General features: G+C 33.8%; 4 protein-coding genes and 1 long non-coding RNA gene across 7 annotated transcripts in view; 3 read left to right on the top strand and 2 right to left on the bottom strand.

The window, feature by feature from the left end:
- Window positions 1–103,946, top strand: part of Vps8 (vacuolar protein sorting 8) — a 104,280-nt gene extending 334 nt beyond the window's left edge. The window contains exons 2-42 of one of the 3 annotated variants that reach the window (XM_067289279.1): window positions 393–461; window positions 620–729; window positions 4,134–4,257; window positions 5,210–5,264; window positions 8,814–8,938; window positions 13,261–13,347; window positions 26,958–27,025; window positions 27,316–27,366; window positions 30,817–30,919; window positions 35,461–35,517; window positions 37,398–37,520; window positions 41,917–41,997; window positions 42,073–42,156; window positions 49,213–49,299; window positions 51,591–51,701; window positions 54,281–54,371; window positions 59,277–59,463; window positions 66,583–66,805; window positions 66,878–66,967; window positions 71,955–72,049; window positions 76,654–76,766; window positions 81,044–81,117; window positions 81,372–81,406; window positions 81,911–81,977; window positions 82,101–82,193; window positions 84,375–84,514; window positions 85,683–85,767; window positions 87,166–87,264; window positions 88,379–88,468; window positions 90,414–90,463; window positions 92,485–92,650; window positions 95,186–95,275; window positions 95,808–95,963; window positions 96,032–96,110; window positions 97,783–97,865; window positions 97,939–98,019; window positions 98,087–98,253; window positions 98,315–98,528; window positions 98,589–98,654; window positions 101,204–101,323; window positions 103,781–103,946. In XM_067289279.1, the coding sequence (XP_067145380.1) occupies window positions 393–461; window positions 620–729; window positions 4,134–4,257; window positions 5,210–5,264; window positions 8,814–8,938; window positions 13,261–13,347; window positions 26,958–27,025; window positions 27,316–27,366; window positions 30,817–30,919; window positions 35,461–35,517; window positions 37,398–37,520; window positions 41,917–41,997; window positions 42,073–42,156; window positions 49,213–49,299; window positions 51,591–51,701; window positions 54,281–54,371; window positions 59,277–59,463; window positions 66,583–66,805; window positions 66,878–66,967; window positions 71,955–72,049; window positions 76,654–76,766; window positions 81,044–81,117; window positions 81,372–81,406; window positions 81,911–81,977; window positions 82,101–82,193; window positions 84,375–84,514; window positions 85,683–85,767; window positions 87,166–87,264; window positions 88,379–88,468; window positions 90,414–90,463; window positions 92,485–92,650; window positions 95,186–95,275; window positions 95,808–95,963; window positions 96,032–96,110; window positions 97,783–97,865; window positions 97,939–98,019; window positions 98,087–98,253; window positions 98,315–98,528; window positions 98,589–98,654; window positions 101,204–101,320 (4,086 nt within the window). In that variant the 3' untranslated portion in view covers window positions 101,321–101,323; window positions 103,781–103,946. Of the gene's footprint in view, window positions 1–392; window positions 462–619; window positions 730–4,133; window positions 4,258–5,209; window positions 5,265–8,813; window positions 8,939–13,260; window positions 13,348–26,957; window positions 27,026–27,315; window positions 27,367–30,816; window positions 30,920–35,460; window positions 35,518–37,397; window positions 37,521–41,916; window positions 41,998–42,072; window positions 42,157–49,212; window positions 49,300–51,590; window positions 51,702–54,280; window positions 54,372–59,276; window positions 59,464–66,582; window positions 66,806–66,877; window positions 66,968–71,954; window positions 72,050–76,653; window positions 76,767–81,043; window positions 81,118–81,371; window positions 81,407–81,910; window positions 81,978–82,100; window positions 82,194–84,374; window positions 84,515–85,682; window positions 85,768–87,165; window positions 87,265–88,378; window positions 88,469–90,413; window positions 90,464–92,484; window positions 92,651–95,185; window positions 95,276–95,807; window positions 95,964–96,031; window positions 96,111–97,782; window positions 97,866–97,938; window positions 98,020–98,086; window positions 98,254–98,314; window positions 98,529–98,588; window positions 98,655–101,203; window positions 101,324–103,780 lie in introns of those variants that run through there. The other 2 variants (XM_067289278.1, XM_067289280.1) reach the window with 2 other exon arrangements.
- A 29,252-nt stretch (window positions 103,947–133,198) lies between these two features.
- On the top strand, window positions 133,199–287,599 carry sl (small wing phospholipase C gamma 1). Its single transcript, XM_067289281.1, has 33 exons — window positions 133,199–133,423; window positions 145,367–145,516; window positions 149,634–149,772; window positions 158,364–158,445; window positions 161,841–161,921; window positions 164,139–164,225; window positions 171,409–171,510; window positions 180,529–180,644; window positions 208,176–208,261; window positions 218,365–218,485; window positions 221,834–221,919; window positions 232,052–232,134; window positions 238,896–238,953; window positions 240,368–240,438; window positions 240,676–240,792; window positions 241,731–241,900; window positions 251,149–251,349; window positions 251,650–251,772; window positions 252,272–252,449; window positions 252,797–252,865; window positions 260,869–261,063; window positions 264,693–264,759; window positions 267,286–267,443; window positions 273,246–273,342; window positions 275,160–275,247; window positions 280,148–280,272; window positions 283,345–283,390; window positions 283,552–283,654; window positions 283,733–283,847; window positions 286,262–286,423; window positions 286,624–286,712; window positions 286,774–286,943; window positions 287,010–287,599. The coding sequence occupies exons 1-33, from the start codon at window positions 133,204–133,206 to the stop codon at window positions 287,041–287,043; spliced, it is 3,789 nt and encodes a 1,262-aa protein (XP_067145382.1). The 5' UTR covers window positions 133,199–133,203; the 3' UTR covers window positions 287,044–287,599.
- On the bottom strand, window positions 231,144–231,671 carry LOC136990856 (uncharacterized). Its single transcript, XM_067289310.1, has one exon. It carries the CDS (start codon window positions 231,669–231,671, stop codon window positions 231,144–231,146), a length of 528 nt encoding a protein of 175 aa, XP_067145411.1.
- Window positions 234,853–235,157, top strand: LOC136990863 (uncharacterized). The gene is made up of 2 exons (XR_010883122.1): window positions 234,853–234,941; window positions 235,040–235,157. It is a non-coding gene; the product is annotated as an uncharacterized lncRNA (long non-coding RNA).
- On the bottom strand, window positions 235,242–237,063 carry LOC136990855 (putative nuclease HARBI1). The gene is made up of 5 exons (XM_067289309.1): window positions 236,428–237,063; window positions 236,155–236,261; window positions 235,845–235,983; window positions 235,562–235,700; window positions 235,242–235,476 (listed from the first exon to the last, which is right to left on the bottom strand). The coding sequence occupies exons 1-5, from the start codon at window positions 236,552–236,554 to the stop codon at window positions 235,242–235,244; spliced, it is 747 nt and encodes a 248-aa protein (XP_067145410.1). The 5' UTR covers window positions 236,555–237,063.
- Window positions 287,600–288,358: the final 759 nt, after the last annotated feature.

The raw sequence follows: 288,358 nt of genomic DNA, 5'->3' as shown, positions 1-288,358 counted from the left end.
GAAGTTTGACAATGGCCTTTGGAAAGTCGAGCACGATTCCACCGACTTTTCAAACACCATTGTCAAACTTCTAGGCTTACGGGAAAGCGGCGCCCAACGCCGACGTACACGTTTTCGCGTTTAAAACTTCGGCCTCGACCTCGTTATTAAATGATTAAGATATGTTTTGGATGGAGCTGTGGCGATTAAATTGTCTTCCCTCTTATTCGATAATAAGAGTAGACTACCGTCCTGTTAAAAAGTAGTAGTAAAACTCTACGGGCCGGGAGAATTGTCGAGGTCGATAGACTGTCTCTCCCTTTCTTAAATCTTAGCTTTTAAGTTTTATTTGCATTGTGTATAAAAATGCCCCGTCCGAATCTTGCCTTTGTGACGTTTCCTTTCCTTTTCAGTTGGACGACAAAGAATATAACATTCCCCCGGTGGAGATGCCTCCCTCGTTGGAGAGTATTTTGAACGAGGTGAGTGTCGGACGTCGGTCCCCGAGAAACCGTCGCTTTTTTGAGTTTTCTGGTTTTGTGTGCAAATGTCGGTTATTATATTTAGCGATTCTGTCGTTAACTTCCTGCCTTACTTATAGTTTTTTACGGTACTAATAAAAATAATTATCGTGTTCCAGCCGGACGTCGATTCGCTCGGCGACGACGAATTTCCTTCCAAAGAAGATTACTTCGGAGACGAAGACACGATATCCGTGAGTTCGGAATCCAGGCAGAGGAGACCGGAGAGGTAGACGGCCCGTTCGTACTCGTTTGAAAATTAATGTTAAAAATACGTAATTTAACGTAGTTTGTCGGGATTCCGCTCGGCCGGATTTCCGGCATCTGCCGTCGATTTCCGACGTCCGGACGTCTGCGGTAATCGTCGGAACGTTGCCGTTTAAAAGACTTTGGTGGAAAATTAGTTTCCGGACGTCGTGCCGGGGCGTATTTTTGTTGCCGCGTCCTACCGAATTTTCCGGATCGTCGTTTGGCGTCGTACGTCTGGCGGGGACGGGGAACGCCGCGTCGACTTGGCCCCGTCCCGACGGCTTTAAAATTAAAATAGACGGACGGCGACGAATCCCCGTTTGTTTCTCCCGTCCGGCCGCAGTCGAGGTGGCCGGGGAGTCTGCTCGGCCCGTCTCGCCGGGGGAACCGGGATCAAATTCTCGCGGTTGAAAATCTCTGGAAATTTTTGGTCTGTCCAAATCTGCAAGGAGTGTTGTTAAAAAGTCTCTCTTGAGGCTTGCGAAATGAAGAAATCAAAACTGAAAAAAAATCCAATATCTTAGAGTGAGATTTTTGATATTTGATTTGATTAGATTTGGAAGGTACAAAAATAAAAAATGATTAGCAATTGACAGAAATTACAGAAAGTTTGTCGAATTTTCTAGTTTGTCTTTCGCTTAATGGCGATTTAATATAAACGTATATGCTACGTATTGAAGAGATTATATACCGTATTTACTTGCATATAAGACGAGGTTTTTATTCGACACGCAAAAACCTTTATAATACGGCTTTTAATTCAAATTATCAAATATTTTTGGCCGTTTAAAATAAGAATCGTTCGATTATTATATTCCCGATAAAGGCCTTTCAAAACGACCGAAAACATTTGATAATTTGAATTAAAAGCTGTATTATAAAGGTTTTTGTGTGTCGGTTAATTAAGTGCAGTTGAACGAAGAAGGTTTTTATTCATTTTTCACTGCTTCAAAAACCTAGGTCGTCCTATATGTGCAAGTGGAGGACTTTTTGCATTTTGCAATAATTTTTGTGAACCATGCATTTGCATTTTTTGCCAGATGCTTACTCTCTGGTGTTTAAAAAAAGTATTTTATATAATCATTCTTGTGTATTGTCGGGGGTAAAGATGAATAGCAATAGGAAAAGCAAAGCTTTTGAATTGAATTCCAATTTGAAATTTTAAAATTACACGGGAGCTCGATATAAGTTTTAATCCATTCCCGAGCAAAAACGGACGATTATTCGGAAATCGGGTATCCAGAGAAACTCGTAAGTGTAATCGACGGCGAGTGGATTTGACTGTTAAGAATTGGCAAAAAAGGTTCCTCGTTGTCCAGCTTTAAGTGAACAAATTGTCGATTTTACAAGATTTTTCTTAAAGTTTAAAATGTCAGTAATTTTTGCAGGACAATGAGTGCATTTAAGTGCATTTGATATTTTATTTGTGATTAAACAAAATAAAATTAGAATTGTATTAATAATTCTAATTTTTTTATTTTGATCTTTAAAGTCTCACCTCGTCCTATACGCGAGATCGTCTTATACGTGAGTAAATATGGCATTTTTAAAAAATAAGTGAAGTAAACCTAGAATTTATTCAGAACGTCGATATGAAAACTGCCGAGCTGAGCTCAAACTATGAGTGTTGTGTTGTGCTCATTTTTTTTTCTGATGGAATATATTTTGTTCGTTCTTGATTTATCTTAAGATTCATTTTGATGATAGCATTCTCAAGGGTGAGAAAGGTTTTCTTAATGATATGGTTATTTATGCTATGCTATCAGTGTAAGCAAATAATTTTACAGGATCTGGAAAGCAAGTTTTAGTACCCCTTTTTCTAAGATATTGAATAGGATGCACGATACCTCGTTACCCTGTTGTACTCCATTTTTTATGTCTAGGTTATTTGGTGGTTTTCTGGAATTTGAATTTTAAAAGTTGCATTATCCGAAGTAACTATGCAAGTCTAACGAGTTTATTATGAATTTTGAGATAAAATAAACACACTGGCCTTAAATTGGCTTTGCAAATAAACTAGCTTTTCGTTATATTCTTTTGAAAGTCGAAGGGATATACCCAAAGGAGGTCTTAGAAGTAAATTGGAAATGTTTGTAACAGAAAGCTAGTTTATATGCGAGGTCAATTTAACGTCGATGCATTTATTTTCACTTTCTGCCTTAATTTTGAGCTAGTGCATTGCTTTATAGAGATTATTTCTGTTGGTGATGATGTATGCTGTCCCAAAATTAATAAGTAGATGTGTGTTGGTTGAGAATTCAATATTTTTCTCAAGTATATTGTGTACTAAATATTTGATTTATTGTTGATTTTTCTTTCCAAAAATAATATTGTTATATCCAATGAGCCGGTTGATCTAGTATGAGTTTCTTCTTTTTTACAAATCGAATGTGTATTCCAGTCTATACGTATCTGTGTGGAGTTTCGGATATTGGCAATAATCGACTATTCTACTCTGACTTTTTAATACGAAACGAACAGACTGCTTTATTCGGAGAATTCTAAACGTACAAATTGGTCGGAACCGAGCACTTGGTTCTGGTCGGTTTGTACGTGTAAAGTTCTCTAAATAAAACAGTCTGTTGTTTTGTATTGGCAATAATCTTATTAATAGTACTAATAGCTATTGTCCAGCATTTTCTTGAGCAGTGCTGCTTGTATAAGATCTGGATTTTGGGCTTTTTGTTTAAGTTTTTTTTAAAGTCATTTTCACTTTTAGTAGAGTGGCCCCAAGTTCTATTGGCCCCTCGTGATCTACGGTAAGGGTACTTACTTGGCTGGGGTCTGTGCATATGCATTCGGCAGCTTGTCGGTGTTCTATCCCATTTATCGAGAATGGTCTGTTTTTCACCCAAGAGAGTACCGTTTTTTACGCTTGCAGAGTTAACTATTAAATATAAAATGTATTAATTATTTTCAATAAATAATAATGTTTTGTAAAATTACCTAAACTTTTTGGACACTGTTTTGATTTTTTTTTTTAATACTTTTTGAAGCAAATTGTTTAAAGTTCTTCTAAAGACACCTTGTATAACTACAAGTAAAATTTAATAAACCCAAAATAATTTTTGATCCAGTTTAACAGATCTTCCTCTGTCGTCGAACACAAAAATGAAACAAAATTGGATGTTAACATTAAAACAAAAAATTTTTGTGTTTAAGAACTGAAGATTCATTAATTGGAATTGAAAAACGTTTGTGGGTTTGTTAAAGTTAACTTGTTGGAGTTTCTTGGTTTTGTTTAATTTTATAGTTAATACGTGGTTGTTTTTGTTTCCTTAAAGCAAATTTATTTTTTAACATTATTTACTTTATTATTAATATTCTAGAATTATTTTAGAAATACCATTTTTAATAATGCATACATTTGTTGTTTTTATGCAGAAGTGCAAAGATGTTCTTGCACGGAGAGCACGGTTGTATTTTGAGACACGTCATTCTTCGTGGAATTTCGTCGCAGCTGCAGTCGGCCGAAAAACGTGTCAATGCCGGAAAACCCACGGCGATGGTAATTAAATTTTATGCAAAACATTATATAAATTTTATCATATTATTAGACTTTATTTTTCAAACCATTTTTAATATATTGATACTCTATGAATAGTCCAGGTGTTTTTATTTTGAATTGCATTGTTTAAATAGTAATTCAGATATATGTTTTTGATTGAAATGTTCTTTTACTTTATATATTGATAATTTTTTTTAAGTGTTTAGCTGTTTGTCATTGAATATTGTGAAATATCCATAATTCTGTTTTATTAAAACTACATTTTCATCTAGTTTCAGAGTATGTTGACTCAGGAAACATTAAGAAAAATAAACACTAAACTGATTAAAGGAGTCAAAGTTTTTATTGATTAAATGTTTTATGGGAGTCTTCGGTCTCGTCGTCGGACTCGAATGTTCGAATCTACGGATTAGAATAAACTCGTCTGTAAATTTTCGGTCGAGCATTTAGGGGGAAATTTGGACGCGCAAGCAATTTTAAGAACACGACCCCAAAAGTTTTGTTTTCATTTAAAGACATTAAATGTAAAGGGCAACATATTTATAAAATTAACTAAACATCAACCCTTTTTTCAGACTTTGTTGGGTCTAAAAATTGTTAAGGATACTTTGTTTCTACTTATATTTATATTTTTATGTTGTTACTCATATTTTATTTTATCATTATTTTTTATTGTTACTATTGTTATATTTTATTACTTTTATAATTATTGTATTAGTATTTAGTCAGTCAAATCATGTCAGAAATCTTTTTTAATTAATAAAAGATTGCTTCCCAAAATTAAACAATAATTATTTATTTACAAAAAGGTACCAAGTTTCATAAACTTTTACAGTATTTAGCTTACAAATATCCTTTTGCTAAAATATTTTGAGATTTTAAATAGATTTATATAATTTGAAATTTAAATTATATATGTAAATTTATAAAATACATAAAATAAATATTCCAGGCTGTATCTTCTGTCATTGCCATTGGAACATTCCATGGATTAGTATTAGTGTTTGGTGAGTATAAATTGTGTAATTAAAATTATCAATCATCTTTGTTAAAGTGCCAAATTAATTATTGTCAATCATTATTGATGTGTGTAACTGCATCTTATGCAATCAAATTACATTAAAATAAATTTTACACTTTTTTATAAAGTACAGAAATACAATTTTATGATAAATTCTTACTTATATTTAAAAATACTAAACTTATTACAAAATTTAAATACAGTAGAGTCGTTTATCCGAAACGTCGGTTATCTGAACACTTTCCGGTCAGACTGTGTCGTGCCGAATCAAACTTTTTTGATACTAGATTTACTTCTAAAGTATAATTTTTATGTTTTTATATTTTTCAATATATTTATTTTGTTTGTACAAAATAAAGAAATAATTTTTAACGATACGATAGCCTCGATTATTATTATAAAAATTTTCATTAGGCTTAAAATCGACGAAAATTCAACACAAAGTGACACACAACAGAGAAAAATTTCAACATCGGATAGGTTAATATATTTTTTCGTACATGATCGGTTATCCGAACAACCCCGGTCCCCGATTGATTCGGATAAATGACTCTCTACTGTACTTATAAATTTAATATTTTGTTTTATATGGCAATTATACTTGTAATTTTTTAACTTATTTCAATAATAAAGAAAATATTCATGTAATCGTACAATTTTTCAAAAATAAATGCATAATAGAATCAATATTCTTTTACAACTAAATATACAAAATAATTAATGGCCGGTCGTACAATAATGGCCATAAAAATAAAACTGCCGCTCGATAAATATCTACCTAATTACGAATTTCCAAAACAAAATTTATAATTATAAGAAAGTGTGCAGATTTCATTTTGGCACATTATGAGCTCTCAAATGATCTAGACTTTAGCAACCGGATACAATTTCCAATGTTTTTGAGAACTTTATTTGTACTACTATGCTCCACAAAGACGACAATTAAAGTTAGTGTACAAAATAGTGCTAAAATGGCTATTTAAAAACTTGCATGGAAATGACCATTTAAAAAATATTATCTAATTTGTATATAAACTTGGAATTATTTGTACTAATATAAACATGTTATTAATATGATTATACTTGTTTATATTAGAAGAAAGAATTTTAACAAATATTTTAAGATTATTGTTGCAGTAAGTTTTAAAATTACATTTAGGAATTATAAATAAGAATTTGACTTTGTTTACTTAAACATGTAAAGAATGGCAGAAAAGTAATACATTCAACAAAATAATTACTTTAATAAAATTTTAATACATTTTCAAATGATTGAAAATTTTTATCTGCTAGAGTCAAGTATTATTAGAATTGATTTATCAAAAGTGTTGGCTGTTAAATGGCTTGGACTTGATGTATGCAAGTAGTAGTGTAAAACTCCTTTTTAATTATCTAGAAATAAGCTCAAACCTTTTTGATTGTTTAACACATTCGCAGCCAGTTGATTCAATTCAGCATTGTGTGACCGTCACTCGATGCAGAACTGCTTCGACTGCCAGCAAATGTTTTAAGACTTTCTTTGAATTTGTCGAATTTGTATATTTTGTAAATTTATTGGATATCTGTGTCGTCATATCTATCTCCAGTAGAGATTGTGTTTGAATCTTACCTTGACATTGCACAATATCCAATTTCTAATTTTTATATTTTTAAAAAGTGGATATAACAATTAGTTTTCTCTCTCCCATTTTATCTGAAAATCATAAACTTTATCTCCGTTCCTTTAATTAAAACATTTCAAAGTTATGTGCCATCAATTACAATTATTCTAGAATGACCTTAGACTTTTACAAAATTCTTGGAAAACTACAAAAATGTTGTTCAGAAAAAATTATTGAATTATCTAGATAGAAGTTTGTATTCTAACTAACTTGTAAGCTAAATTGTGATGTCTTTCTTTTTTGTTGTTAAGCTCCTTAAGTGTTTTAAATTCACAATGTGATGGTAGTCTTAAGTAAATAGAATACAAATAGACAAAGCTCTTAGAAAATAATAGTGAAGTTTGTATATATGATTCAATGAATTTGTTTACTTTATTATTAGGGAATGCTTAGTATTATTATTATTATAAATATATTAATTGCATCTTTGTTACAATGCTTAACTTTCAAATAAGAGTGAACTTTAATTTAAATTTTTAAAAAATGCTAATTGATTATCTTTTGTTTTTCATTTTTATAGTGTTCCTTTAATCCCTCAAAGGACACTATAGACTCTGGGGTATCTGCTGGGGTTAGGAGGGTCCTTCCCATTACATAAGATGTTAAAAATAGTAGGGCACTTACTGAAGGCAATTCGTACCTGGCATTTCCTGGCAACCTTGGCGTATACAGATCTTAGGTATGGGTTAAAGGTGAGCGGGATGTGTTTTGTGTCTTCCGGTTGGTTATCGATCGTCCAGTCTACCTCCTGTGCGTTTTCTGAATGTATACATTGATAACGTTGTATCGGCTTATGTATACCTTTGTGGTAACCGTGTTCTGCAGCTATGCATTCTGTAGATGCTAGTTCGGTATCGTGAGCCTGGGTGATAGAAGAATGTGTAAAGGCTCTTCTGATTAAGGTTTTAAACGCTGCAGTCTTGTATGAAACCGGATCACGGGACCCTACCAGAATGTGTGACGAAATAGATCCCGGCTTATGATACACCAAAGTGTGGATGCCCAAGCTTTTCGCTCTAATATTTATATCTAGGAAGTGGACTTTGGATTGTCCTATTTCCAGTGTCAACCCATAGGGATTATTGTTAAAAGAAATTGACCAATGCTGTTACATCTGGTATGGTTTTCCAAAAAATAATGATCTTAGATTGGTTTTCATTCGTGAAGCCACATTAGAGGTACGGATCTCTGATAAACATGGTGCACCACCGTGTGGGCGATTATACAAACTTCCCATTTCTTTGAAACGTCATACTAGGGAAACCAATCCAGCAGGAGCGATTGGACCCGAACCTTTCTTTATTTTCTTCTGTGTCCTAAACTTTTATAAAGTTTCAGCCAGCAGTTCATGGCTGAGAGAAAACGACTTCACCAATAATGCTTTATTCGCCAATGTCAACATCATAATGAAAACCATATGTCAGCATCAGTAACAGGAAAATTCAGAAATGAGCCATTAATCATAACCCTGCATTTTATAAGACTCAGATTTTCACAATTCCAGTGATTTTTCCCCTCGCGTTCAGCACCCTCTATCGACAAAAATTTGAACTATTTTCTTTTTCTCTACCCAAAATATCCCCCTTTACGAGAATAACTTTTATGCAAACTGCATTCAAATATACCAATTCTTTCAACTTTTATGAATTTTTAAACTACAAATTTATGGGACACCCTGTATTTTATTTTGATGTGATTTTTATGATGACATTTGTCAAAATAATATAATGATTATTATTTACCAAGATTTATCATAGATTAAATGTTATCTGTAATACATCTTAGAACTCAAGAAAAACTGTGATTTTGAACAAAGATTCTATTAATTTATTTCACTTCTATATCAAATTAAAAATATGTAATTTGTTTTGTAGATTCCCAACAAGTTTTAAAATGGTGCTTAGGAAATACGAATTACGGAGAAGAATTTGGCTCTGTTTCTGCTCTCGGTTTTAACAGCAATTGCACTCGCTTACTTTGTGGATACAGTGAAGGACAGGTAAATTATATATTTAATAAAATGATTATTGTTAATGACGAGTAAAAGAAATGTAGCTGTGGATATTTTGTTTTTAATATAATATCCAGTATGTTTATATGAATAACTAAATTGATTATAATAAATGGATTTAAGGAATACATATAGAGTACAGTTTCTTAATGAATATCAACATTGATCTAACGAGGATTATCGCTATTGACAAGGGCATCCGGTCGTTTGTAATTGCCAATTTTAATGAAATTTTGTGGCTCCTTTGGCTTTGGTGGAGTATAAGTGCAAGTAAATACAGTAAAATTTTATTGAAATTGGTGATTACAAACTGCCGGTTGTTCTTTGTGAGAGAAGCATTATTTTAGTAGTGACAAAATATTTATAAAGGTGAAATCAGTTTCCAAAGTTATGATTTTATCCTTGCTCGCTCATTACTGATTCTACAGTTTTAAAAAGAAACACTTATCCAATTTGTATGAAATAAACATGAAGCACTTTTTTCAGGAAGTATTTACTGTATAGATGTTGTAACAAATACACAAGTTTAAATATTGATATAAAATGAAAGTAAAACTAATTGATAATGATAAACAAAAAATGGCAATTATTGATAAATGCGAACATTTTCATCTAATTTATGAACATTCAAACAACCCAGCAATATGGAAACTTTAATTGGATAAAACTTTGTTTGCAATCAACAGGAATACATTTAAAATATATTAATCTCAGATGTAAGGTTTACAATTTTCTTAAAATATTAATTAAGAGAAAAAAAATTACGACTTTCACAAATTATCTAGTAAACAGATAATTCGCTAATAAATCGCTTCTTTCAAAAAATTGGAGATACACAGAGAATAATGTAATGTATATGAATGCATGTTGGCTGGGCTTTCTTTGAAAATGGGTAATGTTTCCAATAGATACTGGATGGACATCCTACCTCATCTTCTCACTAAGTTCATATCTTTCCAGTTTGCTATGTAGTTTTGATACAGCACAGGCTATAATAGTTTGAGTTTGATCATTTTTCTCAATATTTATATAAAGTTTTCATTTCTGGTCTTGTTTAGTCAAGGCTAAAATTGACTTGTACCTTAAAAGCAAAATAAATCGTTATAAAACAAAACTCGGCTAAAATTCCATAATGATATAGTTAAATTCTATGATACATACATCATTTACAGAAAAAGTTAAAAAAAACAGGGCATAAAAAAAACATATCATATCATAAATGTATGTAATAGCTTGATATAAAAAGATCTATGCACAACATTTAACTGATGATTAGATAAGTATAAACAAGAATCATAGCATGTAGTTCTCATAGGTACATGTAAATTAAATTAATATTAATTAAAGGGTGGATAAAGCCATTAAAACTTTTATGAAAAAAGAATTATATGAGAACATGTATATTTTTATACAGGGTAGGATAGAAAGTCACTTAACACCTGTGCTGCAGAATATAGAATGTACTCAATGTTAATTTGCTCGTGTCGGGAACACATTAGATCGGGGGGAAACAGATTTGTGTGTGTTATATGCACGGTCGCCATCTTCAATGCAACTCCAAAACTGTAAATGGGAAGGGGATCAAGTGACATGTCATTTAGGGTCATAATTTCACGAGGAATTGATTGCCGAAAGATTTTAAATTACCTCAAATGGTTAGAGTTATGTATGTTACACGATGTGCTCAATGTATATTCTTGGGGTACATTCTATATTCTTTAGCTGGGGTGTTAAATGACTTTTCCACTCTGTATTGTATTTACATGCTTAAAGGTTGCATGCCCACATCACTTTTTTGACTCACATGAACTTGCTTGGCCACTGTGTCCATTGACAAACAAATGCATGCATCTAACCAACTTAGTACTCAGTTTTTCTTAAAGGGACACATTAATATTCTCCATTTGTCAGTTTTAGTCTAGCAGTAAAAAAAATGTTGGAATTTCTTATACAACAGTACAAATCATATGATTACATCATCATCAAAATTGATGTTATTTCATTGTATCTATTATGGACCAATTGATTAATATGGACATTATAAATATGTATACAACAAAATTCAGCAACTGTAATAAATTTATTCTTTATCATAATTTATCACATTGATGGCTTAATATGACTACTGCTATCATTTTGTGGGAAAAATAGTAATAATGATATATTGAGGAGTGATCATGCAACAAAGTAGTTACGTTTCTGTATATTATATATACAAAAATGACATTCTAGAAGCTTTCTTTAAGTTGATTTTTATGGTTGAATAATATAATTTGTTAATGTTCTTTCTTAACAGTTTAACCTATCTCATGTTGAAATTTTTTTCTGTTGCTTCGTGTTGAATTTTCATCGATGTTAAGCCTAATGAGATTTTTTTTAAGTAATAATTATGGCTACTGTATCGTTAAAAATTATTTTTTTATTTTGCACAAAATAAATATATTGAAAAATATAAAAACAAAAAAAAAATTGTTTTGAAAGTTCATTTTAATATAAAAATTATGACGCATAGTGACATCTAGTATCAAAAACATTCTGATGCAGAAAAGAGTATATTCGGGGTCAATGCTTTAGGTCAAATGAAGTCGACACGAGAATGCTTGGGAACAACGCGGGGTCGGGTTAATTAATACAGTTAATAATAATTTTAAAAACATTCCAGTTTGTAAATGAAATTTTCACAAATGACTTTGTTGAAAGCTATAAGCAAAGTGATTGCCAAAATAATTTAATTTTAATAATGATTCTAATTGGGCTGCAATTTGAAAAAATTGTACACCTATAAATTCTCACTCTCGTCTGTTTGCCCGTTTGTCCTTCCTTGATCTTGCGAACGGAGTTAGATAGACGAAAGTTGGGACCAGAGAGGAAACTTAAGGGGAAGAAGACCCCAATCGACTATGTACAAACTTCTGGTTTGTAGCAGAAATTGTTATTTCAATTCAAAAATCTTTTCCTGAAAGGAGTTAGATAGATGACTGGCACTACTCTAATGTAACAGGAAAAGTATGATGTACAGGGGCAAGACACTACTAGTTTGAGGTAGAGAGTATATATTTTAAATTAAATAAATTAAAAATATGATTACAAATTGCAGGCCAGCATTGTGATGATGTCACAATAAATAATTGCTCATTACTAATGAGCAGACACTATATAATAAAGAATTTTATGTAATTAATTTACTTACATTAATATTACTTATATAAATGTGGTGGTGTTAAAATACTTTGAAGTAATTCATAAAAATAAATGGAATTTTATTCTTTGAAATCAAATTACGCAGAGAGAATATAGCTTTGTGCATAATGGCTAGTCAATTTAATAAATTAATCTGTATTTATCAGGTTGTGTGGCTGTTTTAGTCATTATTCGTAATGACCTACTAATCACTTGGCCTATAACATATCCATCAATTTCTCCCGTCGAAATTGTAATGTTGGCAAAAATGTCGAATCCGGCATTCGGTAGTAACATTTTTGTTGATGCAATTATTGTCAACAACATGCTTTTGATTGTTGAGCTGTTTAAAACAGATCTGATCAAAATTCTGACACAAACAAAATGTTGAAACAGTTAAAAGCATTGATGTCATTTTTTTTACATATTTTGACCCAGTGAAAATTTCCAAAGGAAATTTTTATGAATAAATTTCTGCAGATCTCAAGAGAATCTCTCTTGTCAGATAGGTAATGTTTTATAAACCGGTTTTTGATAGTCTACTAAAACATTCATTAATCTTTACTGTCAAAATTAGTTAATTATCAAATATTTTTGGCCATCCAATCAGCAACTTTGGGATACAACCAAATGGAATAGAATACAAAATTTAAATTAACTTAAATAATTTTGCTGGTAAAGGTTTCAGAATATTTCAGTGGAATTTCTATTGACAGTTTTGTATAGTTTAAACAAAAAAGAGAATAAAAGAAATTTAATAGATGTTTAATGGTTGGTTGAATAGTCTGTTCTTTATATCAAATAAACAAACTAATACCTTACAAGCTTTCCTTTGTAAATAATACCTGCTATTATTTTTCCTTTATTCTAATTATCAAATACTGTTTTGGTATGATACCTGTTAATACATAAACAAAAAATGTGTTGAGAAACAAATTCTTTTGGTGTTTATTTGATCAAATACATTTCGTAATTTGTTCAGATAAGTAGAATAAAATAATTTTATATAAATAACAATTTTTTTGATTATTTTTTGAAATGTAATATAATAGATTAAATAATAATCAATTTTTATAAAGATGTCCAAGATGTCTCAATGCAATTATGTAATTACATTTTTTTCCCCCTAGATTACGATGTGGGATTTAACTAATGGAAAGTTACTTCGAACGATTTTGGATGCTCATCCCCCTCAAACTGCTGTACTACATATTAAGGTAAGTTTAAATAAATAATTAACATTCAGAAATAAAGTATATAATTCAAGTAGAATTGCTATGTGATACAAGTTTAAATAGTTAGGCAAATGAAAACTGACACAATTAGAATTTAAATTCAAATATTATTATTATAAAGTTTATACACTTTACACTAGCGGTTCTCAAAGTATGTGCCATGGCTTCCTCACGGGCACCACAAAATAATAATATAAAATTTTCATAATTTCACTTTCAATTCAATGTGACAAGATGTGGGTTGCAGCTGGATGAGGACACAGATAATATTAATAATAATAAGAATAATAATAATAATAATGCTCACTTAATTTGCTATGTACAGTTTATAGTTTATAGTTTACAGTTTATAATTTGCTATGTACAGTTTATAAAAACCTAGAAATTTCTGAATTTTTTCACTCCAGTTATAAACGACTTAATCAACAACATTCCATACCTGGGAAATTGTTGACCCTCGACGGGCAACGATCGCCCCCTAACTATCAACAAGCCGTTATTCCTTCGGATGCAGGTAGATCATCTTGCACGATAGTTTACAGTTAGCATCCGAGCTAGTCGTTTATTTAGATCCCGGGAACACCTATGGCCCAAATTGCGATCCGTTGGCGATCACGTGACAGGTTTTCCCATCAAAAACTTATAAAAGACGCTTCCTTCCCCCCTAGAGGGCTCTCCGTTCGTCTCTCCAGTACGAATCGCTCTCCCGTACGAACCCGGAGTTTCTACGTTTCTAAGTGCCACTGACCTGCCTCGAGTTTTCTAGGGTTCTACGTGCCACCGGCCAAGGAATTGACTCACCGTCATCTCGAAGATTTCTATCACTTCGAAGTGAATATTTACCTAAGGGACCTTTGTTGGACTCCATCTATTAAGCAATTTATAGAGGCATGAACAAATATTTGTAAACTCTCTCTCTCCGGACCCCCTTTTGTATATAAGGTTAGAAGTGTAGTTTTGTTCGTTTTGCTTTTAATAAAATCTTGTTTTTATTAAAAGCTTCGTCTTGCTCTTTAATATAATCTTTTAAATCTTGTTTTGTTATAAAATGGTGTCATTCTTGACTGTCGGCTTCGCCTTATCGTCGACCCCATTCTTCCTCCTCACCCGCTCGCGTAACGCGCCGTCAACGTAACAGCCATCCTTGACAAGTGAGTCGCCGGAAAAAGAGGTACGACTCTCTCTTACCTCCCGGGGATCTCACAATAGTAATAACATTGTAGAAGACTTTCTCTTTTGTAAAAGTGTCACTGCTGGTGCTCGGGCTCACGACTTGTTTGAGATCCTTGATAATATTTTTATATCCGAAAATAATTTGGAGTGGACCAACTGCATTGGTTTCTGTACTGATGGTGCTCATTCTATGTCTGGGTGTTATAGAGGATTCAAGCACTTTTTCGAAGCAAAGACCCTGATGCAATTGTGTTATTTACAGAGAAGCACTTGCATCAAATTATCTCAGTCCTATATTGATCCAGGCTTTAGAATGTGTAGTCAATGTAGTAAACTTTATAAAAATGCTGCCATTAAAGGCAAGATTTTCAAAAAACTGAGGATATGGGATTTGAGCACGTCTTTGTTTTACTACAGCATTTCAAGAAAGTACTCGAGAGCAATCGCTCTCTTGTGGTAATGTTTTGTCTCATATGTTTGAACTGTGATAGGAAATTTATATTCTTCTTAAAGAGGTAGATCACAAGTATCCTGAAAATTTTGTGAATGAAAATTTTTTGGGAAAACTGTCATACTTATGTGATATTTTTGAAAAGCTGAATGCTCTGAATCTCTCCCTGCAGAGAAGCAACATTCATCTTTTAAAGTAAATTGAGAAAATTTCAGCTTTTATAAAAAAAAAAATTAAAACTATGGAAAAGAAAAATAAATGAAGACAAGAAAAGAATGTTTCCCCTTGTGGCAACAGTTTTTGGCCTCCAGTGGAGTTGATTTCTCTCGAGGGATGAAATCTATTTTTGAAAAACATTTATCACAGCCTATCATCTGGTTTGAGAAATATTTTCAAAATGATAATGTCGATAAATTTGCATGTATTTAAGATCCACTTAATGCCAGTGCTCCATCTGCATTTACTGCTGCTTAAGGAGAGTATCTTATTGAGTTGTCTTGTGACAATACATTGAAAACAAAACTTAGCAGCATGGAATTAACTGAATTTTTGATGTCAGTAAAATATAAATATCCCTTCTGAGTGGTAAAGCTCAGATAATCTTAATTCCATTTGCAACTTCTTATTTGTGTGAAGCTGAGTTTGTTGCTGTGATAAAAACAAAGTTTTGCATGAAAATCAATGTGGAAAAGGAAATGGAATCAAACTGGACACAGCCACCTTCAAGATTTGAAAAAATGCAGTAATCAACGGACTTGCTTATGTTATCTTAAGATAACAAAAAATGTAATTGAACAAATTCAATTAATTATAATCAGTGGGATAAATAACAGTGAGTGATCGGTTAACGAACATAATCCATCCAAGACTTTGTTCACTATCCAAATTGTTCGTTAACTGATTATCGATTTACCATAGGTTTTTATGGGAATTTGATTAATTTGTTCTGGAGACCCCCAAAAATAAAAAATATATACTTTCTTACTACGTTTATTTATACGTAATAATAAAAATACATATATACATAGTCTTGCATTTTTATTAGTCATGTTTTTTCCATTTGTGCTGTCCAGTGCCGATTGCTTTTCTCTCTTCTTTAGGATTTTTCAGAAGTAATTAATAGCATTGTAATTGTAGAGATCACCAAGCCTATTAACCTCAACCTAGTTTGGATGCCATTCTAAGACCATTGTTCTGACATCCTCCCACTTCAAAAAAATGTTTAATAGTAGATATCGACATTAATTCTCTTTTTCAGAAAAAAACATATCTCGCCAAGTTTCTTGATAAACTTCATTCAAGAGTTCTTGGCGTTCTTCTGTTGTCAGATCAGTTTCAGGTTCTATTACAGGGGTGGCCAGACTCTTTAGAACTTGAGCCATATATTGAAAACAGAATTCGTTGAAGAGCCGCATATACATATATACATATTTTTCCACAGCAATTCATTTAAATATTTATAAAAAAAAACAACACTAGCTATTATTTCATTTTATATTATGTTTTATAATACAATATAATTTTTTTAATAATAAATAAATTATAATTGCCATATTAAGTAGCATAATCTAAATTTAAAAACCAAAAAATGCTAAAACGTTTCCTAGTTTCAATTGTCAATAAGGAAATATAAGTTTCAAAACTATTAACGTTATAGAAACTGTTATTCATTATATATTCATTTTTAATGTTGATTTGGATAAATAAGCATTATAATTATTTTTTTCTATTAATGTTTTTACATATTATGATATTTAATAAATATTACATTTATTTTTCAATAAATAATGTATAACGTTGCCATATTTTGACTTTTTTATTTCAAACAATATATTATTTATTTTATATTATCCAGGAATCATACATAAAAAATAATAAAAGCAAAATTAAAATAAAAACAAATTTGGTATAAATTTAAGTAAACAATACCTCACACAAAAAACCAAGAACAGTGCATTATCACATATAATTACGATTTTCACAAACGTTTTCGAACAAAAGTTCTTCATCAGGTGACAAAACGGACAATTTATAAAAAACGTTCGATGGAACAGATTTTCGAAAGAGCCGTGCGCAAGATTCGAAATGTTACTCGTGCGGATGTCGTCACCGCTGCGCATGGGTGGAAGTGGAAACTTTCCTGTAATGTCATCCGTCATATGTGAGCATTTGCCATGCGACGGATAACGATAACTCCTCTTTGCTGTTAGTACATTTTTTATCCCGGGCGGTTTTGTGTATGTGTACTGCCTCCATCCATCTCAAATGGTGTATAAGGGGTGTGGTGTGGATGATCCTGGCCTCGTCAAACCTTGGCTGAATATCCGGTTCCGTGGCGTAACGTGCCAAAGCGGTTGTACATCTTTGGTGACGGATGTCTGCTTTATGCTCTTTAATTCTCGCTATCAGCGATCTTTTAGTGGAGCCGATGTACCATAGTCTTCGTCACACCTGTGGTCTTTCAGCAGGATGGCATACACTCCAGGTAGCTTGTCTTGGTTGGGGGGATCTTTGGCATTCCGTAGCAGCTGATATATATTCGGGCATCTTTTATAGGTGATGCTGACTTGTTTCTTACCCAGTGTGAAAAGGTAGATACTAACACAGTAGAAAAGCTCCATGCAAGGCTGAAGAGGTTCTCCAACACTAAATTGGCTAAGAGGTCGGCAATAAGGAACATTGTAATGGACTCGCCTGACACACCCAGGCTATTCAGTTTCGCCAAAACGCATAAACAAGACCAGCAGATTCGCCCGGTAGTTGATAAAGTAAGAGCACCAACACATAAATTAGAGGAATTCACGCACCGTCTGATCGCTCCACACTTAGAAGACTACCAGTTCACCGTAACCAATAGTCAATGCCTCATAGAGCTCCTCAAGCAGATTGACACCCCCCCGCAATTTATTACGGTGCTCGACTTTAAGTCATTATATCCGTCGATCCTTCTACCACCAGCATTTTGTGCCATCCGAGATCTACTATTTAAAATAGTCGCTGATGCTAATCTCCACCAGCAAATATCAGAGATGGCCCACTTGCTATGCTACAACTCATTGTTTCAATTTAGAGGTACGGTCTACAAACAAGGAAGGGGTGTACCAATGGGGAGCCCGGTAGCAGGAGATTTGTGCGAGCTGGTAATACGGCAACTCAAAGAGAAAATCCTTCCTAACCACCTCCACAACATACAGCTCTATAATAGATACGTGGATGACATACTCATCTTGTGGAAGAGCAAGCCAGACATAGCGGCATTCGTCGACTCATTTAATAACAACAGCTACGGCGTAACTTTGGGCCTGGAACAGGTGAATGACACGCATGTTCATTTTCTTGATGTTAGTATCATGGTTAAAGGAACCTCCATCCTCACAGAAGTGTACAGGAAACCGCTTGCAGACCAATTGTACATCCCCATAGGCTCTTGTGACCCCATACCGTACAAACTAGCAGCATTCAACACCTTAGTCAAACGGGCGTACACCCATTCCGCAACAAGACACGCTCTGCAACAAGAGATTAACACGTTACGCAGTATTGCTCAAAACCATGGGTACTACAACCTTATAAGTAAATTAACCAAAAAATGGAGGAATTACCAACTGTCAACGCAAACCAACCAGCATGAGCAAGTAACAACAGAGCATAAAGACAACATTCCGCTCACCTACAATCCGTATTTAAGGAAGCTATATTTGGAGGTTGCCAAGAAGAAACAAGTCAGCATCACCTATAAAAGATGCCCGAATATATATCAGCTGCTACGGAATGCCAAAGATCCCCCCAACCAAGACAAGCTACCTGGAGTGTATTTATTTATTTATGAAAAGTGGGGGAACTCCTGGTATCACTCATAGGTACGACCAGGAGGGGAAAAGAAATGAAGGAAGAAGGAGAAATGCGAAGGATAGGGGATGAAAGTGGGGGCAGGAAGAGGGAGGAAGAGGTGGGATCCCACAGCGCACGCATCAGGACAACTGCCTGACAAGCGGTGGGGTGAACAAGCAAAGCAGTAAAACAGATAAGACAGTAGCATGTAGCGTAGCGAATAGTAGCATAACACTAGGATACAGAAAGTCACAATGGAAGTGAGAATCACAAGGAAACAGTTCCTGGGTACATGAAGAAACACTGTAGAAGAGAAGTCCACTCAATCAGGATATACACTGTTGTTTGCGGTGTGTAGACTGCTCGCTGGATTCAGTGCTGCCGTCGCTGAGAGAAAGTCTGCTAGCTTATAATAAATGTCCTTGTTTTCAAGGAAGACGTTAAAAGGACAGGGCCAGTTGAAGCCAGCATAGAGTACACTGCCTATAAGAGTGTCACGGTTCTGGTTGAACAGCGTACAGTCAAAGAGGAAGTGACTGCTGTCCTGGATGGAAGTGCCATCACACTGACAGATGTTGTCTTCTAGTATATGAAATCTTTTTAAGTATGCCTTGAAGTTGCCGTGACCAGTTAGCAACTGGGTCATAGCGAAAGAAGGAGAGAAGTGTCTCCACTGAAGGCGCTGGGTGATGTTAGGGATGAAGTTGTAAGTCGTCCTGCCGGTGATGCTGCTATCCCATTCCTGTTGCCATTGGTGGATTGCAAGCTGGAAGTTCCAGTACTTAATTTTAGAAGGTGGGATCTTGTCGTAGCTAGACGGGAGGGAGGAGGCTGCGGCGGATTTAGCGAGGCTGTCGGCGGCTTCGTTGCCTGCTACACCCGAGTGGCCACGTACCCATTTAAAATGTAACATTGTGGTTGTGCGTATTAGAGGCAAGATGACGGTGGATTCGAGGAACGTTATCGCCTCTGCGCCGGAGGCCAGTAATGTAGTGGATGGCAGTGATGCTATCGGTATAGACGATGATGGTTTTGTTACGGGGGAACCAATCAGTGAAAACGTAGTCAATTGCCTTAGTAATAGCAAGTATTTCCGCTTGGGGGACGGAACAATGAGGACCTAATTTGAAGGCAGACTTATGAGTGTCGCCGTTTTGATGGTTAATAAGAACAAACGCTGCCCCCACATTCTCGTTGTTCTTGGACCCATCGGTGTAGATGGAGATGTCACAGGTATCATCATGAGGAAGGGTGTAACTACTGATGGTAGAGTAGCCTACCGTCATATTAGAGTTAGCATCCTTCACCTCAATACCGTAAGATTTGATATCTTCCTTTACTTGCTCAGGGAGATCAGAAAGCATAGTATTAATCTTATTGGTGTTGCAGAGGTAGTTGCTGGTGCCTAATTTGTTAATGTTCCAGATCCTGGCTGCCATTTTGGCTTTAATGTGGACAGGAAGCAGACCAGCAATGACCAGAAGGGCAGAGGTCGGGGCCGTCCGGTAAGCCCTGCAGATCCTAAGAGCTGCAATGCGCTGGGCCTTAGAAAGCTTCCTTTGAATGTGAACCTTCTGTGCAGCCTCCGCCCAGATCGGAGCCGCATAGAGCAAAATAGGTTCAATTGCTCCTAGATAAATGTATTTGGCTGCTTTGTATCCAATGCCCCAGGTATTCTTAGTACCTGGAGTGTATGCCATCCCGCTGAAAGACCACAGGTGTGACGAAGACTATGGTACATCGGCTCCACTAAAAGATCGCTGATAGCGAGAATTAAAGAGCATAAAGCAGACATCCGTCACCAAAGATGTACAACCGCTTTGGCACGTTACGCCACGGAACCGGATATTCAGCCAAGGTTTGACGAGGCCAGGATCATCCACACCACACCCCTTATACACCATTTGAGATGGATGGAGGCAGTACACATACACAAAACCGCCCGGGATAAAAAATGTATTAACAGCAAAGAGGAGTTATCGTTATCCGTCGCATGGCAAATGCTCACATATGACGGATGACATTACAGGAAAATTTCCACTTCCGCCCATGCGCAGCGGTGACGACATCCGCACGAGTAACATTTCGAATCTTGCGCACGGCTCTTTCGAAAATCTGTTCCATCGAACGTTTTTTATAAATTGTCCGTTTTGTCACCTGATGAAGAACTTTTATGTTTGAAAACGTTTGTGAAAATTGTAATTATATGTGATAACACACTGTTCTTGGTTTTTTGTGTGAGGTATTGTTTATTCAGCGCGGTGTGCGATTGATGAGTAAATTTAAGTATCTTGCAGTGAGCCACAAGTTATACTAGAAAAAAGGCCGCATGTGGCTCAAGAGCCACAGTTTTGGCCACCGTGGTTCTATTATGTGCTCTTCAATGTTCTTTTGTTCTCAGATGTGATTTTTGTTACTCCTTAAGCTGCTTGAGTCTTCTTGATTATACAGTATCTTTAGTAGATTGAACTGTGACCTACTGTAGACCTGTATAAGCCATACTGCCCAGCAACATCAGATGTCTTCTGTGCACTCTCTCCTTTTGCTATTATACTCTCGCCTTTCAAAAAAAAAAAAAAAGGTGCAAAACATAATGAGTATTCACTCGACAGTCTTGCGAATACTATAAAAGAATTGTTTCTGTCAGAAAAATAAAAGGCTGGAATTACAAGGAAGAGTTTCAAAGTTTGCAGGAGTACTATCCGATCAGTACATACCGGGTTGAGTGTTGGTGTTGACGTTTCCCATGCTCCGAAAAGTTTGAGATTGTTGCCCGAAGACAAGGGAAGACCAATTGGTATTCATTATTTTACGTCATTTCTTCTTGTGTTTGTTTTTACTTTGTCTGAACATAACAAACACTTTTGCGAAAGATTTTTATCTGATTTGTTCATTAACCAATCATCCACTGTATGTGTTTTATTTATTTTTTTCTTTCTGTCCTAACTCTTTAAAAACGTATTGGCTATTTCGCTATTTCGCAAGTTGTACTTGTTAGAAAAAGATAAAGGTAAACTCAAGCTAAAGTTGTAATATACTTCTGATAAACAGCACTCGAGTTCAGCGTTAAAGTAAATTTTCTTTATATTGCAAGTATTTTCGACGAAGTTATGTTCGTTGTCCTTAGGCAAAAAGGAAAGAACAAATTTGAAAATTTGCTCTTTCCTTTTTGCTCTACCTTCGGAAGCGTCCCTCGGATGCACTCCGGAAACTTTTTGCGCTTAAGTTGTATGCATTTGGGAACTACTCTTTTAGCTCTGCACATTAATAGAAATTGTAGTTGGGTGTAGAGAGAGGGGTAATTGCCCCTCTCTCTGCAGTCTTGGCCTAGCTCGTTATGAGAGACAAGGAGCAAAAAAGTTTTCAACGCCCCGCTCACTATTTGCTACCCTCAGTTATACCTACGCTATGTAGACGACATCCTACTAGCATGGGAAAATTCGGAGGAAGAATTCATCTGGTTTATGCAGCAACTATCAAGCGTCTATTCCACCATCAAATTCACTTGGGAAAAGGAGCGGGATCAAACTATAACGTTTCTGGATATGCGGACACAGAAATCACTGGAAGGACCACAGTTTGCGGTATACCACAAGTCCAACATGATACCCGCACATCATACCAGCTGATGCCTTCCAACCATTGCGGTATATCAATGCCGCCATAGCAGCTCTCATCAGAAGGGCGATACTACTTCTTTCATCGCAAGACCTAATAAATGCTGAATTGGAGATCGTACGTAATGGCAGTACATCACGCTGGGTTCACAGGCACCAAATTTACGCATGTACTGCATAGAGTGAATGATTCCATCTACCCGTTCACTACGCTACACAACAAAAAAGAAATGTCAATAGTACAGTCAGCATTGCTGTATCTAGGAGCACGATCCATACTCATTAGCCATATATTCCGGCGGTACGGCTTTGTGCTTCCCTTAACCCCTCTATGCAGCTTACGCAGGAGCATATGTAACAACCAAGATAAAATCAGCGCATTAGAAAAGTCGGGGGTTTACGCAGTGCCACTAGAGAGGTACATAGGGGCAACAACAAGAATGCTCGCTTGCCGTATTGCGGAACACCAGGATGATATAAATAAAGGAAGACAAACAACAGAGTTGGCCAGAAAAGTTCTGCAGCAAGGTTACGTTCCGCTATGGTCAGAAACAGCGCTGCTCAAGAGCTGCAACAATAGAAAGATTACATTCATCTGGGAAGCGATCCTCACAATGACATCAGATGCATGCAACGTCCCCACCCTGGACTTGCCCGAAATATGGGTTACTCTGTACCAGTGCCTAAGCACCCAAACGTGCCGGCAGCCGCACACTTAGCACGTTTGCTCTTCAACGCATGCGCCGTCAGTCACGTCGATTTAAATCTCTTCCGAACTGGCGAAGTTACCGAATGCTAAAATTTATTTTTAAAAATTTGCCAATGAAATTCTTTTGTTTCTGCTTGGAACGCTCGGCACGTGCCACTTTTCAAATTTGTTCTTTCCTTTTTGCCTGAGGACGACGAACATAACTTCGTTGAAAGTACTTGCAGTATAAAGAAAATTTACTTTAACACTGAACTCAGTGCTGTTTATCAGAAGTATGTACTTGTTAGAATTTGACTTAGGGCTCCTTGGAAAAATCTGGATTTAGCAAGGGCACCAAGAATCAAAAAAGTTTGGGAACCACTGCTTCACAGCATATTAGATTTATAATAGTAATATAAGCTTTATAAGATCAGATAAGTAATACCAGTGCTCAATTCTTAGATATTGACATTTGTTTAACTAGGGCCGCATTGAAACTGGTGTCTATTACAAACACGGCTATTTATCATTATTTATTCCTGCAAACTTGGTTGACCTATTTCATGTAAGGTGGCTGCTTCCATGCTGTGACAAGATGCACCTTTACACATCAAACAAATTGTGAAGACCTAATACATAATTTAGCCCATGCCTACTCCAACTAACCCCTCTTATGCAACAACTCCAACAACCAAGGAGTTTCCAACAGATGTCAAACATGCAACCCTAATTCCAGATGCACAATGATAGAGTATGACCAGTATTTACATACCATATACAAAGAAATTGCTGACAATATGGATATCAATATGGATATCAATTTGGCATACAAGAGAGTTCCCACGGTGTATAAGTTACCGCAACAGAAAAGACAAGACCGATAAACGTAGGACCCCAGAGGCGTACAGTGTTCCTGTGAAGGATAAAAGATTCCAAAGATATATAGTATACATTGGGTCCACTAAGTGCTCTATACACAAAAAGTTGCAGGAACATTGTTACGACATTTCAATACAAGGCATACCACTGCCCTGTCCATTTATGCCACTGAAACAGATGTGCAAGTTGATCTACATAATGCCACCATTACTTAAGCAATCATTTCAAACCGATCCCATCAGGGGCGTAGAAGTCTTGGAAATATACAAGGCCAACCTGACTGGCAATTGTATTAACTTTAAAGATGGAAAAAGCATTTCATTTTCATGGCAATGCTTTTATGAAAAACCAGGAATTGCCGACATACAAAATAATAATAATTATTAATTTAATACGCTTTAGTTGTCGTGCATGCATTTTTCTGTCCGAGGACCCAACTTGAATCTATATATATTCATCCATCTTATATGTACAAATATTTTGTAGATACAATTAAAATATGTATTATTTTTTGCTTATTGAATAAAATTTAATATGATGAAATTATTTAATGTTAACAATATATTACCAAAATATTTTAAAAATTGCTAATATATTAGAATAAACATATATATATATAAAATATTTCAGAATATTTAATAAATGAAGATCTTATCTTTGAAACTTCTTGCATCTTTATTCTTCTTCTTTAATGCTGCCGAATGGCATTTACGACTTCATATTGATATATTCATATCTGTCTTGCACTGTGTGTAGAATTTGTTCTGTTGTCATGTGAAGTCAGGTGTTGATGTCTAGCCAGGCCATTTTCGGTCTGCCTAGACGTTTCTTGCCTTCAATCCTGCCCTCCAGGATGAGTGGCAGTAGATGGTATTTTTGGTGGTTCCTAGTGATGTGGTGTAGGTATTTGCATTTCCTGCTGATGATGGTTCTGATCAAGTCCCGGTCCGTGTGCAGCATCTTTATTAATTTCTAAAAATTTCAATTTTTTATAATGATCAATTTATTTGAAACCAAGCTTGAATTATATTGGTAATTAAACAATAAACTGTCAGAATTGAAGTTGGCTAATTAATTAAGATATTACATAATTTCACAATTTAGACCAAAGATTGGCAGTTATGCTGCCATTTTATATTAAATTTAATAATTAAAAATTTAATTAGACTATTATGGAAGAAATCATTGATTTGAAACGGGACTCAAACTGTTAGTTAATCTGGCTCCATCACTTTATTATTTGTCGTCTTTAATAGACTAATACAATTTACACTAATGTTAAAGTTTTATTCAGATATAAACATCTAATAATCTAATTTTTAGTTCAGCAACAAATGATTATTGGATTATGTCTGGCTGTAATAATGTTAATAATTACTAAGTAATTCGGGCTAGAGGTAGGCGTTAAGCATTATCTCTTGACGAATTTAATACACTAATACCTCAGTTTTTGTTGACTTCAGTTATTGTCAGTTTCGATTTTCGTCGATTTTTTTTTTCCATGAAAAATTTCTCTGTTTTCATTGGTTGCCTTGGATTTTGTCAGTGTGTACGTGTGACATCACTGCTAATTTTGCGAAACCATGCATTTTTTTGCTCAGTGTAGCATTCTTTCCCCTTGTGTGAGTATTACCCCCATCTAGCCAAACAATGGGCGTATTCAAAATCTCAACAAGCATACGGCACCTCTGTTCAAAATCTCAGATGACTTCTGGTTGCTGCCAGCATGCTTCCAGCAAACTGCAAGTCTTTTTCTGTGCTCAATATGCCAGCAAACAAGATGGCAGCCACCATGAGGCTTGTAAGAGCCTTATTTTGTGTTGACAATATTTGTTAATGAATAAACCTTGAATAAATTAATATTTGGTTAGTACGTTAATAGAATATTTTAATATACTAGTATATTTATGTAAGACATCACATAGTTTTTTTAGTTGTTAAAGTGTAATATTAAGATTGATTTAATAATTTAAAACTCCTGTGGAAATTTAAAAAATCTTTATTCCTATTTCTCTTTTTGAAATATTCATTTTTCATCAAGCTATTGTCATTATATAAGTTCAAAAATAAATTTAACATAATGTGGAAGTCTACTTCATTCACCATTTTTATTGTTTTTCCTTTCCGAAATTCTCGGCAGTCGGCGTTTGTGTTCTGTAGAAAATGCTAGCAGTCGTGTCACTTCCGGCAGCATCTCACTGGATTGATGCCGAGATTTTGAATACACCCAATTCTATTGCTTTCCTTTCCTTATAGCTCCATCATGTGAAATGCCATGTTAAATATTCATTTATTCTTTACATTAATCTTTTATATTCATTTTATATTAATTTCTTATGGTTTTTAGTATTAAACTATATTCTCTATAAAATGTGTATTTTGTAGTGTCTAGAACAAATTAATTGGATTTACATTGATTCATATGGAAATAATTGCCTCGTTTTTTGTCAGTTTCGGATTTCGCTAATTGTTTCGGACAGATTATCGACGAAAACCGAGGTACACTGTAATTTAATTTAGAAGTTTCTGGAAGAAAAGAATCAGTCTGAAGCTGGACTTGAATGTCTTGCTGCCATGTGGACATGTTGCCAGTTACATGGTACATTTTAAAATGAAGTTATTACAAGAACTTTTGCAACAAAAAAAAATCAATATGTTACAATATTTTAATAAAATAAGCACTATAAAAAGAAGCCTAGTTTTATTGTGTATCCTTGCAAAAAAATGACCAAATTTCCATTGTCAATAAGTGTCTAATTTTATATATAAATTCAAACAAAAAATATAAATTTAAATTAGATAGTTTTTGTGCTGGTTATATACTTGATTTTATTATAGTCATATGTACTGTACAAGGAATATTGTTGTAGATAGTTAATTTAATATTTGAATATTATATTATATTTAACATTAAAAGCTATTTTTATTTATATTTCATTTATTTTAATCCAAGTTTACGGACGACCCGACCTTGGCTTTATGTAGCGACAGCGGTGGTTCGGTTTTCGAATTGAATTTCAAGTAAGAACGGTTTTATTTAATTTACATAATAAAATATTGGAAATAGATAAATCAATAAATGAAAGGTTTTATGATTGAATATTATTTGCAGTTTTCTAATTAGAGCTTTTTTATAATGAAATAAATAAATTAAGAAGTTAGTCAAACATTAATTTATCTTGATGCAAATATGAATTCATTAATTATCATAGAGCAGTTTTTATAATTTTAATATGCAAAATAATAATTCTATGCATTATTCATGTAGTAACTGTACTTTATATATATTAATATTTATCTAATGTTTTAAGGAGAGTAATGGGAGCAAGAACTTGTGATCCAAAATGCATCTTCTCTGGAAGGTAATTATTTTAATTATGAATAAAATGTAATGTGTGTATAAAATGAAGATGAAATTCATTTATTTCCAAACAATTATTTTTATTTTAAATTTTCAGTACAAACAAATAAAAAAAAATATTGTGTTTGTGGAAAGTGTCCTACATAACACACACTGGTTTGTAATGTTATGCCAGACCAAAGTTGTGGCATAACTACATTATGTGCTATTTGTGTATTTATCTGTCTTTCTGTATATTTCCTGACTGTGATGTGTGTTTAGTATAGCAGCCTTCTGTAGTGTGATGTATGTGCTGTTATGAAGCTCTAATGTTTCTAGACTTTTGAGTAATATATGTGGTATGACACCTGTGCAAGAAAGGGCCATTGGTTCAATAAGCACCTCATCCATTCTCCATGAAGCTTTATTTTGTGGCTCTGTGCATTTACTAATTTTTTTAATGTGTGTATGTTGTATGTTTGGTACAGCTGTGTCTGTGAGGTATATTATTTTGTTTTGTACGACAACGAATGTGATGTCTGGCTATTGTGTTAGATTTTGTCTGTGGTTATGGCATCTTATTAGTATATTTTGTGCATTTTTTCTATGACTTCCTGAAATGTATATTTATAGTATGGTTCCTAGGTGTGTAGTAGTTTGTGCACAAGCTTTTGATGTATCATATCTGCTATTTTATGTTGATGTAAGTAGTCTGTTTTTGTTAAAAGCTTTTAATTCCATGCTGTATAGTCTTGTGCATCATGGGACATTCCTACAAGTGTTGTCTTTTAAAATCACTTTCTGTAGTTTTTTGTATCTGACCTGGTATTTCTTGTATGACAATCACAAACTTGTCTGTCTCTCCAAAGAGGCACCCGTGAGTTGGCTGGAATTTTGATGCAATTCTGACTGATCTTTAGGGTTTCTACCAAGGAGTTACTTCCAAGTGCAAGATTAGCAAATGGTGTCTGTACATTTTGTGTATTGTGTTAGATTTACATCAGTGATTGCATAGGTTTAATGCTATATTGCTTTTGACTGCAAAAGTTACAACTTTTTGTAATTGTAATATTTCTTATTTGCTGTAGGAAAACTCTTGCAGTGTCTATATTTCTTTGTAGTGAAGGTTTACTATATTTGTGAAGCCTCATCCACATCTCTATGAGGAATGGTCAGCCTTTCTGTAGATAATTTAGAGTGGCATTTCTTATGTTTTGTTAACATTGTGTTTTTCTTTGAGTTCTCTAATTTTGTGTTTCCAATGTATAACTTCAAATGAATACATCAATACTGGGATGATGTGTGTTGTTTGTTTTAAATGTGTGTTTGCATTCAGCTTTTTTGTTAGTATTGATTGTTATTATTAAGTTTATTGTTTTGTTTTTAAGTATTTAAGTATTTAAGTTTATTTTGTTATATTGTCAAGTTAGAAATCAATTTGCTGATTAAATAATTTATTTTTAAAAGTGTTAAATAGTCTAATGTGAAAATAATTAAAAGCTTTGAGATACAAAAAATATTATATACTTATAAACAATAAATGTATGTGTATGCATTTACAACAAATGCTAAAAGGCAGGTTCAATAGAAAACCAGAAAAATTTCACTAAAATTCAGGAAGATGAGAGATGATATAATTTTGACATCGAGTGAGAGGTAACAATAATCATGACTGGCAACACTGTTGACACACGATAACATAAGACAATGGACTAAGAAAATGGTGGCAGAAGTGCACAAAGGAAGAGCAGCGCAGTCTAGTCCAATTTTTGACAAGTTTTACCCAGATGTACGAGTTGAGGTTAGGTTAAAAAACTTAGTTCTACGGAAGATTCTCCAGAGCATTCACTGTGGTCCCAGTAGTGAATAATCTTCCACAAAACTGTGACTGTTTTTTGAATCTAAACTCTACTCATACATCTGGGTGTGATTTATGTTGTTGTACAGTACTGTACAGTAATACCCCGAGTTACGTAACACGTGACTTACGTAAATTCGTAGTTACATAAAATGTAAATCTCAAAAACTGGAAAGAAATCTGAGTAGAGTAACATGTAATTATACAAAGAATTATTCTTTTCACACATTCATTCATTCTCTCTCTCTCTCTCTCTCTCTCTTTCCCTTTTGCACTGTACTGATGTATTACTGTATTGCTCTGCTAATCCTTTACTTTTGATCTAATTGTAAGCATGTATGCAAGTGTGCTAGGCACTCTTCCTCGTAAACAATTCTTTTATACAAAAAAATAATAAATAATATATGTACAGTACACATGTAATAATAAATACAGTATTGAGTTATTAATTACATAGTTACACTTAAGTAATTTACAAATTCGAGTTACGTGAAGGTCTCCGGTCCACATTACTTATGTAACTCGGTACCTGCATTGTGCCAATGATTCTAAATGCTTTTTTATCTTTGTTTGTCAAAAATTGGACCAAACTTCACTTCTCTTTCTTCATACATTCCTAGGAGGTGGTGCCATTTTCTTGGTCTGTTGTCTTATGTTCTCATGCATCAACAGTGTTGCCAGTCACAATTATTGTTAACTCTGGCTTGGAAGTTGTGCCTGTCATAATTACAATGGTTTTCTATTCTACATTACTGCACTGTTTATTTATTAAACTGCTTCTATTAAACAGAATGTTATATAAAATTGAAACTTTACTACAAAAATGACTACATCTCACATAATTTTACAAGTTAACAGAATTTTATATACTAACAACAGTTTGTGAACTTGCAAAAAACTTGTGTGTCGGTGACACATTAAGTTTTTTGCAAGTTCATGAGGAGGAGTTGTTAGTCGATTTTTAACAATTTCTTCCCAAAATTTCTCTTCAACAGCTTTAGGGTGTTCTGCACGTCTTATATTTAGGAGCATCTTCCCCATACATAATACAAGTATTTTTTACTGTTTGTATAGTGTTATATCTTTTATGAAACTTAAAAAGCATATGTAATATGCCCGATAATCCTTTCATTCACAGACGTTTTGATTTCTTTTTACGCAAACAAAATGCAAGGTAAAGTTTTAAAATAAGCTTCTAAACTAAGATTATAATTTCACATTAGCAGTAATATGTCAAATTTCACAACTATCGTAATTAAACTATATATTTATATTGGAAATTGCCCTCGGAACGAAAATAGTAAATTCATCAATACCTTATTTGCCGAGAAAAATATATCTATGTAAAATAAAGACACCCATTAAAGCCATGTTAATTAAAACTTCTTTCACACACATAATGGGATCATTGCAATTCGTCAAATCCTACATTAAGCAAGGAATACTTGTATTTCATTTGAATGTAAACTGGAAATGATTGAATTTTTTAGATTGAGAATTAAAGGGACTTTTTTGTAAATTCTATTTAGTTTAAATTAACTAATACATTTGGTATAAAATTTTATAATAATTATTTGATGTAATCATCGTGTAATTGTCGTCTGTTGTTATTAGTCGAGGCGAAGTTTGTGCATTCGAGCCCCTGAGACTGAGTCCGGAGTTTCGAAATCATCCTAGTCAAGAAGTCTGTCTCGTTGCTTTGGGAACAGTCACCAAGGTAAAAATGCGATAAATTTTTAAAAAATTCGATAAAATTGTAAGCAATAAATAAAAAGACACCTTGTGAATCCAGAAAATGTTTAATACTTTAAAAAACATTTCTGACCCAGAATTAATGAGTCTTCCTCAGTTAGAAAAAAGAAATTAACAGAATTGAACACACAAACATTCAAGAATAAATAGTATATATATATAAATTTAAATACAAACTGTAACCAATTAGAAAATAACATATATAATAACAAAAAGAATGCAAAAAATAAAGTAAAAATAATTAAATACAATATGATAAATAAATTAAGTAAATGTAAGTGAGAATCAATATTTGGGTGGTCGACAGTGTCGGCATCCCCATAATTCGTGCAGTGCCATCTACTGTAGACTGTAAATTTCTAAAGCCTGTAAGTATTTGAGGGTAAAATGGTTTCTGGATGATCTAATGAGTTTGACTTTCTCCCATGTAACTTGTACCTGCTGTATGTTCACGTAAGATGCCAAGAAGATATTGCCCAAATCTTTGTTGGCTGTATATCGACGTTCTTTAATTCTGTGCTTGTGGTGACGCACAGAATTAAAGAATCCCTACGTAGAGAAGCTTTTTGTCAAACCACTGGTCTTTGAGTGGGGTGGTATAAACTCCTGACATGCTGGAACAGAAGCCCTTGGTTTTGTCATTATGGAGAAAGCTAAAAAATGGTGTATTGTGTTCATAGACTAATTTTATTTTACTAATGGTGTGATTACCTTACTCACCATATTGTATTTTATTTTATTGTTTTTACTCTATTTTACTTTTTGCATTCTTTTTGTTGTAATTATATATGTTAATTTTTTATTGGTTACAGTTTGTATTTAAATTTATATACTGTATTTACTCACATATAAGACAAGGTTTTTATTCATTTATCACAGTTTCAAATTCTTAGATAGTGCGAGTGAAAGATTCAAATTCCTATATGTATGAGTGAAAGATTCTTTGCATTTTTGCAAATAATTTTTGTGAACCGTGTATTTGCATTTCTACCAGGATGCTTACCCTGTTGTATTTAAAAATATAAGTATTTTATCTGGGTCATTTGAATTGTTCTTGTGTATTGTCAAGAGTAAAGATGAATAGCAAAGGAAAAGCAAGGCTTTTGAATTGAATTCCAGATTGAAATTCCAAAATCACACGGGTGCCCGATATAAGTTTTAATCCATTCTCACACAAAAACAGATGATTATTCAGAAATCAGAATTTGGAGAAACTCATAAGTTTAATCGACAGAGAGTAGATTTGACTGTTAAAACTTGGCAAAAAAAGGTTCCCCATTGTCCAGCTTTATATGAACAAATTATGTTGTCGATTTTACGAGATTTTTCCTTAAAGTTTAAAATGCCAGTAATTTTTGTGGGACAAAGTGTGCATTTATGTTTATTTCATATTTTACTTGTGATTAAACGAAATAAAATTAGAATTGTATTAATAAATCTAATTTTCTTTATTTTGATCTTTAAAGTTACATCTCATCCTGTATGCGAGATCGTCTTATACGCGAGTAAATACGGTATATATTATTTATTCTTGAATGTTTGTGTGTTCTATTCTGTTAATTTCTTTTTTCTAACTGAGGAAGACTCATTAATTCTGGGTCAGAAATGATTTTTAAAGTATTAAACACTTTCTGGATTCACAAGGTTTCTATTTATTCATATTTATAAGATAAACAATAGATTATATTAAAATTAATTCTTTTTAAACGAAATCCTTAAAATTCATGAAATCCATCACTAACTTGGTATCGTCGGGACCCGTAGGGTTCCAGATGAATGAATTTTCCAAATCACGCAGTAGTTAGGTTAGAACACACTTAACCCATCTCATCCTACCTCTAAAATATCCTACAAATTAGTACAAGTTGGTTAATAAAGATAAAAGAAACATTAAATGAAAATTCTTGTCAAATTATTGTACATTTTGTTGTTATTCTACAAGTACTATTGTATATTGCACGTAATATGATAATATCTTACAAAAAAAGGTAATTATTGTACAGTACATCTGGCAATGTCAAGCATTGCCAAATGGTAGTGGCAGGTTCGTGTGGCAGCCCGAGAAATTTAAAATACACTAATTGAAATTAGTGACGGTCAACCCATATTAATAAATATTGAATGAAAAATTACCGATACACGTAACGAGGTAATAAAAATATGGAACAGTTTTACGTAAGTTTTAAAATTTTAATGCAGATTTGTAAATTTAATGTATATCCAACAGTGCTTTATTTTTTGCTTAATAATCTTATTTTTCTTTATTATTATCATCATTATTATTATTGATGATTTGAAATTCAGTAAATTGAAACTATTTACCATTTATCAGTTTCTTGTGATTGATTTTTTCTTAAATATAAAAAAATTAAATATAAATTAAAAAGTATTCATTTGTACACAGCTTTTTAGGATCTTTAAAAGAAATGATTATCAAGTTATTTTAATCCTCTGGTTTTATCTTTGGCTATCTCGGGAAATAACACTTCAATATTCAGTTTCAAGAGATTAAAAATTCTACATTTCATTTTGCCAAAAGTTATATCAAGGTTTCTCTGTTGAACTAGAAATGGAATTTTGACTCTAGTTTGAGATCCCAGAGATAAGTCCCTGACAGACAGAAGTATTGGAATGATTATAAGAAGTTTGTATTAAAGCAGTTTGCAACATATTGTTTTCTAAAATTTTTCAAATCAAGGCTATGTTGTTTCTCATGCTGTTTCTGTTTTGTTTGAAAAAGAAGTTTTTATCAATAAATGAACTGTAATAATCGGTCGATCGGTTAACTATTGATTAGCAGTGGAATGACGATAAAATTTCTAACGATTTCGATTACCGAAAACTGCTAGATTCTTTAGATTCTCGATACCGATTCGGATCGATTATCCCGTCGAGACTATCGATCGGTTATAGCGGTTGTACGGTTTTGAAAAAATATTGTTTACAATTTCGTTGTATATTGTATTTTACACAGTTAGCATATTTACCATTAAAAGAGAGATGTCTTTGTGTTCCTATCTAAGAAAAATATTTATATACAAATTATATTTTAGTCATAGATATAATATTTATAATTCTGTACTTGTTCATTATCATTTACCTTTTTTAGTTTGTTGGACTACAAATTGAAAAAATTGTAGACCTATAAATTCCCACCGGCTTCCTTAATCTCGAACGAAGTTAGACAAACGAAAATCGAGACCGGATACGGAAAGCTTAGTGGAAAGAAGCCCCGATTAACTATGTATGAACTTCCAGTTTGCTTCACAAGCCATATTATTTCGATTTAAAAATTTTTCTTTGAAAGGAGTTAGATAGATGACCGGCACAACTCTATTGTTAAAGTAAAAGTATGATGTATGGAGGCAAGATACTACTCATTTGAGGTGGAAAACATATATTTTAAATTAAATTAATAAAAAATATGGATTAAAAATTGCAACCCAGCATTGTGACAATGTCACAATAAATAATTGCTTGTTAATTAAATCTTTTTCACTTACATTGTGTTAAATGTATTAAAATTTGAAGGAATTTTAATGAATATTTAATTGAGGCATCTCTCAAAAAATCTATCAGTTGCAATCTGTCATTTTGCCAGTCAACAATTGAAAAGAAAGAAGAAAATTTTGGTTGCTTTATTTTAGAAATCGGAGAAAAATTTTGAAAAATGCTGTTACGTTCTTTATTTTCTCTGACTTTCATATATTACAAAATGTGTTACATTATGTGATTTTGTGTGTACTGACACTATTGAATGAATTACAGCTTATCCTGTTTTAATCATGCTATATAACTACTTCCTAACATTATAATATGGTTTGATTAATTATTAAATACATAGAGTAAAAGTCTGAAAATTCAGACTAGAAATGAGGAAAATGTGAAAATTGGGATTTTTTTTTACAATGATAAAATTTTGTGAATTTTATAGTGGTGGTATTTTGTTTATTTGGAATATTGATGCATTGATTAAATTCTTTAATCAATAATTTTGCAGTAAAAGAGGTACTGTAATAGTTGAAAATGCTTATTAAGATTACTGTAAGGTTTTTAAAACCTTAAAGTATTTTAAACATCAGAGTATTTTTTAAAACCTTACAGCATTAATGATCGACAACATATAAACACTCATCATATTTTGTACATAAATTTTCATCTAACAGAGCATTGTTTCTTGTATTCTTGCATTGTCTTACTTTTGAAAAATGATGTTACCTTGCAAACATATTGCTGATTTGACCCACTTTCTGATGTACTCTCTCTTGAAAACAAGAGACAACAACTGGAATAGTTCTCTGATCATCCCAATTGTAGAAGTTCAGATATTCAGACTTTTACTTCAGTGGACATTTATTTGGTATAAATTTTTGTTTTATTTGTTTTAGTTTTACAGAAAAATATTTTTTTGAATTGCGTATTATCTGTTTGTTTAAATTTATATTCAGTTTATTTATTATTGTTATTCTTGTTAAGATTGAAAACTAAATAATGATGTACTTTCAGTTAATTGTCGTAACTGTTCGACCCAGTCTTCAAGTTTGGTTTACCCATCCACTAAGAGTAAGTATTTTTATTAAAGAACATTAAATATAATCTTATATTATTATTTTATTAATGTGCTAAATATCAATAATAATTTACTTATTTAAGATATATAAAACTTCGAATATTTCTATATAAAAAATACAGCTTTGTTTGAAAAATAATTTTGAAAGATTCCTCTGTTAATGAAAAGTAATGAAGAGTAAAACATAAACCCTTTTAATAATAAAATGTATATGATTGTTAATAAAAAAAATAGTTATATAACTATTGTTGCTTTGTCTATGCAAGCTGCCTGCCAAATAATGTAGAAAGAGACAGGATTCTCTGGTAATGTTTTCATCTGTCTCTGGATGGTGGACAAGAATACTGTTGCAACTGTTTATGCTTGTCCTGTGAACAGATGTTCATTTCTTCCAATGGTCTTTCTGAGGCAGCCAAGCTTGCCTTATAACCTCAAACACCTACTTTTTCCATCACTTCTCAACTTCAGGACAGAATGCTTAGATGTTGGACAGTATGATTAGATGTGTCTTTTCTGAAACTTTGTCAATTGTGTGTAACAGGAAGGAAAGTTCCTATTACACACAATTGATCATTGAGCACAATTATTTTCGTTTTAATTGGAAAATTTATTTACAGAAACAGGGCGACCCCATGGGTTCCCCTTTATCTGCAGTTCTAGTAGAGCCGATTATGAGAGAAATCGAGCACAGAACATTCGATTTTCTGCTTGCCATCCATTACCCGCTGCTGTACTTGTGTTACATTGATGATATCCTCATAGCATGGGAGGACACAGATGAGATGTTTATCTTCAAGTGCTCGAACAGATCTACAACTCGTTACTGGCTCAAACAACACCGTTCAAATACTGTAGCTACCGGAAACTCTTCTTTATATGGGAATCTCTCCTCACAACAACCATGGAACCATGCAACACTCCCAAGCTTGACCTACCCAACATATGGATTGCCCAATATAAATGGTTAAATAATGACTTACATCTATTGTCACACCGTTAACATGGATCTGTATCCACGCGTGCACCGCACGACATCGTAACGTCGAGATTAGTCAAAGTTTATAACAACCTCATAATGGTTTTTAATTCAAAATTTTTAATTTTAAATAATGTGTATTCCACTCACATTAGAACATATGTATTCAAATTTTAAATTTTGTTCGTCTGACGACAACGAACATAAGTTTGTTGAAAGTGCTAGCAATATAAAAAACTATTAACATTATACTCAGTAAGTTTTCCTTCCTTTGATTTAATATTTGGCACAAGGATCAAGTTGTATTGAATTTAGTTCAAAATTTGTCTTAAATATACAAAATATTATAAATTTAAACACAATTTTTTAACTGAGAAATATTTAAATAAAGAAAGTGTTAAAACATGATTAATCTCTAAATTATTTAACTTAATGTGTATAGATTTTATATGTACTAATTTACTTAGTGGTAATTCTGAATGTGAGCTAAGAAAAATATTAAAAACATTTGGATACGTATCCAAATGTTTTTAATATTTGTTTTATTTAATATTATTTGGATATATGTTTTTAATATTAATCTTAAGTTAAATTTCTTAAAAATTGTCAAAATATTTCATAGATAAATCTTTTTATTATTTTATAATTCCTATTGTTTTCTAGTTTCGAAATTGGATAACAACTATGAAATTGTATAATTAAATTCATTTAAATAGAACATTATGTATGACTAAAATATAATTTAAAATTTTAAATTAAATAATGAAAGTATAGTAAATTTAACACTCATATAAGCTGTAAATAAAAATAAAGGTAATTTGTTTATAAAGTAATTGACTTTTTGTATTATTAATATTAATTCAATTAAAAATGGGAATTATTTTTTTTATTACTCAGGCAAATCCCGACACTCTACCAATAATATCGTGGCAGTTTGTGGTCGTTCAGATTTGGCCGGCAACTCGTATATTCGATCCGGTTCTGGCATTTGGACGTCAAAATAACATATATTTTTATCAGGTAAAATTAAAAATTGGGTTGTAGGTTAGATACGGTTCTAAAGAAAGAATTGATATTTTAGTAGAAAAATTAAAACAAAATATTAATGTGATGAAGAAATATAAATTTAAGTACAGTAAGACCCTGCTTAACGCTGCCTTGCTTAACACCGATTCGATATAATGCAGTCTGCTCGAAGCCTAAAAAAAAAAGCTCAAAATTTACGCCGATTTAAATTATCGCGGCATTTCGTTGATTTGTATATGATATGATTATTTACAAACACGAACCAATCAGAAAAAGGTAGCGAAAAGGTGTACTCTCTTTAAATCTATGTTTGTTTGGTGCAATTTTGGAAAAAATATATCATGGATGCCATAGGCAATATTGGCTTTACTTGGCAAGAATTAACTGATAAATGCACGAATGAAATATGGAAGAAGTTATGGCCGAAGGTATCCGAGAATTCTCGACGAGAAGAACCTATTGCTGTATTGTTAGGTTGACCAAACTCGACCTAATCGATACAGCAGGACGAGGAGGATATCGAGGAGAAACTGCAGGTTTCTGATCGGAGCCTCACCAACGACGACCTTCAAGAACTGGCAGAACAAGGAATTCACGTAGAACTGGAAAATAGAGATTCCGAAAATGAAGAACTCGCTACAGATTTCCTTAGTAAAAGTTTGGTAATGATAACCGAAATCATTGATCAAATTGTAGCAAATGATCCAGATTTTAAAAGGAGTGCAAAAGCAAAATGAGGCCTTTTGGATGCAATCTTCTGCTACTGACATGTGCTTAAGGAAGGAAAAAAGCAACAAATGAAACTTCACTACTTTATTGCAAAAAAACAAAATTTCAGAAAAGTCAGAACTTTCATCACAAAAAATGAACTTTACATTTCTATGTGCATATGTTTGTTATTTAGCATATATTATTGTGGTGTCTATAGATGGCTGGGCTGGGCGTTAAGAAGCGTATGCAGAACACAGTTTAAGAAAGAATACGAAGATCTTCTTATGACATATAATGACACACATTTTAATACTGTTTCGCCATTTTGTTTAGCGCTTTGCCGTCTAGGAATGCATCCCCCGCATTAAGCGGGGTCTTACTGTATTATAAAATTAATGTTTTGTTACATTTAGCTTTTAGACATTCATACAAACATTGATAGTTTTCAATGCTTGTATGAAAGGAAATTATTATAACTTGTAAATTGTTTATAAAACTGAAAATGCTTTTGTTTAGACTTTACCGTTATTAGTTGTGGAAAATTATTGGCTTTATCTCGAATCTAATAGCTCAAAAACAAATTTTTTTTTTTTTTTTCAAGCAGCTGAAAATAAAGTTAGATGCATTAACCTATCGGATTGTCAAGGTTTTCTCTGTTGTGTGTGATGCCATGTTGAATTTTCATCGATGTTAAGCTTAGCGAAAATTACACTTTTTTTGAAAAGAATAATTGTGGTTATTGTATTGTCCAAAATTATTTTTTTATTTTGCACAAAACAAAATAGATATATTAATAAATGTGATAACCAAAAAAATTATATTTTGAAAGTTAGTTTTAATATACAAATTATAAGAACTAGTGACAGACATCTCGTTTCAAAAACGTTTCGATGCTGAAACGAGATAGCTCGGGTCGACCGGTCGAGGTCAGAGGTCAGAGGTCGTGATCTCGAGATGTTGGGATGACATAGGACAGATTAAATATTTTTGATAAAGAAACTAAATCTTACGTGAAAAATTTGTTTAGAATAAAATAATTCTTAAGGATTGGTATTATCACTGAAATAAAAATAAGAATGGTGGTTGCTTCTTATTGTACTGATTTTTGACTAGTTTACAAGCGATAATGCTGTGACTAAAGCAATTAGACCACAATAGTGGAAATTCTAGTTTTATCGAACCAGATAACTTAAAACCATTTTAAAACAACGAAAAATGTTAGAAAATAAATTTAATAATTTAAAATTTTATTAATTATAATAATAATTACTTGAGTGGTTCGTATGACTAGTGTTGCCACCTTTACAAAATCGATGACTCGGACAGCCGGTTGGGTTTGTTTGAACAGAAGTTCCTGACACATGTACAATGTCATTTTACAATGTGAAGAATATCGTGCATGCTGGTTCTAAATCAGTTACGGTTAGGGACTAGGGACTTGCGTAGGAGTAACGTACAAGCAAAAAAAAAAAGGTCAAGAGGTAGGTTGCGCGTCATGCGTCAGCATAAACAAAGTAACATGGCGGAATGGCAGATGAGTTTCAGTGAGTGTGAGGTCTTTCATTGTTCAAATGGTGTAAATTTATAACAATATTTGCAAGAACTTTGTTTCATTGTAATTTCGCAATTTCTACGAAATTCCCAGACAAAATTAATAGTTCACCCGGACAACGAGTCGATTCCCGGACCGTCCGGGTGAAAACCGGACGGGTGGTAACACTACGTACAACGTTATTTGTCGGTTATTTTATTGGCAATATTTTATTAATAAAATGTTCTTGTTTGTAATGGTTTTGAAATTTAATATGTCTGTACTGTACATTATGACAAATACTCAGTTTGTCCTAATTTCTGACCATTAGTGTTAAAGGATTTTCAGTTGCTAACGGGATATACAGGGAGTAGATTTGTAGATGGTTATCAAAGTTGGAGATAAGAGCATGTGAAAGGGAAGTCGATTTTCCCTTCTAACACAAAAGTGACAGCTTTGTCTTCGTTTTTTGTAAACAACTCGAAAAACTAAATATACTTCCCACGCTAATTAACTAATAAAATACGAATTCTCACACTTGCATCTAAGCATTTATTGGAGAATATAGACAATCTTTGTGTTGATATTCTTCAATTTAATTAGATGATTTTCCAGATCCTTCCTGAATAAAAATTCAATATATTTCTGTGATACCATCATAGCAGATACTGAAATTTCCTTGTCAATTGCTAACCAATTTTTAAACTTGTTTTGACACAAGTTAAAAATTAAAGTTAAAAAAGTTATTCAGGAGTCTTATTCATGTTTCATACACACATTTTGGATTAAAATAAAAAGTTTGTATTATTATCCAGTTTATATCTCTGGGAACTGTTGATTCTGGTGATATTAGATAGCTGATGAAAATATCTGCAATTACAATGAGCAGCACCTACTGTATATGTTTTATATATGAGCATTTTTATCATTTACAAGTTTAGTTGGATAAAAATTACACATAATACAAATAATTTATAATTTGTTAACTTATCTAAATTAATAATTATAATAATTTAATAATTTATTATAATTATTATTTTAGATAAGAGATGGGTACCTAACATCTACCTCTAAAACCAAATTACTTAATTTCTAATTATTAATAATAATATAATAGTAGCCCAGTTTAATTACAGTGATTGTTTGGTTTAGTATCAATGCATTGGAATGTTTATTATATTTATTATATTAATTTGTTATATTGTACTAACTTTGGCTTTTATGTAATACTTTAACTCCCTTGTAACAAACTAAGGTTCATATAATAAAAAATTGAATTGAATTGAAAATGGGCAGGATGTGCTTACTAACCTGTTTTGATGCACTTGCCACCTCACCATCGATACTACGATTATGCAGGTCCGACGAAACCGTCGAAACCGTCCGGGTTTGTCGTGAACGATTCTGTCGATCTTCGCCTTTGTGCACCTTTAAAGTCCGAAAGATACCGCGTGCCTCGGCATAAGTTGTTAAAGGACTCGTCGGTTCGAAAAGGAAAAATTATTGGCAATCTGGTCGTCAAATCAGATTGTCGGTAATTTCTCCATTTCACAAACAAGACCTTTTCACTGCTTACTGATGGCTTTAAATCTTGTCTATGCTTTCACTGCTGCTTTCATATTCTATATCCTTCAGGATTATCAAAATGGTAGCATGAACTGGTTTCAAGTTGTGTGTTATTGCTTTATTTTTGTTGCCAGTTCTGTAGCCATTTATGATTCATACTTCATCTTCATCTCGACCAACAATCTTCCTTCAATTCTTGGTACTTCCTGCAAAGTCGTGCTTTTCCTTTTTGTCGACATCTTGTTCTATAGGGGTGCACAATAAAGTACAAATTTATAAATGAAATATGTAGTCTTGAAGATAGCAAATACTTTATGTAGTGAATTCTGACCAACTACAGAAATGAGACTAAGGGGACTCACTATGCTGTATAGCTGGTCAAAATTGAAGAGGTTGTTAAACAGGTAGGCCATAAGTGAGGAATGCCTATATCATTCCTTCTTGAATATATGAAAATACATATATATTTAGTTTTGTACTTAATTTTTTACAATAGTTTTTACTATAATTGATGTATTTATAATATAATTTAATGGCAATAAGAAAATTTATTTAAAAAATTTAATAATTTCTCCCTAACAGGTTCATTTTGTGTCTGCCGAAAAGATTAATTTTATTCCTCTGCAACAGATTGAATTAAATTACACGATACAAAATTTTACCGTAAGTAAATTACAAATTGGTAGGAAATAAGATATCCAAAATTAAACGTACAACTCGTAAGATCTTTTAATTTAGTGGCTTAATTCGAGGACGCTCGTAACTATGGATACTTTAGAGCATCTGCACGTAATTGACGTTCGCTCTACGGAAGAGTTAGAGGTAAAACATTTTTCATTCTTAACTATCTTAAATAAAACAATAATTCATTTGTTACTAAAAGTTCTTTGTACATATGAAATTTATTTTATTATTGCTTAATTTTTTATAGATTATTATTTCAAAAATACAAAGTAATTGAGATATTCTAATATTTGTAGAGTAGTCTTTTATAATTTATAATTCAGAATCACTCAGAAATTCACATATTTTTTAAATTTGTTTAATTAGAAAATAATTAAAGCAGTTATTTTATTACAAAAATTAAACAAATTTTAATTTTTAAAAATTTTCAAGGAAAATTTTAATGTCACTAAAGTCAAAAATATTAATATTTTATTTTCAGTCATTTTTGATGTGGCTAAATTTGTTCGTACAGGGTGTCCATAAATTATTCACTGGATTAAGAAATTTGAAAAAAATCCCGAAAAGATATCAAAAAGCTTAATTAATATGCCTTTGTGTCCTTAACTTAATTTAAACTTATCTGTAAGACCTAATTGCTGCATCCATAAATCCAGTATAATAAGTCCTGTTAATTGATAAAGTACTAGTAGACAAGATAAATTTAAATATCAAAAAGCTGTTTGTTATATTTTATTCTGTAACTCAAATATTTTTTTAGTATAAAATGCTTCTTGTTTAGATAACTATGTTCAATTTTCAATTGGCTATTAATATGCTTTAAACTTACCTTGAAGTCATTTCTTGTCGTTTGATAACTGTTTTATCATTTCGATTCTATTAAGTCCAATATGCATTTTGGATGTATACATATGGTCGAGTTTGCATAAGTTGACCCCGAGGGGAAGTGGAAACGTGTCGAGTTATCCGACGTGACGACTAAACCGAAGTTGGAAAAAAACCACAAAACTACAATTAATAAAATACAGTAGTGCATTATACAGTAGTATAGGCTTACAATACATTGTGTCCTCCATTTACAATTACTGTGTAGATGAAAAACTGAAAAATTCATTTAGTGTTGTTTGTTTTGAGCACTTAACTGTCTCCACTTTGTTTTTCAACCATCACGAACGCCTTTAAAACGTCATCTTCGCAATTGTCAATTGTTGGCAAGTAATGTCTAAGGATTCTTAATGCCTCTGGCGTGCAAAATTCGATTCTGGTGTGATGATGTAGATTGTATATTTTTTTGTTTATCTGTTATTATTTCATACATAAAAATACATAAAATGTTAAGACATTTTTATTAATATGTATATATGTATATATCATTATATTATTAAATTTATTAATTATGTATTAATAAATAAATCGAGTCCCCTCCTGAAAAAAAAATGAGTTCACACTGTACGTGCGGAGTGAATTCTTTTTTCGAGAGGGGTGACGACTTATCGGAGTGTGGGACGGCAAAAGTATGTCGACTTATCCGGCGGTGACGAGTTAGACGGTGTCGAGTAAACCGGAGTTTTTTAACATTAATGCTTATGTAAGTTGGCCGGGACCACAGAAAAGTGACTACTTAACCGATGGTGTCGAGTTATCCGGGTATCGACTTATGCGGACTCGACTGTATTAACTAAATATTATATAATATTGTACCCGACTGAAGAGGAATGAATGTGTATGTCCGAAATGCATATTGGAGTCAATAAAATTGAAATGATAAAACAGTTACCTTAAAGTCATTTGTGATCTTTATGATAAGTTTGGTTTTGAGGCATATTAATTAATTAATAGCCAATTTTATCAAACATTTTTTGTTTTTGCAAATGGTTTACAACGTGACAATTGTTTCTTACACTTCCATGTAGCACTGTTAGTTGCTTGGATAACATCCATTTTATACTCAATTTCCCTCCGTATGTTTATAAGCACTTGTGGGGTCACAGTAGCAATTTCTTGGATAATCTGATCTTACAACTCCATCAAGTTGTTTACTTTGTGTGTACACTCTGTTCTTTAGATAACTGCAGAAAAAAATCCAGAGGCTTGATATTGGGAGAGTGTGGTCCCTATTTTCTTTATAGTATTTCCAATTCCTTTATCTATCCATCCACATCAAACCTTGCTTTTGTTCTCTGTGAGATTTTCTTCTTTGGAATATTCGACATTCAGCCAAGCACCATCATAACATTCTAGAACTTGATGATCTCTTATGCCATACTTCCTTTTTTGCTTTTGAGAGCATGACTTTTCTACAAATCTACCTATTTGCAGCTGCCTCTCGGTCACCCGTCGTGAGCTAGTCATTTGGCAGATCTCCATCCTTCTCGCCTTCGACCGCCATGTTGTCCTCTATGCTATGTCAACAGCATTGATTGTATGGCAACAAAAATCCTGTATTCTAAAGTTCTTGCATTAAATCAACACCAACCCCTATGGCCCCTCTCCATCTGCCTAGAATAAGACAGCGATCAAGAAGTACAGTGGTACCTCGGTATATGTCTGCTTTAGAATACGTCTAATTCGGAATACGTCCTGTTTGGATGAAAAATTTTGCTTGGTATACGACTTACTTCAATTATATGCACCATCTATGAACAAGTAGCACTATCGGTGTACTAAACCAGACTAGACGTTTGCAGTGCCACGGTCTAACTTTGTTAAATTTCTTTTGATTTTAATTTGTAAGTAAAACTTTATTATTTTTATTAATCATGAATTGCAAAAAAGGCAAATGAAAAGCAACAGAAAACTAAAAAAAATGACTAGAATCACAACGGAACTGAAAAAAGAGATTGTTGAGAAATATGAAGGTGGCATGCATGTTCGAGATTTAACTGTTGCATACCGTATTCCGAGAATGACGATATTGACAATCGTGAAAAATAAAGACATTATTAAACCTGCTAATGTTGCGAAAGGGGTTAAATCAATTTCTAAACAGAGATCGGAGACATTAGATCGTGTTGAGAAATTGCTTTTGCTTTCGATAACTGAAAAACAGTGTGCTGGCGACAGCGTATCAGAAGCAATTATTTGCGATTATTACTGTAATAACTTAAAAAATCTATAATAAAATTTATTCTTTTATTAATGTGCTCAAACAGTGTTTCAATTATTTTACAACCCCATTAATATACCATATCAAGAAAAGATTATTTTTACATTACTTCTTACGGGAAAGGTTGGTTTGGTATATGTCCTATTCGTTATAAGTCCAAACATCGGGAACGGATTAAGATCGTATACCGAGGTTCCACTGTATCACTTCGTGGACCTTTCCTTATCCAATGGACACATTGCAACTGAAGTATATACGAAACCTACACACTACCCGGTCTTCATCCTTGCCCCTTCCCACAATTCTTTTATCTTCAAGATGGCTGGCTTCGGTGCCTAGTTTGTCGAACCTTCATCCATTCATCTGACATGCAGAACAAGGTTAACGAGCTCCAAACTATCGCTTTCTACACAAATCTGTGACTACTGTTCACATACTATCAAAGGCCTAATACATTACTTTTCCTTTGCTATTTCCGTCACGCTGACCCTTTGCACTTAGGACACCATATATAAGAAGTCACATATGACAGAAGACTAGCCACCCTGTAAAGAGAAATTTCCAGGAACAATAACTTTTGTTTAGCTTTTTGGAGAAGTCTCTCAGTTTTCGTCATCTTCCACATCACCAAAGACAAGCCAAACATGTACTGGTACCTCCAACTAGGCATATATACTATCTCATTTACAGAACACGTGACCAACCACCCCTTGGGATACTTAGGTGCTACAATGTGTCCTTTAAACACCTGCTTCAAAGATCATAGGAATTCCATCTTGAAAGGGTTGACCAACACCGCTCTTGCCACCTATAGCCATTAACTTTCATGATGTGATTTCTTCCCCACCATATTGAAGACATTCTATGAACTGTAAACTTTGTCTTCTCGTTCTCTCTCTGTTTCTTACATTACTTTCCCTCTTAACACATGCATGGCAATCCCCCATTGTTTTAACAGCTGTGGGATCATTTAGCCTGACAATGTCTGTTTAACACTAGCAAAAACGTTAGCTCTGTTATTTTGTATGCTGAATTTTGGTTTCGGAGGCTGTTGTTAAAAGGTATGTATTAGTAAAAGAAATACATTTATTTTCAACACTAAAAATGACAATAAACTTTTTTAAATAAACTAGTTTTGTCAATATTGACTACAGTGTCATCTATCAATATTTATTACAACCTGTAACTTTTAGGCCCAATCTCAGTTTTTATTTTACCATTACTCTGTGATGAGACCAAAACTTGATTCTGATTGCCTAATTTGTTACTTAGTGTCAATCAATGAATTTCTCGACAGACCTAGCAACAGAAAGAAGAGTAAACGTGAACGTACGACTGTTGGTGGGTGTAAGAGTTCTATTTTCAAAACCTGGGAAAGTCGATTACCACGATACTGGCTGCCAGTACCGTCACCATTAATTTTAAGCCCCATTGGTCAAAGTTGGTCAGCCTTAAGAATGCTAAATGGGCACCCTTGTGACTTGGATGCAAAATTGAAAGAAACCTCACGGTACCAGAGAATGGCTAGATGCAAATTATCCACAGACCGATCTGGGAAAACTTTTGCCATACCAATGATTTTTATATAAAATGCCAAATTCTAAACAAGCTGATTGATTGCATTTTAATTGAATAAAATTTAATTGAATTTTGATGGATTCTGCTAGTTTTTAAATAAACTAATACTTCACAAAAATATTTAACATGTTTACTAAAATGTCTATTTAGAATATTATCGTGGATTATTAGCTTATTTAAGCATTCATGTAATTATATGAATGTTGATAATAGATCAATGAATTTGCTTACTTTTTAAAATTTATGTCAAGTTTTTTAGTTTGTAGAAACTATTACAAACATTTTGAAATGTTATTAAGAAATCTTAAATATGTAGTAGTATTATACTCCAATGACCACCACCTTATAAGTTGCTGAGAGAATTTTAATTAAGAAAACTAACGTTTTCGATCTATTCCATAGATCATCTTCAGGTTCGAACTGACGAACAAAAATAATTCCAAAGAATGGAACATAAAATATTTAAATTCAAAAAACCGTGAACGGAGCAACTAATTAAAATTAGAATTAAAGCGCAAAAAATACATAAATATAAACTAACAAACATAAAACAATACCAAGGTTATTAGTACACGCTAACATCATTTAACAGATAATAAAATATTAAAGTCCTCCAAATATGAAACACATCGCAAGTCATGAGCCATTTGTAAGTCTCTTAGTAGCAAACTTCCAAGCTGACGGTAATCCCTCGGCGTCCCTGGAGTTAATGCATCTGTTGTCGAGTCTATTCTTATATATTTCAATTTTTTCCGCCATCTTTGCTAAAGTTGGAGAATATATTTGCTTGACGATTTCCGCTTCTTCCCATCCAACGACGGATCCTTCGGCCTGGGCCATCTGGGCCAGAACAGTTGCGTTAGAACTTTTCCTTACATCATATTTATGCTCATTAATTCTTACGCCTAGGTTTCTCGTTGTAACCCCTATATACTCCTGTTTTAGACCTAATTGCTGGTTTTCATAAGGGATCCTATAGACCCCAGCTTTATCTTCTTTCTTAATCTCCTCTTTATCAGTTCTCAGAATTTTGTAGAGATTTGGGGCTCGTTTTAAGATCAATGTTGATTTTTTAAAGTCGGCTATCTCCTTCATAATGCCCCGTACATTTTTGTTGAATGTAAACTTAGTATATCCACTAGGCCTTTGTTTAGAGGTTCTCGCGTCGTTCTTTTCAAACTTCCTCACGATACCATCAATTACATTTCTTCTGTAGCCCAAGTTCTCAGCAATTCGCATGATCCTGTCAATTTCATAACCCTGTCCATAACGTTATCGCAATAAGTAAAAGCCCTCCTGACTAAGGTACGAAAGGCTGCCAATTTGTAACGAAATGGATCATTGGACTGTGGCGGGATGTAGAGTGGGCTATGCGTCGGTTTAGTATACACTTTAGTGGATAGATGCCCTCTCTTAAAAGTGATATTGATGTCCAAGAAGTGTATCTCTACTGAACTTTTTTGCTCCAGTTTCAGACGTAGGCCGTCTTCGTTATCGTTAATTCTTTCTATAAAGGTACTGATTCCTCGATTACTTCTCCATATTATAAGGATATCGTCAACATATCTCTTGTAGTAAACTATATTGTTCCTGAAGCTGTGTAGAACTTTTTCTTCAGTTTTCTTAACCACTAATTCGCATAGAAGCTCCGACATAGGGCTTCCCATAGGAACTCCCCTCTTCTGTTTGTAAGTATGGCCTTCGAAGCCAAAGAAAGATTCACAGCATACCAGGTTAGCCATCTCCAAAACATCGTCCCTGTGGTGTAACAACTCTGGGTTTACTTTAAATAAGGATTCCATTAGCGCTTCCAAACAGGACTCAATTTTCACAGATGGGTACATACTCTCGTAATCTAATATAGTACCCACTTCCTCATCCATCAGAGTTATGTCTTGCAGCTCTTTAACTACTACCGTAGGATCCTTTGCAACCAATATACTGTCTTCCAGTAGGGAGGAAAGATAACCGTGCAACTTTTTTTCTAAGAAAAAAGTAGGGGCTTTAAATTTTTCTACAATTGGCCTTATTCTCTTGCCTTCCTTATGCGTTTTAGCAAACGCAAATAGCCTTGGGACCCCAGGTCTAGGGTTACGGCACTTCTTGATAAACGGTAAAATCGTCGAGATCTTACTTCCTTCGAGTTTCTTGAGCCTCCTATCTATATTCTCAACTACTTTATCGTTGGTCCTAACACACTCTGTCTCTTCGAGGTACTCTTCCAATGCTTTATTATAAGTCTGCCTTTTCATGATAACTATTTGTTTACAACTAATAGTTGCTCCGTTGACGGTTTTTTGAATTTAAATATTTTATGTTCCATTCTTTGGAATTATTTTTGTTTGTCAGTTCGAACCTGAAGATGATCTATGGAATAGATCGAAAACGTTAGTTTTCTTAATTAAAATTCTCTCAGCAACTTATAAGGTGGTGGTTATTGGAGTATATATATTTTTGCCGAGTACGTTTATGTTCAGTAGTAGTATTAATAAAATTGTTATTTTTGTTAGGTGACCGATTTAGCTGAAGTGCAACTCGTTTACGGAAGTAGCCACTATAAAGGTTTATTTACCGGAGGAAATGTCAGCAAAGCAATGGTAAATAATTTAATTAAATGATTAGTAGAATCTCTAACATTTACTAGAATTTAATACAAGAGACCAAATGTTTTATTCAAAACTTTTCTCAAAATGAAAAGTTTGTAGTTTTTTGCATTATGTGAATATGATTATTTTTAATAAAAAAAATTGCTGTTAATTTTTTGTTTAGAGTGTTGAAAAAACAAATATTTAAAGGCTCTATGAATTATAATTTAAATTAAGAACACAAACTACAACAAGTATTTGCTTCGTCAACAAAATAACGTTTTCTTTGTTCCGGCTACTTTTAGTCGATTTATCTTCGGTAACATTCTCGGCATAAAGTGTAAATTATTTTTGTTAATTAATAACAAATACAATAGATATTTTTGAGAATCTTGATGGCTCTGCTTTAGGTTCAGGTTTATTATAGAAGACATTTGTGATGGCTCTGAAACAAGGTGGTCAAGCTGCTCAAAAACATTTGTCATATTTGTTATTGATTTTTCTGGGATAAAAAAGTTTATTATTCGATTTGTATGGAAAATCCTACCAAAATTATTAACAAAGATTTTTAAAATGTCTGGATCACAATTGGGCTAATTATGTAATTTAATAATAAATTTTGACTGAGTATGCGCACAATCCAGGATTTCTCCTCTCCTTGTCACTCGTTATGTGAAACATTGCTCGTTAAGTGAGTCGATTTTTTACGATCTGTTTTGCTCGTTATACAAAATACTCGTTATGTGAGGTGCTCGTTAAGCAAGGTTCCAGTGTATATTTTTTGTTCAAAGTCAAAGCTTTGCAAAAGCTTATTTTATGCTTTGAGTACATTTTCACTAAGCACACCATTTAAACTTTTGAAGTATTGTTTGGATTCTGAAGCAAATTTCTGTTAATATGTGGTATTACTGTGTGTGTAATACATTCATCCCTCATACAACATGGTTTTGCTCTAACACTGTTTTGGAAATCCTTCATACAAACTTTCACAATTTTTAAGTGTAAATTTTGTTGTTCAATATATTTTTGTATTCAAGTGAGAATGTACAGTACTGTACATTATCTCACATTTGCCCACAGATTTTAGAACATTGAAATTTTCAAATTATTTTGTGCTTATCAGGTTTACTTTAATGAAAATTGATAGTGGTTTTTTTCCTTCCTTGTCCTCAACTGGATGTTGTTATTACTTTCAGACGTTAACCCTTAAGACTGTTGCTGTGTTTTCTTTTTATAGATCAATCTTTGTATTTAGTAAAGTTTATTTAAGCATTTTTAGGTAAATGCTGTTAAATTTTTTTTTTAACTGTAGGTAAGCAATCATTTGTAAAGTGACAAACAGATTATGGCGGTATCTCGGTACTCAAACAATTCGATATTCGAACGCAAGTTCTGGGAAAAAGTAGTTTAGTACTTGACCGAACAAACATGACTCGCTAGAACAAATTTCTGATTAATAGCATATTTTTATTTCGTCGTCCATAAAAATTTTTTGTGATAAAAATAAAAAATGTGAAAACATTTTCGATGCTTCCGATCGAGATTGACAAAAAAGCCGAGACGACAATGATACTTTGTAAAAAGAAAATGCTCCGGTTTAACTAAAATGAATATTAACACGTAATAAATTGCTTATAATTGTGATTGTTAGTTAATTTTTGATTGGAAATAAGTTATCAATTGCTTTAATAAATATAATTCTCTTAGTGACAGAAAAGAATAGTATACTTTTGCTAACTTCTAGAACGTAACCCTATGCTTTGCATTAGTTCTTTGTTTTGTATTGCACGGATTCGCATAACATGGCACTTTTTCGGAACATAACTACTGTGTTATATGAGGGATACCTGTACACACACACAAAGATATTTATAACTGATCAATTCTTGATTAGTTTGATTTTTTTTTATTAAATTAGGCTATATTATGTCTACAATTACAGGCCTTTTCTTCCAGAACTATCTAAATTAAATACTAAATACTAATTTCTTTATAATTATTAAATTTATCACAAGATGGTGACTTAATTACCTATCTCTATGAAAATTGTTTAACATTTAACTATTAAATGTAGCTATAATATACTCTGATACAATTAGGCAGATTTTTTGATATTACTTTTTTATTTTGATGGAAAAGTAATTGTGACAAATACAAGGTAAGTATTTTATATACTGTATATATATAGAGTAGATATTTTTCATTATAAAAGATCTTGCATGTGTGTTAACAGAATTTTGATACATATTAAGAAAAGTAATTAATTAATACATAAATAATTTTTTTTCTTTTCCTTAATGTAGACTGTAGCCGGTGAAAGGGCTTGTTATCATTCGTTAGCTGCCTTTGGTTCTCAAATATTATTATTAGGATTGAAATCTGTTCATGTTTTGACATTGAGGACATGGAATGAGGTATTTGGTTGTTTTTTTGTAGAAAATATTATGAAGTAAATTAAAACAAGAAATCTAAATAAATCTTACAAAGTAATTAAAACTTCACATTATTAGACTTTCTAAAAAAAAAAAATATCCATTCATTAACACTAGTCTGTCTATGGAAAGAATCAGCTTGGGTATTAACCAATGAGTATCAGCCATTGATTGCTTATTTGTAGCAAGTTTTTTTCTCATTTGTTATATATCTTACTGTCATTATAAACAGTATTATGGAAGCTTTGTTTTGGTATTGGAAAATGAAGTTTGCTACCAAGCCAGGCCCAAGAGGCATAATGATTTATAATGTGCAGCAATATTTTGCTAAAGAGAGAGAACTGCCTGTATCGGGTAATGCAGTGAATGGCCACAGCTACCAACGTCGGTTGTTTAATCTTAATTGCTATTCTTAAAGAAGCAAAGTCTTTTTGTATACAGTCAAACCTTGGGTTTCAAACTTAATTCATTCTTAAAAGTTGTTTTCAAACTGAAACAAATTTTCCCATAAGAATTGGATTAATCCATTTCTAGCCTCTAAAACAAAACCTTTTTTTTTACATTTTTAGCTTTATTTAATGCATAAAAATGCCTATAAGGGCAGTCCTAATCCTTCCAAGACAATGCAACTAATTTGAAAGTCTTGATTGGAAAATGCAGATGATTGATAATTCTTCATGCTGGAAATAAAAATGGTTTTATTCCCAAAACTCGGTTGTTTTCATTTCCAAAGACAGTGACCCAGATTACCACAGAAAAAGATGTGAATATTTATTTGAAATTGTTTAAGAATCACGTTATTCCCAACATTCCAGAAAAATTGTGGACAATGTTCCATATTATAGTTGTCAATTGGAGGTCTTTCCAGTTGACGACTGTGACGTGGGTCATTGCATGTTTTTCATTATTGTTGAACGACTCCATCCAGCAGTAGTCAAAAGCGAGAAATGATAGATTGATTAATTTGATATAGAATTTTATTACCTGATCAAATTAGTCAGTTTATCATTGTGATTACTACATTGCCAAGCAGATCTTCTGAATGTGAAGATGAAGATTCCATTTCATTGTCAGATTGATATCATAAAAAGTAAAAGGTTCTTTTCAGGATGAAAAAATACTGGTAAAGAGCAGCAAAGTCAAACTTAATCTAAACTTACAATAAAACAATAATTTTATATTGTTATTTAAATAAATATGGAACATATAATAGTTGATATGTGCATGATTCTTTATAGTTAATGCAGGCTATAAAAAATAAACATAGTTAATAGAAAAAAATCATTCAGCCATTTAGTGAGAGAAAATAAAATAAAATTTCATATATTGATTGACAAGCAAAGTGCTAACATCATCGGGAAATGTGCTGATTGGTTTAATTGAAGCAACGTTACTCTTAAGTCAACTCTTTCCATAAACAGTTTAGTAATTTTGAATTTTACAATGCATTTTCAAGGATAAAGATTTTCAAACTTACAAATATAAACTACAAAATTTAAAAATCTTATCATTCTCAAAAATTCATTAACCAAGTTTTAAATTTTTATTTAAATATTCTCTCCTATTTACTTAGATTGCCATAATATATTTTGTTGTTAATCTTACTATCCAGATCTTAGTGTTAAAGAACATAAAAACAATGTAAAAAGAAGATTAGAAACTACAGCATTAGAAAATATCCTTAGAGAGAAATTGAAATGAAATGGGAATGAGCTCAATTAGAAGAGTTGAATGCCAAACAACTTTGGATATACCATATGATATCACTCTCAACACATTTCATGTTCTTGCTGACATTCAGCTCCTCTAATATTTGAGTTCCTTTACCAGATTATTTCAGTTCTTGTGTGTAGTTAACACTCCTAACACTGTAATTTCTGATTGTCTTTTCACAGTTCTTTTATGGTCTTTAATTCTGCTGCCTAATGTTCTCATAATTCTTTTCTATATATAATAATCCTTTTGTCATTCTTCTTTTAACAAGCAGATATTAGGTATACTACTGTCATTTTCTACGCTTCTCGTTTAACATCCTTGAATTGATGGTAGAAAAAAATCCATTGGATTTCTTTGGAGACTATCTTACTCTTTTACAAAAACTTAAGTATATTGATGAAATTAAATTTTTATCACCCATATTTTTACTGTAAATCATATTTACATACCTTTGTAAGGTGTATAAAAATGGTTTCTAATTAGAAACAAAAGATAATTGGATCTTTTGGGACAAGTGCATCAATAATCATTCTCTATAGTGATATTGTTTCAGAATTTGTTGATGCTATATTTTTGACAGGGAAAAAATAGATTTATTTGGCTTTATCCTTGTACACCCTCTCACACCTGCAACACACATGCTCACACATACATTTTCATATTATATATATAACAGCTTTAGTTGGTATCAATTTTAACATATATTTAATCATTTTCCTTGTTTAAAGTTTTATGTCATTATAATTGGCATCATTATTTAAGCTTTGAGAAATAAAAATGTAATTCTTAAGAAAATACTTGGTAAATAATTTTAAAATTATTAATTTTTTTTCCCTCAAATCTAGAGAATTGATGTTTTGCTGAAGCAAAAACTCTACTCGGAAGCTTTGGCACTGGCTTTATCTTTTTATGAGGAGAGAGCAAAAGCAGTGGCAGGTATTAAATTGTTAATCAAACTTAAAATATTAAAATAGATGTTAAATTATGAGAGTTACTTTAAATTAGATATTTACTGTTTTAACTAAGATGATGACTCTAAATATTTTGAATGCCATCTTGAGTATATATTCCAAAATTTTATTTGGAAATTAAATGTGATTATAGATATATCACTGAATTTCTGGCATTCTTTGTTCCAAAACGTTGGCAGATTAATAATTTAGCCAGACCAACTGTCGTCAAATCTATATATATATATATATATATAAAATTGAGATGGATTAATAATAATAATAAGTGCAGAGCCCAAATGGTTAGGAGTTGAAAGTTGAAATTTGGTACACAGTTAGGGCACATCACAAGAATGTACACTAAGAAGGGATTTTTTGAAATTTCCCTCCCGTGCGGGAGAGGGAGAAGATTAAGGATTATGCTGAGGAACTCGGCTTCTACTGTACTATTTTAGATGCGGTTTTTTGGATTTTTGACTGTGTCTTAGTAAGGTACACCATAAGAATGCACACTAAGAAGGGATTTTTGGAAATTTTTCCCACAGGGAGAAAGAAAGGGTTGAGGATTTCCCTGAAGAACTCAGTTTCTACTATACTCTTTTAGATGTGGTTAAATGTGGTGTTTTGCATTTTTGTGAGAAATCCAACAAATTTTTAGACCCATTTAAAAATAGTTTTATTAGCCTCGGAAGAGGGGGACCAGATTCTTGCACCGAATGAAAACGGGTAAGATTGGCTATATAACTATAAAGTTTTCTTATGTAAGAGTTTATCACACCAAATTACCAATCTAACACATTTTAAAAATTCTTTATTCCTCTGTTGTACACAATTTAAAAAATTTTTTAAAATGTGTTAGATTTGGCACTGTGTGATAAACTCTTACATAAGATAACCTTTGTAAATATAAATCAAATATTATAATATGATAGAAGGGTTAGAAGTACGAAATAATATAATAATCTTAATCTTTGCTGTTATTTTTTCCCGAGCAATGTCGGGCTCTTCTGCTAGTATAATAATAATTCATCAACACACCTCTAACCCAATAATCATAAACCTCCTGTGTGTCTAAAGTATACTGTGGACTACCAGAAACTCTTAAATACTAAATGTAAACTATATTTGACATTGCCACTGACACTCTCTTCTCTCTTATAAGACATAGCTAGGATTAAATTTAAGAAAAACAAATTAAGACTGTTACAATATTGCAGTATGTTACAATTTTTACTATAACTCAAACTTTTAAATGGACTTGTTGTGTTTTGCATTGAGCTTGGCTCTGAAGTTGGAAATTGATAGATTTTTAACCTGTCCGGTGTTATTCCTGACCTGCTGACCTTGACTAGTTGACCCGAGATATCTCGTTTTGGCATTGGAACGTTTTTGAAACTAGATGTCGCTAGTCATTATAATTTTTATATTAAAACTAACTTCCATAATATAATTTTTTTTTGTTTTTACATTTATTGATATATTTATTTTGTTTCTGCAAAATAAAAAAATAATCTCAGACGATACAATAGCCCCGATTACTTTTTCAAAAACGTGTAATTTTCATTAGGCTTAACATCGACAAAAATTCAATATGGCGCCACATATAACGGAGAAAAAGTTCGACGTCGGATAAATTAAACAACTCCACGGCCTTGGCATGTAGAAAACTGAGATTCTTGATGTAGTGTTATTGGGACTAACCACATCTTTTCGTATTGCATTTGCATTAGGATATTGGTCATACTAAAGGCAAGGATATAATGAAGATGGGGAAATGCAAGTTTAGGGAAGATTGACTAGTAAAGGACAACTATGGTTACGTTATATCTCTGTGGGAAAGTAAGAAGAATGATATATCTTCTGCAAACTATCTTTTTTCAAACCAAACTGGCACTTTACAGCTCCTCAGTAAAAGGGATAGTGCTACAAATGCTGAATTACTATGGTTTTTAAAAGCTGTACACGTAAACTATTCTGCAGCATTCTGGCAGAATATTGCTGAAATTTTTCACGTTTCCCATGTTTCCTATCAGGTGTTCTGGAAGGATCTTCTTTAATGCATGGCTCTGGTGGGCAAAATGTGAATAAGAAAATGCTGTGCAAAGTAAATGAAGATCTAAGACATCTTCATTTACTTTACAAATTACACAGCATTTTCTTATGATGAAAAGGACATAGATATTGGGATTTGCTGTTTGTAATGCATATTTGAAAGCATAATTGGAAGTTTGGGAGTGTTATCTGAAGTTATGCTTGTTCGTCGATATTTTGATGAATGGGCATCATTTGTTGTGCTGAATATGAAGAAGTGGAAACAAAAGTGGGAGTTGCTTTACAAAATTTTTAAAGCACACTTAACATGCAGGATAACATTTGAGACTGCTGCAACATGCCTAGTTGAACAATGGGATGCAGTGATATATTACTTTACCAAACATGTTCCTCAAAAACATTGTGGACTTATATCTAGCAACACATACATGATAATAACAAGATTTTTAAGGCAACCTTCTATGAAAGCTAAGGTTCGTTTATGCTTAAGCAGTGCTGAAATCTTTGTGAAGTTCACAGGTACTTAGAGTAATGAACCCATGATTCATGTCTTACAATTCAGAGTTAGTTACTCTCCTGAAAATGTTATCTGGTTGTAAATGTACTGTAGATGCTTGTAATTCTGTAGAAACTGGTGTTGTTGTTGAAGCAAACTTTTTCATTTCATTAAATATCCTTCCATTGAATGAAATTGTATGCAGTACAGAGCTGAGGAGTGAAATAGAAAAAATGAAAGAGAAATATGCAAAACATTTGTTTCTTCTTCTGCAGAAACATTGCAATGTGTGCTTGCATGGCACTATGTAGAACACTCCACTTTTATGCAAAGATCTACAGTATTTCACCTGTGAATCCTGACCAAAAATTGACACAAGTGAGTTGTAGAAACATTCTTGAAATTGCTAAACTTATGCCATTTCATGTTGCTGAGGACCAGCTTCTGGATGAGTGGAAACTTCAATATGAATGACTTGCCAGAAGACAAGAATTATTGTGTAGATCACTGCTAGAGATATTTCTTCAAATTGAAGTAAAGTACAGGTATTGCAAAATGTGAATTTATCACTAAGGTTGTTAGAGCCTCATTAAGTCTTTTCCAGGGCAATGCTGGTTTCAAGCAAGGGTTCTCAATGTCCAAGAGAGTGTTAACATAGGATGAAACATATGTGCAGAAAACATGTTGGATGCTATGACAATTGTTAAAGATGCCTTAAAGATTTATGATAACCAGCCATATAACATTCCCATTTCATGGAAACTCATTACAGTGGGAAACATTTACATTTACAAGAAGAAAAGAGAACTAAAATAGAGGAAATACAAAAGAAGATAGAAAAAGAATTAATGATGATGGAGGAACAACATAAGAAAATGATAGAACAAAAGACAAAAATTGATAATATGGAAGCCAGATTGAAGAAAAAGAAAAAATAACATGAAGCTGATAAGGAAACAGATCAGGCTGTACTATGGAAGAAACAGGTAAATTGCAGACAGCATTGCCTAAGGGAAATGCTCTGAAATAGTGTGTGGTCTGTGTGGCACATGTCATTAGAACAAGTAAAGCAGCTACATACAAGTGACACTGAAAAAAAGAAAAGCAATGGCTCTGGAAAAATCAGTCAATAAGAGAAAAGATGCAATGATGATAACATTTATTACTTTTATTGGTTTCTTAGAAAATAAGATGTGCTCACTGCATATGATTATCCTATGTATTGAATATTTCTTCCATGACATATCAAAATGAAAACAAAACACTGCATTTAAATGTAGATTATTGTTAATCCAAAGTTCTGTTCATCACAGTTATAAGAGACTATAGTTATTGTTATGTTAAAGATATCTTACTGCTGGGGCAGAAGAGAATAGGTGAGTAATTTTTCAAGTATTAATTACTATGCTGCTTCATATGTACTGTACATTCAAATGAAAATTGGTTTTGAGTATATACCCATTGTAAACGGGCATCTTGTTCATCAATTTTTACTATGTAATTACCTTTTTAAACCATTTTGAAACCACACGACGAGGCCGAGGACTGAAATTTCTAAAATAAAGTGTATTTTGTTTTTGTGTTTAATAAAGTTTTACTGATGCAAATGGTTATGAGATTCCAATTCCCTGCTTCCCATTTCTTTTTCTTGCTTTTCTCTCTTTTCCCTTCCCTTTTTTCTTACCCCCCTTTTCAGTTAATACATTTGAGTGGAACATGTCTATTCCCAAAACTCTTTTTCACAAGCACGAAAGAAGTCTTTTTTTCCCACGCCGATTGTGGGGTCAATCAGGTTTATAACGAGCTGCCAGATGGTGAGGGACAGACTGCCCACGAAAAGTGATGTCAAGGTGATTTGCAAAACATCTTGTCAAAGAAGAGACTGCTATAAAACACAAAATTTACTTTAAAAACACCTTTAAAGTTTAAAACAATAACACACATTTATAGAATGATTTGATTCTGTTACCTTTTACATTTAACTTCAATGCGAAACAAATCATTCACAATAAAATGTAACTACAATAATAATTGTTGTTCAATAAAAAGTTAAAAATATGTAATACAATAAATACAATAATACATATTCTTTTTCTTAAAACTATTTTATGTATTAGCTGTATAATAAATGATGTAAAAATTGCTAAAATTCACCCAAATTTATTATGGCATAAAAATAGTCTTAAAAGTGATACTATGTAAATTTTTTTTGCAATTTTTAATTCAAAATGGTCATGACCGTATGTTTTATTCAAGTTTTCAGTTATCTAAAACAGCTTCATTGCACATTAGCTTGAGGTTCTACCATAAATAAATGTAATTGTATTTATTCAAATTTTGCAGGACTCCTAGGTAAAAAGCATCAAAGGCAAGAACAAGTAGCAAATAAAATTCTAGAGGTTCTCGGCACGTATGCGGATCAAATTATGACCCAGTTATGTCCCGAACATGGAAAAATAGAACTGTTGATACAGCATTATCAGATGCACGTTCCCCTCTGCGTACAATATTGCATTGCTATAAATCAAAGGTAATACATTATACGTTATTTATGTATGTCAAATGTGACTGTGTTTCCTTACTTCATAATCAAATTTAAAATTCTTAATATGAGAAAGAAATTGAAAAATATAAAATCAATTTCAAATATAAATATTTTTAATTAGAAATTTATCTTCAAAAATTTAAATAAAATATAATAAACATAATTAAAAGGGTAATTTACTTTTGTGTGAATAGATATTGGGAAGCCTGTTCTATGAGCAGACAGTTCCACCAATGGACAATTTAAGTTTTGTGACGCGTACCTTGTCACGGTACTTTTCAAGTTTATGGCTAAATTTCTGTTGATTTTAGAACCATATACACTTTTCTAGCAAATGAGTTTAATCACTAAACAAACATAAAAAAATTTTTGGTTTATTTGGTTTATAAATCTGCCTCAGATTTGAAACTTTGAAATTCCAAATTGGAATGTTTCGGACATTCGACGATAAATACAAAAACATTACGTATATACAAAGAAAAACTTTGCTTCTGTTTCTTCTCTGTCATTTTAACACATCAGCGACAGCCACAAAATTTCACAAATTGTGAACTATCACTGATGTGTTAAAACGATAGAGAAGAAATGGAAGCAAAGTTTTTCTTTGTATATATATAAATACCATTGGCCATTATAATCCATATTAACAGAATATCATCAACCTGTTGTAGAAGATAATTTCTGGTAAGAAAGTCCTTAAAACTTCATTTTCTAGTTGTCTCATTACCAGTTTGCTTAAGTCTTCTGAAAAGGGCTACCCATGGGAACTCTCTATTTTGACATAAGTGTTGTTATATTTAAAACAAAGATATATAACATAATAAATGTTACATCTTTTTACTAGTTCTAACATCTGTTTGTGATGTATATATGGTGACTAGATATGTTTGGAAAGAAAAATACATATCATGCAAAAGTACAGCTGTAAATGAATCAATGATATTAGGAGGCAAAATCTGGCACTGTGATGTATTCATTATCTTTTAATGTAATAATTTCATTTAACCTGGCCACTAATTTCTGCAAATCTTGCATAGAGAATTTGTGTCTTTCGGGTGCTCTGCTAAAATTTTATGAGAATGCCAATAATAGATGACATCTAATGCTTCCCTCTAGTGACAAATTATTTAGAAATTAATTAAAAATAATCACAAAAAAGTAGACAAATGTAATCTGAAGTTGTTTGGCTTATTAAAAATCCTATGAATATGTTTTTCTAGTATAGTAGTGGGTGACTTGGCTTTACAGTAGACACCCGTATAACACGGGTTCGTATGATGTGGCGAAAAAATTGCGATCGTGTTCATATAACATGCTAAAGGAGACTCGTATAACACGGTAAGACATCGTCGCCGACTTGTGTCTTGACAGGATTGGTCGAATCTGGACCAATAGTGGACATTGCACAAACTGTCGAGTTTAAACGAGCAGCAGACCTACTAAAAAACATTTATTATTTAACGGTCGTAAAAATTATATTTATATTAATGATGTCTCCGAAGTTTAGCAAATTTTTCACAGAAAAATAACTTATCGGGAAACACGCCGATTGTTCGACGAGCCACTCCGCGACAAAAATAAGCTTAAGCAATAGTGTCGTCGAACGGTGCACACTCAGTAAGTAATCCCACAAATTTTTGTTTATAGCATAGTTTATATAGATTATTATACACGATTTGGAAATGTCGAGTCAAATTAGTCTAGAATCGGTTAATTTTATGGCAGAAAACCTTTCAAACAGCCGTAGCTCCTAAATTGCACACGTGCCGGGCCGTGATTGGCTCGTGTATTTAAGTGACTCGTACAATTCGGAATTCATATAACACAAAACGTATCTACCATATTATATTTGGGTCCACTGTATTCACAATGGGATGTAGTTGCATGCCTGGTTTACATGGTTTTGCAAATGCAAAGAGTGTTGGGGTGTCCAGAGATGTCATCGTAGCTAGGTTTAAGTGTAACAATTTAGCTAGTTTAACTCTTAAGCCCATTTGTTTCACCCAGAATGGCACTTGGAAAACCCCCAAGTAATTGATTTTTTTATATTAAATAATTAGGGGGCGTGTACTAGCCGCTGGAGGTACTGGTGAACTTTTAGTGAAGCTTGATAATTCTGTTTTGAGTGAATTGAAAACCCATAAGAAGCCGAAATATGACAATTTTAAAGAAGTGGTTATTTGTGAATAGACTTTCCTTGATTTTAATTGTGTGTTTATTAATAATTGCTGGGATTGAGTCCAATCCAGGCCCTTTCCCTCGATCTCCACAACAAATACGTCAAGAAGATATGCAAAGAAGGGGACGAGGCAGACCTTGCAAGAATAAGCTTAAAGAAAAAGAAAGGCAATTGAGCGATACAACTAGTGAAGATTATTATCAGTTAGAGGATGTTTTTAATAAAAATAGTCCTGGGACCTCGAGAGCTACGAAAATTTACGACTACTTCGAAACTTCAAGAGATTTAGGGCCACAAGTTCAGGAAGAGTCACAATTTACATTGAAAGCAATATACGAGCTAATTCAAGATAAGTTCTCTCTTCTTCATACGGAACTACAAGGAATTAGAGCAGAAGTCATTGCTTTGAAAGAAGAAAATAAATATTTGAATGGAGAATTGTCAAAATTATCCCAAAAAGTAGAAGAATTAGAGGAAATATCTAATAATAATTGCCAATTGAAAGGTATGTTAGAATTTGAAATAGACCAGCTAGCTAACGTGAGAAATAATAATAACATTATAGTTATAAACTTTCCGTTCAACTCGACCGATCATGTAAAAGAAATTAATCAGTTTATAAAAAAGGACTTGGGAATAATTAATAGTCACATAGAAGGAGTGGTTAGATTAACCAACAGTGAAATCAAACCCATAGTGAAAATATTATTGGGGTCCGTATATGATAGGAATCTGATTATTAAAGAATTCTGGAAAAAGAAAGGCGACTTCAATAATAAAGTGAAGGAAAAGATAATAGTTAGTTCGGATTTATGCACGAGATCCAGAATGAGAAGAAAAAAATTATTGGCAATAATTAAAGAAGAAAAACACAATGGGAATAGAATTATTATAAAAGATGATTATTATATTAAAGACAACATAAAATATACATATGATATTAATCTAGATAAAGTAGTCCAATTGAATGATTTTTCGAGAAGGAATTGATCGTCATCATAGTTCTGATTATGGCTAGATAGAAGAAATAATAGTTAGTTTGAATGTTTAAATGCTAAAACTATGGTAATAGAAAAATTGAAACAGATTTGGCCTACACTTATTCCTTATGATAATCATTATTAAAGTTTTTTCTAAGTTAGGGGATCGAAAAAATATCAACTATTCCACCGAAGTCATTATATCAAGTACATAATTGATATATTTCTCCTGAATTCTGCCTATCTTAAGATTGTTCTAATCTGTCAAAATCTTGTGTGGTATAATATAATTTCAGAACCTTATATAGCAACTGATATGTTTCAGAATTTTTTACCATTAAATTTCTCCACCTGGCTAAGATTTAATAATAAGAAGATAATTCAATAATAATAATTATTATCTTGCAGTTGGTGCTATTCTAGATGTAGGGGTTTTTATCCCCCAAAAATTATAAGTGTCGTTTTATAGCAAGGCACTAGTGTTACGAAATAGATATAACCTCCGTGCGACGAACAAGATCAGCAATGAAATACTAACTAAGCATTTTGTACGTGGAAAAAATTATAATTTGATGATAATTTGTATAATTTAAAAAAAAAAAAAATTTTTTTGTAGTTACGTAATGTGATATAATATATCAAATACATATGTTTGCAGTATTGCAAATATATATCAATGTTGAACAAATTAGATATTATTATAAGACGTCAATATTTTATAATTATTAAATAACAAAATCAACTATGTTGGTATCAACTGATTCTCCTCCTTGTAACAGGTATACCCTATTACAATAAACTTTACTTACTACTACTACTACATATTAAATAATTATTTCCACTGAAATGTGAATCTGACAGCCAAAAATATTGCCAGGAAATAATTCTTGCAAAATAAATACCCCCAAAAAGTGTTTTTACAGAAAAACTATATAAAAAAATTAAAAATAATTTAAAACAAATGCTTTTATTTGAAAAAAATAGCTGCACAGATTGTTATTCTTTCATTTAATAAGGTGTGAAATTTCACACATGCAGTCTACATTGTTTACAAACCGGTTGACCTTGAGAACAGCTGGTATCGGCTTTCCCGGGTCATTCTTGCACTCCTCGGGAATATTGGTTTAAAGTGGGAGGGGAACTAACTTATCGCATCTATTCAAATATAACACAAAATTTTTGATTTTTATGCTATTAAAATACGGAGACGAAAAAAAAATATGGGAAAAAATTTTACTGAATAAAAAACAAAAAAAACTTGCTGATGTCATAAAAAACATCCAATAGCATTTTAAAAAATTTTACTGAATTCAAATTGGTCAAATAGAAGTTTAGAATGATTTAATTAATTTGATTTAAAAAATCCCATAAAAAACAATAGTGCAATTAATTAGCTAATTAATAAATTGTCATAAAAAATTTTGAGCCAAAAATAATTCATGAAATTTGCATAGGTGATAGATAACTATATATATATATATATATATATATATATGCCGATCCATATATTTTTGGAAAAGTTATAAGTCGGGGCCTTTTTTTGAGATGCCCATAAAGTCCATTCCCGAGATATTTCGGGATACGGACTGCAAAGCCCGAGACATCTCGAATTATGTACAGAAGGGGTAAACCCCAAGACTATTTTGAAAGTGCTGTAAGTAGTCTTCGTCGATCAGTTTGCAATTCTTAGCTGTGACAGTTGTTGAACCGAGAAAGGTAAGAAGCTCTTTTTATTGGAATAAGGGCTCTGCTTTTGTCGGCTTTCACCGAGGTGATTTGGTTATCGTGGAGTCGTCATCTGCTGTCCTTTCTGTTGCAAAAAGTTTTATTTACCACGATGTCGAGACCACAAAACGTCATAGAATGTATAGAAAGATAAGCTCAAATATGGCCTCGTGTTTGCTCCAAGATCGCCTACTATACACCCGAACAAGATAATTCTGAACATTGAGAAATTATAAATTTATATAAACAACACCACACAGAATTTTTTAGATGGAAAACAATTTTCAACTTACGGAAAGAACGATTTACCGGGTATGTTGCTTATGCTTTAAGTGAAAAGTAGATATTATGTATTCAAAATTTTTATATGCTTCAGTTTTCTATAAAACCAGGCCAATATGTAAATAAAATAGAAATAAAAACACATTAACCTTGAGTTTCTCTCAGCAGATGAAAAACTTTAACACACATGTTTTTGGTCTACTTCTAAGACCTACCTCAAAATTTCTCATTTTATACAGGGTTCTTCAAACATTTCATTTTTGAATATCAGAGCATTTTAACTACCTGAAGCAGATCTTAGAAGTAGATCAAAAGTATTTGTGTTAAATATTTTGCATCTGCTGAGAGAAACTTATGGTTATAGAGGTTTTTTTGTCAAATGATTGTCATTTTGTAATCACTTAAATACAATGACGACTATTTTAGGCATTTTACAAAATATACGTGACATTCGAGTGTACTGTAGTTCGAAATCTTTGTCCGAAGATAGAATGCCACTATCCGGTCGAGTTTCACCCTGTCCAAGATATGATGATTTGTCATGTTTGAAAAGTTAAATACTTTTTAGGAAACCCACTTTTGATGATAAACAACCCAATTTTTGAAAGTAGTTTCAAAAATTGGGTTGTTTTCAAAAATTGGGCAATGAATAGTGTTGTGGTTATATATTCTGTAATTAAACTTGTTCTCTGTAGCTTCAATTTACTACAAATGATTTTAAACCAAAAAGTGTTTGGACGTGGAATGGTCCCCCAATATTCGATTTTTATTCAACATTTTATATTTATTTAACCAGTTTATGAATAATATCAAGTTATAAACTTTATTTTTGTGCGTAACCAATAATAATTTTTTCAAAATTTAATGTGAAAGGGTATGCATGTTTTTATACGTAAAGACAAAAAAATGCTTTACGATACTGGTTCCCAAACTTTTTTGGATTTGCGGCATACAATAATCGTGCAAAGGTTAAATCGCACTTTATTATTAAATATTATGGGCCCGGTTAGTGGGTCCGTTGCAGTCGATTTGACGACCGGTTTTTAATATTTAATTGTTTGTTGTTATTTTTGGTCCACGTGTTGTCGACCGGAATTACTTTCGGTCGAAGTCAAAGTATCAAAATTTTGTTTGTGCTAATACTAATGATGATCTGCTTTTTGTCATGCAAGCAGGGAATACTCTGTTTTCAGTATTTCAGCACGTTTTACTGTTAGATTCAAAATCTTGTCAATCGCCACAATATACCAAACAAAAGTACTAAGATACACACAAATTACCAAAAACCAGCATAATGCTCTCCACTGATTTGAAGATGACCATTCAAAATAGTGGAAAGACTTGTTTTTATGTTTAATTTCTTGTTCGTTGCCGGGTTTTTTCTGATTTGTGTCAAGATCTCTCTTATTTTCATAATTTTGTTTAATGCTTCAGTTAATGTTGAAATTGCAGTGAAAAATAATCATTTTCATGTTTAAAAATATGAAAATGTTAGTAACTGGAAATACGGAAATGTTACAGTGGTTCATTTGTCTGTAATAAAAATTTTAAGAAATTTCTTTTCAGATTAATTTTCTTTATTTGTAGTTTTGATTATTATATTCTAAAATATTCAATAGAACTTACTGATTTATATTATCTATACAAATAATGCATTGTAATGAATTATCATAAATACTTCTCAAATATGTCATATTTTGATAATAGTCTACTGCTGTTATTTTTACACTGTTAAACTTATTCTGTCTATATGTGTATCTTCTGTCGACGACTTGTTTTATTTATTATTATTTGCCATCGTAAGTGTTTAGTATTGTGATTTTTCAATGTGTTGTCTTTGTGAAAAATTTTCAATTGTTTTATAATTTGTTTCTTTGATTATTGTTTCAAATTAAATTCCATTAAATTAATGTGATATTAAAATTGTTATAATTTTAGAGAATTTCTCTTTGGGAAAATATTTGAAAGATTTAGCGTCGATCCTGCCTGTCGGGGTATTTTCTTAGAAAGTCTAGAATCGTACATTCTAGACGAAGTGATAACGTATCTTCCTCCGACCGTGGCGAAAGAATTCGTCGATCATTATTCCGACAAACAACAGTTTAATTCGTTGGAGGCCTGCCTCGTGCATCTCGATATACTCTCTTTCGACATTCACCAGGTAACTATATGGTATTTTACTTTTTAAAACTATATATTTTAAAAACAAAATGTTTTTTACTCAAATTAAAAGGTGATGAAGTTGTGCTGGGCGCACGGTTTGTACGACGGCATCCTTTACATATATAATAAAGGAATGGAAGATTATATCACGCCTTTAGAAGTAAGTAATAGTTATTTTAAAAAATTTGAAATTAATAAATTTGTATTGTTAATTAGGTACTCTACTTATATGCAGTTAAACATAACATTTAATGTAAATTTTGTTTTTGATTCATTATAATGACTCAAGCAGTAGAAACTATATTACGGTTTGTGATGATCAAAACTTATTTTTCAAAATTCTGAATGTTTACATAAACTGTTCCTCTGTAAAAATTTTTTTTATTTACCGTATTAGCCCGAATATAACGCGACTCCGAAATTTTCATAAAGATATTTAGAAAAAAAAATAATACTCATAAAAGAATTCAAAGAAAATAAAATTCAATCAGATACGCATTTATTTAGTAGCTAATAATACAGGTTACATTCATGTCAATAAAATTAAGTAATGTAAAACAAAATTAATATTACGTAAGTAACAACAAAAAACGGAAATGTTTATTCAGAATCTGAACTGTTTTCAGAATGAGAACTCGTTGATGTCACATCGGTATCATCAGTATTTTCATTCATGCTTTCAGTCTCCCACAAAATGTCATCTTCTGTCCCATTTAAATAATTGGAAATGCAGCATTTCTTGAAACCTTGAACTATCAATTCAGGTTCGACCTTCTGTCAGGCAGTCACAATCCATTCTCCTGAAAGAGAGACTGAGGGTTTTTTTATTTTTCCTGAAGGTGTCAATGGATGATTGCCCAATAATAGCCAATTGTTGTTGTATTTTCGAAAATTCTCTTTAAATGGTTTATTAACCACCACATCCAAGACTTGCAACTGAGAAGTCATACCATCCAGTATTATTACAAGATTGGAATTCAATGCCTCAATTTTTTCCTTAACACTTGTCATAAGGTGGCCTCGAAATGCATCGAGGACTAGCATGGAGCGGGAGTTTCTCGGAGAACCTGGCCGTTTCCCTCATATCACATTCAACCAGTCGAATACCAACTCCTCTGTCATCCAACCTTTTTCTTGGACCCGAAAAACAATTCCTGGACACGGCTTTTCTTTGGGCATTGTTTTACGTTTCAATATAACGTAAGGTCGAAGCTTTTGTCCGTCAGCAGTAACGGCAAGCATAACAGTAATTCTGGACTTTTCATAACCAGCTGACTTCAATAAGACTGTTTTTTCACCTTTCTTATTTACCGTAAGGTCGGAAGGCATGTCAAAATAGACTGGTGTTTGGTCTGCATTTCCCATATTTCCAAGACTGTAGTTGTGCTTTTTGCATAATGATATAACATGGCGCCAATAAGCCAACAATTTTTCATTAAAGTCGTCGGGAAGTTTTTGCGCGAGAGTTGTCTGCCGTCGTCGTGATAAACCGTTCCTTTTCGTCATTCTCCTACACCAACCCATACTTGCCTTAAAGTCCTTTCTCGGAATGTTTAAATTAGCAGCATCTTCTAATGCTTTAAATCTTATGACTTCACGGGATATTGGGCACCCTTCATTTTGCTTTTCTATTAAGAATTTTAACACTTGCTGCTCAACTTCATTAAACCTTCCTTTTTTAGGTACACTAAAAGATTTTCTCGAAGAATTTGCATTCTTATATTTCCTTAAACCTTTTCTCCATAGGCAGATGTTTACTTCTGGAACTCCGTATTTCCTCAAAGCTCTCAAGTTCTTCGTTCTTTCTGCCTTGTTTGCAACCGTAATTTTAAAATTCATATCGTAGGTTCTCCTGGTACCTTTATTTATTTGACTCTTTGATGAGCCTTTTTTCTCAACACTACCTTTATTACTCGCACTCATTTTTTATGGGCAATAAAGAAAAAAGTAAAGTAATTGTCGCTAGTCACTAGAGCAAAAAACAAATGAAACAAAACAGTTGCGTGAGACGTTAACGAGTGGAAACATAGCCTTACTATAGTAGCGCTACGCAAACAAAAGCGCAGGCCTACTAACTAGATCACATGGTTGTTTTGAAGTGGTCGGCCGAGCTAGGAATTGGTCGGACGTTCAGTCGCATTTCAACCTCTGTAGGAAAATGTCCTTGTTTATATTATATTCCATTACTTAAACCCCGAATTTAGCGTGAGTCGATTTTTTAACGAAAAATAAATAGTCAAAAAATATCGCGTCATATTCGGGCCAATACAGTAATTTAATATTTTTGGATTGATCTGTAGTTGATTTCATCCAAATGATTGAAGAAAGAATAAAGAAAATGCTTTTCCTTTGTTCAAATGAAATGAAACAAAATGAACTTTCAAATCAAACAGAATATATTTTAAAAAGTTGAAATTGTCTGAAATCATCTTGAATAAATAAATTTTGTCAGTGATATGTCAGTCAATAAATGAAACTAACCTTCAAAGATTAGTTTCATTTATTGAAATAATTAATTTTTATTCAAGTTTATATTTGTTTAGATCATTTGGAATGTATTTCTGAAGTTAGATGAGTAAACTTTTCAACTGTCATGTTAAAAAACACTTAACTAAAAACCAGGGCTGTGGAGTCATGTAAAAATCTACCGACTCCGACTAGAGGCGGACTTGTTAACAAAATAAGCCCAAGAATTCTGATGGCATCACGTGACCTCAGAATAAAAGCTTCAATAAATAGTGTTCTAATAAAGATAGAACGTAGAAACTTTTTCATTTCAAATGTATTCGATAATTTTTACTTTTCCAGCTGTTATATATAACAATACAAGTAAAGAATTAGGAGGCCGTACCTTGGGCTTAGCCTTTGAAGTGAAGGATTGTGAGGGTGGGGAGAGAGGAGAGAGGAAGGGGGAAGGTAGATAGGAAAGTGGGAAGTGAGTCACCCGAGCGGGCAACCAGGATCCGTTACCGGTTAACAGAAAAATTTACCTAAGCAGTGTGGGTCGCAATCCAGCCGAAAACAGATATTAGGTTGCTCATAGAATAGACAGTGGTTAGACACTGCAATGAAATGACAACAGTATGACAGACAGGCACTACTTGTGACAAAATAGGACATAAAGGCGTGGTGAAAACACAATGCCGTGCGGCAAAAACAGAACAAGTGCGACACACGACAAATTTTATTTTTCTCTACCACCGACTCTCAAGAGGGTGTGACGAGGGACTTCGGATATGATTTATGGGACTGAAGAAGTGGTACGAAGGAAAGTGGACGGATGCCTTCTGTATTAACTCGTTATTGTTGAAATATTATTAGAGACAAGAAAGACAGTCACACAAAATAATAAACACGAGATTTTTACATGACTCCACAGCCCTGGTTTTCAGTTATTTCATTTTGTTTATATGCCAGATTTTATTAATTTTTTTGTACAATAATTGTTATTTCTTTTATGAATATTGTCACATCTCTCATTTATAAATTTTTATTATTATATTCTAGGAATAAATAATTTGTGCTGAGTACACATAGTATGAACTAGGAATATAGTAAGACTAAGTTATTTCATGAGTACACTTAATATAAACCTTAAAGTATTAAGAATATTAGGAAAACCTTAAAATTCAGATTACTCATAAACTATCCTTGACAGAAAATCTACACACAGATTAGAAATTATTGCAATGAAAAAATTGCAATATGTGACATAATTTTTTTCTTCAGAAAAAATACTAAAAAATTTTTATAGATGAGTGTTATGTATTATAGTAAATAAATTTGAAATCCATAAACAATGATGAATTAGTATCGGATTGGTTAAAAAGTTTGTTTGGTTTTTAAATCGAAATAAGAGAGACATTTTTCATTTTCACCAGTTTACAATCTATTAGCCATTTTGTTCTACTACCTTTTGCTATTTTTATCAGGCAACTTCATAATTTCTTCGTTCAAAAACTTTTTAACTTTTTGAACAAAGAACTTTTAGGGTGCCTTTTATGGGCTTCCGGAAAATTGAAATTTTTCCATTAATTAAGAGACTTTTGCACAAAATAAATGAAAATTCAAAGGTGCGACATTTGACGAATATGGCGGACGAATCGGAACTTCCCGGCTAAGCCGTAACGGCTTTTGCTCGGTCGTCAAAGAAATGCACGGTCTTACGTCGTCCCAACGGAAGATCGTGCATTTTCTACAGACTAATTTGGAATGCATTTTGTCGAGTGCTGCTTTCGGTTATTGTAATCGGGGCATACTTGTTATAATTAATCATTTGGCTTTCCAGAAGAAATGCATAATAGAGGGCTTTCTACGATATACACATCATCACCTTTTTTGCACGAAGACTGGCCTTTAATATGGTTGTTAATGGTTTATTTTGCTTGCCCCCAATCTCTTCCGTTCCACATTATTGTAAAGTGGATGTCCAACAAATCTTGTTGCCCATCACAATTTGTTTTAAAAACGGAACATTTTTGTTGTGTTTAAGTAGAGAATTGCACGTGGAAGTAGTCAAGAAGGTTTATTCACTTACTTGGAAATTAAACATCAAAGTGATTGATATAACAAAGCTGGTGCAAACAATTTTCAGAGCTTGATTTGGATATTTTAAGTATGTTGGCTATATCCCGCATGGTATAACATTGATCACTCTGAATTACTGTCTCAATTTGATCTGTATCAACTTAGACCGGTCTACCTGAGCATGGAGCATTTTCTGTCAAGAAATCTCTGGCACAAAACTTTGCAAACCAGTTTTCACGTGTTTGATCGGTTACGGCACCTCGCACACTGCACAAATTGTGTTTTAGTTGCATATTTTCCTTTCTCGAAACAACAAAACATAATATGTCAAAAATGTTTTGTTTTCTTCCGTCTTGAATATTAAAATAGCTACACAGAAATTCACCAGCTTTGGTTAGGTTTTTTTTAACATGCATGCTGATGTGACAGGTGTCACAATACAGTCTAACAAAATTGTTTTGAATGAAGTTAAAGATAAGTAAGTGCTGCTTCAGCCATCTTACAGAAAAAACTGAAAAAAAATTTTAGCCAGTCCAATTTTTAAACTTTTCTTTCTTCTGTTTTCAAATCTAAAACACGAATTGGCTCGATATTAAACGTTAACATTTTTCAAAATACAGGATCTGCTCGGAATTCTTCGTCGGGCCGTATCCAGTGGAAAACAACTGACGGATGCGCAAATTATTCTCGGAAATAAACTTTTGGTCTACATTAGGTAAGTATCATTAAAATGACAATAAAAATAATTTGAAAATTACAAAAGAAACTCATTTGGCTAAGAAAAATAACTATTTTTTAAATGTAAACAATGATAAGGTATTTGTTGTTCTGGCACACATAATAACAACAACAATAATAATATTTTTATTTATATGTATTATATCATCATTTTTAAATTGTATGTGAATCTCTCTAAACCGAAGTTCATTAATGTTAAAGTATTTTTAAAAGATCCATAGATTTTTTAATGTTATTTTCGAATTAAATGATTTTTGGGATATTATCTCCCATCATCAGATTTCTCTGTTACACAGATTGGAACAAGAATTTCAGAACAGGTTTTGTGAATTGTTTAATTCTGGAATAAAAAAAAAAAAAAAGAAATAAGGGGACCGAAAACGTTCGTGATAATTTAAATTTTGCAAAGCTTCATAAGGTTAGTGAGATATATTTGTTAATGCTTTGTTTTTTAAAGATAAATTTAAAAAAAAAATCTGTTGGATTTCTTAAAATCTTGTATTAGCTTTAACGGACTTCAGTTTATAACACGTTCGATGGTTTATGACGTGTCAAATGACAGATTGAAAGAACACAAGCAGCACTTCTATGAGAAAATGTGCAGTCTCTGCAGATGGAATGCTATAAAATTAGTAATTGTAAAATTGATGAAAATAATGTAAAAGTATTATTTAAAGAAAAACATTTTTATCTAAGAAAATTTAAAGAACTTGTAGCAATATTTAATTATAAAAAGTTGATCAATTTAAATACCGATCTGGATGCCGACATTATTTGAAGTGATGTCGTAATCAACTATAAAAATTGTAATGTGAATGGAGTTGGACGATTTCGTGAAGTTAGATGAACTTGATGTATCAATACATACACAAAAATATAAATATGACTTTTTTTTACAAAGCTAAAATTTTGCTTCCGTCCTTTTTTTTGCCATTCACACCATCGGCAATCCGTAAAAAATTCACAAAGTTATGAGACATTCTTCTTTTTGAGGCTACTGCCTCTGCAAAAAATGTAAAATAATGTAGAGCATCCTCTGGTGTTCTTGCCACTGTTAATTATTACATTTAGGTAAAAAATAAATAGTAAAAGAACAGTCTCTGTAACTGTACGAATTTTTTATGGATTGCTGATGGGGTGAATGGCAAAAAAGGACGGAAGCAAGGTTTTACCTTTGTAAAAAAGTCGTATTTATATTTTTGTGTATTTATTAAATGTAAATAGCGCTGGCCATGTTCTTTTACTATTTATTTTTTACCTTGATGTATGAAGTTGCTTAAATTTTGTAAATTTGGCCTTTGTAAAATGTGTAAGTTTGTAGTTTTTTAACTTTTATAGTTGTAAAAATTTTATTTATAAAAATAAATATTTCAGTTTCTTTAACTTAGCTGCTTAGCTTTAACTTTTTTAACTTAGCTATTTATGTAGTTTTTAATTCTCTGTAATCTTAGAACTAATCAAATATCAAACTCAGCTTTATTTAAAAACACTTAATAAAACATTTAACACCTTCTATCACCGAGAATACTTTATTTAATTAAACACAAACGTTTGCGGCCTAACGGAATAGGCCGTCCTCGGGCGAACTGGCATTCGAACGTATTTCAAACTGTAATAAATGGAACGTTCCATCATTATATATTCAAATTTAAAACGAAAAAATAGATAAATTAACAAATAAATAACAAAATAAAATATACTAAAATACACAGAAGCCACAACAATATAAATAATAAAATAAATAAAATAAATACATGAAAGGCATCACAATATAAGGGCAGATACAGACTAAGAATTTTTATATTTTGATTTTTCTTTTATGTAGAATTTCCATGCAGAAGCTAATCCATCTGCATCCCTTGCATTAATACAACCATCTCTTAATTTACTTTTATAGATTTCAATGGCGGCACAGGCCAGGAACTATAGAGAGTATAGAAAATTGGCATTGAAGATAGTAATGGCAAATAGTAAACTAGAATTTCTTAAGCAATGTCTGCTTAACAAAGTCTATCCGACGTCCGTTTATAGAATCAGTATTCCAAAGGAATGTGCTTCATTAAAAGAAAAAATTAGAAAAGATTGTCTACGTAAGTCCATCAGAATTACAAAAAATAAAAAGTATGGAATGTTACAAGATCTCATTACATTAGAAAATGAAATATACATAAACGACCCAAGTAGTCTTAAAGAAATTAATGCAAAAGTGGTCAAACTGACAAACAGAGTATATGGAGGTTTAAAGAAAAGATATATCAGAAGAATGGCATGGATCTTGACTAAACAAGCACCAAAAGAAAAGAACATAAACCCATCACCTTTTGTTTTATGGGACCGAGTCGACATCCCAACTAAAATTAAGGAAATTCTCCAAAAAGGTCCTAACTTTGTTCCAGAAGATGAAAACATATGGCAAACTTCAATGGCAGAACTGGTGAGAGGAACCTCAGAATTCAATGAGTTAGAAAGGGATTGTTTTTCAGATGGAAGACTGTTCTTAAAGATCACACCCACAGAACAAAAAATATTGAAATGAAACAGCTGAAACGCACAAAACAGTGGTTGAACAACAATGAGTTGGTCCTAATACAAGTTGACAAAAAGTAGGCATTTAGTTATCATGGAAAGAAAAAACTAACAAATCCTTAGAAGGATACATTAGAAGAACAGAATGTGAGCAGGTCAATGAAAAAATTGTTACAAATGTAGACAGAAGAGTAAAAAAACTCGAAAGAGCTCCATTAAGCTCCATATTAACTTTCCTTAAACGATCTCATAACCCGAAGCCAGCAATGCCAAGATTATTTGCATTTGCAAAAATACATAAGGAAGGCAGAGATCAGACCTGTGGGGGAGAAATGCAGCGGACCCACATACATTCTGGAAAAACAATTACATAGATTCATTTCGGATGAATTAGGCAGCAATGTTCTCGTTGCACAAAACCCGACGAACGTAGTAAGAGAATTACAGGAATTAAGTTTACTTGATGAAGAAGTTGGGTCAGTTATGGATTTTGGAAACCTAAATCCATCCATAAAAATAGAATCCTGTTATGAAGCTTTAATGGAATTTATGATCCACATAAAACTGGAAGTTGGTACATTGGCAAATGATTTGATGGAATTAGCCAAATTGGTATGCTACAAGTCCTTCAGTTTCGATAAACAAGCATACAGACAAAAGAAAGGCATACCTACGGTAAGCCCGACGTCAGGATTGTTATGTGACCTGGTTCTATGCAACTTGGAGAAACACATTATTAATGGATTCAGAAAGGATATTGTATTTTACAAAAGATATGGGGACGACGTGTGCATTATTTAGAAAAATGGCAAGAGAATACACAAGTTCGTACAAGCAAACAACAACAACAACAATGATGGATTCAAACTTAAACTAGAGCAAAAAAGTCACAAATGAATACATTTTCTGGATATAGACATACAATTGAAAGGAGATTGTATAACAATGGGTATTTGCATAAAACCAGCACGCAGTCCTCTTTACACTCCAGCTAACTCGAAGAACCCATACGGATACACAAACTGTCAGCTTTTCGTGCACTCGTTAGAAAAACATTCATATTGCTCTAATGTACTAGACGGGATGAAGGAGATTAATAGAATCAAAGAAATAGCTTCAAACTTGGGATATAAAAAAGTACAATAGAAGGGCTAATTAAAAGATACGAAGGAGGCAAAAGGTTAAGAACCCAAATAAATCAGTTGAAAATTGCCAAGTTCACTTATAATAAAAACATCAAGGACATCACGAAGCAAGTATTGGACAAAAAACACTCCAAAATAGTTTACAAAAGAGCTAATTTGTATAGTATTCTCAGAAATGACAAAGACATGCTTAAGAAAGAAGAAAAAGCGGGCTTATATAGAATTCCATTTGAAAATCAACAATTAGGAATTACAAAGGACTATATTGGAGTCACAAGTAGAAATTTAGCTATTAGACTTAATAAACACAAATATGACATTAATAAAGGACACTGCAACACAGTTTTGTCAAGTATGGCACAAGCGGAGGACTCTGTAGTTAAGCAACTATCCTCAAGACCATGCGGTCTCCATCATTAGCTTTGCAAGAAAAACAGATTGAAATCTATAAAAGTAAATTAAGAGATGGTTGTATTAATGCAAGGGATGCAGATGGATTAGCTTCTGCATGGAAATTCTACATAAAAGAAAAATCAAAATATAAAAATTCTTAGTCTGTATCTGCCCTTATATTGTGATGCCTTTCATGTATTTATTTTATTTATTTTATTATTTATATTGTTGTGGCTTCTGTGTATTTTAGTATATTTTATTTTGTTATTTATTTGTTAATTTATCTATTTTTTCGTTTTAAATTTGAATATATAATGATGGAACGTTCCATTTATTACAGTTTGAAATACGTTCGAATGCCAGTTCGCCCGAGGACGGCCTATTCCGTTAGGCCGCAAACGTTTGTGTTTAATTAAATAAAGTATTCTCGGTGATAGAAGGTGTTAAACGTTTTATTAAGTGTTTTTAGAACTAATCTTTGAGTCCGTGTTTAAAGTACGGCTTTATCTTCTAATAGTTGCTGTTTGGCGGGAAGATCTTATCCCAAGGGCGACATTCCGCAAGAGAAAGCCAAATCCGTGAAAACCAAAGTCTTCGAGTGCGTCGTCTCTCTACACAGTAACAAACACGGTACGTTCGTCTGTATTTTTGAAAATTAATTACGGAAAGTGAAGAAGAAAACGAACAAATTTGAATTAGGATGTTGTACGTGGGGTGTTTACATTGTTGCTTTTGTTCTCTAAATGCAAAATCAAATCTTTCACAGACTGGAGGAAAGCAATACTATTACATTATTTTTATGTATCTTAATCAATAATTGGCAATGTTGTTGTTATTTGATGACTAATCAATGCATTGCAACATGCACAGATTATCAGTAGATTATCAAATTACGAAAGGAGTAAGAGTAACATCATCCATAGTGTATAATTATTGTAACAATCAAATGCGTCGCAACAACAGTTTACAATACAATCATAGTATATTCATCCATCAAATTGTCATTGTTGAAAAATAGCACGTATTGTTGCTTGCAATTAAACATACAATCTTAAGAAACAATGAAAATCATAAGAATAATTTTTATATCAAAACTTGATATGTTTGTTGAAGGATTGTGAAACTAACCTTTAATGTCTGTTACATATTTTTCAAATGACTTTTTCAGGTAGAAGGAAGGAACATAAGAAGGAACTATCAAATTCTAGAATGTCAGTTGTGGATTCATAAATTTGAATCCACAACATAAATTTGAATCATTTGAATTTACAAACATACTTTCTATTTGAGTATATTTAAAAAACTAGCATTCCAAATTTAAGCTAATTAAGTTAGCCGCAAATAAACAACTAACCCGTTAAACATAAAGTAAGACACCGACCAATGCCGAATTTAATAATTAGAATTTTAATTAAATAATTTAAATAAATTTAGGCCTAACCGGAAGAAAAGAATCGGCCTTACTCTAGTATCAAATTATCTTAAAATTATTCATATTGCCATAGCCGTTTTCTAGCCCGATAATTTAGCATCGGTGGGTGTCTTAGCTGCAAATATTTGGCGATTTGAAAAATACACGCTTATTAAAGGTTTAGTTTTATACATTTATTTCATCTAGTTATTGCTGATATTTGTTCAAACCCTGTTTGGTCACTTCGTTATAACAAAAAGTTAGACTCTGGTTTTGTTACTTTTATCATTTTTTAAAATGTCCTTAAAGAAACCGAGATTTGAAAATGGTCTACAGTTAAATCTGTTATCAGTCTTGTAACAAAACATACGCCAATCGAAGAGTACATTGAGAGAATCGTTGTTTAAGTGTGTATTTTCATATTTATACATTTGGTTTCTATAGTGAAATAAAGTTTTTAATTTTATAGTACAGTAATACCCCGCTTAACTCTGCCTTAATTAATGCCGATTCAATATAATGCGGTCTGCTCGAAGCCTAAAAAAAGCACCGATTCAAATTATTGTGGCATTTCGTCGTTTGGTATATAATACGATTATTCCCGAACACGAACCAGTCGGCAAAAGGTGGCAATTCGTCGTAGCGTTGCGCTTTTCTTAAATCTATGTATGTTTGGTGCAGTTTTGGAAAAAATATAACATCGTGGATGCCATAGGCAATATTGACTTCGCTTGGCAAGAATTAACTTATAAATGCGTGAACGAAGTGTAGAAGTTACGGCCGAAGATATCCAAGAATTCTCGACGAGAAAGGGCCTATCGTCGAACAAATTGTCAACCTAATCGATACGACGGGTCTAGGAGACGTAGACGAGCGCGATATTGAGGAGTTATCGTATGTTTCCGGCGAGAGCCTTACCGACGACAACCTTCGAGAACCGGCAGTACGAGGAATTCGTGTAGAACTGGAAAATAGTGATTCGGAAAACGAAGAACCCAAAAAATTTGTCTACGGATTTCTTTAGTAAAAATTTGGTAACGATAACCGAAATCGTCGATCAAATTGTAGCGAACGATCCCGATTTCGAAAGGAGTGCAAAAGCGAGACGAGGCGTTTTGGACGCGATCTCCCGCTACCGACATTTACTTAACGAAAGAAAAAGAAAGCGACAAATGACACTAGAAGACTTCTTGGCAAAAAAAATCAAGACTTTCGGAAGAGCCGGGACCTTTGTCACAAAAAACGAACTCTACATTTCTGCGTGCATATGTTTGTGTTATTTAACATATACTATTATGCAAATTAATATAAAAATAACTTAAAGTAAAATCTGTTTGTTTTTGATCGCGCGTTCCCCCTTCCCCGTTTACTCCGCGTTAAAACGACCCGGTTTAATGCCGTTTCGTTTAGCACTCCGTCGTCTAGGAACGTATCCCCGGCGTTAAGCAGGGTCTTACCGTATATAAAAAGAAATTTTTCGTAACTATAATCAAACGATATAAATAACATTAACCTCTTTCCGTATACTGCGGATTGGGTGCGCATTGCGTTTGTCGTGGGTTCGTCGAAATGTATACATATCGTTACATTTAATACAGTTGTGCTAAAAATCATTTTTTAACTAAAATAATTATCTAATCTATAATTTATTCTACATATACGTTAATCTTCGTTCAATTACGATCGTTCCTTATAGTATAACGAATTGTTTCGTTCTTGCCGCAATTAGCAATTTGTACGAAGTACCGGTCTCGATGCATTTTTGATTATTTCGCCGTTCCGTTATTACTCAAAAGTTAACGTAAAGTTTAATTTATATTTGTTTCGCTATTTATATCTCGATTGATAATTTGGCAAGGATCCGAGGAAACGAAGAGGAATGCTTCGTCGGATAACGATACAAAATGCGGGAAATTTAAATCGCTTCGGACAAAGATAAAAATTTATTTTTTGTGGGACGAGAGAGTTTTTTGTTAACGTGCCAGAAAAGCCGATAGCGTCGTTCTTTTATAAATAAATATTTGCCGAAAATTAATTTTCCGTAACATATAAAATCGAAATGTTATAGCAACTCCGTATATATTTTGATAATACTTCATCATTTTTTGGCAACCGAAGAAATTCTCACAAATAAATAACATCGATTCGCGAAGTTTCCCGAAGAAGTTAACGATGGGTTAATTTATATCGATACTTATACGCAGTTTACGAGTTTATCGAAACTACCCGACGAACGTCGTTTAAATTATACGCATCGACGATATCGAACAACGAATCTTACGACTTTAGCATTAGAATAAATTTAAGATATTTTACCAAAATTGAAACATTGGACATTAACTCTATTTCGGATATATTCAAAAATTAAATATCGAACAAAACCATTCGCGATTAAAATATGACGAAAATTTAATGTTTCGAAACTCGGGAATAATTAAATAATTAGAATTTTATTATATTTTAATACAGAAAAATTTACAGAAACAAAACTTATTTTTCGCGTAATTTCAGATTTCGGATAGGTATAATGTCGGTGTATTACGAGAATTCCGAATTTTTTTACATTTAATTTAAGTGGATCGAATCGTCGATACTTCGCCGCACAATTTGTAGCGAATAGTTGATTTTTATAATACAGAAGTAATAAGAATAATAAAGTTTACTTAAAATTGAAGAATTTTTCGATAGAATCGATCGAACCAATCGTAGAAATGGATAAATAAAAACTCGCGCCGAAATTGTATAGCCTCTCGCTAATTAGCGCCGAGTTTAGCGTTAACGCAATTTTTCTTATCTCGCGAGTACTTTCGACGATTATAAGATCGTCGAAAGTACTCGCGAGATGAGAAAAATTGTGTTTCTCCCGTTAGGTACACTAAATACTTAGCTCGGATGTCGCGTCGACAGTTGTATTAAAATGACGAAGTTACGGATAAGAAGGCATTAAAGATTAAACTAAATACTTTATTTTCGCCGGCGCTTTTGACGTTATTTATATACGTCGTCCTCGGGCGGTCGAACGAACGAAGAAATTCGAACAAAATATTTAAAATACAAAAAACTTAGCGACGTTAGCCGTTACGGAACGTAAGCTTTTTAAGAACGCGTATAAATTTTAAAGCGAACATTTTTTGTAAGCGCGTGAAACTGACGCGCGCGTGCCTTAATATACGACGGGTAAAAACCAATCGGAAGCGCTTGCGGAAATAAAGTATTCGGTTTAATCTTCGACGCCTTCTCGTCTATAGTTTCGTAATTTTAAAAATTGTGTTAACGCCGAACTCGGCGCTAATTATCCAGAGGTCGAATCGATCGTTTTATACGGGTCGGGACGCCTTAAATATATTTGTAATTCGAAGTGAGAATTTTTTGACGGCGCGTGGATTTTAAAGGACGATCGAAAAATATTATCGTCGAATATATAGCCTTACTACCGCGTACCGCGTAGAATTTTTAACGTAAAAAATCAGTTAATTTTCGCTTTGTTTAATTTTAGATGATGTGGTCTATCCTTATTTAAAAACTTTACTTCATTTCGATACGAGAGAATTTCTCAATGTTTTGGCTTTGGTGAGTATTTCGCGATTGAAAATTTTATAGTTAATATCCAAGTTTTTTAATGATAAAGAATATACATAAACTCGAAATTAGAACAAAAATTATATTTATAAGAATATAGAGTAAGTTTAATAATATAAATTTTATCGCGGCTTAAAAAGTACCTACAGCTCTGTCGAAATTAATTAGTAGTAATGAAATCTTCGCTAATCGGTTCTGATATTTTTAATAAAGCTGTATTAAATCGCAGTTTACTCTTTTTATAGGCATTCGAGGAAGAAGAATTCGTCTCCTGCGAAAGGTATTTTTTTTTTTTTTTTTTTAATGTGCATTCGTACGAAGCAGATAATATACACGCGGTATAGTTTATAATATTTTATTTTTTTAAAAATCCCGTAAATTATGAAAAGTTAGAAAAACACAGAAAAATAGACGAGTGGAAGTCGATGCGTATTTATAAAAACAATAGATAAAACAAAGTCGAAGGAATTTAATAGAGAAAAGTGATGACATTCCTTGCGCGAGAATAGAAATAATGTGTAGAGATGATCTTTCTACCCACTTCCTCTGTAGGCGGAAAGAAAATAACAAACTTTTATATAAGCTCTTTGTCGGTTTAGTTTTTCAAATAATTCTTTTTCTAAGTAAACCGGCCGAGTACGTACGTTTCTTTGTTTTCTATCTTAAAGCGTAGCGTCGACGATATATTTTGCGCACCGTTTATTTTGTAAAATTGCAATTATAGAATTAACTAGTTTGTATACAAACGTGTATATTTAAATAAGTTAAAAGTTTATTATTATAGTATTAACCAGCGCCAAAGAGTGGTAGACATCCTCCTTCAAATTATGGTAGAAAGTGAAGGTTTTTCCGTGAGTTGTCTTTATAATTGTTTTACTTATTTTTATTCTTATCCACGAATAAAAGTATTAAATAGTTTTTAATTATTTTTTCCTATCGTATTTATATCGAAAAATTGTTAAATTTAAATTCAGCCCACTCAAGTTGGAGCGTTGTTTACGTTTTTGGCGAGACAAATGGCCAAACACGAAAATAGCATTATTGTTAATCGACTGCTGTTTGAACAGGTGTGTTCGTCTTCTAACGTAATTTTATAATAAGTTGTTAAATGTATATTTATGTTTAACATTTTTTAATATAATATATATATATATATATATATATATAAGTTAGTTTAAAATTATGTATTATTTTCACATCTATAATGTAAACAATTACAAAACAAATTCAAATATTGGAAATGGGAGTCTTTAACAGAGTATTTCTAAACTGCATTTAGTATTAGCCGCTTTTTTGATGTTGGATTGAGAATTTCTAAAATATTCCCGTTAAAATCAACAAGTTTCTGGCTCCCGTATTTGAGCTTATTTTAATGTTTATATAAATACATAAGCTAATAAATACAATAAAATTATTTTTATTTAACTATGTTCTTCACAAATTACTGGAGTAATTAATTAAATAGAAACAAAACCTTTTATCCGGTAACAGAATTTTCGTCGAAATTCTGTTACCGGATAAAAGGTTTTGTTTGTATTTACATTATTTTAGATTGTATTTTGTATTTTTTTTTTTTTTTTGTTTTCTGATAAATTCCTTCGTTGGCGTCAAATATTTTCACAGTATAATGCAAATATTTGACACGAAGGAGGGGACCCGAGTTAAAGTAATACGTACCCGAAATATTTTCTCTGGGGAGCTAAAAACGGCTGTCTCACATAAATCTAATATGGATGGATATTTTGTAAACGATAATCGAATGACAGATTTTTGATCCGTGTTCTTGGTGACGAAACTATAAATTTTTAATTTTAAGTATACTAAGTAATTGACATAATTTTATTTCTTCGGTAATAAGATTATTGTGTAATTAATATGAAAGTTAATAAAAAAAATTTAATCTTCTAATTTGATTGCTGCGAATATATTCAAACTAATATTATTTGTCATATTATATGAGTTATTACAGATTGAATTTTATTTAAAAAATAAATATTTTATAAGAATTAATGAAATATATATATATTTGCATTTTTGTTTTTTTTTCTTTTTTAATCCATCCAAAATACTCGACATTTAACTAAATTGAATTTGAAATTTTTATTTTAACAATAATTTAAAATATATATTTTGGATAATAGTTTCCATTTTATGTCTTCGAATGCGTATAAAGAAGAAAACCACGTTAGAAATAGTAAAATATTTATTAAAAGATATATCAAAAATTGTTTTGAAATTTTTATATTGTCTCTCTAACACCGCGGGAACAATATTACGTGTAGTAGTCAACCTTTTGTTAACGGACATATTCCGATCCTTTCAAATTTAACGGGTTTATCGCTTCGCTTTCCACTGGGAAAATCGTTTCTCGGAAGTTACCCAAATATTATATAGGTTAATTATTTCATCGTACCCTTCCGTACGTATTCCCTACCCACCGGAATAAAGTTTTTCTCGGAAAATAGACGCGCGTCTCTGGTTGTTATTAAAATACGCGAGTTTACATCCGCATTCCTGGCCGAAATTACATGGTCATTCGTTAAATTGCTAAAGATTCTCCTACGACAAAACGTAGATCGCTTTCGCCGCGTACGGCGTTCCTCCGGTCCGAAAGGAACGACGTAAAGATTTTTAAAATTTTTTGTCTCCTAATTATAAATATTTTAGTACATTATGTATATTATTAATAGAATAGTCTGTTAAATTTAAAATTACCGCGTTTATTTTATGTAAATTTTATTCGTTATTTGTAGATTGCGGGAGGTCGGTTTAAAATATATTTAAAAATATATACGTAAGTTTACAACCTTCGAAACCGAAGGTACTTTTAAAAAAATAAGCACCCCGATCTTTTCGTCGGTATTTTTTTTATCGTCGTACTTTTATTACCGCGTTCTCGGTGCTCTGGTACGTTAGTGTTCGGTTTGTTTACTTTGTTCTCGCGTATCACCTACCGAAGAGAGGAACCGCCGGAAAGTACGGTTCGAAATGCGCGTAAAGATAGCGTAAGTAAATCTCTTCGATAACGATAAAGAAGCGATTATTCTTTATAAAAGTAGCTTTCCTTTCGAAGGTTGTAAATTAAATATGTTTAAAAATATATATGTATTGTGTGAAAAAATGAAATTTAGATATTAAAAATACGAATTTAGGAGAAAGTTTTATATACTTTTACCGTGTCTAAAATACAAAAATGCCGAATAATTTGATTGGCCAACGTTTAAAAGTATTATCTTTTCAAACCGGAGGTTATCGAATTTCTGACAAACCCTAAAGACGACACCAGAGTCGAAGAGAGGCAGCAGGCTCTGATCGAGTTGCTCCAGGCGGGCGGTTTGGCAGAAATCGACGAAGATCGTTTACTTAATCTCGCCGAGGGAGCCAAGTTGTGAGTCGATTTAAAATTTTATATTTTTGTAAGATTTTTGACATATCGGGCAATTAAATTGCGAAAAGACAAAAAATAAACCGACGAAAGAAGGAAAAAGACATCATTTAACATCGAAATTAACGGAATAGTTTACGGAGATTATTATAAATACTCGTAAAGTTACCAAAGAATAATAAACTCGCGCGCGAATTATTTATCTTCCTAATTTCTTTCTACTCTAAGTTATTTTCGCTGTAAATTTTATTGTTTCTTTCTATTTGAAGTATGGTTTTAAAATTCGAAAATTTCTATTTTGAAATAAAATGAAGAGAGACGATCAGAGATCCGGTAATAGTCGATGGCTTCGAAAGAATTCGAACAAAAGTCTGTATTATATATATGAATTTAACTTTGTTTTTCAGAATTTAGTTCTTAACGTACAACTTACCCAGTCGTAATTCGACGAGTCGCGTCTTTCCGCGTCTTCTGTCTTTGGATTATTTTAATTGCATTTTTGTGTTTGGAATGCGTTTACTTATTACAATAGACGGCTATTAACAATACGCCATTCGTTTACGTCGAATTTTTTAACTCTAAAGTTGTAATTTCACTCTAAAAACATTAAAAATGTTCGATGCGAATTAATGTTAGGTAAATTGCGCATTCGGTTCTGCCGATAAGAAAGGAATGCCACCCGAGAAATTATATAAAACTTAAAATTTTTTTGTAGCACGAAATAATACAATATTTTAAATTGTGTTTATGGCTTAGTTATTTCGTCTTTTAAATTTTCATTTAATTTTACGCGTTTCCAGACGTACGGATAAAGTAAATGAAAAATTAACTAAAACGTACTAACAATTTTATTTCCGAAATCAAATTTATTAAATTAGTCCTTTTGTATATATGGACGTGTACCGTAGTTAACAACGGACGGTTTTTTGGCTTTGAAAATAGATAAAATCGTTGCTCGACGTAATCGTTTACAATATTTTAAATTTTTTCTCGATTTAATAAGATTTTAGTTTTATATTCGAGAACTGGCCCGGAGCGGGACTCGAACGCTCGATAACGCCTTTCCGTAGGGTCAAATTTATTAGTAATTTATAGTTATTGTCGCAATTTATAGCCCGATGTTACGCGGCGGTCGAAGTAGTATAATTTATCGATTTCTTTTTTATTGTAGTTATCGCGTGTGTGAATATTTGTATCAACAAAAGCAGCAGTTTGATAAGATTTTAACTTGTTACTTACAAGATCCTTCGAGAAAGGTTTGTAATACAATTAAATATAGTTTAGAAAAAAATGGTTAATAGTAATGACGATTGGTTTTTTTAAAATTATATTAAAAATGTACCATTTTTAGTTTTGAAATACAGTATTAGGTTTTATACTTCGGTTCAAATAATCAAATGAGAAATATTTCATTGGCATTTCATTTCTTTTTTATGATATTTAAGACCTAAATAACGGCGAACGTAAAAACTGGAACTGTACTGTACAACAGTGAAACTAACGCCTATACGCGATTTCCAGCAAATGACCGTAACGGAGAATACCGTTACGTTTAAAATAGAGATCCCAAACATTCAAAAAGACGTTCGATAAAATTCGATACGCGCCGCGACGACTCGCGACGCACGAAAATAAACGAAAGGCTTTCGACCGTCTAATTTTTTACTCGGCACATCCCCGGTTTAAGACACAGAAAAAATAAAATTTTACTTATTTTAATACATCGCATATAATTAATCGAATAAGAGAATATATAGATTTATTAAATTTATACGCGCTAAGATAATTCAAATTGGCAATTATCGATTTTGCGTAACGGATCGGGGACGTTAGCGAAGGGAAGCGAACGCGGCACCGGTCCTTCGGAATGGAGTAAAATGTTCCACAAATTATAACGGTAAAAGTGGCCGAGATAGGCAACCTCGCACCCCGGACCGCGGGACCGTTCGTCCGTCCGTCTTAAAAAATCTCGAACGATTAAATAAATAAAAACGTATCGACCGAATTATCTCCGAGCTCGGTCACCCGGAAAATTTTTTGCGGACGCGCGGGCAACGGCTAATCGATAGTCGTATCGGATTAAAAGGCATTCGACGGAGTACTTTAAAGTTACCGTCTTAGTCGCGAAGTCGATTAGTTTCTCCGAAACGTAACTAATAATTATATAGAAGGTAACGCGTGTCTACTGAGAATGTATCGATCGAACCGAATCGATACTCGGATTTGTACGTAGGCCTATGTGTATGTGCCGTAGAATACGGTAATCGTGTCGATTACGAGATTCGGACGAATAATTTCGAAACATTCTAAGATTTCCTCATTTTATCATTTAACGGTTTCTTTAATAATTATCGAATATCTTAAAAGACGGAGCAAAAAATACGAGTCGTCGGAGATAGAAAAATAATCTCGTTACGTTGGAAAAAATACCGTTCGGTAATCTATAATGCGTATAAGTTAATACAGGCCCGTATACAAAAAGAGACCGTTTCTTACCCGTTTAAGAATCGACGATTTAAAAGTACAGAGTCTGTATTACGTATATCGAATATCTAGTAAAGACGGTTAAATAGTTTTACGAAAAAATTGTATCGGAATATTAATTTATATATTTTTGTTTTATCTTTAATAATAATAAAATTATTCTTGTACAGCCTCAAGTTTTTTATTACGCCTGGCAAATCTTGGAAAGCCAACGGTATACTTTGGAACAAAAGCAGTCTTTGGAAACTCAGATTATTGCCAGTATCGAGGTATTCGTTTACATTTCTTGCCGGTGTTATAAACGAATTCGGGTCGGCGGCATCGCGTAACTTCGGTTCCGTTAGCCGGAATATACCCAATTTATTATTTTAGAGTAGCGTTTTCGAAATGTAGAAAATTCGAAAAGTGATAAATCTTAAAATATTTAATCGCTTTTAATATAAGAAGTTAGATAGTTGCTCTTACGTTAATTAACTAATGCGGTTTTAGACAAATTTGGATAGTTTTCGACATTTTAAAGAGCCGGGGAGTCTCGCGGAGATAAGAATATTCTGTTATAAAATATGTAACGTACGAATAAATAAATAAGTAGGCGGGAAAGGAACACTTAACTTTTAAAATAAGAGGAAGGGTAACAAATCGATAAACTATTATACATTTAGTATATTTAATTAAATACGAAAATCGTAATAAAATGATCGCGTAGATTATAAATCGAAATCCTCGGTACCGCTTAGTCCGGGGGTCGCCAACTTTTTTACACAACGGGACGGGTAACCGAGAGAGTGAGAGCGCGGGCCGCGTAACCATTTTGTTCCGTACGGAACACCGAAGACGCAAAAAATAAAGACGACCGACACGTTTATTTACCAATACGCGTACGCGATGGCCGCGGCGAGCCGGTAATGGCTTTTCTTAGAAACTTCGTTGCGGGTACTTACGCGGTAAGCGCTCCGATATCCAAAGTGGCCGAGTTTCCTAAAATGTTATATTACCGTCGGATGCAAAAATCGGATCGAACGAATTTTGGTATTTTTACTTACTGCGTACGATAAATAAAAAGTGTAAGTTTATCTGATATTTCCGTATAAATAAATATGTTTCGCCTCGTTTGTGGCGCAGTGCGGCGGCGGGTGGTGGTTTGGCCGTGCCGGACCTAGTCGAACGAATGTCATTTTTAGCGGTGGTGTGTATTTGCCGAAACAAACGGTTAGTAGTACGGTCGAAATCGTTTGTTAGTGAGGGCGGCGACGTTATCTATCGGCTACGAAAGGAAAATTTTACGAATTTAGAAACTAGCGGACGACAAAAAGGCGTCGGGCACCGCGTTGAAATTGAATATTAAGATTGTTTCGTTAACAAAATTCTCTTAATTATTTTTAGGAGATAATCGACATCGACAACAAGAAGATATCGGAGATGCTCACCGAATTTTTTCCTCACAGGTTGCACGAAATTGTGGACAAATTAGACGTAAGAATAACATTATTTAATACTAGTCGGGGCTGGAGTTCGTAGGAATTAGTATTCACACTTAATTAATTTGGACGTAAAAGTTTTTGTTATTATTCAGTTGTTGTATTTTATTATTTATTTTTAGTTTTTTACTTTATGTTTTGTATAAGTATTAGACATTAATGGTGCGGTTTTTTGTATATATTGCTTAAGTATCAATTTCCCTTGAAAAAATTTTCTTTTTTTCAATAAATTAATTGATTTAACTTCACAGTTAGTTTAACCGTAGTTATTTCGTCTGTACCGCATTTCATCAGAGACAAAGACTATTGGGTTTTATTCACATCATTCTTTATTTCACTATGCATTTCGGGTGCAGTCTTCTCCGTTTATTTTGCGCCCCTCATCGGGTGTTACGTTTCTTTTTTAAGACCATTCCGTTATGAGGTGTTTATGTCACCGTCCCCCGAGGCAGACGAAATAACTACGGTTAAACTAACTGTGAAGTTAAATCAATTAATTTATTGAAAAAAAGAAAATTTTTTCAAGGGAAATTTGTTTTGTCTTTCGTTACTCTCAAAACGCGTTGCAAATTATGTTAATCCGTTAATTTAAAGTGCAAATTCAAATAAATTCGAATGTTACCATTTCGAACAAAAAATGTAAAGCCCGAAGATGGCCTATTATAGTAGGCCGAAAACGTTCGGAATAAAACAATAAGCTCGGCCAATATAAATCGGGTGTGTCTATTTATTAATTGATACAATAGAAACATTTAAGTCACTTAACAATTATATAAATCTTAATTCGAAAGTTTTGCTTGCTCGTTCGGAATTAAGATACGTTCGAAACGTTCGGCTAATACAAATGCCGGAAAAGAAACTGTATTAACTAATTACGTTCTGGTCTAAGAATGACCTTCCTTATTTTTTACACACGTAACTTTTAGTATATAGTATTTATTTCCTGGAAATTGCATTTTCGAGAATTCGGAAGTATAAACTTAGGCTATATATTTAATAAATATTATATTATATGTACTTTTTATATTTTAAAATAATTACGTTTAGGGGGTTATAATTTTGCCGTCGCTATCTCCGACGACGTTCGATATATTGAAATAACGGTTGGAAATCTCGAATAATCTGTAAATTGTACGAAGAACCAAATCTCGCTTTACGGATAAGGAAACAATAAAATTCGGTAGGTCCCGAGTACTTTCCGGCCCACTCGTTTCCCAAACGTCGGAAACGAATTTCCAAAAGCGCCGGAATTCGAGTCCGTCCGAAATTTTGCGTAGAAAAATGAGTAATTAGCATTACTTTCCGAATCGATTCTATCAAAATAATAATCCACATTTTATAAAAACGAAATATAAATCTTTCGATACCGATACTTACAATATTTTTACACGCCGCTCGCTTCGGTGTGGGCTAAATGCCATAAATTTTTAAAACGAAACCGTTACCGACGTCCGTCGACACTCGAAAGGTGCCGTAAAAATCTCGTTTACTTCGTACAAATCTCTCTTCGGCTCCTCCTCCTCTTTAATAGTCCACTTCCCGCTATCGGTAACGTATTCCCCTCTTTATTATTGATTAATCGCGCCCAAACCTTCTTCCCGAGTGTTTCTTGTCAGAATTTATGCTCTCGTTTTCTTTTATTTCTTCTATCGGCAACGGATTTAGGCTAAATTCAAAAATTGCGTGTTCCGAATTTTACCTCGACCGGCCGACGGAAGGCTCGTTAGGTTTTAATTATTTTTATTTAATTAATGTTTGGTGGGATTAAGTTAAGCCATACCGTGATTCGATAGCTTATACTTAATATATTCTTATTTGTTCGTAAATAAATTCTTTGAATCGAAATATTTCAAACATTTTTAACGTAATACGAAGTTTATATTATTATTTGTGGTTCGAGTGATTTCTCTTTCTTGTAATAACTATTTTTCTCTTTTTAGGCACGACCATTTATATTGTATCAGTTACTCCAGGGCTTATTTAATAAAAGGTGATTATTTTCAATTTTTTTAATATTAATTTTAGATTGGAATGATTTCTTGCGCGGTATGTTTACGTAATGAATTTCGTAACTTTATAAAAAGAAGAAAAAATCTGCTCTATCGGAGCCTGCCGGTGTTGGCCGTCGGTTTCCGAATTCCTCGTATGCCACCCGGTGGGTCGTCGGGAAATACGGAAGGAAATTATCTCGGACACAAATCCGCTCCTCTTCCGCAGAAAAATTTATTTCGCAAACATTTTCGGGCTTCGGTCGCCGACACGAAAATGAAATAAACACCGACAAACACAGATTTTCTCCAGTTTGAAAGTTATTTCGTACGCGTCCGAAAGCCGAACGCCTATTTCAAATATACAAATAATCCGGTGTAAACGTATCCGAGAACTATATAAGAATGTACAAAATAAAATAAACTCTTTTCGTTGCGATTACGGTCCAAAGGCGACGTACGAAAGAGGCCGTAGCATTTGTGGAATAAATTTTTTTTCGGAAAAGGTGTCGATTTGTATGGAAGCATCGGTCTTCCGGTTTGTCCGTTAACCGAAAAACTACCTCGATAGCCGGGCCAACTAAATCCGTTCGCGCATTGTTCTGTTAGGACAGACTTCTGCCGTAAAAAATTCTTAATGCATTCTATTTTCCCAATACGCACATTTACTAATTTTGTGGAAAAGAACTGCGCTTTAACATCACAAAAAAAAGTTTTGTAACAATACAACGACAAAAATCGACGGTACTAATTTTTTTACCCCCTGTAACCGCACCTTTGTTTTATATACGTCTTACTTTTCTTTACGACCACAAAAAGGGAAAAACTAAAGCCATAATTAACGATACGCCTGGTGCGGTACAAGAGCCATTTCTAATTACGTGATTTCAAACTCCTTTTGTATATCCACTCGATCTTCACAACCTCCACACCCCTCCACTACTAATCCGAGGTGGAGAGCGTATATATTAAATACAATCCGGAAGTACTCGGCAGAGACAAATTACAAACTTATTACGACAGCCGTGCATTTGCCAGGAGAATTTTCGATTAACGTTTTCGGCCTACTCGCACGGGCCGCGGTTACGTTTTTAAATCCGTTTTTAGAAAACGTTCCAATTTCATTTAAATTTTAACTTTTGAAGTATTCTAAATAAACAAACTGCGAATTCTCGTAACCTCGTCACAATGCCGGGCCGCAATTTTTAATTAATTAAATTTAAAAAACATATTTTCCACCTCAAATTAGTAGCGGTTTGCCCCCGTACATCGTACTTTTCCTTTAACGATAGAGTCGTGCCGGTCGTCTATCTAACACCTTTCGGGGAAAATTCCACTTCGCCCTGTTAGTTCGTATATAGTTAATCCCCGAGGTTTCCATTTCTGGTCTCGTCTTATCTAACTCCGTTCTCGAAATTAAGGAAGGGCGGAGATAGACGGATGGGTCTGCGATTTCTTTCGAATCGCAGCCGCGTGTGAATATATCTTCGGTTGTTAGTTTATCGAAATATCAAAGAGCGATTCTCTTACTGTTTGTAAATTAAAGATAAAACGAGTCTCCTAAAACGCCTAGGCCTATACAAATTTCCACTTTTCGTCGTTTTAAAAGTTGTAAAATGAGTTTACTCGAACCGACAAAGTTTTCAAATATAATATATTCCGCGCCAATCTTGTCCGGCATTACTTATCGCGGGAAGACGAATTTAAAAAGTGTGACGAAATTACCAATAATAAGGGAAAAACGGTCGAACGAATATTTGCGAAGAGCGGCGGGTGACGGTATTTATAAGTTTCTTTCCGTCGCGTATCTGCCACCGGTCCGTTTTGTTGGACGGAATTCGTTAATTTGTCGGTGATATTTTCTTATTAATGCCGGCGCTTTTCCGTACGTTTATTTCGCCGTACGAAATTATTTGTATTTAGGATTTATTTATATATTACGACGTTTTGTTTATTTACAATATACGTACAGTACGTACGGGAAGAATTATTATTGTTTCGAGTATGGGGTGTATCTTTTCAGAGAGATGCTTCAGCAGAGTTCTCCGAGTCAGGGAATCAAGGATAATTTCGAAGTAAATCCGAACGTACAAGAAAAGTACATAGAGTTGATGTGTCGGTATAATCCGGAGCAGGTGTACGGCTACGTCCGAAGTACCGAGGGATACAGATTAGAAGAAACGTTAGAAGTACGTAGTCGAGATTATTTGCTTTTTATCTTAGGTTCGTTCCGTAACGGCAAACGCGAGTACCGATGTGTTTTTCTTCTATTAGTAATAGAAAAAGAAGGAAACTAAATCTGTTCCTTTTGCCGTTGGTGCCACTGCGTAAGGCCGACTTCGAACGACGAGTCTTACTCGGCCGGTGGCCTTTAGATTTTTAGTTCCCGTTTGGCGTTTTCTATAACTGTCGTTTCCTTATTCCTTCCTTTCACTTTCCCGGATGTCGAAAAATTAATAGAATTTGCGCCCAAACTCCGGAACTCGATGTCGGTCGTAACCGGGGTCGTTACGAAAGTCTTCGGTTTACAAAAGCTGTCGTATTTCCCCGATGGTCTTTTCTCGGATACAAATCCGTCGTAGGGAAAAACGGCCGATTGGGCTAACGTCCCATAATTCGTCGGGTCGATTTCCGTAACGCTTAAATTTGATTTGCGGCGGTCGGCGAAAACGCCCTAATCGGGCCGCGAATTGCCATCGTCCGATAGAAATATGATACTTAAGTAAATTCTAGCCGGGTATTAATTAACTTCCGCGACACCTTATCTCGCCGAGACGAAGGTTTTCGACCCGTTCTACGGGCCACCTTCGGGTTTTTAAAAATCACGAAATGTCGATAGCTGTTCTTTTTCCTATAGAACAGTTAAGAATACATTTTAAATACGAAATTCTTTGGAATATTTAGCTATTTGAATCCAAAGATTAAATTATAGTAATACATATACAATTTAAAATAACAGATAAAAAGGAAAAAGATTACATTCGCAATATCGGTTTTTAATTGTGTGGACATTACGCGTTATTCTCTAATAAGTTCTTTTCGACCATATATTTCCACGCTGTGGGTAATACTGTGGCATCCTTATATTCGATAGTTCGTACGTCTGTCCAAAAGGTTATTTCTATAAATTTCGACTTTTTCCAAATTCGTCGCTAATGTTGGCGAGTGTACCGGTTTTATAATGCTAGCTTCCTCCCATTCTACTATTGATCCCGCGCTTTGCGCTATTCTAGACAAAGACGTACGATACTGCCCTCTTTTTATAACCTTAATAAACGTGTGTTCTTTAAGACGTTTATTAAGGTTTCTGTTTGTAACCCCAGTGTATTCTTTCTCCAAACCCAATTATTCATTTTTATACGGCATTCCGTATACTTCGGTCTGCTCATTTTTATTTAACCTTATCTTGTCGTTCCTTAAAAGGCTATAAATGACGGGAACTTTCTCGAAAACCAACTCGGGAGTCTTTGTAGACCGCTATTTCACTCGTAACACCGGTCTTGCTCTTGTTGTACAGTACGTAAACTCGGTTATTTTGCTCTTTCTTGTCGCCGTTCTCTTTCTATTCTCCGTGTAACTTATCAATTTTTCAATTACAGTACTAAGGACACGGCGACGTTTTTAATTCCGTCCAGCTCTTTTATCCCGTCGTATATGTTGGAGCAATACGCCAGGGCACTCATTATTAATGCCCCTAGCTGCCGATAGTTTATAAACATAGGGATCGTTTGACCGAGAAGAAATTTAGAGGGTCGCGTGTGGGTTTAATGTATAACTTTGCGTTCGAAGATCCATCGTTCGATACGGTATCGACGTCCGAGAAATGTACGTGTGTTGGACTTACTCGTTCCATTTTAAGATTTAATCCCTCGTTTTTTGAGTCGATCTCGTCCAAAAACTGACGAATCTTTCGTTTGTTTCTCCGTAATACGAAGACGTCGTCTACGTACAGTACCTCTCGCGTAGTACTAAGTCGGTCACGAAATGTATAATGGTATCCTTCTCTAACGTACTCGGAATTAACTAACGTAGCAAACCCTATATTGGGCTGCCCGTGGTACACTTTTATCTAGCCTTCGAAGCTAAAAAAATGACTGGTAACGTACGATCCGCTAGTTGCTTCGGCTCCTTAGGAAAAGCAGTTACTTCCGGTTTTTAAGAGGTACGGTACGTGGTGTCTATTAGCGCCTCGTAGCATATTTTAATGGGAAAATTATAAGTTTTCAAAGTTTTCGTTGGATTTGATTTAAAAAAATTAAGTCTGAAAATTAATTCAATTTTTACGTATCGATAAGACGACGATAGCCCGCTTTTTGAACTTTCGAGTTTATGTCAACTTTGAAGCGATCTCGACCGTACATTCTGGTACATGGGAAAAATTCCATTCTTCTGGCACTCGTCGAAGAAATCCAGTTTGCAACTGCCCTTACAATCTTCAGAGACTCGCTATAAAGGTGGCCATTTTAATACTCGATTAATACCCGGCTAGAATGTTTCTTAACTCGCGCAACAACACCTTATATCACCGAGAATTTTGTATTTTAAATGCGTTCTTAACTGTCGTAAGAGTTATCGATATTCCGTGATCTTTAAAAACCCGAAGATGGCCCGGAGAACGGGTGCAAAACGTTGGTTACGGTTAATAGAGAATTGTCAGTGAGGTACAATAAATAATTTTATATTTCACTGGGTTAGACTTAACGGGAACTTTACACCCCGCCTAGATCTGCCGGAGGTATAAAGTCATGGACGCCACCGCCTACGTCCTGGAAAAAGCCGGAGACATTCACGGAGCCTTCGACATCATGTTAGAGGTGAGTGGGGAATACGGCCGGGTCCGAGCCTTTTTCGTTTAATTAACGTCGGACCTAGAAACTTTTAGCCGGGCTTCTGCCGTAATAATAGCCTATAAAAAATACGGAAGATGGCGCCGCGTCGCTCTTCCGTCTTTCCGGAAAATACCGAGACTATTTCGGTTAAAACTTATTAAGGAGACGGATGCTATTAAGTTTCGGCGGTTAAAGGTCGAGGGGTGCCGCCTATCTCCGGTAGGGACGGACTTAACCACGATTTTATCGGTTATTAGCTTTTAGGATTTTTATAAAACCCGTCCCTACTTTCGAAATTAAGCTTTTCGCCATTTTATAATGATTAAAAATACGGTGAGGGACGGCCGGAAGGGGGATTGGTTGGTACGGAGAGTGTTTGTCGCCGGGTAGCGTCCGACTTTTAAACGATCGAAAACGGCAAAAAGGCCACTCGGGCCGCCGGTTACCTTTGGCGGTCTTTAATGGGTAGTTCGAGGGGCGGGAGAGAATTGACGGAGCTTTGTGCCAAATATTGCAGAGTCTGCGGAAACGCGTGGGAGAAGTGACGCGGGAGTTGGAAGAGAAGGGCGGCCTGAGCAAGTGCGTGACCTGGAGCAAGCTGAACACGGAGCTGTTGGTCATCGTCCAGCTGTGCCAGAGAAACTCCAGCCAGATGGACCAAGAGGCCAGAGGAGTGAGCTTCTCTCTCTACTCCTACCGTTAAAGCCGCCGGATACTAATCCTCCTATTTTCTTCTCGCAGTCCCTGTGGTTCCCCCTGCTGGAGGCCGTAGTGGCCCCCCAGAGACACCGCGGAAAGGCGGACGCCGAATTTTTACAAGGTGGGTGGCGCCGCGCTTTTTTACCGCCTAGAAGATATCTTCGGTCGTCGGCGCCCCCCTTATTTATTCTTCGCCCGGTAAAAAGTTCCGCGGACACAAACTAAGTAACGGCCACGTCTTTACCGCCGTCTCCGTCCGTTACACTTACGCCCTCTGTCCGTAGAAATATTAACTAGATAGGCCTATATCGAAATCTCAAACTTTTTATTTGCCGTCCACGCCGGAGGGGAGGGGTCCGACTTTGATACGCGTCCCTTTTATTTCGTTAAATTTTACACAGTTTGTACATTTTATTAATCGTCGCGTGAAAAGATTTCGAGGAGGGTTGTTTCGTCGGACGTTTGTAGAGGGGGGATTAGGGAAGCTCGGACGGACGGGGACCCCGGGATAACGAGGGAGAGGGAGTAAAAATGTGAAGAAAAATGCCCCTTATCTAAAAAGCCTGGGTTCTAGACGGCTGGCTAGACGGATACTACTACGCAATAAAATGCATTAATGTATGCATTTTATTGCGTAGTAGTACCCGTGGAGTAAGTGTAAATGGAGTGGACGGTGAGGGCAAAATCGCGTTCGATCCTGGCGGTTAGGGTGTCAATCGGGTTAATGTTTTTTGCACACCAACCGATCGGCGCATCGCGCATTAAAGTTAATTGTCACCTCAGCCGCCGTGGACGGTTTTAAAGCATAGAGAGTACAGGAACTGTCCACACCGTGTATATGTACTCCAAGTATGTACAGTACCTAAATTTTGTAAGAGTAGAAGCGCATTTGTTTGTATAAGTTTTCTTTGCCCATTAATTTCATCATTTTATCGATGGGTCTAAAAGTAAAATCGGTTGCAGTCTCGATAAGTACAAAAAAACACGCCCGAAGGCTGTTTCACACTACGACCGACTCGACCGAGTACGATTATGCGTCGGTGGCCGACTCGTGAGGACCAATCGGAACGCGGAACGGGTGTTAGAAATCGTTTTAAGTTTTTCTAATTTTCGAAATATTTTTGTAAGCTACCCGATTAAACTTTGCGGATACGATCTTACTTGGTTATAAATTCTTACGAGAAGTCTAAATAATACCAACTTTTCTCATTACGTCCGTAATGTTTTTTAATATATATATTAAAGTCATATACGTTCGCGTATAAAATTTAAGCAGTTAGGAAAGAAATAAGGTACGAGGGAAAATTTAAATAAATCAGAAATATGTATAATGTAAAATTATATTTGATCGATTCGATAGTTTTCGTGTATCCAAAGTCCGATTGGTTGTAGTTTCCGAGCTCTCGTCGGCCGTAGCTCGCCGACTACGAATATTTAACTTTTTAAATCTGTCCGACTGCTGTTGCCGTGGCAACACGATTCGGAGTCGGTCGTAGTGTGAAACGGCCCTTAGTCGAGAATACCGTAGTAACCAATCTAAGTAAAAACTTGCGAAAATTTAATGAAAAAAACACGAAATAGAGACGAGAAGGCGATACTTACAAAATGGCCAATTGGATTTTTTCGATACGCCTTATTTTCGGAAATAAGGTGTATTTCTGAAATAATCGTACGGAAACGGGTGGAAGGCCCCCCCGACCCTCTCCGGTCCGTCCGCGGGCCGGGCCGGCGGAATTTCCGGGTTTTCTTCGGATCTGGTCCGAATTAACTAATTTCTCCCCGTTTGGTTTCAGCCCTGAAAGAACTGACCAAAGACCTGTTGAACAATATGATGGGTTACGTCACACTTCCCGCCATCCTACAGAGAATCGTCCAGGTGGGTGGTGGTTCCTCCTCCGCCCGAAAGATGGTAATTTTCCCGCGGTAACCCGGTAATTTTTTCGTTGCAGGACCCCGCCTACGCCACCGGCAAATTCTGCGAGATCCGGGAACTGATCATGGGAATGTTCGACACCTACAACTACGAAAAGGTGGGAACTGTCGGCTAGTGGGGGCGACGGGCCTCTTCCGGGGAAATAACGGGTTTCTCTCTCGCAGACTCTGCTGTCCACCGTCAACAACCTGCTATACCACGACCTGCACGCCCAGCTGTCGCAGCTGCGGCGGGTGGCCAACCGACGCTACTCCTCCCATCCCAACGTCTGCAACCTGTGCAACAAGGACTACCTCTCCGCCTGCCGTCGACGGGAAGTTCTACTCTTCAAGTAAGTGTACGGCGCCGCCTTTTCCTCTCCTCTTCTCTATCTGACGGACTCCTCCCCTCAGGTGCGGCCATTCCTTCCACCTGGAGTGTCTGGACAACGCTCACTCGGTGCGGGTGGACGAGGAGGGAGTGCAGACTTGGTCCTGCCACCGGTGTTCGCGCGACAAGTCGGGCAAGAAGTCGTCGGGCGGCGTCAGGATCGTGGAGAAGAGCGCGGCTCCCGCCCGACACAAGGGTCCGGCCGAGGTCGGCAAGGGCAAGGCGGGAAAGAGCAAGGTGAGTTTCGGACGGCGGAGACCGGTCCGGTCGGTTTCTGACGGCCTTTTTCTCCCGCAGGTGACTCTGGATCCCTGGCAACTGGCGGCGCTGCAGAATCTGAAGAGATACAGGACGTCCAGCAACGTGAGTTCTCTCCGTTCTAAGCCGCGTTCGGGCGCCTAGACCGGAAGTTTTTCGCGAACGTTTCCGTCTTCTTTCCGCCGAGGAAAGTCCGACCGGGCGCCGCCGTCGACTGAAAACGAAGGGAGAAGAGGGAAGAAGAAATATCGTCGGCGGTAGAATGGGAATTTCGGTCCGTACCGGCAAAGTTTTAAAATCCGAGGTGAAAAAACCTGTTTTATTTTGAACCGCGCGTGCTAAGATCATTCCTCCGGTTCCGGTTTCAAACGTCGGCGACGATGGAAGAGAACCCGTCGGTAACGGAGAGTGGGTTACGAAATCCAAGTTATAATCCGGGCGAAATGCCGGCGGATTCTAATAAACTACGAGTATTGCGAATTAAAAATCACTTACGCGTAGCAGTGAATATTTCGATAAGTTGTCGGGTGGCTTTTCTTTCCGACGCGGCGTCGATTTACCTTAAGTTCTGCCCGTTCGCTAATATTACGTTCTCTAGTCTTTATCTAGTTCGATTAGGTTTAGGTCGGGAAACGTCTCGATCGCCTTTGGGCGATGGTACGGTAGCCACCGTCCAACTTTATCGACTCGAATCGTTATCTCGATAAAAATGTCAAGTTTTTCTTCGCATTCGTATTTCCATCTGTAAACGACTCTTCCGACTCCGGAGGCTGCCGTACGGGCCCGTATCGTAACACTTCCTCTTCCCCGCGTATTCTTCGTTGTCGTCGGGTTGGCAGTTCGGCTTCCTCCACGCCGCCATTCCACCGTTGGAGCAAAGATGTTCGATTTGCTTTCGTCCTCAAATATTGCGCGTTTCCGGTATTCGTAATCTTTATCCCTCCCGTGTTCCGCTAACCCGTAGTCGGCTTTTCCGTTTCTTTCCTTTTAAAAAATTTTCTCCCGGTCACTCTACCGTTATATCCATTTTCCCTGGCCACTCTTCTTACCGTTTCCGGGCCTACGCCGTCTCCCGTGTAATTTTCCAACTCGGCTGCGAGTTTAGCCGCACTCGTTTTAGGATTATTCTTTATTTTTCGGATTATAATGCGCCGTTAACATGGCCGGCGTTCGGATCTCTGCTCGTTTCGGTATTTTTTTTATAATAGCCGAGTCGAGGCCGAAGTTTTAAACGCGAAAACGTGTACGTCGGACGTTGGGCGCCGCTTTACCGTAAGCCTAGAAGTTTGACAATGGCCTTTGAAAAGTCGGTGGAATCACGCTCGACGTTCCAAACGCCATTGTCAAACTTCTAGGCTTACGGGAAAGCGGCGCCCAACGTTCGACGTACACGTTTTCGCGTCTAAAACTTTGCCTCGACCCGGCTAATATCGTGTACTGTCCGGCTACTACTTCTCGGGATATTACTAATATCTCTAACCGATAGACCCGACTTCCGGTAGCCTATTACTAATTTTCTGATACGTAATGTAGTTTCCCTGCCAACTTTTTCCGTTTTCGACCAATGAAAGAAGAGTGCGAGAAATAAAATTCTAGGTTGTTATAACTGATACGACCGTTACGGACTACCGTAGAATTACGGGTAAATCTCGTAAAAATCCTAAATACGGTCAAACCCGTCTATAACGGAACACGTATACGGCGGAACCTGTCCGAGGTGGAAACAGAAAGGTATAACGGAAAAATCGGTATCTTTATCCGATTTAACACAAATTTAACGAGAAACTTACCAGCCTAGCGTGTATTATAAATCGTAGTCAAAAAACGTGCAGAATGGCAAAATACAACTACCGTATTACAGTAATTTTATTGGGAGTCGAACGGGAAGTTTTTGCGCATTTTTATTAACTGTTGTTTTTACTTAACATAAATGCCTGATGTAATTATAAGTTGCGAAATTTAACACGTTATCCCCCGTGTGAGGTTGCATTCTTTCTTTCCAAGCTTATTTTGAACATTTTTACGTCACATCTCGTTTGAATAAAATCGAGTCGAAACGTCTGCGGATAAAATTTATTGCTTTTGTATCGATTTAGGCCTACCTGTTAAATTGTCGATAATGTAGTAGTGTATAGCTAATTTAATTACAATAGAGGAAATGACAAAAGGTTTTGTTTAATATTTCTTTCATTTTAAAAGTAGTAGTATTAGTTTAATGACAAGTGTTCGACGACTTTTATCGGTGGCCGTAAACCGATTGTAAGTTAAGTAAACGGTAAAGAATTTTAAATAAAAAATATTAAGGAAAGGAACGGAAGGACCATAAAATAGTAAAATAATTAGGGGAAAACCCAGCCGCGAGTCTGCGAGTACTCCGACGGGCCCGTATTTGTTAAGAAGACGGCAAATGAATTCCGGCCGTTTATTAAAAACGACCGCCGACCGAGTCTCTCCCGCCGCATTTCCGGTCGACGTCGACGCTCGGCTCCGCCCCCGCGCGCCACGCCGATTCTTTGTCGCCTCTGCCCCCTTCCGGGGTGCCGGAGGAAACTTCTTCCGCTTCGGGTAGGCGCTAATTTTTCCCATCGGCCCTTTAAATCGGTTTCCGCCGGAAGTTAACGGAAGACGAAGTGACCGCAAACTTTTTCTTGCAGGAGGCGCTGTTCCGGGAGAGAGGCCACGCCGCTTCCGGGCGTCGGCCGGACTCCGGCGGTCCCCACCTGCCCAGGTTGTGGCCCGCCGCCGACGACGACTTCCGCTCCGAATTCTGAAGGGTGAGTGGCGCGGTTCTCGTCGATTCCAACCGAGACTAATACTGCGTAGACTTACGCGTCGAGCAATCGCGTGACTTTCAAATTCCCGGTGAAAATTTGTCCCCGCCACGATACGCGTATACGGGAAATTCCCGGGGCCAAACAATGGCCACGCGGAATTGTCCGAGATTTCCGTACGATGTGCCGAGTGCCACCTATTAAGCAAACGGAAGACGGTCGTTTTCGTTAATTAATAATAATATAAATAAACGCGGGCACCCGTCGGGCCATAAAAAGTAAAGCGAATTCCCGAAAATGTAGCCCTACGAATATCCGCATCCGCTACTCGTAGCCCGATCTGGGCCCTTAGTCTCGAGGTTTTCGTGCCGTACTCGAATTACTCGCATTTCTAAAATAGTGTATCGAATGAAATTATGTATTAATTCTATATAAGTGTTGTTAGTGCCGGTGAAGTTAAATGCGTATCAATATTGGATGCACATAGGCAGTGGTGATATTCGAAATATTTAACAAGGGGTTCGCTAGCAGAAAATTTTTCCCTGACAATCACCGACGAACGAAATGGAAGTTTTGAATAGAAATAAATACAATACCTTTTCTTGTAACCGTATATCTAACAATCAGTGGCGTACTTGGAACGTAACGAGCCGTGGGTGAAGGGCAGGTAACGATAATATTTTAGGGCTGTCGACCTTTTTTTTTAGGCAGGGGTAATCTTTACCGCGAAATGGCGCTTCTCGAAATACACACGTGTCATCATCTCTCGAGATACATTATACATTTTCTTTCGCTGTCCATAGCCCGACACGTATTCGACAGCCATCTTCTATTATCTCGCGCGCGTGAGATTGTGGGATCTCTCTTATGACTGGATCTACTTTCGAGAACTCTCTCGAATCGATCGCGATTAAACCTCGATTGAAACGGTCGAGAGAGATCGCACCGAGACATACTTACTCCCTGACCTTGCTCACAATCTAGATTGAAATGCTCGGTACGAACGGGGTATAAGGCTCTAGTTTAGTAGTATTACAGAGTATAATACGCATATTTTAATATATTTTTAAAAAAAAACAAACCCACTGAGAAATGTTCCGTGCGTTTAACAAGGTTCGGGAAACTGAAAATTTTAACAACGGGTTCGGCCGAACCTGTGCGAACCCGCCGAATATCACCACTGCGCATAGGCAATAAGAAATCGACCGTTGATTCCCTATTGCGTGTATGGGTCAAATTAAACAGTTAATTTTATAATGCTCGTAGCGTAATTCATTTTCGGCGACGAATTATTAATTCGATATAAAAACACAATACGTATCAAAAGTAACTTTTTAATTGCTAGATAATACGCAATTGGTAAATATTGCTTAACGGTCTCGTCGTTTTCCGTCGACGTCGAATGTTCCGGATAATCGAGGTGGCGACGACAATCAATTGCCCCTATTATACCGGAGAAAGGGTATTTATTTTTCGTAAATCCTATAATGAAGAATTTGTACTATTTATTATTATTAACAATTCACTTACTGCCGTTTCTGTCGTGCGTGATCTTTTACGTCGAATGGAATTCTAACCCGATGCTTTCAGAAACTATAAGGACTAATTTATTAAACACTTGTAATGGCTCGACCGATTTCTGTCCTATACTCGAGTAAAATCTTGGCCTATTCCTAACTGATACGATCACGGACGAAACACCTTACACCTGCCAATACCTAACGAACAGTAATAAAATACGCGATAAATAAAACAGAATCAAACTTGCTTATAAATGCTAGCAATAATTCATTCAGAATAATAAAAAAAAAAAATACTATTACACAATACACTTAAACCTTCTACAATTTATAGTGACATACGCGTATGGAATTTTTACTCGTGTTGTTATTACTAGAGCAAGTTATTTTAAATACGTGTATTGTACTATAATAATTTAAACTTACTCTAGTTCGAACACTCAATGCCCACCTTCTAGTCTGCTCTTTCGGTGTCGGTCGAAATGTATTTGTAAGATTCGATGCCACTCTGAAAGTCTATTTAGACTTTAAATCTCCCGAAATGTTCTCGGTGAAGATCAAAGGTGGAAAACTTCGTCGCCTTCTTAAACATCGTCTTTCGGCTCTTTCTAACGCTTCGATTGCCATCGGAATAGCGTGTCCGTCGGCCATGTTCACTTTGGTGTAACGTCGCACGCTCGACTCAAAATGAGGAGGAGGAACTCGCGCGGCCAGATGGCAAAGCGCGAGTTATAATTCGAGACTACCAATTTAACGTCGGGTGCGAGATGGTACCGCGCCACGTACTGTACGTCGGGAGTCGTATGGCGAAAAACTCGAGACTAAGGGTCCCCGGAATCTCGCCCACCCGGCCGGAAGAGCCGGAAGTCTTCCGGGCGGATTTCGAAAGCGGGCGCCCGCGGTTAAATAAGGAAAGAAAATAAGTTTTGGCTTTTTGCAGGAAGCGGAAAGTGCCGGACGGTCTCCCCGGCGGAAACGGCTCCTCTCCGCCGCCCCCCGACCGGGCCCGGAGCGGAAAGAAAAAGTTTCGAGCGGGCTCCTCCCCGCCGCCGATTTTGTAATTTACCATTTAAAGAATTGCTAATAAAAATAATTATAATTTTCAACCCCGACCTTTATTTTTTTTATACTTTAATCCACGCTTAGCCTTCCGACCCATCCGTTGTTCCCGCTCCCACGGTGGCCCGGGCCGAAGGAACTGTCGCGGGAGTAAAAAAGAATTAGCCGTAATTTCTCGGAGGGAGGTGCGGTAATATTAACTTTATCCCAACGGAGAATATTGCCGTTTCTTTCGTGCATTTCCCCGTGGTTTCCCCTCTTAACTTCGTTTACGATGACATTCGTTAATTAATTTTTCTAAGCCGAAATAAACTGGAATTCGAAAGAATGGGAATCGATACGGTTACGCGCGGTTTCGCTCAAACGCGGCCAGAGAACGGCCGATTTCGCGATGCGCAAATTGTCCTTCCTTTCCTATAAACCGGGCGCCGTTCTTCCCCCTGCCGAAAATGTGGCGAAAACGTGCCATTTCGGTTTATCGCCCGATCTCCCGCTTTCCATTCGGCTTTTTTACATTTATTCTAATCGAAGCGCATTCGTTTCGTTCCGAGTCTAAAACTTGGGCGGGCCTAAACGATGGTAAAGATGTCCGCGCTTACGCTCTCTGCAAATTTTAATGTTTGCGAAGAATAATTACTACTGTCGTTCCGGGGCAAGCCTTTCGTTCTATTTCTTATGAAGTTCGAAAAGAATCGAATCGACCATTAATTTCGACGGTGGTCCGGCGCTAGGCCCGAACTCGGCATTCCCCGAAAACGGAACCGAAACGCGTTTACGAACGTTTTGACTCCGTCGAAACGAACGACCGGCTAGAATATACTACGCGGAGCGGCTGTAGCCACGCCATATTTGACGAAAATTGAAATTACGTCCGCCATTTTCCTTTTACTCCGGGAAGACGTGCCATTTGTGTCGCGTAAAGGCAACCAACTAGAATATTCTTTGTGTAAGTGTGCGAAGGAAGAGTTTTAGTTCGTGTTGTCCAGAATGAGCGTACGGTGCGCGACCCGATACTGCCTTCGCGCGCAACTTTGATCTCGATTACGACCGTGCCAGTCGAACGTCGAGCTGTTAGCACGGGCGTCCTCTTGAGGAGTATCCGGCTATTGCACGCCGTGATAAAACTGACATACTCGATAAGTCGCGAACACCGACAAAACGGACAACCAACGACGGAAGTTTTGGTTAGAAATAAATACTTTTTCTTCCCGTATATTTAATAATTGCTAAATCTCGTCGTCTCTCCAAATATTTTCTTTATTTCTCTGTCGATAGCCCGACACATTTTCCGCAACCGTCTTATTTCTTTTCTCACGCTTGGGATTGTGGGAACTCTCGTAACTGGATCTAGTTTCGGAAACTCTCTTGTGTCGATCGCGATCGAACCTGGTTTCGGTCGAGAAAGGTCGCACCACGGCGTAGTCTCCGATCTTATCACAATCTACATTGAAATGTTCGGTGCGAACGGGGTATAACGGTCCAGTTTCCACATATCTGTCCACAATTATTAGCTCCTTATTACCTCTCGGAGGGATTTTAATTTCGACAATGTTCCTAACGTGAGAAAGGTCAAAATGCAGTTTTTCGTTGTAAATATTTTCAACACGAGCACTACAGTAGATCCTCTATAACACGGTAGATACGTTCCGTGTGGTACGAGTCGCTTAGATTTTAAAATACACGAGCCGTTCACAGCCCGGCACTGGTGCAGTTTAGGGGCTACGGTTGTTTGAAAGGTTTTCCTCCATAAAATTAATCGATTCTAGACTAATTTGACTCTAACATTTCCAAAACACGTATAATTTTTTGGGAATAATCCGTACAAACTATTCTATAAACAAAAGTTGTAGGAATACTTACCGAGTGCGCACCGTTCGAATACACCGTCGCTTAAGCTTGTTTTCGTCGCGGAGCGGCTCGTCGAACGGCGGACGCGTTTCCCGATAAGTTCGCCGAACTTTGGAGACATCATTAATATAAATATAATTTTTATGGCCGTTAAATAATAAATGGTTTTTAGTAGGTCCGCCGCTCGTTTAAACTCGACGGTTTGTGCGATGTCCACTATTGGTCCAGATTCGACCAATCCTGTCGAGACACGAGTCGGTCCCGACGATCTGTCTTATTCTTTTACCGTGTTATACGAGCCTCTTTTTGTACGAACACGATCGCAATTTTTCCGACGTTATACGAATCCGTCTTATACGAACCCGTGTTATAGGGGGGTCTACTGTACTTATATTCGGCAAAAGAAAAAACACCGGCCGAAAAAATCAACGTACCGAGTGTGATACGATCGGACCGACCCGAGAAAACTAAAATTTTACCTATGTGCACCGTCGTGGCGGCGGTGGCGACTGTTCGTGCTCCGGACGGACTCCTTTCGGAGGGGAACCGCCAATCGTTTAACGTCACTAGTTATTGATAGGTGTGTTCAAGAATTACCGCGAATCAATAACTAGTGACGTTAAACAATCGACGGCTCCCCTGCGGAGGAGTCCGTCCGGAGCACGAACAGTCGCCACCGCCGCCACGACGGTGCACACGGTTTAATTGGTAGAATTTTACCTAATAACGAAAAATCAACTCGCAGGAATTTCATTTTTGATATAAATTATATAAAAACTAGCAGATAGGCCCGGCGTTGCTCGGGCAAAAGTAACGATAGCGAAAATTTAGATTATTACGATATAGTCACAGAAGAAAAAAAGTAATTTCATCAACAAACTAAATATTTTTAATAAAAGGTCGAATTTGAAAATCGAATATTGTAATATTGTTCGATTTTCACGAAGTGTTCTGATTATATCGTTCGATTTTCATCGAATGTTCTAAAGAAGAAGGGTCGAGAAAAACCGAATCAACCTGTTTAAATTTGAAAATCGAATATGTTCCAACATATTACTCTTTTTTTTTTTTTTTCCTCCAGCGCCCGTAAATCTTGCACGTCGCCTTCTCTTGTTCTCCATTGTTACTTAACACTTCTATTGATACTTAACACTTCCATTGTTGATGGAAGTGTTAAGCCTTAATCCTGTCCCTCTCCCCGTGGGGAGAAATTTCGAAAAATCCCTTCTTAGTGTGCGTTTTTGTGACGTACCGTAACTATGTACCAAATTTCAACTTTCTACTCTTAACCGTTTGGGCTCTTAACATTTCCATTGTTACGTAACACTTCCATTGTTGACACTTCCATTATTACTTCATACTTCCATTGTTGCTTCACACTTCCATTGTTACTTAACACTTCCATCAACAATGGAAGTGTTAAGACTTAATCCTGTCCCTCTCCCCCGTGGAGAAGAATTTCGAAAAATCCCTTCTTAGTGTGTTCTCGTGATGTACCCTAACTGTGTACCAAATTTCAATTTTCAACTCCTAACCGTTTGGGCTCTGCGCTGATTATTATTATTATTATTATTATCAACTCGTCTCGATTATATATATAGATTTAATGTTTTTTAGTTTATTTATTGGAGCAATTAAAATTTTGATGACATTTGGAATTACATAATTTTTTTCTTCGTAGCATTTGCATCTATTAGATTCGCAACCAATTTTGCGGCAGCATCGACTATAGCCTTGGCCTCCGGTAAAATTAAAATGTCGCGCAAGCTTAACTATTGGTGGCGTAAATGTAAAATTCGGTACTAAACGCAACTCGGATGCGAGTGCCGATTGGCTAGCGTATGTCGGATGATCACTCCTCGACGTATTATCATCACTTTGCCGGACTAGCGATATTCGCAATGACCGGTCAATTTGATTAATCAATATTTATCAGACTGCGCGCCCATTTCAGTCATTATTCGTAATGCCCTATTAATCACTCGGTGGTCCGTAACGCATACAATTTAAAAATAACAAAATAAAATGGATAAAAAACGTTGGTTAAAGGTTGAAAACGTTCTTTACGGTTAATAAATAATTCTGTTAGATAAGGGGTTTTTGCGTATGTATAACGTAAAAGCGTAAAAGTTCCCACGGTTTTACAAGATTTTTTGATTTAGACCAGTCGTACGAAGTCTTTCGGACATTAAGGTTAGCAACTCGATCTCGTGCGCAACCGCCACAACCTCGAAAGTGAACACGATCGCTTTTCGAATATTAATAGTAGACCAGCATTAATTAATAGCGGGTGACCATCCTTTCTTTTGGGAGGAGATCGACGACTATATTTGTTCGAATTACTTCGACCCCCTTCCGCCACGGTCCCTTCTTTCTATCGGACCGGTTGTACGGTGGCATTGGAATTGGAAAATCCAAAATACCTGGTTACCGGGCTGCACAAAATATGTTTTAAGTGGTTTTCCAGGTTGCCGAGTTTAAATATTTGGTCCGTTTTTCGCCAAATTTGATTGGTTGTCGGATGACCGTTCGATATTCGGCTGTGAATGGAATACTATAATATAATGCAAGGGTTAGAAGTACGAAAGAATCTAATAATCTTAATGTTTATCGTTATTTTTTGCCCGACAACGATCAATCTTTTTCTTTATTATGTACAGAGATTAGTACACAAACCCAGTACCGCATACGCACAACCGGGACGGTGTCAGAATACATAGAGTGTATGAGAATTACATATTACAGATCAAGCAGTACAGAATGAATAATGGAGTAAGAGTAAAAACAAAAATAAAATAATATAAAATAAAATAAAGGAGTAAATACATTATGAAGGAATACAATGAATGAGCTATATACATAATAAAGCTTATAAACTATATACATTGGATAAACTTGTTAAAATACAATGGATGGGATATGAACATAAAGTAAACACAGAAATATGGCTAAATAACATAAGTAAAATAAAATACAAAAGAAATATATACACGAGTAAGTACATAAACACACTAATGAATACCTTGAACCATACAGAACCAGGGAAGCATCGGAGCCTTCGAAGCACTTCAGTTGATAGAAGTGCGGCGTAAATAGTTTTTCGCAAGGTCCAAAAGGGCCGAAGTCAGATTTTTATCCCGAAGGAGGAGGCTTTCTTGGCAGGGCCAGCTGCTGCCCAAAGGAAGAAGACGAATAGGTTCTCCGAAGTCCTCCAGCATCGGGCAGTAGAAAATGTAGTGTCGCACTCCATCCGGAACACCATAGAGATGGCACGGGTCACTATCGGTATGACCAAACCTATGGAGGTAGCTGTTAAACCTACCGTGGCCGGTCAGGAATCGAGTGAGCCGGTGGGTGTCGTGGCTGTAAATGGTTGCTTTACTGCTTGGGACGCTGGATAAAAAGTTCCGTGTTGTCCTTCCCTCTCGACAGTTGTCCCACCGTTCTTGCCAGGCGTTGATTGCCTCAAGTTTTAAGGAGAGATTTAATGTAGGAGGCAGGAATGAGAGAGTAAAGACACTTATTCGAAGAGAGACTGGCAGCTTCCCCGGCCGGGAAGTCGGCCCTCTCGTTGCCGAGCAGGCCTGTGTGTCCTCTTATCTACGAGATGGCAAAGGTGTTTGTGGAGAATGCGATGCAGGCCTAGATCTCGACGACAATGGAGTTTTTCGGCAGGTGACAATTAATGGCGTCAATAGTAGATCTGCAGTCTGCGAAGATATTGATCCCGCTGTTGTTTTTGTGGTTATTGCACCACTCAATGGCCATCAAGATGGCTGTAAGCTCGTCCCGATATGCCGAGCAGTTGGAAGCAAGATGACCAGACCTGTTACGATATTCCACACCATCTTGGTAAACCACAAACGCACTACCGACATTGTCATCAGACTTAGAACCATCGGTATAGATGGTCAGATCTTCACGATCCAGAGGCCGAGTCTGGATTTGAGACCGCAGGAAGGGAGGAAGCAAATCCGACGAGTGGCAAATAGTCTCGTAAGAAGTGAAAAATTGGTTGGCTAGACGAATGCTGTGACCCTTGCGAAGGTGCCAACCCTTCCCAACCCAAGCCCGAGCAACGCCGGGCTCGTCCGAGTAGACATTTATTTTCTAACTTGGATAAATACTTCAAAATCGATTCTCATTCTCTCGGCTATATTTTCCGCCATTACCACAATCAAATTGCGTGACTAAGCCTGGCAAATCTACGGGTTTTATCGGTTGCGGAACGAAAACGGAAGAGTTAAATAACTTAACTCCGCTTTGGCCCGGATGCTGCCCGACCCAACGTTCTAAAACTGAAAGTTTCGACCAACGAGATAGAATAACACAGAGTGCCAGTAGCAGTGATTACAGCGCCGCTTTTCGAAGCCGATTGAAGAGAAGGAAACCTCGACAGTTTCGGGGGGTTGAACCGTAAGAAATAGTCATGCCGCATTTTCGTGTCGCTATCAACTGTACCAACGGTTACAAGGTTCGGGAATTTCATTTCACAAGTAAGTTATAATTATTCATTTTGCTCTCACTAAGTGTCTAATAAAATGTTTAAAGATTAATTTAATAAAATAAACGAAAAGTGTCGAACTCGCTTTCAAACGCTGTCTAATTTATAAAAATTTAAATAATTACAAATGTTTTGGACAGAAGTCTTATAGGTAGTACCTGTACATATCAAATTACGAATTTTACGGTGGTTAATATCGGTGATAACCAGAATACGGCCCGATTTATCATCTCTCTTCTCCGAGAGACGATAGGTAAATCGCAAGCCGATAGCCGATTGCCTAATCATTGGTTTACGTCTGGCGATTCTGGACGACTTCTTCTTTCGTCTCTCGGACAGTTGCCTTTCGACCGGTATCTCGTCTTTTGCTTCGATTTCGTTATATCCAATATGGACGACTGGATGCCACAACCGTATTAGAGGACGTTCTCTACTCGGGAAAGAATATTTTGAGAGAAAATGCTCGAAGTTTTTTCCAGTGCCTACTCGGAACGTCACGGATTCCATCGATTTCTAATTATCCTACTCAACTATTAAACTATTGAATACGATGATAATATTATCCGTCTCTGTAAGTATTTTTCGATATACAGTCGAGTCCGCAAAAGTCGACACCCCGAGGGGAAGTGGAAATGTGTCGAGTTATCGGGGTGTCGACTTACGCGGACTCGACTGTATTACCATCTAATTTCTCGGTTAATGTAACCCTTGGTGCCAAGATGGCGGCTCGTCTCCGATTCCAGCGAGGACACAGTGAGACGCACGTTCTAACCTAACCTAACCTATTCTAATAATTTGGTTGCTAATAATTATGGTAATTTATTAGTATAGGTTAGGTTAGGTTAGAACGTGCGTCTCACTGTGTCCTCGCTGGAATCGGAGACGAACCGCCATCTTGGCACCGAGGGTTACATTAACCAATTTATTTTTAACTAAGTACGCACGCTTTTCTAACTTAAGTTATTAAAAATTTTATTTGACATTACAATCTGTAAAAACGTTACAAAACAAACAGATCTTCGTCAAAATTACGTGCTTTATTTAAACTCGCCCTTTCCTTACCACGTGATCTATAACAACCCTACTCTGTACTTTCCAAAATTTTACAGTTTTATTGATTAAATTTCTATACCGTGTTGCGCGTGCAAAAAATCTGAACGCGTATAATCAATCTAATAGAATCGCGACGTCAACAACAAAGACGAGATGGTATGACCAGATCATCTGTGACGACGAGAATTCGATCTCTGAAAGAGACGAGAGGTAATTGACTAGAATACGGCCCCAGATTCCATTCTTGTGATAGTGAAATTTAAAATAAAACTTTTTCCTTGTCAGGTTTCCACTCGCCGACGAATCCCTTCTTAAGAAATGGCTTATAGTAATGCGAGGCCGTCGTTGGAAACTAAACAATAATGGTAGAATTTGTTCGTCTCATTTCGAAGAAGCGTGCTTCGGTTATAATAATGGTAGAAGACATTTACAACCAAATTCTGTTCCTACAATTTTTTCATTTCCTCCACATCTTCAAAAAATCCCTGCAATAAAACGTTCGGAAAGAAAACCAAAGCCCCTATTTCGCAAGCCTGAAAAAAAAAAAACGAAAATATGAATATGATAGAATATGAAGTATCGGTCTCTCGTCATCGCACCTATCGTTTGTCATCTCCAAAGAAGGTGCGTGAAATGTTAATTTTAACAAGACAGAACTGTGAACGGCTATAAAAGAAACTTAAATATAACAGACAGTCTAATAAAAGAAATCCAAATAAGATTATCGATTCGAAGACACTGAGAAATTATTTCTAAATCTGATGCTATAATGATAGAAAATAACTTTAATGGACTCTTCGCTATCTATTAAAACATCGGCTTTTTGGTAATGAAGGCAATGGCAATTAGTTAAAGCATACTTTTTAACTCTTCGCTTTTATTCGAGTAAGGCATACGAATATCTAAGACGAGGCCGGATGGCCGAGCGGTCGCGGTGGCAGCCTACCACGCTGGGGACCCGGGATCGAATCCCAACTGGGTCGAGAAATCCCCAGGAATTTTTCGGGGAATGGTCCGTTCGGATATGTCGAGCCCCGTCCCTCACCACGCCCCATTGTGGGCCTGGTCTAACCCGTAATGGGCCTGCTAAAAAAGGCCCTCTTAGTGTCCACGGGGTGGAAAGAATTTTATAAACTGTCTTAGATACTTTTTTGGGGATACTATAGATTACCACCTATGGAATTTCGGGTCTCTGAGTATATATCTGAACTCGGGAGACCGAGACGAGTTCGACGATACCCTACTTTTGGACCGGAGACGAAAAATAAAGTTATCCTACTTTTTTCCGGCGATCGCGCGACGATAGGGAGTCGCGTCGCTCTCTCCGCTAAGTCGGTCTCGCTATCGCGATCGGGAGTCGCGTCGCTTGTCGTTAAAATTGCCTTTAGGTTAAAGTTCCTCCCCTTTTTACTTTGTTCAAGAACTACCGTGAATCAATAACTAGTGACGTTTAGCGCATGGCGGCCTGCCGGCAGGTCAGTCGGGAGCACGAACAGTGGGAACGGCCGCCACGTTCGCTGCCATAAGTAACATTAACCGAAATGGCAATCGCGCGACGATAGGGAGTCGCGTCGCTCTCTCCGCTCTGGTATCGCGTGTTTAACCCTACTGGAGATGACCGTAGTCCGACGTCACGGTTTGCAGACTTTACCGCAAGATGGCAGTATTAGAAACTACGGTGCCGTCTTCGCGAGAGCATTAAAAAAGTATGATAACTTTTTTATTTTTCGTCTCCGGTCCAAAATTAGGGTACCGTCGAACTCGTCTCGGTCCCCTGGGTTCAAATATATAATCAAAGTCCTGAAATTCCATAGGTACACCCAATTTTTTTTAACTACCTACTACTAGTTCTCTACAAAAATGGTCTTACGTTGATGGTAGTCCTGGCTTTACCGAACAGTCTTTTATAAAACCAAAGATGAAACTAAAATTTCAACCCATCCACTATTGTTTCTTAATTATTGATGAAACGGAAATTAAAAAACAAGTTGATTGGGATGGAAAAGAAGTAATGGGATATATTGATCTTTATCGTGGAAATCTTAATGCCGATGATACTCCCACGACAAGCACATGTTTTTGTTACGGCAGCAACAAATGCAAAGTATTAAGATTAGAGGTGCGCAAGTATGACAAATGTGTACAAAAATGATTATATTTAAAGGACTGATACACATCATTTTTTTTTAAATATGATATACAGTATGTGTAATATATTTTGCATCGCACTGTAAAACTTTATGCTTAATGTCTAATGCAATGTCGATGTGTGTATATTAACATTAATTTTTATTATTTAATAAAATTGTTATAATTTTTCATTTGTAAAATTTTTCCAAAAATCCAGAAAATTTTATTAAAAAACTGTAATTTTATGAAATAACTAGCAGATAGGCCCGGCGTTGCTCGGGCAAAAGTAACGATAGCGAAGATTAAGATTATTGCGTTATAGTCACAGAAGAAAAAGAGTAATTTCATCAACAAACTAAATATTTCTAATGAAAGGTCGAATTTGAAAATCGAATATTGTAATATTGTTAGATTTTCACGACGTGTTCTGATTATATCGTTCGATTTTCATCGAATGTTCTAAAGAAGAAAAGTCGAGAAAAACCGAATTAATCTGTTCAAATTTGAAAATCGAATATGTTCTAACACATTACTTTTTTTCCCCTCCAGCGCCCGTAAATCTTGCACGTCGCCTTCTCTTGTTCTCCATTGTTACTTAACACTTCTATTGATACTTAACACTTCCATTGTTGATGGAAGTGTTAAGCCTTAATTCTGTCCCTCTCCCCCGTGGGGAGAAATTTCGAAAAATCCCTTCTTAGTGTGCGTTTTCGTGATGTACCCTAACTGTGTACCAAGTTTCAACTTTCAACTCCTAACCGTTTGGGCTCTGCGCTGATTATTATTATTATTATTATTATTATCAACTCGTCTCGATTATATATATAGATGTAGCAGAATTATGATAAATTTTACACAATATATTTCGATACATTGTACTGTACATGTAAAAAAACAACTTCGTTGATTTTATCTAAATTACAAAATATCTTCAGTTATCATTAGCTTAAATTTAGTCAATAGACGGAGTCCACTTCGACTGTCGTGGCTGCCGCATTCGGCTATAGCGGAGTCGATGGATATACTGGTCCTTGCGCTGCCAATAGCTGTAACGCTACTTTCTGGTTTAATATTTCTGCCACTTCGAACGCTTCGATCGCGGGTAGTCCCAAGTTTGGCTAGAGCGTAGGGAGAGTCAGCCGTAAACATTCGAAATTCTTTTAAAAACGAGAGTTTCGTACATTAACCCAGGTATTGCTTTTGTCTTTTTTAAAGGCCTGCTTATAAATGCTATTTTAATCCGGTTTTGAACATTATTTATTCGTAAATATCGTCAATGTTCATATTTCTATTAACTATCACTTTTACCATTTTAGACTTTAAATTGATTCGACTGTTTGTTGCTTACAATTTGTGTTCATTTTTAAATGTTTTGGGAGTTTTCGTTAAGGGCAAGAAAACGTAGTCAAAAAATTTATAGTCAAGCCTGTATATGCGTTATTGATATGGAATGTCTTCGGGATTCCCGAGAACTCTGAATCGGGAAGAAAAGGGAATGTCGAAAATTATATAATCTAATTATGGAAATGTATAGAAACGTTAAATCGCGTGTTAAGATAGGATAGATTTAAAGAGTTACAAAAAAAAGAGATTTAGGATTTAGGGTGGCTTGGGAGTTTATCGAGGTTAAGCCCATATTTTTATTTATATGTTAAAATTAGGTAAATTATTGTAGTTTGCAGTGAGAAAAGAGCTATGATATATGTTGTTCACAGTTTATATTGTGTTTATTAATGAGATAGATAGAGATTAAAGTCGAGTCAAAAAACTTAGGAACGGCTCAGAGAGGGGGATTAAAAGTCAGTAGATTTAGTTCTTGGATTTCAAATATAAGCTGTTAGAGGAAAAAGAGGAAATTCCAACTATTTAGACAACATATTGAATATATTTACAGACACACGATAACTTAGAGGTGATCGGAGGGCGATGAGTTAGAGGTTGACAAATAAAATAGGTAAATGTAGGATGGCAAGAGTTTCGGACAGTATTATTAGATATTGACAGTGATAGTGATTAGTGACGATACGGAGGCTAAAAGAAAGACGTATTAGTGATATTTTAAATCTATATAAATAAAGGACAGGTGTAGTAATCCATCAATAAATCTTCGTTCGTATTCTACTTTCGATAGCGCAGAATATTATATCGATTACCGAGCTTTGTAGAGCCAATGTGCGTGTAATAAGAAATGTAATTTCTCGTGTGAAAAATACAAAACTATTTCATCCCAAATGCTATTTCTCGCTATACGAAATCGAGTAAAATTGTATAGCGCACTTTATGTAGTGTAAAACTTAAAGACAGACTATTTTTTAAATAATTTATTATCCGAATTAAATTTCTATGACTATTTAAATGTATCGGAGGATAAGCTATGGTTTTCCTAATTATATTGCCATACGCATGTAATAAGACAAAACAATAAAATGCAAACTTATTTACTTATTTTACCATTACCTATTTAATAAACAGATATATTACACAAGATTATGTACAAAACTTATATTGCTACATATCGTGAATGAAACAGGTTTTAGCATTATAAAAGATATTGTTTTGAAAATTGTTGAACCTAATATCTCAAATACTAAAGTAGAGATAACAGACTTATCACGATTCTACCGGTAACATTAAAATGATAGAAGTGTCATTTTTATGTTACCAGTATCGAGGTGATAAGCCTGTTATCTCCGGGGGTTTATACAAAATCCGACTTTTTAAAAAACCGGTTTTCGAATTTTTACCCAAAAAAAAGGAAATACAGTCGTAAGAGTTCGAATTGACCGGCAAAATAAAAATGTAAATTAGTCATTATCTTGACATCAATAACCAAATTCCAAACCATAAACTGACCCGTCTTAGGGGATTGACCGTACCTATCGCCACCCCTCAAAACGCGAAACTCGAAACTGAGTCACACTCGGAACTAAAGACAAAATTCGCCTATTGGCGAGAAAATTAACGAGGGGAGGAAATAAAAAGGAGGGGAGCAAGAACCAAGGGGTCGTCGCTCGTAGCTCCCACCTTTAGTCGGACTCGAAGCCTCGGAACGCCGAAACTCTACGTCGAAGCCGCTACGGATTTTTGTATTGACTCTGTCATCCGACTCCAATACTTGTTGAGGTATGACGACCATTTATTTGTAAACTCTCTCTCGGGTTCGAACTTTTCTGTGTTAGTACGTAATATCTCTGTCAATGTTATTCGGTGTAACTGTTCTTTATCGTTTCGTAATAAATTCTGTTGGTTGATTTAACTGGTGTCATTTATTCGAATCTCGCCTCTGTCTTATCAACGATCCCTTTCTCCTCCTCCACTCGACCTGACAAATAATTAGTTCCAGACTGGACAAGCCATCCTTGACGGTGGGCAGGTCTTAACCGACCTATGAACCGAGAAAAGGAGGTCCGACTCCGTCCGACCTCCCGGTGGTCCCACACAGTAGAGAACCGAAAATCGGAATCAATTGGGGACTGGGTTGTTCGGATTAGTGATTTGTTCCGATTACCGATTATGTACGAATAAATGTATTAACCCGTCCGATGTTCAAATTTTTCTCCGTCGCGTGTCGCTTCGTGTCGAATTTTCGTCGATTTTAAGCCTAACGAAAATTTTTATAATAATAATCGAGGCTATCGTATCGTTAAAAATCATTTCTTCATTTTGTACAAACAAAATAAATATATCGAAGAATATAAAAACATAAAAATTATAATTTCATAAAGTAAATATTGCAGTACAAATACTAGTCGTATTCTGCTTGCTCACCATGTCCAATCACCTGGAACAACCATTCTTCACTGCAGAGATGACCTTTCTTTGTAGGCTACAACTCTGCACAAATATGTAAAATAGTCTAAAATGTCCACAAGTGACAATCCCAACACAATTAAAAATATAACATTTTTTTTGTAAAAAGGGCTGGTGGAAATTACAATTTCATAAAGTAAATATTGCAGTACAAATACTAGTCGTATCCTGCTTGCTCACCATGTCCAATCACCTGGAACAACCATTCTTCACTGCAGAGATGACCTTTCTTTGTAGGCTACAACTCTGCACAAATATGTAAAATAGTCTAAAATGTCCACAAGTGACAATCCCAACACAATTAAAAATATAACATTTTTTTTGTAAAAAGGGCTGGTGGAAATTACAATTTCATAAAGTAAATATTGCAGTACAAATACTAGTCGTATTCTGCTTGCTCACCATGTCCAATCACCTGGAACAACCATTCTTCACTGCAGAGATGACCTTTCTTTGTAGGCTACAACTCTGCACAAATATGTAAAATAGTCTAAAATGTCCACAAGTGACAATCCCAACACAATTAAAAATATAACATTTTTTTTGTAAAAAGGGCTGGTGGAAATTACAATTTCATAAAGTAAATATTGCAGTACAAATACTAGTCGTATCCTGCTTGCTCACCATGTCCAATCACCTGGAACAACCATTCTTCACTGCAGAGATGACCTTTCTTTGTAGGCTACAACTCTGCACAAATATGTAAAATAGTCTAAAATGTCCACAAGTGACAATCCCAACACAATTAAAAATATAACATTTTTTTTGTAAAAAGGGCTGGTGGAAATTACAATTTCATAAAGTAAATATTGCAGTACAAATACTAGTCGTATCCTGCTTGCTCACCATGTCCAATCACCTGGAACAACCATTCTTCACTGCAGAGATGACCTTTCTTTGTAGGCTACAACTCTGCACAAATATGTAAAATAGTCTAAAATGTCCACAAGTGACAATCCCAACACAATTAAAAATATAACATTTTTTTTGTAAAAAGGGCTGGTGGAAATTACAATTTCATAAAGTAAATATTGCAGTACAAATACTAGTCGTATTCTGCTTGCTCACCATGTCCAATCACCTGGAACAACCATTCTTCACTGCAGAGATGACCTTTCTTTGTAGGCTACAACTCTGCACAAATATGTAAAATAGTCTAAAATGTCCACAAGTGACAATCCCAACACAATTAAAAATATAACATTTTTTTTGTAAAAAGGGCTGGTGGAAATTACAATTTCATAAAGTAAATATTGCAGTACAAATACTAGTCGTATTCTGCTTGCTCACCATGTCCAATCACCTGGAACAACCATTCTTCACTGCAGAGATGACCTTTCTTTGTAGGCTACAACTCTGCACAAATATGTAAAATAGTCTAAAATGTCCACAAGTGACAATCCCAACACAATTAAAAATATAACATTTTTTTTGTAAAAAGGGCTGGTGGAAATTACAATTTCATAAAGTAAATATTGCAGTACAAATACTAGTCGTATTCTGCTTGCTCACCATGTCCAATCACCTGGAACAACCATTCTTCACTGCAGAGATGACCTTTCTTTGTAGGCTACAACTCTGCACAAATATGTAAAATAGTCTAAAATGTCCACAAGTGACAATCCCAACACAATTAAAAATATAACATTTTTTTTGTAAAAAGGGCTGGTGGAAATTACAATTTCATAAAGTAAATATTGCAGTACAAATACTAGTCGTATCCTGCTTGCTCACCATGTCCAATCACCTGGAACAACCATTCTTCACTGCAGAGATGACCTTTCTTTGTAGGCTACAACTCTGCACAAATATGTAAAATAGTCTAAAATGTCCACAAGTGACAATCCCAACACAATTAAAAATATAACATTTTTTTTGTAAAAAGGGCTGGTGGAAATTACAATTTCATAAAGTAAATATTGCAGTACAAATACTAGTCGTATCCTGCTTGCTCACCATGTCCAATCACCTGGAACAACCATTCTTCACTGCAGAGATGACCTTTCTTTGTAGGCTACAACTCTGCACAAATATGTAAAATAGTCTAAAATGTCCACAAGTGACAATCCCAACACAATTAAAAATATAACATTTTTTTTGTAAAAAGGGCTGGTGGAAATTACAATTTCATAAAGTAAATATTGCAGTACAAATACTAGTTTCCACCAGCCCTTTTTACAAAAAAATGTTATATTTTTAATTGTGTTGGGATTGTCACTTGTGGACATTTTAGACTATTTTACATATTTGTGCAGAGTTGTAGCCTATAAAGAAAGGTCATCTCTGCAGTGAAGAATGGTTGTTCCAGGTGATTGGACATGGTGAGCAAGCAGGATACGACTAGTATTTGTACTGCAATATTTACTTTATGAAATTGTAATTTCCACCAGCCCTTTATACAAATAAAAATTATACTTTATAAGTAAATCTAGTATCAAAAACGTTCGATTCGGCACGACACGGTCCGACTGAAAATCGTGCCGATTACCGGGGTTCCGATTAACGAGTCTCTACTGTAAAAGATATTTACAACTTATTTTAAAACATTTTCATTTATTTAATATTTATAACATTTCAAGAATATAACAAAATATAATCGACCAACGTCTACACAAAACAAAACAAAAAAAAAAAATGATTTTGAAGTTTAGACTGTTTACAAAAAATAAAATATAACATAAATATAAAATTTACTGCATATAAAACCATTAAGAAAAACGAATAACAACGAATGCCTACAAAATATTATTTTATTTCTTATTTTTCCTAAGAAAATATGATTTTAGAAAGCAAAGAAAGTCCGTAGATCTATTGCTCGACGCTATTGCTTATTTTGCGCATAAAATTGCCAGAAATAGAAAAAAATTCTCACTCGCTACTGAGCTGGGTTTAATCGTCTTTAAAGAATTGAACGAAAAATTTAATTTATTATTTTTCTGTTTGTACCCACTAATACTAAAAACTACTTATTTCGTGTCCTAGGGCTGGATTTTTTCGAGTCTTTGAAGATATTTATGCAATCGATGTCGCGCGACCCGATTTTGGGGCTGTACTGGCAAATAGTGGCTTGTAGCGGCACGGTTCCTTTGACTTTTTTGCTCCTATGGATATGCTCTACAGCTCTGATAAGGTTTCAACAGTCTCGGAGCTCGAATTGAGCCGAATTGGACACTTTTCGGGCGTACGGGGATTTTTTGCTTTGTAGTTAGTTTTGTGAAACTTAGTATTTAACAATATTCCCGTTTTATGCCAGAGACGATTTTGTGTCAAAATGTTGATGTTTTAAATCAAATAATTAATTTTTATGTTTTAAGTGTAGGCTCAAAAACCGGTTTTTTTACTTGGGAAAACCGGGTTTTGAAATTATGCAAATTTCTTCAAAAAATCGGTTTTCAAAACCGACAAACCCTAGTTATCTCTACTATGGTATTTGAGATATTAGTTTTAACAGTTTTAAACACATCTCTATTTAAAACGTGGACAAATGAAATCGAAAATATAACTATCTTCGATTTATCCACATCCTCATCCGTAATTTAAAATTGTTATTAATTTTTTTTATAATCTAAATACAGTAGAGAGTCGTTTATCCGAATCAATTGGGGACTGGGTTTGTTCGGATAACCGATTATGTACGAAAAAATATATTAACCCGACTGATGTTGAAATTTTTCTCCGTTGCGTGTCGCTTCGTGTTGTATTTTCGTCGATTTTAAGCCCAACGAAAATTTTTATAATAATAATCGATACGATAGCCTCTATCGTATCGTTAAAAATTATTTCTTTATTTTGTACAAACAAAATAAATATATCGAAGAATATAAAAACATAAAAATTATACTTTAGAAGTAAATCTGGTATCAAAAAAGTTCGATTCGGCACGACGCAGTCCGACTGGAAAGCGTTCGGATAGCCGGTGTTCGGATAAACGAATCTCTACTGTATAATTTTTATTTCTTTATACATGATATAAAATTAAAAAATGTAATTACGAATAAGATTTTTTGGCAGAACAGTAGAAAAAACTTACAAAAATGCTTGAAAACGGGAAAACTACTTACTAACCAAAAAGAAAGCGACTTCTCGCCTACCGGCGACTCTCACGCCAGTTATCGGCAACCCGAGGCATTAACTGTACTTGAGAGGACCGGCATATCTGTATAACCGGTTTAGTACTCTGTTGTTCTATCTCGTTGGTTTCGACAATCTGGCTGTCCGTTTTACGGTTTCGCTGTGGAGTCCGGGCCTTACGCACACCGGACGTAAGCGCATTAGCCATAAATTCCTAGACGAACCGGATTGGTATTTGCCCGAATCCGAGCTTTCCGACTGCTAAAATAAGTTTTCGTTCGTCGCCGGTTAGCTACAATTATTTTACGGTGGTTCCTAAAGGCTTGCCACCGGAGTCCATCAAAATTAGTAATATTTCGAAAATTATTCTCCGGTTAATTACGCGAAGTATTTTTAATTAACTCGATTCGTTTACCTTTTCGACGATTTCCCGTGATATTTCGTTACGTTTTACTAGAAAACTAAGTTTACTTTCGTAACGTTTTGTATCCTCCGATCTGCATTCGATTATTATTCTGTAGGCATTAACATTCCCGTCCGAAAGGGTGTTACAAATATGACGCAAAAAGCGGTTACGACCAAAAACTTGGACGATGTAAAAAGTGACAGAGGCAGGAAACGTATTTTTAAACTAAACACGAGAATAACAATTGTAACTACTATCTTTGTGTATGTAGGGGTACAGTTGGACATTTTGATAACACGCAAATGCATAAAAACGCCGTTTAAATGTCCGTCTTACCTACGTCTACCAAAGATTCTACAACAGTAGGTGCCGTCGTCAAAAATAATTACTATTTGTAGACGACACCAAATCGGGCCGCCCCGATATGGATTATAAATAAAATGCTCTCAACCGCAAGACTTATTCTCCAGTTCGACTTTATTTCCCCTAACCGTTCGAAATTCAGTCGACACGATCGGAACGATTTTGTACACAAACCGAAAAAAGATACAACACAAATTCTAACTCAAATAACATAAACTGCACCACTTACATTACTTTATCCCCCGTACAAGTTCTCAAATCAAATTCGGCTTACGCGCGATTCTCTCCCTCTGGTCTGCCACTTACTCTCGTGTACTCTCTGTTCCCGCCCTCTCGTATCAAAATCCCAAGCAAACCGGAATTAATACCAATCGTTTCCGAAGATCGACTTACCGCGGCGCTTACACTAAGAGTATATATACTTTTGTAATCGAACTGACTCGAGATTACTCCGATCGTTCGATTCGTGTATACAAACGAACGAGCGATCCGATCAATCTCTATCCGGCTATACAAACGCCATCTAGGATCGACTAACGATCGACCTCTAGCTCATTATCCTCTGATATTATGGCCTTTTTGTGCTCTAAGAGCGGTAAAGGGCCTAAAACCACAAAAAAAAACATCCTCTGATATTTAAGGGCAGATAATGACAGAAATAACGTCCCTAAATAGTTACACTTTCCGTTTTTTAAACTCTTTCCAAAGTCTAATTACGCTTTCCTCCGACACCTCTTACCCGAATTCCATTAACTAAATCTACTGATTTTTAATCCTCCCTCACTAATCCTTTCCTACATTTTCCTGGCTCACCTTTAATTACACTCTCACATTAAATAAACGCATCAAATGTCATTAGAATTGTGATTAACATACCATAGTTATTTTCTCACTACATCCTGCAATAATTCACCGAATGTTAAAAGATATGGCTTACTTCGATATCCACCCTAAATCCGAAATATCTTTTTTGCCACATTTTAGTCTATCCTAACACTTGGTTTAACATTTATATACGTGTCCGCAATTAAATCTATATAATTTTCATCAACCTCTTTTCTTCCCGACTCAGAAGAAGAGATCTCGGAATTGCGAAGGTACCTTATATTAATACTGCGTGACAGGCTTAACTCTAATTTTTGTAAGTCATTTTTTCTTACCCGTTATGAAAACTCCCAAAAATAAACATACCAACAAAAAATAAATCATGGAATCAATTTAAAGTCTAAAAACATAAAAGTTAAGCTTAGTAAAACTACAGGTATACCTCGAGTTACGTCGTTTGTCAAAAAGTATACGGAAAAATAAAAATCGAGTTTAAGTCATTTTATTCGACTTTACATCCGTCCGCCACAAATATCGAAGTCGTAATATCGCTAGAAAAGATTCGAAAGCGCATAAAATCGCATTAAAATATGTATATTTACAGTAAATGTTAATATAATCGTCGTAAATCCTGGAGAACGAAACACGAAAACATTGTGTTTCTGCGTCGTCGTCTTGTTTAGCGGTCTTTAAGCGCTCGTTATTGGCGTTTTCCACCGTAGTTTCGACTTACGTCGTAACTACCGAGTAAATTCGACTTACGTCGCCTCTCCCGGAACCAATAACCGACGTCAGGCGAGGTATACCTGTATAAATATTAGCGACATTTATGAATAAGGGGCCGTTCGTAAATTACGTAAGGTATTTTGGGGTGGGTGGGAGGTCGAGGATTTCTTACGATTTCTTACTCGGGGGTAGGAGGTAACAGATCTCGCCTTACGTAATATTCTTATTTTTATTTTTTGATCTCGTTGAGTGGAGTTTTCAATTTGGCTTCAATTTGGCGGTTTCAAAGCACAGTGGCGTAGCGTAGTGGGGCCGCCCCTGCCGCCCCCACTACGCTACGCCACTGTGCTCGACCATTGTTGATTCTACTTTTGCATAATGTTGTCATGAACATAATTTTTAAGGCTGCTGCGGGAAAGAGGGATGCGAGTGTAGTCCAATTCAGTGTCCTTTGCAGCTGACTTAGCCTCATAGTCGGCGTTTTCATTTCCTAGTATGCCACTATTGCCAGGAACAAATATAAAACTTATCTTATTTACAAGATTTTTAATATGGTGCTGGATATATGTGATTTTATCGCTATTGCAATTGAGATTTAATAGAGCTTTTAGGACAGACTAAGAATCACTGTAAATGTTGATAGACAGGGTTTTGTTTGGAAGTGAAGCGGCCCACCGAACAGCTTGGTAGACAGCGTCTTCTTCGGCTCGATGTGGGGGGTATCTGTACCTTCTAACATACTTAGGGCAAAATATGTCAGTTTGGAGGAAGATACAGATACATGAGCCGACACGAAGGGGGCTTTTGAACCCATCTGTGTATTAATGTCTGCATGGTTATCCGTGAAGGAAGCGGATGACACTGAATGTCTCCTTGGGATAACCTTTTTACGGAGTGATGATCAGAGATAGTAGGGTAATTGCAATGTGGTAGCATATGAACAGCCGTACATAGGAGTAGAGACCATTGTTGAGCCATGATGTTTATAGTTGTGATGTAGTAGTTTAGAACTTTTTCTACAATACATAGTGGCAAAGGAAGGAATTCCGCTAGAATCAGAGAGGCATTAGTAGAAACAGTTCTGCAGAGGTTGTAGACACTCTTCAAAGACAGTGCTCAACAGTTCTGTCTTTGAAGAGAAAGCAATTTACTCGCTACTGAATTTTTACTAGTTACATGGCCCCGGCTAGAGACCGCGTAAAGTAGCATCGGTTGTATTGCCCCATTATATAGAGTTTTATAAGCTTTATGATTTAGTCTTCAGGTGCACCTAGCACATTTTATCAGCATGTAGTTTATTTTTTTTTGGCCTTGGCCAAGATACAACAATTATGGCAACTGTGAGTTCCCAAAACGGGTTGAAATTAAATATTTATATTAGAAAATTTTTTAAACAAAACTAGAAAAACAACCATTGTTAAAACCGATCTTTGATCGGATCAATTGTGTTAGTCATATGAATCCGAGACGAAAAAAAATATACAGTATATAGTATATTATTGATGTAAAACATGACGCAATAAATGTAAACGACGTCCTCCAGTAGAGATGGATTTTTGATAAGGCGCTCTATACAAATAATTAGAACATAGAAATTTTGAAAAGGGGAAAGGTTAATGAAAAAAAGGAAATATCGCGTCGGGTCGTTAAAATTTTAAGACGTCATAGACTAGACAACAATGGAATAACACGAGCGCAAGTTCAAAGTCCCATCGACACCTTCCGTCCAGAGTTAGCGGATGGTGTCGGGTAAATTCCCCGAAGCCAACCTTTTCGGGACCCGAACGGGTGTCGTCTTTCTCTTAGGGACAATCGTGGAACCAATCGGAATGGACAAAAAGGGAAAACGGAGATTGATAATGCCGATCTCGAAGGACACGACAGAGGACTCTCCGAGAAGTTTCGGAAGCAAGACGCGTGTGTCAACGCACGGAGTTTCCGTATCTGCGCCCATCTAGAGAGCCGTGTCACCGACGCCAACCGACGATTCTCCTCACCTGCCGCTGCCCCGGGGCCTACCATCGAGCAACTACAGAGAAAACCATCTTCGACGCTTCGAACGTTCGAACATTTATTTGTCGAAAGAAACTTTGTGCATAGTGTAAGTTATTTCATGTTAAAACGAAAGGTTTTTTTAATATACTTGTCATCTGTGTCTCCTCCGCCACACCCACACGCGAACGACCCAAAATCATCCCGACGAGAAATTAACGATTCTTCCCTAAAAGTCAACAAGCTTACACTGGTGTCCGAGAAGTGGGATTTTAAGTCTCCGATCTCCACCGGGTCGGCGAACTTACACGACGAAAAGTGGTTTCTCTCTATTCTCTCTCGTTTTATTTTGTATGACGTTTCTGTTTAAACACGCACTAGCTAGTCGATCTGTCAAAGGTTTTGCGTCTTTTCGCGAGAATTAAAATTGATATAAAAATGAATATAATGACGTTGATCAATGACGACGATAATAAAAAGACTGTTAACAATTAAAAAATAAAGTTCTGAAATGAATTGTTCATTCGAATTCATTAAATTTTTATATCTTTAAATTTGTTCACATAGCCTTTTATAAATAATAGTACGTATTAATTAACTAATTAATAATTATATATTTTGGACTTAAGATATTTAGGGTTTCATAAAGAAATTTATTTTTGTTAAAATCTTTCGATAAAATCATGCCTAAATATTACGTAAGATAGGGAAGGGGAAGGGGGAGGGGGATCAAAGAAGATATTACGGTTTCTTACACAGGGATGGGTGGGAGTCTAGAATGGCCAAAATCGCTCTCACGTAATTTATGGACGGCCCCCCTAAGTGTTCAAAACCGAATTAAAATACAGGTATTTAAAAATAGCTTCGTGAATAATATTTTAATAAGATTATACTTTTGTTCTTTAAAAACGACGAAAGCAATACCAGTTAAATAATCCAGCGACGAGTTAGGGTAAACTTGCCTAATTCGTATCCCTTAAGGAAAAACCATCGTATTATCGAAATTAATAAACACAAATTATTTTTCATTTTAAGTAACTTTTATTTGAGAAATATTTTATTACTACCGTAATCAAATTTAGCATAAATCTTATAAACTTCTGAGAAATAAACAATTTAAAAAAGTACGATTTAGGACCATTCGTCTTAAATCGTACTTTGAGATCCTATCATCGGTTTGCGTCTTAAGAATCAAAATCTTAATCGATAATGTATTAATACGCGCGTAGATTCGGCCGACGGTCTCGGCCAATTCTTGGCAGTCGTCGCAGTTGTAATCCGTTGCTTTTTATTGGTTCCTGCGCAGAGTTCGTATACCCGTATCTCGCATCGCGTGCGTTCGATCATACTTTCTTTTACGTCTTCTCGGCATAATTTACAGTACCAACTGTTGTTTTCACTTTTTTCTTATTTCTTTTTTTATTCTCCTTTTGTCATATTTTATTAGTTTTACTTTTCTTCGCACCGAGATTCTTCGATACGTTTTTGTTCTCGAATTCTTCTATTTTATTCTCGAGCTCTTTTTTATAAGGACTTTCTACGAGAACAAGAACGCGACTTACGTGTGGTATGCGCTGGCGGAGAGAGCGTGATTATTCCATAGTCCCTCGCGAGATAAATGGCATCGATGTTCTTCGTGCGCGTCGAATGACCGTCTAAGATGAGAAGAACTCGATTGTCTCGCGATGTTCGCAGTCTCGGACACTTTATAAAATGTTTAAGCCATTCGACAAATAATGTACTCGGAATCCGTCCGATTTCCGAACAACCGTACGACGTATTCGGTGGCCCTCCACGCTTTAAGTCGTCTGCCATGCTTTTACGTTTACGTACGAGCGTGGGTGGCACGAATTCTCCGGCAGCGTTCGTACAGCAGAAGCGCGTGGTGTCGATACCGCGTTCGCTACTAGTGACGGCTCAAACCCGGTGTTTCCCTTTTTGAGCCAAAATTTTAGAAAGCTTATAAACCGTCATTATATATTTTTTAATCGCTTTTTCCATATTTTCTTTATTCCAAGAATTATATTTTCTTTTTGACATGTTCTAAAATTAAAGACAATTTAGTTTTAATTTGTTTCGAACCTTTGCGGTTATTTTTGAAATCGGCAACTTAGTAAAAAAATAACAGTTTACGAATCGGTAATAGCTTATCGCGACATTCGTCTAAAATGGTTTTCCTAAATCGTACCGGTACGTTTTAAGAACTTGCCCGGAGTACGAAATAGGCGCGAGAGTCGAACAAGTTTTACATTTGCCTCCAAGAAATTTGACAGCAAATACTCGTATATCATCACGTCGGGTGAAATCGCAAAAATACGCATTAATACGTCGCAGATAGTTAAAAAACTTATACGCGATCCAATTTGAAGAACGTTCTTACGAAATGTGAAAAAATATTACAGAAAAAGTTGAAAAAAACTTACCTTTTCAATATTTTTGTCGGAAGCGGCGTGACGGCGCGTTGTCTGTCGGACGGTAATACGGCCGACTGTTATTTACTTTTTTTTGTCGCTAAAGGCACTAATAGCTATTACCGGAGTCGAGATATAAGCCAAGTACGAATTAAGCGAGTTTCCCCTACGTAACTTTCCCGGCTGTTAAGACATTTTATTTAAAAAAGTGCAGTACAATTGCATTTATTTTGCTTAATAATATAAAAGTTACGTGGTGTCGTCTGTTACGAGATTTTGTTATAAAAACTTTTTATATTTTTAATTATTATAAAATGGAAAAAAGTTTAATTTTGAAGGTAGGGATGAGTTTTATAAGAAAGTCTAGATGTAAATAACGAATAAAACCTTTGTTCGGTCCTACCTCGACCTTTAACTTCAAAATTAAATGGCGTAAGCCGGCGTGCCAAATTTCGTTTCTTAGTGTTTACCCCGTCCCGAAATATTAAGAGAAATAGATGCCGACACGTACAGTAAATCCGCGAAAGTTTTTGCAGTTTTTTGACATTTTCGGATTTAGGCAGCGGCGTGCCCTAACATTTGACGACGGGAAGTCGTTTCCATAAAAATTTTATAAATGACAAAAGTAAACAGTTTGTTTATTTTAATTCTAAAGTAGATAATCGACACAAGACAAAGATATAACGACCTGTTTTTATTATTTTTTATAAACTAACTCTATTCGGCATTTTTTCCGCAAAGTCGTTAATTACTTTATTATAAAAATCTCTGGTCGATTCCATCGAAGTATTTAAAAGCTCTTTTCCTATCCAAAGCCACGCCGGTGACGACAATCTTTCCTCCGACCGCGTGTTCCCTGCCGATGTATCGATTCGCTTCGTGCGCTCGACACGCGCACCGGTAGATGGAACGGTAAATTTTAATGATAATAAATCGTGTAATTCTTTTAGTACGTTTTTTTCCGATCGTCATTAATTATAATATTTTTTATGTCTAAGAGTGACGTGCCAATACAGCCTGGACGCGAACACGGTATAAATATTGCGATTCACTACGTCCACTTAGTCAAATAGCTCCCTACCGGTGGTTAATGGACGCAACCGTCGGAAGCGTTATACGATATTTCGGTGCGTAGCATCCACCGGCGAAACCACCCGAGGTCGATGCCGTGTGCGAATGCCCGTCGTCTGGCTGCTTACGCCATTCGGATATTTTGGCTGCGGAATCTGTCCGGCAGTGGCGTGCCGTCATCGGAAGCGGTGGAAGCGCCGCTTCCGCCTTCCAACGACCTTCCCTCGCATTTTCTAAAATATAAATTTTCATACATTAACGTACTTTGAATTAATTAAAATTAATATTTTATTATAACCGCATTATGTATCTTATTACAAATTTCTATACTACGTGTGAAAAAAACGATAAGATCGCTATTGTATGTTCGAATGTCGGTGGCGGAATGGAAGCGCTTACGAGACGGCTTTCGAGGCGAGAATAACCGAACGGTGTAAAGCAGCCAGAGGGCATTGGCGCGTGCGCTTTACGGAGCACCAACCTCGGCCGGTTTAGCCGGTGGAAGCTACACGAGTGTAACGCTTCCAACGATTCTATCCCTTAGCCACTGGGTAGGGAGCAATCTGACTAAGTGAATTGTTTAAGCTTTTCAAAGTAAAGAGTATTCGATGTTATTTTTATGTACTTTTTTTGCAAAGTTATATTTGATTATAATTTTCTTTTAATTATACCGTAATTATATTGACAGATTTTCAGACATAAAATCTTTAGAATTTTTATCACTTTTAGATGTTAATAATTTTAATATTATGTAAAACAACTTTTCCGAGCGTGTTTTAATTCTTTAAATTAAGTAAATTTTATGGGAAATTTTTTGATTTATCTAAATTACGTAGCGAATCGCAATATTTATATTCGTGTCCGGACTATATCGACGAGTAACTCTTAAACATAAAACGTATTATAATTAATGTCGATCCGAACAAAGGTGTACTAAAAGAATTATATGATTTAATATTAATTTTTACGGTACCACCTACCGGTGGGTCTGTCGAGCGCAGTTTTTCGAACACGAAGCGAATTCGTACATTGGCCGGAAACACTCGGTCGGAGGAAAAATTGTGGTCGCTAGCGTCGCTTTCGATAGAAAAAAGAGCTTTCAAATATGTCGACGGAGTCGACGACTGGCAACTTTCATGACAAAGTAATTAACGACATTACGAAAAAAGTCGCCGAATAGAGTTAGTTTATAAAAAATTAAAAAAACAAGTCTTTCTGTCATTGTTTGTATCGTATCAATTTGTATTATGTATGTATTATTTGTATTTTAGAACTAAAATACATAAATTGTTTATTTTTGTCATTTCCAGTATTTGTTTAAAACTTTTATGGAAATGTGATGTACCGGACGGGTCTGACCCGTCACGAAAGACGCGAGAAAACGGTTAATTTAGAGAAAAATTTATTAGTTTAAAAAGCATAGGTAAAAGTCGTTTGTAGTCGGACACCCATTGTTTATATCAAACTGCCGGGCGGAAACCGTAAATCGCGGAAGGAAGTCGTCCTACGATCGGTGGAAGATCGAATTTGTCTTCGATTTTGACTTTTCTCGCGCTCCGGGTAAGAGTCTCGTTACGTTTAGTAACCGGGGACCGACCACTCGGGAAGCGTATTGAGGGAGAACGACCAATCAAATGGACGAAAGAAAGAACGGAGATTGATATAATCCCGACAATCGAGGATACCTGGCACTCGGTTAACGTTCCGAACAACCATAACGCCGCGTGTCAACGCGCAAAAATAAAAAAAAAAAAAAAAAAAAAAACAGTTTCTCGTCCATTGTGCCAACCCGTAACCCGTGCCACTTCGGACTTAGATCGTGTCCCCGACGCCAACAGAGGTAGTCTCCCCGTGCTCTACAGACTCGTCGACGCCACTGTCCCGGGCCACCTTCGATCGACCGTCGAAGAACCACATCGACGCCCGGGATGTCCGAAAGGCTGTTTGTTCTAAAGCAAACTATTTTGTACATAGTATATGTTTATTTTATGTTTCTTTTTTGTCGGTTTTTGTCAGATACTTGTCGTCTTTGTCTCTTCCGCCACAACGCACGTTCGAATGGACCCTAGGCCATCACTGACCGCAATTAACTGATTGCCCCTGGAAATCGGCTTCTTACAGAAACACAGATTCCCTATCAAATGTCACGGCACGCCACTGCCAGTGTCCCGTATTCGAGGATACGGCGCTTCCATTGGAAATATGTCTATACGAATTTATAATCGAATATACAAAAGCAATCTTATCGTTATTTTTCACGTGTTTAGAAATTTGCAATAAAATATAAAATGCGGTTATAATAGAACATTAATTTTAATTACTGTATTTATATTTTAGAAAATACAAGGGAAGTGGCGCTTCCACAGCTTCCGTGGACGGCACACCGCTGGATTTGGGTCTCAAAACGTGGAGGTTTGCGTAAAACTCGGAGAATCAACTTTGAGACGATTCCAATAACTTCCCTTGTTATGTATATATAACTGTCCGAAAAGACGAGAAAAATTTAATTTTTAAAAAGAATTTCAAATGTTTACGACGGACTCCGGCTGTGCCCGAACCAAACTTTCGCCTCAAAGCGATTGCGGCGCTCAAAGTGGCAGAAATATTTATTGCGCCAATTTCTTAGCATCAGAACCACGATCATTATACAATATGGTTTGAACACTGCTGTCGTATCCTCGGAGCTATAATATCTAACTGGAGCGGCAGCGCTCCGTTGCCATTAGCGCCTTGACCGGAGAAAAACCCGCCATATTGTGAGGGGAAGAAAGTTTATTTTTCTGTTGAACTTGAACGTTGGAAAAGAGAAAGTAAAGGTAAACATAAAAACCACAACGAAAACATTGGGTTGAGTATATTTATTGTTAGCAGGGCAACCGCATTCCCTATAATGTTTCATTCGTGGCTCACCAGTGGCCGAATGGATAAAAGCACCGAACGGCGGTAGTCGGTGCTGGGGTTGGCGTTCGGCCTCCGGGAGTTTTCTGGGTTTTCTTCACGTCTGTAACGCCCAAATAGAGGCCAGTTACCCTTAAAAAGACCTCCCGGAAGGCATCCCAATAGGCAAATCGCCATACCTTAACAAACAAACGAAACCAAGTAGGCGTTAATAATCCCGACCGAAACCTTTCCTAGTGTAGCCGAGTAATAAATAACAGAATCCCGAGAATCGCTCGGCTTTGATAAAAATTAAAAAGTTTATTAATTACAGTTAACACCGATGGTTTCCAAAGAAACAATTGTACACACTTACTAACTATTAATACAAAGACACTTGGGACCACTCGTAACGATATCACCAATTGGTCCCCACGTATCGACAAAACAGAGGATTTATTCTAACTTATGTCTAGCTTAACTATAGCTTAACTAAATTTACAAAGTAAAGGGCCCTAGAGCAAGATAAGGTTGATAAGAATTATACAGGAATTGTTAGAATGAAAAAGTTCAAAGGGGTGACTGGCAATAATAATAAAAAAAACCTCGGATCCGTTCCTTAATAATTGTCTTTGTTACGCGCTCGTCCTGCTTTCCTCTCCCCGAAAGTGTCTTCCTTCCTTTCGTTCCAATCTCCCTCTCTCCTCTGTCAGTAACCCCTCGACCGATCGGGTATCACCCCCTTTTGTTTTATTACAGTTCAGACCACACGGGTCAACTAACTACAGTGTGGTTAGGTAAACAGAAGCCGGAAGTACAGTTTTACCGCAGGAAGATGGTATAAGGAAATAAAGAAAAGAAAAATAAATAACAAGGCTTAATGAAGCCACACTAGCAGTTCCGAACTACCCACCTATAAATGTAGACCGTGCATACAATATTGTAATTTAAAGACGAAATTTGATTTTGCTAGTGTTTGTTTAATTTTCTAATTTTGCTAGCGATTTACGTTATCGGCATTACATAGGAGAATTATTTATGATTTACGCTTAAACATTACTCCGTAGGAAAAAGTAAAAGTTGTGTACGATCTCTTAGGAAAAGAGATCCCGACGAGAATCAAACCGCATGAAACGGACGAAATGTTAAGAAACAAGACGCCCGCCGGAGGCCAGCTCCAAACTGGCAACACGGCAGTTAAATAAACAACGGGGAAGATGGCGGAGGCGAACGAAGCGGGCGACGGGCCGATGTCGTCGTCGTCCATGTTGCCCGAGATGGAGCAGATCATCCGGAGGCTGGAGCAGGGAACGGTGCTCATCAAGTTCTACCTGAAGAGGAGGCCCGAGAGGCACACCTTCTGCGTCAAGCTGGAGACCAGGCAGATCATCTGGTACCGACCCGGCGGACAGGGAAGGAACACTTTCGGAGGCTCGGGTGAGACTCTCTCCCGCCACTTTCTTTCTTTCCGCGCTTCGCTAATCGCCCCTCGCTTCCGGTGTTGTTCCATCGGGCCTCCCGCCCGGCCCGCGGGGAGTCGCGTCGTCGGCGGAGCGAAACCGTCGGAACCGCTCGCCGCGCGCCCGACCCGCTCCGTCGCTTTCTCCTTTCTCTTTCGTCCGAACGGTCTGCTCGGACCGCTCCTTGTCCTCGCCGACGGACTCCGCGGTGTCGTCGTTCTTTTCGGACCGACGCGCGCGACCTTGGCGCTAGCCGACGCGCCGGGTTCTGACGCCTCGCTCGGCGCGCGCGACCGGTTTTTCGACTCGAGACGAAACGACGGTTTTAAAAAAGCGTAAAGTATCTCTGTCCGTGCCGTGTTCGGGATGTCGCTCCGGACGGACGGAGAGACGATTCCGGGCGTGTGGTTTGTGGGGGTGGCCCGGCGCTTCGTCTTCGGACGCGTGCGACGTTCGGATCTTCTCTCCGGTGTCCTCCGTGGGGCGGGCACCGGGGACGACGGTCTCGCGGAGTTGCATATTGGCGCGTGGAGAATTCTGTGGCATTCGATCGACCGATAGAACGGAATTTATTATATTTAAAGAAGCGGCTTTTGGCCGTTGCGTCCTACCGAAGAAGTGATCTCGTCGGCAGAGCCTTTTTCGAATTCGGCACTCGTGGCGGACCTTACGGTTCGGAAGTCGTCGAGGTTAATCGACGGTGGGTTGGAGGTCCGTGTGGCGACGCGGCAGAGACGCCGGTCTCTCCCGCCCGTGCGTGCTTTGATTTTTAGGTTTATATTAGTGTCGTATGCTAGGTTGTTCCGAGGTCGTTCCAAATCTAAATAGGGGTCGATTTTGTGTAAAAGTCCTTCCGAGAGGCATTTTTCTCTTGACGAATTGCCCGTGTTTTGTATTTTGATATTCGGAATCTAAAGAAATATATGGTTTATTTTTTGTTTTTATTTGGTTTACGTGTTTTCAAAAGAATACGGCATAAAAATTTCAACTGCTAAAACCAAAGTAATGGCATTTAGAGGCACAGAGCCAATATGCAGCAAAATCGTAATTGATAATACAACTTTAGAGCAAGTTAATAATTTCCTTTATCTAGGATGCAATATTTTGTATGAAAGTGAGAATGACATAAATAATAAGCTCACAAAATTTCTACAAATATTAGGAATAATAAATAATACTCTAAAACCACACCTTGTACAAAAACACTCCAGACTGAAATTATATAAAACTCCGGCTGTTCCGACTCTCCTGTACGGTAGTGAAATCTGGGTTCTAAAGAAGAAAGATATCAAAAGATTACGGGCAGCCAAAATGAGGTTTATGCACCGAACTGCTGGATATACACTCCTGGATCGTCATTGAAATGAGGATATTTTGGAGGAACTCCACACGAGACCATTAATTGAAAAACTCCACATACAGAGAAAAATGGCTTTGACATGTATCTTGAATGTCGCCGGGTAGGATACCTCGTGCAGTTTTACAGTATCGCCTACGAGGACGACAATGACCTAGACGTCCATAAAAACGACTCTTAGATCCTGTCTAGCCGAGACCAAAACAGGTCAACGTGGCCTAAATTCATGAATGGTGTATGATGATGATGATGATGGTTTGTGTGTGAATGAACGTGGATGAAAATGTTCTTTCTACCTGCTGTGATGGCTGCTTGTGATGATAGGCCTTTTGTCAAACCCGTTGTAAGTTTGATGTCGGTCCTGTAATGGGAGTGGCTAGATGGTTAAGGAAGGGGTCCAACATATCTGGGACAAACCATTTGCATAAAATTTCTGGGGTTTTTTGACTGCTCGGATTTGATTCCGGGTCCCAAAGAAGTAGGCCTATGCCTTACTTGCAGTGGTCATTCGTATTCATTTGGATGAATTTTGACATTGAGATGTTAAAAACATTTTCTGTACATTGGAAATGGACTAGGGAACACCAGACAGTGATCTATCCACACACAGTTTATATCCTTGCTGGACATATAGTTAGACTTTGGCTGGTGTATGTGATGGATGTCGCTACACCGGCCAAAGACGTCCCAGCATTTTTGCTATACTAAGACTAATAAACATGTTTTCTCACTCTGTTCGTGTCCTTCCTTTCTTGTGTTTTTGTCATCACTACCATGCCAGGAAAGTGTTTCCGGCCATGCATTGCTATGTGATTTCCCATTGTCTAGGTGTCTATCTCCTGAAAGTTTGTAACTGCTGTACTGGTACACCCTATATATATTGGCTTTGGTTGCTGTCTAATCTATTACTGGATCCAGTTTTTAATGTATATATTACTGTGATCATGTTTTGTCTCTACTTCAATTTGAATTTTGTTATCTTTTGTCCTATCATGTATGGTACCGATCCACTGCTACAATCTTTGCAGCATGCAATAAATATGTAATACTGTCATATAAGCTGTTCTGTACCTGTTCAGTTTTATGTAATCATTTATCAGTATTGTAGCAATTAGCTTGTATCATCTGTGGGTAAAACCCTACATTTATTCACGTACTGTGATGTTTCTAATACTGTACAACTATATATTAGTTTTACCATTATATACTGTATATTGAATGTTTCTCATGTCATTACTGTATTTTGTATAGCTTTATACATTTATGTAAATTTTACCTGTATTCCTATTTGTATTTGTATTTTCATTTATTAATAAAGGTGATGCAGGCACCCATGGTTCCCATACTCACCTTCAATCTCTCCCTATCTACTTTTCCTCCCTAAACACTATCTTTTCTTCCACTTCACAACTACTACTTCCATACAGGTAAAGTCAGTTTCTAAACAGATAACCTCTCTACTCCTTTTAATAAAATTAAAATAAAATATATATATAGAATAGATGTAGATAATATATTATATTGCATTTGTAGGCATTTTTATGCATGAAATACAGCTAAAAAGAAAAAAAAATACCGTTTGTGGCGTCGGAAAAATTAATTTATATTGTTTACGGGAAAATTTGTTTCGATTTGAAAACAAATCGGTTTTTTGTACAACTTTTAGTTTGAAATTAAGTTTGAAAACCGTGGTTTGACCATATTTAAATAAAATAAACTAAAATATGATTAAAAATTGCAGCTTGGTGTTGCGACTAATGTCACAATAAATAATTGCTCATTGGTACTAAATATTTTTGAGATAGGCATCATGTCATCAGACTTACAGTGCAGAAAATAACAAAATTGAAAATAGAAGAGTATAGTGAGCCCTCACTTGATTTGACTAATTGGGGGAAGAGATATTCACTATTGTCAAAAGTTTGTTAAATTGAATGTATTTTAAAAACATACATGGTACAATAAGATTTTGATACATCCTGTACATTGTAAGTTGGTTATTATTATAAGTATGAATAAATTATTATTATATAATGTAAACGTTGAGTAATCTATACTTATTGACTTAAAATTTTAGATTGCTTTATTGATAAATAAAAATAAGCTCTAAATTTTTCATTTCTGATTGAAATTTGTTCTTCGTTAGGGACCGTCCGTAAATTACGTAAGGGCAATTTCGACCATTCTAGACCCCACCCACTCCTGTGTAAGAAACCGTAATATTTTCTTTGATCCCCCCTTCCCTATCTTATGTAATATTTAGGCATGATTTTATTGAAAGATATTAACAAAAATAAATTTCTTTATGAAACCCTAAAAATCTTAAGTCCAAAATATATAATTGTTAATTAATATGTACTATTATTTATAAAAGGCTATGTGAACAAATTTAAAGATATAAAAATTTAATGAATTCGAGTGAACAATTTATTTTAAGAACTTTATTTTTAAGTTATTAACAATCTTTTTATTATTATCATCATTGATCAACGTCACAATATTCATTTTTATATTAATTTTAATTTTCACGAAAGGACGTAAAAACTTTGACAGATCGACTAGCTAGTGCAGTTTAAACAGAAACGCCATACCAAATAAAACAAGAGAGAAAAGAAAGAAACCACATTCCGTTGCCATATTGATTACATATTGGCTAAGGCCAAAAAAATAAACTACATGCTGATAAAATGTGCTAGGTGCACCTGAAGACTAAATCATAAAGCTTATAAAACTCTATATAATGGGGCAATACAACCGATGCTTACTTTACGCGGTCTCTAGCCGGGGCCATGTAACTAGTAAAAATTCAGTAGCGAGTAAATTGCTTTCTCTTCAAAGACAGAACTGTTGAGCACTGTCTTTGAAGAGTGTCTACAGCCTCTGCAGAACTGTTTCTACTAAAACTGAAAAGATAGAACTGTTGAGCACTGTCTACAGTCTCTGCAGAACTGTTTCTACTAATGCCTCTCTGATTCTAGCACAGTTCCTTCCTTTGCCACTATGTATTGTGGAAAATGTTTTAAACTACTACATCAAAACTACAAACATCATGGCTCAACAATGGTCTCTACTCCTATGTACGGCTGTTCATATGCTACTACATTGCAATTACCCTACTATCCTCTGATCATCACCCCGTAAAAAGGTTATCCCAAGGAGACATTTAGTGTCATCCGCTTCCTTCACGGATAACCATCTACACAGATGGGTTCAAAAGCCCCCTTCGTGTCAGCTCATGTATCTGTATCTTCCTCCAAACTGACATATTTTGCCCTAAGTATGTTAGAAGGTACAGATACCCCCCACATCGAGCTGAAGAAGACACTGTCTGCCAAGCTGTTCGGTGGGCCACTTCACTTCCAAACAAAACCCTGTCTATAAACATTTTACAGTGATTCTTAGTCTGACCTAAAAGCTCTATTAAATCTCAATTGCAATAGCGATAAAATCACATATATCCAGCATCATATTAAAAATCTTGTAAAATAAGATAAGTTTTATATTTATTCCTGGCCATACTGGCATACTAGGAAATGAAAAAGCCGACTTTGAGTCTAAGTCAGCTGCAAAGGACACTGAATTGGTCAACACTCGCATCCCTCTCTCCCGCAGCAGCCTTAAAAATTATATTTATGACAACATTATGCAAAAGTGGAATCAACAATGGTCGAGCAGTAAAACTGGTAGAATAACAATACTTTATTTTCCTAGTGTCGAATGCAGGTTGTCATCACCACTTGGAGATTTAACGTTCGCTACTGCTCAACTACTTACCGAGCATGATAATTTTAGAAGCTACCTGGGGATGTATAACCGGGCAGAAAGTGCCTCTTGCTTTAGCTCTACAGAAAACCTAGACAACGTCGACCGTACGATCTATCATTGTCCAATTTACGATCGAGATAGACTTATTCTGAAATTAGAAATCTTTACGCTTGGTTTCAAAGTGGCCACGTCCACTCAATAAGCTTGTTCGGAAGCCATTGTTTGATGCTTTTTACAATTATGTTCAAAAAAAACATATGGAAGATAAGACTATTTCTAATTTTTAGTTTTACATTTGAGTTTTCACTATAAACTGAATACTAATTTTATGTATACTTTGTATCATGTATTTTGGTTTATGTATCTTAGTGTTATACACCCATAGGAGTGGTGCACCTATTCTAATATAAAAAACGGAGAGAAACCCCTACCCGGGCCTTTCTCCCACGATAAAAAATGTGTAGAGGGTGATTCTGCTAGCGTTATTTTTCTATGTACTAACGCCACACCCAATAGCGTTAGTACAACGAGCGTTCTTAACAGAAACCGCCAAATTGAAGCCAAATTGAAAACTCCACTCAACGAGATCAAAAAATAAAAATAAGAATATTACGTAAGGCGAGATCTGTTACCCTCCTACCGCCGAGTAAGAAATCGTAAAAATCTCGACCCCCTACCCACCCCGAAATACCTTACGTAAGTTATAGACGGTCTTTTGAATCAATGGTCAACCATATAATGCATTTTTTACATTCTATTCTATGTTCTATGATTTTACATGCTGTGGATTTGATAATGAAATGTATGTCTGAAAAAACATTTAATCTGAATAAATCTATAAGACTCCTGAAATTATTTAGCATTTTTAAGTTTTTATAATTCTTGTGCAGAAATGGAACCAAACAAAACTATATTCATACTCTGTATCGAACAGTTGGTAGGAATATAGTCAGCAGTTAAAAAGGACGATTTGCATCGTCTTTTTAACATTTCAGATACAGAATTTTGTTGTATTTTAAATTTAAAATATTTAGTTGAAAATATGAACAGCAAAAATAATTACATGAGTAAACATTTAATTTAAAATATGCTCCCTTCCTACACACTCCCTTTTGACGTCCAATTGACCAATAAGGGACGATATTTGATTTTAAATATCTTTATCTGGAAATTAATATTCGTCCCGATGTTTTGGTGAATGAATATTCGACCAGTGGCACTGGCTAAATTATTTCAATTGCTTTTTCTATTAATAATAATAGTCAGTTGCATTCCATGTAACATCTGTTTATCAAAACATAAAACATATTACTAGAGAAAATGCAAATGCATTCAAAGTAAAAATTCAAATGGGGTAATTATTCAAAAATAATAAGAAAAAAAACCTTTGTGATTTCAGCAATAATGCACTTTTTTTGTTTTTTATCAAGGACAAATTTTCTCCAATTTGTTTTTCTAGGATAACTACTGTATTTGAACAATAGAAAATCATTAACTGTTGGATGTGTATAGTTCCTATTTGTAATAAAATCAGCATTTATAGAAATAAAAATATTTTTTATCTGTTCCCATTTTATTTACAAGTTACTTGTGTAAATTTAAACAATATTCAATGTAAAATGATAGTATAAAGTAAGTGAATAAGTTTTTTTTATTTTCAAATTATCTCTGCTTCTCTTCATTATCCTATTAAAAAAATCCAATATTTCTCATCAGTAAAAATTCTCCTTTTATTTTTATTTCGAACTAGTTTTTTCTGCATTATTTTGATTTTTTGGAAGAGTGTGGAACGATTATTATAGGACCCGTCAGTTGCTTTGTTAGTTTAGACCGGTAGTCTTTAATTAAACTTTCGATGTCTACGGAACTCTCGTGCTCGAGTATTACTTTTGCATAAATTTTGAAAAAAGAATGTGCAGAAAAACTTTAAAACTGTTTTATTTCTAAGTAATAAAGTTTTTCTTAGAGTTAGATAAGATACAACTTATGAATGTGTATTTTGAATAATTTTGAGGAAAAGAATGAAAAAATAAAAATTTATATACATAAAATGTTTAACTGATTAATAACTGCTTTAGGATAGAATGTTGATTTTATTAATCAATTGATTAATTTGGCAGAATAAGAATGCTGCACTTTGTTACAAAGTGACAAAGTGATTATACATTTATAATGCAAGCTCCCAAAATCCATGTCAGTCTTGAGTGACTTTTACAATCTTTAAAGTAAAATAATGCTAAATTTTAATATTTTATTTATTTACTATATGTTATCAATTAAAAAATTATACGGACCGTGTACTTTCTAAAAATGACGTCGCCAAAACGTCGTCTAATTAAAAACGATATTTTAGCATCTTCCTTATATTCTATGGTGAATGAAATAGAAGAGTAAAACCGTGACAGCACTTCTATAAATATTAATAGTTCGTCCTCTGAGCCCTCTCGAGCAATTAAGACATTATCTACACGTCGTAGGTAAAGGAGAGGGTATCGCGTAGCAAGGGGGAGGGAGTCGAAAATTTGATTCCATTCCGTCTTTCGTTTTTCTTAGATAATTCTTCCGATCTTTACTTTTTAGGAGTTTATATTCCAAATGAGGAATGTAAACTCTGAAAAAGCAGTTTGGTGATTATCTTTCAATCTTATTTCAATATTTTCAAATGTTCTCTGAATCACATCTAGAGGTCTCATCAAAATTTCATCTTGTCATTGTTTGAATTTTTTAATGATTACGTGATTTGTGATATGCATTGTAATATCGAGACGGCCCAAAGAGAATGACGATAAGTAGATAAGTCTGAATTTTGCCGGCCACGCAAATCGCTATGTTGTGAAATGGCACGATTTAGAAAATTTCTTTATTGTGTCTATTAGTCTTCTTCGTAATGTGAGCATTTCCCATTTTGTAAAACAACTAGAACTGTAAAAATAAAAGCAATTGTCGTATTACCGTTACAGAATTGATTTCCGAATTATATACTTCGTACTTTTGACGAGTTAGGAGTACTTTTGAGGAGTTAGGTTCGAGTCGGAGAGAATCGAACGTTTCAATTGACGATTTATAAAGAAATGGTGATTTGTTATAAAATGCTTCGTGTGTTCTGATTATTATATTTTCTCTTCTATCAATATAGCTACCAATTTGGCTATTATTGAGGATTTATCAAAATGTAACCAGTTTAGAACTTTATTCTTTTAATTAACTTCAAGATTTATTTTAGATTGAATTAGTTGCCCTAATAGATAGTGTTTTAATAAATTAGAGGGCTTATCACATCAAGGCAGACTGGAACAATAGACTAGATTTTTACAAAAAGTTAGCCTTTAATAATCACAATCCAAATTAGGTAAGGGTGCAAAGATCCCTCATCAGCTTACATACACGTAGTAAGTAACATCTTAGGATACATTAATACAATCTTAACACTAGCAGTTGTCTTGGTTTACTGCTAGTGTTAAGATTGTATTAATGTATCCTAAAGATGTTACTTACTACGTATGTGCTGATGAGGGATCTTTGCACCCTTACCTAATTTGGATTGTGATTATTAAAGGCTAACTTTTTGTAAAAATCTAATCTATTGTTCTGGTCTGCCTTGATGTGATAGGGTTTTAATAAATTAGAGGGCTTATCTATTAGGATAATTAATTCAATCTAAATTAAAGTCATAGACTAGAAACATTATTTATTATTATTCAAGATTTATGTTTTGGGTCTTTTGACCCCCTCTTCTCTTCTTTATTTTAGAAATTTTTATTAATTTTCAATAGTTTATGAAAATTTAATGTTAAATGCAAATTGGAAAATACAAAAACACTTCAATTATAACTAACCGAAGAAGGGTTTATGGCTCAAAATGTACATATTAGTTTAATAAAATCTCAATAAGCTTTCCTATTGAAAACTGTGGTCTGATAAGTCCATAAAATTTATAACAAATTACCAATAGTTGTTAAGAAGATTTATTACAGCATTGGACAAAAAGCAAATAATTATAATGTTCTGTCAGTTTTAAAATAAATGTTTGAGTAGGTTGAAAGTTTTTTACCAAAACATTTACAGCTCGAATGTTTCGGATACTTTTGATAAGTTTTTCAATCTTTATTGAATCTTAACTTCTGTAGACTCGTCTACAGACTTATTATCTTTAGTGAACAAAATTAGAAATTATAAAATTAAATCATTTTAATAATTAAAAATTATTGTTAATTATTATTATATGTCAAAATTATAGCGTCGCGTTAATACGGCTCGATTTAAAACAAGTGTCGATAAAGCAAATTTTGTTGTCGCCCCGGCAAAATGCCATTGTTGCAACGTGGATTTTTGTGTGATAAATCAAAGAAAAATTTTACCCAAATTTGTTAAACCAAACTGTAAATTACCTTCATAGCCCAAGAAATAACCCTATATCCAATAATGGTTGCTTTTTACAACTTGAGATGTGAACAATAGAAAGTGGTACTGTAGAATGTTCCATTTTGAATAGAATAGGTTTTCTTCCAGTTAACGAAGATGGATTTGATCTCATTGTAGAGCAGTTCAAACTTCTGGTTTTAGAAGAGCCTTGTACTATACTCAGAAAATAGGTGTTAAAGTTTAAGGATGCCCATCCCTTTAAATGGACATAGTCATGTGTAAACATATACTAGTTAGCATATTGGGGAGTACATAAGGTAATGCTAGGTTTGGCTACTTTGCACCAAATTTGGTTCCTTTTTTTACTGTTTTGGTGCTAAAAAGTATTTTCTACTTTTTCAAACAATCTTCAACAGAAAAAAAAATCATGGATTTCTTTTAGCTCTGTTTTGTTTAACCATTCTGATATACCTCTCCAAACTTAAATGACAAATCCCATCTACTACTAATTTTGTTTGATTTGAAAATCTTGCAGAACATTAATTTCTTTTTGTAAATAAATTTTATTTAACTTTATTTAGTAAATTAATTCAAAATATTATAATTTAGAAATTTCAATTGCCTATTAAGCCTTAACACCCTAAATTACACAATCTTGACTGACCTTGACCCTGAAAATTATTAATATGTATTTTCAATAAAGCGAATTAACTACTGTTTCCCCAGTGATCTGTACTAATGCAAGTTGACTGAGTTGATTTTACTATATTTTGTCTGGATTACATAGTTTTGTAATTTTATTCATATAAAACTGTCTTTTAGTGTTAATTTTTAAAATTACTAAAAAAAAAAAGAACCCGAAAATATGTAAAAGTAAAATATCATTTGATGAAATTAGATCATTTTGGTTTTTTCTCAACGAAGAAGTTATAATTAATTGAATGTACGGTGGTGCCATGTACTTTGAATTTAATTTGTTCCGGGAGGCTGTTTGAACTCCGAATACGGTAATACCCCGAACTTACGCGATAGGTGGGACCGAGCGATAACCGCGTAAATCGAATTCACGTAAATCGGGGTATAATTTCGCATATAAATACATACAAATTATTTTTAATTGGGGCCGGAGACTAAAGAAAACAATAAAATTTAGTAAAAAATGCTTAATAAAATCTTAGCTAATACATATGTATAACAATATTATTAAAATTGTAAACCAAAGTTATTTTGATGTAGAAGGCTTCATAAAATCTAACAAATTCGTCTGACGGCTCAAAGATTTTTTTTCTCCCGCAAAATTTCCTCGTAGCATGCTAATAATTTTTTTATTTCTCGTTTTGTAGAAATGCACTTCGTTGGAGTCTATATTTTCTAAAAACTGTAACCTCTTTTCATTTTTGTATCAAAGTCTCTAATAATGTTAACTTTACATTTCAAAGATAAAGTTTTTCTTTTCTTGTTTGATGCAGAAGAATCAGTTCTACTTCGTTTGGATGACATAGTAGAGTCTCTCGAGTCTCCGTAGATATAACAAACACGGAAATAAATAACACAAAATAAATTGTAGCTATGCGTCGATTCCGTGCGACGCGTCCGAACGTGTAAGCCGAACAATAGTGTGGGGGGAGTGAGTAATCGAGAGTTGCGTGGCGCTGAAACAAAAGACGAATCGACGAGATTTAAAAATCGCATAACTCCGGGTTCGCGTAAGTCGGGGTAGCGTAAGTTCAGGTATTACTGTAGTTTCAATTCCAAATCAATTGATTTTTTTTGTAACATGCAAAATACAGGCCACTTTGTGTACTTGTAAAACTGACATTTATAGTAAAAGTAGCGTGTTAAATGAACAAGAATTTTTCATTTTTACTTTTCCAGATGTTGTATATGACAGAAAGTATGACAATTAGTGAAAAAACGACCCTCGAAGATTTTTACATTGTTGACCTCGGGGCACCTTCAAACTTTGAGAAATGCAAAAATTTTTAGGGTTTTTCCTGTATATATGAATGTTAGTGTATATCATTTTATTCACCTGCTTTGAAGCTTAATAACTTCTGTGTGTTTTGTCAAAACTTTCTGAAGATTTCATTGGGTATTTGTGTATTGGGGGATTGATACTATTAAATTTTGGTAGTGAAAGGTCAAGGGGATGAGGAGATAGAGGGATGTCATGTGCTTTATTTCAAGTGAGATTGGACTTGACTTAATGCAGATTTTACTTATTATTACCAAATACAAGTTTTTATAAACTCATCCCTACCTTCAAAAATAAACTTTTTGCCATTGTATAATAATTAATTATATAAAACATTTTTAATAAAATATTGTAACAGATGGTGTCATATGCAGTTTTAAATGTCATTTCGTAGAAAGTTATGTGACTTGTTGCTGAATTTTTTCTTTCCTGGATAATTTATATTTGTTTTTTATTTTCAGTCGATTTACGAGAAGTAAAAGAAGTCAGAATTGGAAAATCTTCTAAAGCATTCGATCGCTGGCCCGAAGATTCTCGTAAGTGGGACCCCAATAACTGCTTTGTTGTACTCTATGGAAATGCATTTGTTTTAAAGTCTTTGGCTTGTGTTGGTGAGTTTCTTAGGGTGTTATTATTATTTTTACTTTATTATTATATTACCAGTTTATAAGTTTTTGGTTAAGTCTGTTAACTATTATAAATCAATATAAATCTTTAAATTAAGACCAGGAAAAGCTGGTTTAAAAGCTAACTAATTAATCACAATTTGTCTATAAACCAAAAATTGACAAATTTTAAGTATTTTATTCTGAAAGTAAATTTTCTGGATCTGCTTATACTATACTATGCTATATTGTAATTTCCATTAAGGAAATACTTAGATACCTTTTTCATTATAATGACTGTAGATATTGTGTTGATTCAAAGCCTAATGTCTAACTGTAAATTTAATAGCTTAAAATTAGCATGAATTTGAATAGGCCAGCATAAGACGTGCTGAGCCATACACATCACCTTGGCTATAACAATGTTTTGTACTATGCTTGCCGTGCTTTGGATTGCTGTATCTTGTCCGTAGAGTTGATGCAATTTGAGTTAAGGCTGGCTTTAAATATTTCACTGGACAAAATCTAATGTGGTTTCAAATTATAGTGAATATGATGAGCAGGGCCCAATTTAATTTAACCTCTATATGGTGTTCTGAGGCAAACCTAGATAGGGTGGTGCTTTATATCACAATTGTGTTCACATATTCTCTGTTCTAATGACCTTTTGGTGGTATCTATGTACTCTAGGTCCCTCCCAAACCTCTCATTTCTTAATGGAACTCTATATATTCCTGGGAGTTTTTGGCAGTTTTGGAGTCTTTTCCATTTCTCAGAATTGAGAATATTATTTTATATCAAATCAGTAACACACTCAAAAAAAATCAAATATACATCAAGTGAGGAATTTTTCAAGATTCCTTGAGTCCCCTTTTTGGTTCTGCCTTACACTTAACCCTTCATCTTACACATTGAACAAAACACAATATGCATACGATATCAGACATGACAAACAACACTGTTTACGTTATCACACCTTATGTATACGAATGATATCAAACTTTATGCATCCACTCAGAATCAACGTTGTCATCTCTTACAAACTTTGTACACATGCTCAAATGATATACAAATGGACTAGACAAATGCAAAACACTCCACATTGAAAATGGAATTGTGAAGAAAGCAAACTTTGTACTCAGAAGTGGAGTAATTATTGAGTACATGGAAGAGGGGAGTTTTACACATATTTATGATTTCAACAGGCCAAACTTACAGAACATGCCAAGATAAAACAAAGGTTAACACTCATAATACCAGAACAGATTACATTCAGTACTAAAAACTCATCTAAATGCAAAACATGCTATTAAAGCAATTAATACATATGTTGTTTCTGTACTCACTTTTTCTTTTGAAGTTATACACTGGACATGCACAGACTTTGAGCAACTTCAAAGGAAAACAAGAACAACATTTACTAAGTACAAACAATATCACCCAAAATCATCCATAGAAAGACTAACTCTTCGTAAAGAAGGTAGCCGTGGCTTGACTAATATAGATAAACTGCAATACAAACAAATTTAGATCCTGTGCAGAAACATGTAAAAATAATATGACGTCATTAAACTAGCATATTATTAGACAACTGTATAATGTATAAATGTTACTGTGAAAAACCGAAATTAGAGAATGTCGATATTCTCTGGTGAATGTCGACACATACAAAATACTGAATATTTGGTTATATTATTATATATTCGAACAATCACCAGTGTATGTCAACAAGCACGGATAAGTTTTGGTGGCGGTCGAAACAACACCCGAGAAGCCGATGTCAACAGAGAGGTGACGGTTTGTCGCCAAATCCTTTGAGAGTAGCCAGAGGTAGGACAAGGTCGTACCTCTTTTCCTGGCAATGGTTTGGTGGAAACTGCCCACTTTGTCACTGGATGGCATTTTTGTTCTTTTGATCCCGTGAGGTGGGGATCAGTTTGTCAGCTTTATACCCGTAATCAGTTCGTAATTTGTAAAGAAAAGTTACTTTCCATAGATGAGATTTCTTCTCAAGAAATATCACCAAGAGATGCAGCTGCAGCTAATTTGAAAAATGGAGGGCAAGGCTATACACGCTGTCATTGCAAAAAGAAGTGTTCCATGAATAAACGCAGTTGTAAAAGCAAGAGACTCTTGTGCAATTCAAAGTGCCATAACAGTTTAAGTTGTTGAAATAAATAAGATTGTATAACATTAATCACATAATTTATGTGTGAGTTTATTGTTGTATTATTTTCTTTGATGATTTAGAATGTACTGTTCGTTTTAGGTTCAACAGTTTATTTGCATGTGCTGTTACTCAAACTTTCTCCTATTTTCACATATTAAAAAGTTGCATTTTTGTCTTAATGTAATAAAAATATTTTTATTCAACATTCACTATCAGTGCATGCTGAATGTCGACATTTGCTGGTGTAAGTGAGAAATAATGATATTTAGCAAATATTTCATACATACACGAAACAGCTGTGTGAATGCTGACATTCACCAGAGAATGTCGACATTCGCCGGATATCGGTCATTCACAGTAACATTGCCATAAAAATTAGGACACCAAGAAGAAGTTATTATATCACTGTGAAACTTGGCATGCACATAAGTATCAAGCAGTTAAGGAAATTATTAGAGTTAAAGCATGATAGCTCACTGCATAATTCTAGTAGAGGGCATTAAACTGCATCCCCCTTAGCCTATAAAAAAAGTGCACAAAGCATCCTGTTTGTAGTTTATCTTTTTCAGAAGGGCACAGTACCACTAGAGATGCTTTTATGTCAAAATCAAAGACCAATGAATAACGAACTGAGTTTGAGAGGGGGAAGAATCATTGGGTTTAGAGAAGTTGGTTGGTCATCTCATCGAAGAGCCTACCACCTAGGCCACTCTGACAACATTGTGAGGAGTTGTTGGGACCAGTAGATGAGACAGAGTTCCCACACACAGCGTCCAGGCTCAGGATACTCTCGGCAGAACACAGCTGATAGGACTACTTGGTCCTCCAACAAGCATGCACACAACTAACCATATTGTTGTCCACCATCTGGACACAGGTGGTGCCATCATTACAGGCCTCTGTGTCTGTTCATACCATTTCAAGGCACTTGGGCGAGGAACATTTGGTATCATGACTGCCATTGACACCACCTACTGTCGCCTCTGTTTGGATTAGCGTCATTCCCAATGGGATTGTAGCACAACAGAATGGAACTGGGTCGTCTACAGTGATGAATCCAGATTTGGTTTGGGCAGTGATGATGGCTGTGTTTGTGTCTGGAGGCCCCATGGTGAATGCCTTAATCCTGCTTAAACTTTGGAGCATCACATTACCCCCACAGCTAGTGTGATGGTTTGGGGTGCCATCACATATGACAGCCCACTAGTATGTTAGAGACATCCTGCAGCCACATGTGTTGCTTTTCGTGGCAGGGTATCCAAGAACCATTTTCCAACAGGAGAATGCTTGGCCACATACAGTAAGGGTGTCACAGGACTGCCTTGGCCATATTGTCACACTTCTCTGGCTTTCCAGATTCCCTGATTTGTCATCAATGAAACATGTCTGGGATTGCCTGGATACCAAGTTGGACAGTCTATGAGTTTGGCCAAACTAGATGACTATGTGTGGCAACTGTGGACCAAGATGCCACAGGACATCATACGGCTCCTATATACTTTCATGCCTGGCCATATCACATCGTGTATTCATGTTAGAGGTGGCCCAACAGGGTACTAGAACCTCCTTTCATTTATAGTTTCTCCTGCAATAAATGATTCTTTTGCTTTCATTTTGTAATTACTTACTTATATCACCATTACACTCATACATGTAGAATCTCATTTGATGCTTGGTGCACTAATTTTTATGGCAATGAATGTATATATGCATTTGGCAAGTTTCAGGAAAGACTTCAATGGCAGATGAATACCTCTGCAGCACACAAATGAATTTTCACATTTTTTAAAAATGCTCTTGATGAATTTAGAAAGGAAAAGCTGTTCAATGAGTTTGTAATTTTAAGTTAAAATTAGTTGAAAAATTGACTTTTAAATATGGATAACCTGCAGGTTAGCAACATAAAATTATGGTAATTTAAAATATTATAAAACTTGTATATTTAATATTTAGTAGTGACTAGTAAAGAATGTGAACAGTGGGTTCGAGGTTTACGGCATTTGGCAGAAGAAACCGTTACGGCACCTTATCCATTACAAGTAGAAAGATGGCTTCGAAAAGAGTTTTATCAAATGGCAAATTTTAGAAATGTGTAAGTTTAATATATGATGATTTTTAAAAATTAAAGCTAATTATTATTTATTTATTTTCCACATTTTATATCAATACACAATGAGTTCAACTTTCCAAGATTCCTTTAGGTTGGAGTGTAAGTATATGAAACAAAACACTAAAGAACCATAAGTAAAATTAGTAAATACATTAATCATGGAAAATAAGTACTAATAGAGAGGTTGAGGTGCAAGTACAAATGTTAAACTTGTATGGCAAGCAGAAGTACACGTTTGGTGATTTAAGTCCAAGTAAAAGACCTTGTGGCACTCATTCACAACATCACGTGACTCGGTGAACGTCGCACATTGACTCACGGGAAATTTGTTGAAAAAATGGTGGATACATTTAACATTGAGGTTACCAGCAAAGGTAAATAAACAAATTAAACTGTTTAAAAGTATTTATAAGATGTTTAATAACACTAAATAATTACTTTTAATTAGCGTTGTGTCTCCTGCCGTACGATCGGACAATAGGACTACCTCATACTTTTGTCGAAGGAAGTAGTGGCTTACGTAAATTTGAATTTAGCTCAGAAAATTAATTTTTAGAAAATTTACAAACGTATTACGCTGCTAATGGTAGAAGATGCCATGGGAGAACAAACCTACTTTAAGATAAGCTATTATGAAGACATATAAATATATGTGAATTCTATTGGCACTTCACATCACTTGCTGAAAAATTGAATAATTAAATAATTTCTGGATTAAAATCATCTGTTTCTTTACAATATTATTTGTAAATGCTTAAATAATCATTATTTTAGTAAAATACGTCATAATTTTAACCACAAACGCAAAAAAATGAAGAAGTTTAAGCCGATCGTCTACTCGCCATTCTAGACGTAGCAAACGCCATTATCAACCGTATAGAATTGCCAGACGGCAGTACTCGTCCGTTCGCCATTTACATGCGCCTCAACCTCTCTAATGTTTTCAATCATCACAGCAGATATTCAGGTTTTCTATTAGCAAATTGGAATTCTCATAGAACATTGTTGCATTCAAAAAACATCATGAATGTATTTGTGATGTTTTTCAAATGCACAGGACCTGAAGAAGATCCATTGTGGGAATTGAAAATATTAGTCCTTATATTCCCTGATTAATGTATTTACTGGAGTTAATTATGATTCTTTAGTGTTTTGTTTCAAATACAAATTGAAATTCATAAAAGTAGATGTTAAACAAATTCTAAAGGTGAATACCAATTGACAGAATTAAAATTTTATCAATTGTAAATTTATTTGAAATTAATAATAATGATTACTAATATGTAGTGTTTTTAAATAATTTAATCAAATAATTCTTTGCTAGAAAAATGATTGAGATATCACTTATCCATAACCAAGTATACCAATCCCTGAAACAATAAGTTTTGGCACAACTTACATAAATTTAAGAAATGGTTGGTAGATGAACACATCATTGTATTGAAAGCTGATAAAATAGAATCCTCATTCTGTTAAAGGAAGATACAAATCTCTCTTGTGTCAATATATTGTAGACACAGATGATGACTACATGAAAAGGTTGGACAGGTTACAAACCTTCAGGCTTGTAACCTGTTTCACACATACAACCTTTGCCAAGAAGTTGAAGATGGACAAAGCAGTTGTTGCCTCAGCAGACACCCCTAAATTATTTGCCTTTGCAGAAACACAAACTGACATCTTTCCATAAGCCCATTGTGGATAAAGCAAGACATTGATTGTTAGAAAATGTATTATACAACCAGGCATTGGAACATTATATCATTAACTATATATTTACTATCAAGAATTTCACCAAACTGATAGATATCTTATAGCAGGTCAAATTGACAGATACTGCACATACTACTACAGTGTTTGATTTTGTTTCCTTATACTTTCTGTAAAGCTATAGTTGTACTTCTGTGCTCTTATGGATCTCTTATCACAGAAAGTAGATGTATTGTACCTGCTCATCACCAACAGGTCTTAGAACTTGCACACATGATGTGTTTCTCCTCTTAATTCCAGTTTAACAACATCACATATAAAAGCAGGGAGCAGCTCCTTGTCAGGTTACCTTGGTGAGATGATCGTACATTGGTTGGAAGAAAAGTCATACCTGCATTCATACAGAACATTGTTGTCTACAAGAGTTACATTAATGACCTGTTTGTTCTTGATGCCTTTTTGCAATGCGAATGATAACTTGTATGGATTATCCCTTAAGTTAGATCAGATAAGTGATACAAGTACACACTTGGATACCAACATTTATTTCAGCAAGGACTACATAGAAAGCTAGCTATTTATCATTAATTCATTCCAACAAACTTGTCTGATCCTTTTTCCTTTAAAATTGCTGCCTTCAATGCACTTTTTGCTATTATCTTTTTGTAAAAAAGGTCCTTTAAACATTGTAAAAAATGTAAAACACTTTAAAAGAACTAAAACAATTAGAGATCATAGCTACAAGGCATGAATATAGAAAAAACCTGATTTGCAGTTTGGCCCATACCCACTCCAGCCGATGCTTGCATACCAACCCTAACAATTGAGGAGACTCCAACAACAGCTAAACGTGTATCTTTAACCATAGGTGCATTGTGATGGAGTATGACAGTAATTTGCATACATTGTACAAGGAAATAGCTGACAACATGGATACCAAGATAGCTTACAAGCAAGTTCCCATTGTATATAAATATGCAACAAAAAAGACAAGACAGGAATGTAGACCTCTAGGGATATAGAAAGTTTTGGTGATGGACAACAGGTTCCAAAAAGATCTGGTGTAAATTGGGTCCACTAAGAATTCCATATGCAGAAGGTTACAAGACTGTTGTTGCAATATAATGAAGGAAAAACACACCACCATCCTGTCTATCTAATCCACATAGACCGACTTGCAAGACAACCTGTAAAATGCCATGTTAATCAAACAGTCCTGGCAAACCAACTGCATCAGGTCTCCAGAATTGTTAGAAATCTACAAAGGTGACCTGATGGACAGTTGCATTAACTTCAAGATGGAAAAAAATTTCATATGCTTGGCAATGTTTTTATGAAAAACTGGGATATATCAATATACATTAGTTACTATTATTTTTGTGGTATATTTATATATAATTATTTCTATTATTTGTATCTGTTTTAATTTTGTACATGTTACTTAATGCATTGTAGATCAGCAACCTAATCTTTATTTATTCAGTTTTATATTTATTGTCATTATATTTTACTTCAAAAATTTTGAAATTTATTCTGTATATTTTAGTTCAGAATATTGTTGACCTGAAGCAGATATTGTGTAAGACTGAAAATGTTTGTCAAATTTAAATTAAATTCTTTACTGGTTGGTATGCTTGGTTATTGATTCAATTAGGTGTTAATTTCAATCACTTATCCATATGAAAGCTGTAACTGTAACATATGATGATAAAATAAGCTAAACACAGAAATTATGAAATTAGTAACTATCAATTTTTAAATTTTCTTAGTCACTTTTTATTTTTTCAGAATAGATAAATTACTCTAGACTTCTAGTATTATCAATTTAGTAGGCAAATAGAGAAAGTTTTATTGAAAATCATTTATTAATGAAGTTACAAATGAAGTAATATGATGCATCCTTGTACTTACCTTTCATATTACTTATTACTTATGTGAGAAGTTTTCTTGCTGACTAACTCCAGTATCAATGTGCTTCTTATTGTCAAACAAATATACATGCAATACTAACATATGTTATTGTATGTTCCTTGGAACGTAGCATAGAATTGCTATCGAGAACATATCACACTTGTCCTTTTTTAATTCACTGTATTGTATAATGATCAGACTTCCTGATAAATGTGAAAACCTTTACATCTTGTTTTTAACCAGTTTTTATGTTTTTACTCCCTTTATTGGTCAATTTTTTCTGTGTTTTAACCAAAAATTTTTTATTTTTATAGTTTTACTTGTTCTACCCACATTTTTAACAATTAGTTATTCCAGTATTCACTGTAATTATATTTTTAGTTTTATCATTATACATAATAAGGACTGGAGATGGGCATAAGGCCTGAAATGCATATCCTTTATAAATTACAGAAAATAAAATGCCTTTTGATGCCTTTTTGCAATGTGAATGATAACTTGTATGGATTATCCCTTAAGTTAGATCAGATAAGTGATACAAGTACACACTTGGATACCAACATTTATTTCAGCAAGAACTACATAGAAAGCTAGCTATTTATCATTAATTCATTCCAACAAACTTGTCTGATCCTTTTTCCTTTAAAATTGCTGCATTCAATGCACTTTTTGCTATTATCTTTTTGTAAAAAAGGTCCTTTAAACATTGTAAAAAAATGGAAAACACTTTAAAAGAACTAAAACATTTAGAGATCATAGCTATAAGGCATGGATATAGGAAAAAAAACCTGATTTGCAGTTTGGCCCATACCTACTCCAGCCGACGCTTGCATATCAACACTAACAATTGAGGAGACTCCACTTTTTCCATCAAGAGGTGTGTTTCTGTGTGATATGTTCTCAATAGCAATTTTATGCTAGGTTCCAAGGAACATATGACCAATTGAGAGAACAACAAGCAATCAAGTACTATCAATACTATGGTAGCATTACATATTGATACAAGCCAACATGGATCAGAATTTACAATGAAGACAAATGGCAGAAATGGAAACTAAAGCAACAATCAAAGCAATAACAATAACAAGAAATGTAAAAATGAAAAGAAAATGGATGAAGAACAACTGTAAATTATTTAACGTAATGGATTAAACAATATACCTTCCTTACAATTTCCAGCAACACTATTAGAAAACAAACAAACATTTTCAGCCTTATTTAGAGGCCTGTTTCAAGTTTTACACTATTCCAGTTGAATGGTTAAAGTGTATTCTAATGTTTAAAATTGTGTTTTTTACAGATTTTTATAATTACAAATTTACAATATTTACAAACTAATTAACAAAATTAAATAAGCATAAGTGTAGAATTATATCAATAACATTTAAAATAAAATTTTAAATGAAACAAAAATGAAATTAAAATTGAAGCAATATAATAAAGTAACAATAAACAAAAATTTGGTTGTAAAATACATTACGAATACAAGTTCAATTAGATGTCTGTGTATTATTGCAGGTGTGACTGTTGTCGGGGTCCATAAAGAGTGTTTGGCACAGACATCCAATGCCTAAATGGGACTTCTTCATTTTCATTTTCTGTAAAATATCTTAGTTCAGAGATAAATTTTCTGGCTTTATAATCACTAAGTCTTGATCAATAGTATTGTTTCCATCATTATTTTTATATTCTTTAGTTTTTAGGCATTTTTCTGAAACATCCTGTTCAGTAATTGTATCTACACAATCCTCATTTTTATTGTAACATGGAAGATGATATCAAAGTATAAAAATTTTTTGTGATTTCTGCATCCAATGATCATATTAAGGATGTGGTAGTAGCCAAAAAAATGCGACATTAATGTTTTTCAACAATACATGAGAATGAGTAGCAGAACTGTCCTTGACTTTTTCTGCAGTTCTGCAGTTTAATTAATAAGCCATTGCCAAAAAATATTGGAATCGATTGAAGTCATCCATGCATTCTTGTTGGCATAATACTCAACTCATAAACAGTCTATTCTAAGACATTTAAATCACTGAGTCTTAGCATGCTTTTCAATGACTAATAATTTTCATTTAAAACTTCGTAATGTATTACGGCAACACAATGCGATCTATTACTTTTTTGAACCTGACAGTACTTCATATTTAAAACTCGGGGAACCCCGTCTTAGGTGGCATGGTAAAACAGCCGTGTTTCGTCTGCATTGTAGATTTGATCAGGATTAAATTTATGCAGCAATTCATTCACTTGGTTGATTTCCACTCTTTGATGCTCGTGGTATCGGCAGTTTTTTTCCAGTGTACCCTCTTAAATTTTATTTGTGTCTGGTTTTCTATTGCAATAACCACCCATCTATAGTTTTGAAATTTGAATAACCCATCTTTGTACAAGGGTTGTTCAAGGTTAAATGAGACTTTTATTTTTACAGACCAGAAGGAATGTCTAAAACATGTATAAACTGCATCAATTTTTTAAAATATTTTACATCTGTATGTAGACACTGTTCCCAGCAGCAGGGTAGATCCCTGATACCTTTCTCATAGAAAGAAGTGGGCTGATGTCGTAGTCAGCATAGGACAACTTGCTGCAGTTCATCATCTGTCTGGAATTTCGTTCCTCCAGGTGCTCTTTAAGGGCCCAAACAAATGTTAATAACTGGGATCTAATCATCTTCAATATGAAACTGATTCAGAAGCTGCTCACATGTCTCCTTGCGTATCTATTTCTGATCACATGTCAGCTATCGGGGAACACATCTGGAACTCATCTTGCAGAACGGTAAGTGCTTGTGAATGATTTTCTCAACACTGCTGACACTAATGGATACTTTGTCTGCAATATGTCTCACTATTACTCACCAGTTCTTAAGAATAATTTGCTCAATTTATGCGATATTCACTGGCGTTACAGCAGTTGGACAAACATGTCCACGTGCTTCATTTGTCACCGGCTCTCGTCCTTCACCAAATTGTCGACACCATTCGTACACTTTTGCCCACAATAGCATTTGTTCCCCATACTGTGCACTTAATCTTCTCAAAATTTCAGGAGGTTTAACTTTTTCCTTCACAAGAAATTTGATTACGCACCACTGTTCCACTGTTGTGACACATTATCTTTTGCCACGATTGTTAAAACTGCTATGCACGTGCAAAATATGTCATGCTTACTACCTAAATCTTAGGATGCATAATGCTACTCCCTCTCCGGGATTTATCATGCTACAGTTACTTTTCAAAATTATAGGCCCGAAAGTCTCATTTAACCTTTAACGACCCTTGTTGATAACTCTTCCGATTTGGTTTTTAACATAGGCCCATTAACACATACTCCTCTTTGCTGCATACAGTTTTCCAATAAAGCACTGGGATAAAGCAGCACCAAATAAGCAAAGCAATATTATCTCTTTATATTATCTCTTGTTTCATCTTTCAATATATGTTCCAGACAAATGGCAGTCCCAATTAAGTAGATTGTATTGTATTTAAACATGTTTTTACAGTGCACTATATACGAACCAAGCACCCAGAAAGGGCTTGGTTCATATAGTGCACTGTAAAAATAATGTGTTTAAGTATCTCTAAATAAAGTGATCTTGTTTGATGGTAGTTAGTTGAAAGTTGGAATGCAGCAAATAATAACAGAAATGAAAATACAGTGTTTCGGGACAACAAAAAGCAAAATCAGAAGATTTAAAATAAAAAATGAAGTAATAACAAATAGCTTAAAAGCAGATAGACAGAATGAGAAAAGGTTGGCTGAATTGGTTGGCTGTATGGATTAGTGTTGACCCGTTCATCCCACTAGATGGCGGGTATTTGGTTTTTTGTCGAGAGTTGGCAACACCAAGGAAAAAGTTGTTAAGTTCCAAAAGGCGCGGGAACATAGTGGAATGCTCTTGTAACCGAATTAATGTAAATAGTTGATTTTTGTTTTGTGTGATTAAAATCTAAAGACAGATTTAGTGGACTTTTTGCTTGATTGGACATACGACAGGGAACCTGGCGTACGAACAAGACGGTCAGGTGAGATTTACGAAAGCTAATTAATCATTACACGAGACTAGGATGGGCCTGACGCGACAAGTGTGCTTAGAAGAGAACCAAGAAGACTATGAATAGAAAATAGAGTTCACTAGACTAAGAGAAAAGCCAAGGAAGAGATGAAAAGGTCAAATCAAAGAGGGCTTGGATAAAATAGGAAAAAACTCAAAATTGAAAGCCACGACGAAGATTTTGGAAAGATAAGAAAGAATGGAAAGCTTTGACTAATATACCAAGTCATTAATACTGTCTTTTAGAGTACTGTATTTCCTGTAATAATTGCCCACTGGGTGATTGTTTTTCGTATTTGACGAACGATTATTGGATTAAAAAAATATTGAAGTTGTAAGAAGGAAAAGAGCACAATTCCAAAAGAGATGTAAAACTAATGTAACAACTAACATAAAACTGCCTAAATTGAAATATTGCGACAAATATATAAGAAGTAATTTGAATGAAATATTTGAATTACCATAATTAACTTTGTAAATTTTGATAATTTTCTATATCGGTAATATCGAAAGTCTATAGCGATACTAACCGGTATTCATTTTTCTGTTTTTGTATTGGATACCACTAATATATTGTTATTTAGGCCAACTGGCCTAATTACAAGAAGAATATTTATGTGGGGAATTATTACATGAAATGCAGTAAATTATTCATTATTTATTGATTAATTTTTTAATGGAGGGAGTCAGTTTTAATGTATCATTTACAGAATATAAAAACAATTTTTATTTTTATACTATATTTTCTGATTGATATTAAATTGTGGAATTAACAATAATACATTATTAATGATCATTTTTTGTAGTTCTTAAAGTAGTTCTGTATATCTGATGGTAATTTAAAATTACATTTGTGTGTTGTTTTTAACTTATATAAAAAAATTTTTTTAAGATTATCTCTAAAAGATGTGAAAGCTTTTCTTCCAAGAGTGAATTGTAAATTACCTACAAACAGACTAAAAGAACATTTTCAGGTTGGTCTCTTTTTTAAACATTTCATTTCTTATCAGTTTATTGTGATAGAAATTTCGTTTTTCTGTGATATTTTAATCATTGTGGCCTTGGAAGAAATGTTATTCCACGATGTAAATTTATTATTAAATTATTATTTAATAAAGTTTTATTAATTTGAATATCATTGGAATGTTTTTGAAATATTGATAGTTCTACAGTTAAAAAATCTTTGAATACAATTTCAAAAATTTCAATAATATTTCATACATGCCTATAATATGTCTACATTAATTATTATATTTGTTATTTAGAATTTATGTAATTTTACATATTTACAGAGAATTTACATATTTATATAAATATAAGAATAATCATTAATCATTCAGTTTTAGGATAAAAATGATGCTGAAATATAATTGACAAATAGTGCTAAAGCTCATTTCTTCTTATGCGAATCTTTACTCCATAAAAATGCATGCCTTTTCATATTTCTCATTTTTATTTCCATATCTATATGCACATTTTGGGAGATTTATCTCCCTTCATCATTATGATAAATTTCCTTGTTTTCTGAAAAATTAATGTGTTTAAAGTTATTCACAAGGCTAGCTAGTCATATTCCCTTTTCAGTTGCTAAGGACAGTTTTTCCATTGTTTTTGGTTTTGGCTAAACAGAGTGTTCTTTACACTATTCAGTTTAGCCACAAACCAAAGAACTATAGTGAAATGTTCTTTAGCCACTAAAACAGCAGTACGGGTGGCTAGCCTCGCGAATAACTTTAAACACATTAATTTTTCAGAAAAAAAGGAAATTTACCATAATGATGAAGGGAGACAAATCTCCCAAAATGTGCATATAGATATGGAAATAAAAATGAGAAATATGAAAAGGCATGCATTTTTATGGAGTAATTATTCACATAAGAAGAAACAATAAATAATACAGCACATTTCCAGAAAATGAAACTGGTAACAAAGTACTAAAGTTATCAGGTTATATATGATTTTTTGTTTTTTAATTTTTGGAAGTAGACTATAAAAATTTGTTAACGGTTGTTGCTACGAGTAAATCTGTTGCCGTCCGTTAAATAGTTTAATTATTAATTACGTAAATTTGTAATTTCTTAGAGTCGTAGAAAAAGAATAACTTGCAGTAGAGCTTAAACCTGCAACTTCCGTATATCAGATTAGCAGTTATATAATCCAGATTTGATTCGATTCGAGGAAACTTTCTGTTAGATTATACGAGTTTAGAAATTAAATATAATTACGGCAGTTATACGTCGATATATTGATCAAAGGAAAATTATTTTGCTTTCTGAGTTACAAACAGCACTCGATTATTAATTAAATTTTCTAAATAGTAATAATAGTTATAAATTCATCAAAACATTTTTGAAACAAGTATAAATAAAAATTTTTATATAAAAATGTTAAGAAGTTATCTTCATTAAGGAAGTAAATGTAAAAGTAAAAATAAAAAAAATAACGAGGAAGTAAATTAATCTCTTCCTTTTATTGGTTTTATTATTTTCAGAGCAATGCTTTGCTAGTAATTGTATTGAATTGGTATTATCTCTTGTTCTATTATTAATAATAAACTTTAGTTTTGAAGTTTTCTCAGCTTATGACATTTGTGGAAAGGTGTCTCAATATTAGATGCTACTAATATTCTTAATGAAAAAATTTTTGGTTCATAGGTTTAATATTTTTAAACTTAGAATTGAGGCAACTTTTTAACTAAAAAGATTCTCTAGATTGCTAGAACAAAATATTTTGAGTCTTTTATGCATCATTTAATTAATTTCATGTTAATTTAAAAAATAATTACCGTATTTCCTTGAATTTGTTCATTTTGACGAATTAAATCCCTGGCACTTATTCGAGGTAGGTGACTATTTGAGACTCGATGCTTAATTTTTACGGTCGACTATTTTGACCGTCGTAATTTGTTTTGTTTTAGTACGATAATACGGTTGTCAAAGTAATAAGTGTTTAGCAAAAACAAAAAGAAAAAACTTTACGCTTACTACTATTATAAAAGCAACTATTGCTATTTTTATTATTTTTTATTAGTATTGTAAATTAACAACAGAAATGATTATTTTCTTCAGCTTACTACAGTGGAACCTAGTTAACTCAAATTGGCCAGGGAAAAGAATTTGGACTTCTGAGTTAAAAAATTTCAAGTTATGGAGGTTTGGCTAAAAATCAAGATTTTGTGCATTGGTTTATTGGTTTATTTTGTGCATTGATGTAATAAACTATCTGTAGGATATTTCCATAGGTCTTATTACATAAAATTGTTATGTCAACATAAACCTCTCACAAGGAGAGGGTCAGGGTCTCTGATTCAAATGAAACTTTTGGTGCATGTAGCCCCAAAGGCAAATATCACCTTGTCCAAATAATAGGATCACTTCTCAAGCATTTCTGAAAAACAAGCCTCTGAAAATTGAGCATTTAGCTTACGTGTTTAGAAGTTTCGTGGTTCCTTGGAATGGCGATAGCCTTGCGCATAAGATGCTAGGCACTACGGCTACGTGATGTAGGTTCAAGCTTTTGCATTTTTAGTTTTTTTTGGGTGTAGCATAATTTTGATGATGATCTTAAAAGAGAGAGTAAGTAGTTTGATGGAAGATCACTTAGCAGATGAACAGGCAGATTTCAGGAAGACAGAAGTACAGTGCAACAGATATTAACATTATGGCTATTAGTTGAAAAGGCAAGAAGAAAGCAGAAAAACGTCTATTCCTGCTTTGTGGACTTTCAGAAGGCATTTGACAGCATAGACCAAAAAGCCATCTTGGCAGTGCTAAAATCTTATGGAGTGGATCATAAACTAATAAACCCGCTGAGTTATATTAATAGTAATGCAGAAGCAGCTGTGAGATTGCGTGGGGAACTAGAAACTGGTTCAAACCAAAAAGAGGCACCAGACAGGGAGATCCTGTATCCCCAACTATCTTCATAAAGTCTCTTAGAAAGAGTCGTGGATAAGACGACGCAAGAGATGCAGGGAACATCGGTTGACGATATAAAATTCAATAACCCGAGATTTGCAGATGATTATTTAATTAATCTAAAATTTCATTAATTATTTAAGTCTAAACATATTCTATGTAGTACAAGGTGTATTTTTAGTAAATGTATGATATTTTTTGATAGAAGAGAGTAGAGATGATATTCTGAACATATATTCATTATTATAATAAAAGTAATAATAATTTTTTGTGATTGACATAATGGAAAACGAATATTTCGTCTTATTACTTAAATCTTTTATATACTGTTTATTATTGTGTTTTAACTATTTGTGCTCAAAAACTGAATTTTTGTATATAGCATTTATAAAATACATTTTGTTTGGATATTTTGGTAAAGAAACCTTTACATTATCTTTAATTTCTTATAGGAGGTTGACCTCAAGAGAGCTGAAGAAATTGGATTTGAGGAGTTTGCTAATCTCTATCATAATGTCATTCATGATGAACAGGTATTTTAACCTTATTTGTTTGGGATATTCCTATATTGGTACGAAAAAATAAAGTAAAAATATAAAATAAAATAAACAACCATTCCAACTTCAGCAAAAATTCTTTAATCCTAAGAACGTTTTCAAACGCATTAAGCGTCCATCTTCAGTTACTTCTTTAAATCAAATATGAAATTCGAACAAATATTAAATTCGAACAAATATTACGTAAATTAACGGTACGATTACAATAAATAAATAAATAAATAAATAAATAAATAAAAATAAAGTTAAACTACAAAAACTGAGCATGCATTTGGAAAATATTTTCCATTTAAAAACTTTGCTTAAATTCAGCATCAATATAATAAGACTTTAAATATTTGTTACTGTTATGTATGTAATAACTTCTTGTTCTAAGACAGTGCTTCACAAATCATTCCTAATCCTTTCAAACATGCATCACATTTGATTATAAAAATTTTTGGCAGAACACTGAGATTAAGAATATATATATATTTAAGATGATGTAATTTTAATTTTATAAATAAATCATAAAATCTAGCAATGTAATAGATATTTTAAGAACTTAATATATCTTTCTTCACAAATTACAGCATTAAAAAATTAACATATAATGCACAAAAGTAAACTCCAGGGAATATTATATATTGTTTGATGAAAAATTTAACTTAGATGTAATTGTCAGATTGCTGTGTACACTTATGTCTCAGACAGGTGTGTAAATTACTATGGTTGTGATTTGATTGTGAGACAGGCATGAATAGCCACAATGATGTCTTTGTTTCTTACCTAGAGGCAGGCAGAATCTTGTTTCTTCCTGTACCATTGACAGGTGACTATAAGAGGTAAATTTGCATGCACAGTGACTGCTGTGCATCTTGCCCTTGGCATCTCAATATTGTTAGCTTTGTTTGCAGTGGTTTTATGGCAGAGAGAAGCATGGACTGCTATGAAATGGCAGTGTGGTGACTTTAATAACAAATCCAGGTTGTGTTTGGAAGATAACTAGTGTATTAAAGCCCATAGGACTACTGGTGAGTGCTTTAATCCATTTACTGTTAAGCAGCACAATGACCCCTCTGCCAACCTCTTGGTTCTCGGTAGCATAACTTGAAGTACATTGGCATGGTAAGCAGATTCTCCATCCAATCTTTGCTTGCAGAACTATTAGTTTAAAACACAACCACTCACAACTGGGTAAATTTGATTTACCCAGAAAGAGCCACAAAAAACCGAAATAACCAGCAGAAATAGGTGATCGAGTGCTATGTTTTTGTCCGTGCCGAATGGGCATCGGTCTAAATGACCCCACAGCTGCTAAAACAACGGGGGATTGCTGTACACGTGTGAAGAGGGAGTGACGTAAGAAAGAGAGAGGGGGAAGAGGATAGTAAGTTTACAGGTTGTAGAATGACTTCCATGCAGGGGAGAAGGAATCAACAGGGCAAAAGCTAATGGTGATACTTTTGTGGGTGGCCTTGTAAATTTCAATCTACTCTAAATGTTCAAGTTGTTTCTTGGTGGAGCCATGTATTTTGTATGCATGGTCTAAATGCACATCTATGTTGGGTCAGAGGCAAAGATAGTTAATGCAGTGTTGGCAGACCTTTACAGGATGGAATTCTGATGCTCTTTGAAACAGGTGTTTAAAAGGCACATTATGGCATCTATATATTCCAAGTTGCGGTTGGTTCTGTGATCAGCAACGGGGATAGAGTAGATGCCTGGTTGGAGGTGCGTGTCAATACGGTCTTTAGCATTGTGGAAGAGGGCAAAAACTGAGTGACTTCTTCAGAAAGCTAAATGAAAATGATTGTTCTTGGATATTTCTTTGTACAAGGCAGCTAGTCTAATTCTACTGTATGTACTCCACATTATTCTTGCCATGTGTAGAGTATTTACATATATTATGACATTAACAAGTTATTATAGATTTTTTTTTAAAATTACATCTACAATTACATCTGCTTTTTTCACAAAAGAGAAATGAAAATTTTTATTATTTGATAAGAGATCAAAGTGAAAAAAAATTGAAAAAAATAATTGCAAAATTTACATGAAATTTTCCAATTTAATTTTTATAAGTTCTTATATTTAATTTAATTCATATTTAAAATATAATTACTTCTTTTTGTTTTAAAATTCTTTTTAAATTTTATTTTCAAATAGAAATAAAAATGTATCATTAATTTATGCAATATTTTATTTTTACAGCTGCTTAAAGATTTAAGACAATATTCGACAGATTCAAAAAAAGTAACGTTACAAGAATTTCAGAATTATCTCATTCAAGAGCAAGGAGTAAGGATATATTTAATAGATTACTTTTTCTTATTTATAAAAATTTTACCTGTTTTGATAGTTCAATGTTGTATTGAAGGAAATGAAGATGGATGATTTTTGTCAAGAACAGACCAATGTTTATTAAATAAATTGAATAAAAATAAGGAGAAAAAGTAATCAAAAAGGAAAAATTTTAAACAAATTAATTTTTAGAGTGTTGTTTAAATTTTTTCACAAATAGTTCATTTGATTTTCTGACATTTCTGGATCAAAAATAAAAAACACACTTACTTTATAATAAAAATTTGATAAATTAATCTTTCAATAACAAGGCATTAATCATTATAAAGTTCACCAACCTTATGTAGGCCATGCAAGTACAGTAAGAGAGAAACCATTACTAACATTTTCGGTCTATACGTAAGTAAGAACTTCTTCGTGTAGATTTTTTCAAAATTGAATCTTTGTAGTATTGGCATTTTAGATTGGAATGCATAGAAGACTCTCCAATGTATTCAAATTCAAACGTTTTTTTCTTTAAATTTTTCATAGTACCAGAAAGATTCAGTTTTGGAAAAATTAACCAAAGGTCTTAAATGTAGACCAAAACTTTAGTAATGGTTTTCTCAATGCAAAAACTGCATAAAGTCGGTGAACTTTATAAAAATTTGAATAGTTGTGTTAAAATTTTTTCTTACTATTTAATGTTTATATTCACCAACAGTGTTTCTGTTCTTCTTTAACCCATATATGCATAAAAATTTATTAAATGTTTTTTTTTTTTTGCTAATTTTTATTAAACATGTAATAAAAGACACAAAAAAGACTGTTGACAAGGGTTTATAATAAAATTTTTAATTATTTTATATAGATTACAAGGCATCCTATATATAGAGCATAGGCATATGGTATGCTATTATGTTATCTATATCCAATCTGTGTTATTTATAAATTATGTTTTGTGGAATTGTACAAAATACTTTATAGGCAAATCAACATCACTTATCTTGCATTTGGATGTAGTTTCTGCATAACAATAATGATATTTTGTTTGTTTGTCTTTAAGGCACTTTCAAATTCTCTAGATGGCTGATCAGAATACACCTTATTTCTGTCGTTTGAACACGAGTATTTTCATTTTTTTGTTGATAGTATCTGTCTGTTTCTTCAACAATTTTTCATACATATTTCATTATCAAAGAATTTAGAAAATAATCCTAAAGAAGTTTTTTCGGCTACGATACAATCTGGAATTGGAGTTCCTGATAAAGAGCCTGCCCGACACCCAAAAAGAATATTACAGGTGGTTAGCTACTCTAAAAGTCTTAAAAGCTAAAGAGCAACCGGATGTGGCAGAGCTAAGAAGCAAGTTAAGATGCACTAGCGAATGGATGCAATGCAACGTGGTCACTCTTACCAGAGCAGATAAGTCTAAGACGATGGTTCTCGTGAAACGTAGCTCCTACCAGTGAGGATTAAATGAATACATCAGTATTACCCAATGTGAAAGGGAAGACAATAATTTTGTTGACAAGATACAAGCTAAAGTCAAGCGTTTCGCAAATTCTAAGTTAGTCAAATATCTGGCATTGGGCAACATAGTAGTTGCTTCCCCAGACATGCCTAGACTTTTTGCTTTCGCTAAGATGCACAAAATGGGCTCCCATAGTAGACAAAGCCAGGGCTTCCATAGGAAAACTTGAGAAGGCTACCCACAATCTATTATCCCCTCACCTGGAAGCCTACTCTTACACCATCAGTAATCCTGTAGACCTCATTCGCCTCTTACAAGATCTACTCTCGTCACCGCAACTTATCACTGTCTTAGACTTCAAATCTCTTTACCCTTCAGTGGAGCTCCAGCCTTTTGCTGCCTTAGAGATTTATTGCTTACTTTAGTTTGGGATCGGACTCTACACCAGCAAGTACTAGAAATGGCCCATCTCGTCTGTTACAATTCTATCTTCGCTTTCGATGGTACTCTTTACAGACAGAAAATAGGAGTACACGTGGGTAGCCCAGTGTCCGGAGACCTATATGAAATGGTCATTAGGCAACTTGAGAGCAAAGTCTTTCCATCAGTTCTCCCAGACATCCTACTGTATAAAAGATACGGGTAGGCCTCCTACAATGCAGTACCTTTACAATGCGTTTTTGCTCCAATGTGGTTGGAAAAACACAGAAATTTTCTTACAACACGGTTTAGGGTATTTAGAAATGAATTATCTTTCATATAACAGAAAAGTCGCAACAGATCACATGAGTGCAATGGAACTTGATGAAACAAGCTCAGATCTTGAAATAAGGCCAGTCAAACATTCTCAAACAACTATAATAAGTGACAATGAGGACTGAATTTGTGAGCATAACATTATGTTTCTTTTTGATTTTGACTTGAAATCGTAATCTTTTTAGTTTAAATATGATGTTGAATTTTATTTAAGCTTTTTATGTACATAAATTTAAAAAATGATGAAAATGTTACACCATAAAAAGCAGTTTTTCTCTTTTTAGAACCGAATCCCAGTTTTTCTATTAAGTTGGTGTCTCCTATAATGCGATTTCCCACAACGCGGTATTTTCAAGGAACGTATCTACCACGTTGTAGGAGGCCTACCTGTATATAGACGACATTTTTGTCATGTGGAATAACCAAACGAAGGACGACATGTCTGGAAATGCCAGACGTGTCGTCCTTCGTACAAGCCTTCAATGACAAACCATATGGCTTAACAGTAGGGTTGAGCAGACTAGCAACACTGAAGTCCATTTTCTCGACATAAGCATTAAATCGGAAGGGTCTACCATCTGCACATCAGTATACCGAAAACCGAGTGTGTCTTCTACATACATACCTATGGGTTCGTGCAACCCATTCTCGTACAAGACTGCAGCATTTAATGCTTTGGTTAAAAGGTTCTTTTCCCATTCGTCCACCTCGCAAGCCCTAGCTGCCAAGTTAGCTTATATCAAGAAGATAGCAACCAAATATGGGTACCTTAGTCTGACACACTGTTTGGTTGAGCGACACCATTGCTCACAACGCACATCCAACACGGTTTCGAGAACCAACATTAATCCTGACAACCTGACACGTGTCTCGATCACTTTTAACCCCTTCGTTAAGGCGGTGTACACGGAGATCGCCAACAAACATCATATGCAGATAGCATACAGGAGATGTCCGACAATATTCAACATCCTCTGGAATGGAAAAGACTTTCCCGATTGTAACAGACTTCCCAGTGTCTACTCCATCCAGCTTAAAGACAACAAATGGAACAAAGACCTGATTTATATTGGTTCTACCAAATGCTGATTAAGTACCCATATACGAGAACACTGAGCAGACCTACAGCGCGAGCGACATGCTACTGCTCTTGCCACATATGCATTTGACCCGGACATCAAAGTGGAATTTGGCAAGGCTAAGATCGTCATCAGTACTCCTCACGAAGAGCATCTTAAATAGCTAGAAGCCATAGCCATTTATAGAGCTATCCGCAGCACCACCTGCGTCAACCGGAAGGAGGAGCTAAATCTATCGGTAGCCTGGCAAGTCCTCATAGAAACCGACCCTTAATTTCCATCCCAACACGAATGAGCATGTTCGTCGCAACAGATTTCGGCTTACAGGAGTTCGATTTATTTAAACATTTACGTTTCATTTTAAAGCGTTCCATCAGATTTCACCTGAAGAAAAACTGCTCAAAAGTTCAAAAATGTTTGTGATAAACTAATTTCATGAAGTGCACAGGTAACAAGTTCGTAACGAAGTGATAATACAATACAATCTTTGGCATCAGAAAAGATAAGTTATGTTTCACATAATGATAATACTTATTCTTTTTTACTTTTTTTCAATTTTGGTGTAAAGTTTCATTAAGCAATACTTAATATTCAGAAATTCAATCTTCAAATTCTTGATTTTGGTGGTTTATTTTTGCTTTGCATTTGACTCACTGGTAAATTATTAATATATATTATAGCCTCATCTACAGAGTCTTCATGAAACACATTGCTGAATGTATTTGTAAGAAGTAATAGAGTAATTGATTCAGGATCAATTTCATCTTCCTTTAACATAGACAACGTTTTATGAAAGGTGAAGGTGAAATCTGTATAAAGTGAAGCAGCAGCAAATGCCTGGTGTCCTATATATATAGGACATCTAACTTTTCTTTGTTATTAAATTTTATACAAGATTATTATGAAATATTTTTTACTATAAACTAGAAGATTTAAGTATATATTTTATAAATTTTCTAAAAACAAATAAAACTTTGACACTTTTATTAGAAAACGTATATTACCTTTTAAAGTGAACACCAAAATCAGGCATATCAAAAGAAGTCGCTATTTCAATCGAATATATATTAAAAATTTGCTGTTAATAAACCACTGATTGTGTTTACTTTATCAGCTATAACAGATCTATGTGCCTACACAAAAATAACTATTGAAAATTTATTGTTCAAAGCATGTCGAAAGCAGGGCCGTGAAGTCGGAGTCGGATTTCTGACCGTAGGAGTCGGAGTCGGAAAAAATGTGTCGACTCCGACTCCCGCATTTTAAATTTACTTAAGATTTTTTATTTAAACGAAAGAAAATTTATTATATGTTTATTGATTTTTTTAAATCTTTTTGTATTTTGTTATAATTCATTTATTTTAAATACAAAATGTATCAATTTTTAATTTATTAAATATGTAGTGTTCTTTGTGGTATTTGTGTTTAGTAGTTAAATTATTTTGACACAATTGAATTTAAATATTTTTGAATCATTCCTTTATTATCCCTGCTCTAAACAAGTACTCTATTTTTCTGAATGAGCCAGACTTATTGATCAGAGTACATATTTTTCTTTTCTGAACAAGGGGTTGAAGTAGCTAGATTGCATACATTTTAGTTTGACTAACTCTTCTGGAAGAGTGAAATTGAAGTGCAAATGCTGTCAAATATATGTAGATGTAGAATTTTATCGCCCCTTTCTCTTATTAAATATTTGTTAAAAATTAATTTTTTTATGCAAATAAATATTAATGTAAGTTAATTATTAAAAAATAATAACTATGAAAGTATTTGGGTAAATGCCCAAGGCTCCTTTCAGAGTTAAGATTAGGGTACTCCCCGTGAGTGCTTCTGCCCCCCAAAAATGACTTGGTATTTAAGTTTGCCGGAATCGGAGTCGGCCTACTAAAATTATCGGGAGTTGGAGTCGAGTGTTTTTTTTACCGACTCCGCAGCCCCGGTCTAAACGACTTTCGACCATCGTACGTATAGGACATTAGGCATATATGGGTTAAGTTGGCCTTATTGTTTAAATATTTAGGACTTACCATACACCAGTGATAAGACTTTTAAATTGTAGTGTTATTAATTATTTTATTAACAAAAGATAAATTTATAATTTCATAGTATTTGGGATGCATTTTGAGAGAGAGATTAATTCATTTCACTCTTCAGTCTAATCTGACAGACGCAATGTATTGGTGAATATTTTAGATAATGTATTTGTTTACATTTTTTAATGCATTCCAACAATATTGTACAGTTGGAGTTGCATTCAATTTGCTACTCAATATAATGTTAAAGCAAAGAAGGTTAACTTAAAGAAAAATAGTTATTTAAGGAGAAGTAGCTTAAAGCAAGTGAAACAGTGTTTTGTAATTTAGAATAGTGAGCAAGAGCTTTAAGTTAAGAATTATTTTAATTTTCCTATATATTAATGTATTCTAATACTGGGTTATGAAATCCTCAGATTGGAATATGCAACTGTGTTGAAAAACCATTTGATTTATCAAATACAAACAGGAAATTATTTATTTACCTAAAACTTTTCTTTTAAAATTGCCAATAGTTATTTCAATTGATTTTTCAAAATTATAATTTCAGTAAGAGAGGGCTAATGTTTAGTAAAGCTGAAATTTGAAGTCAATGAATTTTATCACAAAAATTAAAAAATTTAAATGAAAACAAAGTATTTAACTATTTGGACAGATTCCTCAATTTCATATTATTAGCAAATACAAAAAAATTGATGCTACTGATGACCAGATTCAGTTTTTCAAACCAAAATTAAATTATATGAATGATTATCATATATGCCAGCATGCAGATTTATCTTGAGATGTTTGGCTCAAAATTTCAGTTTAGATCTATCCCTACATGTTAGGATGGTTAGGATATAACTGAAATATGGGTAAGAGTTATGATAACTATAGCAGAAGCGTTTAAGGCAAAACCGTGTCTGTGGAGACACTAATTGTAATACTATTTAATGTATGATGTATAAGTCTGTTGTACATCTGATCTACCGTTGAACGTATACGAACCAAAATTGAAGTTTCCAACAAAATATTAATAGTTTATACAGAATAGTACTACAACAATATTGCTGCATGTGACATATGATAATAGTAAACTGTCATATACTTTTGCTTAATGCTGTATTACAGTAGGTATGTACAACAGCTGTTGGAGATATATGGTATGATGCATTTATACTGAATTTTTATAATTATATCAATTCCTGTTAAATAAGTAAAATAATTTCATCAAACACATTTTTAGTTGAAAATATTTGTGGAGGACTGCAGGAGTTATACAGTAGGTACACAGAAGTTAGTAACACTGTTTCAATTGTTTAACACTCTGTCATAAAGGTTGGCATTTTATACTTATATTTAGGTCAATTCTTAGTTCTGGAGAGAGATTTTTGAGATTTCAAAAGTTGACTTACATGATGGTATATAAAGATGGCAAATACTTTTCACTGACTCTAAATTAGTAGTTCTCAATTTGAACAAATGGATTGGTGAATTTAGCAGAGATTTTTAAAATAAAAATATATGAAATTTCTAAGTATTTCATTATTTGTTTATGTTAGGGTAGTTCAGACAGCAGTATGTTTGGATAGTCCTTCATTAGTTATGGTTTCAGTTCTATCTTTTGTTACTTTTTACAACTTTTTCCGATTACATATTAATTACTTGACAAATGAATCTTTTCACATCTTAATTTTAAAAAGCTGTAAAACAGTTACATAAATGCAGAATTTGTTAATACTTATACATCTTGTAATGAATAATATTAAAATAACCTCCATGTTTTAAATAAATATTCTGAATTAATTAAAATGAATTTATATAAAAAATTTAAAATTTGATAGTTTGTTTAGATTTTATTTTGCATAATTTAGGATCTGATTGCCGAAGACGAAAGGACCGTCAGCACGTTCATGAGAGACTATCTTAAAGATCTTTCTCGAGATGTACAAGAACCGTATTTTTTGATACACGAGGTCGGTAAAATTTATACGAATAAAATTTAGCAATTTGAATAATTATTATATTTAATAATTAATTCTTAATATAATACAGTATTAAATTTTCTTAATGATGTATGACAAAATTAACATTTTATATATAATAATATACATAACCTGACTGTTAGTAATACCAAATGATCTGCCTGATTTTTATCAGGCTATATTAATGCTAATCCAAAACAAAACAATTTAGATAGAGGTAAATGGATAAGCTGCAGTAAATTTAATAATTATAAATAAAATTTTTAATTTTAATTTAGAATACTCTGAAACAGCAAAAGTCTGGCAAATTGTTTGGTATTACTAATGTATGGGTTATGTATGTTATAGATACAATGGAAAATGTGGTTATAATAAAATTTTTCCTTGGTCTGATCATAATTATGTACTAAATCTGCATACTTAAGGGGAATTATAACGAAAAATTTTCCTGACTTTGATTAACTCCTTCTCTGTAAATGTAATGTTAGCATATTTAATACTCCCATTTAATAATTTTTTTGAATCCTCCTGTTAAAAATCTAAATAAAGCCTTTACTACCATTCCTTAACTCTTTCTTGACCCTTTGCTACGCCCCCTTGTTTACGTTTATTTTGTAAAATGGCCGAGGGTAATATAGGTCAGTCGGGTGATATTATTTTAAAAATTCACCAAAAATCAAATTATCATTATATTCATATGAAAAAATCATGTACATTTATTAATATCTTTAGTTTTAAATACAATATTTTTCAATATACAGTAGAGCGTCATTTATCCGAATCAATTGGGGACTGGGGTTGTTTGGATAACCGATTATGTGCAAAAAAATATATTAACCTATCCGATGTTGAAATTTTTCTCCGTCGCGTGTCGCTTTGTGTCGAATTTTCATCGATTTTAAGCCTAACGAAAATTTTTATAATAATAATCGAGGCTATCGTATCGTTAAAAAATATTTCTTTATTTTGTACAAACAAAATAAATGTATTGAAAAATATAAAAACAAAAAAATTATACTTTAGAAGTTAATCTAGTATCAAAAACGTTTGATTCGGCACGACACGGTCCGACTGAAAAGCTTTTGATTAACCGACGTTTCGGTTGACCGGCTTTCGGATAAACGATGCTCTACTGTATTTTATTAGAAAAATTTATAAGAAAAAAAATAATATATATCAGAACTGACATTTAAACTTGATAATTTCTAACTTTTTGTCAAAATTAACATTGTCTAGTTACTTAGTTTTTTGCTGGCACTGAGCCAGAAAGACATAGAATATTGTTTTGTACAACTCTTTATAACACTTACGCATGTACATTTATTCGTTGTGAAATTATTGCACATTATATCAAACATTTGTTTGAAATCAAAACTTTATTCTGCTATCAACTAATATAACGAACTAATATACTTTATTTACTTCATATCGAATAAAAATATGATTACCAGTAGTAATAGATGTAACATTTGCTGATATTTTAGATTAAAATAAAAATTAAAAAAATATATAAAATATCAGAACTGAAGGTCACAACTTGAATATTTATAACACTTTGATGTATTATAGCATGAATGAACTTATTATAGTAATATTATTGCATGAATATGCTAAAAATGAAATAAAAAATTATCAGGAAATGAAAAATTAAGAAAAAAAAACATTAATTAAAATTTTTTAAGTGAACAAAACACCACCTGGACAAAAATATGTGAAACGGACAAGATGCTGCCGTCAAGTGCTGACATCTGTTGATAAATTTTATAAAAATTGATTTTTAACGGGGTTTCGACGAATCGGTACCTTGGCCTATTTGCTTAACAATTGGGGGTGTGACAGATTGGTACCCCAGTCAAGAAAGAGAATTAAATAAATGACACTTCCTGTAGCGGTGTTACTAACAGCGATTTGATAAAATTCAAATGTACTTGGAAGTACTTTCAACAACTTACAGCCATCATCCTCAGGCAAAAATCGAATACAATAAATGTATTCAATTTTCGCCTTAGGATGATGGCTGTAAGTTGTTGAAAGTACTTCCAAGTACATTTGAATTTTATCAAATCGCTGTTAGTAACACCGCTACAGGAAGTGTCATTTATTTAATTTTCTAAACACTGGCGTGAAGTGTACTGTATGTTCGTCAAGAAAGAGTTAAACATACACTGTTCTATAACATATATCAATATGATTTTATTTATTTAAAAACGAACAGACTTCATACTGTTGCATTTAAACAATGAAACCATGAACAGTATGAGAACCTTCATGAGGTTTCATTCTTTTGTTAGTTTTCTTTAATTTGTAACAACAGTTATCTGGAAGGCAATAAATCTGTCAATTATTGTGTTCCAAGAAAGGGAATGAGATTGGGTGTTTGTTATTGTTATTTTTATGGCTTCATATTATGCAGGAAACACCCCTCTACCAACATAAAAATGTTTGTTTTAATCTGTTTATCAATAACCAATCATGCATGAATTGAAAAACAAAAAAATTTTCAGTAGCCAATTTCATCAGGCCTGATTTTGAAAGCATAAGACACATACAATAAAAATTTATCTGACTCATTCATACACAATTGAAAGCTATTGTGCTATTCACTTTCAAGCTATTGTGATGAATTTCACAATAGCTACAAAGATACAAAAAAGAAAGTTATTGTCATTGATGTTAAAATTAAGATTTTGGTTGAAGTTGAAAAAACTAGACATACGTAAAGAGTATGGAATCCTGTCATTGACTTCATTGACCATCATAAGAAATTGGGATCAAATTTTGTAGTTGTTTGAAGAAAACAATATGAAAGTTAAAAAAATGATGCAAAATACAAATATCAATGTTGAAGTTACATTGTTCTTGTGGTTGAAGTAAATGAGAAGTGGAAGTGAGCTGGCCTGTGTTACAAGAAAAGACCATTGAAGTTTTGAGATTCTTTAACATTGAATTCAACTTACATTTGCAGATGGGTTGATCATTTCAAGAAACATCATAACATTTGTACAGGAAAAATCTCTCGTGAAGCTAATGTGGTTGACAAATCACAAATGGAAGATTGGATTAAAAGCATTTGGCCAAATAAAATTGAAGGATATGCAGAGGAAACTTTAATCTCAACAAAATGGGTCTTTTTTTCAAACTGCTACCCAATAGTACATTAAAACTTAACAGATAGCAATACATCAGTGGTAAACATTTGAAAGAACAGATTACAGCACTTGTTTATGCAAATATGATGGCAGCAAAAAAGAAAGTTGTTGGTTATTGAAAAAACCAGCAAATCACAATATTTAACTAATGTAAGGACATTGCCTATCAATTATCAAGCTAATAAAGTGTTGGAGGACTTCTGAATTATTCAAAAATATTTAAAGGCATGCAGCGCCGGATTAAGCCTCTAGCGGGCCCTAGACAAAATTTAAATTGGGGCCCCATTTAAATAAGTTGCTTCTAAACAAATCTTATATAATGTGACATTAGCGTAGCTAGCATGGGTGACACCCAGTGCGGATATCGTGGTGTCACCCCAAGTCACACCGCAGTGTCACCCTTTTTAACTCTTTTATAAAACACTATTGAATTGTAATATCTTTGCACTCGAGCAATTTGAACGCTACATCGAATATGCGATGTCGCGACGTATAAGTTTAGATTTAGAAAATAAATCATAACCATACATCAGTACTACCATGAGAGGCGGCCCTAGGAATATTTCTAGACGGTGCAAGAGATCTCGTGGCGCACATTACTTCTGATGCATGGGTGGCTGTTGACCTTTTTTTTTTCTTTTTAGATAATGGCTAGTCGAGTTTCTGTCCTATCTAATTTCTTAAATAATTTTTAACTCGTTTTGAAACAGAGAAATCTTCTGCACTGAAGCCGGGCCTCTCCGAATTACGGGCCCTAGGACATTTGTCTACTTTGCCTATTCGATAGTCCGGCCCTGAAGGCATGAGATCTCTAATTGGTACACAACAATTAATAAATTCTTTTCCTGGTAAACAATTGCTCACACATTTCAAATTTAAAAAATATTAAGCTTGCTTTCCTGTCTGAATATAATGAATGTGATTCAACCAATGGATTAAGGGATCATTCAAAGTCTGAAACATTATCAGAAGATTTTGCATAGGAAAGTTATAAAAGATTCAGAAGAACACAAGACCTTAATAGTTACAATTTTTAAGGTAATTTGAGTGTCAAACAGAGAATAGAATTAAATTATTATTTCAGCAACCTAATAGTGCTGTTTTTCCCAAACTTATTACGACAACTTCTGTATGTTATGACACTTTATTCTTCTTAAGTACCTTTAACAAAATGCATTTCGGACTCATATTGTCTGTCTTCAGTTGTTATACAATTGTTACATATTAAAATTTGGTATACAAACCAGATTATTAAATACATGTTTGGCTTTCAAATCTTCAAATACACTATTAAAAGCAACAAGACACATACCATAAGATAAGCACACATTTAAAATACAAATAAAACACAAAGTGAAGAATTTTTACCTCACTTTTACTTAAACATTCGTTGTGATAAGTTTGGGAAAAACAGCACTATTAGGTTGCTGAAATAATAATTTAATACAAATTCAAACAAGAAGCTAAATGAAGGAGAGAATACAATGCTTCAGTTTGTAACTGCTGAATCCATTTGAAACTTGCAGAATATTTTTTCGTTTTTGGAATAGATTCAAAAGAACAATACAGTAGAACCCGAATTATGCGAGGTAATGTGGACCGATGCTAACTCAGATAAAACAAATGGCCATAGGCATTTTAAATTAAAAAATAGATATATAAAAGATATAGTGTGATACATCACTTATAAGCCTTTTTTTTTTAATACCTTACTGAATTTAATCATATATAAGAACAACAATTTTTACTTTATTTATCATACAGTTAATACTTACAATAGTTCTAAGAATAGAAATGTATATTACTATAGTTACATTTTAATATGGTTTGTTCCACATTGAGGTTAAATGTAAAATTAACAGAAACAAATCATTTTGTAGTAAATGTTTTAAACTTTCTTTTATGAATCAAAGTATCTTATACGAGAAGTAGTGTATTCATTTACATGTTAGCCATGGATAATACCAAACCTCAGATAATTGGGATTCTACTGTACTACAGATGTGTTGGATATTGATATATTTGTTATTGATGAATTTACAAATTAATGACAATGCAATCACATCAGATATGATGTCTGATGTAGAAATTGTAGATGATTCTAAGAATTCACAAATAGAGACTCACGAACCAATGGCGACGAAGAAAATGAAATGCAGGTCGAAGAACCTGTCCCTTCAATTAATGATGCATTTGCTGCAATTCAAGTTTTCTCTCTCTATTTTGAGAGCAAAGAAAACAGTGAATCAAGCTTAAAAATTGAAATAAACTGGATGCACATTACTGGTTGGCTCATTCCATTAAAAAAAATAATGGATTATTTCAAATTTTGATTGAAAATAAAAGTGATTTTTTTTTAATACAGTAAAATGATCAAATGTATCAGTTTTAACTTTCAGTTAAAATATCATTGTAAAAATGGCATGCTTGTAACTAATTTGTTTCGTTATACACTTGCTATTTTATAACAAAAATAATTTGTTATAGCTGTGGTGTCATTGTAACAAAACTCTGCCAAAATGAACTTTTTCTGTTGGACTCCCGAATATTGTTATGAATTGTTTTGTTGTATATACGGGACGAGTCAAAAATTTCTTGTACTTTTTTCATTCCGAAAGTACCGAAGATATATTAATTTTGTAACGAGTTACGTAGGAAGTTACATTATGTACGACATTAACAAAATTAATGTACTGTTAGTAGTATTGGAACGAGAAGGGTGCAAGGGACTTTTGACTCACCCTGTATATAAATACCATGCCGGGGCTAAAGCACAAGTCAGTCGAGAGCCAAGGAGAGTTGTGGGTGCCAAATTTGTCACATTTGGCATCATGAATGACCAGTATGGTTACATATAAATCTTTCCCTTCGTATGCCATATCAAGTCACCCCGACGTTGGCAAATATTCAGTGCACGTTAGTACGGATTAGTTTACGTGCCAAGTGATGTCCGTAGTACCGTAGTGGTTCCCCGTTACCTACTCCGAGTACGCGATAGTACGCAAGGGGGAAATGCCTTCCGGGAGGTCTTTTAAGGGTAACCGGCCCCTATTCGGGCAATACAGACGTGGAGAAGTTCCGGAAAACTCCACACGGCCGGTCCGTTCCGGCGAGGCGCAAACCTTCGACCGAACTCCCGGCGTTTGGTGAAGGAATCACTTGGCCACTCGTGGGCTACAAATAAATAAATAAATTAATTAATTAATTAATAGTTCTGGAAATCCTGCTTGCCATACAGTGCATGAAAGCCAAAAACAACTGCACGGCAAACGGAAGCCGTGGGTTCGAGTCAGGCTACTGGCCGATTCTTTTCTTCCAGAGTATCGTAAATTAAAATTAAAAACTAGTTTATCGACAATTTTTAAATTTACCACGAGACAGTAACTTAACCTCTACCTTTAGCCAAATTGCCTCATATCGATTAGCCTTAATATAGCCCGATAAAAAATCCGGAGATAATTTTGTATTATTACATTTTTAATTTTATAATTTTTGATTTTGTCTAGCATTTTTTATTATATAAATTCAAAATTAATTTTAAAATTATAGGATCTGAAGAGAAACATAAATTTTAGTTTCACGATTATATTAATGATTGAATTTATTTAAAAATTTTATTATAATCTGATATCAAAAAATTTATTTCTTAAAGTATGAAAATTTAAAGTGTTGACTTCCTGTTATTAAGTCTTGCTACTAAAATATTAGTAGAAATATTTTTTGATTTCTATTGATTTTATAAAATAAATAAATGAATATTTCCAATAGAATTATCGTTCTTTTAATAGAAGTGGATTTCTTTTCATTTTCCGGCTATCTTCGATTCAAAGTGAAATAATCAAAGAAATAATTATTATAATGTATATTTTTGAGTTTATGAATTAAGAGATTGATTTGCATAACAAATCAACCAATTATTATTGTATTCAGATATTAAATTATTACATATTCTGTTTCATTATATGGCTTTTTTAAAATAACATAGAAATATTTTTCCTGTAAGAATATATTTGTTAATGTAAAATTTCCAACATCAAAAATTATAAATTGTTTATACTGGTTGAGTTATTTGTCTTTTTAAAACTTTTTCATGTCTCTTGCAAGATTTACAGTTAGTTCAATGCTTTTTTTTAGTAAAAACTCATACAATTGGTTTGTTTGCAAAAAATTGATATTACATTCAGTCTGTTTTGGTAATTTACAGAATTTTCAAGACAGACCAAATATAGGATCATTATTTGCTGAAAGATTAATAATATAATGTTTTTTATTAAAAATAAAAGATTAATTACATAAATCTAATGTTAAATTAAAAACTAGTTTTTGTGTAAATTTACATATATATTGTGAAGTTACAATGACAAGTTTATGTAAGAAACATTGTTCCTAAAATTTAAGATCTGTGATATTCAATAGGGATATACCTATCAGTAAATAATTCTTCTGAATTAAATTTGGTTTCTGTTGGATTTAAAAATTGATCGTTCGTAATTTTAGGTTAGCCTTGTAGTAGTAGTAAACAATTTTCCCATAGGCAGTTGGTTTAACTGACAAGAATGCAAATTTAAAAATCATATAAAAATCAGTCTAGCATACTACTATTTTTTTATCTTATTCTGTAGTTCAAACTCGAATATAAATAAGAATGGCAAAATGTTACGAATGGAGTCCGGCGAGCCGAACGCACTTCGACCCGATAGGTCCGTAAATGTAACATTTTAGAAATGATGTTTTAACTTATTTCTAAACTAATGCAGTGTTTCTTTCCTTTTGCTATTTGGTATATATTATCTGATGGCAAAAAGTCTTAACAGGATGAATTTTGTTCTACATATATTAAAACAATTGAATTTTACTTTTTTAAATTAAAATGACGGAATTGGTCGTTACAAATATCGTCGTAACTTCGCTTTTTCGACGTCGGAGCGTAATCGGTTACGTACCTCAAAGCCCGTTACCGGTGTGCAATCGACATCAAAAACGAAAAAATAAATTCCACGAACGTTTTCGAACCTTCGACGGTTCTTCTTCGGGCGGCGACGAATTTCCGTTAGAATGTCATTAAGTACGAATATTATTCGAAATTCAAATACGTGTTACCCGACGAAATTTTACTAGGCACGCGCACTATATATGTAGCAATCGACGAGAATTTATAGACCTTTGTCCACTAGCACTTGCCATTCTACGGACAGATTTAATTCCTCTTTGTGGTTGATGAAGGTGTTGCTTAGTTTATAGATATATAAGGCTTCCAACCACTTCAGATGTTCGGTGTACGGTGTGGCGAGGACGATTCTCGTCCGGTTAAAATTCGGCTCTATCTCGGGATCACTGGCGTAAATGGCCAGAGCCGTGGTGGTCCCGGCGTGTCGTACGTCCGCGACGTGCTCTTTTATTCTAATCCCCGAGGAGTGCTTCGTAGAGCCAACGTAAATGAGCTCCCTATCGCATCCGTGATCTTTTATTGGGATGTCGTAGACTCCCGGGAGTCTATCCCGGTTAAGAATGTCCTTTCCCTTGTGAATTTATTTTTTTGTTTTTGATGTTAATTGCACACCGGTAACAGGCTTTGAGGTGTATAATACAAATATCATTTTCATTTAAAGTATTATAACTATTGTTCACAAAATTAATTTAATATTTATTCAGATTTTATTGTTTGGAGCCAAGTTATCTTCATTACGTGTAAAATAAAAACTTTTTATTTTTGAATTTTGATATCAATTTACAAATTTTTATCAAATGGATTCAAATTTGTATTTATAAATCCATGTGTATATTTAACAAAATGCTTTTGTTGAATTATTTTTTAAAATACAATATCATACTTAAAATTTAAAAATACGTTCATTTCTAGTTTTTAGATTTTTTGTTTTCCAAGCAAAACGAAGTTTGGGACAATAGAAATGATAAAGTTAATCAAGATATGACTCGTCCACTCACTCATTATTGGATAGCATCTTCACATAACACGTAAGTCAAAAGATAACATTAATTAATTATTGTCTTGTGTGAGATTTTTCTGTAGATTAAAGTTTTCTCTTGGAAGTATCTTTTGACTGTAATTGTTGTTAATGATTAGTAGAATATTCTTTTGGTGATAATAGTAAATCTCTTATTTGAAGTTGGTGTTTCTCAAAAATTTATATTTTGTACAATTATGTGATTTTTAAATAAAATTCTTTTCAAAACTTTTGATCAAATTTAGGATTTTTATCAAAGTATATGATGGTTTTTCTACACACTATGTGATTTTTAAGATCACAGTAATAGCAGAATTTCAATAACAAAAAGTAAGTAATATTTAACTAATCATAAAGTGCTTTAACGCAGTTATTTATTCATGATTGCATCCAAAAACTTGAAACTTGGAAATGATTTTGAACTTATTTTTATCATATTAGGCAAGTTGATTTGAAGAATAAATCTAAATTACCCATTACTAATGTAAATTGTAAGAGTTTAAAATTGATTGAAATGCAAAAGGAATAAATTATTATCATATTAAACAAAATATATATACAAATTAAACAAAGATAGTGGCATAATTATTTATTATTCGAGATCTTCGATAGAAAATGCCCTAAGTAACTAGTTATATCTGCGGCAAACCTAACCGTATATTGGAAAGTCTACGGCAGTAGCGGTATCGCAGAAACTGTCCTGCTAACAATTAATGTATTACTCTGCCTTCATTCTCTGTACGGGCATCTATCAAAACATGATCTCTTTTCTGACAATATTCTTGGATGATTTATGTCAGAGATGTTTTTGTTTTAAGTGAAATGTAACATGTAACAAAATATACAACATTAGAAATGACATCTTTTAATTTACTTTACTACGTGTAATATTTATTGTGTTTTTACGGATCGTCTGGCACGTCGGTCTATTTGGGAGACCGTAAAATCAGATATTTCTGTATGGTGAAAACCAGCATGCCGGTTATCTTTGGGAATGTTGGCATACTGGTTTATGTGAGGTTATACATTTCTTTCTAGAGTGTACATGAAAAAAAATGAACGCATTCTTATTCTAAAACTGTGAAAGTGTCATTATGAAACTATGATTGTGTTTAATTTCTGCATTTTGTCTTCTTTCTAACAATGTATAAGAATCATAGAATGCCAAAAGTGTATTTTTTTATATGTATTTTATTGTAATTTGATCCAAAAATGCAAAAATAAACATATCAAATCTCAGAAACTTCCTGTAAATTATCTGAACTTTGTGTGAAATTTGAGAGGAAGGCATTATTTTTAAGGTCGGAGTAGAGTTGGGGTGAGGTTATCAGTGCAGCCCATAATGACATTCTATTACTACTGATGTCAATAAACCATTAATTATTTTATTGTCCTATAGACAAAAGCTTTTCCTGATTTTAAGTAGGTCAAATTACAATGCTATTATTTTATTGTACTGGAAAGAGTGTTTTCTTTAACATTTATTTAACTAGTTTTGTTATGTGGTTAATTTTATTCTTTAATCACAGTTTAACTGACATGCCAGTAACCCTGCTGCAATTCCTGCATGATTATCTCCCTTGATTCTATGTGGCTTGCCAGTCAATCTGTGAAAATACAGTATTTTGCATGTATATGTAGTATATTTATGAGAATTTGTCTACATGTAATATTTAAGAGAAATATTTCTGAATCTCCCTATTATGGATCGGGTTATAACATTAATTAAACCAGAAAACATTGTAAATTTAGAAAACTAAAAAATGTATTTTTCAAATCCCAACGTGAACAGCCAAATTTCTTTTGACCGACAAGGTCAACGTAGACGAGAATATCATCTATTGTATTTTATTACCATACTTAATGTAACTATTTATATAAAGATAAGAAAATATTGATTAAAGGAAAGAGTAAAATTTTATATTTTAATACATGTTTAATAACCCCTATATATAAGGTTAGATTAAAAACTCAGAGTAATCAATGTTGTCCAATAGTGGACTTTCACAACACTTTTTTTGTTTAACTTGGAGCATTTTTACTTTCTCAGCTGTTATATATAACAGAAGAAAAGTATGGCAATTGATTGGAAAATGACCCCTGAAGAATTTTGCATTTTTGGACTTATAACATTGAGAAATGCAAAAGAAACTTGGGGAGGGGCTAATTTCTGTATGTATGGATATTTGTGTGTGTGGGGGGGACAATTTTGTTCACTCTCTTTGAAGGTACTTTTTGTTAAAAATTTCTCAAATTTTTCAGGGAGGTTTGTTTATAAGAAAATTAATGTTAAATTTTAGTAATTAAAGGCCAAGGGAATGGGGGAATAAAGGGGATCCTGTGTATGTCCAGTAGAGTTGGTCTTAATGATGATTTTACTTATTATTACCATTTACAGTTTATTATAAAACTTATCTCTCCTCTCGAAATTAATTTTTTTGCCATTTTATAATAGTTAAAAATATAAAAAGTTTTTTAAACAAGATATCACAACAGATGGTGCCACCAAATATCGGCATTACTCCTCTTTTTCAAAAGAAAATATATCTCGCTGAGTTTCTTGGCATTCTTCTGTCATCAGATCCGTTTCGGGTTCCATTATGTGCTCTTCAATGTTCTCTACTTTTGCTATTATACTCTCATCTTTTGAAAAAAAAAGACACAAAACTTAACAAGTATTCACCTGACAATCTTGCAAATACTATAAAAGAATTGTTTCTCTCAGAAAAATAAAAGGTTGGAATTACAAGGGAGAGTTTCAAAGTCTTGAGGAATACTATCCGATCAGTATATACCGGATTGAGCGTCAATGTCGACGTCGACGTATCTCGCACTCCGAAAAGTTTTGAATTGTTGCCCGAAGACGAGGGAAGACCAATCGGTATTCATTATGTTACGTCGCTTCTTCTTGTGTTTGTTCTGTAAGGTGTTCATTATCCGAACATGTGTTTGTTGTCTGAACATAAAAATCTTTCACGGAAGTGTTCATTATCTGATTTATTTGTTAACTGATCACCCATTGTATTTATTAAAAATTGTGAGTATTTTAGAAGACATACAGTCTTTGTCATCAGGCAAAAATACTTGGGAATTTATATCTTTGTCGATAATTTTGCATGTATCTTACTTTTATTAGACTCTTCTAATTTTTATCGAATATCTTTTAAGTGATAACAAAGGAATTAATATTTTTGGACGAACGTACCATTATATTCTCTATGCCGATGATCTGGTACTATTAGCCCCAACACGAGTAACTTTACAATGTAAACTTCGCGTAGTAAACAACTATCTGAATTCTTTATACTTTTGATAATCCGAAACCGTGTCATAATTCTTCTTTGTTACTTAAACACTATGTAGTGTAATAAATTCGAACACTTGGCATTCTTTCATCTTTATTTTAATTCAGTCGATAGGCCAAAGAGGGGCACGTTACGCCCGAAACATATAATTTAAAACGCATATCAACCGAACTAAAATAAAGATGAAAGAATGCCAAGTGTTCAAATTTATTACACTACATAGTATTTAAGCAACAAAAAATTCTTTATACTTGTCAATTAATGCATCAAAGTCAAAAATACTCATATTTAGAAATAATATTAAATTATCAAACCAAGAGAAATCCTTTTTCTTAAATGGGCAACCACTTGTATTAGTAAATAACATAAAATATTTAAGAATAACCATTAACTGAGCTGTAATTTTCATCTACATTCGAAACAGCTTACTACTAAAATTAATTTACTTACCGACAATGCTATCTATTTATGTGCAACACTAAAAATTACGAATTTAAAACAACAGGTCAAAATATTTAATACATTAATAATCCCTTCAATTTTCTATGCAAGCCCAATATGGGCACTTGATTTGCTATACGACTTGGAAAAATTTCATATTACCTATTTACGAAAATTGTTTAAAATTGAAAGATCAGTCCCAGGTTATGCAATAAGAGTTGAAACAGATATCAATTATTTTTTCCTGAAGAGATTAATTAGGTTTTACTACAGATTAAAAAATACCAATGACTCTTTCTTACACGAAAAACCTTGACAATCCAGTGTTTTTATATACAACTGCTAACGTTTTCAACCCCTTCGGGGTCTTCATCAGGCACAGCACAAAGGTAGTTTCAAATGCCCGTGAATGGAACCAAGAAACCAAAGCGAGTTCTATTCCAATTTTTGAAATCAAAGAAATTGGAAGATAAAAATGGAACATTATGCACGAGCTATTATCTATTATCTACGCCTGCGTACTATTTACGTTCACCGCTCTTTAAATTTAAAACAATTAATGCAATATTAAGTTATTTGTGGGTGTGGGATTCCCTCATAGCAAAATTTCCATGCTTGCGAGATGTTGATTGCATCCTTGTAGTTGATGCACGTGTTGTGCAAACCCGCTTTATATTACTCGCCCGACCACACGCCTATACACACCGCAAACAGATACTAGAATTGGCGCATATCCTCTGTTACTCATCCTTTTTCCGGTTTAATAACAAAACATACGTACAAAAACGAGGTGTCCCCATGGGTAGCCCACTATCGGGTGACTTATGCGAGCTAGTGATCAGGAGACTTGAACAACAAATAATCCCGTCATTCCTTACCAACATCCTCCTCTACAGGAGGTATGTAGATGACATCCTTATCATATGGAAGGCAGAACCAGACATAAATGAGTTTATCAATGCAATGAACACCAACGGGTATGGGCTAAGCGTTAAATTGGAACAAAAAAGCAACACCTTCGCACATTTCCTCGACTTGGACATTCAAATAAGGGATAATAAAATCACTCATAAAGTATTTTACAAACAATGCCATGTACCTCTGTTCATCCCAGCTTCCTCGGAGGATCCATATTCGTATAAGATAGCGGCTTTTAGGGCACTAATTAAGCGCGCATTCACGCACAACTCGAAGTATGAAGACACAGTGGCCGAGCTAGGCCGTATCCAGGAAGTGGCATCTCAACACGGTTATGATAGAAAAATAGTGTACAACATGGCACGCAAGTACGCACGGGGAAATACTCGTAACAACCTACAAGCCGGGGTAAGATCCGCAGATATTAGTGCAAGAAAAATAGTTGAGTACAACCACCATTTAGATGCGATATACAGAGAAATCGCATCCAGCACCCGAAATAAAATAACTTACAGGAGACCGCGATCAGTTTACAGCTTACTTCGAAATGGGAAGGACAATTTGGACATGAAACACGCACCGGGCGTATATGAGGTTCCCCTGCGGGATGACAGATTTAATAGAAGTCTGGTCTACGTGGGTTCGACCAAACGCTCCCTCCATCAGCGACTCCGAGAGCACAGGTACGACATTGCCAATAATAAACTATCTACCACACTGGCAACGTATGCCACACAGCAGGGAATCACTGCCGACCTCAAAAACGCCCGTATAATCAGAATGTCACAACACACGGACCAACTCAGAACGCTGGAGACCCTAGAGATATATAAAGCGGGTTTGCACAACACGTGCATCAACTACAAGGATGCAATCAACATCTCGCAAGCATGGAAATTTTGCTATGAGGGAATCCCACACCCACAAATAACTTAATATTGCATTAATTGTTTTAAATTTAAAGAGCGGTGAACGTAAATAGTACGCAGGCGTAGATAATAGATAATAGCTCGTGCATAATGTTCCATTTTTATCTTCCAATTTCTTTGATTTCAAAAATTGGAATAGAACTCGCTTTGGTTTCTTGGTTCCATTCACGGGCATTTGAAACTACCTTTGTGCTGTGCCTGATGAAGACCCCGAAGGGGTTGAAAACGTTAGCAGTTGTATATAAAAACACTGGATCGTCAAGGTTTTTCGTGTAAGAAAGAATTAAGTTTCATCCAGTCTACAGGAAGAAGTATAGTTGTAATACCAATGACGATAATATAAAATTTTTACATCAAAGTACGCTAAATCAAATCGACGACTCAAGTTTTAATAAAAACTTATGGCAATATAAGTTTAATAAACTACTTCAAACATTTGAAATTTCAAGTGAAATATTTAACAATTCAGAGACCAATTGGCAATACGGTTATACACTAATGATCGAATTAGCCTTGTCACAACCAATAATAAAGGATCAGAATTCATTAATGAACTTGGTTTACCATCCTCGGTATCTAAGTACCCTAAACATACCTACAAACTCGAACATTATAACCTCCAAAACAAATACAAACATCAAAAGACTATTACTTCAAATCACACTCAACAAATATTTGCTATTCATCAACAATACTTATATAGATTTTACTAATGAACATTGTTATTGGTGCAATTCCAGAGATAATTCCGTGATTCGTTTATTAAAGGACTGCGACGGTCTGTTTAAATACCGTCAAAAATACGAAATTATCGAAATAATAAACAAGAATCGAAACCAAAATTACAGAACTAGGCTAGGTTACCTAACAATAAACCAAATGTATAAAGTAACAACTTTTTTATTCAAATTACTAATGTGCTAAAATGAAATGGAACTAATTGAGAATTTTGTTATCTATGTTCCTTATTAATCAAAATATATTAATTAATTGTAAGTAATTATTGTCATATTATTATGTAAAATTTGTAATACTACTATTGTATTTAAAGAAATGTACTGTACATATGAATAATGGTTAAATACTATATGTAACACTTAAATATTGTTATAAAAATAACTCCCTGTAACAAGGTTTGCCTTAAAACAAATAAAAATTTTGTTATTTTTATTGAATATTTGATATTCCAGCCTCATGCCTTTATTTAATTTAAAAAAGAAATGTTGAATTTATGTTCTATTTTTAAATTTAAAATCTGTGTTTGATTTTTGCCCGACGACGAATGCCGTACGTCTTCGAAAGTACTCGAAATTTTTAATAATATGTTTTTAATATCATTAGGTGTGATAGCTTTCCCATATGACAATCCCGGCGTGAAGTTAAAATTGTTTTTGTCAGTTATTAGCTATGATTAAGATAGATAAAAAAATAATTTTACCCATTTAATTTCTTTTAACAAGATATGTGGACAACATGTTATTGGGTTTTGATAAAAATAAAGTAGAAGAATCTTTTTACTTAACGAAGTAAATAAAATTAATAAGTGTATTCGGTTTGGGATGAAAAAGGAATTTAATAATAAAATTAATTATTTAGATATTAAAATTAATAGGGATAAGTCGGAGGTTCATTTTCACAAAATATGAAAAACCTTGCAATATTAAAAAAATTATAAGTCATATTGTCCGGTAGGTATTAAAAAGAACTGCTTTATGGTAGAAATACAAAAAATATGGAGCAGAGTAACTGAATTACAGGATAGATTAAAAAAGATATATTTATTAAATAATTAGTCAAAAAGATTGATAGAAATTTAGCTTCAGAAGTTCTTTAATAACAGGTTTAAAACAAGAATAATAAAGAGGATAAGGCTTGCATATCATTCCCATATGTTAAAAAAGTTTTTGATTTTTTACAGAGTAATCTATTGAATAATATCATTTTGTTCCTAGCCTTAATAATAAAATATATAGTAATATTAATGAAAGAGAAAGAAGTAATATAAAAAATGTAGGCAAAGTCATGGGGTGGTCTACAGGATTCCTTGTTTGAGAAAAAACAAAAAGTATATATGGGGGAAAGGGAAGACTTTTTGAATGTAGGCTGAAAGAGCATAAAGCAGCAATAAAACTTAAACGTGAAAATTCACCCTACATTTACACGTCGAAGAAAGCCGTCGCGATATCGATAAACAGAACATTAAAATATTATATAAAGAAATGGATATTTAATAAAGAAAATTTATAGAACATTTTGAAATTATAAAACATAAAAATAATATAATTTTAAATAACAATATGTTAGTTAATGCAAATTGCGGTGATATAGTATTTTAAATTGGGCTAAATGTAATAAAAAAATGGGGGGATGCTTTGTAAACGTCGGTCACATTCGTTGTCAGTTTAGTGTAAATTATTAACTGGCATACCTTAAATTGTTTGTATAATTTCTTTTAAACAAGATCAGTGTTTATTGATTGCAATGTTCACACTGATTACAGAAAAAAAATGTTATTTATGGAAATGTTATTATTTTTGTTAAATGTAAAGTGTGTATTATTAAGTTTATTGTATCATGTACCGAAGAGAAGCTAAAGCCCAAAATGCATTTACATTAAGAGTGGTAATAATATATATTGGATGATATTCTTGTTTGTTTAATTCTATTCAGACAGTCAAAAAATATGGCTGTCCAAATTGGGATTTGAAAAATATGTTTTTTAGTTTTTTTTAAATTTATGATGTATTTTTGGTTTAAGAAATATTTGTTTTTTATTGCTCTTAAAAAGAACTGTTTTCTACATTCAAGAATGTACAATTCCACTAAGGTTGTCATCTGAGTCTCCTTACTTAGATGATAACCTTAGTGGAATTGTATATTTTGAAGATTTTGGAATTGTACACTATTTTGAAGATTCTAATACTTAATCAGAAGTATTATAAATAGATTTCTAAGTGTTCAGCAGAATTTTCTACCACTTTGATGCCATTTTGTTCCTACATGTTGTTTTCTTCTTTTATTAAGTGCTGGATGCAGTTTCACTGATGTGTGGCTGTGGCATGATTAATTCTGACTACTGCAAGCTATTCTACTTTGTCAACTTTGAAAATGCAATTTTCACTGGCAACAGATCCTTTGATTTGGCTCCAATCATTTTGATTGACTTTGAATTTCAGCGATATGGAGTCAGACAAAGAATTGTCTGCTTGTGTTGAAGGACTGTGTTATCAATATGATACAAATCATATCTGCTGCAAACATTGGAAACCACAGATAATAATTCAGACTTTGGCATCAGAGTTCTACGGAATCTGTTCTTCTGTTGGCCAGATTTGACCGTCTGATTTCTTGATAGATGTTGTCGGGATATTTTCCGTGCAATCGGTATGGTATGGAGCCTTATATAAAATGATAATGTTCTTTGGCCCAATATTTGGTAATAATTTGTTGACAAACCAATTTGTAATGTGGGCCATTCACTTTTTTGTGATAAGCACCTACAGATCTCATGGCTTGAAAACATGCCATGCATTGGAAACAAAACCTTTCTGTTACCAGTATTTGTAATTATTAGCCTTGACTCTTTCCAAAAGAAATTTTCAAACCAGTAGAAAAGCCACTCATAAAGCTTGTTTATTAGATTTTATGGTGGTATCTTGCCAAACCTTTTCCTTAATATGGTCATAATTTATCAAAATTTCGTCCATGTAACAAATAGACCTACCTTCGGAACGATAATGCCAAATATCTCTCCGGTTGCATCGACACCACCGTAGGATATCGTTTCATTCGATCGACGTCGATAGATGCTTGCATTTATGGCATTTAAATCAAGATTTTTTAATATATTTAATACAATTCATTCACAAATATTTGGCATTTTGTCATTCTTCTTTATAACCACCATAAGCTTTTCTGTCGTGGAAATTTCATTTTGGAAGAAGAATTTATGTGCTTTTCTCTGAATAGCTATTAGTGTAAAATCATTGTATCTTTGTGTACCTTTCCTTTCTTGTTTGAATTCCAGTCTTTGCTTACTGTTTTTTTCTAGGTGTTGAAAAAATCCATGCTGCTGAATTTCAGTCTTTAACTTTTTAATAGTGAAATTCAAACATTAATTAACAGTTCACTTACCAAAGCAGAAAATCCAGCATTATAAAATGTTAAATTTAAGAAATATCTGATAAAAACAGATGTTTTCAATTGCTTTCAGCTATAATCTTCTGGTTTACATTAATTAATGATATAGAACAATACACGAATAAACTTCACAAATTCAAATTAAATGGAACAAGTTATCCAATTGGTTGTTGCTACGTATGTGGTGGAGTCAACTCTTGAAGCCAATATGATTTATATATTTTTATATTTTAATTTATATATAAAAACATTAGTTTTTCATTTGCCAACAGTAAGTATTTTAATTTCACTATGTTTTTGTTTAAAATGTCTCTTAAAATTGTAAGATTTTAAAGTTAAAATAGAGTCATGACAAATTAAACATACAGCCTTGTCATTTATTTTATAAATAATAAAGTACAAATCTTCCCATTCACTCTGGAACTTTGTTCTCCCCTTTAACTTTTCTTCTCAGACATGATGAAAATAATTTATGATTTTTGACAAAGTTAAAAACAAATAAAATAAAATATTGGTATGATCACATAAAAAAAACTTTTACATTATTTACTCATATGAATTTATTTATGGTCTACCATTCTCATATATTGACTCGTTAAATTGAAATCTGCTTTTGCTGATTTCACTCATACACAATATGTTTGTGTTATTATTGAAAACACTTGAGTCTTATATATTCAACTGAACTAGACTGCTTCAGTTAATAAAGTAGCACACACTCTGCCAAATGTTTCTGCATAGGTATGATGGTGTGAGCAGAATTGTATCTGTACAGACATGATTGGCATAAATCAAGAGAGTTGGCACACAATGAATTGGTCAATTTCATTCTGTTTGTCAGGAACAGTTTCATTCCATTTGTTGAATTTCAATCAAGTTTATACCTGCTTGAAATGTGGGTGCTCAGTGTGCTTAGAATGTTTGAATATAACTGCCAGAACTTGCCAGAATTGCTATTCAATTTAATTTGCACCCTGCTGTATAGCAACACTTCAGACCGATCGGAGCTTTGGCACAGTTTTCCTTTTTTAAAAACTGTGGACCGAGCCGATCCGAGCGGAACGTCCGACCGGAGTCGAGTTAAAGCAGTTTGCATCGGCGGGCTTAGGACTTACCTTCGGTCATTTGTCGTCGGCCGATATTGGACATACTCGTCTGTTTACTCGTGGCTTTTTACTTGCTAAATCCACTCGTGCACAATAAGATTTTTTTCTTTTTAATTTTATGGATAACAAAATGCAAAATATATAGGAGAGTTACAGAAAAACTTCAATTGGGCTGCATGTTGCACATGCCTGTCCTAAACCATCTTAAATACTTCTTAAAGTACAACGTGCTGTCAGATTAACAGAATAAATTTTTCCCAAGTTAAAAAATTTTATACAGTAATGAAAAACTATTAAATATAATTTAAAGATTTTGTTGTTATATTTTTTTTATAAATTATTTCCCGAGTTATGGAAGATACATTTCTTTTCTAGTTTTTAATATTTGAGAATGTTAAACATCAATACATATCACTATTTCAATTATGATATTTATCGATATTTAACGTATCGGTATGTAACGTCGAGGTCTACTCTCGAGTCCGAATCGGCCACGTGTCGATTCTATCGAAAACTCCGAGCAGAAGCCGAGGATTTTTGTCGGATTGTACTGCTTTGTCTCTGACAAAAACCAGAGGTTTTGTTTTAAAGAATCACTTACAAGTTTTTGGACATATTCTTGAATTAATAACTCCATTAAAATATTTTGTGAATGGTTTATTAAATTAAAGGACTTTATAATGTTATTTTTACAATTAATACTTTCATTACTTGCTTTTTAATATTGCAATTTTGTTAATATTGGAATCTTTAAATATAGGATTTTTATCATTTATTGTCCCATCATCTAATGATCTTTATTCTAAGATGCAACAACTATCAATCTTAATAATTACAAAATTGATTATTGTCAGTAAATAAGAATAACTAACCTATAATGTACCATGTGTTTAATAAAAAAGTTTTTAATAATCTTAAATGTTTTTGTTTCTTTTTTTATTAAACATAGTGCTGGAGTTTAGGTTGATATTGTTCATATTTATAATAATTAATCTAGTAAATTAAAAGAAATAGATGGTAGGAGTTTCGTGAATGTTTTGCTATCCTACTTGCAAATGATAATTTTGAATTTTTCTATAATATTACACTAACAGATACATTTTGATTTTGCAATGTTATATTAAAAAAATGTGTACAACTTACATTCCAAATTAAACATTAAAATTTCAATAGTTGCTAACAAGGGTGGTGCTAGGTAGTAAGTGAAGCCTGAATGCAATAGGGTGCTGTTTTAACAGTTAAAAATGTAAAGCAGTTAATAAACGTATAAACTACAACAAAAACATTGTAAAGAGATCTGAAAATATACTTTAATATATATTTCCACAAAAGTTATTTTCATATAAAAAATTATTATAAATTATTAATAAAATATTATTTTGCAAGCTTCAAATATTTGTAATTATTACTATAAATAAATTTTATTAATCATTTTAGCGTATTAAAGAATTATTTTCAATAGGCTGAATTAATTACCATATTTTATAGCATATAAGACATAACTTTTATCCAAAAATCAGACTCAAAAAATTTCCCTGTATATTATATGTGATGTTTCAGTTTTCCATAGGCTATCGAATTCCCCAAATGGCTTTCGATAGCTTGCGTGTAACGTGTACCTAGTCCAAATCTCGAATAAAAATGTTATAGTTCGGTTAAACACACTGTTATTTTCTGCTGTATCTAAACAGCTTTTGCACACATTTTTTCAATTGGTTTAATGGTAAATTTCAGTTGTAAATGATTTCTTTTAAATTACTCTTTTTCCTTAAATATGGCTTAAATAAAAGTGTGCATTTTAATCTTACTTTCTCAAACTGGGATATGGTAAAGTTTTGGCAACACGTGCCAAAGGTACGGTATCCACAGTAAATAATTTTTCCCAACTATTCTATGCCGAAATGGGGTAGTCTTATATGCCATAAAATACAGTAATTCTGAATTTGCAATTACACTGGTCAAAACAATTGGGGGCATGTGACTTTGGCAAAAATATGCAATAAATGAAACTATGAAAATAATTCAGTTTAAATTCATATTTTTCTCATATTACTGTATATTTTATTTTACATAACAATAACATCTGAATTTCAGAAGCATTTGTCATAAATGATTTTCTGTGTAACATCTCCTGCTCCCTAATGTTTTTCTTGTGTATTTTCTTGAAAAAAGAATCTTAAGACATTGGGGACACTACTGTTAGTAATATTATTCCTGGTATCCTATATTTAAATGTTTTTATGGTCAATGAATCACTATATGTACTGTTCAATTGTTTGAAAATAGGTGATTTGTTAAGTAATAGTTGTGTCCATGGAAATTCCAATTTGCATACATATCTCCATTTTTCAATATTCAGTTTTTTTTCACATTTGCTCTGCTTGCTGAAAGTTTTTCTAGTAAAAATATTTGACGTCATTTGCTAATGGTAAACGATTTCAAATGATACGAGTTAATGCCGATTGATATTAAATAGTAACAAATGGTTAGTCCTTTCTCTTCTATCAGATAAATGATTGCAATGTTAAATGATGGAGATGATATGAATTGTTATTAAATGATCTTCTAATGTTTTCATATTTTTAAATTCTGAATACAATTGATGTCAATTAACTGACATCATTTAGTGAGTGACATCAAATGGTACATTTGGCAAATGTTCTGTTTATCAATAATAATGTATTTATTTGATTTTATATTACTTCACATTTTTAGGTGTATCAAATCAATTTACAAAGTAGTTTTCAATGTATCATTTAATATTTTTATATCAGTTGATCATTTAAACTTGTTTTGTCAATTGATATTAATATTAATAATGATTTAATATGACAATAATTGATATATGAAATTATCCAAAATAATCACTTCATAAGTGACATCATGTCATTAATTGATACCAACTGAAAGCTGGATGGCTGAGCAGTTAAGATGTTGACCTAGCACTCTGCCATGGAACAAATCCAGACTGGTGGAAAATTTATAAAATTATTTTCCAATGCAAGTGAAATCAATGACGCGAAATGATGTATAAAAAATAGAAACGAAACATAAAGAACGTTTCCTTTAAGTTTCGTTTAAATTTGCTAACATTTTACGTAAAAATAGAACAAAATACATTCTATTTTCACCTCGGGACGACATTTATCAATGTTGAAAATATTTGTGAGCACGAGAATTAAAATATATTAACGCCGAAAGATAGTGTGTATGTGTTTATTAAATGTACAGTTTTGGATTTGACACTGTTTTTAAGTGTTCATTGGTTTTATTAACTTTATACTGCAGTATAAAGTTAATAAAACCAATCTACGATCTATGACACCTGATATTATTAAAAAATATGAAATTGATAGAACTAGTAATGATGTATGCCTCGAATTACATCCAGCAGACACGCACAGCTACGAAATAGGTTTTGATTATAATCCTGAAACAAACAGATATTTTCAGTGGAGTGTACACGGATGGCTCTAAGCAAGAGTGCGGAGTGGAGCTGGTCTGTGCATTCAAAACAACAACAATAAGACAATATATCAGGCTAAACATTGTAGCATTACGCAAACTGAACTATGGGCCACATACAAAGCAATCACCCAAACAAACGATAACAAATAAATACAAAGGTAATATAAAATTCCTTATTGACAGTAAGGCGGTTCTTCGTGTCTTGGCAAAAACTGAAAACATCACGCTACTGGGCAAAGAAGTTATTAAAGTAGCGCAATATCTCAGTACTGCCTGCAATATCCAATTCAGTTGGATACCCGCTCATAAAGGACATAAAGGAAACGAACTGGCCGATTCTTTGGCCAAAATGGCTGGTACGCTCAAGACGCAGGATACACATACCAGGTTACCAAAATCAACAATGAAAAATTCCTTGCACGAATGGGCACTAATTGAATGGCAGGAAGATTGGAATAATTCTACAACGGGGAGACTTTGCCACCAGTTTATTCCCTCTATTACTAAATGCATCGAGGCTAATTACTACAAACCTAAATCCGAAATGTGGCATGTCAATTTTATGGCCTACCTCTACCGTTTTAAGAAGAGAAACACTAATAAATGCCAGTGCAACAATAATAGTGTAGGACAGGGGTGGCCAACAAGTCGATCGCGATCGACCGGTCGATCGCCAAGCCAATTTTGGTCGATCACTAGCGATGTCTTGACTTAATGTATTATATTTGTAACCGAACTCAACTGTATGCATGAAGTTATGACTCGACTCATAAGCAGTGAGTGCACTTTTTACTGAAACACAGTGTATAAACATAGTATGTATTTCACACTCCCCCTCCCACTTAGACTATGCCTATGACAACAAGTCGATCGCGACACATTTTTACGATAAAAAGTAGATCTTATGTGCACAAAAGTTGGCCACCCCTGGTGTAGGAGATGCCATACATTTTATATTTCACTGTGAATGATATGAAGATCAACGCATTCCTTTCTATAGGGAATGTATTCAAGGAAGACTTAATTGGCCACCGACACTACAAAACATTTTCGATAAGAAAAATCTCTGGAAGTGTTTTGAAAGGTTTATTGAAAGTACCAGGACTCTTCTGCCAGACTTCTACAGGAAAGAAAAATTCTTGAAAATGAAAACAAGAACAGACAAGATGACCAGGAAGACAGTGAAACAATGGAAAAGTGACGTTATCAGCGATTGATTGGTCGTGTAGAATTCTTCTGTACATAGTTTAGTTGTCTAGTATTAGTTTAGTTTTAGATTCTACATTTAAAAAAACAAAAAAAAAGTATTTTCATTAATATGTACTCGCTTCAGTTATATATGTTCAGCATGTTAACTTATCAATTGTAAGAGAACTTGTAAATAACGTTAATCACTTACCTTTTCTGCGAATAGAAATTGTAATCAGTATTATTATACCATAGTAAGCTAATATTTACATTCTCTGCGTATTAAAATCGTAATCAGTTTTTAATATTATTGTAACCTTGCAGTGAGCAAGGTTATTATCTACCTACCCATAAGTCGGTGCCAGCGGTGCCCAGGCACAGGGCGTAGACCCTGGGGCACAGAAATGACCTGGACCAAGTTTTGGGGCGTAGTTACAGATACTTGCACCGGGCGCATAAAAGGCTAGTTACGGCGCTGCCATAAGTGAAGTGATGGGTTTTGCATACTACTGTAACCAGACCATTTCTTGTAATTGATAATATTGTATAACAGTTTTGTCAAACGTTGTAATTTTGGTTATTAATAATTTCTGATACAGCGCTCTGAGATCCTAAGAACTTTTTTCACCTTTACTTTTCCCCCTTTTCCTTTATACTTCTCCCTTCAGAACCTTTCCTTCACTCTTTTTTTCTTCCTAGTGGGCTAAGTTTGCAAAAGCAGGCAGCCCTTTATTACAGTATTAGAGAGTATATTTCAATTTTAAACAGATAATAAAGTAGAATCTGTGAATAATTGATAAGTCTCAAAGTATTGGTGAGTGGCATCAAAGATCTTTATTGATACAGTTTATTATCCATAAACTGTTCTATTTTTTTTTTTAGCATATACTGTATTACATAAAAACTTTGATCTCTTACATTTGTGTTTAAAGCTTTTAATTCTAACATAGAAATAAATACCATATTTACTCACATATAAGACGAGGTTTTTATTCATTTTCACTGCTTCAAAAACCTAGGTCATCCTACATGCACAAACAAAGGATTTTCTTTGTGTTTTTACAATAATTTTTGTAGACTGTGTATTTGCATTTTTTACCAGATGCTCACCCCTTGTGTTTAAAAACAAAAGTATTTAATCTGGGTCAAGTATAAAGGATGAACACCGGAGCGAAATTAAAATAAACAACCAAAGTGCCGAAAGAACAAGAATGCAGAATTCCATTACGCCCGAGGAAGAACCCGACGACGAGGTTCGAAAACGTTTGCGATTTACCAAGAGAAGAAGCACACCGGTCAAAGGCACTTCAGTTGTTTATTTTAATCTGGGTCATTTGAATTGTTCTTGTGTAGAAAAAAATTAAATACCTTCTAAAACCGATAACCGGTGCGAACTATTTTTTTAAATGGCGAACGTTTTCATTGCCCCTCCTGGGCTCTTCCTCAGGCCAATTCTGGATTTGATAATCGAACAGCATAAAAAATGGAACGTGTTCCGTAATTTAAACGATCGAGTACGTTGGGCAACCGCGTGCCGTTCCAAATATTTAAATTTTCTTTTATTCCGTTTGGGAACGATGTGCGCCTCCTATGATAAATACACGTGACGTCAACTGATTTACGGCCTTTCTTCTAATAAAAACTGCCAAGCAGTGGAGAGTTTCCTTTCTTCCTTGAAATTAATACATGTTGTTGTGCGATCGGCTTTATAAATTTCAATTTCCTCCAGAGTTCTCAGATGTTCTTGATGTTGGGTGGTGCGGATCACCTTTGCCTCGTTAAAATTCGGTGTTATATCCTGGTTTGCTGCATACGTTGACAATGCCGTTGTGTATTTATGGCGGGTAATGTCGGATTTATGCTCCTTTATTCTAGTGCATAGTGGGCGTTTAGTGGACCCTATGTACAGTAATTGTTTCTGCCATCTGTCGTCCTGTAGAGGGATACTGTACACTCCCGGAAGCCTATACGGGTTAGGTGCGTCTTTTCCGTTTCTCAATAGGCTGTATATGGAAGGGTTTCTCCGATAAGCGATTTTAATTCCCCTTTTTTTCGCAATTGTGTTGTATATTGTTTTAAGGTGCGGGTTGTATGTCATCGGGGTCCTTTCTGTGTTTTCTTCTCTGGTAACTTTTTTCACTACGCTTTCTTGGTTTGTTATACTGCTTGTATGGAGGTGCCGGTTATATAACTTTTTTACGATGTTAGTGTAACCGTGCTCTCTTGCTATTCTATTAATAAACGTTAATTCCTGTTGTTAATTCCTGTATAAAGCCGATCGCACAACAACATGTATTAATTTCAAGGAAGAAAGGAAACTCTCCACTGCTTGGCAGTTTTTATTAGAAGAAGGGCCGTAAATCAGTTGACGTCACGTGTATTTATCATAGGAGGCGCACATCGTTCCCAAACGGAATAAAAGAAAATTTAAATATTTGGAACGGCACGCGGTTGCCCAACGTACTCGATCGTTTAAATTACGGAACACGTTCCATTTTTTATGCTGTTCGATTATCAAATCCAGAATTGGCCTGAGGAAGAGCCCAGGAGGGGCAATGAAAACGTTCGCCATTTAAAAAAATAGTTCGCACCGGTTATCGGTTTTAGAAGGTATTTAATTTTTTTCTACTTATACAACCCGGTGTGGGAGAAGTGTTAGTTTGTTCTTGTGTATTGTCAAGAGTAAAGATGAATATCAATAGGAAAAGCAAAACTTTTGAATTGAATTCCAAATTGAAATTTCAAAATTACACGGGAGCTCGATATAAGTTTTAATCCATTTTCACACGAAAACGGATGATTATTCAGAAATCAGAATTCGGAGAAAGTCATAAGTGTAATTGACAGAGAGTGGATTTCACTTATGAATTGGCAAAAAAGGCTCCCCATTGTCCAGCTTTACGTGAACAAATTATGTTGTCGATTTTACAAGATTTTTCATTAAAGTTTAAAATGCCAGTAATTTTTGTGGGACAATGTGTGCGTTTATGTGCATTTGATATTTTATTTGTGATTAAACAAAATAAAATTAAAATTGTATTAATAAATCTAATTTTCTTTATTTTGATCTTTAAAGTCACATCTTGTCCTATATGTGATATTGAAATATAAGCGAGTTGCATGAAGCAAAGCCAAGGATTACAAAAGAGAATGGAAAGCTTTAGATTTATATTTTAGATTTTACTGATAGATAAATATATTACTTTTATAAGTTTAATAAAAATCTGGCCTACATACTTTACAACCGAAATTTTGTCCACTATCTAATTGTCTTTTGTCTACAATATCAAGATACAGTAGTGGACAAGGCATATACTAAAACATTTGTACAATAGGATACCTTATATTTGCAGTAACAGATCTGCCGAAACAAACTAAAAATATATCGATACGGATATGTACCGGGAGGAAACATCCGCAAACTGCAGATATTTTCCACGGGTATGTTACCGAGATCCGTTCTCGCACGATTCTGTCGTATAGTAATGAACTATTTGATAGAATGGACGAGTCTGTAATAACGAGTAATCGCGATAAATGGACTCGTTATAACGGACCAGTTTTTTCGGTCTTACGATGATCCATTATACCGAGCTTTTACTGTATTTATAAATATATCTGCAAGTTTAAAAAAATCTTTCGTTTCTAGGTATTTTAATAAAAAGTTTTCCTAATTTGTTCACAGAAATATGTACCGAAAAAATTAAATGGAGAAAAGATTATCGAAGATAGCTGGGTAGTTTATTCAGTTAGATTCTGTTTCAGTTTGGATAGGCTAATATTTCATAAATATATAATGTTAATTTCTGAATTATTTCATTTATCATTAAGAAATTCATTAGATACTACACGACTCAAAGAAAGGATATTTGTTTTACTAATGTTAACATCATTTTTCATTTTTGTTTTATAGTATTACAAGATTATTATAAAAAGGCTATACATTTTCTTTAATAAAAATGTTCCTGACATTTTTTTTAAAGAATCTTTAGAAATTCTAATTTGAAAAATTTTTACAAGACAATGTTGGCAAACTTAATGTCATCTCCCTCTGCTTAATTTTTTTTCCTTAATTTTTTATTTATTTTTGTTATATGACAATACCAAAATCCAACTTTTATTTCATATACTGTATGTTTCATTCATGTACAACTTAGAAATATTTTATTTTGAATCCTTTTTTTCTTGAAGAAAGTCGATCAATCAACCAAAAGTGTTTGCTAAGGTTCTAATGTGTAATTTTAGTGTTCATTAAACCCTCTGTTGTTTTCTGTAACAGTGGCTTAAATTTATATTTCTTATAATCCATTTATAAAACAGATAGACACTTGTACAAATATTAGACAACCCCATGAGAAACTAAGAAACAGATGATGCTAAAGAGATTAAGAAGTCTAATTTTTTAATCACATTTTAAACATTTTTTAGGACTACACATCCCGTCGGTGAATTTTTCCAAACAACTGAAATAAGGAAAGATAATTGCAATTCTATAACAGTAGATTTCTTAAATATTTGTACTATGTTTTAAAAGTTTTTGAACAGTTGAAGTTTGAAACAGTTGTTTGGGAGTATTGTGAATAACAGAAATAACATTAACTTGAAATAGAGAATTGAACAATTTACATTGAATGCAGAAGTTTACATTCTAAACGAATATACCTTGCATATGATAATTAAATAAAATAAAATAAAGTAAAACAAAATACAAAATGAAGTAACACAAACTAACATAAATGTATAAACAAAAACAAACAACAGAGGGCAGGGCCGGATTTTTAACAATCGGAGGCCCGTGGACACATACGGTGGGGGCCCCCCTTTAAGAGTAGGCAAATTTGATGATTTAGAAAATTTACACAAAATACTGTACTTTCAACTAGATTTCAACTAGGAAATTGTAAATTTCATTTAAAAGTAAGGTTATTGTAAACATGCATATATTTTATTGTGTAAAACTAATTATTTTAATTTAATTGAAAAATACCTATAAAGTTTTTTCCTGAAATTTTCCAATATGTTTCATAGGTTTTTTTCCAGGTTTAGTTTTCTCTGCCTGTGGCCCTCGTGATTACGCCACACTAGACTGTCACAGTAATAGAAAAAAATTATGTTTAAACATAGTTTTGTGGGGGTCCTGGGCACTGGCCCCAAATGCCCTTATGTAAATCCGGCCCTGACAGGGGGACATGTCAGGCATGTCAAAGATATGGCCCGTGAGACAATTAGTTGCAGCCTGCCACATCAATTCAATAATGCTATTTGTTTATTTTTTTATTATCTTGATACCAAAGAAAATGTGATACGGTAATACCTCATTTTTTTTTTACTTCAGTTTTCGACGTTTTTTTTTGTGAAAAATCTGTCTTGGTTTTCGTCGATTGCCTCAAATTTTGTCGGCGTGCCCGAACGATATCGCTGCTAATTTTGCAAAAACGAAGGGCGACCTGTGCATTTTCCGGCTCAGTGTGACGTTATTTCTCATTGTGTGAGCATTACCCTGCAACGGCCCACCATTGGTCAAAGTTTCCATTTCCTGAATACTGAGTTCGTTTGCGGGTTTGCGCTATGCCATGATGGACTGGCTGTGTGGAGTTTTCCGGGTTTTCTCCATGTCTATAACTCCCGAATAGGGGTCAGTTACCCTTCAACAGACCTCCCGGAAGGCATTATTTCCCACAATATGACCATTATAAACACATACAACTAATATTACATGACAATTATGTCACACTTTACCACGGGGAGATACAGGCTAGAAGCTTGTGTCCAACTAGCTCCTACAAGACAAGACTACTCCGTGCATCTAACCAAACAATTCCATCACTTTCCTTTAGATTAGTCTTTTATATTAATTTCTTATTGTATTTAACATTATATTAATTCTCTATAAAATGTGTTTTTGGTATGTATTTTGGAGTTTCTAGAACGAATTAATTGGATTTACATTGATTCGTATGGAAATAATTGCCTCGGTTTTTGTCGGTTTCGAATTTCGTCGGTTGTTTTTGGACGGATTATCGACGAAAACCAAGGTATCACTGTATTTTGTACTTAAGCAAATAATACATAATAAACAGAATTGTTGAACTCAATTGTTATGATTATTGATTTTGTTTTTATTTTTATTTATTCATATTAAGAGATATTTATTTTATTTGATTTATTTTTGTGTTTAATTTCTTGTTTACATTATGTTTTCTTTATTTCATCTTTTGAATTTCAAATTAAAGTCCGTCTTGACAAGATCATTTATTGCATAATTCTCACTATTTTGCATATAAAATGCATGTTTTTGACATATTAGTAAATTACACTTTACGCTTGTATTTTGAGTCTCGCCATCCTTATTTCTGGATCAGTTTACAGACTTGCTTCAGGCCCGTAAATTGGCCGAAAATGTTTGTTCCGTGATTAAAGTTATTGCCGGAAAAGTACAAATGGCGTTTTGTTTATTTTATTGTGAAATCTCGAGTTATAAAAAAGGAATTTTTTGAGTTGGCTAGTTTGGGCTACTTTTTTAAAAAATTTTGGCTACAAAAGCTAAAAACATCTGGCTCGCTGTCATACTCAAGACAAAAAAATTGGCACTTAAGCAGTTTGAGTTTGACACCCCTGGTCTACAGTCTCATTGGTGTGATTTAACTATTCTCTCCCACAGATCTAAATCAGATTTTTCTGTCTTTCTGTTTAAGTCTGGATTTGAGGTTGTTGTGATAACCAGCTCTTCCACACTTCTGATGGGTAAATTTCTGGCTGTGAGAATTCTAATTGTGTCTTTCCAAGCTAGAATAAAGGTTTTTCTTTTTTTCTTCTTTTTTTGGGATCAGCTCCTCTGCTAGCACTATGGATCAGAAATATCTTTGCTTTTTCGAGATGCTCCTTATTTTCTTCAAGTTAACTCTTAGTGCGCAATAGGTGCTGTTGTTATAAAAGATGGGTTTTTTGTTATTTTTCATCACAGATATCTTGTGGACACTAGACAAAGGTCCTTGATAAGGAACTTTTTCATTTCTGATGAGGTCAAACGCAGCATGCTGGAAGATGGTAATGATGTTGGTTTTCCATGTTTTTAAGATGTTTACGAATCAGTTGGGGGAATTAACTCCCATGATTATGAGATTTTTGGCTATTTTCAGTTCTGTTGATTGATTTTTGGAGGTCTTTGGAGTATAAAATTTTTTACAAATAATAGCACTGAGATTTTGAATGAGTCAATCAGGAAAGCAAAATGAATGTGCAGCATCTTTGATGAAGGTGAGCCCTTTTTCTTTTTTTAAAGATTGGTGTGTATCAGCAAGTATAGATAGGAACAACGATTGGAAAATCTCTACTTTATACCTAAAACAATAGCTGGACTCGTAATGGATGCAAGACTCTGCAGCCGTGGGTTCCGTGTTTTCCTTAATTATAAAAGAGATTCACAATTGTATTTTTAAATTTATAAACAAAACTACAAAGTGTAAATACTAGAAGATAATTCAAAGTAAAATATAATAAAACAGAATAATTATATTATAATATATTAGATTACACAAATTAAAATGTTAAGGTTAAATTAACAGAAAAATTGAAAATAATAAATTAATGACTTATCAATTATGAATTGACTAATATTAATTTTTGGTTTAATGCTTTTATTTAAGATGAATTATTTGATGGGAGAGAATTTTGAAAAATATAATCAGATCTGTTTTACATCTTTAATGCAATAAAGCTTTTTATGGAAATGTTAAGCAATCTATGATTTAAAAATCATAGATTACTTAACATTTCTATGAAAAGCTTTATTGCATTAAAGTTTAATAGTTAACAGTTTAATATTAATGTCCTTCATTTTGGAATTTACAGACATTTTGTTTTGTTTACAGTTAGTTTAAAAAAGGTCTCATATGTATTTTGCTGACAGATTGCAAAAAACATATATAACCTTCTTTATGACAAAAAAAAAGAACAGCTTTTACTTTTGTAACTGTAATCTTGTTTAAGTATAACACATCTCAAAGCTCGACGAGCATATAGAAACATCCAACAATCACCTAAATGATCGGGCTACAATTACAACTATCTTTTCTTCCAGATGGTTCTAAATTATTTAATTAATTATTAAAATTATAATTATTAATTTAGTTAAGAGACTGCACTTAATGTCTACCTCTAGTGGCAAATTACTTTGTATTAATTATTTAAAATTAGTGTAATTGTAGCCCGACCATTTAGGCAATCGTTAGATGTTTCTACGTAGTCTTGTTTATAACTTTGTATTTGTTTGTTTCCATAGTTTATTTACTTCGCAATTAATTCATTAAACAACAATTATAATCTCTGTTGCTGTTTGTGCTGTAAACAAAACAAACATCTGTAAAACCTAAAATGACATTCAATGACAACTAATAGAATGTACTATTTAAAGTATGTATCAAATGTACTTGTAAAGTATTTTAATTATTAATTGGAATGTTTGTAACAATAATCAGCTTGTATTTTAGACTCTTGTAAACCCACCAAATTGTAACAAGCACAGATGAAGAGGGTCAGATAGACTGTCTGAAATACATACCATTATTATAATAAACCAGTGTTCACCCATTTCTGTACGATTACTCCAACGACGTCAATAGTGTGTGATAAGTCGTCCTTAGAACCGAAACTCGGTGCTCGTAGATTTGTGTTGTAATGTAAGGACAAAAAGCAAATCACCAACTTAAAAAGCACTTAAGGTACATTTAAGGTACTTGAGATGTTTGAGACAGAGCCTGGTTTTAAAAATAATATAGTACAATAATGTGAAATAACCACTAACCTGAAAATTAGGATGGAAATAGATTAATATTCTGTTTCAATAGTCTCTTCAGAGCATGAAAAAATTTGCAGCATACTCTGTAGTTTTAACATCTATTAAGGAAAGTCCACAAACAGAAAAGGATGAGTTGGTGTTATGAGAGGCTAACCGGGAATCGTACGAAGCACAAAATAAATTATGTTCAGTTGCAGGTTAATTATTACAAAAACATAGAATACAAAAGTAAGCAGTAGGTGTAAATGTAGCATAAACTTTTACAATAGATTGCTTTGTCAGGAGTTGAAAGGAAATGCAAATTTTGCTTGTACTATATGTCGGAATTTAATCCTGTAGATACCTTTGAGTTAAATTTATCTGAGTAACTCTCAGAATGATCCCAAATGTTAAATGAAAACACATGTTCTGAATTTAGTAACTTAAAATGTTTTTGAACTAGAGTTAACGGGTCTTCCTTAATTAGAGCGTAAAAGTTAACTGAACTGAAAGTATGAACATTTGAAATACAAAGAGAATATGTATAAAATTTAAAAATAATGTTAAATTGTAAGTATAACTTATATATATTCACAATGCAACAACCCAAATTATTAATTTTATATATATAAACATATTATTTTATCTATTATACTGTATTATGTGTGTGTATATATAAATTTAATAATTTGGGTTGTTGTATTGTAAATATATAAATAAGTTATATTTACAATTTAACATTATTTTTAAAAACTTTTGGTTTAGTTAACTTTTATGCTTTAATTGAAGAAGACCCATTAACTGTAGATCAAACACATTTTTAAGTTTTTAAAAAAGTTTATTGGATTCACAAGGTGTGTTGTCATTTAATATCTGGAATCTTATCCAGTTTTTTACACATTTAAAGCATTACTACATTACTAAAGTATTACTAAAGCTTTGTAAAGCTGGAGCTATATTGGAATTTCTTAATCAGTTATTTATTATAATAAACACACAATTAAAATATTTTAAACATATTTTAATGCTTTAATTGTAAATAGTTGCATAAGTGTCCAGTTAATTATCTGGGCTACTTAGGATGGAGCTAAAATTTACACAAAATTTTGTATTATTTGTTACTGCCAACACACGACCTTTGCATAAAATAGTATCACACTGTACATATAAAAAATTTCAAAAACTTGTCAAAACTAAAAAAAGTATTATAAAATTGACTGAAAAAGATTGATTGCTAGAATACATTTTTATATTTATATGTTTTAATAAAAATTTTCTTTGTTTCTTTGTAATAAGTATAATATGAAGTATAGTTCCTGATGTAATTTTCATTCTATTCATAATTGCTCAGACTGGAATGAAAGTATAGTTCAAAACCTTTTATAGAACCTTCATAACTAAATCTCCAGTATGTTATCTCTTTTAGAATGACGAATGTTTTCGGTCGTCTTCTGGATCTTCGTCGGGTCGTCTGTTTTCTCGAATTGGAATGTTTCAAACATCACAAATTCTGCATTGTGTAAATCAAACAGATGAACTGAAGATCCAGGTGAAGGATGAAAACATTAGTTGTTCTAAAGGTGATAATGAACTGGACATTTAGTTAAGAAGGTTCTATAAGAGGTACTTTCGACAAATTACAAATTGTCTTTTTCGGGCATAGAATAGAATAATGGAATCTTAATGGAACCTTACAATTTAAAATATACATTGTGTTTCAAATGGCAAATTTAAAACATATTCCATAGATTCATCAATGCATTGAAAAAAAACCTAATAATAATTTAGAAATAAAAAGTAAGGTGTGAAAAATTTAACTTAGCATTAATTCGAACAAAAATTATTGCACCGACCTTTTGTATAACGTGCGCCATATTGCCGGAAGGTCGAGCGAAGGTTTGTTACGCGAACTAAGCGTTGTTATGTAAAGTGACTCCTGTATGAAAACAACCCTGCAATCTGAGCACCATTGAAGTAGAGTGGCATCGACACATAATACATTATAACCATTTTCTGAATTGTTTATGGCAAGTTTAGTAGAGATTCTGCAGTTTCTGATGTCATCTTGAACCTCTTGAAAGTAGATAGCCAATTTTCTAGTTGTGGTTCCAATATAAAATATTTTTTGCTCCCATTTGTGTCTACTCTAAAGGAATCATGTAGACCCCTGACTTTTCCAAACAGGTAATACTATCCCTATCATTACATAATAATCTGCACAGGGAAATTTGTGATTTTATAGGAAGTGCAATGCCACGTCTCTCGAAAGTACATACGATGCGACGCGTAACCGACCCAAATATAGAATAGACGGTCGAGCAAATACCCGATCGTTCTTTTGGTCTTTGGATCTCAAAACAGTTGGTGGGAAAAGAGAGCTTTGGACAAGGTTATCAACATACTTGAACTTGTATGTTGTATAATCAATACGTTTTAAATTTGCCATTTGAAACATATTAATGTATATTTCAAATTGTAAGGTTCCATTAAGATTCCATTATTTTATGCCTGAAGAAGACAATCTGTAATTTGTCAAAAGTACTTGTAATAACGTTTTGAGTAAAAAATAATAATACTGATAGACAGTATTAATATTTTTCTTGAAGTTTTTGGTGTCACAAGAAGCAATTTTGAGTATTCTATAAGAAGTTTTGAACCTTAATTTTCATTGAAAATACAATGAAAAATGTAGAGGATAACATAAAAAGAACATCAAGAATGCTCAATAAATATTTTACTACCACACTGATAATTTATCCGATAACAATATCTTTAAAATAATGTAGCAGGAACTTTTTCTGATGTTGATTTTCAAAATTAAATTATTTTTCATAATAGTCACTTATTTGTTCAAAGAAATATAATTTCAAGAATTTATTGAAATTATGTGTTTACTGTTACTATAGAAAGAATGATTTATTTGTAACAATATGTTATGTAACCATTATAAATATTTGCTGGCTGTTATATCATTGTAAGGAAATGAAATTTCCAAAATAATAATATCAACTTTTGAAGAACCTATTAAAATTTTAATATTTTTCCCTACTTCCATTCAGTTTTATATTGTGTAGTTTGATAAACTTCTCTTAAATATTAATGTTTCATTGAAATTTGTTGTGTTTACATATGTATTCTTAAAATTTTGTTTGTGTAGATTCATCTAATATAAAAACATTTATCTTATTTTCAATATACTGCTTATGAATGCATTATAACATAAAACTTTGTATTTTTACATATAATCAAAATAATTAATTTTATTTATAGGTATTTAACGGGAGATCAAGTAAAGAGTGAATCTTCTGTAGAAGCATACGTTCGTTGCCTTAGAATGGGCTGCCGGTGTATTGAACGTAAGTGATGGTATAGTTTTTCAAAAGGCAAATGTTAAAACACTACACTCATGACACCTTATAAATTTGCAGCCGTGTTTATTCGGTACAAACAAACGTTTTCGGTCGTGTTTAACGACCTTCTTCAGGAAATATCCAAAAAAATTCGAACACAACGAAAATCTGCAAAAACGAACAAACTTCGGAACGTTTTTAAAAATATTCTAAAGGGAATTGCGTGCGCCATCTCTACATCGATGCGTATTAAATAACACATTACATGAGAATAAAATAAAAATAAATAACAGACAATAAAAAGTAATATGCTCCTTGGAGACATTAAAAATAAAATACAAACATAAACTATGGTGCAAGTCGAACGGCACACAGAACATAGGGAAGGAGAGGAGCTGTGCAGAGACAAAAAACTACGGTTTTTGTCCTTGTGTAAGCTTCCGCATATCCGCTTTTCTGAGGTTTACATGTCGCCTGAGCGCCAGGCTGCAGATATTTTACTAGCCTCTCTGAAGTTGATAGATTGTCCTTTCTGGCTTGCTTTGCAGATATGCCAAGCTTCTGTATAACGGAGGTGCTTTACGTTGCGAACTGTTTGTACTAATCTTGCTTGGGCCCATTCAGCTTGGACTTCTTGGGGATCTGCCAGGACGTAAGTCGCCAACGCTGTGCATGGTTGTTCGCTTCTTATATTTCTCTGATGTTCTGCCAGCCTTTCCTTGAGTGGCTGGAACATCAGAGAAATATAAGAAGCGAACAACCGTGCACAGCGTTGGCGACTTACGTCCTGGCACATCCCCAAGAAGTCCAAGCTGAATGGGCCCAAGCAAGATTAGTACAAACAGTTCGCAACGTAAAGCACCTCCGTTATACAGAAGCTTGGCATATCTGCAAAGCAAGCCAGAAAGGACAATCTATCAACTTCAGAGAGGCTAGTAAAATATCTGCAGCCTGGCGCTCAGGCGACATGTAAACCTCAGAAAAGCGGATATGCGGAAGCTTACACAAGGACAAAAACCGTAGTTTTTTGTCTCTGCACAGCTCCTCTCCTTCCCTATGTTCTGTGTGCCGTTCGACTTGCACCATAGTTTATGTTTGTATTTTATTTTTAATGTCTCCAAGGAGCATATTACTTTTTATTGTCTGTTATTTATTTTTATTTTATTCTCATGTAATGTGTTATTTAATACGCATCGATGTAGAGATGGCGCACGCAATTCCCTTTAGAATATTTTTAAAAACGTTCCGAAGTTTGTTCGTTTTTGCAGATTTTCGTTGTGTTCGAATTTTTTTGGATATTTCCTGAAGAAGGTCGTTAAACACGACCGAAAACGTTCGTTTGTACCGAATAAACACGGCTGCAAATTTATAAGGTGTCATGAGTGTAGTGTTTTAATAAGATATGCAGTCTACGATGAGTGGCAAATGTTAAGTATTACTTTTAAATCTTGCTTTTATTGGTCATAAGTGAGTCATCCAGAAAGTAAGAACTATTTGTTCATAAAACTTCATTATTTTCTAACGTTTAAATATTTTGGAATTTTAAAATAATTTTAAACGCGTTGTTCCATGAGTTCCAATTTTGAATTCTACTGGCCAAAACCTGATGAAGATCATGAATATGATCAAAAATGTTAGTTTTAACTAAAATTTATTTGTACTGGGATAAAAAAAATTCTTGTGTGTTGATTATTTAGTCATAAAAGATATAAAAATTAAAAAAATTAAAAACTTTTTTCATTACAATAAAAATACTTATTGGCAAGAGTGTCTTGTTTATAAAATTACGGTGCCGTCGACGGCTTATCACCTTAGAGGTATGAAGGAGTACGTGTCGGAAGTTGCAATTTGGCACAGAGTATTAGGTGCCCAAATCGTGCGCACACAAAAATCCAGACTTGTAGGCACTCGGGACTGAGAACTAGGTCAAAATAAAATACAAAATGGCGACACTCTTTCTACAAACGGGCTAGTGCGAGATTTGTGCATGTGTTGCTCGTTGGGAAGTTGGAAATTCAAACGTTGTCAGATTGAATTTTGAGAAATGAATCTTTGAAAAATCCCATTTACCTGTCCCGTGTTATTCCCGACATATTTCTGGTCGCAACCTGTTGACCTTGACTGGCTGACCGAAATATAATTTTTTTTTTTTTGTTTTTACATTTATTAATATATTTATTTTGTTTGTGCAAAATAAAAAATTAATTTTGAATTATACAATTGCCACGATTATTTTTTCAAAAATGGGAAATTTTCATTAGGCATTGACAAAAATTTAACCTGGGTCGACACACAACAGAGAGAAATTTCGACATTGGCTAGGTTAATTTCACCGAAAATGCATTGTAGACGACGTTGTGGCCGTGGCTGGTGAAGTTTGAACAATCGCGCTCAAAACCAGCGATACCAAAGAAGATTGGAGAATGGGAACGAGACCCTCCGTGAGCACCAAAGTGATTACATTTACCATAGTCGTAAACAGGCCCATGACGATGCAATCCATCGTAACCATGGCAGGCAACGAAGCTCACTGTAATCTATGCCAGGACCTCGAGTACCAGTGTCAACTTTTCCTCGTTGGAGAGTGCTCATTTTTCTTTTTTCCTTAGAAAATGGTGTGCAGTCGAGCCCAGAGTCTCCGAGACATACTCTTGTCCCAAAAATGGCTTTGATACTTTACTTGTTTACATTATTTTTTGACATAATCTTTGTAGACATTTAGGCATTTGTCATGGTGACGTGCAAACTTTTGAATGCCTTTGTTATAGAAATTTGCCACCTCTGCATTTAGCCAGTTATTAACTGCAAATTTAACTTTGTTTTCAATTTTCATGTCTTCTGCAAAAGAGTTCTTTAAATGTTTGTTGTGCAGCAGAAGGATGCCACTCATGAGTAAGCCTCACCTTCAGTTTTGAATTGAATGTCAAATTTTCATGGTTTATCAGTAGGATTCTGCATTAACTGTAGCAATGAATTTCAAATAGTCGAATGTTTTCTGCATTAAAAACAAATGACGGGTTGCACTTCAAAATCGGTGGAATTTTCAATTTTTTCACTCATTTTGAAAGTCTCTAAAATAATAGAGACAAAAGCTAGGCAGCTGAAACTTCTCATGGTGGAAGGTGACCAAAGTGACTGACCTTGACACATATCTGGGTGACACGTGACACGTGCAACTGCTGTGTGCAAATGGTTTTTACTTTTTGGACGACCTTGCATTATCCTATTGTTATAGTAGACATTCAGTTTATCTCCTTTTGTGTTCTCACAAAAAAGAGTAATAACACACTTGAGTCTTGCAAAACACAGTGACAAAGAAATAATCAAAATAGTAATACTGGGAAAGGAAATTTTAAGTCTTATATCACATTTTCTATTATAACTGTAATAAATAAATAAATAATACAGCTTATGGATTTTATGACGAAGTAACAAAAGAGAGCAAATTTACTTCTCTCACCATCATTAGTAAACAATTAGCCTCTTTACTCATACTTCATACTAAAAAGTCAAATATAAAACTACATATGAGATTTTCTATTATTTTATATGTAGATTTAGATATGATAAAGACAAAATGAATGAAACAGACAAATATATGATAAAAGTTGTTAATCGGAACCTACATTAAATCAACATTTAGAACATTAGATAAAAGAATTAAGGAAAATTATGAATTATTTAGTTAGCATGAACAAACAATTTGTGACATCCTGTACACTTTGTACATTACGAAAACATTATAAAGTTGCATGGAATAAATCTATATCATTATATGAATTCAGAGGATGTTTTTCCACTCAGATTATTAGAGTAACTATATACTGTATATATGTATAAGAGTACAATAGAATATTATTATTAACAAACATGTAGCATGCTAAATAAATCAAATCTGGAAAATGTTGGACTTGTGTAATTTTACTTTGTTTCATAGAAAAGATATCTAAATTTTAAATCAATTTTATTGTAGATATTATTATAATATTATTAATTTCATCAAAATACAGATTTTAACTTGTAAGAAATTTGATGATTATCTGTAAAATCTCACAAAATAATTAAGGTGCTTAAATTTTGTTCTTTTATTTAAACTCTTATAGTTTAAAACTCATCAAAACTCATTGTTTTAATTATACAAATTATATGTTATAATTTTAAATTTAACAATTAATGTTCTCTTCATCTTTGTTTTTTAAATACTATGCAAAGCTAAAGATGGCCATATGAAAATGCCAAATGATTGCCAAATTATATCGGGCTATATTAATTCTACTATTAATAATTAAATGTTAAGTAATTTGGCCTATATAATCTGGTAATCATTGCATTGATATTAAAGATTGGGTTAAACAATGTTTCTATTTGGCCATAATGAAGCTGAAAATGTTTCTTTATTAAACATAAGATCAGTTGTCTCAATTAAGCAGTTCTTCGTGTGTATAATGTTCATAATAACTTAATGTTAAATTTATTCATTTTAAATTATCTTAATACAAGAAATCATCTTCAGAGAGTATATAATTACAATCTCTCTACACACCAGTAAAATAAGTATATAAATTCTTCAAACCTGTTAACTGGAGTCGATCTATTTTTAGAATTGCAAACGTAGTACATGCATTAATCATAAGGAAAAATGATCTTATCCAGTACATGGCAGGTTTTGCTGGAGAACAACATTTAAAGGGAGGAACATGGAGCATGCGCAACACTTATCCAGCTGTTGCACGTGATAATATTTGGAAAAGAAATTCAAATCGAATGTTTATTCGAACATTAACGGCCTATACGACGAAGCCCGAAGAAGATTCCGGGAGGGGCTGTGAAAACGTTTGCAATTCTAAAAATAGATCGACTCCGGTTAACAGGTTTGAAGAATTTATATAAGTATATAATTTTTTAGAAGCCTGACTTATTTGTTTTAAGATAAAAATTTAACACCTAAAAGTAATAAGCTTAAGTTTCTCATATAATTGTTGTAAATGAGTAACTTCTACATGGCTTGCAAAAGATACATTGCATATAAACGGAAATCTAATGTTTTAGTGTGTACGTTGACAACGTTTGATTTGACCTCAAACCTTTCACACATTTTTTGTGGTTATTTATCATTACTACACTGATTCTGGTTCAAGTAGCACGTAATTACAATTGCTGTACCAATTCAGAATCCTGCCAAATGAAATGTGCTCTGTCATATGTTTTTTTAATGCAAAAGGTGAGGGCTCAGTGGATATTCACAAACAAATTGTTTCTATTTATGGGAATCTTATGAATCAACAAAATGTAAGAAAATGGTGCCTTGCATTTTCAGGAGGCAGGACTGATATTCATGACAAACACAGGAGAGGTAGGACATCTCTGATCTCTGATGAACTTCTTCAAAGAACCGAGGAAGCAATTTGTGCAAATCAGCTTTCCACAAGAGAATTAGAAAATTGCATGAAATCATTCCAGAAATTTTTAAATCAATGCTTCATTAAGCTATGACTGTCACATTACGGTACAAGAAAAATAAAGTTGAGAGCTCACGCCAAGTTTCAACTGGGTTTTGGTAGAAAGATTTCACTGATTTTGGCGTTAAACTATTTCTTTTTTATTACCACTAGCACTTTCGACGAGTTTATAATCGGCTACATCAGGATGATGTAGCCAATTTGTATCCTGATTTGTATCCTGATGTAGCCATATTTTCCCTTGGCTACATCAGGATGATGTAGCCAAGGGAAAATATACTACAAAGCTCACTAAAAAAGTTCTCGAGCATGGCTACAATCCCCTGTGGTTCAGAATGGAAATAATAAAATGTTGCAACAATCAAAGGCTTGTGTTCATCTGTAAAGCGCTACTCCCAGCTACTATGGAAGCATGCAATGGTCCCACCCTAGATCTACCCGGAGTGTGGGTAGCATTGTATTGGCGTTTAAACAACGAAACGCGCCTAACATCGTATCGCCATCGCGGTGTCAATTCCACACATGCGCCGCCCGCACCGTAGATTTAAGAATTCGAACATGCCAACGTCTTTTTGCACGTTTGTAACAGAATTACCGGATGCCTGTTTTTGAATTCAAAAATTCTGTTCTCCTTAGAACATTCTGCACGTTAGTTTTTAAAATAATTCTTTTCACCTGAAGACGACGATTATAAACTCGTCGAAAGTGCTAGTGGTAATAAAAAAGAAATAGTTTAACGCTGAAATCAGTGAAGTCTTTCTACCAGAACCTAGGGTACAAGAAATTGTGTGCATGCTGGGTACCCAAAATGTTAATGGATAAACACAAATTGAAATGGATGGGCTTTGCACTTGACTTCCTCACATGCTATGGACATGCAGAAGATGATTTCTTAACCATATTGTGATTGGTGATGAAATTTGGATTTACCATCATACTCCTGAATCTGAGCAATAATCACTGCAATGGTACCATATGCATTCCCCAAAACCCAAGAAATTCAAAATCTCAATTTCAGCAAAAAAATCATGGTTCTGTTTTCTGATTGACTTCATGCCTCCCAGCACCACAATTAATGCTGCTGCATATTGCCAAACCTTGCAACACCTTCGACGGGCCACTCAAAACAAACAGAGGGCAACGTTGACAATTGGAGTTCGCCCGCTTCTTAACGACACTCGGACTAACATAGAGATTGTCATCAAAACACTTCTCGAATGTTTCGAGTAGAAAGTTTTCAACCATTCTCCATACAGCCCAGAACTTGTTCCCAGCAACTTTCACTTTTCTTTATCTGTAGAAACATCTTGCAGGAAAACACTTCCATGACAATGATGAGATCAAAAATAAAGTTGAAATGTGATTCTGGCTGTAAGTGGTAGAATTCTATAACTCTGGGATACAGAAGCTAACACCCAGACTTAACAAGTGTTTGGACAATAGCGGCAATGATGAAGAAAACTAACGCGCATACCAGTACCAGTAAATAATGTATAGTGGACGTATGGTCAAATAAAAATGTTTTGAATGAATACTAGTCATTGTATCTTTACTTTTTTGGACATACCACGTATAAAGACTTGGTACCATTTTATAAGTATTGAGAAGAAAATGCAGATCATCTACTCATAACTGTGAGTTGAAATTGAATTCATATAAATGTCCAAAAATACCGAAACTCTTGGTTTTCTTAAAGTAGCTGTTTTTTCTTCTCAATCCTTGTTGTAAATAAAAACCACAACAGCACAAGCAAACTGGAACAATATATATAGAATCTCACCTAAATGCAAAATTTCTAGCAACAAAACACCCAAATTCAGTATTCGAACATATTACTCCATCTGTCATATTAGTGGGTATAAAACAAGTCAAATGCATATTAATAAGCTAGAACTCCGCAACTAAACAACTAAAACTGAAATATGCTTTAATGGAGTATATAAACAACCATTATATAGCTTTCAAGTACTTTCAAATGAAATAAGTAAAAAGTACTTGATAACTCGCACTCTTTCCATACTTATTCCATCAGGTACCTTTACTGGAAAAATGAACTAATTGATTGTTTCTGTTACCAATTTTTTTTAAACCTAAAAATTTCACTTTTTTTAGTAACTTACATCACACAAAGAACTCTTGTTGATATGAGCTGCCGGGGAGGTCGGAGGAAGTCGGGGAACGACCTATTGCCAGAAGTGCTCCTTCTGGCAATAGGTCGTCGATCTACTCACTTATCAAGGATGGCGGTTACATTTTGTTACGTGTTACGTGAGTGGAGGTGGTCGGTGGAGCCGACGATAAGACGTTGGCAACAGTCGAGTGAAGACGCCATTTATAACAAAACAAAGGTTTATTAAAGTTAACAAAGTAAAAAGTTACAACACTAACTCCACTAAATTCCTTTCTTAATATTCTAGCCTTCTAATGCATGGAGGGGGCCGAGAGAGAGTTTACAATACTGAATTTTCATACCTCTTGGAAAATCTCAGTGGGATATTCCTATAAAAGTCGTCCCCGAAATTCTTCTGGTTCGTGGCACAAGGTTTAATGTTTAGGCTTCACTAGATCTTAAAATTTCAGCTGTGGAGAAGAATAATCTGAAACTTTGACACTTTGTATCCTCGACGGACTAACGACCGGCGACTCCCCCGAAGGGGGAAAGAAGCGGGTTTTATAGTTTCACAGGGGGAAATTATGTCACGAGACTGATTGTTTAGAGGTTAAAGTTGTCATCAGAATTAAAACAATTGACAGAATTGGACGGTAAGTATAAACTTTACGTCGTTACCGCGTGAGAACATCTGCTTTTAATAGGAAGGGTTATAAAATTCCCACAAACTCCGAGGTTCGTTTTACGAATCATTAGAGGAAATAATTGAGAAAAACAATAGGAAAAATTTTGGATTTCACATTGATATAGACTTTATTACTACACGTGAATATGCATTTTAGGAGAAACCCTTCTAACCTTTTTTACCCGGTGTGGTTCTATTTTTAGAATCGCTTCGTTCTATTTACAGATTAGCAAACGTTTTCACAGCCCCTCCTGGGCTCTTCTCCAGCTGCCGCACGTGATAATATTCCGGAAAGAAATTTAAATTGAATATTTTCGAATGTTAACGGCCTATTCGACGAAGCCTGAAGAAGAGCCCAGGAGGGGCTGTGAAAACGTTTGCTAATCTGTAAATAGAACGAAGCGATTCTAAAAATAGAACCACACCGGGTAAAAAAGGTTAGAAGGGTTTCTTTTATTATTACAAGTTCCGGTGAATAGAGAGATTATGCATTTTAGGTTTTAACGCCCCTCATCAGTTTTTAAATTCAAATTATAGTGTAAAAATACTTTATGGTTTTCAGTTATTTGATTTATTATAATACAGGAGGTGCAAAAGTAGGTATACAGTTGAGAATCTGAGAAATACAAATGTTTAATGTTCATTATTAATATTTTTATTATTTTTTATTAGTTCATATTCCCTATTTGTGATTTGTGAAAAAATAAATATTTTTTCTTCCTATTTTCTCCCTGTATGTTTTTTTCCATAATAACAATTGTACATTTACTTTTGCACCCCCCATGTATAATCAATTCATTGTGAACTTTTGTAAAAACTGAAAATGGCCAAACAAATTTCATTTTAAAATTTCATAATTCTTTTTAACAGTTAATTTTAAATTTACTCTGAATAAAATAATTCTAATAAATAAATTAATAATTTGTATGTTTAAATTATCAAACAGAATATTTCTATTTTGGAACAAAATTTTTATTTCAAAAATCTTATGAATGTTAAATACAGATTTACCATTTAAAACAAAATAATTGTTTATGATATAGAATATTTTAAAGAGAATATTTATGTGATAATAAGACATCATTTTCGTGTAATTGAGGCAATTTCAGTAAAATGGTGTTGTGTTTTATAAATTTATTCATTATGAAAGAATTTATTCTATTTTAAATTCATCAATTTATAAATATAGAGTATATAAAAATAAAATACTTTTAAAATAGAGAAATATTAATAAAAAATCATAAAAACATTTTATAATAATAATAATAATAACAAATTAAACATTCACAAACCATACTACAAATAACATCCCACAGACAGTATTGGAAAACAACACACACAAAATGTACTATGACAGAGCCATAATCACAGATAAAACAATTTACCACAACAGACCAGATATTACACTCATTGACAAACATAATAAAATCACATATATTATTCCAAATACTAACAATATACAAAACACATGCACTGAAAAAATCAGCAAGTACACAGAACTCGCCCAGGAAATAAGGCATCTGTGGAGGATGGATAGGGTGCTTATTGTACTGTACTTGTCGTTCTCTTCTCTACAGGTGTAATACCCCACACACTACACAAAAGCATGGAACATTACAATTGAATAGAAACACATACCATACATCACACTACAGAAGGCCACCGTATTGAATACGTGTCGTATTGTGAGGAAATTCCTGAATACAGACACACGCACTGATACGCTTCTTTAATTTTTGTTTTGGTTACTATGCCTTGACTTTGGTCCTGCATAGTACGCGGCCACCGGTGTTAATCGAGTATATCTCACGTAACCCAACACATAATAATAATAATAATAATAATTTCTTTTCAGTGGACTGTTGGGATGGTCCAGATGGAATGCCTTACGTGTTCCACGGCCATACTCTTACGAGCAAAATTAAATTTTACGAAGTCATCAAAGTAATTAAAGAACATGCTTTTGTTACCTCAGAGTAAGTACATTTCTTCTAGAAATGAAATATTTATTTAAACGAGTTGTAAAATTGAATATAATGTGACATAACTTTCTAGCATCGTTCCATGCAAATTAATTACGATTGATATATTGATATTTTTATAAGATAAATACATAACAAAACAAACGTACTACACCTTTTAAGCATCCAGTAGGAAGTTTTATTAGATTAAAAACGTTTTCGGCCGCATTAATCTAATAAAACTTCCTACTGGATGCTTAAAAGGTGTAGTACGTTTGTTTTACAGTCCAGTAAACATTTCTTTTATTCGATAAATACATAAAAATTTATTTTATTATGATTAAAGAAAATATTTATGCAATAATAAGACACCATTTTCATGTAATTAATTCACATGTATCATATATTATTATAACAAAGATGATAATAATAAATTAATATATATGATTTAACTTGTAATCTGCTGCAATCAGAGTTTTCATTCTTTATCATCAAATTTCCATCAGAATTTTTACATCAACATTTACATATTTGTAAACTAAACTATTTCATTGCTTAAGAAATGTTAATTTTTATTTGTTTAATAAAATATCTGAAGATTTAAAGTCAAATTTTCGTGGTCTTCGACTATGTTAATTATTAACGTAGTTGCAGGCGCATAAATAATACAACTTTAGATCTTTGGCTATTTAAATGTTTGTCTAATGCAGTCGTGAACAAATCACGGTCCACAAGATCCTAACGTGCAGTCTCCGAAGCTTTGGCAACGTAATTTCGTTAAGCTTTCTCTCGTTCTCTGCCATTCAAGAACATTCTAATTAAACTTAACAATCGAAAAGATGAGAATAAACTATATTAGACGTATTTTGAAACCGTGTCGGTAGTTTTTGTCCATTCGTTGAATCAACAAAAAAAAATAAATTATATATTGCCAATTTGCATGTCATTGGGCGTATATTATTTTAGTTCCTAGTATACTGACACTTATGTTGTATGTTAGTACTTGCTAGGCTTAAAGCCTGTAACTCTGTAAGAGAAAATGTGGCCTACATCCAGATAAGGTTACTCATCATCATTTAAAGTTTATGTTTGATTTTTATTATTGATATTTTTATTTATAAAAACGCTGGATGTAAAATAAATTTGTTTTTAAAAACATTTTTACTTTAAATATAATTATTTTCAGGCAGTTACTGTTAAAATATCATTATAAAGTGCTTATCTAACTTTCTTTATTACACTCGAGAACCTTAACAGTCCAGTAATAACACTTTTATGGAAAACAAATGTTTTCGACCATTCCATTAAAGTGTTATTACTGGACTGTTAAAGTTCTCGAGTGTAATGTATACATTCCGGTAAGAAGTTCTTTTTTTTATTAATTTAATATAAAAGAAATTTTGTACTCTTGTGGGAAAATATGATTTGAACAGGTTAAACGTCTTTAAAAATTTCAAATGCTCGGACAGAAATCGTTAAATGTTGTCTTGGATTGCAAAATTGGCAAATTAACATTTTCAAACACAAATACAAGGGATCATCTTCAAAAGATCTTGAATTAAAAAAATTAAGTGTGTCCATTTTTTTTACAAATTCCATTAAATTAATTTGGTTTTCAGAATTTTTTATTCAGAATGTCACTTGAGATACAAAAAACACCTAACAAATTGACTTCTTAGCAGTGGGTTTAATACAATAACAATGTTAACCTATTCGTAGGTCTCACTCAATTAGAGAATTCTGTATTTCTTAAAACACTAGTTTTGTATTTGATTTGTTAGTTTGTTCCATTTTTGTAGATTCTAACTATGAATAGATTGAAAATGATTTAGTATTAAACTCAATGCTCGAAGTCAGTAAGGTGTGTTTTTTTTCTATCTCGTTGTCTCACATCCAGTTTGCTCTAAATATATTTTAAGTACAGAAAGTCATTTATTGTTTTGAAAGAATTATAATAAGAAAAAAAAATTAAAGAAACTGTAATAATGTTTACATTAAAGAAACCAATGGGATAAAAATTTGTTATATTGTGATGATGTTTGAAACTTGTCTTATTTTGGATGTATTGGTTCGCATTCACAGTACAAACCTTCTGTTCTACACAAAACAAAGTAAAAACATGAAGATAATTAGACTGCAGATATAAACATCTACAGATTTGATTTTTACATTAAAGCCAAATGATTACCGAATTATGTCGGGCTGTGTTAATGCTGCTAAATACTAATAAAATTTCAAGTAATTTGGCCATAATATAGCTTGACATAACTTGGCAATCATTTGGCTTTAATCTAAAAATCAAGTTTGTACATATAGTACATATTAATGCTACTACTAATTAAATTTCAAGTGATTTAATTAGTTACCATCTAAACTTTATCACTTGATAAATTTAATAATTATAATTAAATTAACATTTAATGATTAATTTAGAAGATTCCAAAAGGAAAGAATTGGTACAAAGCAAGACTTAAACTCTACCGTCTGGTTGTGTTGCCAGTTACACAATCCGAACCTTCGTCTGATTTTTACTTTCGGAAGTATTAATTTGGATATAACCGTACTGGTTATTTGTGGTGTCGACCGGGGACGACTCGGTGGCCGTGACCCGTAACTTGCACTCGGTCGGTTATCGATTTTACCCCAGCATAGTGTATATACAGATACATACAAAATGGTTGTTTTTGTGTAATTAATGTCTGGATTAATTAATTAGGATGAAATTTGGTGTAAGATATTAGAAGACAATGTTAAATAATCATGTAAAATTTTGTGCGTCTGCTGTAAATATTTCAAAAGATTTTTTTTTAAATTACACTGGCATATAATTCTGCACTGCACTCACCTCAAAATGTAAATACAGTCTAGGGAAATTTTGGTAGAATAATTGTTATTTAATGTTTCTATATTAATATAATTTAAAAAAGTAAAGTAAAATGTATGAAACTAAACTAAATGATTGTCATAAATAATTAGGCTATTATTTTAAATTAATAATTGGATATTAAGTAATTTGGTATTAGAGGTAAATGTTAGGTGCCTAGAAGCAAAGAATTGCTTCTAGGTCTGGGTGGAGTAACCGCACGGTAAGCGGAGGTTGCGGGTTCAAATTTCACTCTGGGCTAGTTATTTTTTTCCAGACTGTTTTAAATCATTTAATAAATTATTAAATTATTATAATTATTAATTCAGATAAGAGATGGCACCTAACATCTACCTCTGATACCAAATTACTTAATATCTAATTATTAATAATAGCAAAATAAAAGCCCAATTATTTAGTGATAATTTGGTTTAGTATTGATACATCAGACCTTGGAATGTTTATTACATTTATAAAATGTACGAAAATTATTTGTTTAGATATCCTGTGATTCTTTCTATTGAAAATCATTGTACTCTTCCTCAACAAAGGAAAATGGCAAGTGCCTTTATAGAAGTATTTGGAGGTAAGATATTTAATTTTCTTATTGTTTATAGTAATTTGAAACAAATGATCTCTGGGTTTCTTTAACAATTAAATAACCGAACTGTGAATTTTTTCTGGAGGAACAGAATTTGGTGAATTATTTATTTATTTATTACTGAATTTTTTAAGTTATAGATTTAAAGTATAACATACATTTAAAAAACCAAAAATTGGCAAAAGAGAAATAAAATTGAATGAGAAACTAACATTTTTGACAGTTTTTAGCAATCATCATCAGATTACAACAAACTTTTAAAAACAAGGCAGTATCCGATTGGTCAATGACACAAATGTGAATAAAGGTGTAAATCAATTTTAAAAAATTGGTGTACTGGACTTCAAAAAAGGCCTTCCATGCTTGCAAATTTTCCTATATGCTTTGTATATCTCCAGTTTTTTTCAAGTTCTTGAGATGGTTGATGTCTCTGGAGTGATATATGAGATAAGCCTTGTCCAAGTCCATATGAACTTGATTGTCAGTAGCACGAGTCACTTAAGTGGTTTGTGTTACTGACAATCAAGGATGCTACACATAGAGCTCCATTAGAAGATGATGTCATTGTTAGTCCAGCACATCTAGAAGATGACTGACTAACAATGACATCATTGCTGTCAGTGGATAAGACCAAGGACTTTATGAAAAGATCAACATACTGCCAAGGCAATATAAAATATATCAATGACACAGAGGGCACAGAAGCCTCTCCCAGTTACCTCCAAAAACTCCATAATAGCATTCTGTGTTTTACAAATACTCTCTTAGCTAGCATATTACATATGAAAAACATCATCTAACCTGCCACTCTGAAGATCTTTGCTTTCATCAGGATACATAAGCCTGGCTCTCAACTAGATCCTGTTGTGAATATTTATTTTTTGATAATACACATTGAAAGGATACATAATCAATATATTACTGACAACATGGAGAGTTACCACCATAATATTAACAATTCTGTAAATTAACTAGAACTCCTGCATGACATATGGCTTGGAAATAAAATAATGCATTACAGTCTCCAATATTGAGTCAATCTATCCACCAATAAAAATAGAACCTTGTTTTTTTGCAAGCTCTGGAACTTTCTGTTCTAATGTCTTCATGACCTTGGAAAATTCATTCAAACATTCCAGAACTGGCTGGCCTAGTTTGCTACTTTTCATTCTTCTAATTTGAAAGGCTAGCATATGAGAAGGCAGAGGCATCTTAGTGAGAGGCCCAGCTTTTCAATACACTTTGTGAACTTGTAGTCTGACAACTGGAAAACAGTCCTCCTATTATTCAAGCAAAACATAATATTATGCTCCAGATACATTCTCGTCATCTGGTGCTGCCAACCAAGAATACAAGAAGTTTTGGATTCCATACATAACAATTCCTTTGGCCTCCACCTACGTGTTGAGCAGGAAAATCTTTCCACAGCTCAATTCCTTGACATCGTGATCATAATTTGAGATGGCCGTATCACCACCTCATTTTTCGTAAGTTTTCATACCACTCAATTTTTATTCCTGTTTCTTCAAGGGATCCCTTCTTTTTTAAAATTGCAATTTTCAGAGCCCTTGTAAGAAAGATTTTCACACACACTTCTATTAAAGAAGCAAGGACAGAAAAACTAAAATACATCACGCACCTTACTGTACAGCATGATTATCTGTCTAAAATAATTAAGGGTCAAATCAACAGATACACATTCTCTTCCATACACCACAAAATGAAAGTAAAAACTTACAAGCCAGTAAGATACAACAAACATCTTAGATGCATCTTCTGGGAGATAAAAAAGCAAATAATGCCTCAATTGCTCATAGAAGAAATTCCATTGTATATACCAGACACAGAACCAACTTCCGGTGTGTATAATACAAAAAATGAACAGTGTACAAACGTTTTCCAACTCCCGAGTTCTTCAGATTTGACCGAATGGTTACTCGATGGAATGTTGTCGGAACTAATGTCTATTTGTAAAAATTTTTAAAACAACCTAATTCGAATGATCATTCGAAAATATAAATATAAATTTAATGCTGTGTAACCATTCAATTACATTCAGACCATCAGGTATCAGATTCAGTCGCACCTGAAGAAGAACTCGGGAGTTGGAAAACATTTGTGTAGTGTTTGTTTTTTGTATTATATATAACAGAAGTTGGTTCTCTGTCTGTTGTATATATATCTTGGTGTGGAGCAATGTGTATATCTCAAGGCATATTCATTGCTCAGAAATGCTAAGAACCCTTGTGATAAATGTCAACTTCTGATAGTTTATTCCATTCCTCTGTTGGACCATAAAAGTTGGAGTATATAGGAACTACAACTTATTCCTTCAGTCATTGAATAAAAGAACACGTAATGTCAATCAAAAAGTGTCACACCACACCATATCTTATAATCACTCCCCAGACATCAACTATCTCAAGCACTTGAAAAAACTGGAGATATACAAAGCATGCAAGAAAAACACAACAATTAATTACAAGGACAATTCCCTTTTGCGAGCGTGGAGGTCTTTTCTGAAATCTGGTAAATCAATTTTTCTAATCGATTAACACCAGTATTTATGCTTGTTTCACTAATTAATCATATGCCATCTTGTTTTTAAAATGATTTTGTTTGATTGATTTGGTTTTGATTTGTTCAATTTGTATGCTTGTTTTTATAACATGTGAAACCTGATAATGATTAAATTTTACATTTCTTTTTCTGGACTTTTGGTTTTTTTTTTGTGTATGTTATACTTTAGTTTTATCCAATATTAATTCTATTGGGCGAATCCTGATCAAAATTTTTGGGCATGTTGAAAGTTATAATAAGAATAATAGACCTATCTCTAGCACTAAACAATAGGCAGAAACGTTATTTGGTGTGAATAAAAAAGTATGGACTATTATAAAGCCCATTATATTTACACATAAAATATATTATAATGAAAAAGTATTAAAAATTTATGATGATAATTCAATTTTTGTTGGCTTTTGACACTGGAGGATCGAGGCTTAAGCTTTGTTAGTCCCTACGTAGATCCGCACAGTACACAAAACATGTATGCCGACTGGGTACCGCAAGCTTTCGACACAATCTGGCCGTGTTAAATACTTCGAATGACGTCATGCGCGCACGCTTGTTTGCCACGGCAAATCTCCGTAAGAGCAAGCGATCGAGTTCCCGCAAGCATGGCATTGACTTAAAATGGTTAGCTGCTAGCTGCCAATGTAAAAGGAAACACAAATGATAAAAGAGTTTACATGTTAGAATAAATTATTATTGGCATATTTGTTCTCATGTAAAAAGTATATTGACATTCAAAACTTTCTCTTAAGCATGCAGCGCATGCTAAGCAAGCCCAGAGAATTTGCCCCCGAGTTCTATATACAGTAGTGTCTGCTTATATCGAACCTGTACGGGCCATTAGAACTGGTTCATTATAACCAATGTTCATTATATCAGATAAGAAATTAAACATAGTCTAATTTTGAAAAACTAAAGTTTAATGTTTCAAAGATAAAATGTAACAAATTATTACATAGGAAGTTGCATGATAAAACATCAATATAAATGTGCATTGTTACTTAAAAACTTCATTTTTGGTTGTTGGTTTTTGCTAGTTGTATAGTATTTTGTAATATATAGTTCCACCTTGGCAAAACTATTTAAAATACAGTGGGTGATCGATCGGTTAACGAACGTAATCCATTCCAAGACTTTGTTTGCTATCCGAATTGTTTGTTAACCGATTATCGATTTACCATAGGTTTTTATGGGAATTTGATTAATTCATTCTGGAGACCCCAAAATAAAAAATATATACTTTCTTACTATGTTTATTCATATGTAATAATAAAAATACATACACATTGCATGCAGTTGTATATACACAGTCTTGCATTTTTATTAGTCATGTTTTTTTCTGTTTGTGGAGTTAAAGAATCTGTCTAATGTTGATTGCTTTTCTCTCTTCTTCACTATGGAACCGAGGGAGGTGGTGGTTTGAAAAAGTTTGGTAATCACTGGTATAGAGCATGTGTGCGATAAGCATAAAATTTTGGTGTGTAATGTCTTATTTATCAAATCAAAAGCTTGGGTAATATTCTAACGGTGCATTACATAAACGAAAAGTTTGAAAGTGCTGGGTCTGGACTTTGCGCAGGCAATAAAATAAAGGAAAATTGTTATTAATGTCAAAACTCAAAATAATTACTACACATAATGCAAAAAAATATATTTATTAGTAAAAGCCCAAATATGTACTGTACAATCAAGAAATAATGTTAGAGAATCACTTGCAAATAAAGATAATTTATCAAAAAACCAAAACAAATATGTACAAAGCTTTTCCAACAGTTGAGGATTTACAAATTAAGCTACAACAATCTTAGAACTATCTCCACAAAAACCGACAAGCAAAATATGAAAAAAAATGTCAAAAAAGCACAACAAATCATACTAATTCGTCTAACCATCACCAAAAAAATGTCATTGGAACCGGAAAGCTTTTTGTCAATGTCATTTGATTCTTACCATCATCCCGTTCAATTGTTCAATTTGTCTCTTTCTTATTCTGCATTTGGGGTAACGTTAAAAGCATTTACCCACTCGATCCTATTTGCATACTTACTCATTAAAACTTCATTCATTCTAGTAATTGGTCTTGTTAATTTGTGTCATCTCCCTTACAAGTAGTTTTATAATTATTTCATTGTGTTTCCGACGACAATTTGGGGTGGGAGATCATTCTTTTAACTTCCTATGAAAATCTCCCCAGAGATGTCGTTTCTGGGTCAATGACATCATAAGTTGCCACCAGCAGTCGTCGTAGTAAGGTGAGTTAATTTTGAAGTTTGCCTGGGTGAAGTATGGTAATCTATCTTTAACAAAATAAAATGCTCCAAAATAAATAGAATAATGAACAAAAAATAATCCCCAACAAAATAGAGCAAGTCGGAATCGACTCCTTGCAATCTTTTTGATATCAAAATTTATCGGTGTCCATTTTCTAAGAAATTTCTTTAGATACTAATTAGAAAGTATTTTTCATAATTCACATTTTACCAAAAGTAAAATTTAATGTTGGAGTTGCCAGAGTTGGAAGAATATTACCAATTCAACTCCGCGCTAAAACATCTGACTCTGATGACTCAGACTCTGACTCCACAACATTGCTTGCATGGCTTTAGTCATTTCTTTGTCACTGTCAAATTATTGTCCCACTAAACATGACTTTAAGTATAGAAATGGTGGAGGTCAGAGGTTACAAGACTAAGTTCTTAGGGTGAGTGATGGGATATATATCACCAGAGTTGTTTTACAGTAGGCTTGTCGAACATAGATTTGTTGTGCATTCGCATGAAGTAACACAATGTTAAAGCTCTGTAAGTCTTATTGTTTGTTTTCGATAGTCTGCCATAATTTTTTCAAAGTCTCACAATTGTTTGTGTTTATTCTTGTTCTGTGATTCAGGAAATCTATCAGCAAAATGTTACTATCTTGTGTTAGAAAATCTTGTAGCAAGTGAGATATTCCTAAATTTATTTATTTATTTATTTAGTCATGCTGGGAAGAACTCATGATGCGGGGAATACAAAAATCAATACATAACATTTACAACTAACACTAATATACAAATACAATTCATAAGTAGTTACAGAGAAAATTAAACATACATAAAAAAATAAATATATTACACAAAGCGATATCAAAATTATATCTTTAATCAAAATTTATATATATATAAGAAAAACAAAATTGTGGGGAGAACTATCCGAACAAGAGAAAAGAACATTATATAAAAGAAGTAATCACACCCACCTATAAAAAAACAAAAGAATTAAGTTGTCACGTCTAACAGCGGATAGACTCCCAAAAATCCTTTGCCACGAACACACTTATAAAGGAAGAAAGCGAATGCCACCTTTCGGCAAAATCGAATATTCTAATATGCAAAATGAAACAAAATGTATGCCATACTTCGTACAAAGGCACACTGAAACAATAAGACAATAAAAGATTACCTAAAAAATAATTTAATTTTTTGAACAAAATTAATTAAATCAAAATTACATGCATTACAATAAGGTCCAAAAACTTATCAAACTGAATACTGGGTATACCGAAAATACTTTCACAAATTTTTTCTAAGTTAGTACACCTAGCTATCATATGAAAAGCATCCAATGGCAAATCGCCCTGACAATATATGCAAATTTCTCTGCGATGATTCTGTAAAAAATTAAGGGAATTACATCTGATTTGCATTATCGTAGAACTAATATTAAAAGAGAAATTACTGTTATAAATCAAGCAGTCAAAAAAGGATTTGTTTAAGTGCTTATACCAGACATTGTAAGAACTTACGTTAATACGATGATTTAAATTAAGAATAAAATTATCAAAATAATTTAATTTCAAAGTAGAGCAACAGTAATAATTATTTAGTAATTCATCAAAATTAATACCGTTATCAGCACAAATTTTTCTTAAACTTTTAGAACACAGCAAATCCCTTTTATTTAACACATAACATAAGCACGTTCTACTCCATCGCTTTTCATCCAATTCAATAGTCCTAAAGATCCAATTCAGACACTTATTTAGTATTGTAAAAGACAAAGGTAATAGCGAACACTCCATAAAAATCAAATATCTTGGGGTACAACGAGACAAACCAAATAACTTTTTAATAAAATTAGCCAAGACCGGATCTAACTCATCAGATTGATATCCCCAAACCTCGGCAGCATATAACAAAGATGATGTGACAATTGAATTAAAAATCCTTAAACAATCTTTTAAATTACGTAATTTAGCCGATCTACACATCTGAATAACTCTATCAGTTTTAATAAAGGCGTTCCTTTTAACAATCTGAATATGGGATTTATATTTTCCATTAGATTTAAATACGACACCCAGATATTTATATTGAGAAACTACCTGAATAACATTGTTTCTAAACCACCATTTGTCCGACTTAGCAAGTTTACCACCATTACGGAAGACAACAACTTTAGATTTCATAAGATTCAAGCTCATGTTATTTTCTAATAAATATTTATCCAAAATGTTAATATATCTTTGTAAACCTCTAACAGAATCAGCTATCAAGACTACGTCATCTGTGTAAGCCAATATTTTGATACCAATGCCATTCACCTCTATACCTTCATAGTCAGAATTAGTTATTTGTTCAATTAAATCATTTAAATATATACTAAACAACACCGGACTTAACACACAGCCCTGTCTAACCCCAGTAGCAGTGAAAAAAGACCTAGAACAGAGACGACCCCATTTAATCTTTACATTAGACTCACTATATAATTCTGTAAGTAAAGAAACAAATTTAAAACTAATGCCATATTTCAAAAGTTTTTTCCACATTAAATTTCTATCCACAGTATCAAACGCTGAGAACAAATCAACAAAGAAAGCATAAACTTTTCGCCTTTTCCTCATTAAAGTCTTAGTAATAAGGGTATGCAGAATAAATATATTATCTATCGTAGAATATTTTTCACGAAAACCGGTCTGATTCTTAAATAAAATACTGTTTAAATTTAACCAAGTAACCAACCTGTGATACAATATATTACAAAAAATCTTTGACACACAGTTCAGCAGTGAAATTCCTCTATAATTACTAGGGATTGATTTAGAGCCATTTTTATATATCGGACATAGAATAGCACTGCCCCAATCTTTTGGGACTACCCCCGTTCTCAAGATTCTATCAAAACTTTTAAGCAGTATCAGAAAAACAGAATCCATCCTCCAAAATTCAGAAGGTATACCATCAACCTCAGGCGCAGAACCAACTTTAACTTTACTTAAAACGTAGCTCAATTCAGAGTCCATAATGTCTACATCCAAAATTTCATCAGACCAACTTAAACACTCATTGAAAACAGACAAATCCACACTATAAGGAAGTGAAGAACCATATAAAGAATAAAAATAAGTAAACCACTCCTCCAAAGAAATATTCACTTTACTATCATAATTTCTAATTTTACACAAATTCCAAAACCATTTGTTATTTTTACGAAAGATATTCGAATTCTGAACCGTATACAAGAACTTTTTTCTTAGCTACACAAATCTTTTTAACCAAACTACGAAATAACACAAATAATTTACGATACGATTCTAAACCATTTTTCTTAAACGCTCTCCAAGCTTAAAAAATCTCTCAAGCTATTTCTGTTACGGATCATTAGGCGACAATCCAGATCAAACCAACTGTTAATATTTAAAAAGTCATTAGGTTTAAAGTTCATATTATGAGAATTAGCTATTTTGACAATTACTTTACTAACACTTAATAAAGAAACCGAATCACAATCTAACAAATATTTCTCAAAGTCACGCACAAATGTGTTCATAGTCTCACAATTCCAAAAAATTCTTTCGTAAAAGCTGCCCTTATTAGTCACCTTAAGTTAAACAGGATTGTCCAAACATAATACTATAGGAAAATGATCCGATAAACAACAATCATCAACAAAAAAAGATTTAACACAATCCCATACACAGGAAGTTGTTAGACCAAAATCAATAACCGATGAACCCAAGCTGGACACAAATGTATATTCACTGGCTTCATCACCCGACATTCTACCATTTAATATTATTAGGTTTTTATCTATACAGAACTGAAGCATCTTTTGACCTCTGCTGTTCACGATAGCATCCTTAGATGGTCTTCTTCTTTTAGCATAATCAATACCAAAAACATCACCAATGTAATCAGGGATAACATTTTCCGTACCCATCCAAGCATTAAGATCACCCAAAATAATTAGGTTAGAGTCTTCATTGAAATGAAAATTAATTAAAATCTCAATAATTTCCTGCCAACTATGCTCTTGCATATAAACAAAACATGACAAAAATTCACCCGCAGGGACTATGATATTAATCAAAACCAAAAAATCATCTCTATAAATTACTTTATAACAAAAACACACTTTTATAAACAGCAACCATCCAGCCTTGAATCTACTACTACCATCTCGAAAAGCATCACCAATGATACAATTATAATCCGATAAAACCTTAAAATTACTTTATTACCTTTAGCAGAATGCCAAGTTTCAGATAAAAAAAATTATATCAAATTGCGATATATACTTCCAAAATGAGTTCGGCTTATTTTTGATACCGGCGCAATTCCATGCCACAATAGAGGTAGCCTGGATTAATGGTTGCTATGAGGAAACAACAATAATTTTCCCCAAAATCTCATCATATCCATATTTCACTCCATCAATAAATATTTTATCATAGGTTAAACGAATACTATGAGCACCTTCTGATTTCTTCTGCCTTCCAAACACACATAACTTATATCTAATATCTCTTAGTCGTCGAGAAAAGTCATCGTTAACAAATACATTTAAGTTACGCAACTCAATAACTGCTTTTTTATAGGATAATTTATCACTAAGAGAACTAAACTGACAAATTATTATTCTAGGCCTATCACCAAATTTATTACCGACTCGCCTGGCATCAACATATCGCAATAGGGGCAAATTCAGCTTATTCACAGCAAAAGATTTAACAGCCTCCAATGTATCCATTGCCGATTCTCCGGCTTCCTCCTCCAAACCGTGTATCACTAAGTTATTAATTCTCCGCCGATTGTCCATATAATCCATCTCTCGTTCCATTTTCGACACTTTCATACTGATATTATCAATAAGGGAGGAGCTCATAGTCTCCGACCCACCCATATTCCTAAATTAAAAATGCCTACTAAATATAGAAATAGTCTGATGTTTTTTATCTTTTGTAATAAAAATGTTTTGACAAAACTCGATTTATCTCGCCTTCAATTGGAATCTTCCCGAACATTTTTCATACTTTATGTAAATTATCTGAGTTTATATTTCTGTTTCCCTTTACCAAACTTGAAAATAGCTTTTTATAGAAAAATAAAATGAACTGTGTCATTTGTATAGAAATTTTACAAATATTTCTGTTACAAAAGTTTATCAGTTTTATTTTTAATTTGATTTTGTCTCAGTATTTTCATACTTTTATGATTCAATTTATTTATTTTATGAATAAATATCTATTTAAAAGTTTTTAAAACAGTTAAATTTTAATTTAGATATGCTTTTGACTCAACCTATAGACAAAGATGAAGTGAAAATGCCATCACCACATCAGCTAAAGAAGAAAATAATAATTAAGGTATTTAAGTTTATAAAACATTAATTATAATTATGATTTTTATAATGAGCTGTGATATGTAAGTTGGATGTTTGTATGGAAATAAAGAAATAACTTAAAAAGATTTTCAACACGCAGGAGTCTCAGTGCCAGTGAATGGTCAATTTTCCAAATTATCATTTTAAAAAATAGTTATACAATATTCACATTGTCTTGGAAAGATAATGAAATGCTATTTTCTAGTAATTTCAGGGCTTTGTGGTAGGTCTCTGTAATGGGAAAAAGTTTTCTTTTTTTAACAATGGTCCGTAAAAGTTGCATTTTCAGAATTCCTTAAAATATCTTTGTTTTGAAAACTAAAATACACTACTACTTAATATTACATAATGAATTAATTTGAATTACTAAACATACATGGGTTGAAAATTTAGTAGTGGCAACAGCTATAGTAACCTAATGCAATGCGACCAGCTAATGCTGCCTAGACCAGATATTGGTTACATACCTACCTACCTTACCTCAGAGCAAAGATACAACCTTTTATACATTTGGAAAATAGTATGTGGTGATGATACAGTGATGACACTTTTATCAAAAGTCCTAGAACAACACATACTACTGTTCAAGAAACAGGCAAGGGCACATTTTTCTGCTGGAAAATAAGTTATAATAATATCATCATTATTTATGAAACCTGTGTTTGAGTTTGAGCATTTTGGGTGTTGTTGTGATATACCATGTTTTCCCAAAAATAAGACCTGGGGTCATATTCTGGTCAATTACCTCTCGTCTCTTCTTTCAGAGATGAAATTCGTCTTTCGGAGACAGAGGTGATTCTGGTCACTTTTAACGATCTCGTCTTTGTTGTTGACGTCACGATTCTATTAGGTCGTTTATACGTGTTTGGGTTTTCTTCGTGCACAACACGGTATTTATAACATTTTTACACGTTGTATTGTCAAATTGTCTCTTAACAAATAAAAATTTTAATAACCTAAGTTAGAAAAGCGTGCGTACTTAGTTAAGGAGAAATCAGATGGTAATATATTGAAAAATACTTAGAGAGACGGATAAGATTAACGTCATATTCAATAGTTTAATAATTGATGTAGGATAATTAAAAATGATGGAATCCGTGGCATTCCGAGTAGGCACTGGAAAAAATTCAAGCATTTTCTCTCTCAAAATATTTTTTCCCGAGTAGAGAACGTTCTCTAATGCAATTGTACAGCACGTGTAGAGTAGCATCCAGTTGTCCATATTGGATGTAACAAAATCGAGGCAAAAGACAAAAGACTGGTCGAAAGGCAACTATCCACTCGTCTCTAAGAGACAAGAGAAAAATTCGTCCAGAATCGTGTTTGGAGAGACGCAATGATCTCTCGAGATGTAAATAAATAATTAGCCAATCAACTACTGGCTTGTGAAGTAAACACTGTCTCTCAGAGACATGAAACAATGACCAGAATACAGTCCCTGGGGCCGTATTCTGGTCACTTATCTCTCGTCTCTTCTTTCACCGACGAATGACGTCAAAGCGAGAGACGAATTTCGTCTCTCATACAAAGTGGTGATTCTGGTCGTTTGTAACGATCTCGTCTTTGTCGTTGACGTCACGATTCTATTCGGTTGATTATACATGTTCGGGTTATCTGCGCACGCAACGCGGTATAGAATTTTAACCAATGAAATTGTACAATTTTCGAAAGTGCAGAATACGAAGATATAGAGCACGTGGTATGGCACGAGGTAATCAAGATGTCTCGACTTATATTATCATCGGAACAAATGGAAATTTTGGTAACCGAGTTGCAAAAGCGTCCATATTTAGCTAAAGGAAAATTGGACGGAAATATTTCCAAAAATACTTTACGAGATGGATGGCAAGAAATTAGGGATAAAGTGAACTGTCTAGCTGATGGTCCACTGATCGAAGTGGAACAATTAAAAAAAAGATGGAGTCAGTGGCGTTCCCGAACGAAAAGTAAAGCGGCTGCTTTAAGGAAAGTTATACTTAGAACAGGTGGAGGGAAAAGAAGTACTCCACCATTAACAGATCTTGAAGAAAAGGTGTTGTCATTAATTGGGAACGAAGAATTTGGATTGGAAGAAGAAAATTTATACGAGCTTGGAGTTTGCACTACAAGTTCCGTTGAACCTTTACATAATGTAAGTAATACCTTTTTATTTATAAATTCATTTTTTATATATTAAATATAGTCTATATATATATATATATTTATATTTATATATCGTAGATACAGAATATAGTTTCCGAAGGAAATGATGTGGAACCACATCGTGAAATAGTTGAGAGGGAAGATCTTGAATCTGCAAGTAAGTTATTTATTATGTCAAGTAATTATACTTCTTGACTTCAAGTTTATTTAGTTTTAAAATTAAATGTTTTAATCTTCCCGTTGTAATGCCAGATTCTGGATGTCGTCGTCGCGTCACCGATCTTCAAATGAAGATACTGTAACTTCATTTATAGAGCAATCTGTATCTAATCAAAATTCATTATTAACAAGGTAAACCTTATAATCTTTTTGGAACTTATTTTACTTTGAGGTTGACTTCATTGATTAAAATATTAATATAGTTAGATAAAAATATTAAAACATTTCTCTTTGATTAAATGCTTTGTCTAGTTTCATTAAAAGTATCTAGTCACATTTATGTGTATATATATATATACATTTTCTTTATGTAGGCTTTTATCTATAGATGAAAACTTAGCAGAAAATAATGAACTAATAAGACAACAAAATAATATAATGGAAGAGAAAAATATGATTCTCAAAGAAATCTTGCAAACTCTGCAAAGGGTATTTATTTTACATAATTGTTTAACATTTTAATACTTTTTAAAAAATTTATTGAGTAAACAATATTTTTATATTTACATGCGTGTCTTTTTTTTCAGTTTGCGTGATGTGTTCATACTGCTAGCCAATTTAAACAATTTTGTCTGTCTCTTTTTTTATTTTATAATGTACTTAGAGAAATGAAATAAATAATAAATAAATATTTCTAAATAATAACTTAGTGTGTTTACTTATTTATTTAGTCTCTAAAGAATAAAGACTGGAAACAAAATTAATTCACTTTTTTCATTCATGTTTATTTTAACAGAATCTCTGTAATATTAACTGTTGCCTGACATTTACAGCATTCTGATTTGCAGAATGTTCCATTTCATTTATGCTATCATCATCATCATCATTTCCACAGATTTCTTCTGTAGGAATGTTAAATGCTACACAAATGTTATGTAAAATAGCACAAGCCATCACTATTTTTGCTGATTTTTCTGGAACATATTGTAATCCTCCAGCTGACTTCAAGTCAAGGCATCTGAATCTAATAATTAAAAATAATAATTTTAATATTTAATTTTGTAAAATTAGTAAATTGTTAGTAAGAAAAATGTGAGAATTTCTCATACCTCTGCTTTAAAACACCAAAACATCTTTCAATGGTGTTTCTGGCTTTTCTGTGAGCTGCATTGTAATTTAATTCTGCAGCTGCTGATGGATTACCTACAGGTGTAAGCAGCCATGTTTCTAAAGGATAAGCACTGTCTCCTGTAAACATAATTTAGAGAATGGTATTTACTTTTTCATACCAAATTAATAAGAAAATAATGTCTTTACATTTTTGTTTTAGTTTGGAATTACATGACACCGAAATATTTCAAAAGACAATATGTCTGTGAAATATATGCTTACCAAGCAACCATAATCCTCTTCCTATTACTCCATCTTCAAAGTTTTCCCGCAGAGTAGAATTTCGCCAGATAAAAGCATCATGCATGCGCCCCGGATACAATGAGTTAATATTCAAAATTCTCAACTGAGAATCACACACCTAAAAGCATAATTTTAGTCTTATTACAATTGAATAATAGTTGTTTATATCTTGTATTCAAGTGATATTGATAGTGAAATGAGTAATTTGACATAGAAATTTAAAGATACCACTTTATTAAAGACATTAATTTTATTTATAGTTAGATGGTTAATTTGTATAAATACTTACAACTTGAACATTAATAGAATGAAATCCTTTTCTATTGATAAATGATTCTTCATTATATTTGGAGGCTGGAGGTGCCTTGATTGCAATATGAGTGCAGTCAATAGCTCCTGCAATAAGTAAAGAAATAGTAAAAATCATCATATAATTAAATAAGAAACTTTATCATTTTATACACTAATTTTAAAATTATAAATTGTAACAGCTATTTAAAAAAATAAAAGTAATTACATACTATATTATATTCTAATGAACAAATAAAAACAATTTACTCACCCACAACTCCTGGCATTTGACTGATGATAAAAAATCCAGAGGACACATCCAATTGTTGTTCTCTACTCCTAGGAAAAGAAATTTTGTGTCCCAATCGGCGGATGATACTGTTGACTACAGATGGCATAATTCGGGACACTGTCGACTGGGCAACTTTAAGTTGGCAGTGATCACCGACATTTCTTTGAAATCCACCAGAAGCAAAAAATTGTAAGGTTATCAATAACTAAACTTCTGGTGGAATTACGATCCGTGACTTTCTCCGGACTAAATCATCCCGCAATTCGTTGCACAGCCACGCGGTAGCTTCTTTCATTAGACGAAATCTTGAACGAAATTCATCATCATCTAAATCAAAAGCGTTATCTCTATCGCGAAATACTCTTTCTCGAGATAGGGAACGTTTTGTGATACGATCGTATAGCACGAGTAGCATGGAATCGTCCATATTGGATATAACGAAATCGAGGCGAAAGACGAAAGACCGGCTGAAAGACAGCTATCCGCTCGTCTCTGATAAAAGAGAGAAGCGAAGAGAGAAAAAGTTGTCCAGAATCGCGTTTAGAGAGACGCGACGATCTCTCGAGACGTAAACAAATGATTAGCCAATCAGCGACCGGCTTGGGAAAGACGAGAGACGAGAGACGATGACCAGAATAGGGCCCCTGGTTTCATATTAATTTTTGCCCCAAAAGATGCATTATGTCTTGTTTTTAGGGGATGTCTCATCCAAAGGCGCTTGCTTGGGTATTTACAAATGTTTAATTATAATTTATATTATGGTTTATTTTAAGAATTAATGTCAATAATAATAATCATTTGTATTTAATTATATATTAATATTATTATTTTATAATTCAATACATCTGCCTTGGGTTGCAATGGACATATTAAATACGATCATCTGATTGACGATCTTAACTGGGGCTTATTTTAGGGTAGGGCTTATATTGTGAGCATCCTGAAAAATCATGCTAGGGCTTATTTTTGGGGAAATACAGTAGTTACCTAACCTAACCTAGCCTGTGACATACTCCTTTATCACCAGTCCATACAGAAATGTAGTAACTGCATCCTTTAACTCCTCTTTCATTGTGAAGTGTGTTCCATCCAAGGTCTTCAGCTACAAGAAAAGATCGTAGTTGCTTAAGCCAGGTCTGAGTTGTAAGCTAGATGGACCAAGATTTCTGATGAAAACTTTCAAGGAGTTCCTTCGTTGTCTGGGTATTATGGGGACTGATATTATGCAGGAAGACAATTTTAGCAGACAACAGTCTTTTCCTGTGATTTGCAATTCTGAATGGCTTGCCACAGTTTTTTCAGTGTCGGCATTGATTGTGACTCTCTGGAACAAGGAACTCTACAAGCAGTGGCTCCTTTTCTGTCTAGAATGGTCAAGAAGAAACTGCCATGACTTTTCATGTTGAAAGAGTCTGTTTGCATTTTTGTGGTTTGGTTGATGAATGTGTGTGATACCATTCCATTGACTGGTGTTTGCTCATGGGTATACTGTAGTAAACCTATGTTTGCATAATGTAAGTCAGGAGTATATCTCCTCTTGAGTACTAATCCAGAAACACTAAGTGACATCAGGTACAGTTTGTTTCATGTTGTATTGAAAGCATGCATGAAACCTATCTCACAGATTTTTTGATATTTGAGGTGCACATTTTGAACATTTTGTGGAGCATTGCTTGAGAAACGTGTAGAAATTCCTCATAAATTTCATCAAGAGTTCAACACTAATTCAGTTTAATGAAATCATTCATAGTGACATATTGGTGCCTGGTTTGTTGTTCATAAAAGACGTTCTCTCTTCCTTCATTAAACTTTCAGCATCATCGCCACACTGTTGATTTGTCTGTAACATCACCATACATGTCGAAATTTGACAAAAGATTTTACATGGTCTCACACTTTTTGCATTCATAAAACAAATGACAGACCTCACTTTACAAACAGTAGGATCCTCTACTTTCTTGTTTATTTTAAACTACACTGTGATACAATGAGGCATCATACCACAATGATACTCATACAGAGACTGGACAACATGTGACTGCAAGTGCTTGGCTTTTCTTTGCTTGAATTTGTTTATTTGAAAACGAGTACTACTTTCTCGATTACTTGATAAATGTTTTCATATATTAGAATTAAAATGATTGAAAGTATTTCATGTTAAGAAATTATTTATTCAAACATCCATCATTCAGTGAAAGTTAACAGTGTAAGAAAAGATGTGATCAAATTGCAGTTTGATCAGATTTTCTACAGATTAATATAAAAATTGTATATTAAATTTCTAAAGTAATAATTTAAAAAGTTAACAATGCATGGCTTCTGTATACTGTGTGTTTCAGAAAATGTATAATAATATCTATATTTTTATGTTATTCTTATTAAAATATTGCAGTTTTATATTTTATCATTATTATAAATAATTTTAATAATAAAATATTTTTTTATAGCATAAGAAACTTCCTGAAGGCACTGATGAAAATACAGTTTTTTCAAGGAATGAAGAAAGTAAATATTGTAGCTTTAAATAATAAATATTAATAATAATTTACAGTAGTATTTTGCACTTCAAATTTAATTTGTTATGGGAGGTCGTTCAAAGTTCGAATTGTCGAAAGTCCAAATCAATTTTTCCGTTAGAAATAACGAAAAGTCAATTAATACATTTCCAGACCTTAAATATTATTCATTTTAATAAACTTAAACAGCAAATACACATAATATAAGATAAAAATAGCATAATTAGATACCCTAAATAATAAATTAAAGCATAAAAACAATAAATAAAATATGTAAATACTGTATAATAAATCGAAAATTGCATTTACTGTACCTTAGTGAAGAGTGGTGGTGACCATTTCTTAAGGTTACTAAGCAGCTTTCTTGGCCTTCTCACAAATAATCCTCTTGGAGATAATATTGCCTGCCAATTTTTCTCATTTGTGCTAGGAGTTTTTTCATTTGAATAAAATATGATTCCCCAGAAGTCAACTTTAAATTGCTTCTTTGTTCATAACAATGGTGTACACTGTTGACTTTGGCATCTTAAACATGGCCACCAGATATGCCACACGTGTACTGTTTTCATGCTTTGCAATAAGTTCCTTTTTCACTTCAATTGTCAATACTAAAACCTTTCCTTAGACTTTGTTGCTTCCATACTCTAGGATGCCATGGTTAATAACTAGGATGGTTCAGTTATCATAACAAAATTAACTACACTTCACATCAAAATAGTTATGATGTAATAAACTCATTGTCTTATGGTGTTAAAAATAACTTTCTATTCAAAATTACAAGTACTTTTCGAATGCTTATGACTCCTTATCTGGCCAATTCAATTGGAATTACATTGAACAAGATTTTTCTACTTGAACAGAATAAGAATATCACAGGCAAATTTTTTAAAATTGTTCCTTATGCATGCCCACAGAATGTATGAAAATTTAAAATTGATGATGATAAAAACTAAAAATTATTAAGATTAAAAGTTAAAATGTTTTTCAAACAATAAATGAAATGCTCTTTTACCATTAGTTCATAGTTTTATGATTTAAACCAATTAAATTATGTTATCCATAAATTTGTTGACTAAATCAAATTTTTGACCATACAAATAAATTTGGGTCAGTACAAAATAATCCTTTTTTAATAATCCAACTGGAGACAGATGGTTAACAACTTAAAACCAACGAAATGACATTAAAAAATACATACAATACAGAATAATATTTTAGTATCACCCTCAATAACAACTTGCTGTTTCCCACTGTTAGTTATGTTAAATAATCACATTCTTACAAACATACAGTTAGACTACATTTTACTATTATTAATTCCTTAATTTACTTAAAATGTACCTAATTTATATTAATATTAGATAATGTCCGACGTATTTTTTACGAAATATATTTAATTTCAGTTAATATCGATCAAGATGTTAGTAATGCGATAAAGAATGGATTTTTATATCTCGAAGATCCCGTCGACAAGGTCTGAAAATTTCAGTATTTGAGGAAAGCTTTGTTAAATTTATTTTATATACAATTCTATTTGTTTCAACAAAAAGAGGATATATCTTCTTTGTTGGAACGAGTAGAATTGTATATAATACATCAGGCTTTGGATGCATATATATATATCCAAAGCCTGATGTACTAATATTAAAACAAACAGACTTAATTAGACAGATTTATTTTAAAACTTTATGGATATTTTAAACTATTTCAGGATTGGAAACCTCATTTTTTTATGTTAACTCAAAATAAAATGTATTATACTGAAGAACAGCAAAATCAAGATGATGATGAAGAAAATGAAGGAGAAAGAAATATTCATCAGAGAGAGGTGAATAAAAATGTATTTTTTTCATAAATAATAAATTATAAAAAATTATTTTTTCTTCAATGTTCAGAAAAATAAATTTGATTTCATAGGCAAATGTAATGAATTCATAAATTATGAAACTTATTTGTATCCTCACAAGCAGTTGTTCAGATGTAGAAACAGTAACTAATTCATTTCCAATCTTTAAACCAATGCAATACAATAATAAAAACATTATGCAAAAAAATAGAATTATTTTGTCTTAGTTATGTTTTAAATACTGTCTTTTAAAAATTCTAGTTATTTGTAGAAATAATTAAAGGTTTAAAAGATTTAATGTTTTTAATCTGCAGATTTAATAAAGAAAAAGTTTATCTTTTAAAATTAAATTTGAAAAGTAGCAGTGTGTTTGTACACTATATTCTTTTACGATATTATATCTATTATTATTAATTATTTCGAACAATACAAGGGATAAATGTAACTAAATTTACATATTATTTTCAAAGATAATTGAAGAACCTGTTACAAGAAGAATTTAGATTTAAATTGACACTTTAGTTTCTTTTATTATAGTGATTACCCTATCAAAGGGACTCTATTACGGTGATTACACTTTCTTTGATTAGCAAATGTATGCAACTGCAATTACAATATTCTGTATTAGTATGCTTTTTCATTTGTTTCAGACTTTACTGGATTTCTAAAAATGGTAACTGATGATAAACAAATTGATAAAAGAAATTACATAGTTTACAGTTTATAAATTTGTAAGCTCTTACGGAAATAATGGTTAGAAGGATTTACAGTGAAGATGGATAGAGTTGTTTCTTAGTTTTGATAATTATGTAATTTTAACACGACAAATAAAAGTTTAGAGAACTTTTTTGTTAAAATAATTACTTTTTGTTTTATCATTACTATTTCCAAAATTAACATATACATAAACAATTATTTAGGGTGTCCCCAATGACGAATTACATTTTGGAGAAAAGTGGTTCCACGGAAAATTACCGGGCGGTAGGACCAAGGCCGAAGAACTTCTACATCAGTATTCCAAACTCGGCGACGGTACATTCCTAGTAAGAGAGAGCGAGACTTTTGTCGGCGATTATTCTTTGTCGTTTTGGTAAGTTAATGTGCAAATTAACTATAGCGAGGAAAATTAAAAGACGGTTAAAATCGAGCATAAAATCTATCAATTTCCTATTAGGCTTTAACTTATATTAATAATGGTTTTATTTTTAACTTATAGAAAGATCCTTAGTCTTAATGTTTATAAAAAGACTGAAATATGAATATTTTATATTTTAATGCAAATGCTTTTAACTTCTAATTCTGAGAAAGTGGCCAAAAGCATACAGATCTCATTTTATTTCAGATCTCTTCTTACTTTAAGTAAGAAGAGATCTGAAAAATTTTTCTTTAAATGTTTTCTAGTCTGCACAGTTCTTCTTCTGAAGATATAAATTCCTTCATTGTGTATTAAATAAGAATAAATTTACTTCTGAAGTTGAATTTAATGAGATTCGAGAATACTTAAGGAAAAGCTTTTTTATTATTATCGTATTTACTTGCGTATAAGACGATCTCGCATATAGGACAAGGTGTGACTTTAAAGATCAAAATTAAAAAAATCAGATTTATTAATACAATTAAATTTATTTCATTTAACCACAAATAAAATGTCAAATGCATGTAAATGCACTCATTGTCCCGCAAAAATTACTGGCATTTTAAACCTTAAGGAAAAATCTTGTATAATCGACAACATAATTTTTTTCACGTAAAGTTGGACGATCGGGAACTTTTTTGTCACTTCTTAACGGTCTAATCCACTCTCCGTCGATTACACTTACGAGTTTCTCCGAATTCTGATTTTCGAATAATCGTCTGTTTTTGTGTGGGAATGGATTAACACTTATATTGGGCTCGTGTATGATTTTGGAATTTCGTTTGTTTGTTTGTTTTGTTAAGTTACGGTAATGCAACACTTGGGTGATCTGCCTCGGGGAATACCTTCCGGGAGGTCTTTTAAAGGGTAAATGGCTTATATTCGGGTGTTACGGACGTAGAGAAAACTTGGAAAACTCCACATGGCCGGCCCGTCCCGGCAAGGTGCGAACCCACGACCGGACTCCCGGCATTTGGGGAACGGAACTGCTCGACCACTGATAAGCCAATTTTGAATTTCAATTTGGAATTCAATTCAAAAGCTTTGCTTTTCCTATTGCTATTCATCTTTACTCCTAACAATACACAAGAATGATTCAAATGATTCGGATAAAATAGTTTTGTTATTAAACACCAGAGAGCAAGCATCCAGTAAAAAATATGAAGACGGGGTTGACAAAAATTATTGCAAAAGTGCAAAAAAACTCTTTGCTCGCACATATTGGACGACCTAGGTTTTTAAAGCAGTGAAAAGTGAATAAAAACCTTGCCTTATATGCAAGTAAATACGGTATTTAATTTAGTTATTTTTTATTTTATATTAATGTTTATAGTATAAATTGATGTATGTGTACGACTAAACTAAAATTCTATTCTTTTCTATAAAAGTTGAATCTGTTTTTAGTGAACAAAAAGTTAAAAATCATTTTTATATATTTGGGAAATAATAAGAAAAACCAATCATTAAAAAATATTATTTGATATTTATAATTTTATTAACTAAAAATAATTAAAAATTTTACATTTATTGTTTTTATCAGTATCTATTTATTGTTTACTAGCATATGAGCCTGGTGTTGCTTGGGCAAAAAATAACAGCAAATATTAAGATTATTAGATTTTGTACTTCTAACTTTTCTATTATATTACATTATAGTATTTGATTTATATAACTATGAAGGTTATCTTACGTAAGAGTTTATCACACTAAGTGCCCAGTCTAACACAATTAAAAAATTATTTTTAAAATGTGTTACATTGGTCACTCAGTATGATAAACCCTTACATAAGATAACCTTCATAGTTATATAAATCAAATACTATATTATAACGAACATTAAAACGAAAACCGTATAAAGAGTTTGGTTATTTCGGGTTATCGTTGTCACGTTTATCGTGATACTCGGATGGTATGAAATGGCACAGTTTCATTGGTCAAGTAGACACCAATTGAAAATGTGACATCTTAAATTTTTTAATATATCATATATTTTCCTAATGTTACCTCTAAGAAATAGTACCATTCACAACTGAATATCAAACGGTAATCTGCCAACGAATCACATTTTGAAAAAATCAGACCAAATATTTAAACTTGGCACCCTAGAAAACCACTTAAAACATATTTTGTGCAGGTTGGTAACCTTGTATTATGTAATTTTCCCATTCAAATGCCACTATATCACTGGTCCGATAGAAAGAAGGGCTTGTTGCAGAAGGAGGTTGAAGTAAATTTGACCAAAGGTAGTTATTGACCTCTTCCTGGGAGAGACAATGGTCAACAACTACTAATTAATACCGGTCTACTATTAATATTTGAAAAGTGATCCGAGTCAGATGGGTTTTGATGACCCACACGTAGGGATTGCAATTGCTGGATCCCTCATCCAGCAATCCAGCTGAATCCAGCGCATTTTTCGGCCTGCTGGATCCAGCACCAAGTGCTGGATCCAGCGCTGCGGATCCGCAAATACTCAATTAGCTTTCTAAATAATTGCGCAAAAGTCTACGTTGTCGCGTTGCCGCTTTGCTAACTACTAGACTGCTACTAAATTACTTATAAATCAACTGTACCTTAATCAATCCAGCAAAATTTAATTAAATAATAACGTATTCAATCGCTTTTAACGATCTTCCTCCGTTACAAAAAAATACATTAACTATAGAACATAAAATGTGTTTCGAATAAATATAAAAAGAATAGTGCTTAATTACATCCCATTTTTTTTAAACAAGATACATAGATGTACTGCCAGGTCTGATAATTTTCGTATTGTATACCGACGTAATCCCACTGTTTTCAAACTTTTAAGAAACGATAAAAAGAAAGAGGATCGGAATTCGACAACGGGTATATACTCGGTGCCTTTACACGACCAACGTTTCAATTCCAAGTTCGTTTATGTGGGTGCAACGATGCGCAGTTTAAAACAAAGGCTCGAGAGCACAAATATACAATCGGTAAGAACCTTGACAACACCGCGCTGGCATCATACGCAAGACAGAAGGATGTTAACGTCTAATGGGATCGAGCGGCAATTATAAAAACGACGACGAATAGGCAAACGGTCAAACATCTCGAGAGATTGGAAATCTGCAAGGCGCACGTGACAACTGGTTGTATGAACCATAGAGATGCGGACTCATTGTCTACCGTGTGGAGATTCTTTAACATTAATTAATGTTATTAACGGACAATGCTGGTTTCGTTGTTATATACAGTAATACCCGAACTTACGCGATAGGTGGGACCGAGCGATAACCGCGTAAGTTGAATTCGCGTAAGTCGGGGTATAACTTCGCATATAAATACATACTAATTATTTTTAATTGGGGCCAGAGACTAAAGAAAACAACAATTTAGAAAAAAATGTTTAATAAAATCTTAGATAATACATATGTATAACAAATTATATTATTAAAATCGTAAATCGAAGTTATTTTGTTATAGAAGGCTTCCTAAAATCTAACAAATTTGTCTGACGGCTCAAAGATTTTTTCTCCCGCAAAATTTCTTCGTAGCATGCTAATAATTTTTTTTTATTTTTCGTTTTGTAGAAGAAATGCGCTCTTCATTGGAGTCTATATTTTCTAAAATTTGTAACCTCTTTTTAATTAAACTGAGGCCTTCTGTCAAGTTTCCAACCGTCATTCGATCATCCGATTGAACTGGGTCTAAAGGATCAAGTTTGGCCAATTTACAAATTTTCATTTTTGTATTGAAGTCTTTGGAATGTAAAGTTAACATTATTAAAGATGGAGTTTTTCTTTTCTTGTTTGATGCAGAAGAATCAGTTCTACTTTGTTTGGATGACACAGTAGAGTCTCAAGTCTCCGAAGATATAACACAGAAATAAATAAGTCAAAATAAATTGTAGCTATGCATCGATTCCGCACGACACGTCCGAACCTGTAAGCTGAACAATAGTTTGGGGGGAGTGAGTAATCAAGGGTTGCGTGGCGCTCAAACAAAAGACGAATCGTCGAGATTTGAAAATCGCGTAACTCTGGGTTCGCGTAAGTCGAGGTATTACTGTACGGGGTGTTTTTTTTAAACTGACGGTACTCAGAGACATCTGTAGAGCAATCTAACAGCCGGACTGTCGCCAAATTTGGGAGAGTGACTAAGGACGAACATGGGAAAGAGATTCCGCGAAGAAAAAGTAGTACCCAAATTTGCCGGTAGGGGTGGATTTGGCGCTGTTGTAGCGAAACAGCTAAGAATCTGCATAAAATTCAGCTGCAATTAACAAACACACGAATGAATAATCAGACAGAGGTTTCAGTGTAATAACGAAAGTTTAATTACTCAGCAAATAACCTTCTCTCTTCTTCAATGTGATCACCGTCCTGCTGGAAAAGGTATTGCATCCCGAACACCGTGTTCTCTATGGCCGAACGAAACATGTCCGCAGGAATGTTCATCACGGTTCGAGAAACGTTGTCCTTCAAAGTCATCAAGTTTGGGACACTACCAAGATAGACCTTGGACTTTAAGTAACCCCACAGGAAAAAGTAACACGGGGTTAGATCCGGGGAGCGAGGCGGCCATGCAAGTGGAAAAAAGCGACCGATGACCCTTTCTTCGGTGAAGTGCTGGTAACTTTTTCGCTACAACAGCGCCAAATCCTCCTCTACCGGCGAATTTATGTATTACTTTTTTCTTCGCGGAATCTCTTTTCCATGTCGTCCTTAGTCACTCTCCCAAATTTGGCGACAGTCCGGCTGCTAGATTGCTCTACAGGTGTTTCCGAGTACCGTCAGTTTAAAAAAAACACCCTGTATATACTTTTCCCGCTATTTATTTCGTTTATTTATCTATATTTTGTCCGTTTGGGCGTTTTCCGTTAATTTTCATATTTATTCCGAACACATTTTATGTTCTATATTTAATGTTCTACTTTTTTGTAACCGAGGAAGATCGTTAAAAATGATTGAAAACGTTATTATTTTATTAAATTTTGCTGGATGGATAAAGGTGTAGTTTATTTAACTTATTCTATTTCCAGTACATAGTTTTATATACTTATAAATAACTACAGACTAAATATGTAGAGCCTATATAAGAAAACTGGTAAGACTGATAGTCACTTAGCCACTGATTATCCACGTCCTTACATTATTATAATATATTAATATAAATTAATCAGTAGAATTACCTTTGCTATTATTTAACTTAAAGATTACATTATAATTATAATCTAACTAAACATTTAAAGTTAATTATCTCTATCTCAAGTGTTAAACCGAACCAAAGTTAAGTTTACTACCTAAATGTGTAAGAAGTTTTACTGATTTATAGTGACCAGTCTAAATAATAAAAGCTTCTTAAGTATTTTTTAAAAATGTTTTATTTCATTTAAAAAACATAAGGATAGATAGATAGACAGATAATACTATTGCACCAAAAATACATCCACGCTGGATCCGCGCTGGATCCAGCTGGAATGATTTCAATCCAGCAAAAATCCAGCTGGATTCAAAACACTGCTAGATTGCAATCCCTACCCACACGTGATCGAAATTGCTAACCTTAAATGTCCGAAAGATCTGTAGATCTGTAAATTTCAATTGTTGTCTGTCAGTCTGACTTTCCTTACTCTCGAGAAAGGAGATAGATAGATGAAAGTCGAGACCAGATACAGAAAACTTGGGCAGAAGGCCAAGGTTAACTATATATGAATTTCCGATTTGGGCCATAAGTCACGATACTTCAATTTCAAATTTTCCCCTGAACAGAGTTAGATAGATAACTGGCACAACTCTATTGCTAACAGGAAAAATATGATGTACAGGGGCATGATGCCACTAAAAGAATTCAGAACATTGTGAAAAAAATTTTCAGCCAAGCATTGTGAACATGTCACAATGAATGATCTCTCATTAAAATTAGTTTGGTTTATTTGGTTATGGCAATGCAACATGTAGGCAATCTGCCAAAGGGGATGCATCCCAGGAAGACCTTTATGGAAAGCTGGGCCCTACTTATATGTTACTAATGTGAAGGAAACTTGGAAAATTCCACCCGACCAACTTGTTGGCCATGCCCAATCCCACAACTGATTACCAGTGTTTGGTGGTTTTATCTACTTGGCACTTATTAGAATTAAGAAAATACTGTTCAGAAATAAAAATACCAAGTTGTTAGATGTAGAAAATTAAATACTAAACCTTTTACAGAGTAACGTTTTAGATTGCATGCAAGGAAAATGCTATATAGCTACCCCGTTGCGGTAATGATGTGGCGCATATATTTCGTAACATATCATCGTTGCAGTAATTAAGTGATTATAATATATATTTATTAAAATTTATAAATTTTTGTAAATTATATTTAGTTTATTATTTTGTTAAATTTTTTGCTAGTAGATGGTGCTACATGTAAATCAGCAAATCGAATGTAGATAGAAATGAATCGATTTACAGAAATTCAATAAATATTTTGGGGCGGGATGTACGACAGTATCTAAGTTAGAAGTATGTGAATGTAACTGCCAAGTTTTGTAGCAATTGGTCGAATGGCTTAGGAGTGTATACAAACATCTTCATTTATATATACAGATTATTGAGCAGAGCACTAAACTGAGTTTTGCACAAGTTAGTAAGTATTTTGTCTGTGATCAAAGATTAAAGCAACTGCGTGAGTGCTAAATATGATTTTTTTTTTGCAAATATGTACAACTTGGCAAGGCTGATGTCACAAAATTGGATTTTTCAAATTCAGTCTATGGGCTGAGATATTCAAAGTCAAAGTTTTCTGTGTAAAATCTTTGGACCAATTGCCAGTTATAAGCTAGTCTTGCACTATGTGTCACTTGGGTTTTTAATTGATGTCAAATTACACTGATTTATACAACATTTTTTTATTTTAGATTTAGATTAGTTTAAACCCTTTTTTTCACAGTATCTAAAATCTTGTAGAATTAACCAATAGGATGTGTCCAAGTGTAAAAGTTTTAAAACCATTATTCATATAGTTGTATCAAAGAGGGCCTTCCACACTTGTGAATTGCACCCCTCTTCTTTAAAGTTTATACATTGTCCTTGCTTCTGTATTTTAAATAACATGAGCATCTCTAGTACTTTGAGTTGGTTCTTGTTTGCCATTATTATAATTAATGTAGCATGTTGTAAATCAGGTTTAACTTCCTTCTCCCCTGCATATATCAAGAAGGCAGTAGTCTGCCTTCTTTTATCTGTATTGGCTTCATGTTTTGTTAAGCGCTTTCTGAGAGATCTCTGGGTTGAACCTATATAGGTCAAGTCCTTCTGGAACCTGTCATCCGTCAGAAGTATCTTATATGCTCCCAATAGTTTGCCGTAGTTGATCGGATTCTTTTCGTGGATTTAATCGATACGTAGGACCTATCACGTTACAAATTGCAAGGGTTTAAAAAGCACAATCTTATTTTCTCAATCAAGCCTCAGCCACCATTATATAGATCACTTTGTAATCACAAGGATATTTTTTCAACATTAGAGAAGTCGGGCATTTATATGATCCCTTTATAAGAAACAAGCACAGACACAAGACAATATTATATAGGTGGTACAAACAGAAAACTTTCGTGTTGTCTGATAGAACATCACAGGAATATTAGGAACAGCAGACGTATCACAGAATTATCCAAAAGTGTATTGGATCATGATCTTATTCCTTTACGGACTGAAATATCATTAATCAATGTGTTGAATGCAAATCTATCTACATTTGGAAATCATTATACATACCTACATTAGAACTCTGTACCAAACCTACCTTATGTATGAATCTTGCTGTTTAAACTTTTAAATGAGTAGCATCATACCTTGTGCCAAAAATTTAAATGTATATTTTGTTATATTTTATTTTCATTTTTATTTGTAAAAATCATTCTTATATCTTACTCCTAGTTTTTCATAATTTATTTTATTATTTTATCATTCTTTTATTCCCTATAAAATTCATTATATTTAACATCTTCAATTTATATTTAACATTTTAGCATTTATAAAATACAAATTTTAGCATTTACCACTTTAAATATGTTTGTTTGATTAAACAATCTCATAATTGTAATTAAATAATGTTCTATTTTAACCCGAAGAAGACATTAACGCTATGTCGAAGGTGTTTGTTTTATTAAATTTACACTTATAACATTTGACACCTATCGTTAAGATGGTTATTTTGTTATCATTGAAGTGCTAATTTCAACATTGTTAAAGAATTTTAATGCTGAAAGACAGTTCTATTTATTTAATGAACAATTATTGACATGAAATGTATATTTTTATTTATAGTACATTTTTAATAAATATCATTTGACTTTTTCATTTTTTCTAATTTATTTATATTTGTTTATTTAATCTGCAATCGTGTGCAGTTTTTAACGTGTGAACGTGCTTAACATAGTAATTTTCTGCTGATTTTTCATGTATACTTATGCTGCATGTAATTACCATACTTCAGATTTGACGATTCTGAAAAATCTTACGACGTGCCTTCTCACTGCATGTGCCAAATTTTATTGACATTTGTTTAGTTCATGAGCTATTGTTTCATTTATGGAACAGTGTCCTTTACTGTATTCCCACGGGGAGCCCTTTAAACTTTGCAATAGCTTTGGTTAATGTGAAGTAACTTCGGCCGAAAATAAATGGCAAGAGGACGGAGATGTTTCTCGGAAGAATCGGAAAATGATTTTTCCGTAGATTTTGGGCACTAAGTAAAGTCACAAAACATTTATATTGTTGAAGGTCTTAATGTTTTGGGCTATCTTACGGATACAAGCATTCGAGACTGTAGCAACTTGCACACCACCGTGCTATTACATCATGCATAACTGACGAACATTTACGATGTCGTGACTACCTCTTTTGGCAGTCGTGTAAGACCTCCGTGACATTATTTTTAACTATGTTGGGACACTAAAGATGAGGAGTGGAAAATTGATGCATAATACATGCAATCGTACGTCAAAAAAGAAAAATTGTACACAATTGTATGTATAAGTTGCTAATTTTTCACAGCAGTTTTTTGATGGCATATGATAAGCAGAAAAAATTTATTTCAATCAAAATTTTTACACATCATGTAGCATGAGAAGCATAGCAAGTAAGTCAGTTTGGTGAAAAATGCCTATGAAAAAATTGGTAGTTGTGGAATGTTGTCGTTACCGCACATGACGGCAATTTAACAATAGATTTTATTTTCTTTATTAGGCACCAGGGTCGAGTCGACCATTGTCGGATACGATCGAGACAGGAACGCGGTCAGACGAAATATTATCTTATAGACACGGTGGCCTTCGACACGCTTTACAGTCTGATTACGTACTATCAGACTCATCCGCTTCGTAGTCAGAGAGTATTTTTATATCTCAACGAACCTGTTCCCCAGCCTAATAAACACGAAGGAAAAGAGTGAGTAAAATATGTTTACAATTTTTGTGAAATAATTGCATGTGTGTACTGAATGATTAAAAGTAAGTTTAGGTTAACCAGTATATTTAATAATTGCTTATTTTATTTTAATTTATTTGTCTAATTTTTAAAAATTTATAATCTAATCTAGAAAGTTATGAAACTACATCTATAGCTATAAAATGTCAAATAAAAAAATGCAGACATAAAGGAAAATATAAATTTAAATATACAATATGTACACATGTGAAACAAACAGCTCTTTTGGGATTTCTCCCCAATTTTAAAAAATTGTTTCAGATGGTATTGTCGCGACATGACCAGAGCAGACGCAGAGAAAATGCTGAAGAGAGTCAGTTACGACGGATCGTTTTTGGTGAGGCCCAGCGAAAGGGAAGAGAACTGTTTTGCTATATCTTTTAGGTAAGATTAAATGTATTTTGTTTAAAAATTATTTTATAGATAGTATTGTAGAATATTTAACATTTTATCAAATATTAGTTAATACTTTTAATTAATAATTTTACCATTATAGTATTATTAAATTATTTTATTAATTAATAATACTACAACTACAAATTAAAGTTTAATTATAAATATTTAAATGTTTTATAACAAGTTTTATAGGACAAATGTAGTTTTAAATAAAATTTGTTGTTTCAGATTATGTCTGTGATATTTAATTGAAACAAAATGTATTTTACTTAGAACAAAGCAATTTGATTACATTTTGTGTGTAATTTGAAATTATGTTTCTTAAAATGATGTCCCTTTACATGTTTTGTGAACAGAATGTCTTTGTATATTGTACGGAAACTCATAAGTTTTGTATGTTGTTAACTCACTCTAATATATGACGTTAAATTATTTTCGAAATTATATTGTTATAACCGAATAAATAACCGACGTTACTTATTTATAGAGCCGACAATAAAATAAAACACTGTCGAATCAAGCAGGAAGGCAGACTGTTTACGATAGGCTCGGCCCAGTTTGAAAATTTAGTAGAATTAGTGAATTACTACGAGAAACACGCTTTATATAAAAAAATGAAATTAAAGTATCCCGTCAACGAAGAAGTCGTCAGGCGAATAGGAGAAGTAAATTTGATAAATTGATTAATACTTAGATTTAAAGTTATGTTTTAGTGATTAATTGGTATAATGCACTTTTTATCTATTTTTAATTTGCTCTTAAATAGAGAAGAATTTTCCTATGTATTAATTTGATAATTGAGGACTCTTTCAAAAATGCTTAAAAATCTTGATTTAAATAGTTATTCTTTTTAGTCTAATTCTTGTATGAACGAATAAATTATAAATTATTTTCTAAAAACTTTTAAGTAATTTTGTAATTTTAAACTGTAAAATGTAAGAAATATATTCATTAGAAATGATATTTGTAAAATTGTTCAAAATAATCGAAAACCGTATTTTTTAACTTTCAGGATCCGAGAGATCTCGACATGTACGATCAACTTGCAGTGTACACCGATATAAATAATGTAAATTCCAAGGTAATACTACTACTACGAATCGTTTTGGTATCGGATTTTTATAGCTAACGATACCGAAATTAATTAATAAATTTCGACGCGAAGAGGATACTAAAATTAGTTTGTTATTAAATATCAAATAATAATATTGTAAAATATCTGATGAAAATGTCAAATTAACATAAAAAGTTTTGAATGCCATCAGTAATAAAAATAAAAATGAAAAATGCCCAAGTAATATCTAGAACAGTAATTTCCAACCTTTTTGTGGCGTGGGTGCATCGAGATTGCAGAAAGTAGTGGCGGCACAAATTGGATTTTTTAAAAAAAATTAAATATTACGTCTTTTATTATAAGATGCATTTTGTAACATATTTACTATAACGTATTATATATTTATTATAAAAGCAGAATTAATGCGATCTTTGACACCGAATTTTCATTTGCTAATTTCTCACAGTTGTAAGATGATAATCTCAATTGTAAACAATCTTCAAGGTTGGCATTTGTAAGTTGAGATCTGATTTTTGATTTTATAATATTCATGATGGAAAATAAAGATTTACACAAATATGTGGTACCAAAACAGAATTTGATTTTGAAGGCTCCTTTTTTCAAAAGATTATACGTTTTATGATCGACTAAATTCCAAAAGTTTTCGTCGTATTGTGAGATTTGAAAATATAAAATCTCTTTTTCAATTATCAACGTTTCTTCTCGAAGAGGTTTTGCTATAGATTAACAGTTTCGGTAATGTCTACTTGTGTAGTAAAAGGATTTACAAGAAATGTAGCCACGGGTTCAATAATGGTAAATTGCTGGAATCTACTTTCAAACTGTTCCAAAAGTTTTTAAGATGAGTAATAAAAAATGTTAGGTCAAAATTATTTTCACCAGTCACGTCCTTGGAGAGTGTACAAGAGAATTTTTCAACAAATTATTTATTCAAAACTGTGTTTTGGCTTTGAATGGTTTTATAGAGCTTATCATTTCAGCCAAATGTTTATTTTTTCCCTGGAGATCCAGATTTAAACTGTTCATTTTTCACATGTGTCGGTTAAAAAAGCCAAGTCCGTCAGCCGTTGTAGGTTATCTAATTGTTCAAATGTTTGACCTTCTAAAATAAGGAATTTCTTTTATTTTTTCCAAAAGGTCAAAAAATTGGCCTTTACTTAACCATTTTATGTCCGTACGTAAGATAAGGTCGACTTGGGAAGATTCTTCCTTTTCTACAAGGGATTTAACAATCTGTGTGATAACGAATTTGTTCAAATTGTGTTAATTATTTTAACAACAACATTCATAACATGTTCAAAGGATAATATTTTGGCACATAATGACTCTTTATGTATGATGTAGTGATAATATATAATGTTTGGAAAGGATTCGTCTTTCTCACAATGGGAAACAGAATCCATTATTGCAGCCCATCATTGCTGGTGCACCATCAGTAATTATTGCTGATAACATGTGTAAAGGCATATTAATTTCTGTTAAGTCATTTTTAAAGTCATTATAAATATCTTCATCTCTTGTTTGCTCTTTTATTTATAGTAACTTTAACAGTTCTTCTTTCACACTAAAATCACCAAATACCATTTTTATCATTACTATCGATTGTGCTGTATCTATCTGCTGACTCGTCTAATTGTAACGAGAAATACACTCTTTCAAATCATTTTTCAACTGACTTCGTAAATCTGTTGAAATCACCTGGATTCTTCTTGTACTTGTATTGTTTGATAATGGCAAATCTTGTATTGTTGAAATAATTTCTTGCTTATTAGAGAATCCTTCAAATAACAAATCGGTTCCAACAAGAAATGCTTCCTTAATTGGTTCACTTTCTGAAAATGGTATTTTTCATTTTGCCAACAAATGAGAAATTTTAAAGGAAGCAATAGTGGCATTTTTTTTTTTTTTTTTTTAATTACATGGCTGGTAAAAGATGTTTGCTGGGTAGATAATCCCAATTTTAGTTGATTCAATTATCTTTTGCACATAACTAACCTCAAAAGAACATTGTGTTTTTTTGCTACTGACACGACACTTGCATATTAAGCAAATGCTTGGAATACTCATTTTGGGGAAAAAAACACAATATAATGATAGTATGTGATGACAACAATACGAGTTTACGACGACGGCACGCAGTGACGATTAATACCGTACGACTAATACAATAGAGACTGTAAGAGACGTAATTATAATAACCATGATAAATTGTACGGCGATCATTGTAGCCCAAGTATAGCCAATTTAGCGAATTTAGCAAATTTTTTACTACATCTAGCAAGATTTTTAAATATTAAAGTAACTTTTTATTATTTTTTTGTTTTATAATTTTTTCTTCATTATTTCAATACTTTGCTGCAGGTGCATATAAATAGCTCTGCAGGCACAAGGTTGAGAACCCGTGATGTAGAATATAAATATGTTTGATTTTAGGTAATAATCAAATCCATATTTTCTATAAATTTATCAAATTTACCCTGGGAATACTTGTAAGCTAATAACTAAATTGTAAATAAATAAGTTAGTACTTCAATCACATTCTTCTCGGAGTCCGTGACAAATCCCGCGTATGCGATTCCCCTCCTTTTGGTAACCCCGCAGGCAATACCGAATGCAACAATCGTATTATAAAAAAATTTTGGCTACTTAACATCAACAATCATTTCTAAGAAATGTATGATCTAGAGCAGCGATTCTTAACGGGGGGCCGCGGCCCCCCCGGGGGTCCGTAAGAAGTTTGCCGGGGGCCGCCAAATTATGCAAAATTTCCTTCGGAATATAATAAAAAGAAAATTGACGCATAACCGAATATCGTATTGAAAAGCGAAATAAGAAAGATAAAGTTTTCCTATTTATTTTTATTTTTTATTTTTTATTTCTTCCTGCATACAACTTTGTTAGTACAGAAGAAATAAATGCAAATATGCTACTTACACCGCAGTATTTACTTCTTTTATTCCAAAGTAATTCTAAGAAACTATTAATGCTTGGAATTTTAAAAATAATTAGGAAAAATAGTAGGCTTTGAAAATTAAATATTTTTGCCAAAGATATGCAAAATCTTTACCACAAGTTGTGGGTGTTTTAGTTTTAATTTAGTTTTAGCATTGACTTTGGATCGATTTATCGACGTGTTTCTTATTTTATTTTTTGTTAAAAATTAAGGAGTTTTCGTGTTTAATTGTGAAGTTCGAATGTTATTTAAATAGATAATGAAATAACAAAGATATGATTTACATTTATTATATAAAAAATAAAGCAATAATAAAAAAATCAATTTATTATAGATAATTTAACAAATATAAATTATTATTACAAAAATGGGGGTCACAAAAAAATTATGAAATATTTGATGGGCCAAGAGTATAAAAAGGTTAAGAACCACTGGTCTAGAGCAATACTCAAGTACACTTTTACCATTGTTGTTAGGTTTGTACACAGTCATTCACCTTGAGATGAACACAAAAATTGCAATGTCATATTGGAAATTTGACCAATCATCAATTAAGATCATTTCTTCCCATTTTGATCACTTGCATTTCCTCCTGTTTGAGCAATTCTACTCTATAGTAACATAATCTGAATAAATACTAGAAATTCTCTTAGATTTGAGTTATGAATATAAATTAAAATTTAAAAATTTTTCTTTTTATAACAAACTTTTAAAATTCAAACTGCATTTATCAGGAGTCGTGGCAGTGAGTCTCTACCAAGTAAAAAGTCACTGACTGACTACATATATATACAGTTTTTCTGGCAATTTTTGCACTTTTCAATTGCATATATTTCAGCAACTGCATTACAGAAAATCTTGAAATTTTGCACACTACCTAAGAAAACAATTGTCTTTCAAACAAGATATTCAGAATTACTTCAGGTATTTGGGGTATCGGAAATCATATACGAGGGCTATTTTTTAAATAAGGTCTGTTTGTGAATGAAAGTGAGAATAATGCGCAATCACGGCGGTATGCATGCGCTTCTGCTCCAAGTAAGCTTGGCGCGCATTTTGACGCCATTTGCAGCCGTATTGTCTGTCTGTATGCCGAGCTGTAGAAGTTTAAAATGTTAAAGAAAATTGAGTCTCCCGCCGACTGTGAGATACGACCTGTTATTTGATTCTTGAATGCAAGAAACTTGGCAGCAGCGGAAATTCACTGTCAGATTTGTGAAGTTTACGGTGATAATGCTACGAGTGACAGTAAAGTTCGAAAATGGGTAAGAATGTTCAAGGATGGGCGAGTTAATGTGCACAACGAGCCACGCCCTGGCCGACCTTCTCTGATTTCTGAAGATTTGATTCGTGATGTGGATAACAAAATTCGAGAGGACCGACGATTCACGATTTCAACGTTATCAATTGAATTTCCACAGATTTCAAGATCAGTTTTGTATACCATTGTTTTGGAGAAACTGAATTATCGAAAATTGTTTTCTCGGTGGGTTCCAAGACTGCTTTCTGACGATCACAAAACAAAAAGATTAAACGGTGCTTTATTGTTTTGACTCGATACGATCGTCCACACAGTCCAGACCTTGCACCCGGTGATTTTCACTCGTTTCGATACTTAAAGGAGTTCCTTGGTGGTCAACATTTCAACGACGAAGAAGAAGCGAAAACTGCAGTCGTGGATTGGGCTTCTTGACAGGCGGCAGATTTCTTTGAAGTCGGAATTCAAAAAATTGTTGAGCGGCATGAAAAATGTTTAAACAAAATGGAAATTATGTAGAAAAGTAGATGAAAGTATGTAGAATATGGAAAAAAATATATTTTAATGATATTTACAGTATTTTTCTTCTTATTAAAAAACAGACCTTATTTAAAAAATAGCCTTCGTATATATATATATATATGATTTCTGAATTAAATAACTTTGATTCCCATATATATATGGGAATCAAAGTTACCAGTTTTTGTGGGTCGATTATTCCGATACCCCAAATACCTGAAGTAATTCTGAATATCTTGTTTGAAAGACAATTGTTTTCTTAGGTAGTGTGCAAAATTTCAAGATTTTCTGTAATGCAGTTGCTGAAATATATGCAACTAATGCTTCTTCCACACCAAGTTGTATAAACAAAATTAAATACCTTCTAAAACCAATAACCGGCGTGAAATTTAGAAGGTATTTAATTTTGAAATATATGCAATTGAAAAGTGTAAAAATTGCCAGAAAAACTGTATATTTTTCTTTTTCTCACTTTGGCACTGTATATGCTTGTAGAGAAAAAACTACTGGATCTAAAAAGCTCAGGTTTTAAATTTAAGTCTTTCTCGTTATCAGTGAGTTGCTTGCAAAACTTCCGGGTTGATAGGTCAAAGTTTATGGGGATTTTCCGTACAGCTAATTTGGTTTTACGGCTTTATAAGCATAAAATTATGATAAAATTGCATGGAAACAAATGAATTTTATTCAAAATGTTAGTCAGAATTACAAAAGCTCAAATTTATGTGAATTAAAACTTTTTATAACAACTTTTCTAAATGACATATTTAAAGCGTCGGTTGGCGACACATTTGGTCACCGAGTGTTGACTGAATTGTATGTCATCATCTTATGTCTTGACATAATAATACAGTTATTAAACAAAAACATCTGAGATGTAAAAAAATTACACCAAGTAAAGCTTTATGACAATTTAGATGACGATCAAAGTTTTTCTTTGGTAAAGATAAGCTTGGCTCTTGGAAGCAGTCCCCGCTCGTATTATTGTTTTCCACATTTTGCCTCCGAGTGCCGAGCGTATCTTCACAAAAGAAAAATTGCTAATAAAAATTTTGTCTGTTGTCTAAATTATCATAAATTTTTACTTGGTATAATTTTTTTACATCTCAGATGTTTTTGTTTGGATTTTACAGTACAGGAATATAAGCTTATTGTACAAGAGTCATCTATGATCAACCAAATGAATGCCTTAATAAATTGGGCTATAAATTTTGCTATTAGATGCCTAACATTTACCTCTAGTGCCAAATTATTTAATATCTAATCATTAATAATAGCAAAACTTATAGCTCAATTTATAAGGCATTCATTTGGTTGAGTATCAATGTATCGTGTCATGTATAACTACAAATAAACGTTTTATTTTATCCAAATTGATATTTCATAACTGTTTTTAAAATAGTAATGTAACTTTAAATACTGGGTGTTTTTAATGTTAAAAACACCAAACTACTACACCTTAATCCAGTAAAGACAAAAATTTAATGACAGACTAACATTTTCAACCTTTTTGAAAGGCCTTATCAAGTTCTAAAGTTAGAACATAAATTTGAATAGAGAACAAAATTGAAATGTAATTGGATTGATACACATTCTGATGTGTCACATGCACAGGCATTAAAAATTAAATTATTGAATACAAACTGAATTTGCTAAAGGAAAGGTAAATACAAAATATGATAAATGAATAAAATACCAATAAAATAAACAATAATAGAAAATTAAGAAAAAATATACAAAAATTAAAACAATCCGTTCTGTATTATTCATCTCTTTTGTGATGAATCCATCAAAAAAATGATGAATAATACAGTTTTTGTGAACAGTACGGCATTGGTCATCTTTGTTTCGGATCGAGACATTCGAGTGTTTTTTGACGGGGCCCATCTTCTCCGTCAAACTTCCTTCGGTTCCTTTTTGGCTTAAATATATTTGGAAGTACTGGAATATATAGAGCTATATTTAAAAGCACCCATTCAACCATAGGAATGCTGTGTCTTTGTCACATGCATGGGGGTACGTGACAAGTGGGCAATTCACAATGGGCTACAGAAACTTAAAAATTTTTGCATGCTTAGCAAACATACGATTTGGTGGATGTTTTTTGCTTATCTATTTATATTTTTTGTAAATATTGGTAAAATATATATATGGTTAAGACTACAAGTTACGAGTTATTTCCAACTTAGGAAAAGGAAACGTTTTAGAATAATGTACCGTGCAGCATTAATTATTGTATGTCAAAAGCACACGAAAGAAAAGAGTTTTTCGAAAACAAAAAATTTCGTATTTTGTCTATTATTCATCTCTTATTTTGTCGCTCGGATGTCCGGTGCTCGTTGGCAGTAGTTCGGTCGACCGTCGTCCAGTTGACAGTTTTTCCATGCACGGAAGGTCTTGTCGAAGTTGACAAATGATAAACACCTTCTATTGTATTATTCATTCACTTGTATGGAGTGATTCAATTTCTGTGTATTTTTTCGTAATCTTCTATTATTGTTCATTTATTTATTTAAGTATCATATTTTGTATTTACCTTTCCTATATCAAACTCTGTTTGTATTTAGTAGTTTATTTTTTAATGCTTATACATGTGACACACCAGGATGCAAATATGTTCCAATTACATTTCAATTTTGTTTTCTATTCAAATTTATGTTCCTTCTTTAGAACCTGATGATGATCTTTGGAAAAGGTTGAAAACATTGGATTGTCATTAAATTTTTGTTTTTTATTGGATTAAGGTGAAGTTTGGTGTTTTTAACATTAAAATAGTAATATTTACAAATGAATCTATAATTGGATCTTTGTAAGGCATTTCACTATGCTGTTAAAAACAGTAGTAATCTGAACAAGTTTATCATGCACTTTTGTTACTGTGTATAGTTTAGTAATGTTTTAATTTCTAAAATTAGTTTGTGCTTTCAAAACATTAACAGTACAACAAATATAAAGATGTAGTAGACTTCTTTATGGTGGTTCACTTTACAGTCTCCCACTTTTACGAGTGTTTAAATTTTCTATTTTATACAAATTATCGCATTTAAGTCGTATTTTTTTCATATTTCAAATCGGATTTCCAAAAACAAGTTTATGATACTAAATCTGAGAAATATAATAGTTTGTTTAATTAATAATGGTTTTACTGGAATCAATAAGATTGTAAAAGTGAAGATTTACAGTATTGATATTAATATTTTGTTTTATAAAATTAAATAATTATGATTTTTATTAATAATAATATGTTTTTCGGTGACTTTTTTCCTTTGATGTTATATGCAGATTACGGTAAAAGCTCTCTACGACTACAGAGCTCAACGAGAAGACGAATTATCGTTTTGTAAACACGCTATAATCACAAATGTCGTAAAACAAGACGGGGGTTGGTGGAGAGGAGATTACGGCGGAAAGAAACATTACTGGTTTCCGGCAAACTACGTCGAGGAACGAGAACCTCAAGAAAATTCGGACGAAAGTGTATGTGTTGTTTATTGCATATTATTAAAATTTTATTGAGATGCCCAACTCTTAGAATTCATAAAGGTAAGACAGATACAGATACAATCTATATTTTTCTTAAATTATATTTTTTAAAACATTCAAATTTTAAACATAAAATTTTTAAAAATTATACACAAAAGAAAATAATTTTATTTAATTAAAATCGTGAAAATAAACAGTAAGTAAAGAATGTAAATTAAAAAAATCGTATTACTCATTCCTTGTTTTTGTTGTTATTTTAATTTTTGATTTTATTTACCATTCTTTGGCATGTGCAATAAATATGCTACATGGAATTAACAAGTTCCAATATATTGAAATTTCCTATTTTGGGTTCTGTTCTATCTGTAATTCTAGAAACCTGAAGATGGTCATTAAAGACAATTGAAAACATTTGTTTTAGTAATAAATTGTTGCTTTTGTACTGTATTACTGATTTTTTCATGCTTTTTGTTTATAATAATCTCATCCTGTTTCTGTGGTTACTTTTGACCATAAATACATGACATGCTTGAAACTAAGAATACATTTTCGTGTTATTCAAATACAATGACACTTTTATGTTCGAGTTATTTACATTGCAATCCGAAGGAATAACACCTAAATACAATTTCCAGCAAACAAGTAAAAAATTTTACCGGTCAAATGTTTTCGGCCACAGTTTATCGGTTCTCGTCGGGAACAAATAAGATAAACAGTTCTATCAATTGAATATTGCCACGTTCTAATTTTTTAAAACATTCAAAAACATGTTTGAACGAGGATGTGACGTACATTTACGTCGTACATAAAATGAGCAATTTTTACAATGTATAATGTTAAAAATGAAATTATTAATAAAATTAAATTTTATGGCAGTTTAAATAATATTTACAGGCTTGTGGTACCAGAATGCAATCTGTGTTGATGCAATTTCCGTTCTTGTCGGCTCTGTAAATTTCTAAGGCTTCCGACAATCTAATGTCGTGTCGGTCAAAGACTCCGCGAACCGAGGGTAACCTCGTCCCGACGGGGAAACCTCAATTCGGCAGCATAACGAGCCGGAGCAGTATTAACATTTTCCTTTGCTAAATCTTAATTTATTAAGATATAGCAAAGGGATTAAATGAATAAATTATTCATCATTAGAATAAAATAAAATTATTGATTATTAATATTTTCATTTTTAACATTATACATTGTAAAAATTGCTCATTTTATGTATGATGTAAACTGTACGTCACAGCCTCGTTCGAACATGTTTTTGAAAGTTTTAAAAAATTAGAACGTGGCAATATTCGATCGGTAGAACTGTTTTTTGTATTCGTTTTTGACCAGGGCCGATAAACCGCGGCCGAAAACATTTGACCGGTAAAATTTTTTACTTGTTTGCTGGAAATTATGTTTAGGTCTTATTCCTTTGAATTATAGTTTCAGTTTGTGTGTGGAGTTTTTGTTTTTTGTTTAAAATTGCAATTTCTGTTAAAAGCATAAGTATGGATTTTTCTGAAAATATTAATTTATATGAAAGTCTTTGCCCAATTTAAATAGTAAGAAAAATTTTATTGCCAAATACTGTCAAAGAAATTTAGTTAATAAGAAAAACACGAGTCTTTTCAAAAAAAAGTCTGTTGTTAATAAATGAAAGAATGTGAATTTTGTATTAAAGCTCAGAAAGAAGTTGCAACAGGACAAATAGCAGAGAAAAAATAAATAACAGTAAAAAATATGGATATTATTTTATGTGGTTAAATGTCATAATTTTGCAACTAAAAGCTTGTTGCCATTAGCTATTTGTTGTTCAAGAAATATGAAAAATAGTGCTATTTATAATTTGCATGCTTTCTTTTAATTTTATTTATTTATATTTTTATAATCATACAAAATGGCTATGTCTATATCTTTATTACATCATTATAGTGTTAAATTTTCAAATTAAAACAGGAAAAAAAATTACATTACCAAATTCTTGCAGTGTTGGTTCCAAAGCCTTGTTGGATTAACCATTTTGCCAGACTGTACGTGGTCATGTATACAAATAATTCATCAACACATCTCTAACCCACTAATTATACCTTTTCCATGTGTCTGAAGTATATCTTGGACTGCTGACAACTTAAGTAAATATTGAATGTAAATTAAATAAACAAATGAAATACATTCTTTATATCGTAAACAGTTGCCGAACCAATACCGTAGATGTTGCACGACTTTTGCATCAAAACAGGTTTGTTTATTAGGGAGATTGACGCTATTAAATTTTGGTGATTAAAGGTCGAGGTGTGGGGAAATAAAGGGGGTTGCATATTCCTGTAGGGTTAAACTTAATGATGATTTTACTCATTATTAGCATTCACAATGTTTTATAAAACCCATTTCTACCATTAAAATTAATTTTTTTGCCATTATATTATAGTTAAAAATATAAAAAGTGTTTTTTAATAAAATATGATAACAGATGGCACTGCTAAATGTTACCGGGAAAGTTAAGCAAATCATTTCTGACTTTTTTCAATAGTTCTATTTTATCTTGGATTAGTATGGACTGGTTTTTACATTTGATGCCACCATTGACATTTTCATCTCTTTTAGAAGCCAAAGCTAGGGTTAGATTTAAGCAAAATAATCTAAGAATACTGGGCGGCCACAGATAGTGTTGTCTGGTGACTATGAGAATTTTAAGTTTCCCCTTGTAATTTTGTCCAGATTAAAGGAGATGCTGGACCATCAGTTGCTGGAAATTCAGTTGTGTACCTATACTACTGATATCAGTCTTAAATGCCAAAATTTAAAAAATTTTGTACAGGAAATTTTTACACACTTCAACTGGAAGATTATATACAGGAACACACTTTTACTTCAAATCAGTTATATAAAATTAAAATATTTAACACAGTATAAATTTTTTCATCATTTTGAATAGACATCTTCGGGTCGTGTATGCTTAATGCAAAACGTACGACTCCAACCAATTAACCAATGTGAATAACGTTTTAAGTGATGAACGACTTCGTTACCCCTTCCGGGCACTTCTTCGGGTCTCTTCCGAAGAAATCTAAAGAAGTGCCCAGAAGGGTCGCTTCGTGAGTCGTACGTTTTATGTACATTCCAGTGTTGTGCAGTTAATGCAGAAAAGGAATTACATTGAACAAATTTGTATGAAATTTGTAGCTATTACTTACAATTATCTGGCATCTATAGAGAAATTGCATCGGTTAGTCTCTAATATTAAATTCGCATAAAGAAAAGCCCCACGATGTTCTTCTTTATAAGGAATGACAAAGATCATATTGGGAATTTCTACTCACTTGAGGTATGTGCATAAGATAGACTGCGAATTGGTATGTTGGAGCAACAGCAAGGAATTTGACCTTAAGGGTCAAGAAACATATGAAGGAATATAGAATAAATTTATTTCATCTTTACCACAGAAAATGCAAATGTTGTTGGTTTTAAATAGCAAAGTTCTTACTGAATTTATATTTAGTTTTCATTAAAATTTATAGAATGAAATTCATTGTTACACATACATTAATGAAATTATTATAACCATCTAAAAGTTTAAAATTTGTAAATTTTATTGTAAGTTAATTATTTTTACTTTTTAATTTTTTAAAATTTTATAGTCTGGAGAAGCTATGCCTCTTGGCAGTCTTCAAAAAGGCAGCATCGACATTGTCGACTGTAGTGTCGGTAAGTTTTTAATGCATTGTTTGTTACTGGGAGATTAATTAATTTAAAAGAACAAAAACATTTATACAGTAAAACCTGTCTAAAACAGACTTTCTACAAAATAAAAATTTGTCGAAATGGAAAATAAATTTCAGAATAGAACAAATGGTTATGAAGAATACTGTTATAAGAATGAATAACGAACCTACTGGAACTGGTATAATAAAGAGAAAATAACACCTTTCTTAAATTCCAGCAAAAGTTTAACTATATAAAAACGTTTTCAACTGATTTCATCAGTCTTCTTCAGTTACTCGAACAAAAAAACAAAAAACAAAAAAAACTGTTATAAGCTAGAAATTTGTCTAATGCGGAAATAGATTAAGGAAAAATAAATAAATCTGTGTTCGTAAAGGCCAACTGTTTACCCTATCGCGTGGTGAATATTTTCTTTGTCGTGCGTCACTCCACGTTGAATTTTTTTTGATGTTAAGCCTAACTTGATCATATGTTTTAGAAAAATAATAATTGTGGCTATTGTATCGTTCCAAATTACTCTAAATTTTGCATACAGAGAATAGACATATTAATAAATGTAAAAACAAAAAATTTTATTTTAGAAATTAATTCTAGTATGGTAAATTTTAAAGCAAGGAACAACGCATGGTAGAACGGAACATTGTTCAAACTGGTAACGTGATTCCACTCGCTTTTTGCTTGCCGAACAGACTTTACAAACTCTGGTTGGATGTGTTTTATTATCCGTTACTGGCATGTGGCTGGGAAAATGCCGTTCGGATAAACGTAACGGATTTTCGTGCGACGGTCGACCGTGGCGGGTTACGTGTCTGCTTGTGCGAAACTTTTTTGTTACTTCTCTAATAATGGACATCCGAAAATCAAGAAATGATATCTGACTTTTCGCATGTTGGCAATACAAAACACAAGCATTATATAGTGCAATATCCAGCATGTGAAAAAACACTTTTTCGTAGCATTTCGTCGTTTTTCTCATGCATGGATAATTGTGTATCGCTTCGTCACACAGATCAATTCCACCCATATTTCGATTATATTCTAAAGTACAATTAGGCTTCATTATTACATCTCCTGATATGTTACAATTACCAGAATTTGAGAATTCATTGTTACTCATCATACTTAGAATGATCACATCCCTCTTCTTTCTCCAACAAAACACAGAGAAACCATCTTTCTGACAGGTCATAAATTCACCTTCCTTCAATTTATGATCAGGAAAATTGCATGGCATTACAATTTGATTTGTGTTTACAGTTTCATATACGTATGTTTATTTATCCAGAAACATTGTGGCTAATGTCAGTGAGGTGAAAAACCTGTCTAAAAAAAATCTTGTAGTTCTTGCCGAGCAATGGTTCTAATAAGGTAAGTACAACTTTTCTCACCTTACTCGCCTTCAAAATTTCCATATTCTGTTGTAGCTCCCATGTAAACTAAAATGTCTTAAACATAACCTGTATGTGACTCGCAAAATTTCGAAGCTTTTTACTCCAAAACAAGCACGCTTGCTTGGTATATACTGTCTAAATCACAATATGCCTTTCCATAACATAAGACTTCATCTACTCACACATTTTCATCTGGGATGTAAGCATATTTAACCTGTGGCGAAAATTATCGATAACACTGCAAAATTTATGCAGTTTATCATCACCACCCGAGGCTTGATTATCGTCTGTAAAATGCAAACCTGACAATAAAAGCAGAAAGTGGTTGCTTGACATTGCACTCGAAAAAAATGGTGTAGAAAAAAGATCTTCCTTTGTAAAGCATTAATTGTTTAATTTGTGGGTTTTCATCTATTTATTATTGTCAATTTTCTAATGAAAGGCTTTTGTTGGTCAAGCTTCAACAATCTTTGAGATAAATATTGAGCTCAAGATAGTTTTTATATAGAGTAGAAGTATAATTTGTTGAAAAATTCTTTAAAGAAAAAGTGTGATTTACAGGGAAAAGTCACTACTAATTTGAGGTGGAGAGCATATATTTTAAATTAAATAAATAAAAAAATATGGTTAAATTTGCAGCCCAGCATTGTGACAATGTCACAATAAATAATTGCTCATTTGTTGTTAAATTTAAATTATAATATTGAAGCTTTGATAATACAATTGTGGCTTAACAAATATACTTTTTTTTAAATGGTTGTAGAATTAATGTAACACTTTATTTTAATTTTTCCTTTTGTAATCTATTTTGAAAATGTTAAATATTATTTGTTTGTATCTAGTGAATATACTAAACATTTAAAACATAATTTTTTGCCAACTGATTTTAAAATTAATTCTTTATATGGTCATAATTTAAGTTCTGTAACATTATTTAAACTGTGTAAATATTTTTGTTATTTAGTAAATATGTTACTATAGTTTCTAAATTTCAACTTATATATAATTGTACCCAAATGATAATAATTATAATTAATAATAATTATGTACATTAATGATTAATGTTAAATGAGTAAAGAAATTTTGTTTAAATCAAATAACTAAATTTACTTTTCAGATATTCAACACAATCGAGCGAGTCGAGGGAGAGACTGGATTTTCCGAATCGTTTCTCCCACGCAGGTACATCCGATAGAAATTGCAGCTCCTTCGAGAGACGAAATGACCGACTGGGTTCAGAAAATAAGAGAGACTGCGCAGTCGGCCAACGACATGGTAAGATTTACCGATACTTTTTACTAAATTATTTTGAAACGTATCCTAATGAACTGTTTCGAAGCAGTACGTTTAATATTGATGTTACATATAATATCACCATTATTATATATTCAAATAGTTTTTGCAATATTTGTGATTAATTTAATAATAATGTATTAAACTAACTGAATATCGAGCAGAATTGATCATATTATCAATAATAATACACAAACACCTAATTACTTGCTGAGCTTGCTTATATCTTTATTTTCAAACGTTTTCAACCTAGTTATTATAGGTCATCCTCAGGAAAAATTTATTCCATTTTCACATTCGAATATATAGCCTTCGAATGCTCGTGATATTACAACGTTTCGAAATTTTCAAAAATTTTAACGGTTTAAATAATAACAAATTAAACAACTACAAACACATTAAAACATTACTAATTAACAAACATAAAATAAATAAATAAATAAATAAATAAATATTGTATCAAAAGTAGATTAAACTAGTTAAAGCTGCCATGTCCTTTCTACGGGTTTTTAAATCCCATTTCTTTTTCTATTACGTATTTCCATGCTGTTGGAAGATTATTTACGTCTTTTGCATTCAGACATTTGTTTTCCACCTTACTCTTATATATTTCTACTTTCTCCATCCCTAATGCAATCGTCGGGGAATGGACTGCCTTTACTATTCTCGCTTCATCCCATTTTTCGTTCGCTTCTTCCTCTTGTCCCATGATCGCCAAAATGGTGTTATTGTGCCCTTTTTTTACATCATATTTGTGTTCTTTTATACGTGTTGCCAAATTACGTCTAGTTACTCCAATATATTCTTTTGTTACCGCTAATTGCTCGTTCTCAAATGGAATTTTATAAACCCCCGCCTTATCCTGCATTCTCATTGCATCCTTATCATTTCTAAGTAATCTGTATATGCTTGGTGCTCTTTTATAAATCATTTTTGTGCCTTTATATCTACATAACTCTTCTATCACCCCTTCCATTTTTCTGTCGTACGTGAACTTGCTGATCCGATCCTCTCTATTAAATCCTCTGAGTCTATGCTGATCGTATCAGCAAGTTCACGTACGACAGAAAAATGGAAGGGGTGATAGAAGAGTTATGTAGATATAAAGGCACAAAAATGATTTATAAAAGAGCACCAAGCATATACAGATTACTTAGAAATGATAAGGATGCAATGAGAATGCAGGATAAGGCGGGGGTTTATAAAATTCCATTTGAGAACGAGCAATTAGCGGTAACAAAAGAATATATTGGAGTAACTAGACGTAATTTGGCAACACGTATAAAAGAACACAAATATGATGTAAAAAAAGGGCACAATAACACCATTTTGGCGATCATGGGACAAGAGGAAGAAGCGAACGAAAAATGGGATGAAGCGAGAATAGTAAAGGCAGTCCATTCCCCGACGATTGCATTAGGGATGGAGAAAGTAGAAATATATAAGAGTAAGGTGGAAAACAAATGTCTGAATGCAAAAGACGTAAATAATCTTCCAACAGCATGGAAATACGTAATAGAAAAAGAAATGGGATTTAAAAACCCGTAGAAAGGACATGGCAGCTTTAACTAGTTTAATCTACTTTTGATACAATATTTATTTATTTATTTATTTATTTATTTTATGTTTGTTAATTAGTAATGTTTTTAATGTGTTTGTAGTTGGTTTAATTTGTTATTATTTAAACCGTTAAAATTTTTGAAAATTTCGAAACGTTGTAATATCACGAGCATTCGAAGGCTATATATTCGAATGTGAAAATGGAATAAATTTTTCCTGAGGATGACCTATAATAACTAGGTTGAAAACGTTTGAAAATAAAGATATAAGCAAGCTCAGCAAGTAATTAGGTGTTTGTGTATAATTGTTGGTAAATCTGCTGAGGAAGTAAGGATTGTTTCATATTATCAATATATTTTATCATAATTGCATTATTAAAGATTTCGGTCATTTTAAAATAATTAAGAGAGTGTTTTTATAAACAATTATCAAACTGATATTACTACACAAAAACCTTATTGCCAGATTTTTCAGACTATTAAATATAGCCTGAAAAAATCCAATTAGGTATTTGTATAAAAATTTTCTATTGAATCACATATACTATAGAATTTTGATTTTGTTGCATTTATACCTCTGTGATTGAAACTGTTGGGAATGATTCAATAAAACACAAGATTTGAATTTATTTATCAAAATTTATTTCTCTCCTTCAAAGTAATCCTTTCCCAGTGCAATGCATTTATGCCAATGTTTTTCCTAATCCTTGAAGCACGCTTTAAAGTCATTTTCACAAAACCCCTTTGGGACCTGTAGGAAATTTTGTTTATGGCATCTGACTCAAAATGGTGACCACAAAGCAGAAATTTTAATCAAAGAAACAAGAAAAGGTCACATGGTACTATATTGGGTGAATATGAAGCTTGCAGAACCATATTTGTTGAATATTTGGTAAAAAATTCATGACGAATAAGAGCATTGCGAACAAGTGCATTATTATAGTGCAAAATCCATGAATTTTCTTGCCACAAATCAGGTTGTATTCTACAAATTTCTTAATGCAAATGATGCAAAATGCTGAAATACCATTCTTTGTTGACAGTTTGGCTAGTCAGAAGGAATTTGTGATGCACAACACCATGACAACTGAAGAAAATAGTCAACACCATCTTGATTTTTGACCAGCTTTGACATGGTTTTTCGATCTCATTTCACCTTTCAAGCGCTTCACTTGATTGTTAAGCTGTTTTAATATCAAAAGCATAGATCTGTGTTTTGCCACTCATAATGATGCCATTTAAGAATGATTTGAGTTGGAAAACATTTCCTTGGTCACTCGAACATGTTTTTGGAAAAAATTCAAAATATTTGGGATGATTGGAGAAGCAATGCGCCACAAGCCCAAATGATCTTTTAAAATTGCTTGACAAGATCCAAATGATACTGGAAAAGTCCCTAATTATTAAATGACAATCATTGAGCACCAAATCTCCAACTTAGGGCAATGTGTTATAAATCAGTTGAAATGAATGGTCTACCAAAGTGTTGTTCAACTTCAACACAATCTCTGCCTTCCTTGAGCATCTTTCACCACTCAAAAACTCTTGTTTTTGATACACTCTCATCACTAAAGGCTTTTTGTAACATTTCTAATGTTTTTGTAGCAATGTGTGGTGTGAGGCTGCCACACGTTCACATAATCACCAACATGTAATGAAATTGATATACCGAGGTATATTATTTCTATGAGATGGGTAGAAAATGAGGACTTCACAAGGTAAATAACAGGAAATTAACAACATATTTATTTACATATACACTGGGTATCAATTAACTTATAGCTATATATTACAAAGGTTAGACATACGCTTAATTAATTACAAATTTTCGGTCCTTCCGACAATCGAACATTAATGCTTAAAATGAGCATGTAAACTTACAACAATTATACAACGTGTACTTTCGTCTTCTTGGCGCAGAACAGGAGACCCTTCTAGTTAACGATCCTTTTTTTCTTTGTCTTCAAAATGTCATATACGTCCACCACATGCTCGTTGATGCTTGGTAATTCGTGCTCCAAACATCCGAAGCGCCAGTCAAAAAAAGGTCCTTTCTTAGGTCGTACGTTCATTTTTATACTTCCTTCCATCTGGGGAATTTCTAGGTCACGTGATACAGGGTAAACCAATTGGCTCAGTGTAGCCATATGACGCGATACATGGTGAAACGTGACAAACGAAAAAAAAAGAATTAAAAAAAACCCGACACGGTTAACGGAATACAAATACAAATAAAAATTACAAAACAGTATAGAAATTAAATACAATAGTCGCGTAGCACTACAAACCAGGTCAGACAATAAGGACCCGTCACTGCACCTCAGTGTGGTGCAGCGACGGGTCCTTATCGTCTGACCTGGAGTTACTCCACTGTTTCTAATGCAGCTCTCCCAGTAGTGGCTGGAAAACTTTCCACATTACACTATCTTCATTTCAGTAGCAAGCATTTTCTTATGTCCATGGGCAGAAATGCCTGCATAAATGACACCATTTTTGATACCTCCATGTATGAAGTTGAAAGGCCTATGGCTACCCTCCCGCACCCTGCCTGGAGAATGGGACTTCTTCCATGTGAAGTACCCACGAGATTGAAGATTTCACAGCAGCTCTAAAACTGCTGAAGGCCCAACTAAGGCTTTGTGATTTTTGGTGCGAGTGGTGAGATCCATAATCAGACATTTGAGCTGCACCCAGAGTGCTCTGTCTTTCAAGCCAAAATCTTTGCAGTGTTAATGGCTATCAAATGGTGTAACATCAGTTTTGTCAATATGTCCATAAATATCTACACCAACAGCACTGCCACTGTGGCTAAGCTGAGAAACAAGGACACCACCAACCCCATTTTTATCTATATTTTTGCTGAGGTTGCAACATCATCAAACTGTCATACCATTAATTGGATCAGGGGTCACCAGGGCATTCCAGGAAATGAAAGAGAAGATTACCTAGCACGTAATGCAACACCGAATCATACCAATCATCACGATTACGACCGCATCCCCAAGTCGAAACTCAAGTTGCTTATTTGGAACGAAGCCATAAAAGTATGGCAGGCCGATTGGGATAAGGTCCCATGTCAGCACATTACAAAGAGATTTTTTCCAAGTATCGAAAACTATATGCAGAACAAATGGATTCGGCCCAATCACGAACCGATGCAATTTTTAACCGAACATGGACACTTTCGTCTATATCTTAAGAGATTCCATCTCATAGATAATGATCACTGTAATGTCTATGGTACTCAAGATGAGGTCTTACACTATCTGTTTAACCACTGGAGGCAGCAAGTAAATTTAAACAATATGGACTGGCCTGTAAACCCAGACTTCCTTGTCCATAATAAGGTCAATTTTGGCCTCTTCAAAGAACTTATCAAACTATCTGACTAGAACTGATATTTGTTAATCTACAAGTGGAATCTTGATGTGCGTCATCGTTTATCTTTGACTCGAGACCTTCTGCCCTAATGTATTTGACAAACTTATTATGCGTTCCTTCACTTGTAATGATATATGTCAACTTGAGGTGTTTCACCATCTATTATATGACATGTTTACTACAATGTACTGTACATTTCTGTTTTTACTATAAAATGAATTGTGGTAACACTTAACTGTATAATGTAATGCAGCTATGTCTGTATATATATACATACATACATACATACATACATACATACATACATACATACATACATACATACATACATACATACATACATATACATATACACGAGCATTTATTTACTTTTTTTTATTTATTTTTTCTTTTTTCGTTTATTTATTTATTTATTTTCTCCTTTTTTCTCTACTACTTTCCGAACATTTGTCTTCAGATTATTTTGCAGTTGTCATCAGCACGTAACATAAATGTAATCTCTTCTGTAATTTCTTGCCTGATTATACCAGGTGGTGTTGGGCTAAGTAATAAAGATTATTTGATGATGACGATGTTGGCAGTTAATAATTGGAGTTAATTATTATATTTATGATTATCATGAAACTGAAATTGAAATTAAAGAAGAATAAAGATAGTGAATTTGATAAACTTTTGTCTGTGTGTATCATTTCATCTAATATGTTTACACGGTAGTTGTAGCTTATACATAATTTATCTTTGCATTCTGTTGCAGTTAGCTTACAGATTATTAATATTGGATATTTCAGAATAAATTTTAAATATATCATTAATTTCGTTGCTGATTAAAACATTAATTTTGTAGTTGAAAAGAGGACGTGAAGTGGAACGAACGCTTCGCATAGCAAGAGAATTATCAAACTTAATTATTTATTGCAAATCCGTTCAGTTTTGTCCCGAAAGTAAGTTTTCTTTTCTCAAATTTTAAAGACTCCAAAATTTGCATTTTAAAAGGCAAAGAAACTAATAATTTATATTCATTCTTATTACAGAGAAAAATAACTTTTTGTTTGCATTTCATTAAAATACAGCATTGTATTAGAAATCTTAAAATTTTATTTGAAATAATAAGATTTAAAGATAATAATAATAAAAGATAAATTATTATTATTAAATAATTTTTTGTTTGTAAAATTTTAAAACAAAAAATATAAGATTTCTAATATCTGTGTATTTTATATTTTAATGAAGACTAGTTATTATTTATTAAATTATGTTGCAATATAACTGATGTCTCCAAGTATCCAAAAGCTGGAATGTACACAAATTAAAACTAAACACTTTACACACAATCTTCCGGTAAATAATATATATTAGAATCAATTAAAAGCAATTATTTAATTTTATATTTATTATAAATATAAATATATAAATTTACATCGTATAAATGTCACTCGCACTTTCGTGTATTTAAAACAAACTGCGAATGTGAATATTCAAATTAAAAAATCGAGCGTATCCCCGACGAAAGTAGTTAAGAAGGGCATGCGCGTTTCGTGTGTGGACGACGGCCATTAAAGGTCGGCGCCCACGAGGGCCTGCCGTGCAATCGATAAATTTAGCTCGTCTTTTTGATCGACGCTTGTGGTGTCGTGGCTTGCTCTAAAAATAGATATGGTCTCCGACCATCTTGCGTGTTCGGGATGAGGCGTAGTTAGAATGACCTTGGCTTGGTTAAATGCGGTCTCTATATCGGGGTCAGAGGCATAAATAGCATTTTTTAATTTGAATATTCGTGTTCTAATTTTGTATTCCATTGTTTATTTGGTATATTTCACTCGAAGAAGAACTATTCGACAGTTCGAAAATGTTAATGATAAACTTTAATTATTTACGGAATGCGTCGGTAACAGGTCCCAGACAAGGTGTCGAGTTACGTCCCCGGTGTCGACGCGTCGTCGACGTCGACGTTCTATTTTACATATCCCGAGAATCTCTGTCATTTAATTTTTCAAGAGACATCGTTGTTTGATATAAGCATTCTGTTAACGAATATAGAATCAAGACCCAAAGAAAATTTTCAATTGCAGATCAAAAATGTTAGAAAAACTTTTTCGAATTAACCCTTACTGGAAAAGAATTTAAAGCTATTGACCGAAGTATTTACTTTAACATTCCAGTCCAATAAGTGGTGTCTTATCTCATATCTAGTAAAATTGTGTTTAAATCTTTGTGGCCTTCTAAGCAAATAACCTGTTATAAACATTCAATATTATCTGGGAGAGCATTCATCAGAACTTGTTTCATTAACTCAATATTCCATATTTTCATATTCAAATATTTAGGGATAAATTGTTAACTTAAAATTTATATGTAAATATTCCAAATATAGCAGAATTATGCTGTAAAAAAATTTTAATATTGAATATGCAGGTAATATAATTTTAGTGCAAATAATCAAAATCTGTTCTAGTTAGTACTTAAATAAAGAAAGTTTAATTATAAGAATATACAACATAAATTATACTTGATAACTATTATATTTTGAAGATAATTAAGTAAAATTTTTAAACAGTGGAAAGTACTCTTTTATGTTTTTTTTTTAAATTTATAAAACCAGTTTGAATAATAAATTTAAGATAAATTCCTTCAAACTACCATTTGGAAATATTGTGGATATTTTTATATTTATAATTAATATACTTGAATAATTATTAATTTGAATTGTATAATTGAATGTTCCAAATTTATTTGTAATAATTAATTTTTCATTTTACAGAAATAGGAAATTTTACAGAAATGTCTTCCTTTCCTGAAACTAAAGTAGAAAAATGGATCAGTCCAAACAATTGTCAATTTTTCATTAAATATCCTTTTCATTTTGTACATATGTAGTCTATATATATATCAAACTTTTCTTTTTTGTTTAATTATAGATATATACAAAATAACCAATAATAATCTTCACTACCTCTCATTTGATATTACAATTTCCAGATAAAATTTGTTAATACGCCTAACTGTTGATTTACGTGGTACTTGAATTACATGATTTTGTTTTTAACACTATTGGGAAAATGCTACAAAATTTAGTTTTGCAGTTTAGCATGATATTTTAAAATATTCCTCAGTCTTTTATTTTCATTGATAAAAGTAATGTTTAGACCTGTGTTAACTATTATTAAGTTTAATTGTGTTGTCACTAGTTTTGACTTACGTATTCAAAGTGATGGAAGACACTGTTTTGTAATATGATTATGTATTTCATAGTTTTGTTAAACTTAGTTTGATATCGGGCAATTGATTAAAAAATTAAATGGAAATAGAAATTAAAAATAAGCTTTTATAGGGGTGTGTATTGAGACAAGACTGTCATCTTTGGTAAACTAATTTAGAAGAAAAAAGTGGAATCAAAGAAATTAGTAACAGAAGTGGTGAAAGATTTTCAGCTAAAAAATAAGAATAAGAAACACTTTTATCAACAAGCAAAGAAGACTCAGAATGAATTTCATTCATTTTATAATTGTTAACAAAAAACTGGAACCTCAAACTATACTTTTATTTCCTGTATAAATGTTTGTCTTGACCAGCCCCACAGCCAGAAGTAAATCATTGGAAACTAGAGGGGAAAACCAAAAAAATTGTGACTGCTATTTTTTTCTTTTCCAAGCAGCACTAGACTCATTAGCTACAGTCCCAAATGCTAAAAAAGGCAACAGTAGCCTGAGTTTATCTGATGATAGAGAAAATACATATATACAGGGTGTCCCATCAAGACTGCATAAACTCTACAGAGTGGGAATTCTCTCTTGGAGTATATAAAAAATGGCCCAAGAACCACACTTCTATGATCCACAGTTTTTGAGAAAAATGAGAAAGAAAAAGTATGACGTTGCATCCGGTGCACAGAAAATAAACTTAATTGGAAAAATGAACATTGATACTTGCATATGACATTATGCTCACATAGGAGGATGCTGTGAAAAATGCAGTTGTATTGAATTGCCACGAGGGTGATAATAATACAATACGATTAAGACAGTACAAAAATAAAAAACAATTGATTTAATAAGAAATGATAATACAATGCACAAAAAAAAAGAGATTGGCTGCCAGCTCTAGGACATTTGCCCAGCTCTGCCCAAGAAAACAGAAAAAAACAACCTGATAAATGGACACACGCAACAAAACAAAAAGATTCCCATACCTTACAATTTTGGCAAATGGGCACGACTGTGTATTACAAAATAAAATTCTTCCATCTAACTTAAAACTAACTTACAAGTATAGAGATGAAATGGAAAATTAAAATAAACAAAGGACAGGGTTAGCTGTACTCGGTTATTTCCTTTTTTACAGAGATTATTACTTTCAATGATTCTCAGTGAAATTTCCTTGTTTGTGCTTTTGGGGATGGTCGCCTTTGATCCCCAATAAAAAGATACATTAATCTTTTTATCAGGTTCAAAGGAGACCATCTTCATCAACGATTAATTGAAGCCTCGGGATTCTTGTTGCACGAAGACCTCAAGAAAGTCCCTTGCTATGGTCAGGATTGACCTCTTCTCTCCACTATCTCTCCCAGTCTGAACTCTCCTTCCAAGTCAGAAAATCTCAAAAACCCAGTCAAAAAAACTGTTACCTCTCTCCTTTTAGGAGAGGTAACAGTTTTTTTACTGGAAAGTTTTCTCTCCCCACAGGATGGTTCAGAACATCAGTCATCAATCAAGTAAATTAGAAATGAGGATATACGATATGATATGATATTAAAAGTGTTAGAAGGCCAAACCTTATAGCATAGCCTTTGAAAAGGAAAGATGAAGAGTTTTAGAGGAAGTGAGAAGAGGGAAGAAAAGTAAAGAATGATAGGAAAGTGTGAAATGGGAACCATGATGCTGTTGAGTTCCATTTATTGAGTTTACTGTAATTACAACACATGGGCGTAGCCCACAGAAAAAAGTATGGTCAAAATATATACAGAGAATAAGCTGCTGCCTCTAGGGAGACAGGGAATGCGAGCAGTTGACAGCTATGTGCATGCCATGGGCAACCGACTCAATGCCCAAGTCCAAAAAATGAGCCTCTTTATTGCTTATTGTTCCAATTCAATTATAAGGCCATGTGGGTTGCAATTCATGCATCGCATAAATTCTTTGATGATTGGCTTAGTCTTCCATATGATGCATACGTCATCGATGTATCGCTTATATACTTCAATACTGGGAAGGAACTTGGGGATGACCTTGGCTTCTAGAAGGCGTACTACAATTTCAGCTAAGTCCCCTGACAGTGGGCTACCCATAGGTACTCCTCTTTTTTGAAGGAAAAATTGGGTGGAAATCGAAAGGATGCCGGGAGTATATAAAATTCTGCTAAGAGATTCAATAGAGATCTCGTATATGTCAGATCTACAAAAAGATCACTCAAACAATGCCTCTATGAGCACAAAATGGATATTGAAAAAAAAGAAAAGCAATACCACTTTAACGATATATGCCATTGAAAATGGCATTACACCTAATCTAAAACAAGCGGCAATTATCCAATAAACCCGACACATAAACCAACTGCGAAATCTGGAGGCATTAGAAATTTTTAAAGTGAACTGCAAAGACCTGTCAATCAATTTTAAAGATGAAAAACAACTATTGACAGCATGGCAGGCTATTTGTGACACGACACTATAATAGCCGGCACAGGCGCACATCTCTTGGAGATTAAATTTTGGAATTTTAAAAAATAAATCTTGAAGATAGAAGCATTGGAGACTGGAATGTTTAAAAATCAGAATCAAACTCATATTGCACTGGAAAAATTTATAGAACACCTGAAAAAGACCCTAGAAATGGGTCGAAAATGTTACTGTTACATTCTAAATATTATTTGCAAAGCTGTAAAGGTTAGTGCGACGTATCTGTATTTATTATCGCTTTGTTCATTGGGTAGATTTGATTCTCTGGAAACATACTGGAAGTTTTACCTAAGTAGAAATTCTAGTGGCCTCCTTACAAAGATTAACCTTCCAGCAAGTATTAAAAGCATAGTCGAGTACATCATTAAACACAATAGGGATTACACCCACAGGTATCACAAACCGCACCCTGCCTGCAGCCAGCATCCTATAAATAATATCCACACCACTACCAAAGACAATCAGCCACAGTTCAAAATCTTTACGGGTCTGTCAAAGACCCCATAAAGCATGGGGTGTTCTGCAGTTATCATTGGACTAAATGAATGAAACATTCGGCAGATGGGTACAAAGCTGGAAGGGCATTGTACAGTTAACCAAGCTGAGAGCCTTGCAATACTCAAGGCTCTTCAGTATGTAGACACTCACTTTAACAAGAAAAATAAAACTTCTGTGAAAATTCTTAGTGACAGCAAGGCAGCCTTACTACAAGTCCACAAATTAAACACAAAACTGAACATCATTACATGAATAGTAACTCTCCCCCATTGCTTATCTGTGAAAGGCCTCAAGGTCTCATTTACGTGGGTTAGGGGTCACTCTGGCATTGGGGGAGTGAGAGGGTCGACCTTGCAAAGAGGGTGGCACGATCATCGACAGAACCAGTGTTCGGGGAGCTCCCCAGATGTTGGCTTCATAAGGAACTTAAAAATTAAAATTTACCATCTCGGAATGGCAAGCCAGAGGGAACAGCTGGGGAGCTCCTCAAACACTCGTTCAGTCAATGATTGTGCCACTCTCTTTGCAAGGTCGACTCTCTCACTCCCCCAATGCCAGAGTAACCCACGTAATTGAGACCTTGAGGCTTTTCACAGATAAGCAATTGTGAGAATCAAGATATTAGGGTCAATTATCTAGAATTATTTGTAAAGAATAATGTTTAGTTTTAAAATAGAAAAATATTATTTTTGTAAATATTATAAATTTTAAACCGACAGATGTTAATACTTTCGTTTCGAGGGAGGAAGTCGAACTTCCCTTTTGACAGCCGACTTTAAGGTCGTCAGAAGCGGCCTTTGCACACGACTCTGGGCCGTCTACGAAAAAGGACGTTTTTCCCGCCATCGGGGTAATTCCATACCAAGCAGTAGTCTCATACAAGGAAGTAAAGATAGCTCTTCCGACGAACTACCGTAGAAGATCTCCGTAAGAAGATAGCCATACGTACGGCGGCATAGAAGGAAATGCATCTCCATAAAAAAGGAAATAACCGAGTACAAATAACCCTTTCCCTTACATTACAGTTTTGATTTCAAATGCTTCATAATTCATTAGCATTGACAAGTGACTGTTACAATTCCATTAACACCTAGTAATGGACTTACCATATTTAAACTTTGAGTTTTGTTTGTGTGTGCATATTCAATAGATTTTAGCATAAGGAAGTACAAATTGAACATACACAAACAGTGATGAAAACAGTGTTGTCTGTCAGGAGCGGATGCACATGAAATATTTTGTCGAAACTCATAATTGAAAGTTAAAAGCAAGAAAAGTGGAAAAATAACTAAAAATGACGAGACGGCCACCTGACCAAAATACCGGATCAAAAGACCCACTTACAAGAAACCAAAAAATGCAATATCAGTAAAATTAGCTTTAGTGGAGTCAATCCATGCATTAATCATTAATGGGAACTTTAGTTAACAGACTGATTTATTAGTATTTACAAATCATAAACAATGAAAGGTTAAAGGTTCAATATTTATTTAACTTGTAATTAAATATTTTTTAATTCTTCTATTAGATTGTTTTGTCTGTTAAATATACATAGAATATACTTAACCACGGTTTAAGTATCACGAGAGTCAATTTAGCCGCGTCTACCCCAAGGGAGCCCGCATAGATTCTTCCAATTACGATCCCGTTCGAATGTGGAATTGTGGCTGTCAGATGGTGGCCTTAAATTATCAAACTCCAGGTAAATCATTTCCATTGAATGCTTTTCCTCAGTTATGTTTTGCTTAGAATATTTCTTATCAAGCATGTTTGCATAAATAAAATATTTGCAGACTTTTAATATTATTTCTGTAGTTATTTTTTAACTACAGTAGTGAACCGAAAATCGGAATCAATTGGGGACTGGGTTGTTCAGATTAGGGATTATGTACGAAAAAATATATTAACCTGTCCGATGTTGAAATTTTTCTCCGTCGCGTGTCGCTTCGTGTCGAATTTTCGTCGATTTTAAGCCTAACGAAAATTTTTATAATAATAATCGAGGCTACTGTATCGTTAAAAATTATTTCTGCATTTTGTACAAACAAAATAAATATATTGAAGAATATAAAAACACGAAAATTATACTTTAGAAGTAAATCTAGTATCAAAAACGTTCGATTCGGCACGACACAGTCCGACTGAAAATCGTGCCGATTACCGGGGTTCCGATTTACGAGTCTCTACTGTATATCCAATACATCGTTTCCCCCATTTTCTTAGTATTTGGCTTTCACCAACGTAAGAACGACAACGTAAGTGTTACGATAGTCTTTCGTTTACGTAAGACGTCGTTTCTGCATCGTAGTCCTTACGTACAAATTCAAAATTTTAATTGTCGTTGCTCCATGTTTATATTACAAGAAATCTTTTGAAGACATTTACATCATTTTAAAATCCATCAAGCATTATATTTTCAAGATACATTACAAAGAACAGAAATAAATAAAATGAGACGTCAATAAAAATATATTGCAAATCCAGAGTAGGATTCACAAAAGTGTTATTATTAGTGACGCCATTTAAAACAACTAGTTTAACGAATGTAGACGCAATTCACAAAAGTTATTGTTGAGAATCATATTGCTAAATACCTTCCAACATAAACCCACGAACAAGAACAAGAACATATTGCTAAATGAAAGTGATTAGTGTCATTCGAGTGTTTGGAAACATAATCGTTGCTTATGTTAGCTATGGCCAACAAGAAATTAAGTTTTACTCCTTGCGATTATAGAACTTGTGAAGTGGTGGTAATTGCAGAAGGACAGTGATACAAAATATTAAAGTTAAGAAATTTTAGATATTTATTAAAAATCAGTTCATAATATAAAGAATTATATTATTTTTAAATAAAGAATATATTCTATAGTGTGCAAATATCAAATACATTTAGTTCATTTTACAGTAAACTTAAAATAGAATCTATTTTGAATTAAAAATTGTAGAAATGAAGGTTAAGTGTCTGTTTTGATAAAATATCAGATTCATAAAATATATTAACCCAACATAATATTGAATATAATTTGATTATGTCATTAAGTCAAAAACCTCAAAAAAATATAGTAGTGCAACTGACGATCATTGCCAGTAAGAAAAGTAGTATTGTTTGATTTAGTTTTACATAAAGCATCGCATAGGCCTGTACAGCTAGCTACTCAAAATGTTGTTTGAGTAACACGAAAACTTGCCACTATGGAAAATGTTAATGTGCAAAACACGGATATCTACTAGAATGGCGCGTACTATTTTAGTACGATTTTATCTACGCAGTTGGCGTTCGTCAATTAGGTAAAAACGATCCTTTTGAAAATCGGTTATAACTATTAAGTTTTTAAACTATATCGTCGTCGATGGTTAGACGGGTTATTTGGTAGTTTGATGCGAATGTCCATTGCCGATATTGGTTGCAAGCTAAATTTCGTGTTCCGTCTTGAAATGGTGATTAGCGACTACTCTGTTAGTATATAATCGGCTTGCTGTATGGTATCGCGATGTGAATCTGTCTCTGTAAACCGTATTATCTGGTAGATGTATCTTAAGTTTACCAGATTATATGGTTTACAGAGACGGATTCACATTGTAACTACCGTGTTGTTATAAATAACGTTGTTTATAACGACATTTCACTTTGTCGATATGTTTACCGTGTTTGGTTTTTGATATAACAATGTTTACTCAAACAGCCAAATGATTGCTACTGTTGATAATTAAATGCTGACTAATTTGGCTTAAATATAGGCATTAGACACCATAGTTATGTTAAATTTAACATAACTATTGAGCTTACAATTGTTTACATTGTTATATCTTATAATGATGTTTGTGAATGTATTTCCTAGTTTTGAAGTGAATAGTCTATCTTATTTTGTGGTTCTAGGCTTTCTAATGGTTACCAAACTCCTGCTTACCAGGCGGATGCATTATCAGTTATACTACCCAACCTCTGTTCAAGTTTTGCTTGTAGAGCTACTAATAAATGAATAAATTTAGATTTAATCGTATTGCTCGTCGACGACGACTACTTTAGCGCTCGGCCGACTTACGCTTTCGCTCCGACATTGCATACGTACGGGAGTTGCCGCGGAAAATTAAAAAATATTGCCACCGTTTTGCCGGTTTAAAATTTTTTTGCCACTTCAAATTATTTATCGCCGCCAGTTTCACTTATTAATTAATGCAAATGCCCGGTAGTTTGGCATCTGGAAAGCAAAAGTAACACGTTAGGTTATCCCTTACAAGGAGAGGTCCAGACATTCGGGTCTAATTCGAACAAAACGTGGCGAGAATATAGCTTTAAACACAAACGGCTCCTCGTCCAAATCACTGGACCCACTTCTCGAGAGATTCCAAAAAATGGATGGGTATCTGAAAATTTAGTGTTTAACTTATAAGTCTTTGGATGTTTCACATCCCAGAGCAGCGGTGTGTGTGTGTGTATATATATATATAACATTTGTTTGCTTAAATACTTAATTTTCTGTGTACAAATTTCATCTCCATTATTACATATTATTTCAGTTGCATACAATATTTTTTGTAATGTATTTGTTTAGTAAATTTTGGAAATTGTTCATAACAATCTATTTGAAATTTGTATCTGTGGTTAGAAACTTTCATTTATATTACACACAGAGAAATAACATGAAATTCTTATTTAAACTATGCGCATACTTACTGTAAGTGTGAACAACTGCAATAGTGTAAAACAAAAAATACGAAATCATTCATTTGGTCAAATATTGTATTTGTTTAAAACGTATTAATTTTTCAGATAGACCCATGCAACTAAATCAAGGTAAATTCCTTCAAAATGGCAGGTAAGTTTATTCCATATGCTGGTTGTAACTTTATGCTTTTAATTATAAAGATAATTACTATAGGGTCAATATCAGTTCAAAGGAGATAAATTGCTTTCGGTTAAATTTTAAAAATAAGAATGTTCTGGAGTGTTTTTAAATCAACACCTTATCGATTTTAGATGTGGCTTTGTGCTGAGGCCTAATTTTATGTTTGACGAAAAGTACAATCCCCACGACCGAACCAGTCTGTGTAACATAGATCCCATCAGTCTGTCCATCAAAGTGAGTTTCCGCCTTTCCGTCGTACCATTGCACGTTTTACCGACGGAATTGACAAGTTGGTACCATTTTACGTTTTAGATAATCGCAGCCAGGCATCTAATGAAATCGGGAAGGGGAATCATCAGTCCTTTCGTCGAAGTCGAAGTGGTCGGATCCGACCCCGAACCAAATAAGTACAAAACTGGAATCATCAGTGAGTATCTCCTTTCTTCTCTTCGTTATTAGCGAGGTTGAGGCCGAAGTTTTCAACGCGAAAACGTGTACGTCGAACGTTGGGCGCCGCTTTCCCGTCAGCCTAGAAGTTTGACAATGGCGTTTGGAACGTCGAGCACGATTCCACCGGCTTTCCAATCGCCATTGTCAAACTTCTAGGCTTACGGGAAAGCGGCGCCCAACGTTCGACGTACACGTTTTCGCGTTTGAAACTTCGGCCTCGATCTGGCTATTGTTCCTAGGTTACGCCCGTCAATTTTTTGTTTATTACCATCGACCGCACGTATTGCATTTCCACCTTGCCGGCGATGCGACGAAAATGCGATAGCTGCAGAATGAAGTACGATTTCTAATATCGGTAATGTTGCCCCAACCAATTACTCGATGTGGCAACGGGGATTTTTCCTTTCTCAGTCTATCATAATGGGGGTTTTCTATTCGTTTCGATACTGGTAAAATGTACATACAGTAAAAGGTCGATATAACAGACGATCACCAGACCGAAGAAATCGGCCGTCGTATCAAAAAAGCCCATTACCATACAGTAGAATTACATTAGAACGGATCCGAGTCCAGATGCCAAATTAATGTATTTTTATCTGGTTTTGGCGGATCTGTTACCGCGAATATATATTTGTACTTTTTTACACGTAAAAAATTGCGTGGAAAAGTACAGTACATACCTTCCCGGAACCACCCGGGTTTTCAAAGTTGCCATTAAAATGAACCCGTCTCCCGTAAATAAGTGGTTTAAGTATTAAAATAACCTTAAACCAAATACGAGATAAAGATTTATTTTCGTATTAAAGAAATTCAAATACGACAAATTATTGCTGGCAATTTGCTCGGGACCAAGACGGAAACAGCGCATCAAAAACAACGCTTAATACTGTACTTAGTTTGTTTACCGTTAACGCCAATAAGATGGTCGGATCGATCAGACGCGGCGTTAGTGAAAGTTGTTAGCCTTTCGGATCCAATTTCGTTCCGAGCAGTCACAATCGCTTTCTTAAAGTTCCAGACTCGCCGTTAAAATAAACCGACGAGCAGTAAATATGCCGGCGTTTAGGTATTAAAATTACCGTAAAGAAAATACCGAGTAAAAACTTACTTGTCGTTTTTGAATTTCTTAAATGCGAAAACCGTCTCTGGCAATTTGCCCGGCAACTACGGCGAAAAAATAACTGCCCCGGACGACGGGGTAATATCGAGAACGACCGGATCCCTTCTGCCCGTCTTCCAACCGCGCCTACATTAAAATGCGGGCCCGGCCAAAATCGGACGGCTTTTAGTGGCCGGAAGAAACTTATCCCGGATGGCCCCGACCGCTTACCAAACTGGACGAAACGTGGGTGGCGTACGAGGCGAAGAATCCGCCGCGGCGCGGGCGGCTATCGCCTTCGTTTCGCCCGGTTCCCGGGTTTGTCGGCAAATTATCTTCTAGCGTTAACGGATAAAACCACGGACCAATGTTTTATTTTCCGACGGGACGATGCTCCTATTTATAATGATACCTCGACCGCGACAATAATAATCACGTTTGCCCGTGCAAATGTAGAGCCCGACGAAACCTTCGGATTATTTTAGTAAAAGTGGTTTCTGCCGACGGAAAGGTAAGGAGAAAACGGTTTTCCCATCGATCGGCCGACCGTCTTCCCCGGGGAGAACTCCGCGGGTGCAGAAATCGCCTCCCGGGCAAACGAATAATGTCTCGGGCCTTTTGCACCCCGGGTGCCCGACAGCGTCGTTCTTTTGAATTCTTCGGATGGTCGTAAGTCGTACCTGCCCGCGCCAGATCTTGGCCTTTTGCCGGTGGGTCTAAGATTTGTGTTGTCGTTTCTAACCCAACTGTCTGGCTTTGTCTTTTTTCTATATTTTTGACATTTCCGTCGATTAGAGTGGAAAAGAAGACAAACGAAATATTTAAATTTTCTTTAATTCGTTTTGGCTTTGAACCGGTTTAGCGGCACTAAAGGAAAGCCGCCGGGCGAAGAAGTGCCGAGCCGCTACTCCGCGAGGAATGAGTATTTCGAAAAATGTTCTGCGTAAATACATCTAAAGCTTTTCTTTTTATCCTCGGTGGTTTCGCTTTACGCCGCAAATCGGATATTCGTCGATGGGAAAACCCAATCGAAACCGGAAGTAACGTGAAAAATAAGCCGAGAAATGGTTAACGCCCCGATCTCGTTATTGTTTCGCAACTAGAAAGTCCGTAATGTCGGCTTTTGCTGTATATTTATTTTTTAGAGAACGACGAACGATCGGTCTCCGCGGTTGGAAACTAGAAACGACAAAAATTTAACTTTCGTCGGTCGAACGTCGTCTTTTTTTCCTCCGTTATTTCGGCACGGGAAACGTCCGTTCTCGGTGTTTTACGTGTTTTTCGTCTTTCAGGAGACAACGGTCTGAATCCCTGCTGGAAGAACGAGACGTTCGACGTGTACGTGGCCAATCCCCAGGTCTCTCTGCTCAGGTTCGTCGTCCAGGACGAAGACATGTTCGGAGACCCCAACTTCCTGGGACAGGCCACCTATCCCGTCACCTGCCTCAGGACAGGTAACTTTTTCCCTACCCGGTTTTTAATCGACTTCTTTACATTTAATCTAATCCGAGCGTTTGGGTTTCGTCGTTCTAAAGTCTAAATCCTCGGCGGGCGGAGACCGACGGAAAGGTCGCCCTCCCGCCAATGGTCTAGGAAAGGCCGCGTCCCTTTTTTCGAAAGTGGCGCGGTATGACGGGCCGTTGTCTCGTTTCAGGTTACCGCAGCGTGGCGCTGAAGAACGAGTACGGCGAGGAACTGGAGCTAGCGTCCCTGTTGATACACCTGAGCCTACACAACGCCAAGGTGAGTGACGCGCGCGGCGGCGACCGAGAGGAGAACGGTAGTGACGTGGCGGTCGTTTCAGGACGAAGAGGACGCCTACGCCTCCATCCAGCAGCTGCGGGACCGGTCCAAGGAGCTGAACGGCCGGATCGAAGAGTTGGAGAAGACGGGAGACGACGCGGCCGTGCAGAGGGCCAGAGCCGAGCTGACGGCCACCGAAGAGCTGCTTCTGTCCAAGAACGAGGAGAGGAGGTGAGCGTCTCTCGCTCCCCCCGCACCCGCCCTTTCCCCCACTGACCTCTTGGTTTCTCGTTGCAGGCAGAGGATAGCCGATCGAGCGGCGGCGCCCTAGAAGCCGGCTCCCGCGCACGCTTCGCAGCTCCGCTTCCCTTCGTGTACAGAGTGGAAGGAGGTGGCCTTCCGCCTCTTCTCTCCGCCGCCTTATTTTTTATTATTTTAAATAAACCCGTCGTCCGGGTCCGTCGTCTCTTTCCTCTTCCCTCGGGACGCGAAGGCGGGACGTGGCTAGTGTAACGAAGTATTTCCGTCACTTTTTATTAGCGGTTCCGGTGGCCGGGAGAAGACCCGCCCGGGCCCGGTGGCATTCTTCCGTTTCCCGTTCGGCCTTTGGACGAGAACGGCTAGCAGTCTCCGGGTTGGACGGTGCGCCATCGGGCGTAACCGGCGTAACGAGTGGGAGAGTCCGAAAAGTTTTCTTTCGTGGCTACGAAGAAAGGGGACGGAAGAAGGCCGGGTCTGGGGCGGTGCCGAATTAAGCCCCCGGCGGATCCCGGACAAAATTTTCGTAGGGGCCCTATTTAAATAAGTCGTGAATAATGTCGGATAAAATTTTTATTAATAATAGACAATATAAACACCAATACAATGTTCTTTTTTATTTTTTTAAATTTGTGGTTATTTATTTTTTGTTTATTTATATTCTTTCCGTACCCCAGCCGGGTCTTATTCGTCTATCGGTTAATTCGGCGCCGCCTTCCGCCGGCTCTGGGTTTCTTTCTACCTCGCGCCTCCCGTTACCGGAGGTGGGGAGAGGTCAAAGCCTCTTTTCCTCTAGGCCGCCGGCCGAAATTCGTTTTTCGGAGGACGGCGGCGAGAGTAAAATAAAAATATTAAAATGACACCGAGACGATTAACTCGGACGGGGTGGGTGGAGTCCCGGAAACTCCTCCGCGATTTCGACCCGGGATCGAACCGGTGGTTCTTGGCCGGCCACCCGGCTCGCCCGGCGACCGGTGTTCTTTTGATTAAAATTTAACCGCTAACGAAAAAGGTGGCGCGTCGGGCAATAATAACTTTACGAAAGTTTTGCCGCGCGGTAAAACCGGCTCCCGGATAAACTTAAGTATTAAATAACCCGAAAAACGGTTAATATTTTAACGGCGGCGCTCCTTTTTTCTCCGGCCGTTCTCTAAGATGCGGATAAATTTGGGTGACGGTTAACCGCAATCGAATATAACGCCGTATAATGTTCGTTCCTTAGTTTCCGACTTGTATTTTATTACGGCCTCGGCACATTTCCGGAGTTGTGCCTCGTTCTCTATTTTTTTCATAAAATGACTGGCATTTCGGCTTTAACTGTCACAGACTAGTTAAGTGTGTGGTAAAACGAAACCATCGGCTTTCCGGTCCGCGGCGGATCGGCCTAC

The sequence above is a fragment of the Centruroides vittatus genome, unplaced genomic scaffold (genome assembly GCF_030686945.1).
Source record: "Centruroides vittatus isolate TY-2023 unplaced genomic scaffold, ASM3068694v2 contig_1343, whole genome shotgun sequence".
Lineage (NCBI taxonomy): Eukaryota > Metazoa > Arthropoda > Arachnida > Scorpiones > Buthidae > Centruroides > Centruroides vittatus.
This window is presented reverse-complemented; position numbering and strand designations above follow the sequence as displayed.

Excerpts from the sequence above, each read along its gene's own strand:
- sl (XM_067289281.1), top strand. The coding sequence starts at position 133,204 with ATGGCGGAGGCGAACGAAGCGGGCGACGGGCCGATGTCGTCGTCGTCC. Across the intron at positions 264,760-267,285 it reads CATTGTCGACTGTAGTGTCG|ATATTCAACACAATCGAGCG; the intron begins GTAAGTTTTTAA and ends TTTACTTTTCAG. Across the intron at positions 267,444-273,245 it reads CGCAGTCGGCCAACGACATG|TTGAAAAGAGGACGTGAAGT; the intron begins GTAAGATTTACC and ends TTAATTTTGTAG.
- LOC136990856 (XM_067289310.1), bottom strand. The coding sequence starts at position 231,671 with ATGGGTGGGTCGGAGACTATGAGCTCCTCCCTTATTGATAATATCAGT.
- LOC136990855 (XM_067289309.1), bottom strand. The coding sequence starts at position 236,554 with ATGCCATCTGTAGTCAACAGTATCATCCGCCGATTGGGACACAAAATT. Across the intron at positions 236,262-236,427 it reads TCAAATGCCAGGAGTTGTGG|GAGCTATTGACTGCACTCAT; the intron begins GTGAGTAAATTG and ends TACTTATTGCAG. Across the intron at positions 235,701-235,844 it reads AAGAGGATTATGGTTGCTTG|GAGACAGTGCTTATCCTTTA; the intron begins GTAAGCATATAT and ends TTATGTTTACAG.